Here is a 243,793-nt window from a genome sequence, read left to right as displayed (position 1 = left end):
CTTTCCTGCCATCGCTGCCTCTTCTCACTTCTGAGGTCACATGCTCCATCTTCGCAGAGCTCAGGGGACACAATACTTGCTTTGTTTGAGCTGTCTTCACTCAATTTGCTTCCCTTTACCTTGTCAAGCACCGGGAAGAGCTGACTTGAAAACTTTGTCCATTTAGCAGAGCTTGGCTTCGAATCAACAACCCCAGGCTAAGAGCGTTTATCGGGCCAGGCGGCAGGAGATCAATTCTAATTCCTGAGCAGTTAGAGTTCTTCCTGTTGCGGCTGCTTTGCAGCGCACTTGGAGATGCTGAGAAGCTTTGTGCACAGGTGTTTGCAGGAGGCAGAAAGATTGATGTGTCCCTGCAGCTTTTACAACTGATCACGTCGGTCAGAACAACCTCTTTTGTCTTGTCGGAGGGAGTTTGCTTTTTTCTCCCTAAATGTTGGTTGCAGTCTGTGGGAGCCAGCTTGGTGTGGTCAGAAAGAAGGTGATGAATGGGTATCACAGCCCGGTTCTGTGCTGGAACACACTGGTGCTGTGGATATGTCAGGCCGGTTCTGTGCTGGAACACACTGATTGAATTGAGAGGCAACACACTTTGTTTCCTTCTTGCTTGATGTCTTGGTTCAGCGGGCAGTTTGTTTAGTGATTACTCCTTTGCCTTGTGGTTTGAAATCAACAGGAACAAATACTGAGCAAGGAGCATCTGAGTGGCTAACTCACAGATCAGCCAGATTATCATGGGGTCATCCTGAGCCATAGCTGGGATTCCAGTGATTTACCCGACCGCGAATAACTCCCACCATAAAGCTCTCGATGTTACCTGTGTGCCACCAATCAGCTGTGTTTGCCATCCTGTTTGGTGGCACCTGTCTGGAGCAGCACCATGAAGAAACTCTCCAGGGGTGCCATAGGCACCAGTAAACCCCACTCTGCAGGAGAGGACTGCCGGCAGCAGATGCGGACAGCTGCAGCAGTTTGTGCCACCACACCTTGCTATTCCCTAAGCACTCAGCATCCCTGGTTAGAAGTGAAGACAGGAAAATAAGGTCCCCCTGTGCTGGAAGGGCAGCATGTTGGTGGCAGGGTTTCTAGACTGGTTTGCAGTGATGAATGCTACAGGAAAATCTCTTGCTCTCCTTGACCTGGCTTGATTGGTAGCATAAAACCAATGCAAGTCATCGTGCCACAGCATTTTTATTGTTTGGGGTTTTGGTTTGTTTTGGTTCGGGTTTTTTGCTTCTACAGCCTCTCCAAGAGAAGCTTGGTAGATTTGTCAGGGCACTAGTAGGGTGCTGTGCTCATTTCTCAGGGCAGGCAGCAAAGTAAACACTCCAAGAGACAGCCCTTAACTTCTCTGAACCAAGCTTCCCAGGGATGAGCTGGGCACTGTTCATACATGTTTGGGCATGGGAAGCCTGCAGGTTTCTTTTCCCAGTTGCAGACAGCAGCTGTGTGCTCTAGATATTGGAGTACCATGGACTTGAAAAACAAAGGACCTTGTAGCAATGACTGCACCAACAAAATTTGGTATTCCCACTTTTATATTAAATTTTCTTTTTATTGAGATGATGTAATTACAGGCATTTTAAAAATTATTTGCAACTCACTGGCCCTGAGAATAGGCTTTGTTTGTTTGTTTGTTTTTGTTACATTCATTTGATTCCACCTCTTAGCCCCACACCTCAAAAAACCAAAAAGCCATCATCCATAAAAACAGACTGGAACTTTATTTAAAACAAACAGGAAAAAAAATCAAAACTGAAGCATTCTGGATTTGCACACAGCTGCAGTCTGACAGAGATCTGGAGAATGGAGAATGTGTGGAGTTTGAAGTCTGGGGAGGGTGGCAGCAACTTAATGGTGATGGAAGGGGCCCCCATAGTGTTCTTTGGATGAAGAGGCAATCAGAAGGTTTCACCCTTAAGTCAAGAAAACATTCTGCTGGGGAACTGCAGCATGTCCTGCCTGACCGGCCCGTAGCTTGTTCAGACTTGTAGCAAGTTGATGGCAATGGAGGTCCCACGTAACCATACAGTGTGAAGATCTTCTGGTGGGTGTTGAGGCTAGAAGGGGCCACTAGAGGCCATCTGGTCCAACCCCCCTTGGCTCCCTTCCTTAAGCCAGCTGCCCAGAATTGAGTCCAGATGTCTTTTTGCACGTCTCCAAGGATGAGACTCCTTCATGGAGTGCTTTGATGGCAAAGACAGAAAGTCTGGATGGTTTGCTGTTGGCAGCTTCTACCCTGGGAAATCAGGACGTGGGGCAGGAAGGTGGGGGTTAGGGTCAGTGGAAAGTCAGCATCACCTTCACTAGCCCAGCTGGGCCACCAAGCGGTCCTGGAGCTCACTGTGTTAATTCTGTGTTTGTGCTCCACGTGTCTGCCAGTTGGATGTGAGGTAGATGGGAATCTTGTCTGCTGCAGCTGCTCTAGCCTAGTTTCATGGTTCTTTATTCATACCTAGTAAACTTCCTTCCAAGACCCAAAGGGCAGTTCAGATCCTGCAGCTCCCACAACAGGTCCCAAGCCCCTGCTGCACCACACACACCTGGCAGGAGGCAGGGGACAGCACCGGCCAGGAAGGATCCCTGTGGGATTGACCTGCTCCAAGTTCAAAGGCTATTTTCATTCTATCATCAGCCTTGAGAAAACTTCTCTGTGGTTGTGGTGGAGAAGTTGTCTTTTACCTGTGAACTGGAAGAGTTTCTAACAGCCACCAAATACATTTACCCTTTGATTTAGATTCTGCAGGTGAAAGCAATTCCATTTTTGGTAAAGGTGAACATTTCCTGTACAAAACTTCCCCGGGACATTTCCCTATGGGACAGCACTGGTGGATTGTCTTTTGTTCCCTGTATTTTGCAGTGTGCACTTTGGCTGTGACAAAACCCTGTGGCTTATCAGAGCACTTTATATGGAAGGCCCCCATCATCCTATTTTCTCCTCACCAGCTCACACAATAGCTGTAGCAGGCAAAAGAAAATAGCAGAGCCATGCAGTTGTCACAGCCAGGATAGTCAAGAGTATCAGTTTTTCTCTGCACAAACTTTTCTTTCACAGAATGGTAGGGGTTGGACCTCTGGAGATCCAGCCCCCCCGCCAAAGCATGGTCACCTAGAGCAGGTTGCACAGGATGGCATCCAGGTGGGCTTTGAATGACTCGTGATGGAGACTCCACAACTCCTCTGGGCAGCCTGCTGCAGTGCTCCACCACCCTCAAAGAATTTCTTCCTCATGTTTAGATGGAACTTCCTGTGTTAAGAGTTTGTGACCATGACCCCTGGTCTTATTGCTGGGTACCACTGATAAAAGACTGGTTCCATCCTCCTGACACCCACCCCTTAAATATTCATAGGCATTTTCTGCCACTTGGACACCCTAAGAAACCAGGAAGAAGCGTTCTTTACATTGATACTTCTGATCACCCTTCATCTGTTGTAGTCACCTCTTCACCCTAGCTCCTGACACATGGCTGCAAGTTTGATGCCCTTGAGCAGGGTGACAGAGCAGAACAATTCCCTGGCCCTTCAGCTTCAAGGGACCTTTGGTTTCAGCTCTATTAACCACTGAAGTCTCTCAGTGTCTCCCTGTGGCTGCCCATCTCCTACCTCCTGAACTCTAAGGACTTCAGAGTCAGAGGAGAGACAGATGCCAGGTTTCAGGTTTGCTCATCTCTGATAACACACTCCCCTAGCTGGTTTGAGGCAGAAAAAGTCCAGTATGCGGTGTGCTGGACCTGTAACATTATGAGTTAATAAAAGGCATGGGGATGGGAAAAGCTCCTCATCAGGTACTGGCTTTAGAAAATCTCTCCTCTTTGGAAGATGCCTACTTACACCCTTAAGCAAGCTGCTCCTTCTGTGACCCATGACTCACTCTGAAGTCTTTTGTGAGCCGAGACTGTTTAAGACAGAAGTCACCATGCATTGCCAAGTGCCATTTTATCCTGGTTAGATGAACCTTCTTGTTAAACATGGAGTGAGACCAAATGGTGTGTGGCTGTAATAGCTGGCAAAGGCTATGATGTGGGAAAGGACATTGGGTTTTGGTTGAAAGGGATTAGATTGATCCATTGTTTTTTCCCCATTTCTAGTATTCAAGCTCCCATAAAAGAAGCTTTTTCTTTTTAATGAACTGGTGTTGATGTGCTTTCCTCCAAGCATGTGATTCCCGCACAGTTTCTTTACACATCTTCTCCCTTAACAAGCATAATTTCTGCTGCCAGATCTTCCTTCCCTTAAAAGAATGTCTGCTGATGTATCACTGGACACTACAGACTTGCCTGTCAGGGCGGCCCAAGCAATGTGCAAGGAAAAGAGACAGCAGTTGCTCTTCTATTGGGCATCAAGGACAGCTGAGCTTCCAGTAACCAAAGCAGATGTAGCTCTTTGCCTCATACAGTGCAGCAAACCAAACTGGGGGTGTAAAAAGAGGCACCTTGCAGCCAGAACAAACCCAAACCCCAAGAAAGCAGCAGGGCTGTAGGGTTTCTTTTTTTTTTTTTTTTTCCCTTGTCTTTTGAACTGTGTTCAGAATGGGCAAGCTGAGACAAACTCCCTCGATGGCAGAGCTGTGGGGTGGGGGAAGATACTGGGAGGCATAAAAAAACCCAACCACCCAAAACAACAAATCCCCAAACAAAGCCCAAATCCATTACATGTCTATTTGGTCTCTGGTTATTACCATTAGCTTTCAGATTGGTGAATCACCTACCTCTCCAGCAGCACAAAACGATCCTGGAGAGGCTTCTGAGTAATGCAAACCATGTGATGAGTCCCTTTGCTTTCTCCCTACAGTGTAAGGAACAGTCCTTCACCTTCCACCCCAAAACTGCTACCAAACACCCCTCCCTTTCGTAATTACAGATGCTTCAGCCTTCGCTTTTTTACAGCACCCTTTGAGCTGGAATTCTGTACTGTGAGGGTTACAATGATATAAATATAGGTATGAACCTTTGCCATATATACACATACATATATATATATATATATATACACACACCTATATAGATATATATATGTATTTTTCCCCTCCTGACTGCCATCCCACTCCACTCTTTCATTTCTTTGCTAGAGGGAGGGAAACCATCAACATCAGTCTATGGCAGAGGTTTGTCACATTTATTTTTCTCCTCTCTGGAGCACTTAGGTGATTGGTTTTGGTCCATGTTCCAGCAGTTAACAGCCACTCGCAGGACTCGCTGTGAGCCCAAGCTCTGCTGGGATGACACCCCAGCCAACACATGCAGGGTGACTCCTCTTCACTTGACTGATATGTGTGGTGAATCGTTTTGGTTACTTCAACACATTTCCCAGCGGCAGCACATGTAAATTGAGCTGAGCAAACTGGAACCCTTGAGCAAATCCCTTCTGTGATGCTATTGTTTTATGCAGTGTTATGTCATGAGGCTTGCACAGAAAATAAGAGTGCTCTGTTTCCATAGGAAAGCCTTCCAAAACAAAAAAAAACCAACCAAAAAAGCATAATCTGATGTCTTGTCCTATATGAGATAAGGAAAGTCAAACTGCCTGTTTATTAGGGGGAAAAAAAACCCCAACAACCCCCCCCAAAACTGAAACAAACCAAAAAGAAAGAATGAACTCAAGGGAGACTTTGTAGGAACAGTGAAGTAGTGCGTAAGTCCAGGCTTTCTCCCCTTTACTTTTCTGCCAGCACCACTTCTGCCTGTTAGTTTCTTTTGTTAAGGTGCTTCAGGTCCTGCGTGGTCTTCAAGCTAAGCGGCGACCCCCAAGTACTGCTTCTGTGTTGTTGCTTCCCCTCCCAAACGGTGCCGGCCATGCTGTGGCCCCCTTCAGCACTCATCTTCTTGGTATATTTGTTCATCCAGTTCCTGGGATTCAAGGTGCTCGAGGCGGTCTGTTCGGCCACTCATAATCTCATCTGGGGTCTTCATGAACCTGCAAAACAGAGAACCAAGCAGATCTTCAGTGGGCTCAGCTTTTACATTCAGCAAGACACTGAGACCCCCAAATCATCTTCGCTGTAGCCTCCCAATGCCTTAATACTTCTGAGATTCTTCCCAGTCTACTGCTTCTGCCCTGTTCAATCTCTTGGAAGGAAACAAACAAACAAACAAACAAAATTACAGGCACTGTGAAAAGCCAGATTTGCACCAACCCCCTCCCCCCAGTCTCTTCCAAAGAATGTTATTTACTGCTCCCACATACTGTTTGCTGTTGTCACATAAGATGGTAGCATGCCACAGGTGCATTCCTTTGTGGTGTCTGGTGACAGGAACATTAAAGAAAGAACTTTATGGCCAGCACATTTCAAAGCAAAAGCACTCGCAAGTAATGGAGAGGCCTGGTTTGTGCAGGTGAGGAATACGAAACACCAAAGAACCAGTGGTGGAAAAAGGCAAGGCCTAAGTCAAATGTTCTGGGAAATGGAAATGAAAAATCTTCTGGGCTAGAGAACTGTAAGCAAAGACAGTCTCTTCCTGTGTGACTGCAGCAAGCGTCACTGTAAGGAAGCAGCATCCTCCCTAAATGAATGCCATGGCTCCCAGCACTGATGTCTCGATGCAGAAGGTCTGCAGGGGGCCAGAAACAGAAACTGCCTCTGGGGAGGCATGGCAGCAGTAGGAAGTGGGAAAGGACATCCACCAGCCTGCAGATCAAGTCTTGATTTTTGCCAGGATGCTTTTGTGTACACAGAAAAGCTCTGGGTTTGCTTTCTGAGTTCAGTGGTGTAGGAAGAGAGCACGGCACAGGAAGGATGAGGGTTTAAACACCAGGTTTTCTTACATGTACTTCTGGAGAACTTAGGAGGAAAGATATTTGTGCTGGAAGTGTTACAACATCTCACAGCCTTTCATTAACGATGTACTGGCTGACATTCAGCAGTACAAAATGTGTTAATCAGAGGAGCTAATTTTATTTCAGGTTGATGATATGCTCAGTATCCCTGGCCCCAATGAAAACAAACCCAGGAGCCTAGTAACAGGAGCCTCGTTACTATCAGTGACCCAGAAAAATCACTGCTGAAGCTCATGGGCAAGATTTGCCTCCTCCTCTGCCGCTGAGGTTATAAACCTGACGGCTTTTCATTGGAAAATGGGAAGTCTCTCAACAAATGCATAGCACAGCCTGGAAATAACCTTTCACTAATTTTGGAAATCATGTGCACATATGCATTTAGGGGAAAAAAAAAAAGGGCTGTGAGTCACTGCTGTGTCACTCCCATTTGTATGCTACAGGAGTGCTGCTGATACTAATGGTGTTACACTGGTGAAAAAATGGCATTCAGGAGTGGTGAATCAGTGACAATGCACCAACGCCTAGGGGCCAGGCCGTGCCCTGATTTAAACCCTCTGCTCATCTTCTTCAGCTCACATCAGGATGAAATCAAACCAGAGTGGTCGCACAGCCCTCACTACCTTCTGTGTGCTCTGTTTCCTAAGCCATGTAGGAAATGGGCTGCTGTGAACTGCACCACAGTACTTCAGGTATTCTTTCTGATCTGTGTTTAAGTCATGTCAAGGACCTCAAAGCATGGGTATTTAGTTGTAATAAAATTTGACTACATTTTTAAACTAATTACTTCTACAGAACTACAAGCTACTGAGGAAAGAGGATCTGTGACCTCCTTTGTTGCCAAGACACTCTGGCAACCTAAAAGAAATCCTTCTCTGACTCCATTTTCCTTGAAGCTCTGCACATATCTGCTGATGACAACTGCTTGCATGTTACTTATGAAGTCACAGTTCTGATTATTTCTGTGCTTGTGAGAAATAGCCAAGAAAGGCACATTAATGGCTTGATTTTTTGCAGCTGTTCTTTTCCCCTTCAGATATAAATAGGTCTAAGAAAACAACATCAATAATTTTGTATTGGAAATTGTGCAGAAAAATGCTTTGGGTGTTGTTCCCCCCCCCCCCCCCCCCCAGTTTCCAAAGGAAATGAGGTTTGTATGCTCATGTTTTTATGCTTCCTGGCGACCTTTCAATCTGTTGGTGAACTTTGGCCAGATCTGATAGAGGAAGTGAGGTATCCAAGGGTATTTAGTTGCTACAGTTTAGAGGAAAGAGGCAGCCTGGTTGGGAAGAGATGGACTCTTGTTACGTTTGTGCCCCCACTGAAGGGACAGCATCCAAGCACTGTTCAGCATCACAGAATCCCCCCAGGCCTGTGCAGTCTTCACACAAGGCCACAGCGATCCAGGTTCCCTTGGTACTACTGCTGATAGGGCAGCCTTGTTTTATCTTTATACATTTTACCTTAACACCATAAAATTAGTAAAACTGTGCAGTTGGTTCTGCCTTTGATTCCCTCTTCCCTTCGATTCCCTCTTCCCTTCATTCTCCTCCATCTTTAAGAGCTGACGTAAGATATTCCATAGAAACCTTTCCAGATGTAGATAGCTGCAGTGCTAATGCAGTTCTGTTAGCTGGTTAAGAACACAAACTCCAACCCAGTGCCTCCCGACTGATACCATGTGGCAGTTTTAGGCTCATGCCTAGGAAAATTTTCTACAGATTGAATAGAAAGTGGTAGAATGTAAATAAATTACCACTGGATGCAAAAGGGAAAATAATGATAAGGTCTAAATAATCCCTGACATAAAGTTAGTTGCATAACCTAAGTCTCTTTTCAGCTTCTTCGCTCTGGCAGATACTAGCTGGTGGCTTCTGCTTAGCTGTTGCTGACCTTGGCTGTGTTTCTTTGTTGAGGCTAAGTACTAAGAAGCTACTCTCTGGCTCTTCTCTCTCATTTCCCTTGTACCAGGGGGGAAGGGAGCAGGGAAGGGGAAGCTGTTGGTAACCCTCTGCTTGTGTCCAGGGGGGGTTCTTGTGTTGTTTATGAATTGTAAATATATGTGAATATTATATATTTTGTACATATTAATTGCATTCCATATTTCTAGATTTTAGTGTGCTTGTAAATAATAGTTCATTTGCTTTTCAGCTGAGCTGGTTTGGCAGTTTTATTTTGGGGGGTAGTTTCAACCCACCCAAGCACATTTCCAAGCACATGCTGACATCAAAGCAGCTGTTGGTGTGAGTTCAGTGCTCTGTAGGTCAGGTGTATGCACTACATTCACTGGTCTTGCTTGAAGAGAGCTAGAGTGCCCTCACACTCTGCCAGTCACACTCAAGTCTGTACAAGCAATTCCCTGCTTTCGTGCTGTTTCAGGCTTTGTTCCCTAAATTCCTGGTTGTATCCTCCCATCCCATGCGTTTGATGAGCAGCTCTTGCAGGTCCCTCTCTTCCTTGCAGGCAGCAGCAGTGAAAACATGGTCATCAGCACTTCTGTTATGCTGATGCACTTGAGGAAATGCCTGTTCCCTGCTTAGCTTTCACTGGCAGCTGTGTTTGAGAAGTCAATTTGGAGCAAGTTTCTAGCAGTTTGGCTGAGATCATGAATCATTTAGCCAAGGTCTTAAACAATGGCACAGTCCGCTTGAAGCCCGGGAAAAGGATTCTCTGAGTCCACTGACCACTGCCACAGGTCCCTGTTTGCCTACATTGCCCTGAAAGCTAGGGAGCACTGCTCTAGGCAGCTTCCACAAATGGGTGCCCATTGCCACCTGTGTTACAGCTGTCACAACCAAGCATCCCCCACACAATTCCCTTCCCCATCTTCAACACCCAAGCTGTGTGTTAGAAAGGGATGGCAAAGAAAAGAACAAATTACCTGAACAAAAGCCTTTGTCCTGGCTCCTTCCGGATGATATTTAGTTTGTAGTAGTGGCGTAGGGCTCTGGACATTTTCTCATAAGTCATATTTGTTCTATTCTGTTTTTTTTCAAAAGAAAATGGAAAAACAGGGTGAGATGATTCATGAGAAGCTTCCCAAGCCTCTAAAGGAGTTGCAGAACTATCACAGCTTGCTAAAGTAACTGAGTTGGTTCAAGGAATTACATGTTCCATGCTTCTGCTGTTTGCAGGCCCATCCTGCCCCTCCAGCCCTCATCAACAATTTTTTACAGGCCTCTTCTCACTCAGGGCAATTTAAGCAAGACGGTCTAACAAAAATTCAGAGTGAGGTTTCTCTGCAGTCTCTTGGATCACAGGTAACAAAAGACTTCATCAACCACAGAGGAGACAGTAGATGGAAGGAGACGTTCATGCCAAGTGGGATGTGACAGGCCTGTTCTTCACAGGACCACAGGATGGAGGGGTTGGAGGGGACCTCTGGAGATCATCAAGTCCAACCCCCCTGCCAGAGAATCTAGAGGAACACATCCAGATGGGTCTTGAAAGTCTCCAGAGAAGGAGACTCCACAACCCCTCTGGGCAGCCTGTTCCAGTGCTCTGTGACCCTTCCAGTGAAGAAGTTCCTCCTCATGTTGAGGTGGAACCTCCTGTGCTGGAGTTTCTATCCATTGCCCCTTGTCCTATCACAGGGTGCAAGTGAGCAGAGCCTGTCCCCTCCTTTTTGACACCCAGCCCTCAGATATTTATAAACATTTATTAAATCCCCTCTCAGTCTTCTCTTCTGCAGACTAAAGAGCCTCAGGGCTCTCAGCCTCTCCTCATAGGGCAATGCTTCAGTCCCTTCGTCACCCTGGTAGCCCTCTGTTGGATTCTCTTGAGCAGATCCCTGTCCCCCTGAACTGGGGAGCCCAAAACTGGATGCAATATTCCAGGGCAGAGTAGAAGGGGAAGAGAACCACCTTTGGTAGGAGCTTGATAAGTGCTTAACAGACTGAGCCTGTCAGCAATCCCTGCTGAGAGCACTGCTCCTCTGGGATTCCCCTCCATTAACCAGTTAATGCTTACAGAGCACTGTGGAGACCCAGCTGTTCCTTCCCTTGTTACATGGGTGTAAATCAAGAAGCCCATTAGGTTGTACTTCTGCTTCTGTGACAGAGCCTTCCCTGCATTTTGGGAGCTGCTAACCCCAAGGGCCATGGCCAGAGCACTTCAGGGGGCTTAAGGCATGGCCCTGCTGAAGATGAGTGTCAAAAGGCGGAAGTGACCAGGCAGTGGTGGACCTGTATGTGGGCAGCCTCCACTTGGGGTAGCAGGATCAGTCCTTTAGGCTATATCTACCGTGAAGTTTTCTTGTAGTATGAGGAACACAGGTGACTATGCTGGCAAAGATGCTCCCAGCAGAGTCAGCTGTAGAAGCAAAGCTGTGTTTGCAGGAGCAGAAGGCAGCTGCCTCGCCATGGGCAAAGCATGCCAAACCAGCAGAAGCATGCTTGTGATCTGCCAGCCTTCATGCTGGCTTGGCACAGCTCTGCCAGTCCCAACACCATGCAGAAGCCTGTAGTGGTGACCCAGCTGAAGTGAACCATCTGCCTGTCTAAACCAGCCCTGAAGAGCAGACCTCCTCTGGCTTGCCCTGACCACAGCAACTCTGCTAAGGGAGGCCATATAAGGAGCTGCTGTGACAAAATGCAGGCTCCACTCACTGAACTACCAGGTGTGCTTCTACAATTCCTGACATGCTAAAAGGCCACTGAGCTTCCCAAGTGGCTACTGTTCTGAAGTAGTTTTAGACATGAAATGTGAGGCAGGACAAGGCCCGGTTATTAGCATGGAGGTTGGGTAAGAGCAGAACTCTCCATTTCCCCAGTGTTGCAGCCCAAGCCCTCTGAGACAGATGACAAAATCTTCACCTTATTAAGCCTCTAGGCTTTGTATGCAGAATCACAGAGGAACTGAGATTGGAAGGCACCTCTGGAGCTTACCTAGCCCAGTCCCTCTACTCAAACTGGGGTCAGATAGAGACAGCTGCTCAGGACTGTGTCCAGTTGGATTTTGAACATCTCCAAGAACAGAGACGGCACAGCCTCCTCTGGGCAGCCTGCTCCAGTGTCTTACCATTTTTCTAATGAAACGGTCACAGTCCCACAGGAAATACAATGAGGGGCAATGTACAGTCCCACACCTCCCCAGGTCATCCCTCCCCAGATGGAGGACTGACATTGTCCCTTGTTAAGTTTCATGAAATTCCCTAGTCCATTTCTCCATTCTGTCCAGGTCCCTCTGGATGGCAGCACAACCCTCTGGTGGAACATCCAACTCTTCCCAGTATTGTCCAAGGCCTTGCTGAGGCTGTGCTCTGTCCCATCATCCAGGTCACTAATGCAGATGCTAAAGAGTATTGGCCCCCTGGGGTCACATCACTGCTGACTAGTTTGGTGCTGAATGACAGAGCTCAGAGGGTTGTAACCAATGGTACAGGTCTAGTTGGAGGCCCCCAGGGTCAGTACTGACTCCAGTCATGTTCAACATCTTCATCAAGGGCCTGGATGAAGGAGCAGAGTGCAAATGTACTCTCAGCAAGTTTGCTGATGGCACACAGCTGGGGGGTGTGGCTGACACCCTGCCAGGCTGTGATGCCTGGACCTGGCTGGATTGCTGCACAGAGGTGAATCTCATGACATTCAGCAAGGGCAAGTGTAGAGTCTTGTACCTGGGGAGGAACAAACCCCTGCAGCAGGACAGGTTAGGAAGTGACCTGCTGGAAAGCAGCTCTGTAAAGGACCTGGCAGTGCTGGTGGGCAACAAGTTCACCATGAGCTAACAACATGCCCTCATGGCCAAAATGGCCAATGGTGTTCTGCGGTGCATTAAGAGTGTGGCCAGCAGGCCAAGGGAGGTTTTCCTCCCCCTCTACTCTCCCTGTGTGAGGGGACACATGGAATATTGTGTTCAGTTCTGGGCTCCCCAGTTCAAGAGGGACAGGGAAATAGAGGAGAGAGTTCAATGGAGGGCCATGAAGATGGTGAGGGTACTGGAGCATCTCTCTTACAAAGTGAGGCTAAGAGACCTGGGACTCTCTAGTCTGGAAAAGACAAGACAGAGAGGACGTGACCAATGCTTACCAGTATCTAAAGCGTGGAGTTCATGAGGATGGGGCTGGGCTATCTGCAGTGCTGCCCAGGGGCAATGGGTACAAATCAGAGCATAGTTGGTATCACCTGAACTTAAGGAAAAGCTTCTTCATTTTGAGGGTGGTGGAGCATTGGAACAGGCTGCCCAGAGACGTTGTGGAGTCTCCTTCTCTGGAGACTTTCAACACCCACCGAGACACAATCCTGTGCAACCTGCTTGAGGTGAACCTGCTTTAGCAGGGGGATTGGACTAGATGATCCCCAGAGATCCCTACCAAACCTTACCACTCTGTGACTCAGCCCAGTGGTTCAGCCATTTACCTCACTATATTCTGGGTCATCCTTTTTGCTACTGTGTGAGGATGTTTTGGGAGACAGTCTGAAAAGCCTTTGTAAAATCAAGATAAGCTACAACCACCATACTCCCTGCATCCACTGAGCTCATGATGTCATTGTAGATGGGTATCACAGTGGTCAAGCATGGCTTCCCTTTTGGAAATTCATGCTGACTACTCCTGTATTCATCACAAACGCACAGAGATAGCTGTACATAGCTGTACATACTCAGCCCTAAACTGCAAAAAATCAGTAACTGCTTCCCAGGGAACAAAGCAGAGTTACTATTTCTGACAAGGAAATCTGTAATCCTGTAGTATCTGGGGTGTGCCACAGGACAGTCTGTGAAAACTGAATCCTTGAATGGCTCAGGTTGGAAGGGACCTCAGAGATCATCTAATCTCCAACCTCTCATTGGCAGGGACACCTCTCAGCTGCTCAAGGCTTCATCTAACCTGGCTCTGAACACCCCCAGGCAGGAGATAGCCACAGCCTCCCTTGGGCAGCCTATTCCGGAGTCTCACCATCCTCATACTGAAGAACTTCTTCCTAAGATCCAATCTAACCACCATACCTAGGAAACTAATGAACTAACTGCTTATTTTGTGGCTTTTGATGTACTGATGCCCCTCCTCCTACATCAAACACATAGAATCACAGAATAGCTCAAGTTGGAAGGGACTTCAGAGATGATCTACTCCAACCTCCCCAACATGGGAAGGAAGGCCTCTTAACTAGACTCAGCTGCTCAAGGCCTCATCCAGCCTGGCCTTTAACCACCCTGGACAGCCTATTCTAGAGTCTCACCACCCTGGGACTGAAGAACTTCTTCCTCAGATCCGGTCTAACCCTGCTCTCCCTCAGCTTCAAACCATTCCCCCTTGTCCTGTCTCTAGACACCCTCAGGAAAAGTCCCTCTGCAGCCTTCCTGGAGGATCCCTGCTCTATGCTCCCTCTGGAGTCTTCTCCAGGATGAACAAGCCCAGCGCCCTCAGCCTGTCCTTCCAGCAGAGGTGCTCCAGCTCTTGGATGATCTTTGTGGCCTCCTCTGGACTCACTCCAACAGCTCTGTGTCCTTCTGCTGGGGACCCCAGACCTGGAGGCAGGATTGGAGGTGAGGTCTGAGCAGAGCAGAGTCAAAGGGTAGAACGCCCTCTCTTGTCCCGCTGCCCACACTCCTCTGGCTGCAGCCCAGCACACAGCTGCCTTCTGGGCTGCTTGAGGGCACTGCTGGCTGCTGGGGAGCTTCTCAGCATCCAACACCCCCAAGTCTCTTTCTTCAGAGCTGCTCTCAACGCAGGTGCAGACAGGAACACAGATAGAAAGCTCCTGCCCAGCCGTATTAGAGAGCACCTTGCAGACCACATCTCAGCTGAACTTACTTAGCATGGGGTTTCAGGAAGAAATGAACTGCCTTGAGAGAAATGGACCCTTGATTCCTGAACTCTTTGCAATTAAATCCATTTACAACTAAGTGAGTTGAAACCAACCCAACAGGTTCGCTAGATGAAAGGTGGGTTTAAAGCTGGATGATTTCTATTTCTCATGTGTACAGCATGAAAGATCACAGTGTTCCAGCAGCAGTTTATATGCAGATGCTTTCTTTCTTCTCCCTCTGTTCATGAGTGCATCCTGCGAGAACACAAAGGGTGAAGGGGCACAGAAGCAAACCTGCTTCGTTTCCTTACCTTGTGGTTTCCCCACAGCCGGGCCAGCCCGTTGGGATCCACTATCCGAAAGATTTTGGATTCCTTGTCCTCCCATCGGATGAAATTCTCGTACCGGCTGTCAGAAAGCAGCTGATAAACATAGTCCCAGAGCAACCTACAGTCTGTGGAGAGAGGAGCAAGACAATAGTGACTTCTGCCTTTGCATTCATTCTGGACACCTCTGGGTGTGTAGTGAAAGGACAGTTGGGAGCAGGGCTGAAACAGCATTCGGCCTCTTCTGATGTGTCACAGCCATAGAATCATAGAATCATTTTGGTTGGAAAAGACCTTTAAGATCATCCTTCATACCATGCTGTAACTTAACCAAGGCGAGGGCTAAAGCATGTCCCTCAGCACCACATCTCTGCAGCTCTGAACCACCTCCCTGAGGAGCCTGTTCCAGTCTTTGAGAACTCTTTTCAGTGAAGGAGTTTCTTCTAATGTCCAACCTAAACCTCCCCTGGTACAACTTGAGGACATTTCCTCTTGTCCTGTCAGTCGTTCCTTGGGAGAAGAGACCAACCCTATCTGGCTTCAGTCTCCTTTCAGAAGGTTGTAGAGAGCCAGAAGTTTTCCCCTCAACCTCCTCTTCTCCAGGCTGAACAATCCCCAGTTCCCTCAGCTGCTCCTCACCAGCCCTGTTCTCCAGACCAGAAGCTTTGTTGCCCTCTCTGGACACAGCTCCAGCTGGGGTTCACTCTGCAGGCCAGGTCCTACAAGCCTTTAAGCCCTTTGCCCTCCTTTTCTCTCCCTGACCTAACGTTGACCAAGGCCCTTACCAGATGACAAGCTGTGTGAGGTGACCTGCTGCTCTTAGCTGAGTGTTCACTGTTGGACTGCTGCACACAAACCCACCTCTGCTGGCACTGCTGCCCTTGCTCGCTGCTTCACTGGGAAATAAGAACCCTGCAACCTGCTCTCCCTGCTCAAGGCTTCTCCTTCCTTCAGTGGATAAAGAACTGGCTTCAGGGCTGCACCCAAAGAGTCACTGTCAATGGGTCTGAGTCCATGTGAATAGAATAGAATAGAATAGAATAGAATAGAATAGAATAGAATAGAATAGAATAGAATAGAATAGAATAGAATAGAATAGAATAGAATAGAATAGGACTAGACCAGACCAGACCGGACCAGGTTGGAAGAGACCTTCAAGATCATCGTGTCCAACCCATCAACCAATCCAACCCACTTAAACAACTAACCCATGGCACCAAGCACCCCATCAAGTCTCCTCCTGAACACCTCCAATGATGGTGACTCCACCACCTCCCCAGGCAGCCCATTCCAATGGGCAATCACTCTCTCTGTATAGAACTTCTTCCTAACATCCAGCCTAAACCTCCTGGCCAGTGACAAGTGGAGACCCTCAGGGATCAGTACTGGGACCAATCTTGTTTAGTATCTTTGTTGATGACATGGACAGTGGCACTGAGGCACCCTCAGCAAGTTTGCTGACAACACCAAGCTGTGTGGTTGGTGCAGATGACACGTTGGAGGGAAGGGATTCATCCAGAGGGACCTGGACAGACTGCACAGCTGGGCCCAAGCCAACCTCATGAAGTTCAACAAGACCAAATGCAAGGTCCTGCAGCTGGGTTGAGGCAATCCCAAGCACCAATATAGGCTGGGCAGGGACTGGCTTGAGAGCAGCCCTGAAGAAAAGGAATTGGGGGTGCTGATGGATGAGAAGCTCAGTATGAGCCACCAGTGTGCACTTGCAGCCCAGAAAGCCAGCCAGAGCCTGAACTGCATCAAGAGAAGTGTGGCCAGCAGGTTGAGGGAGGTGATTCTCCCCTTCTACTCCACTCTGGTGAGACCCCACCTGGAGTACTGTGCCCAGTTCTGGAGCCTCCAGAAGGATCTGGAGATGCTGGAACCTCTATCCAGGCCTTCCCTGTCCAGAGGAGGGCCAAGAGGATGAGCAGAGGGCTGAAGCTCCTCTCCTATGAGGACAGACTGAGAGAGTTGGAGCTGTTCAGTCTGGAGAAGAGAAAGCTCTAAGGAGACCTTATTGTGTCATTCCAGTATCTTAAGGGGGATACAAGAAAGCTGGGGAGGGACTTTTTAGGGTGTCAGGTAGTGATAGGACCTGGGGGGAATGGAGCAAAACTAGAAATGGGTAGATTCAGACTGGATGTTAGGAAGAAGTTCTTCCCCATGAGGGTGGTGAAACACTGGCACAGGTTGCCCAGGGAGGTGGTGGAAGCCTCATCCCTGGAGATTTTTAAGGCCAGGCTGGATGTGGCTGTGAGCAACCTGATGTAGAGTGAGGTGTCCCTGCCCATGGCAGGGAGATTGGAACTGGCTGATCCTTGAGGTCTCTTCCAACCCTGAGAATTCTGTGATTCTATGATTCTTGTGCAACATGAAGAGTCTAAAGCATGGGCAATGTCACAGCTTGCCTTGGGACACTTCACGTGTTAGGCAATTGACACCTAACATTTTTCATTTTGCTTTTTGTTTTATTTCTTTAAGGTTTCTGAAAAAAAAAACCCAAAACAACAAAACCCAAACAACAACAACAACAAAAAGAACCCAAGTATTATAATTACTTGAGTGCTATTGAGAGGTTAAATACTTTCTATTTGGATAATTGAATTCAAATTTCCTCTTGGCAAACACTCCTCAGGTTGCTAATTAAAGGTCTAACAGATACTTAGGTTTTACTTTAGTGTTTTTCAGTTTCATGGCAGTCTCTTGAGACAGAGGAAGCCAAGAGCTGAGCTGCTCCTACTTCCTGCTTGCAATGTGTGTGTGTGCACAGCACAGCGTAGTATAACTGGCAGCTATGAAATACGGCAAGTGAGCTGCACAGAGCTGGGGCTTCTGCTGCTGGCAGAAACAACAGAGGCTGTAGAGCTAGCTCTCCAGAGCCCTAAGATGGCTGTAAAGTTGCATTCTACTTTGAAATCCAAACCAGTCTTTGAGAGAGGGCTTGTTAAGAGTGGTTAAAGAGCAGGCAACCAATAACATTTCCAAGTGTATAATTACAGCTCCTACTGGTGGGGATGGCAGACCCCTGATATCCTCTCTACAGAGGCTCCTGGAGGAGTTTCAAGGAGCTGATGGCTCCTTGACAGCAGCCATGTGCATTGAGCCAGGGCTGCACATTTCACCTTGAACCTGGTTGGATGTAAAGGTGCTGGTGATTATCCATTGCTCCCTGCCTGCACGGTGCGCCCTCCTTCATGAAAGCAAGAAAGCACAACACAATTCAGCCTGAGATGTCTGGGTGGTGTATTACTGGACTAACAACTGAGCTTCAGACTTGAAGAAGAGGTAGCATTGAAATGCATATTTGTTTTTTGTTGTTCACTTAATTTTTAGAATTAATTTAGGCTAAGCTTGAATATAAATATTCCTCACAAGAGAAAAAAAACCTCAGATCTGCATCTTGAGATCTTCACAAGAGAAGTCCTAAGTGATCAAGGGCTCCATCTCATATTCTAAACTGACTGAGCTGCTTAGACTTGCAGAGTTATTTAGTAGGCTGATGGAATTCACCAAAAAACCCACCACCACCCAACCACCCAAGTGTCTTGGACTACTTGTTTGCTTCAAAAAGAAAACACAGAACTCCTGAAACTTCTGCTTGGCTCCTACAACCACTTAAAAAACTTGTCTGCAAAAGCTACACTTCTCTGTCAGCAACTTGAGGCGTCTGACCGAGCTGCAACAACTGACTGAGCTGGCATGCATCAGTGCAACTGTGGCTGCTGTCTCTCCAGCCACTGCAAACAGGAAAGCAAAAGCATTAGATCTGAACACCAGTAGGAAAGTTTTAGGCTCACTTCACTTCTCACCTCTGCTGAGAGCTATGAGCATGCATGCTGAAGTCATGCTGATGCTTGGCAGCACAATTTAGGAGATGTCTGAGCTCTGTTTGCAGAGGACCACTTTGCCTTTTTTCAGGTCTCACGTGGGAGACCCTGAGGAATTTGAGCACAGGCACTCAGGGTTTGTTTCTTTTTAACCACACATAGATGTCTTTCTCCATGGAATGCTCAGTAAAAACCCAGGAGGTTCTGGAGGGGTGTCCCTGACTGACAGAGGAGTAACAGCTAAATAATTATTAGGCCAGTAGAGGCCATCTTTAGTAGAAGCTCTAGGTCAAACACTGTCAACTGGCTGCAGGGGGTGTTGGACTAAATGACCTTTGGAGGTCCCTTCTAACCCAGACCATTCCATGATTCTATGAACTCTTAGCAAGTGTAATGAATCTAGAGTAGAGCAGAGCCCTTTTGGAGTGCATTGCAAGCATATGAAACTGGTGAAACCCCAAGAAGGGGCAGTGCTAGAAAATGCTATTGAAAGGAGCTTCTCCCCTGGGAAAGGAGGCTGGTGAAGACAATACAGAAAGTCACATCCTCCAGGAAGGTCAGAAGTGTTCCATGCATTGTCAGGAAGGAGAGAGAAATGGACAGAAGGGCTTGTGTATATAGAGTTGTTGAGTTGTTTTTTAAGTGCAGATCACTTGTTTGAGCAAAGTCTGGATGGTATGAAAGACTCCATGAAGACTAAATCACTTCCTTGGCTGTCAGAAGGGCCTCCAAAGGAGCAGTCACATGGGGGTACTCTCCACGGGGGTATGTTGGCTGGTGAGCAACTGCTGAGGCCACTGGTAGTTGAGTCACATTTTCAAGAGGGGAGAGTCAGGGCTGGTACCTGAATTGTTTAAGCATGTTGCAATTTCCTGCCTTTGGCTAAAATAAGCTTACTTAGAAAGTAACTCTCTCTGTAGGAGAAGGAACCATTTCCCCCAGCACACCCAGCTGAAGTGGGAAGGTGGTTAAGGGGTCCAGCAGTGTGGCAGGGCTCCTGGAAGCTGGGCTTTCCATCTCCCACCACCTTCTCAGCAGTACTACTGGGCAAGGCTGAACTGTCTGGCTGGGAATGAGGGCAAACTCTACCTTCAAAGTGGAGAGGCTGCAGCTTTCTGCAGCCATGCTTCTGGAAGGAGTTTTATAGTTATGTACCAGGTAGTGATAAGATGTGCAGTACTTAGCTGGCTCTCAAAATGTGTCCCATAAGCACTGCCTTATACGTGTAAGTGGCAGCAGTTTCCTATGCCTGCTAGTAACAGCCATGGATTGTGCAGTCCCAAGGTTGGCAGAGCTGAAGTAAAGCCTTTGGTGCTGCCTGCCCACTCAGTCTCCTGGATGCTGCTTGGCTGCCAGGGTTGACATTAGGCAGAGCAAAAAAGGACAGCTGCTCTACCCTGGGGAGGGTGGGAGACAGGAGACAGAGTGGTTGGGATTTCAGGAGTAGGAAGAAATTTCTCCCAAAATACCAACTGCTGGCTTTAAACCCTTCCAATAGCAGCCTCCTTGCTCTAGTTTTAACCCCTGCTTTCAGGTGGCAGAAGCAACCAAGCTTCAGCCACTCCTCTTTGTCACAGTAAAATTGCTGTTCTCTGGCTGAAAAGCTCTGTTTACTGCCCACATTAACAGCATGGTTTGGTAATGTTGCAAACAAGGGGAGGCAGTAATATTGTCATTAAAAATCCCTTGTGACAATCAAACAGACACTGTGTGAGAGGAAGCAAATATCCTTCTGAGTCCATAGGCAAAACCTCCCCCACAGACAGCAAAACTGGCACATAAATATTTCCTAATGGCTACATGATAGCAATACATCCATCCCTTACCACTCAAATGGCATCTCAGTATGATGCATCCTGGGCTGCAGCAAAAGGGGATTCTGCCATTTTACTTTGCTCTGGTGAGACCTTGCCTGTAGTGCTGTGTCCGGCTCTGGAGCCCTCAACACAGGAAGGACATGGACCTGATGGAGCAGGTCCAGAGGACCACAAAAATGATGAGGGGGCTGGAGCAGCTCTACTACTACAGGGACAGGCTGAGGGAGCTGGGGTGTTCAGTCTGGAGAAGAGAAGGCCCTGGGGAGACCTAAAAGTAGCCTTCCAGTACGTGAAGGGGGCTCCAAGAAGGCTGCAGAGGGACTGTTTGCACAGGCCTGTAGTGGCAGGACCAGGGGCAATGGTTTGATATGAGAGAAGAGCAGATTGAGATTGGATGTTAAGAACAAGTTCTGCACCATGAGGCTGCTGGAACACTGCAATAGGTTGCCCAGGGAAGTAGTTAAGGCCCCATCCCTGGAGATATTCAAGGTCAGGCTCTACAATACTCTGGGCAACCTGATGTAGTGGAGGATGCCCCTGCTGACCGCAGTGGAGTTGAACTAGATGGCCTTAGGAGCTCTCTTCCAACCCAAACCATTCTATGATTCTATGACCTTAGGTTCTTAGTCTTTTGACAGTTGTGCAGTCATGATGAATGCTCTAGAATCGTCTGGCTGGCAGACAGGCACAAGCTGGGTACTCTTGATGCTGCAGTACTGGGAGTCTTGTACCTGTGTTCCCTTAGACTACATCATGCACAGGCACACATGTGCTGAAGGCCTCTTTGGTTTGGAAGATAACATTGCCTAGCCCTGCAATATTTGCTACATACAAATGAGACCACTCTGGTTTAAGTGATGCCCTCAGGACAGAATCATGCTGGACACTAACATGACTTGAAGGAGGAAGAAACCCTGCCAAAATCACATTGTCATGCTCCCTCTGACACCAGCTGAGGCCTTACCCTATGCTGAGTAGGTTAGCCTAACATTTCTCCATTCTCATCTGAATGAAATGGTTCTGTGATTTCTACCAGCTGAGGAGCTCTCCCAAGCCCAGGCCCCTTTGTTTTACAAGGTGGTTTGTACTAAGGCTGTATTTGTGTACATTGAGGTAAGCAAAGGCTGTTCACAACTGAGACTAATGAACAGAGCTTCTCTAGAAGTTCTCTGCTGCTCTGGTTTGCTGAAGCACACCTGAAGTGCGGTTAGGATAGCTAACAAGGTGATGCCCATGCTACCAAAATGATGAACTGGTCAAATTCAGCTGTCCACAGGTGCTATTTGAAGGTCATGACCTCCCTTCCATTTGGTCCTCCCTTTCTCCTGCTGCTTACCTTGTGCTGGCTCCTTGTAAGATTTTGCTATGAGCTGAATTAAATCACTTAAACAGAAGACAAAAGCCCTGCAGAAAACACACATACAGCTGGCTTTCTGCTGTATGAGAGCTGAATCAGCTTGACAGAAGATCTACAGAATGCTGCAGCCAGCACGAGGAAGCTGGCAAGACTACACTGGTAGAGAAAGTGAGGGCAGGGAAGAAAGAGGGAGATGCTTAGAAAGTCCCATGGACCCTCAGCCTGTGATCATCCCCCTTGCTGGAGAAGATCAGTAAGTCTCAGAGGAGACCATGCTACTTGTTTAAGCCAGAACCAACAGATCACAAAGGTGACTGGAAGACAACTCCTGAGTTCTGGTTTAGGCTTGCCATGGAGGTGAACTCCAGCTGCAGTTTAACCACATCCTGTACAGTGCAGCAGGCACAGCTTTGTGGATAACCCAAGTGGACCTTGGAGCTGTGTAACTGGCACACAAAGCTCATCGGGCTGGCTGGTACTGTTGTTAGAGGAGTATGGTGAGGACTACTCAATAAGAACTTACTCTCATCAAACAAATGTAGGGAGATAAAACAAAGCTGGTACCAAGAAGAGGGAAGACACATGGCTGGACCTTATCAAATCAGCTCTTCTGTTCTTGCTAGAAGCCTTTTCCATGGCAAAAGAAATCCTGGGAGAACAACTGACAGCACACTAAGACAGAAGGGCCTGCTGCAGTAAGATCACTGCTGGGTGGAGACACAACCCATCCTCAGTAGCTGCCTAATCCCATGGCACACTTATTTGAGCAGACAAAATGAAGCCAAAGTAGTAGCTGAGTGTCATGATGAAGTGGTTAAATGGCACTGAGGACTGGGGGAGCACTGATCCTGAGATGGGAGCAGTCCTGCTCATCCCTGAATGCTGATCCCTGTCCAGGTTATTGAGGGAAAAGAGAATTCTTTCTGGGGATGCTGACTGCTGTGGGAAGCAAGATGGGAAGCTGGTACAGTACAGCCAATGTTTCTATGTGGAGAAACCTCTTGACAGACAACTGTTTGTTCAGCTCAGTAAATTCAAGCTGGGGCTGAGGAGAGAGGTTGCCAGATCTCACAATACAACAGTTGTGCACCGCTTCTGCCTCGTACCCAGCGCTGAGGGGGAGAGCAGGAACCTGAGGCTGTCAGCCTGCAAACAGTTGTGCTGTGAGCTTGCAAAAGGAACACAGCAAGACGAGGCCAAGCTCTGTCTTTGGCAATAAAATCTTGTAAGGGGAAGGAGGATCCGAAAGGTTGTTATCCCTCATGTGGTTGTAGAAAAGAGCACCCAGATCACAAAGAATATGTGAACAGCTTGATAGATGGAGAATTTGCAAGCTGAATACTTAAAGCTGAAGTATGAAATTATGCCTGTGATTTTTTTTGCCCTGTTCTCTCATTCCATGTTCCTGCCTCCACCAAACAGACTGTGTCTCCCATATTACTAAAGTGGTGTCTTTTCCTGCCCCACCACAGTGCTGGAGAGCACTCTTCCATCTATCTTGCTAAGGAAACCTCCTGTGGTTTTCACTCAGCTCAGCCTGAAGGAAGTGTGCAATCCCCAGGGAAAACAGGGGGCGTATTCTCAGTCACAGGACAGTGTTTAGCATGGGGCTGACCCAGTTGGAGACTGAGAGTGCTCTGAGCCCACTCACCATGTCTGTCTAGCCATGGCATGTAGGTACTGCATTAGAGCAATGAGAAGGAAGACATCTAAATGATTGAGCCTTCCAATGGCTCGGGAAGTACTAGCTTCTGTGGGGACCAGAACAAGCCCTAACTGCAGTTCCTGCTCCTGCAGCTCTGCAGTAAGGATAGAGGTGGCTGTAGAAGAAGACATTTCACAGACCTGGCTGGCACAGCCTTTTCCCAGTATCAAGTGCCACAGCAGGTCGTGTGGACATGCCTGTCCATGGAAGTGACTTTCTTGTAGGAGAAGGTTTCAATTTACAAAGCAGTACTCTGATTCTTTAATAAAGTCACCAACTACCAAGGAACTGTATCACAGAACCATAGAATCCTAGAACAGCTCAGGTTGGAAGGGGCCTCAGAGCTCATCCACTCCAACCTCCCCACCATGGGCAGGGACACCTCTCAGCTACACTCAGCTGCTCAAGGCCTCTTCCAACCTGGCCTTCAACACCCCCAGACAGGAGGCAGCCACAACCTCCCTGGGCAGCCTGCTCCAGAGTCTCACCATCCTCCTACTGAAGAGCTTCTTCCTCAGATCCAGTCTAATTCTGCTCTCCCTCAGCTTCAAACCATTCCCCCTTGCCCTGTCTCTGGACACCCTCAGGAAAAGTCTCTCTGCAACCTTCCTGTAGGATCCCTTCAGCAATTGGAAGGCAGCTCTGAGGTCCCCGTGGAGTTTTCTCCAGGCTGAATAACCCCAGCTCCCTCACCCTACTGTCACAGCAGAGGTGTTGTTGGGATTTAACCCATTTACTCCAAAGGTGTAACAATTCTGTGCCAATTTTCCCACCCTCCACTCAGTGTGCCTACTGTGTAGTAACTGTGTCTGTGCCTATAGGGCTATGCTGTACAGAAAGAAAATAAACAAATGTGTAGCTGCATCTACACAAAGGGTTTTGCTGTCATCCTACAACTTGACAGTGTCATAGATATCACATGGAGCAAATGCAGTTGCAGGAGCTCTGCTCCTACTACAGAAGTTGAGGAGACACTGATGAGCGAGGTGCCATGTTTTGAAGTGTGGTGACATGTGATGTTTTAGCTTTGCATTTCCAGCGTTATGAATCTAAGAGCTCCATCAGCTGAGTTTGTGTTCCCCTCCTCCTTTGAAAGAAGCTTTCCAGATCAACTCCAAAGTAAAGACAATCGAAAGCCTTAGTCAGTTAGCAGGGTTTTTTTTCAGCAGTATGTTTGTGAAAGACTCACTTAGCTAACCTATCCTTCCCCTCCTCTGCAAGTTATGAGAAGTGATGGAAGTTTTTCAAACAAAAGGGTAGGAGAATCCCTCAGCCTGTTCCCTTTCCAACAGGAAACAACCAAACTGCCATCCCTACAGAGCTATGGGAATACCTCTCTGTGCTCAGAGCTAACACACAGCCCACACCCAGTCCAAGTGCTGTTTGTAGCTGTGAGCAGAACATGAGTCACTAGCTGATGCACTCCTAGCAGGGACAGCATTTTCAGTCTTGGCTGTCAGGCTGTTTTTCATTGACAGGTTGCTTACGTACATGCAGGGTTCATGCTGCACCCCTGTACTCCTCCATGGGTGTCAGGCTGAGGGGCTGAGGCAAGCCAGAAGCCAAGCTGGAGTTAGATCTGTTGCATGGCTTTGGCAGGGTAAGAATCTTGCCTGTCCTCATTGCAACAGCAGTCAATAGCTTTGTGGGTCAAACAGTGCCTCTGAGCAGTTTAAACATTACCTGGCCTCTCCTCAGGCTCCTGAAGGGGAAGAAACAAATCAGGCAGCTCATAGAGTCAGATAGAGCCCAGCTGGTAAGGAACCCAGCTGATAAGAACAGCCAGCAAGCAACAGGCATAAGACTTCCCTGCCTCTGGACTTCCGCCCCAAGAGCAGAATAGGATCCAAAGTGATGGCAGGGTGGGGCAGGCAGGGCATAACAACACCATCCTTCTACACTGCATGTAGGAATGGGGAGAGGGCTGCAGCAGGCATGCACAGAGTGAACCTGGAGCTTCATGGGGTTTACTGAGTCCCTGAGGAGGAGGTCCAGCAACACCCAGCACTGCTCTACAGCAATTTGCATTTCACACCTACACATCTGTTTGGTTAGCATCTGTACTGGGTGATGTACAAGTAAAGAGGTTGTTGTGCCAAATGTTTCAGTGCCAAGCACTTGCTGTGCAGTAATGAAGAAGCCTTTCAGTCCCAGAGCTAGCAGAGAAAAGGACACTGGACATCCCAGGAGCCTGCTCAGCAATATATCTTCACCAGAAACATCCTAAAGTGTATCAGTGAGTTCTAAGTGACTGAATCAAAAGTGAGGTAAATACCAAAATGTCATCAGGTCATTCTGGATGTTTCCAAATCAACCTCTGTGTGATAAAATGACAAAAATCATATGGATACAGAGGTGCTGGAGTGAGTCCAGAGGAGGCCACAAAGACAATCCAAGGCCTGGAGCACCTCTGCTATGAAGACAGGCTGAGGGAGCTGGGATTGTTCAGCCTGGCGAAGAGAAGACTCTGGGGGGGTCCTTAGAGCAGCCTTCCAATAGCTGAAGAGATCCTACAGGAAGGTTGCAGAGAGATTTTCCCTGAGGGTGTCTAGAGACAGGACAAGGGGGATTGGTTTGAAGCTGAGGGAGAGCAGGGTTAGACTGGATCTGAGGAAGAAGTTCTTCCATGTGAGGGTGGTGGGACTCTGGAATAGGCTGCCCAGGGAGGCTGTAGCTGCCTCTTGCCTGGGGGTGTTGAAGGCCAGGTTGGAAGAGGCCTTGAGCAGCTGAGTGTAGTTGAGAGGTGTCCCTGCCCATGGTGGGGAGGTTGGGAGTAAATGAGCTCTGAGGCCCCTTCCAACCCAAGCCATTCTGTGAAAAATTAACTCTGCTGTAGTTGGGTAATCCCATAAAAACCCTTTGCAGGGATTCCTGTGTTGACCTTTAAGCCACTGGCTGCTTTCTGGTGAGATCTAATATGTCAGTTCCCATCTGCCTACATGCTAACAAGCTTGAGGTGGCCATGGGTATCTGAAATAAAGGACATTTCTAACACCTGAATAAAGTTTTGTGGCAAAAACCTGCCCTGGAAGTCAAGAGCAGAACTCACAAGGAAGTCTCTGGGGGCAGAACTTGAGGATGGTTTCTGGTAGCTGTGGTCCCACCAGGGCTGCAGTGCATGCCTCAGCCATGCCTCGCTGGGAACACCTGCCAAGGTAGCAGTGCCTGCCTCTCCTCGTCCCTTGGGGAAGTACCTTCTGTGAGACTGCAAAATCCTCAAATGCCTGATAACAAACCTCTCCCAGTCAGAGCTGGATGGGGAGTGGAATTTCCATTCTGTGGAAGAGCTAATTTCAGTCACCTCTCCTGACTGCAACTGCATTAAAACAAAAAAATAATTCCCTCCCAGAGTGAAATCCTTGGAATCCTTGGAGACTATGTGGGGGGAACCAAGAGGGACTCATAGAGCTAAATATCAGCCAGACAGCCTGCCTGCTTGCTGAAGTCCAAGGTAGGAGTGACTGCCACCAAACACTGTTGCTGCTTTGAACTGGCAGTTCCAGTGGGGAAGACTGTCCAGCACCCTGCCCTGCTAAACTCCCCTTCTGAGGTGTTTTTTATACTTTAACATTTTAAAGCAGTGAGATGATTATTGCTGCCTGAGTGACTTAGCTTCACCATTGTCTGCTGTATCTACAGGGGGATGCAAGCCTTCCTTTGGATCATCCCAACACAATCATAGAATCATGAAGGCTGGGAAAGACTTCAAGATCAAGTCCAACATATCCCAGCTACCATGACCACTAAACCATGTACTGAAGCACCACATCTACATCTTCTTGAACACCTCCCAGGGATGGTGACTTCAGAACCTCCCTGGGCAGCCTGTTCCAACCCCTCACTGCTCTCTCACTCAAGAATTTTTTCCTATGTCCAACCTAACCCTCCCCTGGCATCACTCAAACCCATTTCCTCTCATCCTGTTGCTGGTTACTTGGGAGAAGAGACCAACACCAGCCTCACTCCAACCTCCTTTCAGGTAGCTGTAGAGAGCAGTAAGAGCTCCCCTCAGCCTTCTCCAGATTGAACAATCCCAACTCCCTCAGCCTCTCCTTGTATGATGCCCTCCACACCGTGCCCCAGCCTCGTTACTCTTCTCTACACACCCTCCAGCACCTCAGTGTCTCAATGACCTCTAGACCTGCCAGAGTTCCAGACCAGACTCATGCATACTGTGCTGAGAAGAAAGTTCAACATCATTCTAAAAATTAGCTCCAGCCATTGATGTATAATACATGTACCTTAATGAGCAACATAAAGATACTTCATGCCTCCTGCTTTGCTAGAAGAGTGTAAAATGGCCTTAGAGGAAGAGACAACAAGACCTTTGAGCTGAAATTCCTTGCTGTAAAAGAGAAAGTGCTTTACCAAGAAAATACTGTTTTGAGAAACCATATTACACTAAAAGGTAGCAAAGATTTAGTCAGTTAGTGTGCAGAGCTCTTTATTTTCTCTGACTAGAATCCCAGAGCTTCACTGATCAACCTCCTGAAAACTGAGTATTTGTAGACAGCAACAAGGACAATCCTTGGTTTCTTTCTCAGCACCAAGTAACTGAATGCTGCACTTAAAACCAGGCTCTGTCTACAAGTGAAGAGGTTCATGAGGCTGGAAGAGCTCTTCCATCCTGGATGAATTCCTTTTACAGTTTAAAATCCCTGAGCTGGGAAGAGAACACATTTTGGAGCACAGCCCAATGTTTCAGTCAGCAGCCCACAGGACTTCCCTGGTAGCTGTTCCTCTTCACTATCTCCCCTGGAAATCACCTAATGCTAATGGTTCAGCCAGCAGAAAGTTACTGCTCTCTTCTCACCAGTCTGATCAGGGTGTGGCTAGTAGAGTCAAGAGAGGTTCTCCTGCCCCTCTATTCTGCCCTGGTGAGGCCACATCTGGAATGTTGTTTCCAGTTCTGGGCCCCTCAAATCAAGGACCTCAGGGAACTGTTTGAGAGTCCTTGAGAGCCCAGCACAGAGCCAGAGATCACAGAATCAACCAGGTTGGAAAATATCTCACAGATCATCAAGTCCAACCACTGAAGGCAGTGAAATATCTCCCTTTGAGGACAGGCTGAGGGAGCTGGGGCTCTTGAGCTTGGAGCAGAGGAGCCTGAGGGGTGCCCTCATTCCTGGTGATAAAGATGTGCAGGGCAGTGGGGGGAGAACAGAGCCAGGCTCTGCTCAGGGATGTCCAAGGACAGGACAAGGGGCAGTGGGGGCAAGCTGGAGCAGAGGAGGTGCCACAGGAATAGAAGGAAAAACTTTTCCCCTGTGAGGGTGCCAGAGCCCTGGAGCAGGCTGCCCAGAGAGGTTGTGGAGTCTCCTTCACTGGAGACATTCCAAACCCACCTGGATGTGTTCCTGTGTGACCTGCCCTGGGTCCTGCTGCTCTGGCAGGGGGTTGGACTGGATGATCTCTGGAGGTCCCTTCCAACCTCTACTATTCTGTGATCCTGTGCTAAGTGCTTAGCTCTGGCACTGGACTGTTGGTAAATCTTTTCATCACCCAACACATCAGTGTTCCTCATCCATAACACAGAACTAATAGCAATGATTTTTAAGAAGCTCTCTTCAATTGATCTGTGTTTGCAGGTCAGGAACTAAGTGGTGTGATTTTCATGGTCTCTCCCAAATCCAAGTGGCAAGCCACTGATAGTCAAAAGCCTCCCTGCTAACTATAGCAGTGTCAGGGGAGATAATCACAGCCAGGTGGGAAATAGAATCATAGAATTGTTAGGGTGGGAAGGGACCTCAAGAATCATCTAGTTCCAACCCCCTGCCATGGGCAGGGACACCTCACACTACATCAGGTTGCTCAGAGCCACATCCAGCCTGGCCTTAAAAATCTCCAGGGATGTGGATTCTACCACCTCCCTGGGCAACCTGTGCCAGTGTCTCACCTCCCTCATGGGGAACAATTTCTTCCTAACATCCAATCTCAATCCACCCATTTCTATTTTTGCTCCATTCCCCCTAGTCCTATCACTAGCTGACAGCCTAAAAAAAATACATCTATGCTGACATAAAAAGGATCTTATAATGAAATGACATAATAGTAATAGCTCTGAATTGGAGGTGGTGAAATGGGTAGGAAGCAGGTTTGGATTTGAACTGAATGCTATTGAGTTCAGTAGCACTGATGAAGTTGGTTTCAGGTGTGAAACACAGGCTGTCTACATTTTTGGTGGTGATCCAGGTTTTGTCACCTTTAAATGGCTGTGAGCTCTTTATAGGGTCCACCTACAATTCAGGAGCTGTCACAACCTAACCAGAACAGCAGCGGCCTGTGCCTGTACAGCAAGTGAGGCTTGTGGGCATTTACAAATAGAGGATATGGGGCACTGGTGGAAGAACAGTGGCAAACAGTTCAGTTTGGAAAAGAGAAGGCTCCAGGGAGGCCTTATTGTGGCCTTGCAGTGTCTGAAGGGGGCTACAAGAAAGCCAGTGAGGGACTTCTTAGGGTGTCAGGGCTGGGGGGAAATGGATTCAAGCTAGAGCAGGGCAGATTTAGATTAGATGTTAGGAAGAAGTTCTTCCCCATGAGGGAGGTGAGACACTAGAACAGGTTGCCCAGGGAGGTGGTAGAAGCCTCATCCCTGGAGGTTTTGAAGGCCAGGCTGGATGTGGCTCTGGGCAACCTGATGTAGTGTGAGATGTCCTTGCCCATGGCAGGGGTTTGAAACTAGATGATCCTTGAGGTCCCTTCCAACCCTAACAATGCTATGATTCTATGAAATTCAGCAGAAGTCTATGATGCTGCCAGCTACCAGCTGTGAAATGCCCTGAACCCTGATCCCAGCCCTCATCTGAGCTGAACGCCTGAGTACACTTTAGGGTTTCTTGGCATGAAATACTTCTGCAGCTCTTTCAGATGGCCCACCCATGCTGGTGGATCCAAGCATCACCACAAGAGCACAACTGAAAGCAGCTAAGTGTGCAAATATAGCCTGTGTCCAGCACTCGAGCTGCTCCACACTTGCCAAGCAACTGTTAGGCCCAAGTATCCACAGGCTTAGGCTCTGGTGTCCTGCAAACTACAGAGATGGCAAGGATATGGCAGTACCAGCTACAGGGCTGGTGTCATAGGACCCAGTGCACAACCTACAGAAAACAAAAGTTCCCAAGCATGTAAGAAAACATCTGGGCCTAAATGAGAAAACTGACATCACCATCTGCTCTCCAGATCCCTCCCTGTGTTCTCTTCAGTCTAGGCTTCATTCTTAGAGAACCTTTCCTTCAGAAAAATAAAAATGAAGCAGCTGCCTGATCTTCCAGTAGTGCCTTATGGAAAGGAGATCTCCAGTGCTGCAACCAGTAAAGCAGCTTCTGTGCCATGACATTTATTTCTTTACTTGCTGGGAATAGTGTGGGAAATAAAAACCAAAAGGAGGGACACACATGGCCAGAGGGCAAAAGTGTAAAAATATGAATTCCTGTAACCCACCTCCCTGATGGGAAAGGACCACAGACCCTGTGCTTGATGTTGCCTTAGATGGTGAGATGTGTACCTTCTGAATTTAAAGTGCTAGGCCTGAAGGAAAGAGAAACCCTTGCTCATTAAGGCTGTGGCTGCACCACATCTGGAATAAATTTCAGGCACTAAGCACAAAACAGGACAAGGTCTTTTGAAAGGTCCTTTTGTGGGCACATGACACCCCCCAGCAGCTGGGTCTCACCTTAGCTCACTGCTGACCCAAATGCTTGGGATGGTTTTGAGTGTGGTGTGCATTTACATCTCTCAAAGGAAATTGCTTCCTGGGCCATCCAGCGTATTCCTGAAGCTGGATTCCCTTTCCCTTCCCACTTCTCCCTGTGTGTCTACAGCTCCCTTTCAAGCACAAACTCCCATTTTCTGTAGGCTCAGCTTCCTGACTCAGCTGTTGTGATGTCAGTTATTTACGATCACAAAGATGAGACAATGCCTGTGGCTTGTGTGGGACAAAAGCAACCTTGTTCCGGTAAGAAGGGACAATCCTGGTATGAGAAGCACAGGGAAGCCTTCAAACTAGGACTCAGAGGTAGTATTTTATCAGTCCAACAATCCCCAGAATAGTGAGCTTGACACTGTGTTATCTCAAAGGTCAAGAATTTTTTTGCTTTCCATAGGACTGGACTCCAATGTGAATGCAGCGCTTGGAAAACCACCTCTCTGCAGGACAAGGCTTTGGAGACTGTTATCTTGGGAAACAAGTGGCTTGCCAGTGGACAGGGAGGCAGTGAGTGTCAAGGCACAAAGGTTTCAGTACCCGTGACGCATTCTGTGGTCACAGGCAAGTCACTTCTGCCCCTCTGCCTGCCTCTCCTGAAACTGGTTTACTCACATTTAACAATCTGAACCACACAAGTGCTGGAACCTGCAGAGTGCCAGTAAACTTGAGGTGACAGAGCAGCTGAAGGAAGTGTGGAGCTTGTCATGCACAGCACAGTTGTGAACAAAGAGCATTAGCTTTGGTGTAGCCCAGAGAATGGCACTTACCTGCTATTCTTCCAATTGGCATGGCGTGGTCCTCGGGAGGAGACACAGACACCATGATGTGGTTCATATAAGCTAACTCTTCTCGGTGGGACAGGTTGATTGGCTTTACATCCCTGTGCAGCCCATCCTCAGGAAACCTTGGTGGTTTGAAGTCGGAGTGCCTGGGGTTCAGTATCAAAGGATGCATGATGGGGCTGGGCATAAGCTGGATGACCCTGGTATTCTCCTGGCGAGGGCTGGAGGGCTTCTGAAGCACCTCAGAAGGAGGTGGGCAGTGGTTGTTTTCTATGGGGGACACTGAGAGAGGATAGGACTCCTGGTGGTTGTTCTCTTGCTGATGCCTGGTTGCTGGCACCCTGTCAGCTGGGGAGAGGTGGCGGATAGTGTTGTCCATAGGGGACTTCAGCGGACACTGATCGGGGTCTGGTGATGGACGGTGATTGTTGGTGATGGGTGACCTAGAACGATGCAACAGTTCAATGGTTGGGGGGTTGTGGTGGACTGTTTCTGTGGATGGTCTTGAAGGTCTCTGGACAAAGTTATCTGTGGAGGAAAAAACAAACCACAAAATATACAGATTGTCTGTGTTGTGATCATGGAGTAGGATCTGACTGTCAAACTGGTAGCTGGACTTACTGAATACCCCACCTCCAATCCTGCCTCCAGTTCTGGTGTCCCCAGCATAAGAAGGACACAGAGCTGTTGCAGTGAGTCCAAATGAGGCCACAAAGATGATCCAAGGGCTGGAGCACCTCTGCTATGAGGACAGGATGAGAGAGCTGGGGTTGCTCAGCCTGGAGAAGACAAGAGTCCAGGGGGAGCTTAGAGCAGCTTGCCAATATCTGAAGGGATTTTATAGGAAGGCTTCAGAGGGACTTTTCATCAGGGTATCTAGAGATAGGAGAAGGGGGAATGATTTGAAGCTGAGGGAGAGCAGGGTTAGACTGGATCTGAGGAAGAAGTTCTGCAACTGGAGGTTGTTGAGACTCTGGAACAGGCTGCCCAGGGAGGCTGTGGCTGGCTCCTGCCTGGGGGTGTTGAAGGCCAAGTTGGATGAGACCTTGAGCAGCTGAGTGTAGTTGAGAGGTGTCCCTGCCCATGGTTGGAGTAGATGAGCTCTGAGGTCCCTTCCAACCTAAGCCATTCTCTGTTTCTGTGTTACTGCTGTCAGTTAGGAAATGTTTTTGTGTACCTAGAAGTGCCCAATAAAATGCCACATGGATACAGATAGTTATTGCTAAACAGAATTAAATCAGCACTGTGAAAACATTTGCACTGCACTACCATGTGAAGGCTGTTCCTGGGGAAATGTGGAGACCCCATTTTGAGAAGCTGTCTAGAAAAGACTTAAAGAAGCAAGGTCTGATTCAGCTGCACTAACTAGGCTTCTGTGCAAATGCTTTGAAACTTGTCTCCTGCCATCCACTCTGTAAGTGGTTCTGGCTATTGTACCAAGATGAGCACTGTAAGGCAAGATAAACAAGGAAAATGTCTCCAGGAAAATACTAAGCACTAATTTTTAGCTGGTAGAGGCTTGGGTCAAAGGTCAAGGCTAGGCTGGATGAGGCCTTGAGCAGCTGAGTTCAGTTGAGAGGTGTCCCTGCCCATGGTAGGGAGGTTGGAGATGAGCTCTGAGGTCCCTTCCAACCTGAGCCATTCCAGGATTTAAATTTTATCCCACGTTTAAGAGCATGTAACATATTCAGAAGGGTATTTCCCCCTTGCTTTCTTTGGCCTGTGCTGTCTTGCTGATGGGCTGCCCCATACCTGCACATACATTTCTTCAGCAGGAGGATCTCTAGCATCACTTTTGCAGGAGCATACTTCCTCAGCTGTGATCCCTCACAGCAGAGCCAAGACAAATCACAGTTCTGGGTCAGCGTCTTTAGGTACCAACAATCCACCCACCAAAGGAAATGCTTGACACAAACAGTGCAAAAATCCAGCTCAGCTCAGGCCATTGATTTGGACTTGGGAAATTACCAAGAGGAAAAAAAAACCCAGAGTGCAGTGACTAACAAGTTTTTATCTGAAAAAGAAAGATCAAATTTGTGTTTGTTGAAAGCCTTGGATGATAAGAGGAGGAAATTCCTGGGTCCATGTCAACAAGTGAAACAAGGAGCTGCCTGTATATGACTGCCCCTTTGCTTGCTCCATTTGCTGTGATTCTCTTGCTCTCTTCTCAAGACAGGGATACTTGCTAAAGATCCTGTGCAGGTGAAGACCCAGGGACTTCCACTGCCTTGGAACCCAGGCAGGCATCAGGAGAGGGATCAGCACTTATCCAGGGAAAGGCCTGATCAGAAAAAGCTCTAGTCCTGAGAAAATGTAGTGGCAGGCAGTGACAACCCTTTTGCCCACTCAGGACGCTAAGTCTACAGGAAAACCAGGCAGAAACTACCTGGCTGCAGAGCTCTTATTTCACACAGTTGTGGTCCCAAAAAAAACGCATTTGTAGAGCTGTTTAAGGTACTCACAATGAAACAGCTGCAGGACGTGGAACTCCAGAGCTATAGATTGTTCTCGTTTAATCCCAAACAGCTTTAAATACATGTGGCCAGCTAATGTGGGCTAGCCCAAGTGATGTGGAAGACCAAACAGGAATTCATTTACAGCTATGCCTGCTTCTGTGGTCGTTTTCCCTTCAAGTCTGCTTTCCTTGCCAAAACAGAAAGAAAACCAACTCCCCAGATTCATTGTGTCCTATCTTCTATATGTCATCCACCCCCATCACTGTACAGTCACATGCTCTGTGCTCATTCTTGGCCTGTAGATATAGACCAGAATCTTGTATCCTTTGTCTTACTTAAAGTACCCTGGCTGTGTGGAGCAGCTATCTGGAAAGCAGAAAGGAATGCCCTCCTGTGCTTTCCACCAAGCCCCCTGCAAACATCAGTTGGCTCTGACAAGCTCCAAGCAGAACCTATCTGCTCCCAAACTATGGTGGATCCTGAACCAGGACAGGGTGGAGAGAAGGTAGGGACCAAGGAACTCTTTCAAAAGTAGCAAGAGGCAAAAGCACAAATGGATAGACACCAGGGTTCACTTCCCTGCAAGAACTTTCTCTTTAAGCAATTAACTAAGGAATCTCTTAATGGCTGAAGTTGTTGTTTACCATAAAACAATTCAATCTCAACTCCAAGTTGTTCCACTGCCAGGAATGATCCTGAACAGAATCAAACCCTCATCACATTCACTCCCTGGCACCTCTAATGACTGTAAGTTGAGCACATATGGTATATAATTTCATGTGGGAACGGATCCACATTATCAGTCTGGCTCTTAATTCTGAGTGACCAAAACTCTTTTCTTGAAGGGAAAGCTGTGAAAGGGAATTCAGCTCCCAGGAAAACTGCAGACCTGTCTGATCCATATAGAGATGGGCGGGGCTGGGATTGAGCAATTGCCAATGTGACAGTCACAACGATTGGCACTCTTTGCTTGCCCATAAAAGCAGTGCAGGGAATGACAGTGCAAGCTTCCTGTATGGCATTCCATCAAGTGACTCAGTGCTGAGTCAGAAGGACCACTGGAAATGTAAGTCATTCACTCTTCATTGCTTATCCCTCTGCAGGGACAGGGACTGATGCCCACAGGGCAGATTTCAAGCCAGTGCATCCTGGAGATCCCTTGAACTGGTATCAATCAATTGATTTCCAACAGTCAAACCCACTTTGACTAGCTACACTAGATGAAAAGCTTGGTCTCATCTGATTATGGATTAACTACCTTAAAGTGAAAGCATTTAGAAGCAGGATCACAAGTATGTAATCTCTTGGGCAAGAGAGCTGGAAGGAGAAAATGGAGAAAGATCCTAACAGAGGGGTCAGGAGGGTCAGGAGGGATCCTAACAGAGATCCATTGCTTGTGAACTTTCAACCACTCAAAACTGTGCCAAAGTAACAGTTTGCAGTTTGTGAGTCAGGCAGGGTTAAATTCTGCTTCTCACATTTGTTCTCCTTTTTCACTAAGCTGCTTTCTGCTGAGGGAAAATCGTAAACTTCACTGTGCTGGTTTCTGCCAAGTGACTGTGGGACAGGAAGGAGAAAGGAATGTCACAATACGTAAATGAATAAATTCCTCTGCCCATAAATTCTTGGCAGAGGTTTTCTGATTGCTCAGAGCATTGAGGCAGGCAAGCTGGAGTTTCTTCTGCTCCTTTAGAAGTTCCCTCTCACAGCAAGGCAAGAGTTAATTTTTGCTCTTATAAAGGGAAAGTTTTGAGTAACACTACAGAGTTCTCTAAGTAAAACCAGTAGTGCCACCAGCAGTCACAGCATTGGGAGGAAGAGAGCAAAATTCTTTCTGAATCATCCTTGCTCTGACAGGAGCTGGACTGGATTGCAAGGAACTTTTAAGTGACACACATGAAACCAACTAAACCTTCTTGTGAAATCCTCTCTGGAGTGAAAGCTGCCCCAGATCATTGCCACAGGGGTGTCTGGGAGGGCAGCTGGCATTCCTGCGTGAGATTTGGAAATGGGACACTCGTGTATGAATGCCAAACTTCAGGAAAAAATGGTCTCTAGGAAGTGCCTATCTTGGTACATTAGGGCAACATGGGCCAGTTCAATTGGCCTGACCTGCAGCACCCTCTTCTAATCTGCAATGTATACACAGCTGTGTGGAAACACTTTGGGGTGTTTGATTCTGGCCTGCTCAGCATGCCCATGGGCAACCTGGACAGGTCTGACAGCACCTCTCAACCTTCTCTTGCAATCCCAGTGTTAAATCTTGAAATCATCTGTGCATCTTTCCTCCAGTTAGCAAGGATTAGGATGATACCCTCACTCACTTCCACTTCACTACTTAAAAACAGACTAACACTACTTTTGCCTAGATTTTTTTTTTAATTGAAAAAAATGAATTCTGCACAATTCTGTCATGGGAAGGATATTCTAAAATGCTTGGGCTCTATATATTTTAGGGTGTCCAGGGAGGCTGTGGCTGGCTCCTGCTTGGGGGCTGTTGAAGGCCAGGCTGGATGAGGCCTTGAGCAGCTGAGTGTAGTTGAGAGGTGTCCCTGCCCATGGTGGGGAGGTTGGAGGAGATGAGCTCTGAGGTCCCTTCCAACCCGAGCCATTCTAGGATTCTATGATTCTCTGAAGAAAATTATGTCATTCCTCACAGCTTTACCCTACTTGTCTCCATAATGGCAGCTCCTCTAAAAACAAGACAGTTACCTTCATCATGGTTCTGGTGTAATACAACCTCTGGCTGAGCATGGATGGAGTTCCCAGGGTGGAAGAATGGTGTGAAGAGCATACGAGCTTTCCTTTGCTTCAGGATATGCTGCAGGAGTTCATACAAAACATCACCTGGAAAACACACAGCACGAAAAATGAAATAAAAACCTACATACTGCTGAGAAGACTCATTTAGCCATCTGATGCAGGAATTCAAGGCTCCTGGGTGCTACTTTCAGACCCCCAAATGCTTGCAATAAAATCCTACATTTCACTGTTTTGCAAGGTTCTTCCCTGTATGAAAAAAAAAGGCAAAAGCAAAACTGCACATGGTGTGACTGGAAAAACGGGAGAAGGACATGGCATGGCTTTTCTTACTCTAATGCAGAAGTTTTTTTCAGGCTTTGACTGTCTATACAAGAGCTCTCAACCTTTACAAGTTGTAGTAAGTTCAGCATCCTACCTTATCATAGCCTCAGGTTTTTAGATAGCTGCATCAGGACACAGAAATCTTAAATGCAGAGCCCGGGATTGATGCAGTGAGTTGCTGGGAGCAAAGCTGGTGCTTTGTTTTAGCTACTGAACAGTTCAGGCTTTATGGGGGGGGAGACAGAAGGTGCTGTAAAGTCACTCCATGCAACACCAATGTCTGAAGGCCAGAGGCTGTCTGCCACTAAAAAACTCCACGCCAGGAATCTGCTCTCACTTTGACAAGTTACTTTGGGATGACTCACAGACTTTAAAAGGATGCATAGATTTAAGGATGCTGACCAACATTGCTGTGCTGACAACTCCTGGAGGTGCTTAAGTGCTAGAGATGCTTTAGGAACTTCTGTCCATCACTTCTGGTGTCATGGCTTGAGCTGCTGAAAAGTCCAAATGGGATCCCAAAGCTGGTTATGTCTAGCTGCTGGAATCTCTGTGTAGCTTACTGTGACAGGCAGTAGTGGACTATGGACATGATGCAGACTAAGGAACAAAACACAGCAGACCTGGTGCTCTGGACAGGGAAACCCTGTGAGGTGCTGGGTTACCACTGCAGAACTTTCTGCACCAAGGTGACACATTCTTGAATGAAGTGATCCAGGTGCCTGCTTCTTTTTGGGGCTGCAGGCAGGCTGCTCCTCTCATCCCATCCCTTGGCCCCACAAGTGTTGTATCTTTCCTCAGTGGTACATGTATGTCACCACCATACCTAGGAAACTAATGAACTAACTGCTTATTTTGTGGCTTTTGATGTATTACATCTGGTACTGATGCCCCTCCTCCTACATCAAACACAAGAATCACAGAATAGCTCAAGTTGGAAGGGACTTCAGAGATGATCTACTCTAACCTCCCCAACATGGGAAGGAAGGCCTCTTAACTAGACTCAGCTGCTCAAGGCCTCATCCAGCCTGGCCTTTAACCACCCTGGGCAGCCTGTTACAGAGTCTCACCACCCTGGGACTGAAGAACTTCTTCCTCAGATCCAGTCTAACCCTGCTCTCCCTCAGCTTCAAACCATTCCCCCTTGTCCTGTCTCTAGACACCCTCAGGAAAAGTCCCTCTGCAGCCTTCCTGGAGGATCACTGCTCTATGCTCCCTCTGGAGTCTTCTCCAGGATGAACAAGCCCAGCTCCCTCAGCCTGTCCTCCCAGCAGAGGTGCTCCAGCTCTTGGATGATCTTTTTGGCCTCCTCTGGACTCACTCCAACAGCTCTGTGTCCTTCTTCTGCTGGGGACCCCAGACCTGGAGGCAGGATTGGAGGTGGGGTCTGAGCAGAGCCGAGTCAAGAGGCAGAATCCCCTCTCTTGCCCTGCTGCCCACACTCCTCTGGCTGCAGCCCAGCACACAGCTGCCTTCTGGGCTGCTTGAGGGCACTGCTGGCTCCTGGGGAGCTTCTCAGCATCCAACACCCCCAAGTCTCTTTCTTCAGAGCTGCTCTAAACCCACTCTGCACCCTGCCTAGATTTGTATCTGGGACTGGCCCAACCCAGCTGCAGGACCTTGCACATTCTGTTTAATGCAACTGGTTGCACATGCCCAAGTGAGCTGCACCTCACAGCATAGGACTTCTCTCATCTTTTAAATTCTGCATCTTTTGTTTGTCACTGTTGACATCACAGAGGAACAGGCTGCAGCAATCACAGATTATCTTGAGAAGTCAGTGAAGTTGCAGTTAGGACCCTTGCATTTCTCTGGGAGAGTTTTCTCAGGTGTGTGTGGGTTTCCAGTAGCTGTTGCTATGAGATTGTAAACTCTGCACCATTTGTCCTTTGTCTCCATAAACTTCCAGGGCTCTATTTGTTAGTGCCTTAGTGTGAAACAGCCAAAGCCATTCTACTTTCCATAGCTCAGCTTCCTTTATTTTTTACCATTCTGGCTGCTTTTACTGTCTCAGCAGTGACTTTAGGGCATTTTAAAGAGATGATTGCAATACCTGAAGCTCTAATTAAAAACAAAGCCTGGAGACCCCAGTTACCTTTGCTATGTTTAGTACCTGAAAGGTTAAAGAGTGATTTTACCACATTATTTGCATCTCTGAATGCAAAAGTGGCATAATCACAGCTAGTGCTGTAACACTCCCAGCTGTAAGGTAGAAAATTTCTCCCTCTTTTGATTTGGCTTGACAGACTGGTGAAAATGCTCATAAAGCTGGCTATTTTTTTTGTACCTGATAAAACAGTTCTGTTTCTTCAACCACCCATGTGCAGCAGTGCTAGTCAAGAAGGTGGAAAGTCTTTTTCAATGGTCTTCCTTCTCTGCTGTCTCCTTTCCCTGGCCAGCCCTAAGCAGAAGTATAGCTATGGGGCTGAGAGTCCATTTATTGCAAGGAGCACTGTGGGGAGTGGGTGTGGCTCTCCTGGTGTCACCAGGAGGGGAAAGGACACAGCTTTGATGTAGCTACAGTCTTGAAATCAACTCAATGCCTCTATGGCAAACATCATTCTATACTTCTTAAATGTCACACATGGTTCATTTCTGGGAAGTGTTGACTTAACGTCCCTTTACCTCAGTCATCTAAATTTCTAGCAGCTGACTCAGATATCCTCTTAAAGGTTTCTTATCAGTGGGGAATACCTAGAGAGAAGGAGGAGAATAAAAATTGAGGGAGGAAGCCTTTCCTTTGGTTGTTTCATTCCAAATTTAGGTAAGTAAGAGCTTAACCTTCTGCATGCAAGCCAAAGGTTCCTCTCTGGGAATGCTCCAGTTCCAGCCCACAAACATTTGAATCCTACTCATTTCAAGAGCCCTCGCAGCACACAGAGCAGGGGCGTAACTTGTAGGCAGTGAGGCACTGGAGTGGTAAGGGCAGTTGCACTCAAGATACATAATGGTGTCCCTTACAGTCCTTGCCCACATCCCCACATTCAATATTCATCTTGCCTTAAGCAGGGCTCATTTTTTAATGTAATGACTCAAAGCAGTGTACCAGAAAGAAAAAAAACCCTGTTTCCAGGCATCACTTTTCACTGCTGTATTACACTGGCAATAGATGTTCACGTGTGGCATCTCCTTCCACACAACATTAGTCCTGTGCTGAAAAAGCTTGGTGTACACTAAACAAGTCCCAGTTGGTGAGGCAGATTCTGCAGGAGGATGGTTCTGGGGGTGTGTTCAAAGTAGTCACCAAGCAGCCTGATGCAGAGCCAGTGCCACAGCTTATTTATCAGCTGGACCCAAGCAGTACCAGCTGTGCTTCTGCAGCTAGTGAGCCTTGCACAGGAAGCCTCCTCACAGCGTTCTGTCACCACTTGGTCCAGACTCTTCACTCACTGGTCCTGACCGAGTTACAGCCTTTATTTTTACCAGGAGCACCTCATGTAGTCACAAAGGAAAAGCTCACAACTCATGTTCAGTTAAACATCTCTGACAAAGGAGGGCAGAGACTTACTTTGACTGTAAAACCGGAGCAGACAGACTGCAGGGGATAGAAATGCAAGCAACAGACACATTTCTAAATCTTCTTTGTGAATAAATGAAGACATAATTTGAGCAATAGGCAGACTGATTCACACACCTGTCTGTGCTCTGTCTTGGGCTGGACTCCAGCACATGAGAGAATATGGGAAAGTAAAGCAAAGCCCAGAGGGGCTGTTAAATAGAGGAAAGGTCCCCGAGGGAGGAGTTTTGCAATCACTTTTAGCAGCACATCAGCCAAGCCAACTGCAAGGCAAAATGCTAATACGGGACTGTTAAAGAGGCTGGAGCACTTGATTAACTTGCTGCTGAGGCTGGGGCTGTGAAAGATAAGCCTTTGCAGGGAAGAGCTGCAAGTCACACAGTACTGCCACAGAAGCTCCTTTTCTGGGAGTTCTGCAGGGAGTTTGGACTGAGAAAATGCTGCATGTTTGGGGTTGGATTTACATTCAAATTTGCCTACAGCTCAGGTGTTCCAGGGCTTCATTTCCTCCTTGTCCTTTTTGTCTTTGCTTCATACAAGTGTCTCTGTACCCAGTCTCCTCCTCTTGCCCAGCCAGCCACAACAAATGTGACCATTTTCTCCTCTGACCCTCTCCAGACTTCGTGCGAGCTTTCTCTCTCTTCCCAATCACAGCTCCTGTGAATAAGCCTCACCTGAATGAGGAGACCTGTATCGAAAATCCTCTTTGGTGAGGAGCAGCAGAGCCTTGCCGTTCATCTCGAAAGTGCTGCTCTCGATCGGCCTCAAGGAGAACTCCTTCTCCGCCCACCTGAGCCACTGTGCCACATCCTCCCTGCTCCAGTACATGGGCTGCAAACCTGTGGCAGAAGACAGTGATTGTGTTACCAAACTGAAACAAGGCATGGGAAAACTGGCAGCCATCAGTGAATCCCCCTCTGTCCCCACACCATCACGTGCAAAGTCTCAGAGGAAAGTGTAGGAGAGGAGCACCAGGTTGTTGCTGAATTGCTTTAAGCACTGGACTGTGAAATACTTCATTTGTTTAGGCACCTTGGTTTGTCTGTGACATGTTAAGAACTGAAAAAAGCTTCTAGGACATTATTTCATTACAGATTTCTACTGAGGAATGGAATTTTCCTCCAGCTGCTCCTTCTGGGTGTGCAGAAGAAGCAGGAGGCCAAAGTGCTTGGCTGTATCCACCCTTGGTATGTATCCTGTCACAGAGGCTCTCTCCTAAAGTCATCAACCAAGGATAATGAAACATGGCCAGCTGCAGGAGAGCTGTGGCCATACCTCCCTCCAGGTGGCTGGGGTCTGTAAAGAGGGGCTGCTAGACACAGCCTCTGTTGAGTGGTGCTCAGTGCAGATATGGCTAAGTAAGGTGTGCTCAGACCCCAGATGCCATTATGCTGGCACCTTTGGCACTGCTTTAGCTTGTGGCTCCTGTTCAGTGAGAACATCTTAGTGATGCCCTCTGCCCACAGAAGGGTGGTGTGCCATTTGGCAGTAAAACAGTAGGTATGTTTGGTCTGGCCACAGAGTTTCCAGGGCTCCAAGGAGAATCATAGAATGATTTGGGTTGGAAAGGTCATCCAGTCCAGCCCCTCTGCAGTCAGCAGGGACATCCTCCCCTACAGCAGGTTGCCCAGAGCCTTGTCAAGCCTCACCTTGATTATCTCCAGGGATGGGGCCTCAACTACGTCCCTGGGCAACCTGTGCCAGTGTTCCACCATCCTCATGGCACTCCCTTTCTCCCGGCCAGCCTGTACAGCACAAACAGTCTGAACTACTGTGTTAACCCACAAGGGTCAAACCAAGCTACCATCAAGGTCAAAGACCTTTTGCCCAATACCTTCACTAGGCCCAGGCAGAGGCTTGGGAGGTGACACAATTCAATACCTGTTGTACAGACAAATTTAAACCAGCTCTCTTCCCCTGGAGAGGAGGCAGCACGGTGAAGAGCTTTTAATACCCAGGTAGAGATTATCTCCAGTCCACTGGGAGATAAAAGCTTTCCTTCCTCTTTTCCCCCTGAGATGACTCATTGTTTGACTTGCTACAATGTGTTGCACAGAAATGAAAGCTTCACACTGTGCCTAGAACATAAAATTTGCTGTATCTGATCAGATCTCTGGTACAGAGCCTCTGGCATGGGCTAATGCCTTATGCTTCAGAGGAGGATGAACCTCCCTTCCTCATACTCCACCTGGCTGATTGTATGCTGCACATGGGAAGAAATTTCCTTCCTGGCACACCATGCTCCAAAATCTGATTACTTTCCTCCAGAAGCACTAAAAGAAACCTGGGAGAGTTTTCCTGCTTAGTTTTAGTTTGTTTTTCACTTGTTTTTCTGTTCTAGCAAAAGGTCCAATGCAGTGAGCTGCAGTCTGCTGCTGTGCCAGATTCCTAGACAGTGGCTTTGGAAAGTCCCAGAGCCACAGCTGCACGCAGAACTAAATCTCAGCTGGAGAAGGAATTGAGATGGAGCCTGAGAAATGGTTAGAGCTGACCTTAGGAAGAGACATCTGCATGGCAGTAGCAAGAATTTCCACTGGATTCCAGCCACCCCTGTAGCACTGTTGTGTGCCACACAGACACAAGCAGTAGCATTTATTTATTGATGAAAGACTTCAGTTCTTCTTCATCTTCCCTGTTGAATTAAGGTCTGCTTACTGGGCTCTGAGTTTTCTGCAGGACCTTTCTTTTTCAGGGGCCTGGGGTGAGCTGTAGACCTTCTCAGACACACGGCAACTGCCATCCCAAATACCAGAATGAGGTTCATCTCCTGGCTGTTTCTGCAGAAACCCAGCCCCCAGGCCACTGCTCAGCAGCATGCACAAGCACATTGACTGCAGCTCAGAAAGCAAGAAGCCAGGCGTGATGCAGCCAGACCACAATGTAGGAAAGAGTTCCACAGACCACCCCAGGAATGCTTGGAATACTCCTGCATGGCTGCTTCTGCCTCTCCCTTTTCCTTGCTAACAATGAATTTCCCAAAGGAGCACTGCCACGTGGAAATCCAACTGGCTTCTGATGTGGACTTCATATACATGAAGCACAAAGCAAAACAAAACAGCAGTGGAAAAATCAGGGCAACATGGACAGAGCTCTCTGATAACTTCCCATGAGGTGCTGGCTCCAGTAAAGGTAACAGTATCATGATTGAAGCCCTCCCTGTACAAACACACAGCAATGTTTCCTATGTGTTGGTAACAAGCGATTTTTGCCCTCCACTCAACTCATACAAAAGCCCCGTGGCTGAAGAGAGGTTCAGACCATTCAGCACTAGATCCAGAACAGCCAAATAAGCCACACAGCCTGGGACAAGCCACGTGTGCTGTGCTGGCAAACCCGAAACAGGCCCAGTGCTTCACACTGCAAATCAAACTCTGCTGAGCTTCAGCAGCATCTCCAAAGCTTGTGAGAAAAGTCCTAGACTTGTATGACCTCTCTCAACTCTCATACAACTCTGAGGCCTTGAGCAGCCAAGTGAGGGGAGGTCCCTGGCCATTGCAGGGGGGTTGGAGTAGATGATCTCTGAGGTCCATTCCAACCTAAGCCATTCTGTCATTCTATGACCTAGGGCTTCTAGTTACTGAGAATCAGCAAGCAGCCCTTCTAAGTCAGTCTGGCTACCACTAAAATCAGCAAGTGGAGGTGCCACATCTCTCCACCCACAAGGTGATTCCATAATTAAATCATTACACTTTGGAAGACAAGGTGCCATAAACCAAGCTACCTCCTTTTCCCTAGTTGGACTGCCTCTTCTCTCATCTCCTTCCCTCCCTGCCCTGCCACTTTCCTGGGAAGTTAGTTTCTTCTAAAAAACATGATCACAGAATGGTAGAGGTTGGAGGGGACCTCTGAAGTCCAATCCCCCTGCTAGCACAGAATCACCTAGATCCCAGCCCAATTGCCTGCCTCCACTGCATACCCATCTGCTTTGTGAGCCTGAAGCAGATCAGCCCCATGAGGCTTTTCTGTGGGTGCTGAGCGGTGTTGAAGTGCTTCAGAAACTGCTATACAAAAAAGAATTCTTTCATGCGGAGTACAGCATTGAATCAACTTGGATCCCCCCTTCTTTGCCCTCTCTTAAGAAGCAGCAGTTGGTTCTGTGAAAACAAGGGCACCAGAGGGTTGGGTTTGCAGCTGAAGGATTTTACAGCACGGCATCCACAGCTATCGGTAGGTCCTGAAAATGCTTTCCTGTACGGTCTGTGAAAGGAAAACTAATCATGCTTAGACAGGTTTCTTTTCTAGATGCTGCTTGGTTATTTTCCTCTCTCCAACTTCTCTTTTATTGTCACGCTTGTGGTGAAGGAAAATGGGCTCTTTTTATCTCCCCAGTTTTAGTCTCTGTGAAAGCATTGTCAACTAACAAGGATATTGACCAGGCAGAAAACTGAGGAAAATCAGTGCTGGGTTAGGAAATGGGGATGGCATTTTGCCTGCTGAACCAACTGTGCTTTGCTGCTTTCGTTAGGTGTGGATCAGACACAGGGGATGTTGCCTTTCTCCCACTGGTCAGTGTCACCACAGACTTCAGAGAGTGAATTTTGACCTTAGAGTCAGAGCTGGCTCTGCTCCCACCCCTGCCACTGCTCCACTGGCTGAAATCTGGCAAGCGTCCCCAACCTGGATCTTCCTATCTCATCGGTGTGAAAATAAACAGCAAAAACTTATTGAACTTAATAGCCAAAAGCAGGTTAGACAAACAAATGTCACCCATCAGAACCTGGCTTTGTGACACCCAGCATATTCTTTAGGCTGTTTTCTGTCAGCTTCCAAGTACCATCTCCAGCAGAATGAAATACAACAATTTACGGACACCTTTGGAATCGGACAGTCTGCCATGCAGTAAACAGGGAGCAAAAATCATGCTCACCTTTCTAATGCTGCAGGCTGGAGCTGTGGTGTCTTAATAGATCACCCACTTCTGTTGGTTATTGCCCACCACACATCCTGTTTGTAGCACCTGTTGCACTACAGCTACCTTACAGTGAGTGACTGGTTCTCATGCTCCAGGGCACAGGCTGCTAACTATCTGGGCAGCAAAAGAAAGCCACTCTCCCTTCCTTTTATTCTTGGGCAGCAACACCAAGTACAATGAAGAGAGGTCAGTTTGGTAATTTACACCTGCTTCTGCAAGTCCAACTCTTTACATAGGACCAGACAGTTGCACACATGCACACACACAGCAGAAGGCATTGGTCTGGTGACAGGACAAGGAGGAATGGTTTGAAGCTGAGGGAGGGCAGGGTTAGACTGGAGCTTAGGAAGAAGTTCTTCAGTACAAGGGTGGTGAGACTCTGGAATAGGCTGCCCAGGGAGGCTGTGGCTGCCTCCTGCCTGGGGGTGTTGAAGCCCAGGTTGGATAAGGCCTTGAGCAACTGAGTCTAGTTGAGAAGTGTCCCTGCCCATGATGGGGATGCTGAAGGAGAGGAGTTCTGAGGTCCTTCCCAACCTGAGCCATTCTAGGATGGTCTCTAGAGCTCACTCTTCTTGATAGCGAGCTCCTCAGGAAACTTAAGCACGGTCAGACTTTGAGGTTGGAGAAGCAGAGTGCTCTGCTCACCTAGTATAACCTTTCACACATAAAACTACACAGCCAGTAATATTTGTGCCTGACCACAAACTTCTGGTGGGGTTACGACTTTGTTTTTTTGAAGAGATGTGGCTGATGTTGGACCTTGCAAAGCACCCCTCCTTTGCTTTGGAAGGCAGGGTATGTGCCTTACAGTACAGTGTAGGCAACAGGCACAACAAACCCATGAAGTATAATGTCCTGTGGGCTGTTTTCACCTTGACTCATTGTGCAACACTCTGAAGACACAAATCTGATGCAAAGTGTGATGCACAGCACCCTTCAGAGCTGCTGCTCCATTTTAGTTTCACTATGAGGATGGAGCCACGCAAGAAGGAAGCATGACAGAAACAGCATTCACAGCAAGTGCCATTCAACTTCTTGTTCCACTTCAACAAAGCACACCATCCTTACAGCAGGATGAAGAGGCAAGAAGAGGACAAAGATAGAGCTCTCATTAATTCCTCCTTTTTGCAGGGCAGACAGAATTGGTCTTGCTCCCATGCCAGAAACTGACTGGTGGAGCTGGGCGAAGGGGCCAACCTGTGCAAATTGGGAGCTGGGTTCCAAACAGCTGGGGACAGATCATAGAATTGTTTAGATTGGAAAAAAACCTTAAATATCATCAAGTCCAACCACTGTCTACCAAGTCTGGTGCTAAACCATGTGCCCTAGCACCACATCCATTTGTCTTTTCAACACTTCCAGGCATGGTGATTCAACCACCTCCCTGAAGAGCCTATTTCCAGTGTCTAAGAACCTTTTCAGTGGAGAAACTTCTTCTAATACTCAACCTAAAGCTCCCCTGGTGCAACTTGAGGCCATTTCCTCTCATCCTACAAACAGATGCATCATCACTGGCAGCATCAGGCAGGGCAGCTCTGACTGTAGCTGGAGAAGTTCAGACTTGCCTATCTGCTACCAACTAGCTTCTGCTTCTTAGGAAGTGATGCTCTCTGTTTTGTCATTAATTAACAAAATTCTTCCATGTTACCTATAAAGCATAGTGCCTGGTTCTGCATATGATGGTGTGTGTCAAGCAGAAGAGGGGGGCATGAGGTTGTGTTTTCCTCTTCATCTTTTGGTAAAGGTAATGAAGTCTGGAGGAAAACCAGAGGATTAAATTCAAAAGTCCTTCTAGGTTCTGCCAAATCAACTTCTTAGAAGTCCCTTCCTTCTGTCTCACTTGTTCATTTGGAAAGCTAGATGAGGGAAAGGCAAAGAGCTGTCACGGGCCAGTTAATGTATGAAATGCTTCCAAAGTGTGAAATGCTGCCCAGCTACAGTCCAGTAGTCCCACAGTGCTGTCCCTGCTGCTCTCTGGGTCCCTGCTCAGAGCTGTTGATTGTTGCTTGCAGAGCAGGGGCCCTGTTCTGGAATCATGCTCAGACTAGACAGCACAAACCACTACGTGCTGCTCCCCGCAGCTCAGCAGCAGTGTGCTGAACACACCGACGGGGCTTTCAAATAAAAGCCCAAGCTGGATGCTGAAGCAGGAATTTGATGCTATCTCTGCTGGAACTGCTGCACTAATTTCTTACTGCAATGTCTTCCCTTCAGCTACCAGCACTGGCAGGCTCCCACCCAGAGGGTGCTCAGCAGCTCTTCAGGACTACCTCAGCTATGGATGGGGAAGGTAGGAAGATCAAGGACCTTGCTTTCTCAGGAAGGCTGATTCTTCAGCTGGCAACAGAGAGCTGTGGTGTGTTTAGCTACTTCCATGAAGATGGACAGCCTAAGTTCCTGCCTTCTGGGCCTGCTCTTGGGTTGGCATGCATGTGGAAGATGCAGCCCTACCACAGGATAAACCCTGTACAGCTGGTGGCCCCTGCACTTGCTGTTATGAGTAGAGGACAGAGGTCTGGTGTACAGTGATGTGCCTGACCACTTGGTCTTTCCAGCAGGTGCCACTTGACCCAGGTAGTGGAGAAGCAGTGGGCATTTATTGCTGCTGACCTCCAGGGATTGAGCTCTGCAGTTTCAAGGCCCAGAGATAAGCAAAGGTAGAAAAGAAAGAAAAAGTTAATCCTGGCTAATCCTCAGCAAATGATCTGGGAGTTGAGTACAAACTGGTACAAGGGAAATGGATGGCAGCAGATGAAAATCCACCTTTACAGGTCTTGTTAAGGAAACTGGATAGGGAACAGAGGAGTCATATGATGAGGAGGAAGGGAGACCCCAGTAAGGCTTTCATGTCCTTTAAAAAGGTCTGAAACTGCCTGGAATCAGAATGACAAGGCTCTGGGAAGCTTCCTACACTGCTGGAAACAGAGGGTGAAACAGGTTTTTTCTGTAGTAATCTGAAATAAAAGGCAGAGGCTCCTGCTGTCCTGTTGAACAAGTGCAGGTGTCTGCCCTGGGGCCTGCACAGAAACAAACCTTGTGAAGCACAAGCCCAGGTTTTTGCTAGCATGGTGTTCTGTGACCAAGCCCTGCTCTTCTCACAGAGCCCAGAGACCAAGCCCTTCTCTGTACAGAGACCTTGGAAAGTTGCTGCACCCAGATCCTTCAGTGCTTCAGGGCCATAAAATAAATAAAATTGCTTTTCTAATGCAGCCTTTGGAAAGCCTGTAAGAAACATATTGATTGGAAAATGCTTGATTAGAATGATCAAGCTCTAAGCTCTCGCAGAGGGAAATAAATCTTTTCAATTCCCCACAGCCAGTGCCAAGCTCAGCTTCCTGGAAGCAGCTAGGGCCCTTTCTGGAACTGAGGTGAAAATCCTACGTTCCATCACCTCCCCTGACCTGCTGACATTACACATGGTTTGCATTTGCTGATCAAATGCACGAGCAGGACTCTAAATTAGCTTGCTGGACTGAGGTAGCTCACTGATTAATGGTGGCAGATGAAGTCACTAGAACAAAAACCCCACAAAACCACAGCCTGTGTAAGCAGAAAAGGATGAGGGAAAGGCCACAGTCTACAGCATTGAACACCAAGCACACATTTTCTCTCACTCTATAGCCTAGCCCTTTTCTTTGAATAAAGTAACTCTCTTACACAAAATTACTCTATGTCTAAGACCCCCTGTCCCAGCAACAGTCAGAAAAATCCATGAACACTGGAAATCAACTCCTGAAGTCCTCAGAGTTGTACCTGATTACAGAACAAAATTTGAAGTGCAACCCCAGTAACTTAACCTGGCACTTGTGCTGCATTTCTTGCAAATGAAATCAGTATCTGACCCTTATCAGACACCTCTCTCCTTTCTGCTCCGTCTGCATCACCATGAGTATCTTGCAGAAAAAGCAGCTGGGCTGTAGCCCTCTTTCCTCTGTGAGCTGCCCCACTTTGAGATCACTCACAGGAAATGTTACAGTGCTGGAGCACTTTACCTGCTGGTGACAGGCAGTTTGCAGCCTAGAAAGAGAGTTTGAAGGGTTTGAAGTTCTGGAAGGGAAAAGCTACCAGCCAAAGCAGTGATGAAAAGATCAGCCTCTTTTCTGTGCGCTCATTCCATGAGCCATGTCCAAGAACTTCCAGGAGCTGTGCAGAATGACTTCAGCTTCCTTTTATGGTGTTAGCAAAACCTTCCTTGAAGTCTGACAAGAGGTCTCCTTCCAGGGCAGGAAGAAGGCTGGCATCTTGCACCTGGGCACCACATTTAGAGATGGCCAGAGCAGAAGAGGGAGTCTGAGCCATGGATAGTACAATGCTCTTTGGCTGCCTACAGCCATTCAGCTGCTACCATGGACACCACACAAGGCAAAGAACTTGCCTGGGTCCCAGATGACCTCTCTCTTCTTGCTCCCAGAGTGAAGATGACCACCGTACTCCTATCAGAGTGTCTTGTGCAACACAAGCAGCTGGCAGGGGGATGGGGAATGGGGAAATGGTGGTTTGGCTTTGCTCCCAGGTATAGTCTTAATCCACTCCTGACTCCTGCTCAACCAATTTTTGGCTGTTTTCCATGGAGCAGACACTGCTTTCCTAAGGCTCCCTTCCAAAAGGAGCTGAAAGAAATGTCCTCTGTTGCTTTTTTCCCTTGTATGTGCAAAAACTGTCTCCTAAACAAAAGGAGCTCAGCCCCATGATGGCACGGGTTAGCTGGTTCAGAAGACTGTGCTGCCAGGAGCAAGCAGAGGTCAAGGAGGTCATAAAAACTTTAATTTTCTTCTCAACAACTCTTTATTGTTTCAAACCAATTTGTCCTAACCCAGAGAGAACTTCAGGTCTAAAAAATATTCCTTAGTTTCCCGGTACTGGATACAGCCACTGCTGGTGCTACTACTGTGTGTGAGTGCTAACTCATACACCTACACTACACAGCAGCTTCCAACTGCAAGCTGATCAGGTTGTTACACTTGGTCTGTGGATGTGAAGCAAAAAGTCAGTGAACACCAAATCTGTTCTAGGAGGGCCTAAATCTACTATGTTCTGCTCCTCTTTACTAGTGCACAAATGCAGAGCACCTTTACATCCTTAACATCTACTTTTCCTCCCCCCGGTATCACTTACTTGGTGCACCCTGGCAACAGTCATTTTAAGGTAAAAAAGTGAAATCTGTATTTAGAAACCTGTTGTTTCTTTCTTTTAACACAATATGGTCTCAGTCCTTGGCTGGGGTGGTGAACATTTGTAAATAATTAGAAATAAATTGATCTTGGTAGTCACAGAATCCTAGAATGACTTAGGTTGGAAGGGACCTCAGAGCTCATCCACTCCAACCTTCCCACCATTTGCAGGGACACCTCTCAACTAGACTCAGTTGCTCAAGGCCTCATCCAACCTGGATTTCAGCATCCACAGGCAGGAGGCAGCCACAGCCTCTCTGGGCAGCCTATTCCAGAGTCTCACCACCCTCATACTGAAGAGCTTCTCCTAAGCTCCAGTCTAATCCTGCTCTCCCTCAGCTTCCAACCATTCCCCCTTGTCCTGTCTCTAAACACCTTCATGAAAAGTCCCTCTGAAGCCTTCCTGTAGATTCCCTTCACATACTAGAAGACAGCTCTAAGGTCCCCTGGAGTCTTCTCCAGCTGAACAAGCCCAGCTCCCTCACCTGTCCTCATAGCAGAGTCTTGACCTACAGATGGTTGTACCTGAGCCTTCTGCCTTCTGCCTGACTGCTGCAGAGCAGATGGCTGCTGCCATCATTACCATGCTTACAATCTGCAGTAGTGAGGCTGCTGCTGGACAGAAGGTGCCAAGTTGAGGTACTTCATCAACACTCCAGAAAGATGGGGGACATGGAAGAATTAGCTGAATACAGCTGCTACAATAAAGATGGCTCCTTTCAGCAATTTATCACTTCAACCTGTCATCAACTAGGCCACCTTGCTCTTCCAGTGGCTGCAAGCTTAGAGATGACTCTGTTTCAGAAAAGAGAGGCTCTGGAAGTCCCTTTTCCACTTGCTGAACCAAGTGGAAAGTTTTGAAATCTCAGTTTCACATGCCAGCAAAACACCACCACCAACATTGCAGTCCTCCTGTATTAAGGAGCTGCTTTCTTCTCACAAGGAGATTTTGTTCTCAGAGCCTCACATCCTTGAAGAAGTTGGGTCCCTTTCCCTCAAGCAATTTTGGCTGGGACTTTGTTTCCTAACTCAGCTGTGATTCTGAGCTGGGGAGGGGGTTGTACACCAGGAGCACATTTGCCAGGCTGTTTCCAGGGAACATGAGGCCAGCTTCACTACAGAGCAGGCTAAACCATGACAGCAAGATGTCATCTGTTGGCTTCCTCCCGGAGCGTGAAGGCTCCAGGCCTTGTGAGCTGCAGCTGCACTTTGTGCTGCTACTGTAAAAGCAGATTTTGGCAGCACAGCCAGCACCATGCCTTCCTTTGCCTTAAGCAAATCAGGGCAGAGAAAATGTTACCACCAGCATGTGGTAAAAGCATGGCATACTTCTGCTGGAACTGATTGCACTTCTGGACCTCTGTCTCTTGGCTTATGCAGACATTATCCTTCAGACTCCTAATCCAGGAGGGCTACGATAGCTTCAGTCCACCAGTAGATGAGTCCTTCTGTGCTTTATGCAAAGACCTGCCTTCAGGTGACATTAAATGTTAAATACCTGGGAGAAATGGTGCAAATGACAGCTCTGCAGACTGCATGCTGGTCTCAGCTCTGAGCCACATCTTGGGCTTTGGAGGTAAAAGCCTGGTTTCAGCATGCAGAATACAGAATTAACCAGGTCAGAAAAGACCTCTGAGATCATCAAGTCCAACCTATCATGCAATGCCATCTAATCAACTAAACCATGGTACTAAGTGCCTCATCCAGTACCTTCTTAAACACTTCCAGTGATGGTGACTCCACCACCTCCCTGGGCAGCACATTCCAATGGCCAGCCACTGTTTCTGGTACGAATTTCTTCCTAACATCCAGCCTAAACCTCCCCTGGCACAGCTTGAGACTGAGACCTCTCCTTCTGTCACAGGTTGCCTTGGAGAGGCTACAACAGCCCTTTTGGTAATTTTAGACAACAATAAGGTCTCCCCTGAGCCTCTTTTTCTCCAGGCTAAGATGTCTGACCCCAGCTCCCCCAGCCTCTCCCCACAGGGCTGTGCTCCAAGCCCCTCACAAACTTTGTTGCCCTTCTCTGGACATGTTCCAGCATCTCAATGTCTTTCTTGAATTGAGGGGCCCAGAACTGGACACAGTACTCAAGGTGTGGCCTAACCAGTGCTGAGCACAGGGGCAGAATGACCTCCCTGCTCCTGCTGGCCACACTGTTCCTGATCCAGGCCAGGATGCCATTGGCCTTCTTGGCCACCTGGGCACACTGCTGGCTCACGTTCAGCTGCTGTCAACCAGTACCCCCAGGTCTCTTCTGCCTGGCCACTCTCCAGCCACTCTGACTCCAGCCTGTAGCACTGTATGGGGTCGTTGTGACATGGTTCAAACCTCCAGATTCAGTTTCACTTCTTGATGGTTCCTTAATGAACCAAATCCTTGTAGCTCTTGGTCAGTCATTTCTCCAAGTCATTCTTGGTCAGTCATTTCTGCTGTCCTAGAAAAAGGTCGACTGCTTAAAACAACGGCTCTGAACTCCAGGGGTCAAGACGGCCACTGAAATGGGACTATAAACTGCTCTACTCCATATCATCCAGACAGGAGAAAGAACTGCACTGCATTTCCATGGAGCCCTTTATCTCCACCCTTCCAGTGCAACACATGCACAGAAAGGCTTCTTGTATTGAGGTACTTGTGCTTGAAATACATTGATAATGAGTACAAATTAAGTGCGTGCTCTTTGATTATCAGGTGATAAATTATCATGATTATCTTTGCTGCAGCTTCAGAATTGCTTCCTCTTCAGAGTTTAACTCCTGCTTGCTCTGAAGTTAGTCAGCACAGTTAGTAGCACACCTACTCTCACAACAGCCCCCTCAAAAACTGTCTTTCACTTGGTATTCCTGTGCAAGTCTTAGGAAGTTGAGGCATTCTTTTGTTTGGGGTCACTTTCAAATATTGCCCAAGAAATCAGGATCTAACTTTATTAATTGGGATGGCAGGCAAGAACCTGATCAGGAGCCTCTCACATTGGAGCTAGGATGCTGTCCTTTGTGTCTCATGGCCATGTGCATCCTGCACGCAGAGGCATGGAATGCAGCACCTGCAGTCATCCCTGGGGAGCCCTCTGAACTAGCTCCCTGAGGTGCCAACCATAACAAGGGCTTGAGCATAGGATGCATCTTCAGCACAGCCTGCCTGACACCATGGTAGCTAGGTCATGCACGGGTACTATGCATGGGTACTGTGGGTCCTATGGCATCAGCAGATTCCTGGACAGCTGTGATACCAACTCATCTCTCACTACAGCAGCTATGGCTGCCACTCTGTGATAGCCTCAGATCTCAGCAACACACCTCCAGTTTCTCCACTCTAACTTCATACAGGTCTTGCTGGAGTCCTGTGCTTGAGGGAAATAATCAACCCTCCTGAACTGAGTGCACTGAAATCCCTTTCTGTTAGTCTGGTAAGAAAGGGGCCTGCTGGAATGTCTGCAACCACTCTGCTGTCCTTCCAGTTAGCCTTTTCAGGCCACAGCTCATACAAGATATGTTCAGCAGCTGAGCTGACTTAGTAGTGTTTTCTGGCCACCCCTTTGATGTGCCAGTGCAATGGGGGGAGTAATCACAGAATGGCAGGGGTTGTAAGGGACCTCTGAAGATCATCAAGTCTAACGTCTCTGCAGAGCAGGGTCAGCTAAAGCAGATCACACAGGAACACGTCCCAGTGGGCCTTGAAAGCCTCCAGAGACAGAGACTCCACCACCTCTCTGGGCAGCCTGTGCCAGTGCTTGGTCACCCTCAAAGTAAAGAAGTCCCCTCTCCTGTTTAGATGGGAATTCCTATGCTCAACTGTATACTCTTGTCCTGTCACTGAGGACCCCCAGTATAAATGCACATTGGTTTCTGCTAGTCAGCTGAGAGCACCACTGCAGTAAAAGGCAGGGAGGTGGCAAACTGCAAAACAGAACAGCTGGATGTGGTGACAGAGAAGGGAGGAAATGCTTCAGCTGCAATTGTTGTAGAACATGTCATGTCACTGATAATGTCTTACTTGGGTTAGTCTTGATGATGTCACCAAGAAAGGCTTGCTTCTGGCGCTGAAAAAATGATTGCAGTGTCAACAGAGGCAAGTAATTTACCTACACAGAGGATGAGGCTTTGAATAGAAAAGAAACAAATGGATGAGATAATCCACAAGGTCTGTCTCATCCTGCTTTTCAAAGGTAAAGGTGCTGTGAGAGAGGCTGCACACCAAGAAATGGTAGGTAACCGATACTACCCCAGATTCACAATACTCGGTGAACCTATTGTGCTAAACACCTAGAGACCCTGCCATCAGTGGAGCTATCCTGGGCTGCCCTTCTCACCACTCCTCATTTCATAGACTTATAGAATCACCCAGGTTGGAAGGGACCTCTAAAGGTCATCCAGTCCAACCCCTCTGCAGTCAGCATCCTCCACTAGATCAGGCTGTCCAGAACCCTGTTGAGCCTCACCTTGAATATCTCCAGGGATAGGGCCTCAACCACCTCTCTGGGCAATCTGTTCCAGTGCTCAACCACCATCATTGCAAAGAACTTGCAGAAGAAATGAAAGAACTGCTGCTCTTTTCTCATTTCAAACCATTGCCCCTCGTCCTGTTACTGCAGGCCTTTTTAAACAGTCCCTCTGCAGCCTTCTTCCAGCCTTCACATACTGGAAGGTTGCTATTAGATCTCCCCAGAGCCTTCTCTTCTCCAGGCTGAACAACCCCAGCTCCTTCAGCCTGTCCTGATAGCAGTTGCTCCAGCCTCCTGATCATCTTCATGGCCCTCCTCTGGACCCACTCCATCAGGTCCATGTCCTTCCTGTGTTGAGAGCTCCAGAGCCGGACACAGCACTGCAGGTGAGGTCTCACCAGAGCAAAGTAAAGTGGCAGAATCCCCTCTCTCCATCTGCTGGCCACGCTGCTTTTGCTGCAGCCCAGGCTGTGACGGGCACAGGCAGGGTGGCCAGCCCTGTGCTTGCTATTGCCAACAAACTGCTGCAGATGTGCTGGGGGAAAAGGGGCCCCTGTCTCTAGAGGGGTGTTGTGTGCTGCAGCTGGGAGTACCACAGCTGAGGTGGGATCAGTTACCCCTCTGAGACCCACAAACAGAGCCCTCTCTTTTGAAGGGGTGAGGGGCAGCAACCTTATTTTTCTTAAGTCTTGTGAAAGAAGCCAGTGATAGCATGTCAGAAATATTTAGTAACATCTCATGGCTTATGTACATGGCTGAGAGTTGTGCCAGGGAGTGCAAAACACTGAGTAAGAAGGAGGCCCTGCCTGGAGGACATTGTAAACAGAAAGGAGAGGGAAGTGATTGAATGCACAAGGAAAGTGAATAGCTTGATGGTGTGCATACAATGCTGATCCCCCTGGGAGCCAAATGAAACTGCTGGAATCCCCAAACACTCTTTCCTAAGTGGATATTGTGAAAATGGAGTTGAAATAATTTTTCTTCAACTTGTCTGATTAACATTTTTCCTAGCAGTGCTCCCCCATATTTCAGCCAGCTCTGTGAAAAGACACTTGTCAAATTACATCTTATCTGCTGCAGGAAGATTCATAGGTGGGTCTGTTCACACAACACTTCTGGTCACAAAAACTCAGCCAGCCACAACCACGCTGAAGTCAGGAAAGCCACAGGGGTGACTAAAGTAGTAACTTCTTTTCTGTTCTTCCAGGGCTTCAAGAGTTGCTTGGTTTACAAAGTCCAAAGCAGTTGAACTTCATGCTTTTGTATCATACCTTTCAAATCATCTCAAGTTTTTGCTCTCCCAGGAAGACCAATTCACAACCAACCTGCACAAGATGGAACATCTTTTTAAAACCCCACCATCTGGACCTACTGCTCATGGACCTGGACTTGTATCTTCTGTTCTAGTAAGATATGTTACCTAGATATCCCCTCTTTGGTTAAAATGACTGTCCTGTCTCATCCTCTTGCTGGTTACTTGGGAGAAGAGACCAACACCAGCCTCACTCCACCCTTCTTTCAGAGAGCAATGAGGTCTCCCCTTAGCCTTTTCTTCTTCAGACTACATAACCCCAGCTGCCTCAGCCTCTCCTCGTATGACACCCTCCAAACCCCTCCCCAGCCCTGCTGCTCTTCTCTGGACACCCTCCAGCCTCTCAGTGTCTTTCCTGTCCTGTGGCACCCAGAACTGAACCCAGGGCTCAAGCTGTGCAGGGCCAAGCACAGGGGCACCATCACTTCTGCTTTTGCCAACTGTACCAGCAACAGCAATTTTGGAATTGCTGTTCAGTATTAAATCAGAGGAGGGGAATCTTGGTTGAGTACAAGAGTCAAGTCCAGATTGCAACAGGACTGCAGAGGCTCTCGGGCTGTACTTATGTTTGGGTGGGAGATGGCAGGGAATGGGGCAAGAAGACAGACTTGGGAAGTGAAAAGGCAAGAAGCAAGCGTGCACAGCAGGGCAGGACAGTGAGCTGTGTCTTCAGGAAAGGCTACCTTCTGACCTAACTCTTCCCTTCATACCTGATGTCATAGCTCCTGTTGTACAGAAATCCCTGAACTAACCCAGGCCATCAGTGCAGAGCAAGCTGACGTTCCAGGCCTTGCTTTTCTTCTTAACAAGCTACAAGTGGAAAATTGCTTTTCTGAAATGCTTTGCTTCTGAACGTGATTTTGATTTTTTCACATTACTGGGGTCAGCTGGCTGAGCACTGACAGCATGGTACAGAAATGCAGACATGGGCACATTGTCAGTTTGAGGCGGAGGAGAAGTCTTCTTCAGCAATTTCACACCAAATGACATTAGGGAGCGCAAAGTGCCAAAAATGTTCCCATGAAGCCCTAAAAAACAATCTGCAGACTCTACATGTCTCACACCATTTTGGCAGATAATAAACATAAAGCATATGGACTCAGATTGTGTGTGCTCAGGAAATTAGAGTGTTTCTTTCTTACACCTTCCTCTGAAGCAGCTGGAATGGGCAACTGTTAGGTTACTCCTTTCAATGTTGTCTTTTCTCTGCTCTGACCAGATTTCTTAATCTAGGTCCTGAAACACTTGATGATTATTCCCAAAAGAAAACAGAATCACAGAATATATCTGGTGGGAAGAGATCTCCAAGATCAACCAGTCCAGCCCTTAACCAAGCACTGAAGGGTGAACACTAAACCATGTCCCTAAGCACCAGGTCCACACGGTGCAGTGAACACCTCCAGGGATGGTGACTCCAGCACTGCCCTGGGCAGACCATTCCAATGTTTGAGAACCCTTTCAGTGAAGAAATATTTCCTAATACCCAGCCTGAAACTCCCCTGGTGCAGCTTGGAACCATCTCCTCCACTCCTGTTGCTTGTCATCAAGGAGAAGAGACTTCCCTCTCCACATTCCAACCTCCTTTCAGGGAGCTGTGGAGTGATGAGGTCTCCCCTCAAGCCTCTTGCTCTCCAGACTGAACAAGCCTATTGTAATTAATCCTGAACAAGATGCGTTGCTGATGTCTTGTTTTGATTTCTTTCTAGATTTCCTCTTCACTCTACTACCCATGAGGTGTGTGAAGAGGAGATTCCTTTTGTCAGTCCAGCCTCACCCCTTTTCATCCAATGCTGCCACAGTCTTGATTTTGCAAGTCTGCTGATGAAATCAGGTAGGAGGAGGAGGAGTGGGCTGATTCGGCAAGAGAAGTCTTTTGTTTGCATGTAAACACCTTGGTGTTACCAGAAGGAAAACAAGCAGTGAGCAGCCTACATCCAACAAAAACAATCACAGCACTGTGACTTTGCTTTTCCTCTTCTCTCCCTGAACTCTGCTTAAGAGAAGGGCAGGCACAACGGACAGGGCTCACTTCACTGCCTCTCCTTCATCACTAAACAGCATCCGAACAGCTGCTAGCCTGAAGAAAAGCTCCTCTTCTGTGCAGCTGGGCACACTGCTTGCTTCAGTTTCATGTCCAGAGAAGATACTCAGAGCACAGGCCAATGGCAGCCTGGGCTGCATTGAAAGCAGCATGGCCAGCAGATGGAGAGAGGGGATTCTGCCCTCTGGTGAGACCTCACCTGCAGTGCTGTGTCCAGCTCTGGAGTCTTCAGCACAGGAAGGACATGGACCTAACGGAGCAGGTCCAGAGGAGGACCACAAAGATGATCAGAGGCTGGAGCAGCTCTGCTACAAGGACAGGCTAAGGGAGCTGGGGTTGTTCAGCCTGGAGAAGAGAAGGCAGACCTAAGAGCAGCCTTCCAGTACGTGAAGGGGGCTCCAAGAAGGCTGCAGAGGGACTGTTTGCAAAGGCCTGCAGGGACAAGATGAGGGGCAATGCTTTGACATGAGAGCAGAGCAGATTTTGATTGGATGCAAGGAACAAGTTCTTTAGCATGAGGGTGGAGGAACACTGCAATAGGTTGCCCAGGGAGGTAGTTGAAGTCCCAGCCCTGAAGATACTCAAGGCTTTGAGCAACCTGCTTTAGTGGAGGGTGTCCCTGCTGACTGCAGGGGGACTGGACTAGATGACCTTTGGAGGTCCCTTCCAACTCAAACCATGCTGAGTCTATGATTTTCACAGCAGAGGGTAAATCAGCAGAGGATTCAAGGCCCAAGCTGTCCACTCAGTACCAGCATTTCTTGTGACAGTGACTTTCCTGCTGGTTTTGGTTTTGCCAAAGACGCAGACATGACCACAGCCCTCAGACCGTACCCTTCACAGGCAGAAGGAGAGTTGACCCCAACTGGGACAGAGGGAGCAGAGCTCCTCTGCGCCAAGCTCTCAGGTTCTCTTTCTAGTTCAGTTCACTGATTATTCTGAACACCCAAGTTGATTTTGTGGCACAGCCTGCACCTCCATGCAACAAGAAGCAGCTTTAAGGCTCAGAGCTTTTGTTGGGCACTAAGGAATGCCTCTCTGCAGCGTCCCACTGGGGTGGTTGATCCCACAGCCCTGCACCCTGGCAGCTCCAGTGCACATGTTTCTGCCAGATCTATTATCCTCCACTAAACCTTGTTCTTCCACCCAGGACATTCTCTCTCTCACTACAGGAATAGGGAGAGAAGGACAAAATGTTTGGATTCTTATTTCTGTGTGGTGCTCCGCTTTACCATGCAGAGAGCTCACACTGCTTTTTCAGTCTCCGCCCTCTTGCTTAAGCAGTGCTGCTCACACAGATTGCCTGAGAAGCAGCAACTTGAATGAAACAGCACTAACACACTTGATGCACTCCCAGGGCATGCACTCAATCCAGAGCATCACATTTCAGCTGCCCCACTCATATGACCATACCCTCTGCTTGTCCCTAGACTGTTTGGGCACAGTCAAGCTCTAGCTATGGGAAATCCTCACGAGCACACAACACTGACCATGGACTGATTTCACTCAGCTGACAGTTAAACGAGTGACCAGTGTCCCTGCAGTCAGCAGGGAAACTGGACAAGATGACCTTTGAGGATCCCTTCCAACCCAGTGCAATCTGTGAATATCTGCTCAAGTTTTCAAAACGCTGCCTTTCAACCCTGAAAAGCTCCTGTGGACATCTGAGGCAATCTTGGTAATTCAGCTGCAGGGCTAAGAGTAGTGGGTAAGGCACCAACGGGGAGAGAAACGCTTCTCAGAGTATTAGCAGGGTCCTGTTACTAATTCTGAACACAGTGTCTTCCTTTTGTGTTAATGATCAAAACACTTCACAAATCTTGGCACACACTTGGAAGAGGCAGCAGAAGAGGAGCTGCTGCTTTCCTGTGCTTCCAGGGAGCCTGACCAACAGTGGGGGTGGACTGAATCCTAAGAGGTAAAAGGAAAAGAAAGCAGCACACCTGGACCAGGCAGGCTGAGCTGGGCTGAACAGCAACAAGTGTTTCCTCATCACTTCTCTCTCCAGAATGAGAGTTAGGATGGAGGGACACCAGTGTCTGGGACTATTTCTGTACCCTTGTTACAGCCTAGTGGTTGCTTTGCTCTCTTGGGTCGCTAGAACCCAGATGAAATTGCAGAAGCACTACTGGGATACCGTTAGGGTGCCTGCCCTGTCCAGAATTAATTTTATGTCTCTGCCAACCTCTTAAAAAGACACAAAAGTAGAGACAATTTTTAATCTCCTTTCACAGTGTGGTTGCCAACATCACAGGCTAAAGCTGCATCTCCTCAGGAAGATGGAGTTGAGTATGTACAGAGCTGCTATTTCCTAATTAGCAGCCATGAGGGAGAAGCCTTTTGCTTGCCCTGACAAGGTTATTTGCATAAGTTTACCCTTTGCCTATATTTTTTCTCTTCTTTTTCTTTCTCTCTCCATCACTTATAAAGCAGTTATCCATGTGTCAGAGAAGCCCTAGGAAAACCTTACCTGGGATACATCCTAGGAAAACCTTACCTAGGCTGTACCCCAGGCTGCCCCCCAGGCTGCAGCCAGAGGAGTGTGGGCAGCAGGGCAAGAGAGGGGATTCTGCCCCTTGACTCTGCTCTGCTCAGACCCCACCTCAAACACTGGCTCCAGTTCTGACGTCCCCAGCAGAAAATGGACACAGAGCTGTTGGAGTGAGTCCGGGGGAGGCCACAAAGATGATCCAAGGGCTGGAGCACCTCTGCTGTCAGGACAGGCTGAGGGAGCTGGGTTTGTTCAGCCTGGAGAAGAGAAGACTCTGGGGGAACCTTAGGGCTGCCCTCCAATCCCTGAAGGGATCCTCCAGGAAGGCTGCAGAGGGACTTTTCCTGAGGGTGTGTAGAGACAGGACAAGGGGGAATGGTCTGAAGCTGAGGGAGAGCAGGGTTAGACTGGATCTTACGAAAAAGTTCTCCACAACAATCTTGGTAAGACTCTGGAATAGGCTGCCCAGGGAGGACCAACAGCTTCTTGATGGAGACACCAGAACTGGATGCAGTTACAGAATCACAGAATCAACCAGGTTGGAGAAGACCTCAAGATCATCAAGTCCAACTAATCACCCAACCCTAACTAATCAACTAGACCATGGCACTAAGTGCCTCATCCAGTCTCTTCTTAAACACCTCCAGGGACACTGACCCCACCACTTCCCTGGGCAGCACATTCCAATGGCCAATCTCTGTGAAGAACTTCTTTCTAAAATCAAGCCTAAACATCCCGCTGCACAGCTTGAGACTGTGTCCTCTTGTTCTGTTGTTGGGTACCTGGGAGAAGAGACCAACCCCCACCTGGCTACAACCACCCTTTAGGTAGTTGTAGACAGCAATAAGGTCTCCTCTGAGCCTCCTCCAGGCTGAACATTCCTAACTCCCTCAGCCTCTCCTCATAGGGCTGTGCTCCAGACCCCTCACCAGCCTCGTTGCCCTTCTCTGGACATGTTCCAGCATCTCAACATCTTTTTTAAACTGAGGGGCCCAGAAGTGGACACAGGACTCAAGGTGTGGCCTAACCAGTACAGTGTACAGGGGCAGAATGACCTCCCTGCTCCTGCTGGCCGCACTGTTCCTGATACAGGCCAGGATGCCATTGGCCTTCTTGGCCACCTGGGCACACTGCTGGCTCATGTCCAGCTACTGTCAAGCAGTAACCCCGGGTCCCTCTCTGCCTGGCCACTCTCCAGCACTCTGTCCCCAGCCTGTAGCACTGCATGGGGTTGTTGTGGCCAATGTGTAGAACCCAGCACTTAGATGTGTCAAATTAAGTTGTTTTGGTGTGGGGGTTGTTTTTTGGTGTTTGTTTGGTTTTGTTTTAATACATATTATTGTTTTGGGGGGAAGGAAAATGTCTCTTTAGTTCCATGTTTTTTCTGCTGGAAAGGATTATGCTGGAATTTCTAAACATTCTAAAGATCTCACTAACAACACAAACTCTGGCCTTGTTTGTCACTGTAGTTTAAAACTGTCTAGCATCTGTAAGTCTGTGGCCCTGATGCCTTTTTTGTACATCCAGACAGAAGACAATTACTACACCAAGTGCAGCAGATCACACAGTGAGGCCCTGGTCCATGTGAAGGGCCAGGAGGTGATGTCCTAATTGAAATCAAATGATCTTCATCATCTAATTCAATAGGCCTGCACTATTATTCTGCATAATTGCAGTGTCTCAGCTGCAATCATAAAGCAGGACCCCAGTGTGCTTGGTAATGTAGACAAACAGGAGAGCAATGATATTTTTGTCCTCAGACTGCAATCTCTGTACAGAGCTATTAAGAGGATGGAGTTTATTGGCATTTTCCCCAAATCTCCAGTTGGAAGCTAAATAAAACAGCTATGATGGCTGAACATCAGGCATCTTGCTATAGGAACCAGCACCTTGTAATCCATGGGTGTAAAGAGGGAAAACGAGGAGTTGCTGGGGTAGTCAGGAGACTGGTGAGCTAACAAACGTTGGAGTATACAAAATAAGATCCACTGAATAAAATATAAAGGCAAGAAAGGGTGACATTTCTAGGGTGCCATTAGTCCACTGCATTCAAGAGGCAACCACCTTTTCGTGCTTTGCTTTCCTAACTGTGAAGTCTGCTTTGAGTTTAGGGGTAAGCAAAGTTTTCCACACTGTTAGGAGAATCGTTTGAGAATCACTGCTAAACGCACTTTTGTTATCTTTCCCCCCAAACAGGCGTATTTTGGAATAAAAGTAAAAATGCTGTAGTGTGACCTCTTCTAAGAGTTTTGTTTCAAAGACAGCTTTCATAGTATTAAAGATTAATGTCAAGAAGGTTTACTGACAGATGAGCTCTATGAATTACTTCACTTCTGAACCTTACCAGTTGTATTTACAAATACCAACACTGCAAATTCTCAGTTTACTAATATGCCAGTTGGGATCATTTCTTGCAGCCTTGAGCTGAAAACATTTAATAGCCAATCTTTAGCAAACTCTAATTTTCCTAATACTTTATTCTGTTTACACAACACATCAAGAAGATTTCCTAGTCTATTATTAAACATGATTGAAACCACATTACTCTTTTGGAATGAACAATGCAGTGCTTTGTCCTGCACTCTCCACAGCACACTGACTCAGTCTGTCCAAGTTCATGGTGGTGAGGTTTATGCATCACCTCCCCAGCACCACAAACACACTTGACAAACACCATACTAGGAAGATCTCTGAACCAAACATCTTAGGGCATAACAAGGTTTAAGCCAAAGCCTAATACAGTCAATGGAAGAGCTCACTCTTGATATGAGTGGTTTTAACTGCAGGTTCTCTCATGAGTGCATGTCCAGTTTGACAGCAAGCACATCTGTGCAGCAAGCTTTGCACTGTTTCACTTAGTTTTTATCTTACCAACCCTCCAGCTCCAGGCTGCAAACCACATAGTGATGGTCTGCAGAAAGCTGGCTTTCTCCTCTCATTGTTTCCATCTGCTCTATTACATTACAGACTGCTAAAAACATAGTCAATACTTTTCCTACTATTACAGTCCCTTGCAAATGGCTGAGTTACTTGCCACAGGGATATGGAATATGAATGGAAGAGAAGGTAGGTCTGGCCACTGTTGGAAAAGGAAGAATCTTATAGCAAGGAAGATATTGGTCAAGAGACCAGGAAAAGCAAAGTTCAACTCCAGGGAGACCTTGGAGCAGCTTTCCTATACCTGAAAGGGGCTAGAGGAGGGACTTTTTATAAGGGCTTGTAGTGTTAGGACTAGGTGCAAAGGCTTTGAGCTGAATAAGTGGAGATGTAGACTAGAGATTAGGAAGAAATTCTTTCCAGTGAGGGTAGTGAGACACTGGAACAGGTTGCCCAGGGAGATCATTGGCTGCCCCCTCTCTGGAGATGTTCAAGGCCAGGCTGGATGAGGCCGTGGGCAAGCTGGGCTAGTGGCATGTGTCCCTGTCCATGGCAGGAGGTTGGAACTGGATGATCTCTAAAGTCCCTTCCAACCCAAACCATTCCATAAAGCTATGAATGTATGAAATCCAGGCTTCCTAGGTGACTTGGTACAAACCACTTCTGACCTAGCAAAGCCACACATGCTGAATGCAGCCAGGAAGAAACTCTCACACTCTCCAAGACAACCATTCCAGCTCAGCTGTAGTAATCAAAGCTGATGTGGTTATGGACAACCTGTGAGCTGCCAAAACACTTTTCATGCAGAGATAGCAGTGAGCAGACCAGGAGTCCCTGCAGACTTCGTAGCTTCCTCCTACAGTTATCCTCTCTACTGACTATAGGTTTATCCCCTTTCCTCTTGTATCAGTATTTAGTGGAGTTACTCACACAGCCTCTGGAGCCCTCACTTTGCTAACCTCTGCCTGTGCTGATGCATAAGCAAAGCCCAAGTGATTGAGGGATCAATGTACACACAGGCAGCATTAATTCTGACATTTCCTCACCCTCACAACCTGAGTAGCTGTAATGCAGAATACATGCATCAAGTAATTTTTTCCTCTGTTATTTAAGTATCAGAAATGATACTTAAATCAGAAAAAAAACCCTACCCCTCAGAAATTCCACCATGGCATCATACTGAAACCTGCATGGGTCATTAGCAGGGCCAGCACTTTCAGATCTAACCTACAGACCTTCTTGCTGAAGTGTCAACTGCCAGCAGCAGGAACATACTGTTACCTGTTACAGAGACCAGCACTACCAGGAGGGCAGGAGATATCCTGACCCATTTTGCCAACAGGTTGTGCAGCAGATGCATGTGACAGCAGAGGAAGGACAAGATTAAGAAATGCATCCTCCCAGCTTGACTGCAAGCTCTTCTCTTTCCACTTCGGACTGGGCCCACCCACAAAGCCAAGTCTCCTTGACCAGCCTCCTCCCTATGCTCCCTGAATTAGAACTCTTTTTTTACCTTTGTAGGCTCCTCTCTCACCTCCCAACAGAGGTACCCACAGCACAGCAAAGACTATTTCTCTTCTTTCAAGTCTTAGGGTGCCAGACATGTTGAGAGTTCAGTACCAATGTACTGTTCTCTGTCCTGGCAAAGAAATTCACAGCCACAGCAGTTAAAAAAGTGAGAAAGTTGTACAACTACCCAGACCACGTTCATAACCATGGGAAGTGTCTAGAAATCTGAAAAACAAGCAGTGCAGTCATTCACCCCACAAAAAGAGCCTGGATGCCTTCAATCCATGGAAGGCGACACCACACTGGGACTGATGGCTACACATAACCTCAAAACCATTTCTTTGCCCTACAAGGAGACCAGCTGCAGTGCCTCATTTCTGCCTGCCCCATAGCTGAGAAGCAGCATATGTAATTTGGGGCCCTACATCAGTGAAGAAAGAACAGGCACCTGGCCGGTCTCACCACCCCAATAAGTGAGTGGCTGGGCCAGTTGGGCAGCCTCCACACACTTCTGAGTCAAGCCCAGGGCTCACACTGCAGCAGTTACTGCTGGCTGAATGAAGGCTGCACTGCAATTATGCCACATTGAAAACTATAAATTTGGAAGACCTGCCTTCCCTAGCCCAGAGGGAGCAGCCCTAAAGAAGTCCCTAAAGGACATCATAGTTCAATTTAATGTGACCTGAACTTGAATTTCTAACTTTCCTCACTATATTCAAGAGGCTGAGCTCTGAAGAAAAGCAGGAACATTCAGGGCAAAAGATTCTTCTCTTTTGCATCTTTTGGTAAGAATTCCCACAAGGTCCTGGTATAAATCAACATACAGAAGGGTTGTGTGCAAACAACAAACTCCATTGTGGAACACCTGCCTGCTGAGGACAAGCTGAGAGAGCTGGGGCTCTTTAGCCTGGAGCAGAGGAGCCTGAGGGGTGCCCTCATTCCTGGCGATAAAGATGTGCAGGGCAGTGTGGGGAGGATGGAGCCAGGCTCTGCTCAGGAATGTCCAAGGACAGGACAAGGGGCAATGGGGCAAGCTGGAGCAGAGAAGGCTTCACGTGAACTGTGAGAGTGACAAAACACTGTAGTGGGCTGCCCAGAGAGGTTGTGGAGTCTCCTTCTCTGGAGACGTTCAAAACCCAGCTGGATGTATTCCTGTGTGACCTGGCCTGGGTGCTGCTGCTCTGGCAGGGGGGTTGGACTGGATGATTTTCCTAATGTTCTGTGATTCTGTGTGGTTGTGTGTAAGCAATATTTAGGCAAGTGATCCTGAAGATCTCTTCATGAGAGTACTCCCAAAGAGGAGGTTTGAAGAATGTTAGCAGTACCCAGTAACTTTGTGGGGGTAATGCAAAATTCACTGTATGGTAAAGATGTATACAGCAGACAATGGAAGGCAGAGGAAACATTCTGAAGAGCTGAAAGAGTTGAGACCGTGGAGGCTGAGGGTGGTTTGGTGAGAGGGAAGCTCAAAGTATTGTTGATGGGGCAGGCATAGCTCTGTGCTTATAGATGGACAGGCTCTGAAGTTCTACCTCCGCATCCAGTCACTGATCTGTGCAGTGATGTCAGTGGGGGCAGAAAGAAGCACTGTCAGCATGGTATTGTGTATGAGGAACCTGAGGCACAGCAAGGCTAAATGGCATGAGCTGTGGAAGGCTGTAGGTTGTCTGCAAGTACCTGATTGTCCTCAGAGCTTCCCAAGGTACTACCTAACCACATGGGCAATGTGATGACCATGGAATTGTGTGCCTTAGCCTGAAGAGCTCTCTTGCATCAGGGTGCCCTCCCCAAGCAGGGTTTGTGCTGTCAGCCTTGGACTGACTGAATCACTGTTGCACATTTGCAGGCCACTGTTCCTAGGAAGTCACCAAGATCCAATTTTGCCAAGCCATAACCCCCACCGAAATGACAAGAGGACACTGCTGGAGCCTGGGGTGTCAGTAGCAGCAACAGCTACTTACCAGCCAGATCACTCTTTCTTTACCAGTGCAAGAACAAGTCCCAGTAAGGGATATAAAGTAGTTATGCATAGGCTGCCAAGTACAGCCATTGGCTCAAAAATAATATGACTGCAGGACCCTCCCTCTTCATGAAAGCAAGTGGTAGGAAATAGGCAACATTATCAAAAGGTGGGGGTCCTCTTTAAGGCAACAGCTTTTTCCTCTGCAGAGCCACCCAGCTCACAATTGGACAGGCCTTCTCCAGAGCCTGAGAACTGCTGAGCTAGCTGTCCTATCCAGAATTAATGCATAGCTTCTGAGGATCTGGGAGCAACCAGCTCCAATGTTGTCCAGCCTCAGCAAAGCCTTCATCAGCCAACAGCAGCCGTGGGTTTTCCCTGTCCCATCACCCCACACCACTCAAGAAAGCAGCTGACTCTTCCTGTCAGGCAGCCTCCCTCAGCAGAAAGCAGCAGGTGATGATGCCTCCTCAGCTGCTGTGGTTTGTGGGCTTCACAGTCTCCGTTATCTGCCCCCTGCAGCACCTCTGCTGACAGGAAGCTTCCCCAGAGTTTTCCATCACAGGAAATTTCCTGTGGGGAAGCACTCAGTGAGCAAACAAAGAGAAGTGCACACAGACGGCTGGAAGAAAACCACCAACTGCTGAAGCAGCATGGTCTAGGGGGCTAGGTCACAGGACCCATGTTTGTGGGGAGAGTCATGCTACCTGAGAAGCTGGCCCTTAGAATCACCACATGACACCATGATGCTTAATATCTTAAAGGTCTCTTCCAGCCAAAACATTCTATGATTCTTTACATTGCCTCCTGGGGCTGAAGTTCAAATGTTATAGTCAGCTGCTGTCTGACCTCTGTGAAGGGACTCAACAGCCTTAATACCACCTTTCACACAGGGCTGCAGAGAGCACAGACTACAAGCTCAACCACCACTTCTTCAGTGGCCTCTTCTACGGCACCTTCTCTGAAGACTTTCAAAACCCACCTGGATGTGTTCCTGTGTGATCTGCTCTAGGTGACCCTGCTCTAGCAGGGGGGTTGGACTGGATGACCTCTGGAGCTGCCTTCCAACCCCTAACACTCTGTGTTTCTGTCATACTCCAGTGAGGCCAAGGACAGGATACAGGCATAGGACTATGACCGTCTTCACAGATGAAGCTGGGACTGCAGTCTAGGATGTATCACCAAGTCTCCATACTGAGCTCACTTTACCATCACCTAATGGGTTTGACACACAAATTCCCCCTTGTGTAAGAGCTGATCATGTTCTCAACATACTGTTAGAAGAAATGTGTTTGTCTCCAGTTTCTCCTCCTACAAAATCTGTGCTTCTGGTGGCTCTTTCTTTCTCTTCCCTTCTCTTTCTGCCCTGTGAACTACACTCATTTTCTCCTATTACCCATTTGTTTCTCCCCTCTTTTTTTTAATACACCAGTCTATGTCAGCATGCTATACCCCTCCTTGTTTTTGTCTCCTCAACTCTTCTTTCCACAGCAGTTCCCCTGCCCCCTGCAAGTTTCATCTTAGAGAGAAGAGGAAAGAGATGCACATCTGCTAGAAGGAAAAATGAAGATGATCTAAAAATAAGGGTCTTCCATGCTGAACACCTGGCAGTGAACTCAAGCTTCTGCCAGCAGGCAGATTTAATGCAGCACATGGGATATGGCTCACCTGCAGATTTGAACTTGCCTGGGAAGAATCACACAGCCTGTTCCAGAGTCCCACCACACCCATATTGAAGAATGTCTTCCTCAGATCCAGTCTAACCCTGCTCTCCCTCAGCTTCAAACCATTCCCCCTTGTCCTGTCTCTAAACACCCTCATGGAAAGTTCTTCTGCAGCCTTCCTGCAGGATCCCTTCAGGCAGCTCTAAGGTTCCCCTGGAGTCTTCTCCAGGCTGAACAATGCCAGCTCCAGCCCTTGGATCATCTTTGTGGCCTCCTCTGGACTCATTCCAACAGCTCTATGCCCTTCTTATGCTGGGGACACCAGAACTGGAGGCAGTATTCAAGATGAGGTCTATTTCTGGTGTCCCCATCGTAAGAGAGACTCGGGGGAACCCCTCATGGAAGATGCAGGGACAGTACTGACAGGAAAATCCTGCTGGAGGGCACAAGCTGACTAGAAATGTCTCCTGAGGACTGCAAGGTACCAGGCCACAGTGGTGCACAAAACGCAGGGTCCAAGGACATGTTTAGTCCTCAGCTATGTGGGACCAAGCTTGCTGAAACCCCTGGGATACCCTCATGTACTCCGAGTTAGTCTGTAAGTGGGAATGAAGTATGGGAGCATGAGCAGAGGTGACCTGGAATTCTGCACCATTCTCATTTGCTTGTTTGTTTGGCTATGTGAGTGATCACCTGCACAGCCCCAGCTCTGATTTAATGGTTGCTCATGCAGTGCCTGTTTTAAGTATCCAGTTCAGTCCCCTCTCTTGAACTCTATGACAGCAGAAGACAGCACTGACTGTTTTCCACCCTATTCTACTTAACTGCAGATGTGGTCAAGGGCCTTCTGCCAACACACCCACAATACCTCGCTCCACAGGAAGTTCCCAAGATCTCTTCCTGCACAGGAAATTTCCTGTGGTCCAACAGACATTCCTCTTAGCTTTTATCACTCACATCCATTTGTTTTGGCAAATATCTCTTCTTAAGAACAACAAGAAACGGACAGAGCAAAAGCAAACACTGCCACAAAAAACCCCAACACAGTTACAGTGAGGGTAACAAGCAGGACCAAATTAGTATCTGGAACACATCAAAATATAGAAAATATGCTACTGTAGCTGACTTGTGAGATTTTCTGCCTTAAACATTGTGCAGAAGTAAAGCCTGTTGGATGCACACAGACACAATATATTTAAGCTTCCTCACACAAGTTTTTCTTTGCCTTTTAAAAACATTTTACTGATGCCATTTCCTAGGCATGCTAAGTAATCTGCAGGGAATTCTGAATCTTTCCTCTCTTTGCAAACTTCATGTAATCCTAGAATGGCTCAGGTTGGGAGGGACCTCAGAGCTCATCTATTCCAACCTCTCCACCACGGGCAGGGACACCTCTCAACTACACTCAGCTGCTCAAGGCTTCATCCAGCCTGGCCTTCAGCACCTCCAAGGAAGAGACAGCCACAACCTCCCTGGGCAGCCTATTCCAGAGTCTCACCACCCTCAGACTAAAGAACTTCTGCTAAAATCCAGTCTAACACTGCTCTCCCTCAGCTTCAAACCATTCCCCCTTGTCCTGTCTCTAGACATCCTCAGGAAAAGTCCCTCTGCTGCCTTCCTGGAGGATTCCTTCAGGCATTGGAAGGCAGCTCTCATGTCCCCCTGGAGCCTTTCTTCTCCAGGCTGAACAACCCCAGATCCCTCAGCCTGTCCTCATAGCAGCCCTTAATTGTGACCCTAGTTCTCATCTTACCTCATCATAACTACCCTCAGCAAAGTTTAACAGAAGAAATGCCTCAAAAATATATAAATAAATGCTCTAATTGCATTTCACCAGACACACCCTGCTGTAATCAAAACTTCTCCAAATCTTAAGTCACAGAATCACAGAATATTAGGGGCTGGAAAGAACCTCCAGAGATCATCCAGTCCAACCCCCCTTTGCAGAGCAGCATCACCCAGGGGAGGTCACACAGGAAAGTATCCAGGCAGGTTTGGAGTATCTCCAAAGAAGTAGTTTCTTATAAACACAAGAAAGTTAACAAAGTTCCAGCTTGGAAATTCTTAAAAGTCATGAAGGCCAGGAGACACTGGGTAAGATTTTCAGAGGCACTTTCATGCCTTCATATAAAGAAAAGGCCTAGGGAGTACTTCCAGAAGTACCTTAGAGCGTAAGAGATCATGATTGCTTAAACTCCTCTGAACCCCCCCTAAGGCTACCTTGTTGCCTTCATTCACACAAACACATACACAAAAGTTTAAGAGCGAAAAATTCTCATTGGAAAACCTATTTCACAATGAGGACACTTGCACTGAGGCAGGTTTGCCCACAGACATTGTGCAATCTCCATCCTTGCAGACTTAAAAGACCCAACTTGACAAAACACTGAGGGACACCACCTGGCCTTGTAAGTGACCCTGCTTTTATCAAGAGGTTGGAGTAGAGATCTCCTGAGGTCCCTTCTCACTTGAGTTCTGTGATGTCTGTAAATATGTCTCTCCTTGTAAGTTCCAATTTGACAGTACTTCAGCCTATAATCTGTCTTAAGTGGCAAGAAGGGAGAGCTGAGCTTCCTAACCCACCTAAAAGATAGAACTTTTGAATGAGCTGCAGCGAACTAGAAAAACGAAGGGAACAGATGGCATCCTGTAAAGTGCATTTCCAGACAACTGAGTGAATGCTTGTGTTCTGAAACTCAGCTAGAACTGCAGACCCATTCACTTCTCTTCTCCCCAGTCCATCAAATCCTTTTGCCTGGCTTATTTTAGCCTCCCAGCAGACTAAGGGTAACAGCAGTAGGATGAGGTTCCTTACTATAAGCTTTTCCCAGAGTTCCTCAGCCTGCACAGAATCACAGAAGAGCTGAGGTTGGAAGTTGCCTTCAGAGATCTCCTCTGAGTCCAACCCCTGATAAAAGAGACCTGACCAGAACTGAGTGTTTTGTGTTTCATTTTGTGCCCACTGTCACTGCACACCACAGAGAAAAGTTAACTCTGTCTTTACTCTTTTCCATCCAATATTTATGCACACTGATGAGAGATACCTCCCAGCCTTCTTTTCTTGGGGATAAGCAGCAGGAGCTATCTCTGCCTCTCCTCACATGTTAGATGCTCCAGTCCCTCAATCAAACTCGTGGCCCTATAATGTACTTCCTCCAGTATGTCAGTGCAGACTGTCTCATAGAGGGGAGCCCAGGAGTGGACACAGTGCTCCAGATATGATCTAACCAGGGATGTGCAGAGGGGAAGGACCCCCTCATTCAACCTGCTTACAAGGTCCTGCCTAATGCAGTCTAGGAGCTGCTGGCATGCCTGGGAGACCGAGACAGCACAGATGATATGCCCCTATGACAGCAACAGAAATGTTATGTTCTGTTATCAAACATTAGATAATGTCAGTCAAGATAGAATAGAATAGAATAGAATAGAATAGAATAGAATAGAATAGAATAGAATAGAATAGAATAGAATAGAATAGAATAGACCAAACCAGGCTGGAAGAGACCTTCAAGATCATCGCGTCCAACCTATCATCCAACACCACCTAATCAACTAAACCATGGCACCAAGCACCCTGTCAAGTCTCCTCCTGAACACCTCCAGTGACGGCGACTCCACCACCTCCCCGGGCAGTCCATTCCAATGGGCAATCACTCTCTCTGTGTAAAACTTCTTCCTGACCTCCAGCCTGAACTTCCCCTGGCGCAGCCTGAGACTGTGTCCTCTTGTTCTGGTGCTGTCTGCCTGGGAGAAGAGACCAACCTCTGCCTGTTTACAACCCCCTTTCAGGTAGTTGTAGAGAGCAATAAGGTCACCCCTGAGTCTCCTCCTCTCCAGGCTAAGCAGCCCCAGCTCCCTCAGTCTCTCCTCATAGGGCTTGTGTTCCAAGCCCCTCACTAACTTTGTTGCCCTTCTCTGGACTCGTTCCAGCAAGTCAACATCCTTCCTAAACTGAGGGGCCCAGAACTGGACACAGTACTCGAGGTGTGGCCTAACCAGTGCAGTATACAGGAGCAGAATGACCTCCCTGCTCCTGCTGGCCACACTGTTCCTGATGCAGGCCAGGATGCCATTGGCCCTCCTGGCCGCCTGGGCACACTGCAGGCTCATGTTCATCCTACCATCAACCAGCACCCCCAGGTCCCTCTCTGCCTGGCTGCTCTCCAGCCACTCTGACCCCAGCCTGTAGCTCTGCATGGGGTTGTTGTGGCCAATGTGCAGAACCCGGCACTTGGATGTGTTCAATCTCATGCCCTTGGACTCTGCCCATCTGTCCAGCCTGTCAAGGTCTCTCTGCAAAGCCTCTCTACCCTCTAGCAGATCAACTCCTGTCCCCAGCTTGGTGTCATCAGCAAATTTACTGATGATAGACTCAATGCCCTCATCCAGATCATCAATAAAGATGTTAAAGAGCATGGGGCCCAGCACTGATCCCTGGGGGACTCCACTAGTGACTGGCCACCAGCTGGATGTGACACCATTCACCACCACTCTCTGGGTTCGGCCATCCAGCCAGTTCCTAACCCAGCTCAGAGTGCTGCTGTCCAAGCCATGGGCTGACAGCTTGGCCAGCAGTTTGCTATGGGGGACGGTGTCAAAGGCCTTGCTGAGGTCCAGGTAAACTACATCCACAGGCCTCCCCACATCCACCAGGCAGGTCACCTGCTCGTAGAAGGAGATCAGGTTGGTCAGGCAGGACCTCCCCTTCCTAAATCCATGATCACCAGAGTTGAAATGCACAGGTTCAGGGACAAAGCCTTTTCCTTAAGCTCTCAGGAAAACAGATCAGTGAAAATAAAGAACAAGTAATTTTGTTTTTCAGAGGTGATTTGCTTTGGAGAAGGTATTTGCAGAAAGCAAAAAGGAATCCCCAAGGCAATGAGACTTCAGAGCAGACCTTGCTGCAAGACAAAGTATTCTGGGAGAGTCACCAAGCCAGCCCTGATGGTCTACATGGGTGCTAGCACAGCACCCAGATTTTAGCTACTCTCCCACATCAGGGTGGTGGCTGTAGATCGCTCAACAAACACTCAGCCACTGCAGGCAGTAAGCAGAAGTGTCAGCCAGTTGAACTGGCAGCTCCTACAAAAGCTGTTCCCTATTTGTGAGGGAGGCAGCGTGACAAAGGACACTGCCAGGCACTACTGCTCTACCTGTGTTGATAGATTCAGCCCATGGTACCCACAGCTGCCAGCTGGACACCAACTTCAGTGAGTTCAGTGCTTGCTTACTGTTCTGAACATCTAATAATGCCCTGAAAGCTTCAGCAATCTCTTTCTTATACTCTGGCTACACAAACACACCATTTACTGGAATATTTTGCTCTCTGGACCAGAGAGTTTATGTTGGAGGTGCCAGTGTTACACCCCACCCAGGAAAAGTCATTGCTCTTACTTGTAAAAAATCTGCTGTGGACACTGCACTAACGGTAGAGGACTTAAAATTTGATACTGGAATCATTTGTATGTATGGAAGTACCTGGGGTTAGTTTCCACTCAAGATTCCAAGACTGTTAGGGCCATTTAGATTTGCAATAGGATTTTGTTTTCCCCATTACATCTCTCTAAAAATGTGCCTGGCTTCTCACTATTTCCATTCTTCAAGCTTTCAGACACTGTTTCCTCATTGGCAGCAACCTGTCTTCCTCTCCCATTCTCAGACAGTGAAACATAAAGACACTGAATTTTAAATATATCCTTAAACACACCCAGCTGCAAATAAATACAGGGAAAGTAAGAAAAATGGAGTGCAAAGCTGCACAAGGTTGACTGCAGCTTCTCACATAGGTGGAGTGCATAGCACAGATGAAATGCATCATACCAGGACCATGACTGTCTGCTTGCTCAAGATCCATCTTTGAAAATCCACAGTGGAAAGTAACACATTTCTGCAAATCACCAAGAGTTTGTGAAGCTGATGACCTGAAGAACTCAATCACTACACCCAGCTATAAAGCAAGAATGTGGATTGCTAACCCCTTCATTTATTCCCACTAGACAAGACCTGAGACCTGCTGTGACCTACAGCACAACAAAATCCTTCTCACTTATTTATCAGCTGCTGATAAATGCACATCCCATACAATCAATAAGCCAGAAGAATTGTTGGTAGGGTGACCTCATTCAGCACCTCATTCTTGTTTCAGAAAAACAAACCTCCTGGTGAAATCCTAATGGTCAAAGCTTACTATTAATAATCAGAAGCATTTCTAAGAGCATTTCCCTGAACTGGAAGACCAAACAGCTGAGACGTAATGAAATGTGTTTAGAGATGTGAGCAGGGGCTGTGTTGCAGGAACCACTCTGAGTGGGGCACAGCAATATAGGAGGTTACAGCCTGTGACCATTGAAATGTGCCCTTCTAAGGAAACCACCAGGAAACAGGCCCAGGAGGAAGAAAATACCACAGCTTTCTCTTGTCTGCTTCCAAAAACATTTTGCCAAGGACTTGGATGTGGTTTAGAGCAAAGTAACAGGAAAAGATAGACAGGTGAGACAAGACAGCTTCTGACCTGTCCTCCAGTGACAAACAGGAGCCCTGGCTTGCCATGAACTCCAGACTGATAGCAGGTGGCTGCCAGAGCTCTTTGCCCTACTCTTCATTCCCTGACACCATCCCACCCACAGCAGTAGCTGAGCTCAGTACAGTGCTCTTTCAACAGTCCTAGGTAGACTTAGGAGAAATGTCCACAACCTCCAGCTTCTCCCAGCGGGTGACCTTACATGGAAGGTTGGCATGTGGAAAAAACCTCATGGCTTTTACCTTGAAGTCATAACCTCAGCTCTCTTTTCTTTGTTTCCTAAAAGCTGTTGTTGTTATGTAACCCCCAAAGTGGTCAAAGACCACTCTAGCAGAGCAGGTGTGCAGCCCCCACCTCCCACCCAGAGAGGGCTTCTGGTAAAAGCCAGAAACCAGCATCCAAACCCAGGGGGCTGTTCAAAATCACAATGCCCCTCACGGCTTTGGGTAACGTTGACTGTAAAGCAATGACCAGCACCAGGGATATGAACTCTTGAATTCTGGATGAGCTTCCTTGGACAAGCTGCAGAGGACATCTCCTGTGCTGGATAGGTGTATGGATTCTGCTTCTGCATTCAGCTCAGAGGGATGTGACACTATTTGCTTAGTGTCATCAGTGGAAGTCAGAACATAGAGACCTCAGGTTCAAGGTTAGGCATGCCCATGCACAATCCCCTACTCAGACCATTCTGGCATGGCTTCAGCTGAACCTGCTGCTGCTCAACACCATACCAGCTTCAACAGGAATGTGCTGGCTGGAGCAAAGTATTATGGGGCTTGAAGTTCAGATTGTAACATGAGGGCTTTCAGTTTCAGCTTTTAGGGTGCTAGGTTTTTCTGCTGGGCTGGCTGCGGGTCAGGGGGAACCATTTTATTGCCAGATTCTGCTGCTGCTTCTGCATTTTGTGCCTTTTCTGTAAACAGTCTGAGGTTATTGTGCACTTAGCATCTCATTAAACTCTCTTTATCTCAAGCCAGAGGGCGTTTTGTGTGTTACTTCCTCTCCAGTCTGTGTGTGGGGAGAGGGGCTGGCGAGAGTGGGCTGTGTTAACCCAGGACACATTCAGACATGTACCAACTGCTACCTTTATTCTGCAGTGGGTGAGGACCTTGCCTGATCAAGCAGCTGAGCAGGATTTTTCCTGCGGTACACTTAAACCCCAACAACAGATCCTGGGCAGATACAAAGTAAAGCAAATCACTGACACAGTTTCCTGCCACTTGACTTCTTTTGATTCCCCATCATGCCTCTTAAGAAAAAGTTGTCTCCTTCTCCTGAGCTGTACTTTATTGGTACCTGTTCAGCTGCAGAGAGCAGGCAGAAAGCTTTCACACAGCAGCAGCACATTGAAACCACTTCCCAAGCGGCCTTTTTTCCAGTCATGTTTATTCTAACTTTTCTTGGGATGATTTCAGCTTCCATCATTTTTAGATTAAAAGTATTTCATAAAGCAGGGGGAGGAAATAATGGAGACTCAGGGTTGGGTGGTAGTTTGTTTGGTTTGGGTTTTTTTTGCATGACCTGACACAGCCTCACTTCTCTTTCTCTTCCTCTTCCTGTGTGTATGGAATTCACAATTTACTAAGAAGTCCCTCTGAGAGGACAATGAACCACAGTCAACGTGTCCTGTGGGATTTAGGCAAAAGTAAAAGCTCAGTGAGCTCTGGCAAATGTGAACATGTTTACAGGACTTCTCACTGCCTCACACATCCTTATGAAGCTGAAAACTGTGCCTTGCCAGGAAATAAGCTTCAGGAAAATCTGCTTTTCTGCCCTTTTTTTCCCTGTGTGCTTTTCCTTTTGAGGCACAGAGGCTTCAGGCTGCTAAATCATCTGTGTTTTAAAAGAGAAGAACATCCTAAGAGATGAAGTACTGCTATCAGGCTGTGGGCAGTATGCTTGTCCCTGCTTTGGAGAACACAGATGAGGATTATTGGATTCTGTGTCTCACACTGTTGACAACATCTCTGCTCTGCACTTACTGCTTCAGCTGCAGCCAGTGTGGGCTAACCAGACTGGCTACAACTTAGACGCAGCAGCAGACAACTCAGTTCCACTGGGACTCTGTGTATGCTCACTCATTAAACTAAAGCTGAAGGGGGGCAGCCCACAAGAGTGGTGTGAGCAAGCCCTTGAACAGGCTATTAAACTTTACCTAGAGCCACAGCTTTATGAGCACTTCAGGCTGGTTTAAAGTGGCACTGCCACAGTAAATCAGTCCTATCTCATATTCCAGTTTTCACACAGCTCCCTTAAAACCTCCTTAAGCATTCAAGTTACTGTACAAAGAGTCTGATCAAGAAAAGGACCCAGGTAAAATCAAATAAAGGAGAAAAACAAACCCAAACCCACTATGCTGGAATGTGTCCAGACAAGGGCCATGAGGATGATCAGAGGGCTGGAGTTCCTCTCCAATGAGGACAGGCTGAGAGAGTTGGGGTTCTTCAGTCTGTAAAAGAAGGCTCTGAGGAGACCTTAGTGTGGCCTTCCAGTATCTGAAGGGGGCTACAAGAAAGCTGGGGAAGGATGTTTTAGGGTGTCAGGTAGTGGTAGGACTAGAGGCAATGGATCCAAGCTAGAGGAGGGGAGATTTAGATTAGACCTTAGAAAGAAGCTCTTCACCATAATGGTGGTGAGACAATGGAACAGGTTTGCCCAGGGAGGTGGTGGAAGCCTCATTCCTGAAAGGTTTTAAGGCCAGGCCGGATGCAGTTCTGGGCAACCTGATCTAATGGAAAGTGTCCCTACCCATGGCAGGGGGGTTGGAAGCAGATGATCCTCAAGGTCCCTTCCACCCCTGACAATTCTGTGATTTTCTCCAAACCTTAGTTTTAACCAAGAGGAATTTCTCAGCCTGTGTATTTGCACAGTGGAAAAAGAAATTCTGCCAACATTCAGTGTGCTGATGGGAAGAACAGGTATGGATTTTGGAAGATCCTCAGAAAAAATGGCATTTGGGAATCTAGGGATGAAATGCATCATCATGATACACACTCACTTGCTTTTATTAGCAGCCAAACCAAGGACTACACATTAACAAGTTATCTTCTGTGAATGCTACAGCATGGAGTTTTAGCAAGGCTTTAATACCACCTCTCTGTCAGGTACAATTAGCATGTTGTCAAGGTCTTCAACTCCTTAATCCTGCAAAAATAATGTCAAACAAATTGCCTTCAGCATACCAAACAATTTGTTCAAAAAAGAGGCTTAATCTCTTAATGGTTAGTTGTTGAAGAGCATCTTGCTGTGTTGAAGAGAATCAGGATACTTGATGGCTGGACTCCTTGTAAATGTTTTGTTATTGTTGTTTTACTGGTGATTAAAGTCCTAACCATGAAGGAAATGCTTGGGGGGTGGGGGAGAGTGACTGACAAAATGCTGACTTTGCACATTTTGTAATTTGTTCACCTGACAACTGGGGTTTTTCTTGGCTACCTTACCCCTTCTGCTGCTGCACCATTCAGTTGAGTTTTCGCTATCACTTTTGATGACACTTCTGTCTCAGCAGGGATTTCAGTGTTGTGGGAAAGCATGAAGCACCAGCAGTGAAGACCAGCAAGGCCTCTACCATGACAGAGAGCTAGTTTGCTGCTTTACATGCCTTTGCCTCAGCCATGGGCTAACTGTGACAAAGACAGGTCAGATGCAGCTGTGATAACCTGTTTCACTCTGAGTCCCCATGGCCTGACAGTAGTCCTGAGCTCACAGCTACACCTACACTTTGTATAATGATGGGGGATGGATGCTCATGGGCTCTTCACTAGAGACAGGACAGAAACCATCCCTTCATTTAACAGAAGCTACTGAATCACCACCAAGTGTTTATTTCTCATCACTGCTACCATAATTTAGACTCAGACCAAATTTATTAGTGTTCCACATGGCCACCTTGTTCTCCCTTCTGCCCTCACCTCCCATTTTCCCCCAAGACTGATCCATGACTGGAATAAAAATTGATGTTTAGTGGGTCTGTGATGCACATTACATGGTTTTTAGGCCCCATCTGCTACGCCATCTTGTACTGTCTTTTGGGGTTTGGATAGTTTTAACTTGCTTATTCTGCTCTTCTTATTAGGAGCCCATCTTGGAAACACCTTGGAATTCTAGCATGTTCAGGAGTATGGTAGGAAAAGTGGGAAAGTGATGAATTAGAAGAAGCTGGTGAAGAAGCAGCTTCAGACCTCGCAACTACAGCTTATGCAGCTGAAGTTTTTCACTGCTTGTGGATGCATGAGATGCTTAGAGTCAAAGGACATGGATCATCTCACCGGGACAGTTCCTCCAGTGCTGCCTCAGATGCCCTCTTCCACCTCCTTATTACTTCTGCAAAGGAGATTCCAGTTTAAGAGCTTTGTTTCTGTCACAAGAAGTATGGAATATGATGAAGCAGGACCAGGGCCACAGGAGTAGCAGATTCAGAATGAACTTCCCAATTTCTTATAACTTTAAGAACACCAAAGAGCCTCACAGGAAATAATGGACTGAAAATCCTGGCTCAAAGGCAAACCCAGCAGCACAATTTCCTTGTTTTATAAAGTTCTGAAGACATCTAGACTATGAAAATCTTATGGCCTTTACTGAGCCTGGCTGCAAATTTCTGTGCATCAATGGATTGATTCTGTTGAGTCTTACTTAAAACAACCACACTGCCATCAACTAGCAACAACTTGATGCCTTTCCTAACTCTTCTTTTGAAAGCACCTCTATGGGACTGCCAAGGAACTTGGGGTTCCAAAGACAGCTACTTTTCTCTGTTGTTTATTTCAATAGCCATCTCTTTATGCTTATGTGTTTAGTAGTCATTTTTATATTACTAGAGAGAAGGCTCCAAGGAGACCTAATGGAGAAAGACTGTTTACAAAGGCATGCAGTGATACAAGAGCAATGGCTTCAAACTACAGAAGAGTAGATTTAGATTGGATGTTAGGAGCAAGTTATTTAGCATGAGAGTGGTGGAACACTGGAACAGGTTGCTCAGGGAGGTAGTTGAGGACCCATCCCTGGAGATATTCATGGTGAGGCTCAACAAGGCTCTGGCAATCTGATCTAGTTGAGGGTGTCCCTGCTGACTGCAGAGGGCACTGGACTAGATGATATTTGGAGATCTCTTCCTTCCAACCCAAACCATTTATGATTCTATATTTACCTGCTGGAAGTTTGTGATCGATAGAAACCATACAGCTCAGTAAACTACCAGTAGTGTGAGGTAAAAAAAGTGAAATAATTAAGTATATAGAAGTTAAGGCCTTTAAGATCAGACAAATGATAAGTTTTGGTACTGGTCTCAAACATCCAAAGATTAATTCTCCTTTATCTTTTGCACAGGTTCTGCATTGCTGCAGGTCCATTCAATTGCTGACCTTCTGCAATGACATTACTAAGATCAAAATCACCTCTCCAAACCCAGTCAAATCAGTACCTTCTAAAATTAATAAAGACTATATTGACTTCCATAACACAGAAACCCTGTGGAAAACACAAAATCTGCATCTGTTTTTTATATGCTTGAAGAGAAATTTGCAACAAAACCCCATATAGGAAGCAACATCAGACCTGCTCTGTCTGAATTTCCCAACCCATGCATTCACCACTAGCAGTGAGAACCCAATCCATAGAGTTTCACTCAGAGCAATTGTGCCAAACCATCTCCCAAATGCAGCCATCACCTCTGTCACTGCACACTGCCTCCTGTGACCATTTGGAGCATGGACCATGAAGCAGAATTAAGCTGTCAACAGGGCAGCCACATTCGAAGTCCTGATAACTACAAATGATGAAAGATCTCCCTGGATCACATTTTATTTGCTCTCTGTGCTACCCCATGTTCATCACAGAATCCTAGAATGGTTTAGGTTGGAAGGGACCTCAGAGATCATCTCCTCCAACCTCCACCTGCTGTCCAACTAGGGCAGGCTTTGGAAACACAGCTGTGGTGAGATAATCACAATACTCCAGCTTGTCTCAGCAGTGCTCAGTGCAGAGTTTTGCTCCTGCATTCAGTCCCTCTTCCTCAAATGGTCACAGCTCTTTTACACCACAAACAAGTCTGTTAGATAAACTGCTAATTGTCAATGCCCTCTGAGCCATATTCCCCTTTCTTCCATCCTCTTCAGCTAGAATTACTGGTAATAGTCAAGAGATAGTGGAAAGAAAAATCTTTCATCAGTGTGCTTCAAAATAGTTCCTAATAATTAATGTGTTTATTCTAGCAAAGGACCTTTTCCTAGGCAGGGAAAGTGAGCAGCATCCTGCAATAATGTGTCAACAGGCAGTAAAGGATTGCAGAGGTTTGATAATCATTAAATACAGCAAATGGGAGAATTTTTACCAATAATGTGAGCCTTGGGCCAACTCAAGCAACTGAAGAGTAACACATAACCTCTCTGTTTGACAGTCAGATAAAGAAACCACATCCCTCACTCTGCTGAGGAGTCTCACCAGCTGACTATCACCCAATAAAATGTAAGAGGATATTGATTCATTCGTATTCATTGACTGAGCCTACAGAAAATCAACTACTGCTGCTGCAATAATGTCTTTTGCACACATCTGCAAGTGACAGAATGGCAAATGTGCTACTCTTCCATGCCAATGCAGGTAGCTTATGCCTGGAAACCCATTTTTCTTTTTCTAGAGAGCAGACTAGAGGTATCATGCCTCCCCTCCCCTCTTGGTTTCACAGAAGACACTTACTCTGTAATTCCCAAACTTCATTTGTAATCAGAGACCCCCAGAGTCACCAAGGCTGGACTTTTAAGAGCACCAAGTCCAACCATAACACAACTCCCATAACCACTAAACCATCTCCTGAAGCACCTCATCTACAACTTCTTCAACACCTCCCAGGGATGGCAACTTCAGCACCTCCCTGGGCAGCCTGTTCCAACCCCTCACTGCTCTCTCACTCAAGAAGTTTTTCCTATGTCCAACCTAACCCTCCCCTGGCATCACTCAAACCCATTTCCTCTCATCCTGTTGCTGGTTACTTGGGAGAAGAGACCAACACCAGCCTCACTCCAACCTCCTTTCAGGCAGCTGTAGAGAGCAGTAAGATCTCCCCTCAGCCTTCTCTTCTCCAGACTAAACAACCCCAGCTCACTCAGACTCTCCTCGTGTGACACCCTCCAAACCCCTCTCCAGCCTCTTCTTTGGACACCCTCCAGCCCCTCAATGTCTTTCCTATCCTGAGACACCCAGAACTGAACCCAATACTCAAGTTGTGGCCTCACAGGGCCAAATACAGCGGTACCATCACTGCACTACTCTTTTTGCACACCTCTCTCTCATCTTCTTGGTCTGAACTCTAATCCTTTCCACAAACAGACACACCTACACTCTGCATGGGACAAGGGGTTTGGAGGCATGTGGTAACCAAAGGAAAGTCAATAAAACTCACATTCTGCACACAACTCAGGCAGCCTCCTAAATCTTGACTTGGAGGACTTCACCACGAACTCCAGATTTGTTTGAGCAGCACACAAGAGCTTTCAGGCCACAAAGCATTGGGGTAGAAAGGACCTGTAGTAGGACCACCTTCCAGAAAGCACACCCAAGTTGAATCCTCTCTGTAATAATCCTACTTAAAATAGCATGAGCTCCACCAGCTGCTTAGACTTCTTGGAGACACTAATCCTGCTGGATGGCTCCTCTAGAACCTCCCTCCTCTGACAGCTACACACTTTACATACCCCCAACCAATTTGTTCGTGGCCATTACTGGGTTTGGATTTCATTCATGCACAGTGAGGTTGGTACTGAGTTTTTACTTACTGTAATCACTTAATTATCTTAATTTCTATAAGACTCATCCCTGCCATAGTGAAACACCTTTGTAATAATGAAAGCTATGGTACTGAGAGATGAAAAAGGCATTCTGCCCTTACAGGCATAACATGCCTGACAGGGGCTGATGTGAATTTATACACTGGCAACACCAGCAAAACAATACAGCCCAGTAGTTCATTTGTGGCAGCATACCTGGGATACAGACTGGTGGGCAAGCTTAAAGCTTCTGGGTGAGAAGAGAAGGTTATTTGATTGCTGAAAGCTGAAACGCAGATCACTGATGGGTTGGTGCCTGTGTTGCATCCTTCACAGAAATCTTTGTGGTGGAATCAGGCATTCTTATTCTATCCTAGAGCTAGCTGTCCTCACAGACTATACAGAATCCTATGGAAGCATAAAGAAAGAGCTGTAATGCACTAGGAAACTAACGGCACGCCCACAGCAGTACTGCTCCTTTCTCCCTCCTTGAGCTGCTTCTTTGACTGCGGGGTGAATCTCATGCATTAGGCCCTCAGAACAACCCCTGTGGTTTGGCACTGCACACAAACACTTAGCCAGGTACTATTCATACCCACTTGTGTGTTCAGTCAATAAAGTGTGAAAAAGAAAGGTGTATTTATTCTCTCTGCTCCAACAGCTACAGAGAGTGCAGAGCCCTTCACTGCTGAGGCACCAGGGCTCATGTTTATTTAACAGCTCGGATTGTTTCTGGATATTATGCAATTCAGCCCATGGAAATTTCCTTGTTTGCATAATTCTCTCCTGTTGATATTGCTGGGGGTTAAACTCAAAACAAAATGTTGCACGACGATGATTTGAAAACTGAAAAGCCTCTTGGTACAAGTAGGGAGGGATTTTCTTTTTTTCTTTTCTTTTGTTGTTTTTTTTTCTTTTTTTAAAGTTGACTTCCAGTAAGGCTTGGAGGTCATTTTGAGTTGAACAATTTGCAGTCACAAGTCATGCTCTTCTGAGCGTAAGCAAGACAATTCCCAGAGTCTTAGACATAACAGCTAAAATGGTATTCAGAAGCCCTGGCTCACCCACTCCCAGATTTCCTGGACACTGGTTTAAAGCATGCTAGAAAAGCCTGAATTAGCAGATGAAATAAAGGTCAACAGCACCGCTTTCTTGTCCAGAATCTTTCACACAGCCACAAAACTCCATCCCTAACACCTCTGCAGGGACTACAAAGCTCGTTGAGGACTGCTGCCCACCAGTAGCTGAAGCATCATCCTGATTTTCATGGGAAATCTGACTGAAATGCTGCCATGTTCGTTCTGTCTCCTTTGTGTTTCTCTTCTTCCTTCCTGCATTTCAGGTTGTGGCATTAAGCTGCACAGCCCCAACCTGGTGGCAAGCAGGCTTGGATTTGAGTTATTTTCTTCTAGTAGAATAGTTTTGAGTTTTTCAATCAGAAGCACGAATGTGTAGCTGCTAATTATGGGGGGCTAAAGAGGAAAGGAAATGCTGAAGAGGTGTATTTTTAAAATACTTTTGCTTTTTAAGCAGTTAACAGAACAGAACCAGAGAGTTTTCATTAGTCAATGGTACGTCACCAATGGCCTTCTCCAGGAAATGTGTAATCAGGGCACTCCCTCAACTCTTACTGGATTGAAAAATAATTATTTTATATGACTAACTTCCTTAGAGAGGAAATTTCCCTAAGAAAAATAGCACTTTGTGTCTCTTCAAGTATTCCAGAGATACAAGCAACTAGTGTCAGCATTAAGAGACATCACTTTTCTTCACCTGCTTCAGAAAGGCTAACTCTCCATCTCCAAAAACCATTGAAACCAGTTATGGTCGCATTAGTCTAGCTAGGCAGGGGTGAATCTCACAGAATGGCTCAGGTTGGAAGCAACCTCAGAGATCAGCTACTTCAACCTCCCCACCATGGGCAGGGACACCTCTCAACTACACTCAGCTGTTCAAGGCCTCATCCAACCTGGCCTTCAACACCCATAGAGAGGGGGCAGCCACAGCCTCCCTGGGCAACCTATTCCAGAGTCTCACCAGCCTGTTAGTGCAGAAATTCTTCCTCAAATCCAGTCTAACCCTGCTCTCCCTCAGCTTCAAAACATTCCCCTTGTCCTGTCTCTAGAAACCCTCAGGAAAAGTCCCTCTGCAGCCTTCCTGGAGGATCTCTTCAGGTACTGCAAGGCAGCTCTAAGGTCCCCCCAGAGTCTTCTCTTCTAGGCTGAGCAACTCCAGCTCTGTCAGCCTGGAGAAAATCACCCTGTCCCCTTGAGGAGTTCAGCAGTGAAGCATTTTCATACACAACACCAGGCACAGGAGTGGAAAACTCCTAAATAGGGATTGTGCAAGAGAGGAAACTCATGTCCATAATTCTCACTTTCAACTTCAGGGTTTCTCCCTGCCAATCTCTTTCTCATGGGAAGCAAATGCAGCCAATGCAGAGCACTTGCTGATGCCATGTTGAAATGCTGTCATAGTGACAGCTTGGGCAACACACCAGCCAGCATTGCTGCACACGTCATCTCCCCTCCCTCCAGATCCCCAGGAGATGGACTTATCTCCCAGGCAGGCTCTCCCAGGGCTGACTGGAAAGCTTTATTTCACTCTGAATTGACTAACTCCCTCAACACAAACATATAGATATTTAGAGGAAGTCAAACACAGTTGGAGTGTTTACAGATCTTTCCTGTTAACATTTCTTGCTGCAATAGCCCCTGTGATTGTAAATTATGCTGAGGTGAAAAAGGAAGCATTTCAAATGGGGAGGGAGAGATCCAGCTTGATAAAATACCAGTTACACTCCAGACAGCCTGCAGCACAGAGCAGGAGAAGAATCCACAGAACGGCTACCTTGAAATGATCTTCAGCTCACATATTCTTCTCCCAACTTTTCCAATCCTATTTGCTGAGCTTTCAAAAACATTGCACATTCTCTATGCAGCTCCTCCTCATACCTGGAGAACCAAGCAGCAGAGGAGAGAAATACCTTTCAATATTTGGCATAAGCATCCCACAAGCAGATGTTTAGAATGGTCCTGAGCCAGTGTAATTCAGAAAGGGGAAACTTCTGTTGAGGCAAATGGAGGCTGAATGCCAGCCTCCTACAGGTGAGACTTAATTGTGCCACAAGGGGCGTCACAGAAATTCCACCAAAGCAGACAAGCATGTAACAAAATGTAGTGTTCTGAAGTGGAGACAGGCATGACACCCATCAGCACCTCCAGTTTTCTCATTCAAGCAGAAATGGATGCTACACGAGGGGACAGAACTCAAGATAATGCCCCAGCACACCACCTACAAGAGTAGTAAGATGCATTCTACCTCACCTCTCCAGTACTCCCTTTGTCCTCAAAGACCTTGCATTGTAAGAGCTGCTTCTGTGATAGGAATAATTGCCTACAATTTATTTCAACTCCATCACTGCTGGTTTTTAGCTGATTGGATAATTCCCTATTGACTCCCTATTATCAGAAATGAAATACAAAGTTTCCATCTTCTGCCAACCCTCCAAGAATGTCTACTAGCAATCTCTGGTCTTCCCATGTAGAAGTAGGAACAATACCTTAGAGATCAGTCATGTAATTGTGATTCTGTGTCTTTTTTCTACCTCATTTCCTTCCAGCACTCTTGATATCAGGCCAGGAACAAATAGTGGGGACATGTGAAGCAATAAAAATCCAGCACAAATTAAGTATCCTTCCCCTAGCGTTTTACTGGAACTCACTATCATTAAGCTGAACAGTGAGCTTGGGGTAGCACCTGATTAACAATGCAAACTTCTGCTACAGAAGAAAATACTTGAACTGTTCTGTCCTACATGCATCTCAACCATGGTGCTTCCACTCAGATTTCCTCCTAGTGCGGCTACAGCTGCTGCCATTGCAGGATGTTACCCAGGTTTTAGTTCTGAGCAGATTAGAAGCAGATCTGTTTCGTTTTCACTCAAAATGAGTTCACAGAAATGAGTTCCCTGTTCTTCGTGGGGAAAGCTGCTCTGGTGAGACCTCACCTGCAGTGCTGTGTCCAGCTCTGGAGCTCTCAGCACAGGAAGGACATGGACCTGATGGAGCAGATCCAGAGGAGGGCCACCAACATGATCAGGGGGCTGGAGAACCTCTGCTGTGAGGACAGGCTGAGGGAGCTGGGGTTGGTCAGCCTGCAGAAGAGAAGGCTTCAGGCAGACCTAAGAGCAGACTGCCAGCAGCTGAAAGGGGGCTACAAGAAGGCTGCAAAGGGACTGCTTGCAAAGGTGCGCAGTGACTGGATGAGAGGCAATGGTTTGAAATGAGAGAAGAGCAGATTTAGAGTGGATGTGAGGAACAAGTTCTTTAGCATGAGGGTGGTGGAACAATGCAACAGGTTGCCCAGGGAGGGAGTTGAGGACCTGATCTAGTGGAAGATGTCCCTGCTGACTGCAGAGGTCCCTTCAAACCCAGCCTATTCCATGACTGTATGATATCACAAGTTTAGAGTTTGGGAATGCAAATACCAGGAGGAGTTGTGGCCATGCCAAGCGCACAAATTGAGGAGTGTATCACCCTAGCATAAGCAAGAGGCAGGGAATAGAGAAAACACAGTGAATTTTCTTCAGGAGGAGATGAGCTGAACAAAATCATTAGCAAGGGCAGAAAGAGGAACAGCTTATGCAAACAGTACATGGCATGTTGATTTGAACCATTAATTTAATGCTATCGAAAGGTGGTGACAGCATAAAAGTCCTGAGCTCAGTGTTTACCCACCTTATGCAGTCAGACTGCCTAGTGCACTTCTGGGTGCCTCACAGCTCCACAACATGAAAGGGGCTGAACAGCAAAGCCTGTCAAATGGCCCACACAAGACCCCATCCAAGACATGCCATCCACATTAGACAAAGGCTAAAAATTCATTTTCCAAGCCCTCTCCAGATGAACAGGCACTGTATCTGTAAGGGAAGCTCTTTCTGAGAGACCATCCTCACCTCCAAATCTACCTCTCAAAGTGACAACACTGCTAGTAACAATTTTCAGGTGTCTTACAAAATAGATTTAAAAGAAAGCAGGTATTTCCACACTGTTCTCTGCTGATCTATACCTTGACTACAAAAAGTGTTTTCTTAAAACCAGTACTACTTAAAACTATACTGAGCATTGTCATTTCATAGAATCCTAGAATGGTTCAGGTTGGAAGGGACCTCAGAGCTCATCTCCTCCAACCTCCCCACCATGGGCAGGGACACCTCTCAACTACACTCAGCTGCTCAAGGCCTCATCCAATGTGGCCTTCAACACACACAACCTCCCTGGACAGCCTATTCCAGAGTCCCACCACATCCATACTGAAGGATTTCCTAAGACCCAGTCTAACCCTGCTCTTCCCCAGCTTCAAACCATTCCCCCTTGTCCTGTCTCTACACACCCTCAGGGAAAGTCCCTCTGCAGCCTTCCTCGAGGACCCCTTCAGGTACTGGAAGGCAGCTCTAAGGTTCCCCCAGAGTCTTCTCCAGGCTGAACAACTCCAGCTCCCTTAGCCTGTCCTCATAGCAGAGGTGCTCCAGCCCTTGGATCATCTTTGTAGCCTCCTCTGGACTCACTCCAACAGCTCTGTGTCCTCCTTATGCTGGGGACATCAGAATCAGATGCAGTGTTAGAGGTGGGGTCTCAGCAGCGCAGAGTACTTCCACACAACTTCTACTGATTCAAGAACAAGAGTACCTCAAAATGCCAGCCATGCTGAGGATCTTTCTGCTCTGAATCATTTAGTTTTCAACTCAGCCTGGCTCAGTGATCCACCTGAATGAAGAAGAGAGTCTAGTACCATAGAACATAAGTGTTTCTCTAAGAATCTCCTGTAGCTAAAAGGCTGGCACAGCCTTCTCAGGACAGATCCTTCAAAAAACCTTTAAGCAGCAGCAGCACCTCTTTGGATTACTGTAAGCCAGGCACAGAAGAGTGTTAGACTTGCCTTCCCAGCGCTGCAAGATGGCATTGCCAAGCATGACAAAGAGAAGGTAAAAACTGCCAAAACTATAAAAAAAGATGTATCACATGCAAAATTCCCCAGGAAACTCTCTAAGCCATGGAGAGGGGTAAGGCCTTGGTGGCACAGCAAGGCTCATAATGCACACCAGTTAGGTGACTCTTACAAAGAATTAAAGCAGCTTTAATAGGCCACCAAATTAGAGGCAGGGAATAAAGGTCTTCTCTCAAGGGAGAAAAGAAAATGCTGATGCCACCCCTGTAGCAGTACACAACAGATCCCTTTGTGGAACTAGGTGTTGTGAGCAGCATCACCCATCAAGTTTACAGATGCTGTAGTTGAGAAAACAGCAACAAAGGTGATGTGACGCTCTTGCTTGTTTGTTTCCCTTATGCCTATGGCCATGCCGCCTAAAATTGTAACTTCAATATGCGCACACAATGTGTTCAGCAGCTCAAGGAGTTTAACTGAAGCTCTTCACCCAGATCACTTCAACTTGCAGCTAGAGGCAGCCCTTTACCTTCACTTTGCAACAGATTAGGATGGTGCAGAGCAGGACAACAACATGATCTGCTTTGTGCCTACTGAAAAGTCAGCTGTAACAGCCCAAGCTCTCTGGGGATGCCCCACCTCCATTGTGTCTTGGTTGGGAAAGAGCAAAGGTCCCTTTTTCCTCTTATTTAAACAGGAAACAGTTAAATGCAACCCTTCCTCCCAGCTATTTGCATGGCTACATCAAGACATTCTTTATTACAGGCACTGAATTAAACTTTGTTGATATGCCTAATTTCTCCTTGCCACAATCACATCAGCAGCCATGTCACCCAGCTTTCAGGGCAGCCATGTGTCATTTCCATGCCTTGCATCCAGGGACTTCCAGAGCTGGAAGCAAAGCTTTCCATGGGAAAAGGAGTGGATTTAGCAAACCACCTCCAACATCAAGCTCGTTTGCCTGTTGCTTAGTGGGAGCTGCAAAAGATAGATGAGGAGGCAGCAAATAGCAGGGGAGGAGGAAAGGGGGAGGGAAAAATTGGGGAGGAAGGGTAGGAAAGGAGAGCAAGACATAGAGGGAGAAAGGCTGTGGGGAAGGATATGCTCCACTACAGAGAATCCTGTCAGGATGCAATTTATTTTCCCTCTGCGCGGGAGGATAATGGTGCACTGCCTGAGCTCTCTCAATAGCTGTTTTGAAGCGAACCAGGCTGGTATGTCTTTAATTTATCATTTCATTATGAAACGGTTTCCCTTCCAAGAAGCCTTCAAGTCAGGAAGCTCTGTCTGCCCACACAGGAAATTCCTTTGCAGCAACTTCCCCAAAAAGGAAATTTCCCTCAGAAGTGAGCCCAGCTCATGCCTTTGAGCAGAGCTGTTTGAAGAGACTCTGGCATGCAAGCCCTGCAAACACCCTGCCTGCTTACTGCAGCCAGCATGCAGGGATCAGCAGCTCTGCCCTTGCACAGGCATGCAGAGACCCTCACTGCACTCAGCTTTTCTCCTGCTCCTCCCTCCCCAAAGACTGCCAGGAGCATTCAGAGGAGCCTGGTTGCTGAGCTTTCAGCAGCAGAAATTCTTTCTATTCAGGAGAGAGGCACAGGACACAGAGAGCTAAGAACAAACAGGGAAAGAGAAGGGGGAATCTGTAAAGAAAGCTTCTCAAACTAATCTTCTACTTGGAAGTTGGGGAAAATCTGCACCGTATCTTAGAACTCTTCAGATGACACCCCAGAGACTTCACTCTGTCCCTTACACATACTGTGGGGTTTATTTAAAGAACTTTTGCAGTAAAGACTTGCAAGCAAAGTAGAAGGGAGGTGAAAATATACAGAGAGAATGGGGGGAACCATGCTTAGGAAAAAGAACCTCACAGATATCTTGTGAATCATTAAGTGAGACAGAGCCAAGAACATCCAGACCAGAGTGAATAACAACATATGAAGCACCTTAGGAGAGGGGACACCGACCAGAAGCACTGCTAAATTTCCAGTTAGTTTTTCATTTCCTGTTTCAAATCATAAGTGATACTGACTAATAACTATGCCCAGAAGCCCAAACTGTCATTTGGGGCAAGAGAAAGGAAGCAGAACTGAAACTTGTGTTGCATGGATGAGACAAGGGGACACAGGCTGAACTGGATCTTGGGCTGTGCAAGAGCAGGAAAATGAAAGAAGCCCTTTGAGGAAGACAAAGCTAGGAATAAAAGAATCACACAAGGTGGTGATCAGAGTCCACTGGAGGCCTGTATGCTAGGAAGAGAGACTCTCCATGTTTTCCCTTCAGTCTCAACTTCAAAATTTGTCTTTCAAACACTTGATGGGGGAGATCAGGTCCTTGCAGCCCAAGCTCCAGCAGGTGGCTGCCTGCCCTCCTCTTCCATTCCCTCCTTCAGCAGATAGCTTTGCCCTGTTCTCTTGCCAGCTAATTTACATGACTTTTTTTCCTACTGCTGCCCTTGGCATTACATTCAGTGATTCAGTCAGCTGGTGTGTAAAGAGACTTTTGTCAGAACTGCTTAAAGGCAAATCCCCCCCACTTAACTTTTATCCATGGCCTCTAGCTGATGAGTTAGTTATCACCTCAAAGAGCCCTCTGGCATAGCATATGCACACTGAATACAGATCTGCTTGGATGGCATCCACGCTGCTGTCAAATCACTGGAGATGGTTATGAGATGGGGTAAAATACAAAAACTGCCATACTAGAAAAGATCACAAACCCATTTAACCAAATGTCTTCAGTTGTGACTGCATAAGCAAAAAAAAATACAACAAAATTAAGGAATAAAGGATTTGCTGTTCTGTGAGGAACTGCCAGTAGCCATTCCCTGGCCACCTTCTCCACACCAGGTATGATTTCATGGCTATATTCTCCCTGCCAACCCATTCCTTTTGTTCCTCCCTTTAGTCTCTCCTAGGAATGAGAAAACTGGGGAATTAGTCTAGCTCGGTCCTCTTTCATATTAAAATGACCCAGCACATGCTGAGCATGCCAGAGTGCGAACAAACTCAAGGTGTTAAGAAACCTCTCCAGAGGTTCATGAGCTTCAGTGTGACTGCGCTAAAACTTCTATTTCCTATCAATTTTGGTGCAATTCAATACAGAGCTGCCCAACTGATTTTGGACAAATATCTTTGCTTAATTTCACACTCAATGTAAATTCACAGGTTTCACTGTAAAACCACACACACAGAAAAGTAACGAGCTACTCACATCGACAATTGTTTTCTGCTGAACAACCACAACATCCTTCTGGCCGCAACATCCTTCTGGATGACATTTCTCTACACTGTGGTCCTGTACAAATTACCACAGAATCATAGAATGGCTTAAGTTGGAAGGAACCTCAGAGGGACTTTTCATGACAGCAGGTCTGTAGCATACAGAAAGAACATTGGACACCTCTGCTATGAGGACAGGCTGAGGGAGCTGGGGTTGTTCAGCTTGGAGAAGAGAAGACTCTGGGGGGACCTTAGAGCTGTCTTCCAGTACCTGAAGGGATCCTACAGGAAGGCTGCAGAGGGACTTTTCCTGAGGGTGTCCAGAGACAAGACAAGGAGGAATGGTTTGAAGCTGAGGGAGAGCAAGATTAGGCTGGATCTGAGGAAGAAACTCTTCAGTATGAGGGTGGTGAGACTCTGGAATAGGCTGCCCAGGGAGACTGTGGCTGGCTCCTGCCTGGGGGTGTTGAAGGCCACATTGGATGAGGCCTTGAGCAGCTGAGTGTAGTTGAGAGGTGTCCCTGCTCATGGTGGGGAGGTTGGAGTAGACGAGCTCTGAGGCTCCTTCCAACCTAGGCCATTCTATGATTCTATGATCTACAAATGTAAGCCAGCTGAAGCGATGTCAAACCATAAACAACACTGCTGACTCTTTATACTCAATCCAATAAAAATGGATTGAAAATTCAGTTCAAACCTGGGCCTCTGGTGCCTTCTTGATTCAGCAGATACACAGGAAGGACAGCACTGTGAGCCTGCTGGGCTGGGATTGTAGCACAAAAGGCTCCTTCCACCATTTTCTGCAGATACTTTCTTATCATAGGCCCTGATTTTACAACTTTGCCTAAAGTAAATCATTGTAAGACACTACAGGTGTTTATTAGCTCCAAGAGTAAAAGGAAGAAAAACAGTCTCTGTATAAGAAACTTAAGTCCTTGAGCAAGCCTTCTTTCTGCAGGATCTACGTCCATCTACACAAAGATACCTGAACTGTCAGATTTTAAAAGTAATAAAACTTCTCAGCTTTGAAATAGATTTTGATTGTTAACCCTGAGTTTAAGTGGGATTTTCATACACACATATTCTCCCTGCAAATGATGCAGGATAAGAAAGGCCATGGGTGAGAAGCTGTCCTCTCAGGATAATCATTCTGGACTAGCTGGGTTGTCCCAGAACCCTCACAAGGAAATCATCATTATGGAGAACTTACCACAACCAATTTGAAAGACATCTGGATTGACTTCTGGGTATTCTGCTGAACTGAATCAGGCACCAATCTTTCTGAGATTTTGCCATCACTCTTACACACACTGATTATTGTGTGGCAGGAGGCCAAAAGCAAATACCAACTCCTCTAAAAACCCCACTGCATCAGGTCTGCCCATCACGAACCCAGCTCAGCTCGCTGTCACTGTTACCTCTAGTAACAGTATCCCTCCTAGTCTCTCTGTTCACTTTCCACTCTGCATGATTTTAAAACTGAGACAGGATGTAAAAATTGGATGAAGACTGTAAATGTTCCAGCTCTTACAGACATGGAACACCATACCTTGTTCCTATTTTGCTGAGCTCTAAGGCTGCAAATTTTGCACCACACCTTGAACTACTTCTATTGCTCATAACACATTCTTCACCACCCTGCACCCTGCATTGCATCACTGAGAACACCACCAAGTGGAAGGAGAGAATGATTCCTGTGATTTGGTTACACTCACTTTCAACAAGTGAAAACCCCCAAGCAAGCCCTAGAGAGCAGTGATGAAACAAACTTTGTATATTTAATAACAATATTTGTCACCACTGCTTATTAGGATTTAAAGAGCAGTAAAAAACCAACCAACCTCTAATAAAAACATCAAGATGCCTTAAACAATTACACACCCAGCAACCCAGAGTAATACAGATGAAAGTTCAGAGGTAGTAAGACTACTTAAGGAAGTTTCCAAGGAAGCAAAACACAAAGTACGACAGAAAAAAAAAGGGGGGGAACAAAGAAGGATCTGTGTACAGAGGGGGGGTTCTGACAAAAGGCCTTCACTGAAGCACAGAGAGGAAGCGAAAGCCTGCAAGGAGATTGAACAATGAAGGAGGCAGATTGCTTGGAAGAAACAAGAACGAAAGAGAGAATAGCAATGAGGAACTTTTAGACATAAAGGGAGATTTCCCCCAGTAGGAAATACACCAAAAGTCACTTGAACGGCAGAACTGAAATGAGTAACTGGTTTGTGGACTGGCAGGGACCGGGACTACTTCCTTCTGCACTAGCCAGAAGGAGGAAGTAGAAAGGGAGAAATTCTCAGTGTTGCATAAAGACTAAGAGGCCCAGTCATTCCTACAGCTCTCTTCCCCCAGACACTGGCCAAACAAGTAGAAGTGCAGTGCAAACCTACATATTTACTCACACGCACACACATGTATCGTGGATAAAAACCCATGGGAGCTGCTGAGGTCAGCCAGACAACTCCTGTTTCTGGGTCCACACAGTAACTCTCCCTTCACACTGCAAGCATCTACTATGGTGCCTTGGCAAACCATTTCTGGTTCAGCCTCAATGTTTCCACCTAGCACTCCTGAGGGTCAGTCCCTGGTTGTGCTTTCTGAAACCTCCTTTGCCGCCACAGCTTTGTTAGAGCACAGGGTGGCAGACCTGTGAGCTCTGGAAACTATGGAGAGAAGGTTTAAGTATCACCCAAGCTCTCTGCTGGCTTCAGCCGATGGAAACCCTCTTTAAAGCTCAGCATCAAAGCATTCACTTTATAGGCTGCAAGCCTTGGTTCTTGTGCCAGCAGCTACTTCTCCCTATAATTAATTAACACCGTATTAATTGTGCATGTTCTACAGGCCTGTTGAGATGTGGCAAGGCCTGCACACACAATTCAACCTTCTTGGTGCAGCCAAGAGAGGAGCAGAGAAGGAAGAAGGTCAAACCCCTTCAGGTACCAACAAAGGAAAACTGAGCACAAGTGATGTGCTTATAGGCCAGGAGAGCAATATTTGAGGAAGGACACAGGCTGAGCCCTGCCAGGGCCTTCCAGCAAATACTGAAGGATAAGGGCAAGGCAGATCTTCCACCAGCTGCATCCTTGTGCAAACTGCTGGGGCCAGAGCCAAGGACCCACAGTAGCTGAATGCCCTCACAGGTAGGATCTGGCCACAAATCTCAAGACTGTGAAACCACTGGAAAGACAAAGTGGGAGGAAAAGGAGTAAAAATGACATTCCTCTCTGCTGTGCTGGGCATCTAAGTGATAAAACAAACTTGATGAAACAAACTGATGCTGAGGGTTTCCATCAGCTGAAGCCAGCAGAGAGCTTGGGTGATACTTAAACCTTCTCTCCATAGTTTCCAGAGCTCACAGGTCTGCCACCCTGCGCTCTAACAAAGCTGTGGTGGCAAAGGAGGGTTCAGAAAGCACAACCACTTGATGAAACACATTGGACACAACAACTCCATGCAGTGCTACATGCTGGGGTCAGAGTGGTTGGAGAGTGGCCAGGCAGAAAGGGACCTGGGGGTACTGGTCGATGGTAGGCTGAACATGAGCCAGCGGTGTGCCCAGGTGGCCAAGAAGGCCAATGGCATTCTGGCCTGGATCGGGAACAGTGTGGCTTGCAGGAGCAGGGAGGTCATTCTGCCCCTGTGCACTGCACTAGTTAGGCCACACCTTGAGTACTGTGTCCAGTTCTGGGCCCCTCAGTTTAAGAAAGATGTTGACTTGCTGGAAGGTGCCCAGAGAAGGGCAACAAAGCTGGGGAGGGGTCTCAAGCACAAGCCCTATAAGGAAAGGCTGAGGGAGCTGGGCTTGCTTAGCCTGGAGAAGAGGAGGCTCAGGGGAGACCTTATTGCTGTCTACAATTACCTGAAGAGAGGTTGTAGCCAGGTGGGGGTTGGTCTCTTCTCCCAGGCAACCAGCACCAGAACAAGAGGACATAGTCTCAAGCTGTGCCAGGGGAGGTTTAGGCTGGATGTTAGGAAGAAGTTCTTCATAGGAAGAGTGATTGGCCGTTGGAATGGACTGCCTGGGGAGGTGGTGGAGTCACCATTACTGGAGATGTTTAACAAGAGACTTGATGGGGTGCTTGGTACCATGGTTTAGTTGATTAGTGTTGGATGATAGGTTGGACTCGGTGATCTCAAAGTTCTCTTCCAACCTGATTAATTCTGTTCTATTCTACCCACTCTCCAGTGACTCCTGGCACTGAGAAAGTTGCACCTTCATCCTCACAGGAGATTTGGGCACCATATGACTGGGAGCCCATCACGGGCACCTCAATCCCCAGGAAAACTAGGGAGAGCTCTCCCAACAGCAACAGCTGAACTCCAGGTACAGCTGAATTCCAGGTACAGCTGTCCTAAAAATCTAACCTGTAAAGCTATTTTCACACACTTGCACCAAATGTATTAATCTCTAATTTTTTGTGTAGGTAATCAATTATTGTTTTGGTTTGGTTTTCCCCTGAAGATACTATGTATTTGGTTTTGTTAAAAGAGCAAAGAAAAGGCATTTAAAAAAAAGAGGGAAAAAGATCCATACAAAAGTGGGAAAAAATGTCAAAAAATCAGGATTGTCCCAGCACAAAACTGTCCCAGCAAGTTACTTTGGGGAAAAAGAAGGGGGGATTTATGTCTAACTACAAATTTGCCACAGCACATCCATAGCAAACACAAATAAATGCAGCTGACAATCCTGCTACTTACTCTGAGTTTCTAAGGTGCTTTGTCATCTATCTAGAATGAGAAGCACTAAAATACAGCAACATAGCAAAGCATCATGAATTCTGCTTAAAGCAGGAAATACTTTTCCTTCATGAGGAAATAAAAATGCAATTTCTTTTCACCATCTAAAAAGGAATTCCACCCCCAACCCCCCACCCCCTTTTACACCCCTGAGAGGACGAACAGAAATAAACAGACATCTAAAGTTGACAGAATTAAATGTACAGATGCAGATTGAAAATCTTCATTTGCTGATCTGCAAAGTCAGTGGGTACCAAACCTAAGGCTCTTATCCCACAGTGTCCCTTTCTGTTTCCAGTTTGAAGAAAGGCTACACAAATCTCCCTATATTTTAGAGAAATAAAAAGGTAGCTATTTATAGCTGCATTTTCATTGGAGCTGTTTCCTTATCAGGAAGTATGTAGCTAGGAATTACTGCCTGCCTACATGGGAAATTCTTTCACAGATACAAAAACCCAAAAAGGAAATTTCCCTTCAATAGTATTTGGTGGTTTTTTTTTTGCTGCTGGTGGGTTAAAAACAAAATGTCACTGCTCTGACCAGGTCATAGCCCCTTCAGGAGGTTTGTTCTGAAAACAAGAATCTTTAAGATACCTTATGGAAAACAAACAAAGAGAGCCTCCAGAAAACTGGAAGAGGGATAATGCAGAGAACACATTAGCAAGTTAAGAAAATAAATCTTTTTTTGCAAGATGCTGAGAGAGAGCTATTTCACTACCAGCATTACAGTATTTGAGTGTGTTGCTAGAGCTCATCCTTACCAGAAAGCATTTATAAAATTTAACACTCTGGTACTGTTGACTAAAACTTGCTTTGTTGAGACCAGGTCTTCCTGGTGGCAAATATAGTTGTTGGACCCTCCCAACTTAACTTCTATCACCCAATTAACTGCTTCCTCCTCCATCCCCAAAGCATGCCCAGTGGTGCATAGTCCAAAAGCCAGTGAAACTACCATCCTCCCTGTGGGAAGGGACTATGTAATGACTAAAGGCCATGCAGGGATACCATCTCCTGCTGCATGTCAGAGCACCAGGAGAAGGCAAAAGCCATGTAGGAAAATAGTACAATATTTCTTGCCTGAAGAGAAGGTTCAGTATTTTGCAGCAAATGGGAATTTGTGCTGCAAGTAATGCTGGGACTTAGGTAGTGTCCCTCTGACTACAAGGATCCACTCAGTAAACTTGCCAATAGGAAGCCTGCGCTGTCTCCAAATTAACCCCCAGAACTGAGACTTCTGCCTGAGAGCTCCTCATTCTGTCTCTTCAGTGACTGCAGAGCACCCCATACTGTGGCTGTGAACTCTAAAGGCAGGAAGGATAAGTTGGTTAATCACTAGAGCAAATTTCATTATGAGTTGCCAAGGTGCAATTTAACATGCTCATCTTCTGGTCTGTACCACTTCCAGAGCTACTTGACCCTGATGTCAGTGCAGAATGGACACTTTTATTCAATGGAATACAAAAGCACATTGAGCTCAAAACCACACAGGCACACACGGGGTGCTTAGGGTTCTTCCCAGGCTATGATTTTTATGCTTAAAGGCTTGTTAGCAAAGATTTGGGGCTGAGCAAGTGTCTTAATGCTTGGCCTCTAGAAAGCTAATCCATGCTGACTGTTTATTAACTCACAACATCACTAACCCTATGGCTATTCATCACAGAATGGCTCAGGTTGGAAGGGACCTCAGAGATCGTCTACTCCAACCTCCTCACCATGGGCAGGGACACCTCTCAACCAGACACTGCTGCTCAAGGCCTCATCCAACCTGGCCTTGAACACACCCAAGGAAGAGACAAACACAACCTCCCTGTGCAGCCTATTCCAGAGTCTCACCATCCTCATACTGAAGAAGTTCTTCCTAAGATCCAGTCTAACCCTGCTCTTCTCAGCTTCAAACCTTTTTGTCTTGCCCTGTCTGTAGACACCCTGATGAAAAGTCCTTTTGCAGCCTTTCTGTAGGATCCCTTCAGCTACTGGAAGGCAGCTCTAAGGTGCCTCCAGCATCTTCATTCTCTAGGCTGAACCACCCCAGCTCCCTCAGCTTACCCTCATAGCAGAGGTGTACACACTTGGCCTACTACATTAATCCATGGCACCTTGAAGCTGAGCAGGTTTCTCCTCATACATGATGTGCCCCAAACTCTCAATGGTGGACAGTGGTGCTCTCTTTTTCTCCATCCAGAGGCTCAGCTCTGTTCTTTATTAGGGCAGTGGCCATGGCATACATGCTGTGATGTTTCCACAGGGGTTTTCCCTACCACTCTTGGGTTTTGTTTCAAGGCTCTCACCACAGAAAAGTTTGTTATTGTGGAGCTGTTAGTCATGGCTTATAAGCAGTTTCTCTTCTGTGTCTTCTTTAATTGTAGAGCTATTTATGAGCACTGGGTTCTTTATGTTAATTTTATTTCTTTAAAAACAAAAAGCCAACCCAATAAACAACAAAAACCCATGGATGCATTTATAACATAACATAAATAAAGAAGTGAAGACACATTTGGAATGGAAAGAGAAAGCAAGATAATTTTAGGTCCACTGATCTCGACGGCATCCCTTTAAGACAGCTAAAAATGCTTCAAACCCAGCAATACCATAAATGTCCTGCTGCTGCTTTTGCTTCTTATTCCTCCCCACACTTTCCAGGGGAATTCCAGAAGGGATCAGCTTGAATCCCAGATTAAAGCAACATGGATCCCTTTCCCCTCTGAAAAGAGTCTGTGTTTTGGACATTTAAACCTTGAAGTCAAGCTTTCCAGGAGAGCAAAAGATTGGCTTAGCACTGCTGGCACTCCCACAGAGGTCTCTTGCTGTCCTGTGCAAGTTCCCACTGGACCAGGAAGGATCTCATCCCTCCACCTACTCCCACTGGGGGCTGTCAGTGCACAAAATCACTGTGTTAACTCTGTCTGCTTACTACCAGGTACATAAAAAAAAACAAACCAACCAACCAAATGACAAAGACCCCACTTGACTCTCTCAAGAAGCAGAATCCAGCTCACAGCACTGGGCTGTTACAACAAACTTTTTCCACACTTAACCTGGATATCTCTCCCACCGTCACCAGGCAGAAGTAAGGAGCTAATACATTTAGGGTTCAACTCACCAGCTGTTTACATCAAGGGTGACAACTGAAGTGGCCCTGAGTCACCTTGATGCAAACATAGTGACAAAGGGCTCTGTTTCCCACAAGCGATGAACAAAAACAGTGCCAGAAAACTGTAAAGCAGGATTTTCCTGATCCAGATGCCACAGCATTCCCAGCTGGATCAGTAACGAAGTTTCACTCCTCCCAGCCATGGTGCAGGGCTGAACCAGCGCCTGGGCTTCCCACCCATCCAGACTGCCTGGCCACATGATTGCTTCGAAGCTGGCCTGACATTCACTGTCAGAAACACCCAGGAGGCAGGCTGGAGTAGATGAATTCAGATGAGCGCCTGAGGCAGCCTGTGGAAGCAGCCACCTCAGGAAAGAGGCAGGCATAAAATACATCTCCCTGGCTTGTCATTTTCCTCCCATTTGCCTAACAACTGGATGTAACTCAAAATGGTGAAGGAGTCAGGTCCAGCCACTTTATTAGTGCTGACCAAAGTAATGGTCACTGAAGCTGACACAATAGGTGTCTGGGATTGCCATAGCCCAGTCAGCCTGTCAGCAGATGATTAGGAGCTATGAATTGGATGACCAGGAGGCACTGCTGAGTAGAGGAAGCAGATGGCCTCTGCCCTGCATAGCTCACAATATAAACGTGCAAGAAAATCTCGTGGTGGAAGATGAAGACGCAACATCAAGAAGATTAAATACTGCCAACAGTCAGCTGGTAGTAAGCAGGGTCACTGTGCTGGCTTCACTTATTTGATCTATTTTATTGTAGGGGGTTGGGATGAGTTAGGCAAGTACTAGCTACCCAGACAGAAAATGAAGATGGAAGGCAGATTAGGAGGAAAGACAAGTACATAAAGGACAGAAAGTGGGAGGAACAAAGTAAAGTGGCCATAATGTCAGAGAAGAGGAAAAAGGGGGCTGGAAAATGTCAATCATCACAGAAAGAAGCCAGTCCAGATCCCACTAAAAAAATCAGTCAGAATTTAAACATTCATTTCAGTGTGACCAGCATTAGTCTCAAAGTCATTAATTTGACATTCTGGCCACCTCCCACAGTCCTTTTGTCTTATGAAGCTTTTATTTTCTTTTCCCTGTATGTGCATCTCTCAGTTTTGTTCCACAATGTTCCTTCCAAAGTAAATATTTTTATTGCATGCTGCTCAAAATGTGGCTTAGGGTGAAGGGATTTTTTTTCTCCCTGTCTCACTACATACATTCAGTTCAATGCACTGAATATTCTATTAACTAAATAACAATATGCTTAATGCTTCAAAGTGGCTTTCCAGCTGCTAGCCAAAATTGTAGAATAATTAACAGGTGCCAAAGGATTAATAAAAGGAGCAGCATAATTAATAGACACTAAACAGAAAAAATGGATCCTTGGCAACCCTGACAGCATTGTTGTTTCCTCCTCCTCCTCTTAATTGTTTCCTTCATTCCTTTAAAAGAAAAAAAAAAAAAAAAGAAAGAAAGAAAGAAAGAAAGAAAAGTGGTGCCCTTAAAGCACAAATGATGCATGTCAGCAACACTGTGTGATTAGGAGAAGGAAGCTCTGAATCAGAGTATCGAATACCAATACAAATAGGCAAGCAGAAAGATTCCCATGTAGCATTTGCCAAACACCTGAAGGCTTTAATATAACCACTGTAGAAAAACTAAACAAATTTCCCTTCTGTCCTCCCTAATGAGGGTAGTAAACCAGAGAGTAACTACAAGCAACACTGAGACACTGAAATAAATTAAAACCCATGGTCTTGCTAACTGCATGCAACCAGGTCTGGAATATTGTGAAGTTCAGAAAATTCTGCAGCATGGAACATACTGTGCAGTGCAAAAGCAAAGACTAGGGCACCTAAAGTCTAAATTTGAAACAGAAAGTACTCAAATGATTTTACAAAGAGGTCTTTAGCTTTCCGCATCACCATGACCTCTCGGAAAGCGAGGGCAGCCAGAAGGTGATGCAGGTACAGAATGGCAGCAGTTGGAAGTGATCTTTAGAGATCTTTCAGTCCAGCTCCCCTCCTAAGGAAAGTTTGTCTGGATCAGGTTGCTCAAGAGTACAGCTAGAGTGTGTCATTTTACTCTCAACATCAGTGCAGACTGATGGGGGTTCAGGAAAAAAACCAAAAAGCAACACCAAGAAAAATTAGTTGCTGCCAAAAATTGCTTCATATGTACAGAAAAACAGCAATGTATGTGCAGTGTGCCTTGCTATGACAATGGGCTGCAGGCAGCTGAGGGATGCCAACACTCAAGAAGAGTAATTAGTTCAGAGGAAGAACTGAACTCTTGTTCATGCTTGTATCAATAGAAAACACTGTGGAATATTTGCCCATGAAGTCCATCTCCATAAACAAACACACAAGCGTTTCCCAAGGGAAGATGCCCTTGAGAGATAAAAATGAGACTTGTACAAAATGTGCAAGGAGGGAATGCTGCTGCACAGCATCAGAGCATGCAAAAAGTCGTTTTTTGGCACTGGCATTTCTGTGTCTCTTGCTCAAGAAGTTTTATGTTGAAGGACACAAAGAAAACCCTGAAACCTTTCGTATACATTTAGGGGTGCTGTTGTAGAAGGCAAACCACCTTATCTTCATCTTGCATATTACACAAAAGGGAAAAGCCATTTTCTCTGATTCAGAACATGTTAATAGGCACAGTGTAGGTTTCTCTTATCAGTCTCTTAAATGCTGTATCCCTTACCCAGTTCCAAGAACTTTTTACCACAAGGTATTTGTCACAGCACAAAATTAGTAACTAATGACACTGTACCACAGAAGGCAAAATGACTGGTTTGAATCCAAATAAGAAAAAAAAACAAACAAAAAACAACCTAACTTTTTCTCTGTGGTAATATGGAGTAGGTTTCCTATGAGATAAGGGGTGTGTAAATAGTTTCAGAAGACTTCTACCTATATCTCAGCATTCTTGATCATCACAATATCTGGGCAGTCATTGTACTAACATTGAAACTTTGAGTCTTTGCACTCATGACCTTTTCATTTTACAGTAGGGAAACTAAAACAAGATGCCCAAGGTTGTAGAAGGCACCAAGGGCAGAGCTTTGTATGAGAGCTGAACTTCCTTCTCTTGAACCCTTGATAACATCATCCTTTTCCAAAGGCTCCTTCCATCTTCAGTGCAGTCTAGTGGGGATCAGGTATGCCACAAAGCTACCACAGCATGCAGTGAGGGACAAAGAGCAAACTGCAGATCACTGTCCCTAAAACAGAAGAAAGCAAATCCTCCAGCTTCCCACTCAGAGTGTGTTTACAATGCCCCCAATCCTTAGTTACTAGGTAAGTGTTAGCCAAACAAGTACATATGAAAACATGGCTCACAAATCCTTTACAGGGAAGACTCTTGCAGCATGAGAGTAAGGTGTATTTTACCAGAAAGTGATTGTCACTCTCCCAGAGATTTAAAGTCAGGATTTAACACATTGGATCTTTCTATGTAGGAATAGGACAGCCTGGGAAGGAAACAGCTCATCAGAACAAGAAAGTGTGAGTAGGGGAAGGTGCCTTCACAATACCTTCAGGAAAAGAGGGTTTTCTGTATTTCTAGCTGTGTTGATGAAAGAGGAGTTCTCCTTGACATGCTCATACCAAACAGGGATCTGCATCCCAGCCTTCTAAAATTTGCTTTTCTCCCTCTTCCAGTCCCTGGATCAAATCAGCTCAACATAGCTGAGACCCATTTGCTCACCAAACAGTAAGAAATAATTTATTGCACCAAAGGAAATTGCTCTACTAATTATCCTGATTCTATTGGCTGTTACCACCTTCAGAGTGCTCTTTAAAAATTAGAAACAGTGAAATTTCTAATAGGAAGACATAAAACACTGTCAGAATCTACACAGTGCACCTCATGTTCCATCTGGAATGTTTGTCTCCAGTTTCACCTTTGCTTGGGCCAGCTGCTGTTTTCAGTGACATCTGTAGCAGCTCCTGAACTTGAAAGCTGGCAGAAATGAAGTTGTATGGCTTCAGACTTAACTCGGCCTTTATTTTAGTAACTTCCATGACATTCTGATGGCATTAAGTGGAACCTGACAAGCTATCAGCTCTGTGTAAGACTGGAGGAACTTGCCATTATTTCTCTGTTGCACTGGAACAAGTGAGGGTGGAAAGAAGTTATTAACCTACACCTAAACAAACAAACAAAAAAACCAAGGCTGGTACCAAACCAAATTTCAAACCTAGGAAACCCTTGGTCTTTGCTGACCTAGCCCAAATCTTCACACACAGTGTATCACAGACTGAACTAGAAATTAACTACTTTGCCTGACTTCTAAGGCAATCTAGATTGAGGACTAAAACCATCTCGCAGAAGTCTCAAACAAAAACCAAACAAACAAAAAAAACAAACCACCCCTACCCACAAAATGAGAGGAATTGATGCAGGAATCAAGTCTAAATCTCATGTTAATACCTTTTAAACCCAGGATCCAAGACATGCTTAGTTATACCTGTACCTGGTATTAGGAAGACTATTGGAATATGATCTTCAGTTCTCTAGTCCTCACTTTCAGAAAGATGTCTGAAGCAGGAAACAGTTGGCAGACATGACACAAACAGAATCTGAAATCTGGAACTTTACAGGAAGATTGGCAGCCTTAAGAACCTCTCTTCCTATCAACTTTAGCCAAGAAAAGGTTAAGAAGTGACTTTATCTAATAGCACCTCTATCAGGAGTAGTCTTTTGACAATATTTAGCAGGAAAGGAGATAATGAGATCTAATAGTTGGAAACCGAAGCTTGACTAATCCAAACTATAAATAGGGCACTTAAAAAAAAGGGCAAATAAGAAGGTTAATTAAGCAATGAAAGAACATCTCAAGACCTTATATTCGCCCCATCACTGATATCTTTATATGAAGAGCAAAAATCTTTCTGCATAACATGCTGCAGATCAGATAGCTGCTGGACCTGAACACAGGAGTTAGTGAGTGATGTTCTGTAGCTCAGCTGACAGCAGAGATTGTTTTGGGAGCAAGCAATGTTCCCTTCTACTGTAGCTTTTCATCTCTATACTTTAAAGAATGGATCCAACTGAGTTTGGGTCAGCTGGTTAGTAATGGTGGATCAATACTGACTGCATACTTAGCTACAAAGTAGGCTGAGGGAGCTGGGGTTGTTCAGCCTGGAGAAGACTCTGGGGAGACCACTGAGCTGCCTTCCAATACCTGAAGGGATCCTACAGGAAGGCTGCAGAGGAACTTTTCCTGAGGGTGTTCTAGAGACAGGACAAGGGGCAATGGTTTGAAGCTGAGGGAGAGCAGGGTTAGACTGGACCTTTGGAAGAAGTTCTTCAGCATGAGGGTGGTGAGACTCTGGAATAGGCTGCCCAGGGAAGGTTGTGGATGCCTCCTGCCTGGGGGTGTTGAAGGCCAGGTTGGATGAGGTCTTGAGCGGCAGTGTCTGGTTGAGAGGTATATCTGCTCATGGTGGGGAGGTTGGAGTAGATGAGCTCTGAGGTCCCTTCCAACCTGAGCCATTCTGTGATGATGATGCTACCAAACTAGTAATGCTGTGTAAATGTGCTCCGTATTGTTTGTGACCCAAGACACTAACTTTGTGCAATAATATTCCACAGATATTTAATGATTAATTGTCTGTGTTTTTACACTACAACAAGTCATGCTGGTGTGGAAACACTAATGGGAGAGAAGCCTCCTTTCAAGTTTAAAAATGTGCCAATCAAAAGAAAAGAAAAACCAAAACAAAAATCAAGATGAAAGGTTGAATCACACCTAACAATACTGGATGAAAAGTCTTCACCGAGAGGAAGCCTTACAAGCTCTACACCACCTAGCATGCTGGCAAGCTGACAGGAAGGAAGCAGGTAGTAAACACAGTGCCTCACCCCTTTCAGTGTCAAGGGTCTCTGCCTTCCTGCCTTATGCATCTGCCAGTTTACTGTGGAAAGCAGAATTAACTGGAAAGCCAGCCATGGACCTAGCTGTGGAGAGGACAGGCAGTAGCTCCCACAGCAGAAGCAAATAGTAACAATCAATGTGAGAAGAAATAAAAATATCTCGGGGATTAAAAACACCAGTGGGGGAAAAAACCTCCTGGAGAAGAACTGCTTGTGTTGGGTCTCTTATGTCTAAGCTTTGGGCTAAGCATAGAAATGCCTTCTGAGTGTGGTGCGAAGTCATCCCAGGGCTAGAGGAACAGGCAGGAGGCCACAGGCAAACAGGGTCTGGGAGCTCATGGATACTTGGGTAGTGACCAGACAGAGACATGCTGCACCAGCAGCTCCTGCTCCCAGTCAGAAAGCACAGAACAGGTAGAACCTGAGCAATGTTGTAGCAGGGGCAAGAAAGTAAGAGGCAGCAGTAGGCAACAACAGGACCATGCAGAAGGCAACATAGGCAATGAGTGACCTTGGGGCAGAACAACTCAGTAGCTAGCAAGGGAGTGAGCACAGGATTGTGGAAGTGCTGGGCACACAGTCTGCATCAAGAAATGGAGTGTGCCTGGGATACAGCTTAGGACAAGAATGAGTAAGTCTTGTGATAAACATGGACTACTTCTTGCCCTGCCTTGAAATCCCAAAGCCATTTGTCAGATCACAACACAGTATCACAATATCATTAAGGTTGGAAGAGACCTCAAAGATCACTGAGTCCAACTTGTCACCACAGACCTCACGACTTGACCATGGCATCAAGTGCTATGTCCAATCCCCTCTTGAACACCTCCAGGGACACAAGGTTAGGTCTGCTCCTGGCTCTGCTGTTCAGCTCCAGTACCCCAGGAAAGTAATACCTGATAGAAGTTTACTCAAAGCCTCTCAATTTACATCAGAACTGCTTCCCCTCCAAAAGGGAAAAATTCCAGTCTTCCTTGTCTCCATCCTATCTCACTAATTCACTTCTCACTGGCCAAAAGCCCTTGGCCTTGCCTGTTTCTCAAACATTAAATCATCTCAGCAAGGAAGCGCCTGGCTCTCATTTTGCCCCCAGCTTTAATCCCAGTGTCAGTCATAGCCCTTCCTCCTTTGCAGCATCCTTTTGCACATAACTCTTCTTCCTCCTCTCCCACCACCTCTGCCAGCACACACTGCAGGAGAGAGAATGGATACCAGGAGCATAGGATACTGAGACCTGTAACAACCTGGGAAACAGCCACAGCAGAAATGTTCTCCACTTGCTGCAGTTTGTGAAGCCCTGACCTTGGGCTGCAGTACATAGCTGAGCAATTCCCTTACTGTGGAAGGAAACACAGCACTTCCTGCTAAAATTAAACTTCCACTTTTGTGCCTGCCATGAGAAATGAGACAAATCCTTGACATGAGGTGCAGGGCAGGGGGGCTTTATTTAAGAGCCATTTCCTTTGGCTAAATAGAATATTTAGAAAAATCAAACCAGACAGAGCTTTGAAAGAAGTCTAAAGCCAGGGGGCTTCCCTGCTGTCTTCCATAAAACCAGAAACACCTTCTCAGTCTGCCCCACGCCCTCCTCAACCCCCAGCACAGGAGAAGGCTCGGTGCTGACACTCACGCAGGTGTGCAGGCAGTCGGATCGGGTCTTCCTCCATCCTGATGGCTCGAGGCACTGGGACATGTAGTGGTGACGAGGAGGTGTAATTTGGAACCGGGCTCGCTGGAGGGGTGTACGAAATTCTCTCCTGCTGTTAAAAAGAAAGTGGGGGTGTGGGGGGGTGGGAAAAGAGAAGAGAGGACAATGTGAACTTTGGAACAGAGGTGTGAAACCAAGGCAGGGGAGGGGGAAGTGGGTGAAAGGAAGGAAGTGTGTGCAGCGTGGGGGCGAGCGGTGCTGGCGATGCACCTGGCTGCCCAGGCAGCCACGGAGCACAGCACGCCTGTGGGCAAGCACTGTGCAGGTTGCCTGCTGCCCAGCTGGGCTCTAAACAGATTGTAAGGCAAGCAGTTTAATTTTTAAAAAGGGCTGTGAAGTTTCCAAGGATCTTCTCAGAAATTTGCCAAGGGAGGAAAGGGAAGTGACATGCAAGTGAGGAGACTGAGGGTTTTACACGGGTGAAAAGCTGGCAGCAACTGCCTGGTGCATGGCTGAAGATCATTTACAGACAGTGCCAAAACCACTTCATCTTGTGCTGACAAACCAGTCACAATCCCAGCACCTTTAGTAAGTATTTAACACTGTACTCCTTCATAGCAGTTCAAAAAAACCTTATGCAATTAGTTTTGTCACTGCTGAAGAAAACTATGTCACTAAAAACTACTTTATTTACCGCTGAGCAAAGCAGCACTTTTTTTTTCTTGACTAAACTAGTTATTAGCATTTTCTTTGAAGTAGTTTAACTTGTAACCAAGTAAGTAAAGTCAGCACATGGAAAGCAGCTACACAAAGAAGTCAAGTAGAGTTACAGGGCAACCTGCAAATGCAAGATTAATTTCATAGTTGTCACTCTTAGGGTTTTATTTCTGAAAACGCCTGCCAAGAAATTTGAGGCTGAAATTTCATCTGATCTGATGGGAAAATTCCTCCATATTCTAATCCTGTACTCTAATAACAGCCAAATCATACCCTTTGTAAATAAACATAGCCACAATTTTACAGCAGCATTAAAAAAAAAGTTAAAAATCATTATCATGTGCTTCCTGGAAGGCAATGCCCAGAGCAGTTCTGCTGGCACTTCATGATGGCAGTGCAAACAGCCTGGATTTCCATACACAAGCATCCAGATGGGAAAGAAAGGAACTACCTTGATTTCTGGGCAGCTACAGGAGAACATGCTTGCAGCTCCCTACCCTGACCCTGGTTCCTGGTCAATGGAAAATACAAACTTTGTGCTGGAGCAAGAAGAGGCAACAACTTCCACTGCAAAGCACACCATTATCACAGCTGTGGGACAGGGAACTAGAGTGAGGCTGACAGACAGAACAGTAGCACCCTCCCCACCAAGGGAAGGAGAGGTTTGTACAACAGGAATAAACAACAACTAAATGCACCAAAGCAGAAAACTCTTCAGGCAGATGAGATGACATGTTGTGGTGTGATGGGACACAGAGCACCTTGAAAGTCTTGTCTCAGCCACCACTTCAAAGCAAGCCCAGGTCATTCTGGTGCAAGGTGCTGCTCTCAGCTTGCTGCACAGCTCATGCAGAACCAGAAGTTTCACCTTCATGTTTGCAGTCCCACCACTATACTATGGCCACCACTGCTGACTGTCATAGCAGAGAATAAACTATACTGAAGATGCTGGGTTAGATGGAATGGGGACGCCAGGCCTGGCTCACTCTGCCATCACCATGTTACCTCTATGGGTACAGCCCCTGGGGCTTTCAGCTCAGTACTTTTTAACCTGGAATTGTTCAGTCTCCCACAAAGCCCTTTGATATCTTACTGTGTCTACTCAGCTCCTGTCTAGCCATCACTGACCAAGCAACAGAAATCCATGAGATCTTAGGAATGTTTCTTTTCTTAGTTAACTAGCAAGGATGTTTATTGACATGAGGTGACAGACACACCTGTGGAACTACAAAATACTCTTCTGCTTTCCACTTATGCAACTCCTTCCCTGCCCCAAAACGGCTGACTGTGCTTTGTGTTCCTGCAAGGTGCAGGTCTCTGGCCGTTCTGCAACCTCACTGCACCTTCTCACTGTCGGTGCGCACACCAGCAATTCACAACGAGATCAGCCACTTCCTAGTACTTCCTGCTGCGATTCACAGCTCAGATAATTGAACCATGCTGCAGCTGATAGTTTTGTTTATTGAATTAGATATTTACACTTGCTGAAATGTAGCCACTCAGATGCTTGCCTCTGTAAATGGGCACTAGAGGATAGATGGGAGACCTGAAGTCCTTTCCTCCCTCCTGAGGAAGCAGGATCCAACCTCAGGTCCCATTTCATGCTCACAGAAATACTGAATCACAGCCTCAAATACAAGGGCTAAGTGGTTTCAAAGGGCCTTCTCACTGGCCAGCAGCAGGAGGAAAGTGTAAGCAGAGGACAAAATTAAATCTAGAAGCCCATGCACTTCCCTCAACACTCAGGTGGTGCTCTGTCAAACTAAGACGTTAAGCTCTCAGTGCCTGCTGCCTTCCTCTCTGCACTGATTAACCTCCTAAAGGTGTATATAGTAACCTCATTTATTCCAAGCCAGCTGCTCCGACATTTACCCTTATAAGTATACTTACAAGGGTATTTCTAGGAAGGCAATAGTTAAATCCCACAAAGTTGTGGAAATACAGTTATTTTTCCCTGCACCCCTGGAATGTTCACAGTAGTGTGAGAATTTGAAGACATTTTATAAGGCACTAAGAGGAGTTAGGTCTCTGACTCTTGGTAGTGCCTTTGAAATGCCTTCTCTTACTAATCCTGCCTTTCTTCCAGCACCTTTAACCCAAATATCAAAGCAATTTACAAACATTAGGTAAGTCTCTTTCTTTTTATTAGAGACACAGCCAACCTGAGTTACAGAAACAGCAAAGCTCAAATGAGCTAAGTAATTTGAGTTAAGCTGTCTTGAAAAGGGACAGCATGTGACTCTCAGTGGCAATACATTTAACAAGTGCATCCTGAAAGAGCAGCCCTTGGAACTATCCGGGCCAGACTTATAAAAGGTGTGGAATGGCAATGTCACAGGCAGGTCAAGACACTGGGCTTGTGGAAAAATGAGCTTCACCCCTGTTTGCAGCATGAGTCAGTAACATGGCTGGATGCAGAACTGCAAAAATCAGTCCAGTTCTGCAACCTGATGTAGCTCTGTGCTTCAGCCACATGCAATTCCTGCCCCACACAGCTGCAATGAATGTACAAACTCACGTTGGCTCCTCCAGGCTTGTTGAGGCCTTTTGGAGTCACGCTTACAGGAGGTACCTGTTGTGCTCACAAGACTGAGATCAGATTTACTTTCATCTTCACAGCTCTATAACTGCCTGGTGCTTCTCCCTATGGGCTTCATCAAACAAAACCATGGCTGGTATCTCGTGTTTCTAAGGTTATTCAACCCTAGGATTTTTGCCAAGTTTCCTAACCAGTCAGTTTAATATTGTCCTTTGCATTAAGGCCAAGTAAATGGGTCAGTGTTATTCAAGCAACAGTTTGGAAAGACAGGTAGTGCTGAGAGAAGAACCAGTATAAACCTTGTATGTACTTCAGCAAAATATCTTGCTGCAGCTTATTCTACTGGTAAAAGAACCTAAATCAATGCAATTCGGTGTGGTTGAGATTGCTGTTCATGAGTGCTAGAGAGACCTTGGCACTGCCAGTTTCCAGATTCACCACCTGCCAGGGGACTCTATAAACTTGAACCCACAAGTAACCAGTCAGTCCAAACAACCTGAAAATAGCATATCCCAAGTATTTTCCCAGTAGCCACAATGAGGTGGATAAAACAGCTGGCTTATTGCTTGCTGTCATCAGTTTTTAAAGTTGTCTTCTGCTCACAGAGAGTCAGGAAACTTTCACTATGAAATTTCACCTGGACTGCAAGTAACTCAAGGTATGCATTAAGTTGACCTCTGTGGAGACCCTCCTTGAGGTTAACTTTAGTAGCTGGTGCTCCAACAGCACCACTCAGAAAACAGCCATATCTGCTGAGAACAGGTCCTGTTTTCACCTGCCTAATCTAGCAGGGGTAGATTGAAACACATTGTAAGGAATCCAGACAAGCTATGGTTTTGTTTTCTCTGTACTAAGAAAGTACAAACCACTAAATATTCAAGAACTGAGAAAGGAAGGTAACTCTAAAGATGTAATTGATTACTACTATCTAGTAGGAATGCACATAACAGCTGACTGGACTCCCAAAGCCACCAGATTTCAGTTCAAAGAACCTGGTAAATCCCTTGCAGAAAAAAAATAAAAAAATCTGTATGAGTAGGTAGAAAATTCTATCAGGAACACAAATCCTTCATATTGCTAAAATAATAAAAATCAAAAACCTAAAATCATAGTTATCTTTTTTAAAATGTCTAACCTTTGAGTCTGAATAAGGCTGCAAGGTAAAAATAGCTTCATGTTATTGCTAAAGATAGGCCCTTCTGAAATGCAAACAGCAGTTTTCATCACCAGTGTTCTCCAGCTTGCAGTCCAATAGTCTTTCTGCCCCTTTATTGACTTCACTCAGATGGCAGGCACAATGAACAGACAAGTTTTTGGCAGAAAAGAAAACACGCAAGAGGCATGCTAAGCAAGCTCTCAGGCTGTCCCAGTGACATCACTAATTCAGCAGCTGGAGAGGTGATGCACTAAGCCAACTTCTTTTAATTGATAAAGCAAAGAAATGCATGAGCTATGCAGCAGCTTTCAGGAAACCAAACATTTCATGCAGTCTGCAAATACCCTGTGCTAGACAGAAAAGGCAGCTGACTCATCAACACATAGAAACTTACTCCTATACTGCCTGTGATGATACTACATGGGGCAAGATTAACCAAGAGTGAAAGTTGTCACACATTTGCCTGGCAGGTTGCTGGTGTACCTGTGCCACTCTGTGCCTGTCTTGTTGCATTTGATATTTATCTCCTCCTCTCCAAATAGCACAGAGTCCCCCTTCTCCCCAGAGGAGCAGGCAGATGAAAACAGAGTGATTCATACTGAGGTAACTATCAGACTAGAAGTAAAATCCAGCTTTCAAACCTATGGTGAAAGCTGGCATTTTAGACACAGCACAATATACCCCAAATCAGGGGGGTACAAAAACCCCAGACCCTGAAGAGGATTTGGTTTTGCTGTTATGGATCCTCCAAAGAGCAGGTGCTTTGGATACAGAAAAAAGGAGTAAGTGGTCTTAGAGAAAATTATTGTTGAGGGGGAATGAAGTGCTTACAGAGAAGATTCAGAAGGCCCTGCACATCTAGGCACTCAGCAAGGCAATGCCAGCAAACCAGCTGCAGCATAGCACAGGGGATGACAGCAACAGATTAAAGTAAATTAATCACTATGGAAGCAAGTGAGGGGAAGAGGAAAGGGAAAGAAGACATAAACAGGGTTCACTGATGTTTTGTATGCAACACTATAGCTGGATACAAAAGTCCCAGAGACTACCATCAGATGAGTTACAGGGTTTAACACAGGGAGGAGGGGAGAAATCTAACCCCCTAAGGGGCCATATGGCACCAGGTATTAAAATATTGGAGAATTTTGGTCAATGTCACAACATGCATACTGCAACTTCTGCCAGGGACAAAGGATCGTGCTCCAGAAACAGCAAAGTAGAGCTCTGCAGTACAAGGGTATGAATTAAACTCTCCACTTCTCTCCCTTCCCCCTGTTGCTGTCATCTTCTTAATTTCCATGGCAGACTTCTCCTCATTTTTGATCCCATTAATATAGCAATTCACGTCAGATCTCTAGCAGTATAATCAGCACACTATCAGTAATTAGAGAAATTAAAACAAACACAGCTCTCTGGAATGGACCTTATGCAAAGCAACACTGGGAAAAGATTAACATCTCATTTCCTGCACACAGAGCAGAGATTGTCTCTGTGACCTTAGTGATTCTGTGAAGCTCAGTTCCTCCCTGCCTCTTCCCTTCAGCCTGTCTCTCACAATCCTCCCAGAACACAGCGGGCAGGAGATGTCTACCTTCTCACGTCTCAATCCTTACTCAAGCGAAAAAAAATATAAAATAAGACAAACAACAACCACAGAGGTACAACAGCTCATGCTTCTCTCAAAATGATTATAGCCACTGTTCTAATTAAATGAAAATAGTACAGACAGCACTACTGATGTACTCCAATGCTGTGAAAAGGCAGCTTGCAGAGGTCAATGTTGTTGTTGAAAATGCTATGATATGGTTGTGTTATTGTCTAAGCAACTGCAAAATAGCTCAAATTAGCAAATATAAATTAAGCAAAAATAAAACCAACTAATTGAACCACATGCTCCAAAAGCATTTCTTCACTGAGGTCATTGCCAAAAATGTAGGAATGAAGAGTAGAAAGAGGCTGGGGAAGATAGTATCAGGTAAGACTGAAAATAGCAGTAAGGCAAAAAGCTCAACAAGAGTCAGGTAAGGATTATTCATTTATGTGAATAACAGACAGTGTTATCCACAGATACCCCAGCTAGGCAACACAAATCTACATGAGAGACAACTTCTGGCTCAGAATTTGGATGTGGAATCATAACTCTCCAAAAGAGTTGTAGAGCTTTATCTAAGTGGGAGACCCTTGCACCAACCTTTCTGCAGTGAGACTCCAAGAAGGTGCTGTAAATCTGGGTCTTGGCCCACCTGACCTACTACTTCAAGGCAGAAATCACCCAGGGGTTCAACTGCCTGACATTAAGAAACTATCTGCCCCCAGCTCCTTTCCATATACAACTCCAAAAACGGTGTTACAGGGGCATCCCTGCATCATTCCTCCAAAGAATTTGCTACTGACCTCTGTTTAAGCAGGGCATAGAGAAAGGAGGACCACTGCTCTGATCTACGAGACAACTCCTTTTGCATCTACACCATGACTTTGTTAGCACAGTCCCTTAACACAAAGCCCCACAGAAAGCTCAAGAAAGTGTTTATTGCACAGCTGGAAAAAAAAAGCCACTCACTGGAAGCTTTGAAGTACTGTGGCCAGTGAGTAAGCAGCAGGGAAGCAGGGAGGGCAACAAAGAGCCTTTAGCAGGCTTAGATAGCTGTGTGTCAAGAGATTTCCACTTTCTCTTTTTCTAAAGCAGGGATTGCTAAGGGAGCCTCATCTCAGCAGCATACAGTGCCTGTACACGTGGGAATTCACACCCTCAACACCCGTGACTGGAGTCATGCTCTCATTTCAATGCAAAATTTCTGCAGGCCATGAAACTGACATGGAAAAACTAAGGGGAGACATGGTGTACAGGGAGCTGCCCTCTCACGTGTTATGGGAAAGGAGAATCCTGGAGCAATTCTGCAATGTCTGAGGGCTGGCATGGCAATGCAAGCGTTCTGAGTTGCACTAGGGAGCTGTCACTGTAGTGGTAAGCTGCAATGCTGCAAGGAATTCGAACACATCTCCAGCACAAGCATAATTTCTGCTCTTTCTGCACAGGGTGATTGGTACTTTCTGATCATTTCTTACTGTGAACAGGAGGATCCTTCACAGCAAGGGATATCAAATATTGCCACAGCATGAACTACAGGTCAGAACTGTCACATAGGCAAGGTCAACTCCTTCACCACCATGGATTATCTACATGCCCATCAGGCAAGTAGTGGAAAAATGATGGCAGAGTAATTCACATAAAAGTCAGAGCTTCTTTTAGTCCTCAGTCACTGATGGAAACAAAATTCCTGAGGAGCTACAACACTCAGAAATATGCATTATATAAATACAATTTTAAAAAAAACAAAAACATAAGAAATGCCCCTTCTTGGTCCCATTGCATGGCTGCAATTTGCTCCCATCTGTATCTGCAAAATTCTCCAGTGTCTTTAAAACTACTTCAACTACTGTAAATCAGGACTGCAATAATAAAGTCCACATACGGGCCTCTATCTTCTTCAGTTCACTCACTTAAGTTTGCTCTCTATCCTTAGCTGTATGAAATTAGTGTGAACCTGAGGGTGAACAACATGTGTCTATGGCTGTTTGGAAACAAACTGCATCATCATGTACTATAATTATCCCTCTATCTGTTACCATTTTAAAGTATGGGCACACCCAAAAATCAGCTACTATAACAGACTAGAAAAAAGTTGTTTGTGTGATCACGGAGGTGCCTACTCTGGTGAGCATGAGAATGTCTCTCCTATCTACTGCTGGAGGCACTGAGAAGACAACCCTGACTGCAAGCTTGGGTTCTGACATTGAAAAAAACATTTCAGACCACAGAACTGGTTGTACCTACTTACTATAGTGTGCAACAACAGTTTAACCTTGCAAGGCTGACATCTTTACAACTTTCCTCACCAGCAAAGAAAACACAGTGAACATACCCAGCACTATCACATTTCCATGACAGCATTTCATCACTCTTCAGACTTCTGGCAGACTTTCCCTGAGAAAGGACACACCAAATATATAGAGAAACCTGGGGGTGCCATGATGAGGTCTAACCCTAACACCTTACAGCTGCTGCTCCTAAAGGTTCAAGTACTGCAAAAGTAACTCAGCATACAGAGTATGACAGGGAGTGTGCTGCATCTCTATGTTCAACAACACCTCTAAAGGAAGGAAAAGCAACTTCCAGAGGGAATCTAGGCCAGCTGAGGAAGAGGACAGCTACAGTAAGGACTGCTGGTAAAAAAATAGGCAGATCCACTTGCATGTTCAGGAAAACAGAACACAATCCACAGAGACAGAAATACAACCTAATAAAATACTCAAAGACTGTCTCAGTAAGCTAGTCCTGAAACAAGTGGCAATGGATGTTTGCCACACTTAAGTATCAGAAGGATACTTAAAGGACAAGGGACAATGGGGGCAAGCCAGAGCAGACGAGGGTCCATTGGAACAGAAGGGAAAACTTTTTCACTGTGAGGGTGCCAGAGCCTTGGAGCAGGCTGCCCACAGAGGTTCTGGAGTCTCCTTCTCCAGACATGTTCCAAACCCACCTGGATGTGTTCCTGTGTGACCTGCCCTGGGTGACCCTGCTCTGGCAGGGGGGGTGTTGGACTGGATGACTCCCAGAGATCCCTGCCAACCCCTAACATTCTGTGATTCTGGTTATTTGACTCCAAGAATATTAAAAGCAGAGGGAGTCAGAGGGAGTTCCTAAAAAGGACCATACTTGCACTGACCTTCTCTACTGTACAGAAACTGGATATGAAGAAATATCAAATTACAATCTTCCTCTCCCACTCTTTCACTTATTCCAGCCACTTTAACATGAACACCACAAGATCAGTGGGACTATAAAGGAAGCTCTGGCTGACACAGGAGAGTATAAAAAAACCCAGCTGGCAGGATTTCACTTAGAACATTGCATCCTGCACATCCGCAGGCTCTTCATTCTACATCATATATATACACAGACTCAGAGGTGTCTATGCAAGATAGACAATTTTACAACAGTCAGAAGGTCTAGCTTGTAAGGAAGGAATAACTGAACTACAGAGATAGATATGACAGATAAAAGCTCAACAGCCAACAGGAAATAAAAACAGAGGACAGGGAAAATAATCTGGAAGACATACTGCAGAAGGATGAGCTAATGAGAAGCTGTGATTAAAACATTAAGATGCAGTGAGAAACCACTGAAGAAAGCTGAGTTACATCAAAACAAGGAACACCTGCAGGCAGGTCAACCTGTACAAGAATGAGGTTATTTTTTCCACAATTTAACAAGCTCTTCGGCAGCTTTTGGAAAGCCCCACCGGCAGGCAGTCTACGGGCATGAGACTGCAAACTAGAAGAAACTAAACTCTTGCTGATCAATGAATCAGTCACAGGCTATTACTCAGAAAAAAGTAAACAAACCACCTGGGAGATTGTTTGAGGTGCAACAAAATCTTTTATTTCCTCTCCAGCATGGTCTTTCCAGCACAGAACTACAGGGACTGGCAGAACTTTTAAGGAGACTTTTTAAATCTGTTTGTACAGAAGCAGCTGGGCATGTTACCATATGCCTGACTCAGAAGAAGAGGTGAGCTTTCTCAGGTGTTTGAAAGAAGCTGAAGCTCCTGAGCAAGCCATCCTTTCAAGGAGCTACAGGTGGCAGAATGAAAGCAGAGCCTGAATTTGACAATTTGGTCTGTCTTCCAGGGACAATGACAGGGTCCAGTGATGGCTCTTTATTAAATGCTTTCTCCTCCATTAATGCTGCACACTCTAATGATTTGGCCATCACCATTAACAAATCTGCCATGTCCCTGCCTGAAGCTAATAGGTAATGAACTAAGTGGGTGAATATTCTGTTGTGTAAGGAGAGCTATTAGCAATCCTTTCCAAACTGTTCTGAAAACAAGAGATGCCTTCCAGGTACAACCTATCCATGTGACAGGGTACGCCCCACACACAGCCCTTACTCCTTCACTCCATAAATTCCAGTGGCACTCCCAGCACTCAGAAGGGGAACAAGAAGTGGATCACTCCCTGCGTAGTACTGCTGTACGGGGCTAGGAGGCAGGTGTCACACTGCAAAGCACTGGAAAACACAAGCTCCACTGAAGAGGTTTAAAGAGAAATCTCTCTGAGAAGGGCAGGAGCCTGTTCCTAGAGCTGCTACTGACTCTCCAAAACAAGCTGTGGCATTACTGCAGTCCTCATTGCTTTGGTTGTGCCAGCAAGGCAATGGGAGAATGCTGAGTCCACAGGTCTGTCAAGCTCTGGGATGGTTAAGAAGAAAAATATCTCAGTTTAGTTACTTTCCTTCTGCCATAGCTTTTCCTGTTTGTTAAGTTTCCCAACTGTTTTAATTGTTCCTTTCAACCTTTGCATTGCTTTTTGTTCTTCTTAAATTATTGTTTTGTTTTACCTCATAATCCCAGAGCATTGGTTATAATGTTGCTCCTGGCAGATGAGAAGTGTTGAGGTTTCACTCTGGCTATCTTTGGCTTGTTTTCACAGCTAAGCATTGCTGGTTCATGACTGAATGGACACTGGAGTGAGAGCCACTCCACCCTTACCATAGACTGCTAATGAACTCAGATATTGCCTGACTACATAAATGACAAGCTCAGGGACTCAGCCAGCTGAAATGGGGTAAATTTCAGCCACCTTAAAGGAAGAGTCAAGTGCTGGTCCTGGGCTCATTTTGACTCAGTCTGAAGGCTTGTCTATGGTGCTCACCACTGCCTAACTATGTCCTGAAATACCTTTACCCCTTTCCAGTAGAGAAGGGCAGTGTTCTTAACACTCCTCTTGACACATGGAGGGAACAAAGCACATGCAGTTTAGGTGGAGAGCTCATCAGGAACACAGGCATCAAGCAAAAAACTTCTTTTGACACCTCAGAAAACAATATTCTGTTCTAAGAACTCTACTGGGACCTGAATCCAACTGTTAGGATCTGATATTTATTGAGTGACAGCACTCAGAGGCATCTGAGGCACTGCAGAAAACACCAAGCAGAGAACAGCCCTGAACAGCTCACAGCCAAAGTAGTCAAAACAGAGGAATACCAGAAGAAGGATCATTTTGAACCCTATTTTGCAATTAGGAGCAGAGGTGCAGGAAGTAGCAGCAGGTTGCCCAAATCCTATGGTCATCCTCCACCTATGTGGCTATATTTCGTTCTGGAAACAGAAAGATGAAGTCAAGTGAGAAGTCAAGTGATGAGCAAAAGCTCTGAGAAGGATTTCACTTTCAGCAAAAGCTCTGAGAAGGATTTCACTTTGCAGTTTAGTATTGATTTTAAATACTTCTGATTTCTAATGGTCTTCCTTGTCAAAACACTGATTGAAATCTTTCAGCTCCCAAGTGGTAATAGAGATGGCCTGCATGTGAAGAGAACTGTGAGCCCATCCCTCCTCTGCCACAAGAGACAGGATAGAGGCACTCCAACCCTTCCCACAGTTACAAAACAGCACAGATCCAGTTAGGAAGGCAGGGTCTCCTTACCCAACCCAACTCACAGCTAAACAGCCTTAAAAACCACTATAGCTTTCTGCTGGCACAGGGAAAGCAAAACGGAGAGGGGGGACATCAATCACCCCCATCTAACCAAGCTGGGTGTGTTTAACACTGGAGCTGAGCTTTGAGACTGTCAGAGAAGATGGGGGATGAAGGAAAACAAAACAAAACACACACAAAAAGCAAAGAAAGGAAAGCAAACCTGCTTATGAGAAGCACAATAAAACACTACTTCTGTTCCTACAGACGAGGAGGTGACTGGGACAAGTGCCCAGGAAAAGGAACATTCCCAGCATTTAATGACACACATGTTCCTCCTAGCAAGCATCCCCCAGCCCCTGCCACCACATGCCCTTCCCCACAGCCCTGCTCACACACAGGAATGGCTGAGATTTGCATTAGGAGGAAAAAAAAAAAAAAAAAAAAAAAAAAAAAATAATCACTTTTTTTTTCTTTTTTTTTAATTATTTTTTTAAAGCTGGCAACAAAGATGTGAGACTTTTCCTGGCATTCCTCCTGTTTATAACAGGACCTGCCAAACCGGTTGTGTGATTTTTATGCTGCTTTCTTTTCCACAAAGTCCTTCGAAAGGCAGAATAACAGAAAGCAAATAAGGAAAACGTTTGGTTATATAGGTCCAAGGATCAGCCCTTGGTACTGCAGCTGAAAAAAAAAAAAAAATTCAAAAACTACCCAGAATCCTCCTACATTAGTCATGACTATCTGCAGCCAATGGTTATGTTTACTATTAAGACTGTGTTGAAGTAGAGCAGTTGTTTTGAATAGCAAGAGGCAGTCCCATTTCGAATGGTTCTAAAATCTAAAGAAATAAGTTCTGCACAGATGAAACAACAAGTGAAGGCACAGAGCAGTCAAACTGCTCAAGGCAAGCAGAGCCATGGACAGAGAGCAGGTCTGGGAATCCATCTGGCTCCCTGCATATTAGAATCACAGAATTGTCAGGTTTGGAAGGGATCTCAAGGAGCATCTAGTTCCAAGCCCCCTGCCATGGGAAGGGACACTTACCACTAAATCAGGTTGCCCAGAGCCACATGCAGCCTGCCTTTAAAACATCCAGGGATGAGGCTTCCACCAGCTCTTTGTTCCAGTGTCTCACCACCCTTATGGGGAAGAACTTCTTCCTAACATCTAATCTAAATCTCCCCTCCTCTAGCTTGGATCCATTCCCCCTAAATCTATTACTACCTGACACCTAAAAAGTCCCTCACCAGCTTTCTTGTCGCCCCCTTCAGATAGGAGAAAGCCACAGTAAGGTTTCCTTGGAACCTTCTCTTCTCCAAACTGAACAACCCCAACTCTCACAGCCTGTCCTCATAGGAGAGGAGCTCCAGCCCTCTGTTCATCCTTGTGCCCCTTCTCTGGACATGTGAGAGGTCATGCCTGCTTCCCAACCAAAGCTGGGCTACTACATGTGAATATGGATGCCTTACCTCCAGCACCAAAAACTTTCTAATCCTAGAAAATGATGCTTTTGTATCCTCCTATAATGCATTAGGCAAAAAAAGATAATTCAGCAATTGCAGCTGCCTGGCTCTAAATCCATTGTTAGGGATCTGAAGACCAGAAATGGTAACCAATTTGATGGTAAACGTTTCCCTCAAGACATGCAATCTTGCTAAAAATCAAAACATTGCACCAAAAATATTCCTTTCAATTACTACATGCAGGGGTTTTTTTAACATTGAGGTTTGTTGGGATTGGTGGTTTTTTTTCAGAATAACTTCTCCTAAGAGCAGCAGCAGCACCACACTGCACAGCTTCCCAAGTGGAACACTTAGTCTTTGATTCAGAAGAAATTTCTGGTTTGGTAGTAATTTTTTGCTGTCCACGCTGAACATCCTGAAGCAGAATGAAAAATGATGTCTGAGTTTAGCTTTCTGGCCAGAGCACCCTTGTCTTGCTCTGATGTCAGGATGAAAATGCTATGGGTGTGAGGAAAAAAGGGGAAAAAATGGGGAAAGAAATAAAAAGATAAAATAAACTAAACATAAATTTAAAAAAAAAAAAAAAAAAAAAAAAAAACAAACTCAATCAAGTGTGCCAAACTAGTCACCCTACCCACACAGCCCAGGGTGCCCACTGTTTACTCAGGTGTCCCTATTTGATCTGATGGCACAGAAATCACGGTCTTCCTTTCCAACACTTTCCTATCACTCTGCTCTCTTACCCAGGAGGCCACTTAGCACACACAGAGCCTGCCACTCAGATGGCCCCAGTTTAACTGACATGGTAAATATTCATTTTCACTGGGCTGTATAATAAAGGATGAGATAAAACCCTGAGCAAATAAATGGGCAAAGTTCAAGCTTACAGCTGCTCCTCACGGGCTGCTTTTAGAGCTGACACACCTGCTTCTTTGGCAACTGGTTTTGCTCCTGAAGGCTTGGGCTTTGCAGGGCTGCCTCAGCAGGCTGGGTGATGAGCTTATACAGGATCTGCCTGTCAGCCATGAGGATCCCAAAGTGATTTACAGTTTATGAGGGATTTACAAGCTCACTGCACAAGTGAATGGGCACTGCAGATTACACATCTGCAAACAAGGGGAGGGGAAAAAATAAATTCATAGTTTCATTCAGGGTTGGAAGGGACCACAAGGATCATCTAGTTCCAACCCCCCTGCCATGGGTAGGGACACCCCACACTAGATCAGGCTGGACAGAGCCTCCTCACATCTAGCCTGAATCTCCCCACCTCCAGCTTCATGCCATTCCCCCTAGTCCTAGCACTACCTGAGATCCTGAGAAGTCCCTCCCCAGCCTTCCTGTAGGCCCCCTTCAGATACTGGAAGGCCACAATTAGGTCACCTCGGAGCCTTCTCTTCTCCAGACTGTACAGCCCCAACTCCTTCAGTCTGCCCTCATAGGAGAGGTGCTCCAGCCCTCTGATCATCCTTGTGGCCCTTCTCTGGACACCTTCCAGCACCTCCACATCCCTCTTGGAATAGGGGCTCCAGAACTGGACACAGTACTGCAGGTGGGGTCTCACCAGGGCTGAGTAGAGGGAGAGGATCACCTCCTTCGACCTGCTAGCCACACTTCTCCTGATGCAGCCCAGGATCTGATTGGCTTTGCGGGCTGCAAGTGCACATTGAGAGCTCATGTTGAGCTTTTTGTCCACCAGCACCCCCAAGTCTCTCTCCTCAGGGCTACTTTCCAGCCAGTCACTGCCCAGCCTGTATTTGCACCTAGGATTGCCTCGACCCAGATGCAGGACCCTGCACTTGCTCTTATTGAACTTCATGAGGTTGGCTTGTGCCCACCTCTCCAGCCTGTCAAGGTCCCTCTGCATGGCCTCCCTTCCCTCCAGCATGTCTGCTGCACCACACAGCTTGGTGTCATCAGCAAACTTGCTGACGGTGCACTCAATGCCACTGTCCATGTCACCCACAAAGATGTTGAATGAGACAGGTCCCAGGACTGATCCCTGAGGGACTCCGCTTGTCACTGACCTCCACTGGGACATGGAGCCATTGACAGCCACTCTTTGGGTGCGGTCATCAAGCCAGTTCCTTATCCATCTAGTGGTCCACCCATCAAACCCATGTGTCACCAGTTTGGAGACCAGGATGTGGTGCGGGACAGTGTTGAAGGCTTTGCTCAGGTCCAGGTAAATGACATCAGTAATTCATTCCCGAGGTTCCAGTTACATCAGAGAAAAAGCTGTTTGGGTCCCTTTAAAAATCAGCTTCAATGAGAACAGCCAGCCCCACAGTAACACCATCCTCTTGGGTTGTAAGATGTCTTCAGCTGGTCCAGCTCCCTCTGTGGCAACAACTAGAAGTCATCCATAACCACATAGCAGTATGTGAAAGGATCCCTCCTAACAGCCTGGATACTTACAACTTGTGGATCAGACCTCTTGGGCATAATCCTAGAATGGCTCAGGTTGGAAGGAACCTCAGAGCTCATCTACTCCAACCATGGGCAGGGACACCTCTCAACCAGACACTGCTGCTCAAGACCTCATCCAGCCTGGCCTTCAACACCCCCAGGTAGGAGGCATCCACAACCTTCCCTGGGCAACCTGTTCCAGAGTCTCACCACCCTCACACTGAAGAATTTCTTCCTCAGATCCAGTCTAACCCTGCTCTCCCTCAGCTTCAAACCATTGCCCCTTGTCCTGTCTCTAGACACCCTCAAGAAAAGTCCCTCTGCAGCCTTCCTGTAGGGTCCCTTCAGCTATTGGAAGGCAGCTCTAAGGTCCCCCCAGAGTCATCTTTCCTGCAGGCTGAACAACCCCAGCTCCCTCAGCCTGTCCTCACAGCAGAGGTGTTCCAGCCCTTGGATCATTTTTGTGGCCCTCCTCTGGACTCCAACAGCTCTGTGTTGTCCTTCTGATGGGGACACCAGAACTAGAGGCGGTTTTGGAGGTGGGATTTCAGCAGAGCAGAGTCAAGAGGCATAATCCCTTCTCTTACCCTGGTAGCCACACTCCTCTTGAAGCAGTCATCCACTACAGCATACTCCCCATACTCCTCCACTACAGCATACACCCTCCAGACACTTTCAGGCTCAGACACACATACACCGCACTGACGGTAAGCACAGTTCTTGGCTCCACGGTAAGCCAATCTGCATTGGATAGAGCAGGGCATGCTGTATGGGCATCAGGATGATAATCCATGCCACAAACTGCACTGATCTTCCAGCTAGCACCCATTCCACTTGCCTGCTAAGCCACTGCTAAAATCATGGAACTGTGAACTGCCACAGGCAACTAGATTTACCCAGAAAACTTCTCCTCTTCCTATTCTCCAGATTTCTAGGGTTCCATGAAAAACACAATGATCCAAGGCCCCAGACTGGAAATGCTAAAGCTACTGACACATTTCAATGCAGAGCAGTCTGGCTTGCATGGAAACATAGAACTTTTTGTTGGATTAGCTGATGTAGGTTTAAGAGCATCCAGGCTTCCAGGCAAAGCTCTGATGTCTTTCAACATGTATGCCTGTACACTTACGTTACCTCTTACCAATGCAACTTCAACCTCCATGTCAAAATCCACAGTAATAATCAAGAACCTGTGCTGAAACTCTCCTCAGCCTGCAAGTGTGCAAAAATAAATGCAGCACCTCCATCTTTGTGAATGAACTGATATTAAAAAAGACTGTGAGCTAAGCATGTGCATTGCTACTAACACAGGGAACCACAGGTTCTGCTGAACACTGGAAACGTGGAAAATGGAGACACTGGTATCTGTAGTGAACAAACTACCTAATTCTATTACTTGCAATAGCTGGCTGCTGATGTAGGCTATGATACATTGCAGCAGGACAATACCCCTTGCCATAGCTAAGGTCATAATTACAAAACAGATCAAACAAAGAAGCATAGCCCTCTTTGGGAGATGCATCTAGCAGTCTGGGCACAACAGAAATGGTTATTAGGTGTACACAGAGCTCCTCATTTGGGGAAAGAATGAGGAAGCTTGTTACCAAGAGACAGTTGAGAATTTAGGGGCACGAATTCTCTAGTGCATGGGAGTAAAGAAAAATGGGAAACATTGACAGCTCCAGATATAGAAGAGAACAAGGAGAAGAAACAGATCTCACTGATGAGGACAGAAAGGAAACACAAGACACCAATGACAGCAAGAGGGAAGCAGCATCACAAGCTCCCTGGTCTGGAGAAGCAGCAAAGACCTTCAAGGCTTAACTGTAAAAACTATGAAGTCAGAAAAAGTATACACACCTTTTCTATTAAAGGTATTGGGGGGTTCTCCCCTCCCCATGGAAATAAAAAGTTCTAAAGGCACTGGATGTGCAGACTTGAGACACAGCTGCAAATCCTCATACCTCAGCAAGTCCTTGAGAACAGAGACCAAAGCAGGGGGAGGGTGGGTGTGGGTGTGTTCACTATGCAGGCTACCTACAGGTGCCTAGAACTACAATGAAGAAGGCAAGTTTTTCTTCAGCAAGAAAACCTAGCAAAATTTGTCCTTCTGATTAAACCAAACTGGAAAGATTTCTTTTTTGCCACTGTGGAACCATTACCATTAGTTGCATCTGAAGGAATTACTTAGACAAAGCTGACCCCCATTCTCCATAGAGACAAAACTCTATGAATCCTCTGATAAAACTAATTGCTATACTAGTGGTCATTTGTCCTGTATTAATTCCAACTAATCTCAGTACTCATGAGAACAGGCACTACACTGACCCTACACCAAACATATGGCATGCCATCAGTCTCAAAAGTGGTCCATCAGCCTAGAAGAATCACTCATAGCAGTTGTCCTCAAGCAAATATTGGCTAGTAACTTTTACAACTGTTAGTTAATGGGAATCAGTTGTAATCTCTTCATTTACTTTCACACTGGATCACAAAATTCTGTCTAGTCAAAGCTCAAGGTTTAATAATTTAATTGCCATCCCTTACCACCCTGACACCAGGAGTTACAATCCCAAAGCAGGCTAGGCAGAAGAAAATGCCTGAGTGCTCTTTATCTGCTCCCGAGCAAAGTCCAGAGGATTACTTGAAACCACTGGGGGATCAAACCCAATAAAAAGAGACCCTCAGGTTAAACCAGAGACATTTGATTAACTCAAAACAGTGACTGCAATTGCAGCTGGAGAATTCATGTAACTAGACTTGCTTACTACTCTTTTCCTAACTTGAGCTTTGGTGACAGGGAATTGCAACCACTTAAACTCAAGGAGAAAGGAGGTAAGGATGTGCATAGGAAAAGGAGAAGGGGCAGAGGGTAAACTGGAGTTACAGGGCATACCGCCAGAGCAGTCAGAACAAATCTTTAGTGGTCACTCTCAAGTTGTTTTGGGCTTTTTCTAGTACAGGATGCTACATAAGGCATGCAATCTACACCAACATTCACCCAAAACCACCAACACCACACTCTCCAAATCCAAAAAATCTGGCACAAATGGTGCCATCTGTGTTCTCACGTATTATGTATACATTTAAAATACCTAACTCCCCCTTCCCCAGGAGGTTATTCCAAAACTCCTGGCGGCAATAAGGGTAATCCCAGGTGCAAGTGCTTTGCTCTCTGACACAGATTTACATGGGTAATTTGTATCTTTAAAGGATATTAGCAGCTACATGACTGTTTGCCTTTTTCTTTGTTACTTTTCCTACCTATCAGTTTCAGAGACTGGAATTTCAGCAAACATGGGGGAAATAAACTGAAAAATCTTTGTTCATTTACACATACTGACATTAAATCTAGTCCAGGAGTAGGTAAATCATCAGCACTCTGAAACCTGGGCCTAACTTCTAAACATATACATAGAATCACAAAGGCTGGAAAAGACCTCCAAGTCCATCAAGTCCAACCATAACCAAAGTCCCATAACCACTAAACCATCTCCTGAAGCACCACATCTACAGCTTCTTCAACACCTCCCAGGAATGACGACTCCACCACCTCCATAGGCAGCCTGTTCTAACCCCTCACCACTCTCTCAGTAAAGCTTTTTCTCGTGTCCAACATGAACCTCCCCTGGCACAACCCAAACTCATTTCCCCTTGTCCTGTCACTGGTTACCTGGGAGAAGAGACCAACACCAGCCTCACTCCAACCTCCTTGCAAGCAGCTGTAGAGAGCAATAAGATCTCCCCTCAGCCTTCTCTTCTCCAGACTAAACAACCCCAGCTCTTAAGACCGTAGCTGTCCATACTATTATCTGCCATGCTGGCGTAGATAAAAGTCTAAAATCAGCTGTGACTGCTGAGGAGAGCCGCTCTGCTCTTGCATGGCACTTGAGGTCACAATTCTCTGTTGCATCTATACAAATTCTGTCTGTAAACAAAGTGCCATCCCAGTCTTCAGAAATCTTCAGGATTAGGTAAGGAAAAAAAAATATCCATCTTTGATTATTCCACGTGATATATGAGTACTTTAAGCATGGTTGTAAAAACAGCAGCTGTCGTAACGCTGTTTTGTTGCTGCCATTCAGCTAGGATGTAGAAACATAAATCTCTATTCAAAGACTCTGTAACCAATGGGGGGGGGAAATCTTACAGAGTAAAAAAGCAGATTATTTCTTCAGTTAAATTTTACTTACACTGATGCAACAGATCTACTTCCCCATGGTAAAACCCCAACGTCTACTTGAACTTTGGCCTCATTTTCTTGAAGCTTCATGCAGAAAATGGGATTCCAGGCAACACAGACATGGTTTTGTCCCTTTAAAAGTATTTGAACCATAGATTAAACAAACCGGGACTCTTCTTAAATCTCCTTACCAAGGGAATGGCTGTTCACACTTCTCCTTGCAGCTTACTGCTGCTGAAGTGTGTCTAATGTCACCCATGGTAAGTTAGGATTTCAGGTGGGGAATTAGCAGCTGAGGCAGGCAGGTTCTCAAGATGTGAAAGATGCTGCTCTCATGATGACACAATTTGTAATGAAAAGCCACCAAAGACATCTCCTGTCTCAATCAGCTATACCAATGCAGAATTCTGTCAAGCAAAAACCTCGTCTAAAGTTTTTCAATTATTTCCTTTGAAACCAGTGTCACCTGCTTGTGTCAAATTGCAAACATCATGGAGCCCCTAATACACGTTAAGTGCCAGACAATTACTGGTGCAAGGGATCCAGCACTGAAGGAAAAGCCTGTTGCTACATGATAGGTCACAGCTACCTCCCTACAGCCAGAGCTGCAAGACAGAACAAGCCTGTCTCTCACCATGGTCATTCCATTAATCCCCATGCTCACTGCCTAACCCTATCTCAAGTCCTGCAACATGGTCTTCCTAGGAAAAACATTAAAGCAGCAGGAAACAGAGACGGTTTCCAGACTACATGCTGCTATGTAGCGCAAGAGCAGTTAAATTTAGTACAAAAGAGAGGGCCTGAAAGAAGGGACACCGAACTACCAGGCTCACAAGCCTTTTTGCTTTTAGCTCTTTTCCTCCCTTCCTTCCCCTGCCCTTTTGGAAAGCCCTTTTGGTAGCTAGCAGTGGGACAAAAAATGAAGCTGAGCAGATGTTGCAAAGATGATGATGAGGCTGATGAATATTAGCATACAGAGTACACATGCAATAGATGGAGAGACAAAGGAGCCTGGGCTTGAAAGGAAGAACTCCTAAGCTTGGATGGTAATTCTGCCCAGCCAAGCCAGCAGACAGGTCATCCCAAGCAATGCTGGGATCACAGATACAGCATGACAATGAACTACCCACTGATTAAAGCTGCTAGGGGATAATTTCAATTACCTGAACCTGAAACCCTGACTACAGGCAGACAGGAAATGGCACATCAGCTATACAGCTCCTAAACCACACTGTGTGTCACAAATAAGTTCATACCACAGTTCAGGCTACAAAAGAGAGCAATCTCTTCATGCCTGTTTACCCACAGAAGAGGGCTGTGCCACAAAGCAAACCCTGTGGTAGAAATGGTGAGAGCCTGCACCAGCAAGGCCTGGGATGGGGTGAGGCCAGGCACATGGAATTGACCCATGCCCAGCCAGTGGTAGGACAGCAACCAGCAGCTGCACTTGTTATGCTGGCTTCAATTTGTGCACTTTCCTCCCCTCTACAGCTGTGAGAAGGTGTAGGCTCTTGGCAAATGTCCCTCCTACACCACGTAGGTTTGGATAGTCCTGGGCTGATTTGAGGTGCAAACACACTGCCAGTGCACACATCTTACCCCTACCCTATTAGCTCATAAACAAGAGATGAACATTTCCAAGTTCACCTCTGGCCAGCAGCGGGGTCAAAGGAAGTGGCCCAGCTCCCTTTCACCACCACTGCTGCACAGGCAATGCCCTGAAGCAGGGTAGGCACATTTGGGAGGAGGGATATGCACCCAACCTGTAGCATCATTGGCTGCCACTCCAAGGTGCCACACCTCAAGGAGCTGAACAGCGAAGGGGCTGGCACTTCTAAAGGATATACAAAGAGACAAAGGCACCAGAGAGCAAACTCTGGGGAGGCTTTTACTTAGGACAACCCAAAAAGCCAGGCAGCTGCCCAGCACACCTCATCTAGGCAGCTCCTCTGAACCACTTCAAGCTTTGGCTGCAGTGTGGGTTCAGACGTATCTGAGATGGCTCTCATAGCACCAGAGCTTGTGAATCAAGTCCATCTCCTTCCCATGCACCCTCTCCAGAACAAACCCCTTTCCACCAACAAATAAAGTAATTCCCAAAAATTCCTACCATCTGCTTTCTATATTTCACTATAATGGGAAAATAAATTTTCTGCTATTTTTAAAACAGCCTTAACTTCTTTGCTTTTTCAACAACATCCTTAGCTCACTACATAGATGCCACTAAGAAAATAGGCTTTAGATACAGGGAAAATCTGGCTCAGGAAACCATGACAGACCCTAGGGCCAGTGGGTAGTAAATGCCACTGAGAAGGGTACCTCAACATCCTAATTTTACCATTTAAAGAAAATAACTTTTTAAGTAAAAAAACAAAAACAAACCAAACAAACTGATATGCAGAATATATGAAGACTAAAAAAGCCCCAAAACACCACCACCAAAAACCCCTAAACAAACAACTGGATCAGAATGCAATTACAAAGGCAAAGTTGAACCAGTAAGAGCCTTTTGTAGGCAGGTGTGGGGTGGAGGTGGAAAGGGGAAATAATATGGTGGCAAGTACTTAAGGCAGCATCTCTTTAGCCTGGATTAATTGCAGCCAGAACATTACCTCTGACCAGGTCTTCAATAGATTTCTCCAAGTCCAATCCAGTCACCTGTTGCTAGGCTTCCATATCTATTTTAACTGATGAAAGCTGAGGACACACTACGGTTTCTAGGCCAGATATACAGAGCAAAGCTATTAAGAAGGGAAGTAATACAGAGAAGTGGCTGATCTTCTGTTTCTGATTAACAAAACAAGTCCTTGTAGTTATGGGAAAATGTGTTTCTGTTGAAAATGGATTAGAAAATAAATTTTTAAATTATTATTATTATGACTACAAAGGAAAAATCTATTAAAAAATCATTCCTTTTGATGTTTTCACAGGAAGTGCCATTTAATACTGGTTCTAGTTCTATGCAATGAAGGCTCTACACATGTAAGAACACACACCACATCCAGGGTATTAAGTTAATGAAATAAAAAAAGCAGACAAACACTAATTCATTTCTTTCTGAAAATTCCATCTTTGTGCATGAATTTGTGTGGGAATGAATAAGCCTCAGTTTAACTCTGCTGCTGCTAAACTCCTTTATTTCTGATGTGCATGCTTTAAAGCTAATACACCATCAGGTTTCTAACAGCTGTTCTGTGCACTGCCTGGAATGATGCCGATATGCAAATGTGCGGTGTATGAACCAGCACAAGAAAGTTCAGGTGGTAAAGGAACACCTAAAAATACAAGAATCATAGAATCACCCATGTTGGGAGGGACCTCTGCAAGGTCATCTAGTCCAATCCCCCTGCAGTCAGCAGGGTTACACTCAATTAGATCAGGTTGCCCAGAGCCCCATCATGCCTCACCTTGAATATCTCCAGGGATGTGACCTCAACTACCTCTCTGGGCAACCTGGTCCAGTGCTCAATCACCCTCTGGAGAAGTAAAGGCTGTGGGGAGACCTAAGACCTGCCCTCCAGTACCTGAAGAGGTCTCCAAGAAGGTTTGTAAAGGTCTATTTGTAAAGGTCTGCAGTGACAGGAGGAGGGGAAATGGTTTGAAATGAGAGAAGAGTAATTTAGATTGGATGTGAGGAACAAGTTCTGCACCATGAGGGTGGAAGAACACTGCAACAGGTTGCCCAGGGAGTTAGTTGAGGCCCCATCCCTGGAGACAACAAACCTAAGACTGGACAAGACTCTGAAAAACCTGTCAGGGGAGGATGTCCCTGCTGACTGCAGAAGGGTTGCACTAGATGACCTTTGGAGGCCTTCTCCAGCCCAAACCATTCTATGTGTCTGTTCTATGACTTATACATCACAAGCAGACAGAGAAAATTTTTAACCCTTAACTTTCTCACTGAGAGGCTGTCCAAGTTTCAAAGCATGTTCAGCCATGGTATATGCTTCAAAGAGACTCTTTTTTTTTTACTTAAGCAATATGAAATTAGTGGTGTGAATTAAGGACACCAGTGTGAGAAGCGCTACAATTTCTTCCAAAAAAAACCCCAAACAAAAGCAAAACCAAACCCAAAACAACAGCAAACCCCCCAAATGCCAGGATTTCACCGCACACCATGTTCTGTCTTTCCTGAGGGATTGACTTTGTGGTTGTTTATGTATCAGTGATTTTTTTTCCCTTTATTTTTATTTAAAGGATAAAAATCTTTCCATCTAAAAATTCTATCCAGATGTGGGTTTCAGACTTCCAAATTTGGGAATGTTCAGATCAAGAGCTGTCTTTTAGCCACAATCATCACTGTAAACATAAATGTTTCCAATTATTTCACCCTCAAACCATTAATATAGTCAACCTATATTTGGCCAAAACTAAGTGCAGGTCCAGAAAGTTTCTGTAGATATTTATAGGACCCAGGCCTGAGCCACAAAAAAAAAAAAAATCACACAGGTTTAGCACAAATCTGCTGATTTGGTTATGAAAGTTTAGCAGAATTTTTAATGACAATATTGTGTATGGCAATTACCTGAGCTAAGAACAAGCCTCAAAATTTGCCTCACAAATTGCAGGCTCCTAAGAGGGGGGAGTATATTCCTTTCTCTTTCTTCAGCTGGGCTCAGTTAGTTGCTAATATTGGCCTCCTGGTATGTTGCAGAGATGAGCAATCCCTTCCTGAACCATCAGTTCCATCTGCCCTCTGCATTGCCCAAAACACGAGAATAGAAAATATTCCTTGTTTTATGGCTCTAGACTTCCAACAGGGTAATAAATGTAATTTAGTATTTTAATAAATCATTATGTAGACGTTATTTAAATAACCCTTAACCGTTTCGGAGCCAGAAGGGAGTATTAACCCAATGCTTCCCAATTGGGTAGTACCTTTATGGCAGTGATCAAGCTCTCTTTTTCCCTTTTAACCTCCATTCATCTTCAATTAACCCCCTTCACAGTGCTTCATAGAAACTGGTTCTCCTCCATGAAAACTAAGTTATCTACATGTTTCAAACAGCACAGACAACACAAGTCCATCCAAGCTTGGACTTCTCTTCTGTGGAACAAGGTGTTTGAGGACAGGCAACAGTTAAAAGCCTCCTAGCACTACAAGGCAACACAGCAGAACTTTCCCTCACCTGCTTTCTTTTGTTTGCCTTTTGGGGGGTTGAGGTTTTTTTTTTTTGTTTTTTTTTTTCCCCCCTTATTTTTTTAAAAAACAGGGGATACAGAGGCACAGACAAAGAACCACAGAGCTCTGGAGTCTCCCATAAGAAAATCCAGCTGTCTGCAGGTCTGGACAACAACAAAAAGTCTCCTTCAGACTAACTCTTTAGAGACCAAATTCTCATCTGGAGTGCTGCATCCAGCACAGGAAGGACATGGACCTGATGGAGCAGGATCCAGAGGAGGGCCACCAAAATGACTGTGGGTTGGAACACCTCTGCTACAAGGACAGGCTGAGGGAGCTGGGGTTGTTCAGCCTGGGGAAGAGAAGGTTCCAGGCAGACCTAAGAGCCTTCCAGTACCTGAAGGGGGCTACAAGAAAGCTGCAGAGGTACTGCTTGCAAAGGCCTGCAGTGACAGGACCAGGGGCAATAAGAGAAGAGCAGATTAGATTGGATGTGATGAACAAGTTCTACACCATGAGGGAGATGGAACACTGCAGCAGGTTGCCCAGGGAGGTAGTTGAGGCCTCATCCCTGGGGATATTCAAGATGAGGTCTGACAAGTCTCTGAAAAGCTGGTCTAGTGGAGGATGTCCCTGCTGACTGCAGGGGGATGAAAGTTCTGAATCATACCCTTCCAGAATTAGTGGCAAAGACCTCAGGATGATCAAAATGCCCAGAGGGACATGCTGAACTGAGGCTGGCCCATAGAGGAAAACAAGAATGTTGTCTCACATGATGTATGAGGAGAACACAAGCAGCAAATGGAGCTGTAAGACCCTTCTAGGCATTATAATCCCACTACTCCAGAGAGCTCCTGAGCTGAGGTGCTGGAAAAGGCAATTTTCTTGCAACAATAAATTGCTGCTCTTCATTAAAACAGCTTCCAGTGCTGACCCAAGTCTGCCTCTTGGCATAATCTTGGAACACTTTTTGTCAGGCCAATTGCTAAGACTGAATCTCTCTTTGAAGACAGGCAAGTGGATATATTGGAAGTCATTGCTCGTTTGGTTTGGGGCTTGTTGTTGGTTTAGGTTGTTGGTTTTGGGTTTTTTTAAACAGAGGTACTATATCATTTAAATGCTCAAGGCATGACTAACAGGGGTCATTACACTGCTGCATGAAAGTGCTTGCTCGGTGCCCCTGTGCTGCCACTGTGTCATTGTGCTGAGCCCACCTGGAGGCTCAGGAAGTTGCTTTTGAAGTCAGCTCCATCCAAGAGCCAACTGGTGAGAAACAAACTTGTCCTGACATCTCCTGCAACCCAACTTCTAACACTTTGACCCTGTAAAGATGACTCTTTATTCCATCTCCTGCATCATTAATGATACAACAGGTTCTACAGGCCAGATGTTGCCATCCCTTAGACCAGCAAATAGAGTTTTCTCCCAGCTGACACCATGGGTGATGCTAAGGGGTTGGTTAAGTGGGAACAGCCCTGCACTTCAGGTACAGTGGGCAGTACAGTTTATGATGCTCTGTGAAGAGGGAATGGTAAGGTAGCTTCTGCAGTGCTTATTATTAAGCTGTGCTTACATGTGTTGTTGAACAAGTGCCCAAAGCAGTGGCCTACAACAAACCAGTTTGCTATTTCCACCTCAGGATGGCAGATGCTAAATAAGCTGTTTCTCTTTTATTGCTGCTCCTCTCTGCCTCAGTTTACCCATTAGAAAACCAGCAAATTACACCGATTTGCTTCATAAACCCTTTGGAAACTGAGGCTGAAACATGAAATAAAAGCTAGGCCTCCACTCCACCAAGGACTCAGGTCCTAGTTACCACCCACTACTGTTAACCCTTCTTAGGAAGAAGCTTGTAGGAGCTGGAGGAAGGATCCATGCACCAGTGGACCAGTACCTAAGCATGAACCATACCTATGACAGATTGGCAAGAGAACACCCAGCTAACTGCTGTCTCCTGACAGGGGCAGTACACATCCCAGGACATGCTCTGAGCTGCTTCCCACACCTCCTCTGTGGCATTTGGAAGGGCTGCACGTACAGCACAGACACGTGCAGGCTACCCAGATCCATCAGGTCTGACTAATGCAGCTGTGCCAGCAGAAGTGAGGACTGTGGACAGGGCCATACTGGTCAAACTGCACTCATGCTGGAAAAATCTGCTTCATTAGTAGATGGTGGTGATTTTTACAGCATTAAGGCTGTGCTACATGACCACATCTATCCTCAGGCTCCCATGTCAATACGCTCTGCCTGCTATTCTTGTCCGTGTAAAGCACTGATACAGCTTCAAAAAGATTTCTCTTCCTTTCTCTGGCCTGTACTCCCACACTTTCAGGAAGCTGTTTGAGCCTCTCGACCTCTCATTTTCTAATCTGCTATTCTTATACAGAGAGAGTCCTCAGCAACTGTGCTTCAGACCATAGGTGGCCAAAAATCCACCATAACCACAGGATCGTGGGAGTCAGGAGGGGTACACAAAAACACACAACACCACTACTTGAGGTTTAAGTAGTGAACAAGCCCCAGTTCCAAGAAGTGCAGAGAGAGGTGCATTTGTACTCACCACAAAGTGGCTACAAGTGCAAGCAAAACTCCTCAGGGGTCTCCCAGGGAAAGAAAACTCTTCCAGGAACTTAATCCCCTGCCCTTCCTCAATGCATTTAAGAACGTGCAGTTCTTCACAGTGATACTCCACAAGCAGGGGAAGATGCTCAAATAGATCTTCCTCCCCAGCACTTCAACCACCTTTTCATAAAACTTCCAAGTGAAGCTGAAATTGGCACCTAACTTCCAAAGAAAACCTCATCTCACCAGTGAAACATGCAGGAAAAATCTTTGGGAGAAGAAAGAAATGAGTGACCTGCAAAGAGTTAGAGATTACTATTTACAGGGCTGAGAACATCCTCCCACACAAACACACCTTTCCTTGTCTGCTGTACTGGTCTCAAGTTAAAATTGCACAATAACATTGCTTGAGCTGATCTCATTTATGGATGGATCAAATAATATTTTAAAAAATACGCTCAAACTTCAGTAAGCCCAGCAGGAGCATCTCCAAAATCTTCTGTCCAGCTGCTCAAAAAAAACTAAGAGGTCTGTAGATTCTGCACCAACAGCTGCTGCAGCTTGGAAAGTACCTGTCCTCAAACAGGGTGGTAAACATTGACCATTTGGGCCTAGTAAAGGAAAAGGAAAGGAGTAATCCCTGGGAGCTGACTCTCAGGTCAGAGCTGCTCTCACTTAACAGAGCTGAGAAACCACACTAGCAGTGACACAGCAGCACTAGCAGGACTTAGTTCAGAGAACCAGAGAGGGCAGAGGGCAGTCATTCAGCAGGACTAGTGTTTCTACATCAAGAATTTCCATTCTTATGTAATTTACTTTCACACAAATTTTACATTTCACTTTCAGATATTTAGGAGTCCTCTCTGGTGATTACAGTGTTCCAAGAGCTCATGACTATCAACTCATAGGAACTGTTCTAGCTAAAGCTTCTTTCCTTTTTTAAGTCAAACAAAACTAACATACTCAGCATTGGACTTCTTCACTGACATCCACTCAGTCCATGCTGAACAGTTCCTCTACTAGTACTACCACTCTACTTAGACATTAGGAAGAAGTTCTTCACCATAAGGTGGTGAGACACTGAAATAGGTTGTCCAAAGAGGTGGTGGAAACCCCATCTCTGGAAGTTTCTAAGGCCAGGCTGGATGTGGCTCTGGGCAACCTGATCTACTGGGAAGTATCCCTGCCCATGTCAGGGGGGTTGGAATTAGATGCTCCTTGGGGTCCCTTTCATCCCTGAGGATTCTATGATTCTATTTTGGCACCTAGGTACATTTGTATGGTGCAGAGTGTTCAGCAAGGGGTGGCAGAAGAAAGAGGAAATCTGAGATAGAACAACAGACAAAAACACAGACAGACAAGCACTTCAAATAAATCTGAAAGGGATTTTACAAAAAGTGGAGATTTCTTCCAAACATAGTACATATAAGGGAATGGTAATAAATGAATAGCCACATGCCTGGATGACATGGGGATAGCAGTGGACCAAACTAATGAAGTAGCTCCTGCATCAATGTTATACTTGTCAGAGAATCTGAATGGTTTAGATTTTGCAGGGGGTGAGTGGGGCAGAAACTCTTCCTCAGTATGTGAGCCCAGTTAGTTTTCCAACTTACAAGCAAAACAGAGTTTTGTGAGGAAAAGGTGAGTCCACCTGATGAACTGAGACAAGGCAGTGGAAAGCAGCCTTGTATCACAACCAGCAAGTATCCCTGCCTCCTCTCTTGTTCATCAGTAGTGTACACACATCAAAAAGACAGGATGACTCATCCAGGCAAGGTCAGCCTTAGAATCTGTTGAGCCTCAAGATGCAAACTCTTGAGCCAGAGCAGGGGAAGATACTGGAAATCAGACAGCAAATCACCTCTTGCAGCTGCAAAGCGGCAACAGCATCAGTGCCATCCACTAGTTGGGAGTGAGAATGGTTACAGAGTAGCCTCCCGCCCCAACCAGGCCACCTGTCAGACACAGACATCACACAGGCTCAAAAACTAGAGCATCTGTAGAGTTTTAGGCAGTCACCAGCATTACTGGAGACTGGACAGGCAGTATGGAGAGGCAGTTGAGTGGGTAGGTCAAGGACAAAAAAATTTGGAGGGTCTGTTATGTGCCTGCCAGGCAGGCATCATGGCTAGGATGTAAATGAAACACAGATTAACAACATGCAATGGACTCTGCTCATGGCTTCTAACGAGGCAGGAAGGCAGGAAGGCAGGAAGGCAGGAAGGCAGGAAGGCAGGAAGGCAGGAAGGCAGGAAGGCAGGAAGGCAGGAAGGCAGGAAGGCAGGAAGGCAGGAAGGCAGGAAGGCAGGAAGGCAGGAAGGCAGGAAGGCAGGAAGGCAGGAAGGCAGGAAGGCAGGAAGGCAGGAAGGCAGGAAGGCAGGAAGGCAGGAAGGCAGGAAGGCAGGAAGGCAGGAAGGCAGGAAGGCAGGAAGGCAGGAAGGCAGGAAGGCAGGAAGGCAGGAAGGCAGGAAGGCAGGAAGGCAGGAAGGCAGGAAGGCAGGAAGGCAGGAAGGCAGGAAGGCAGGAAGGCAGGAAGGCAGGAAGGCAGGAAGGCAGGAAGGCAGGAAGGCAGGAAGGCAGGAAGGCAGGAAGGCAGGAAGGCAGGAAGGCAGGAAGGCAGGAAGGCAGGAAGGCAGGAAGGCAGGAAGGCAGGAAGGCAGGAAGGCAGGAAGGCAGGAAGGCAGGAAGGCAGGAAGGCAGGAAGGCAGGAAGGCAGGAAGGCAGGAAGGCAGGAAGGCAGGAAGGCAGGAAGGCAGGAAGGCAGGAAGGCAGGAAGGCAGGAAGGCAGGAAGGCAGGAAGGCAGGAAGGCACTGCTACTTTGTACCATCATTTCCTATTTTTGTTGCTGTTGGCTCCATCATCTGCTGAACAGAAACCATCCTTGTTAGAAAACACGTTTGTATTCTGAGGGAAAAGTATTGTTTCAGCCAAATTCATCAAGCTGAGTCAGGAAAAGACAAATGAATTATGTAGTTCTGAAATGCTAAATCATTCTGCATTTTAAGACACTATCTCAAAATAAAAGCTAATAGGAATTAGAAAAAAAAAAACCAAAACAACACTGATACTGTTAAGAAGTCCCTGACCAGACACAGAAGGGTTTAGTTGTTGTTGCTTTTCTTAAACCAAAGACATTTTTTCCCCTCATGTTCAAACTTTCAAAAATTAATTCAAAGTAGAGACGTTAACTGTGTGATAAAACGCTTCTTGACTAGCTTTCATTATGGTCAGTGCCACTGACTAATGGAGTTTTCCTTCATCAGTTATCTCTTGCTCAGTTGCTATTGCAGGCTTCAGACAAATCCTCTTGAACTCAGTGGAGCACACAGATGACAGTCTTGTTTTATTGGGCCTGATTTTAATATCTAGTAAGTACTTCTGTCTTGAACAGCAACTTCTTCCCTCTTGTAGCTGCAAAAGTTTCTTTAGTTTTTCAAGTAATGTTGGAGAAGGGAGGAGAATTTTTCAAGTCTTCAGTACAACAACCATCTAAGTTGCTATCAGCTGGAAGGAATCCTTTCAGTAAAATCTACCCAAATCACCAATATGGGGATGATATCAAATTGATAGCTTGGCAGTTCTACAACTGTGCAGATATTAATATGATTTTTCTTTACATTTTAAGTTGATTATCCTAGCCATGGTTCAGTCTCATGCATCAATCAACAAAGTGAGATTTTCAGGAGTTCTTCAGATAAGGTTTAAAACAGAAGAGGGGGAAAAAAGGCAAACAAAGGGGCCAACTACCCAAAATCATACTTCAGTACTGTTCAACTCAGCATCCTATTGCAAATAATCCCACAATATTCACCACCCTAGCAAGGGGTTAGGGCAAGATCATTATTATTTGTACTAGAGAGGCACAAGCAGTTTTCACCCATGAACTGACTCCCATTTTGCTAGGTGTCAATGCTTTATGGAGGGCCAATCACATTAAATGACTTCAAGGTCACAGAGTACATGGTGGCAAAGCAGGGACTGAACTACAACCTCTAGTATCTTCATACAGTACCTTTAGCCCAAGTCTATCCTCCCTCTCCAGGGTGCATGTGCCAGGCTGGTATATTTTTATAACCATGTTGCAAGGCCACAAGGAAAATAAAACAAGATCCATGACCTGACCTAGTTTGCTACAGAAAGAATGCCACGGATACCTTTCACACCATATAGAGGGCATGTATACCAAGTTCCCAGAAAAGATGTGGTGAATGTGGCTCACAAAGAGCTGGAATTTATGGACTGGATGGGTCATTTCCATATTTTTATGTCTTAAGAACATAATTTTAATAGATAATTGAAACTCTGAAATGACCTCTAGATTAGGCACTCAGGATGAACTTCCTCCCCTGACCCAGAAAGGCTTCATGCTTTGCTGCATGGTTAAACAGGTCCAGACCTTCTGCCAGCATCAGCAGAACTGAACAGCATAAATCTGCAATGAAAGTAGGGGGGCTGGCATTCAGCCAGTCTATCTCAGAAGCCTCAACACATGCAAGTGTACAACACAAGCAGTGTTCTCCCACAGTCAAACCTAAATGGCACGGTCAAAGTATGTTCAGAACTGCAAAGCAAGCCACAGTGTGGTTGGAAGGCTGCAGGTGACAGCAGTGGGGCCTCACACTGATACCAGAAGACTCACTCATACCTCCAGGCAACAGCTCTATTCTTCACACTAGAAGAGCAAACCTTGTTTCTTCAGATCCTTGCTGTCTACTGGCATTAAAAAAAAAGGCAGAGAAATCTTCTTGGTGCAAGACCCACCATGTTTTGCTGAACCAGTGACCACTGTTCCTGTAGCTACTCTATCTAGCCTGAAGGGACAGTTCTTGTAAAGAAAGTGAGTGTTAAGTCTTGAACAGCTTTGGGTTTTGATGTCAGGTAACACAGATCTGGCCAAAGTTTTATTCAGTTTCATCAGTGCGTTAATCCCAGATCAACTGGCACAGCCACTAAAAAACGTGCCCTGCCCTCCTCATGTTCCCAGATCCTTGTTCCCACCTCCACACCATGCCCTGCCTTGTGCTAGCACAAGCTGTCCATTTTAATTCAGATCTCTGCCCTATCAAATTCACATCCGCCCAAACATTTGTGCCAGCCCACAGGAAGAGGAAAGGGAAGGGTGGCACAAGATCTTTCAGGGTGCCACCGCCTTATCTTGAATTAAGAACCTCACTGAACTACTCCTTCAGCAAAATGCTGATGGTGAGCTTTTGTAGTGCCTTTAAAAACCCAGGGAGAAGTAATGAGCTTTACAGCATCCCAAAGTCAGACATGGACAAATACTCCTTCACAGAGACACTGCTGGAGGCAGGGAAGGACAGTATGAAAATATCATACAGCCACACCATAGAAAAATTCAGGAAGTAGGAGGCTTAACCTGGGATGAAGACCCAGGCTCCTTGCTCAAGTCACACTTGCCTCACCACAACTAGAGCAGGACTCTTCATATACCTGCTTAAAGAGCCTCACCTCTTATGGTGCCAAATCCCACTGTACTTCAAAAGAAAATATGTTACAGTACAGCTGACCATATTAGTCCATGACCTACTGCATGCACCTCCCAGCAACAAATAGAGCAGGGTTTAGGGAGAGTACTCTCACCCTGTGAAAAGGGAAATGACAAAGCAGACAAAGGAGCAAACCAGGAGAAGGCTCCACTCTAGTTAGCCAGGGGTAAAAAACAAACATCTTGCCACAAATTACTCATGCCTGGAAAATGCTTGGTGTTTAGGGCTTCTTAATGAGCCCACAGCCAGAATAATTGACAATGGACAGCAGCAGGACCTGGAATGGAAAATGGAGGGAAGGAAGTTAATGACCTGGCCGCATAAGCAGCCTGCTACTTCTGCACGCTGGGATCTGTGCGCTGCCTTTTCATTTTAGGCAGATCCAAGGCAAGCCAGCCGCGGTGGGAAAGAAGGTGGGCTAAGACTCTCCTTTCATCTGACACACTGGCAAGAAATCAGAGTTAAAGGACTTTCCATTAACAATCCAAACCACTCTGAGTTTACCACTGTACTTTGATAAAGATTATCAAACCCTCACCTGTTTTTTTTCCACTGGAAGGACAAGATCAGATAGAATACTGCTGCTTTCTAAAACCAAGCACATCATTTAGCTCCTATTTCAAGCGTCTCAAAGAACAAACAGACTTTTTAATCTCCAAGGGCTGGGTTTTTTTTTCCCAGTAGCCTTGTCACCACCACTTTTAAGGACTGAAGCTTCAAGCACATGGAAGGTGAGTGCTAACTATTCATTTGTCCACAGGTGGCATTCCAGCACCTATTCCTGTAGCACCATGCACCCTACCAATACCTGAAGCCTGAGTGAAAAATACAGAAGTAGTAGAGTGCAAAAAGACAGTGTATCAATAAGAAATTAAAGATGATCTACAAATCCTGGGCAACTAATCCAGTGCTGGTCACAGGATCACCTTAACGCTCTCCTTGCACCTTGGGACAGGAAAGTGCATGTCCTGACTGCATGTGGTATACAAACATACTTCAATTTACTTTTGTATGGAATCATAAAACTAATTTCCTTGTATTTAACATTGGGAAAACAGAATTATTTCAGTTATCAGCATCATCTGGGAATTTTCAGCTCTGCTTTACTGTGTTGGTAAGGGTTATAACATCTTCAGGTGCGACAGGCAGCACTTGGGAACAGTAGAGGAAAAGCCTGTCCCCAGAGGAACCATCCAAGCCAGTGGTGGCACAGGACTTCATGAGACAGTTAAAGGTGAGAAGGTTGTGCAGCACAGACATCACAATTAAGTTCAGCCTAAAGACAAGCAAGTGACAGCAAGCTGCTATGGTATCTGCCTGCTGTAGGACACCATTCTAGGTGTGGGGCTTGGTAAAGGACACACGAGCATTTGCAGGATTGGCTTTTTCCTTTTAGTCAACTCACCTTTCTAGCTCTAACTGCCCACTACCTTAATCACCACAGGGTAATCATAGTTTGGGGAACAGCTCAGCTTGCACTGAAGGAAAAGATTTGGTGTACAGAGGGCATCACAAGAAGGTTCTGTCTGCAGGCTTACTCATTTCTTAATTGTTATCTGTAGAAATATCAAATCCAGGCACTCAGTAAACAACATTTCCTGCTCAATTTTCTCAGCTTGAAGAGTCAAGTACTGAAAGGCAAAGAGATAAAACTATCAAATCAAGATGGTCACTCCAAAGCAGGTTTCAGGCATGCTGATGGAATAAGTTAATGGAAGTGCTGGAACTGTCTCTGTATTGTATAACACCTGTTTAACAGCCACACAGTCATGCAGTGACGTGTTTGTGCCATCCAAGCAAACGCATCCTCATCCTGCAAGGAACTGTGTTCCTTATCTGCAATCAGAAGAGGTATGGCTGACACAGCATGTAGCATTTGATTTATTTAAGAATCTAATTATTTTTTCCACCTTCTGTCAGCCCAATCTTGGGAAAAACCTGGAGAAGTAAAATAGGTCATGGTACTGTATGCCAATAAATGGCATCACAGCCCAAGAGGAGATTCAAGGACAGGAAAATCCCCAAGAAGTGTCCCCAGAGTAAACTTCATAACATATGCCTCATGAGTTTCAGATGGTCAGGTTACCTCTGCTGAGGAAATGTCACAACAAATCAAGAAACAGCAGAAGGTCTGATTCACATAAGAGGATCTCTCAGCTGCTATTCTTCCACTAGTCAGAGGTACCTGTAGAGTCTAGCACCGAAGTATGAAAGCCTTCAATGAAAATGGCAAAGCAGAGGAGTTCTGGTCAGCCCAAACATTTGCCTAAGCTAGTAACATCGTCTCCAACAACACCCAACAGGAAATGCTCAGGAATAAACTCTCTCTTGCACACTCCTCCACCAACCCACAAGCAGAGTCTTTTTGAGGACTGCAGCTGTATCTTTGCAATTAATGGTCCTGAACTATGAACTGTCTTTTTAAATCAATTGCATGTATCACAGCTCTTAGCAGTAAGTTTGATAACCTCCCTGTATGTTGTGTGAAAACATACTTCTCCCAGTTTAACATTGCTGGATGCTTCCATAGATCCTCCTTGCTCCCATCCCATGAGAAATTACCCTTTCCAATTCAGCTTCACCTTGTGCCTGCCTCTCATGATCTTCTAAAGCAAGTTTTTTGTGACCTCTACAGGAGTCTGTTGCTGCCACAGCAAACTCCTCTCAATTCCTTTACTGTCAATCCCATTCTATTTCCCTGTCTCATGTTTTTCTTCCTCCACTAAGCTCCCACCCTACAGCTTAGAGCAGATGTATAGAAACCTAGATACCAGATCTCTGTTTGGTTCAAACAGTTGCTTATCTACATAGGCATGGAGAGCCACCCTATATCAAAGCTCACGTCTTGCATCAGGGCTGATTATCTTCCAGTTTGTGTGCCTGGCTGTGAAGATGGATGGGCTGAGAGAAGCACACTCTGGAAGCCCTGGTGGAAATCAAGACAGAAGCTCCCACCCTGAAGTGCAGGACTGCCCACCTCAGCTCTTATCACCACCAGCATGTGGTGGAGCTTTGCAGACTGTGATAGTTTGTTTCTCAGGAAAAACAAAGGGCCAAATTGTGAACAAAGAATGTTAAGTATATGTAAATGTTTTCTTTCTAGAAGCACAGACACTAACCAAGCCATTTATTTTTGGAGAAAATCATCTGAACAGTGGGCAAGAAAAATTGTGCTGACCACTCAAAACTGTTCAGGCTGGTTGCCTCTCATCTATTGTATAGAAAGCAACCCCCCAGAAAAAAACAACCTTTCTCTTTCTCCAGAAGTTACCCTTCTAACGAGGTCTACTAATTAACTCCCTTAATTAGTTTTTCAAATTTATTGGGCTCTGCTGTCCAGGTTTGGTTTGGGTTTTCTTTTCCTTTAGATGACAATTTAAATATGCATATACTCACTGTAATGCTTACATTTAAATACACTCCAAGCTCTACTCCAGGCCAGCTGCTCAGTGTCCTCAGTATGAAAACTATCAAAGGAGCTATCTCTATGTCTTCTACCCACAGCTTTCTCACTTTCTTCACTGCTGTACTAATCACCTGCTGACAACCTGGGTCTACCTACATTTACTTTTTTTTAAACTAAGGATGCTATATAACTTCAATTGTTGTTCAGGGGAGAGAGTTTTCCTCTTTTCAACAAAGAGGCTACAGCACATATGGTTGAATGAGTATTTTGCATATGACAGTGTACTCTGGGAGCCACTAACAGGAAAGAGGGAATTGGGAAACTCCAGTCTAGAAGGAAGGAAAGTAGCCCTCTCTTTCTTCAGTATTTAAGTTCACCTTTGTAAGTGGCCTTGTTGAAATGGTAACATAACTTTTCACATCCTTAGGACACACAGTAGGACTGTGAGGTTAACACCCTGCTAGGGTCAGAAGGGCAAGCATGAGTGACCGGACAGCCCAGCCTAAGTACAACATCACTTGCAAAGGAAATAGTGAGAGGGAGTACCAGGCAGGCAGCAAGCAAAAGGACCAAAGAGACTCGAGCTGGGAGAGCTCAGCCTTACTTTGCTGCAGTTACAGATATGGAGAGGGTAGACGAAGCTACTCCACTCTCCATCAGTGAAGCGGGGCAGTAACAGTTGCCTACCTCACAGGAAACTGGCTGCGGCAACAAACACAAAACATTGAGTTAAGGGAGACTTTCAAGTACCTTAGAAAGCATACAGACAACTCTGTTACAGGACAAGTTAAAACCCGTTTTTTCAGAGCTTTTTCTTTCCAGGAGTGCTAACACTGTAAGGGTTTTGGTTTCATTTGGAACCAGGAAGCTTGTTTTGCATTCACAACAGCTTCCCCTCTTGTTTGCAAAGCCAAACCTTCAAGTTACACTAGAGAAATAACCCTCAGGTCAGCTGATTTTCCATTATTTCAGATGCCCACAGCTGAAGAACATAGGTCTCACCACTAACTCATTAAAGGATGTTAGGAATAAGTTCTAATGGAACAAGTTCTAATGGGTAGTGGAACACTGCAACTGGTTGCCCAGGGATGTAGTTGAGGCCCCATCCCTAATGACATTCAACTTGAGGCTTGAGAGGACTGTGGGCAACCTGATTTAGTGGAGGATGTCCCTGCTGACTGCAGAGGGGGTTGGACTAGATGAGCTGTGAAGGTCCCTTCCAACCCAGACCATTCTCTGAAATGAAAACTGAGTATAGAAGATAACACACAGAGGACAGAAGGAGGTTCTGACAAGCACTACATTAAAGATCCACCAAGGCATTATGTCTAAATATGTGTAAATTTTGTAAGCCACTTCTAATATTTCACTTTTAAGATTGGAGGGGTGGGGGTGTCACTTACCAAAAAAAAAAAGGAAAGTGTAATTAGATCAAATCATAACTGTAATAGCAAAAAATAATGCTAAAGGTAAATGCCAAGTGTAAATCTTTATGCCAAAGCACAGAAGTCCTGAACAAGTGGGACACACTATTATACGCTTAGAGCCCAAGTCTGCCAAAGACTGAAGCCAGCTTTTGGCAACAGATAAAGAGAGAGTATTTCCCTCTTTCAGTTTAGTCACTTAGCTCATTACCATGACCAGTTTCCCCAAAGTAGGAAAATGCTTTGGAGTTATGGAAACTGGAAGCTTGTTTTCTTCCTCCAGTCAACAAATGAAAATCACAAATGAGGCAGCAAAATCTCCTAACACTGGATGCAGCATGACAAGAAACAATCAGTGCAATTAGAAACAAAAGCAAACAACAAAATAGTTCATTTGCTTAATAAAAAAAATGCATTATTAAGTAGTATTACCTCCAAAACTAGCAGATACTTAATTTTCCTGTACAATTAGCAAAACTTGGTTTTTAGAACTGCTTTTAATGCTCAGGGTTTTGATGGATGAGGCTGCACTTGCAAAGCCAACTACAACCTATCACAAATGTAAGGGGGGGAAAAAGTAAAATAAATAAATAAAAAAAAAATCAATCATTGAGCAAATGAAGTAATTTGTTAGCAAAAGAAGAAAAAATAAGGGGGGAAAACGGGGGGTGGGGAAGAAAAGGATAAGGGGGGGAAACGGGGGGTGGGGAAGAAAATAAGGGGGGGAAAGGGGGGTGGGGAAGAAAAAAAATAAGGGGAAAAAGGGAAAATTTTAAAACAAAAAAGTAAAGAAATAAAATAAAAAAGGAAAGGAAAAAAGTGACCAAAATCAAAGTGTGATGCACCAGTGACAGCATTTCTTATCAAGTGAGCCAGTTCTGTGGCTGCTTGCAGCATTTGGCCAAGGCAGTGAAGGCAGCAACTCTTGTGGCCACGGCTGCAAACTCTGGTTGGAACATCATTTGTCACATCTGTGAAAAAGAGTTAATGCTTGGGGAACACATTTCACATGGGTGATAATGGGGACTGGGAGACCTTTGGAAAAGCATAGGTCAACTCACATTTGGCTCCTAGGAGCAAACAACCTCTCTTCTCCATAACCAGAAAACTTGCCCTTTTCAAATGCTGATCTGCAATTCCTCTTCCATGTGTTCTCTGAAGGTTTTCACCTCTTTCATTTGAATCTGGGTAATTAAGGCAACAAAGCCCATCTCTTGCTGGTCCTAGCAATCCACACTTCAGTAACCTGAGTCACAGACACAAATTCTTCCTTAGCTCTCTTCCCACTTACAATTAACTAGTGTTCTGAAATCAAGGCTCCTGGGGCTGAGACCTAGGAAACAATTTGGAGGAGACTAACGAGCACTTGAGATGGGCCTTCCAGGGTGCAAGATTTTTACGCGGAAGCATCTGGATGCCTATACATTAGTGCAAATTTATCTTGCCTGGATCACATCCTCAGAAGACAAGAAGTCTCTGTTTCAGGAAAGGCTTAAGAGACAGAAAGCGTAGTCTTTCTCCTGCGTAACTACAGGGGTGCTGCTCCACCACACAGGATGCTAGGCTTAATATTTTCCCTCTTTACATCTTTAGCTTCCACAGCATCCTGCAACAGTGAGTTTCACTGCCCATCAGCATGGTTCAGTTGGTTGTACTAATTGGCAGTGCACATACTATTAATTCACTATCTTCTTACTCTGAGGTTTCAAAGCAGTTGTCATTTGTCCCACTTGGAAAGCAATAAAAGGCAGCACAGGGTCAGTCACGGATGGCTCTGATGACTCAGCTGGTCTGAGGTAGCTTACTAAGACACTATCTGCAGTGTGTCTGAGCCCAGTGTTTACTGTGCAACGTGTGATACACATCTCAGGCCACACATCAAAATATTTTACAGCCCATAACCTTCTTTCCCTGAAAGCCACTTCCCATAGCCTTCCCAAACCCTCTTCCAGAAAGCCCATTTGCTCAAGCCATTTTACAGTGACACAACCACTCAGACTGTCAGCTGAGAAGTATCTTTTACACCCACCAGCACTCCTGTTCCTGCAGCTTGGTGCTCTTCCTGGCACCCTGGGACTTATCAGGAATGAATGGCATCCTCAGCTCTGTGAAAACAGTTCAGCCCTTCATTTCCTCACCACCAGGCAGATGGTGGGTCCACCCTCACAGTACAGGCCCAGTTGGGCGCCTGGCACCTACACCAGGATGCCTGACCCACCATAGTGCGGCTCTAAACTGGAGGGAGCTGGTCCTCAGGAGCTGGGGTGAGGTTGCTGAGATCAGAGCTACCGATGGCAGAAGAGCAATGGTACAGACGACAATGGCCCATCAGCACCACCCCCATCACTCTGCAAGCTTCTAGTTGCAGCCAGTCTAACAAAGCAGTGCCTGCTGGAAATATCCAAGCAACTTCTGGCAGGTGTGGCAAGGAGGTTCCGTCTGCTGGGGGTAGCCTCCAATGATGTCTGAACCAATACTCTCACCACAAAGCCCTCAGTTCCTTGGGCCCTACCATCTCTAATCTCAACTCCTGGATAGGTCTGAGAAGGCTTTGCTTTGCCCACGTTTTAAAGCACAGGGCAGGCAAGGAGATGAGAACTTCTAGTTCAAGAGGGAACATGGTGAAACAATTCCTAGCCCTAATCCACAAGTAGAAGTACTTGTGTCATGGGGGAGAATTCCAACACAGAGTCAGAAGACTTCCTAGAAAGTAGGAGGGAGCTCCCAAATACTGCTGTAACGCTGCATTTGTTTCACTTGACCTCCAAGCACATCACCAGAACTTTACAGTAGTCCATCAATGACAAGAAAACACTTTTACATAAAGACCTTTTAGGAAAAAATTCATAAGGAGAAGGAAAATGTGGTTTGCCAATATTGAATGCCTTGCTGTGGCCCTACTAAGTGGATAAATCTGCCTCCCAATTATAGTACTACTATCTCTGGCTCTTTTATTTATCTGGTAGAACTCCAAGCTCCTGGATTTCCACAGAATTCCATAATATTTAGAAAACATTCCTAGTTTCTGTTCATAGATGTATTGGAGGATCACACTGAACACATAAGGGAAAAATTATTTCAGCCATACTCTGTTGAAACTCAGACTATATAAAGGTATCTCACTCTCTGCTGCATTCCATCAGTTTTAAGGATGCTTCTTACTGGACAGAATTTTATTTCCTCCAGATGAAACTTTCAAGACTTTTCAAAACAAGTAATTTCCAAGATTGGTAAGACCCTACCTGAGCTAGCTAAAAAATTAAAACAAAACAAACAAAAAATTACCACAAAGCAAACAAAACCCTTACAAAACAAACAACAAAGCCAACCCCCTCCCCACCCTAACACCAAGAAAATCGGTCATTGTTCCTATTTATAACCACATTTAATCATATTTTGAAGTTAAACATCCAAACTCTGGATTTAATATTGGCCATCTGTTAACAGTTTAACATGCAAAGCCTGGTTGTCACATCCAAAGTCTTTTTGTGGCGTTGTACTGACACTTAACTCTTGCAATCACACCCAATGCTGCTCTTGGTATTAGACATCTTTAAAGTGATTTACAGTGTTGTGTATTTCTGCATGCAAAGGAGCCATCAAACACCAGAAGTAAGAATCTCTCTCTTTCAGACCCATTTTCTCTCCAGATTGTCTTAATCAGGACACTGCTTGCTAACTGTACAAGAACAACACTGAAGCAAAGAACCTGGATGTGGTGTAACAGAATAACCTTTGGAAAATCATCCAGATGAAGAATACTTCATAGCTTTCCTTAATTGCTGTACCCAGTTAACTTCAGAGCTCCGTGACATTACAGAAGAGATGCAATACCATCTATCAGTGAAAACCTTAACTCCTTTCAAAATCCTTTATTTACTGCTGCTCCAGACATTCCATAAAGAAGGGAAACTTCAGCTGGAGTTTTCTGCTTTTATTCTCCTGCCAGCAGTGGCATTTTTTGAGAGGGGGGAAAAAAAAAAAGTAAAAATCAGTATAATCACAGAATCTTGAGTTCCATATGTTACTAAAGAAGTAGATAAAGAAAGTAGCTGTCCTCTGTGCTCCCAACAAAATACTGCCTGAAGACAAGTCAGCAACACCAGAACCAGTATGGTCTAAATTTGGCTTGGGTTGTAAGACTGAAAAATAACCCACAATACCAGCAATCAGTTGCCACAATTCTGCTGTTAAAGGCACAAGATCTTTGGTGACCTGTCTGGCCTGTTTGCTCAGACTGACCCTGAGTACACACCTGGTCTCAGTCTGGCCTAGAGGAACATGCCACCCATGGGTTGCCCTGGGTGGCCTCCTCCCCTCAAAACACACAGGGACACATTGAGACCTAAAAGTTATTTGCTGTAACAATGCTAGCAGCTGACCACAAGCCACTGCCCTTGCCAGCGGGTCCTCCCTTGTCAGATGAAGGCGTACCTGATCTAACAGAGAAGTGCTCTCACCTTGTACAACTGAGTAGCAGCCTGCTCTGCGTTCAGCTGCAGGGAGCCCTGCCAACAGTGGTGGTCAGGGGAAGGCAGTGGGGTTTGCTCTGGCAGCTACATCTGGCTGCCATCCCTCCCAGACGCTCCTGCCCTGGGCCAGGAGCAGTGGCAGAACAGCTACACATGAACCACGCACCCAGCTTTCCCAAAGCCACATCCAGTGTGGGCACACTGCCTGGCCCACACACGATTGTGTCACAGTGAAGCCACAACACCTTGCTCTCTCCTACTGCTTAGCAAAGGTAGGGAACCCCTACCTAAAAAGCCAAAAGGCAAACAACAACTGCAGTCCCCGCCCTCAAACACTGTGTGAACTGAAAAGCCAGGAGCAAATCACAGAATTGTCAGGCTTGGAAGGGACCTCAAGAATCATCTAGTTCCAACCCCTCTGCCATGGGCTGGGACACCTCACACTACATCAGGTTGCTCACAGCCACATCCAGCCTGGCCTTAAAAATCCCCAGGGATGAGGCTTCCACCACCTCCCTAGGCAACCTGTTCCAGTGTCTCACCACCCCCATGGGGAAGAACTTCCTAACACCCAATCTGAATCTACCCATTTCTATTTTTGTTCTGTTCCCCCTAGTCCTATCATTACCTGACACCCTAAAAAGTCCCTCTCCAGCTTTCTTGTGGGACCCTTTAAGACACTGGAAGGCCACAATAAGGTCTTCTCAGATCACTATGTCACTGATTTCTGTCATAAGCACAATTTTTTGCATGTTGCATTACAAATACTAAGCCTCACTACTGCCCTGCAGAGGCAAGTTCATTATCATTTTATGCCTGTTTCACAGATAGGAAAAGCAAAGGCCAAAGCAAACATTTTCAGAAACACTGGCTTTGGAGTTGCTGTCTCTCTTGGGATGCCCATCTGACGGCACTCTCAAAACAAATGTATGCATAATGCCCCTCAAATCTGCCAAAAGTTTGGCTTACCAGTCAGAAGCACACTGCTGGCCAAAAGCACAGGTTTGCTTTTGGTCTTTTTTCACACAGTATTGAGGAAAGCTTCTGACAGAAGGTTTCAGAAGGAAAGCACTCAAGGACCCAGATAACTCTTCTGAAAAGCAGCAAGCTCACTTCCGTGTAACTGCACAGGACTTCATCTCCTGCTTATTATCATTTCTATCAGCCACCTCCCTCCAAAAGGCACTTTGAGATGCAAGGTGCAATATGTGTGTAAATTATCCTTAAAGTATCCTCTGCTTAATTGGGGCATTTCAGATTGGTGCTGCCGTTTTAATGGGTTACCTCCCAGGAAACTGACTTATCTGGTAATGACACAGTGAATAGTAATGACCAGTGCTTAATTGGGGCACTGTTAGTAAAATTTTGCTTCAGAGAGATTAAATTTAGCTGATGCCAAGGAGTTAAGTGATTAATCAGGTGTTAAATAGTAGGTACTTCTAAACACTGGCCTTCTCCCATTCAATCCTACACACACTAAACTTAATGAGAGTTTTGTCATTGACACTAACAGAAGTATCTTCCTCCTAGGACACAAGTTCGCTAATAAATATTAAGGAACATACCCCACACTAACAGATTCTTAGCCTTGTTTGAGGGCAACAGGATTCTAGATATGTAGTGCTGAACAGTCCCTCAGCCGAGAAAGCCTTCAGTGGGAGACAGCTCTTTGCAAATACTGCATCAATGAAGTATTAGGAGATATAAAGCACTACTTAACTTTTAAGTAAACCAGAGGAAGCCAGTTAAGATTGAAAGCTCAAACACTACGCTATGCTGATTCTTTGCCCTTCATCTTACATATTCAGTCTTTTTCATTCATTCCTTCCTTTTTTTAAAATGATTACAAAGTACATCCTTGAATCCAAAATGAGCACCAGTGAGACAAGTCCTCAAGATACAGGATTCTGGGTTGATTTCAGACGTGTCCATGCAATCACAAGGGCCAGCCTATACAGCTGACTGCAAGGGAAAGCGTCGTAAAATCTCCACTGGAGTCAGCTCTGAAACTTAACTCACAAGAAGCACCCTGCTCAAGCATCATCCAGGCACAGGCAAGGGAGACTGGGCTTGGAGAAGCACTGGTCTAGGAGATCTGAAGCAGCGGATCCCCTTCCATATTCCCAGTTTTAGTCCCCCCACAAGTCCACACTTGTGCAGTGCAATTGTTTGTAGGGTCCCGTGGTAAACCAGACTAAGCAACTGAAAGTGCCAGGTCCATTAACATTTGAAAAACAAATTAAACTGTGCCCTGTGGGATCTTTCTACTTTCTTGTTGAATTTTAAGCCTCCATATGACACCATGGTGAGATTCTCCAGGTATTAAAAGAGAGAGATCCCAACAATCAGAAACTTCCAGGTGAGGTTTTAAACATAACTCATTACCACATGGACCTTAATTAATATCTAAAACATCATCTGTGTCCATACCTTCAGTCCTGTTTCCCTTTGTGCTTTTGCTCTCACATGAGCCTTTGACAAGATGTTTACATTCTCCCTGTGCCTCAGTTCTCTCATCTGAGGGAGGAGAGGTGAGGCTATAAGCATCACTTGCCAATAGTATGAGGAGGGAGTGCCAAGGTCATGGCACAATTAATGATGATGTATCAGCTAACTACTATTGCCCAGGATCAGAGGAATACATTTACTACCAACACAGACATCCCAACATGTCCAAATAGGAAAACCACACCATGCAATCCCTTCCTAAGTCATCTCAAAGTCAAAGCCTTCGGGCCATCTCAGGCTGGAGTCTGCCACAAGCTCGAGGCCTATCCGTTCATGCACAGTATACTGATGCTCTAAGTTGTAGTGAACACTGAACATCCAAGCCTCATACTCATATCTGACCCCCAAGATCTTAGTTTGTGGACCCTAGCAATGACTTCTCTCCTTAGCTTTAAAGCTCTTTACACACACACTTAACTTCCTTGCCACAATGAGTTTGATTGCCATCAGCCCAGCAAGCACACACCCAAATGTTGGCAAGATCAGGATATTGGGTGTTGCATTTCTCCTCTCTTGGAGAAAGAGTTAATGTGAGTAAGAACACATACTTGCCCCAAAGCAATCACACATCGATATACAATCACACATACCTACCGATAAGTACTTGACACAAACTGAGATATTACTGAAAGTTTATATTAATTACCAGATGTTAAATACATGTCAAAACTTCACTTCTCCCAAGTTTTCCTAAACCTCACTATAGATCTCCAGCAAGGTGAGATAAGGGGGACAGTGCACTGAGGAGGTGGGGCATAAAGCCCTAGCCTTCACTTCCTCCTGCTGAAGCCTTCCATGGTTCCTCACCTCAACTGCTGTGGCGTTTACTGCACACACTCTTGCCTCGTGTTGCGGGAGGAAAGGAAAAAAAAAACCACAAAATACATCTACCAGCACCACCACTTCCAGTTCACAGGCTCCTAATGAAACTCAGAGACACTTTTGCAGCCCAACACTTGTCTACTTTTCAGAACAGTGAAGTTGGAGCAGGGTGCGGAGCTTGCTCCCCTGCTCCGACCTCACGCTCCATGCTGCAAGTCAGCCTGATAGGCTGAGGAAATAATCAATCCTACTTGTATGACCATACGACCATTTAAACAACTCCTCTTGAATCCAGCTGCTGCTCGCAACCCCCCTTGCCTGGATGGTGGTTAGAAAAGCTGAAGAGAAAGTTAACCAGGATGGTTCTACTGGTGAAGAAATGCTATCATTTAAAACTCACATTTCTGTTTGAAAAGACACACTTTCTGCCTTTTAAACTATTCATCACCCGATAAACCAGTAACAGGAGCGTCTGTCTTCAGACAAAGATAAATGCAAGGGGCAGCAAGCATGTAAACAAATTACACATTAAAAAATAAAAGCCATTTCAGACCATGGTGTTTAGAATTAATCACTTTATTAAAAAAAGAATTAGTTTCCCAACGTCTGTCTCAATGCAAGGAAAAGCTGGGTTTTCATAATTTCAAGATTCAAACAGAAGTTTGCTTGCATCTCTCCTGCTAAGAAGCTCATCCCTTACAGTATGATTCTGTAATACATCTGAGTGAAGGTAGAGAAGTTTTATGGATCCTGTGCCGTTGCTGACTTCAGTAAGAACATAATTAAGCCTCACATTTCCAAACTGGCACCTCAAAAACAAGGGAAGACAACTCACTTTGTGACATTCATTTGTGTTCTTGCATGCAGAGAACACAACCTACCTTTCCACAGGGTTTACTAGAAAATGCAGTAGTCATAATTCATTCTATATCCAGAGATTTGCTCAGTTTAACTGTACACATTTGGCCTGCATTAGTATTTTGCCATACTGTAACACACGTACGATTTGTCCATGAAAAGCCAAGCTTGACTCTCTAAGTCACAAGACTTCACGGGACGCAGGCCTGAACACATTTCACTCAGCAAAAGAAAATACACACAGAAGCTTTCAAATCGTGCTCACACCATATAGGATGCAAGATTCCCACCATAACACACACACGTACAACAAGCAGACAAAAAACCCTGTCGTGCTCTTAAACTGAATAATTGTTTATTCCAGACTCTTCCCCGTAGAGTCTGGAAGTCACTTTTTCCTTCCAGGCAGGGATAGACAACTGCTAAAGCACTCTTAGTCTCAAGCAGACAGGAGATTCCTGGCTGGCAACAAGGCAAAACGACTCCCGAAGAAAATGTGTGACTGAAACAAAACCAAGGGGAGAGGGAAAGAGAGAGGAAAGCACTGTTTCCAGCGGGAATTTCCTCGAGAGGAAGGGTCTGGACAAAAAAGGAAACTCAGTTTGGTTCCCATTGTCTCAGCTTCATACCACTTCCACTTAGAAGGAGAAACTTCACGGGGCAACCCATTCTTCAATAGGACAAGCCATAGAGAAACACATTCCCAGAACTCCGGCAGAGCGGGGCCAAGCTGCACAGCCCCGGCTGCCCTGCCTGCTGACCGGCAAGTGATGCCAGCAAATGCAATGATAAAAAATACTAACAACGTGATTTTTAAAAGAAAAATCAAACAAACAAACAAAAAAAACCCCGTAAAACGCAAGCCCGACAGCCCAGTGTTGGTGGGAGCAGCAGCGCCTGCATCTCCCTGACGGCAGGAAACTTTCTGCTAAGTTACTGTCGGGGAACGACTAGCAGCCAGCCCTGCCCAGGCCAGATCGGGCCGGGCTCCGGGGCTCCATTTAAAGCGCTCATCGCGTCGCCGGCTCCTGCCTTGAAGAGCCACGCCGTGAAATCACGGACGAGGCGGCTTTGCTGTGCGTGTTCCCCCAGGGCAGACACACGGCGCTGACAACCGACGGGAGCCGACTCCCCGTGTCCACCTACCCCGGGCCGGCCGCCAGCGCGGGGAGCTGCACGTTCCACCTTGCCACGGCTGGGGGCTGCTGCTCGGCCCACAGACATTGGGGGGGACCCCGACCCCCACCACAACCCACGACCGCCCTTCACGCGGGGAAAAAACAAAAAAAAAGAGGGGGGGGGGGGGGGGGGAAGGAAAAACAAACGAAAAACAAACCGTAAGAGGAATAATCAATCCTTTTCACCCAAATAACCCTGGGATGAACACAGCACCCACCGCCCTGAGGCGCCGGCGGGCGCGTCCCGCGCTGATAGAGGACGGCCAGACACAGGGAGGGACAGAGGGACAGAAGAACGGAAGGGACGGAGGGACGGGGATTTACCTTGATAAAGCACTGAGCAGGAGCCTCAGACATCTCTCAGGAGGAAAACGGCGAAGCCCGGCGGGGCGGGCGGGCGCGGGCGGACGGGAAGTTCTCGGGCTTTCCCCACTTTCCGCTCCTTTCCCGGCCCGGCGGCTCAGCGCGGCCCGTCCCTCTCAAGGGGAAGTTACTGCCGCCACCATTGCCCGGCGGCGGGCACGGCGCGGCCCGTAGAGCTGCCCGGGAGGTGGGGGGGAGAGGCGCCCCGCCACCGGAGTCCTCTCCTCAGCGCCGCTGCTCCGCGCAATCGCTCCCGCCTCCCCCGCCCCGCACGCGCCTGTGGCTCTGCGCGTGTGACCGCGCGCGCTCCCTGCCCCGTCTGCAAGCCGGTACGCGCGCGCGGCACGGGGAGCGGAGGCGGGGGGGCGAGGGGAGGAGAGAGGCGGGAGCGGGGGAGCGGCGGCGCGGGGCAGCGGCAGGGGCGGGGGCTGCGGCGCGGCCCTGCTCCCCGCCGCTGTTTTCCTTCCTGGAAGAGAGAAACCGAAAGGCGGCAGGGGCCGGGCCAGGCCTGGCCGGGACCTGCGCCCCGCCCCGCGTCTCTCATTGATCCGGAGTTTCACGGCCGAAACTGACGTGGGTTCCCGGCACTGGGCACCGCCCCTTAAAGGGGCCGTTCGGGTAGGAGGCAGCCACCGGCACGAACGGCGGCCGCCGCCATCCAGCCTTCGCTCCTCCCCTCCTCGCCAGCGGCGGTGGCGGTGCCCCGTGGCAGGGGCAGGTGCGCGGGCCCGACGAGCTGCCGGCGCCCTCGGGTGCCGATGCGGGCCGGTCATAGCGGAGGGGAGGCTGGAAGGACGCGACACGGTCGCGTCATCTTTACTGAGTGTCATTTGACCTGGCGGTCGGGCGGGCCCTTTAAACGCCGCTCGCCGGTACCGACCGTCAGCGCCGGGCCGAGCAGCGGGGTGGGCGGACGCCGCTGTGGGGAGCGGGGTAGAGCCAGACTGCCATCCCACAGGCAGCACAATGGCCTTTGTTCCACCGCCGGGGCTGCCCCTTTAAGAGCCCCGACCAGGAAATGAGGCTCGGGTTACCGCGGGGCACGGGAAGTCCGGGGAGGCACCGCGGGGCCGTGTTTTTCCTCCGCCCAACCCCATTAGCTGTCCGGCTGGGCCCGGCCTCGGCAGCCGCCGTAAAGGACTCTTCCCGCTAAAGACACCGAGGGAGCAGCGCGAGGCAGCCACCCCTAGCTGTGGCCCGGCTCCCCCTCTCCAGCCCGAAGATAGCCACCCCGCGGGAAACCTTGCAGCACTCCCAAGCCCTTTTCTGCTGGACAACTTTGCAGCCACTCTGCCCCAAGCCCGTAGCATTGCACGGGGTTGTTGTGACCGAAGAGCAGGACCTGGTGCTTGGCCTTGGTAAACCTCCTACAACTGACCACGACCTATCGATCCAGCCTATTCACATCCCACTGCACACCCTTCGAGTAGATCAACATTCCCACCCAGTCTGGTATCATCTGCAGACTTACTGAGGCATCACTCAATTCCCTCATCCACATGACTGATAAAGATATTAAAAAAGACTGGCCCCAAAACTGAGCCCTGGGGAACTCTGCTTGTGACTAGACGTCAGCTGGGTTTGATTCTGTTTACCACGACTCTCAGGGCTCAACCATCCAGCCAGTTTTCTACCCAGCAAAGAGTCCACCTGTCTAGAAGTCATGAACCACCAGCTGAATTTAATTCTGTTCATCAGGACTCTCTGAGCTCGGCCACCCCACTCGTTTTTACCCAGCAAAGAGTCCACCTGTCTAAGCCAGGAGTGAGCCACCAGCTTCTCTAGGAGAATGCTGTGAGAGACAGTGTCAAGGGCTTTACTGAAGTCCAGGTAGACAACATCCAGTAGGCATCCTTTGGTAGGCTACAGCAGGCCATTTTGCAAGTAAGGACCCACCTTCTGCAGGCTCTTACAGCTTTGTTTTGGCCAGTCTCTGAAACTAAGTGTGGAAAGACAGGGTAGGAACTATTCCCTCTCAGCCTAGCAACCAGTGGCACTGTTCTATTATAGGGCTGAGTGAATAATAAAGGATTCATATTTACCTGGCTTCCCTCAGTGTGGCTGAGCTACTGGAGTAGAACTGTGGCATCTCTGTTACTTTCACAGTGCTTCTCTCTCCATTGCTGTTTTCTCTACTTCATCACCATTCTACTCCTGGCTGTCCCCAAGTGCTGAGTCATTATTCTGTATCTCACGGGATACAGAATACGGATACGGGATACGGGGGGGTGTGTGTGTGTGTTGTGATTCCTTATGTTAAATGTAGAAATTGGAGGTAGAAAAGGCCTGTTAAGTCACCTACCTCGCTCCCCTGCTAATAGAGGAGTTACAGGACATGTCTGATTGCTCAATCTGCATTTGTTTTAAATGCCTCAGGGACTTCCATCTCTTTTTTGGAGACTGTTTCACAGTTCAACAAGTCACATGATCAAGAAGGTATATAGCCAATGTTTTCATTTGTCCAGTTTCACCCAATAGTAATTGGTTATAACCAGCTGGATTATAACCATGTATTGCACTCCTCTTTCTCCTTCCTGGCAGTTTGTGCCTTGCATTCAGGTATCACACATTCTCCTGGCCATTGCCATGCATTCATTTTTTTCTCCTGTCATTAATCAGTCGCTGCAGCCACTTTATCATTGTCATGACTCTTCTCTGATTCCTGTCCCATCAGTCATTGTCTCAGCCCACAGATGCCTGCATTTAGGGACAAGTAGCTGCCTGATCTTTGTGAATGCAGCCAACCCCCCATCACAGTTTAATTTGTCTCCAAGTTGCCTCAGAAGCTTGTACAAAATTTGCCACCTACCATTGGCATGAATCAGATCTGGTTCTGTTACTCCTCACTGTTCCCTCCTGCACTACAACTGCAATCTGTTTTTCCCCACAGAGATTTTGGTGAAGCTATGTGTTGTGAGTCTCATTTTCCTGCCTGGAGTTTCAACATCTGTTCTTTCTGGGGTCACTGATATCTGCTGTTCCTTCTGCTTTGATTAATAGCCCTTACAAATGTAGGCCTTGATCTGTCTTGGCAGACCTTCCAACCAATATGAATCGTGGCAAGTATCTGTCCAAGATCACAGTTTGGTTTAGAGCTGTTCTCTTCCAGCTCCCTTTGTGCTTTTTTCCCCCACTGTTCCACTAAACGTGAGTGCAGTGGACAGGAACTAGAAAAGGTAGGGACCAAAAAAGGTGAATGTGTAGAGAAGGCCACAGGCACCTTTCTAGACAGATGCCAACCCCATTGAAGCTGCTGTAAGAAAGCTGGGGAAGGAAACATGGCTGGACAAAACACATGCCACACCACTCTGTGTCTGCCCTTGCCAACAAAAGCAGATAAGCCTCAACCATGTTTATGCTAGCCACAGTGAGCGGAGAACATCTTTGAACAAGGAGGGCCAAACTCCTTGTAATGCATTAGCTTCTTAACTTGATTCAGCCCTTGTTTCTTTGACCTGATTTCTCTCAGTTCCTCTCATTAGTTCCATCTCTTGAGACCACAGACTGTGATGTGGTCCTGGCTGCTACTCTGTGCAGGAAAGCAAAAATGGTACCAAGTCTCCTGGTGAGCAGTATGGTCTGTGGTTGCAGGACAATGGCTCTGGAAACACAAGAAGAAAGCTCCTCCAGCTGTCAGCTCTCCTTCAGATCCACACCACATGGAGACTGCACAGAGCAGAAAGGAAATCCATTAGCTCCTATTAAACCTTGAACAAACTCCCAGTTAGTTCTTTTCCCTCTCACCCAGAGGCTACTCTTTAACTTATCTACAGGGAGGACCCTTTAGTTAAAAGCAGGATTTGCTGTGCCACAGAACCACCTTTTATCAACACCCTCCCCAAAAATCCCCTAACTTTTTGCTTGCCTAGATGGTGGCAATGCTGATGCAGGCAAAAGGTAACTCTACTCTGGCCTCTGGAGTGAGGGCAAGTTCCTACCTTGCTTAGGGCTCTCCCAGGAAGGGAGATAGGTGGCATGTTGGGGGACTTGTACAGACTGAGAGCTGGGCAGAGAGGAACCTAATGAGGTTCAACAAGGATAAGTGCAGAGTCCTGCATCTGGGAAGGAATAATAAACTACACCAGTAGAGGTTAGGAGGTGATCTGCTAGAGAGCAGCCCTGTGGAGAAGAATCTGGGAGTCCTAGTGGACAACAAGTTATCCATGGGTTGACAATATGCCCTTGTGCCCAAGAAGGCCAATGGGATCTTGGGGTGCATTAAGAGGATTGTGTCCAGCAGATCAAGGGAGGTTCTCCTCCCCCTCTTCTCTGCCCTGGTGAGGCCACATCTGGAATATTGCATCCAGGTCTGGGCTCCCGAGTTCAACAGGGACAGGGATCTACTGGAGAGAGTCCAATGGAGAGCTACCAGGATGATTGAGGGACTGGAGTATGTGCCCTGTGAGGAAAGGCTGAGAGCCCTGGGGCTTTTTAGTCTGGAGCAGAGAAGACTGAGAGGGCATTTAATAAATATTTGAGGGCTGGGTGTCAAGAGGGAGGGGACAGGCTCTGCTCACTTGCACCCTGTGAGAGGACAAGGGGCAATGGATAGAAACTACAGCACAAGAGGTTCTACCTCAACATGAAGAAGAACTTCTTCACTGGGAGCATCACAGAGCACTGGAACAGGCTCCCCAGACAAGTTAGAATAAACCTTTATTAGAATAAACCAAACCAGGTTGGAAGAGACCTTCAAGATCATCGTGTCCAACCCATCAACCAATCCAACCCACCCAAACAGCTAACCCATGGCACCAAGCACCCCGTCAAGTCTCCTTCTGAACACCTTCAATGACGGCGACTCCACCACCTCCCCGGGCAACCCATTCCATAGCGCAATCACTCTTTCTGTATAGAACTTCTTCCTAACATCCAACCTGAACCTCCCCTGGCGCAGCTTGAGACTGTGTCCTCTTGTTCTGGTACTGGGTGCCTGGGAGAAGAGACCATCATCAGCCTGTCTACAACCTCCCTTCAGGTAGTTGTAGAGAGTGATAAGGTCACCCCTAAGTCTCCTCTTCTCCAGGCTAAGCAGCCCCAGCTCCCTCAGCCTCTCCTCATAGGGCTTGTGTTCCAAACCCTTCACCAACTTTGTTGCTCTTCTCTGGACTCGTTCCAGCAAGTCAACATCCTTCCTAAACTGAGGGGCCCAGAACTGGACACAGTACTCGAGGTGTGGCCTAACCAGTGCAGTGTACAGGGGCAGAATGACCTCCCTGCTCCTGCTGGCCACAGTGTTCTTGATGCAGGCCAGGATGCCATTGGCCCTCTTGGCTGCCTGGGCACACTGCAGGCTCATGTTAAGCCTACCATCAACCAGCACCCCCAGGTCCCTCTCTGCCTGGCTGCTCTCTAGCCACTCTGACCCCAGCCTGTAGCACTGCATGGGGTTGTTGTGGCCAATGTGCAGAACCCGGCATTTGGATGTGTTAAATCTCATGCCGTTGGATTCTGCCCATCTGTCCAGCCTGTCGAGGTCTCTCTGCAGAGCCTCTCTACCCTCCAGCAGATCAACTCTTGCCCCCAGCTTGGTGTCGTCAGCAAATTTACTGATGATGGACTCAATGCCCTCATCCAGATCATCAATAAAGATGTTAAAGAGCACAGGGCCCAGCACTGATCCTTGGGGCACACCACTAGTGACTGGCTGCCAGCTGGATGTGTGGAATCTCCTTCTCTGGAGACTTTCAAGACCTATCTGGATGCATTCCTGTGTGACCTGTGCTAGATACTATGGTTCTGCTCTGGCAGGGGGGTTGGAATGGATGATCTCTGGAGGTCCCTTCCAACCCCTAACATCCTATGATCCAGTGACAGCAGCAGGATAAGAAATCCCATAGTTAGAAGCATGCTCTTTCTCCTCCTGGTGTCCTGAAAGCAGAGCAAGCCCAGAAGAAACAGAGGCAAACCAACCTTTCATTGGGAGTTTTCATTTTCTGTCCACAGTGGAGCATCTGCACAGCAGCTTCTATCCGGACTTCTTTTACAGCCATGAGTGTCTGTGTGTCTTCCCACCTGCACTTTCTCATCAGCTAGGCTAGTTTTTGTCTACATGTCCCTAAAGGATGTTGGAACTTTTTTTCTCCAGGGGAGTTAGACCCTTGGAAACCTACATCCAGCTGAAAGCTAAGGGTTTAATTTCTTCTTCTGTGTACTGGTTTTCTAGTTTCAGCAGCACAGAGCAGCACCTTACACATTTGTCAAGTAATTGTTGACTTCACCTTGCTTTTATGAAGGAGACTTTGTTCATGGTAATATTTTTTCTTTCCTTTTAATATTTGCAAAGGCACTCATTAGTGCCCAGTTGTCACTAACTCATTCTGGTGTTTCTCCAGTGTTACCTTTGCCTTCCCTTTATATCTTTCCCCAGCAGAAAACTCACTTGTTTAGTGTTCACTTCTTTGCTTCATTTGTATTACTGGTTTTATTTTTGTCTTCCAATGTTAGAACAGTCACTTGGTGTGACAGGATGAGTCTGCTGGCATTACTGACATTCAACAGAGAGGAATTCCAGATTGAGGGACAGGATCAGGCTCTTCAAGAACAAAACACAGTGGGAGACAGTAGTAAATTCTAAGAACATGCAAGAATACATTGAGCTTAGTGTGCAACAGTTTTTAGTCTTGAGGACACACCAGTAAATCAATGATCATTGGTACACAGGTGTTCTTTAGAGGTGATCCCTGTTGCACATATAGCACTACACTGCTTTTTCTCTTCCTAAGCTGGTTTCTGAAACCAAATTGCATTTTATGGCCCTGGTGTGCATCAGTTATGCTGCTTCTGATCATTGGTAGTAAGATTAGCTTTCAGTTCATACTCTTGGGCAAATCCTTTCGCCAAGATTCAGCCAGGTTAATGTTTCTGGTGGTAGAAGTCCTTGGCTTTTTATGAGCATGTATGAAATTCCATCTAAAATACTAGAGTGAGAACTTCTATATCCATATGATTTGCATTACTGTTGTTTCACCTAAGAGCTTATGAGATTCAGTGGTCTCCTAATTGCTCAGGGCTGGCTTTCTGAATAGGATTTTAGCATGAAAACTGATAGGAGTTGTTGCAGGGCTCTTCTTCCTGATGCTAATTGACTGCTGGGTTATGGGTTACACCAGGTGCTGTTAATGTTCCAAATTCTGTTTAGTCCTAAACTACACTGGAGTTCTGTAGCATTTCACCTTCAGTGTCAGCCGGGGTAGGATGCACATATAGAAAGGCAGGTTAAGGCTGTCATGGACTGATGAGGACTCCATGGGGATTCCTGCAGGCAACTCCAACACAAGAAGGACATTGAACTGTTTGAGCAGGTCCATAGGAGGCCATAAAGATGATTAGAGGGCAGGAGAATCTTCCCTACAGGGACAGGTTGGGAGAGTTGGGGCTGTTTAGCCTGGAGAAGAGAAGGCTCCAGGGAGACCTTAGAGCAGCTTAGGGAGCTATAGGTGAGCTAGGGGGGTGGACTTTTTACAAGAGCTTGAGGTGACAGGATGAGGGGGAATGGATTGAAGCTGAAAGAGGAGTGATTTAGACAGGAGTTTAGGAAGAAATTATTTACAGTGAGGGTGGGGAGACACTGGAACAGGTTGCCCAGGGAGGTTGTGGATTCCCCCTCCCTGGAGGTGTTAAAGTCCAGATTTGATGAGGCTTTGAGCAACCTGGGCTAGTGGAAGGTGTCCCTGCCCATGGCAGTGGAGTTGGAACTGGTTGATCTTTAAGGTCCCTTCCAACCCAACCCATTCTGTGATTTGCAATAGTAAAATGGTTTTGGTAAAAGATTTGTTTGGCTTTTTGTTTGTTTATTTTTAACAAAATAGCAACTCTAACACATTTCCTAAAACTGTAGGCACTAGATTCAGAAACCCAGAACAATCAAAAATGGAAATGCAAAGCTCCTGCCCTGACACCTATTCAGCAGCAAATATATGGGAAAAAGCCCAGCCTGAACACACTTGATGCTCTAAGCAGTGTCATCCTCACACATTGTCACAGACTGGATTATTTTGAATCAGCTGGTATATTGCTTCTGTAAGGAAGAGAAACCTTTCCTTTTTTTCTGCTGCTGTGTGACTACTCTGTTAGGAGAAAGGGGAAGGGAAATTGAGGACTGTACCGATTTACTCCTCTTCATTGTTCAAAGCAGTGCAGCGTTTTCTGAGAGACCAGTTCATAGTCATGTTTGAAATGCAAACTTTATTGCACAAGGCATTGCTCAGACACATGTTGACAGTGCTAGTCCTGGTGCATGCTTTCATGTTGCAGCATGTAAAAATGAGGCAGTGAGTGGCCCTGACAGAGCTCCTGAACACACCAACTCAAGTGACACCAAGCTGGCAATAGCTAAACCTGACTATCAGGCTGGGCTAAACTTGCACTGGAGCAGGCTGGCCTGGGAGATTCTGGAGTCTCCTTCTCTGGAGACACTCAAAACCTGCCTGGATATGTTCCTGTGTGACCTGCCCTGGGTGATTCTGCTCTGGCAGGGGGGTTGGACTGGATGATCTTTCAAGATCCCTTCCAACCCCTAACATTCTGTGATTCTGTGACCACAGGCCCCTCTCATAACACAGTGGAGCAACACCATTGCACCACAAAACTGTAGCAGCCAAGTCCATGTCTACCTCTTCTGGTGTTTTGCTTACAGTATGGTGCCAGAAAGCAAAGTTTGCATGACTAGCACCCTGTGAAAGTGCCCCATCCCACACTGCTGTGATGTGCAGCTCACACACTCCCCTTTGGTCCTGCCAGCAGCTGTTTGTTGGCAAGGTGATGAAGCACAAGCACTGTATCATCTCTATCATCTGCATGTGCGCATCCCTGGGTGTAGAGCTAGCTCACTCTCCTTGCTGTGGTGCAAGCAGATAGAGACTGGCAGGGATAGCTTAAACTAGAATCTTGTGGTTTCTCAGAGCCACAGATGCAGCTTCTGCCATCAGCTCATGCTAGTAGCTTTCTTGCTCACTACCAAAGAGACAAGAGGCTTGGCCAGGTGCTGGTCCTTGTTCCAACCGTACAAAATCTTGCCTTGACAGAAAGCACTGAAGAGCCACTAGTCATGCAAGGGCCAAGGACTAAAAGTAGGGGATCTCTACTTCTGGTTGGAGATGGGCAAGGCCAGGCAGACTATATTGGAGGCTTTTTGGAGAAGAACATGAATGAGGTCACCTCTCAGTCTCCTCCAAGCTAGAGACCAAACTCCCTCAGCTTTTTCTCAGCAGGCAGATGTTCCACTGCCTTTAGAATCTTTGTGGCTCTGTGCTGGACAGGACACAATATTTCATGGGTGGCCTCACAAGGGCAGAATGGAGAGGGAGGAGAACCTCTCTTTACTTACATACCACAGCCCTTCTAATCCACCCCAGGATACCATTGGCCTTCTTGGCAAAGGAGGGCACATTGCTGGCTCATGGGCATCCTGCTGTCCACCAGGACCCCCAGGTCCTTTTCCCCAGAGCTGCCCTCCAACAGATCAGCCCCCAGCCTCTACTTGTTCTTGCATAATCTGGAACAATGAAGTGCATGTCAATATTGACAGCCTCAGGACTTCAGAGCAATGAGTAGTTTCTTCTCACCTCAAAATCCTGTGATTTTGAGAGAAAAAATGACTCTGGAAAATTCTGTAATTTTGATGCCTGTGTTTTCTTGTCTCTGCATTTTGTCTTGTACATGTTTTCAAAATACTCTCCCAAATTTTAAGTGCTAGAAGTGTTTTTTCTTCTCTTGCCATCCTTCTTTTCTTTTTTGTTATTTTTTCCCTCTCTCTCCCTGTGTCCCTGTCTTCCCACCTTCCCACTTGCCTTCTTATTTCACATATAATTGCATGAGTCACCCCAGGAAAATTAAAGAATAATAAGATATATGATGAAACTCATGATAGAAGTTGAAAAAACATCTAGCTATATTCTGTTACCAAAAAGCATTTTAAATGAACAAAAAGAATAAATAGGAGCTGAAGGGACAGAGCTCATATTCTCTGCCAGATAAATTCAAATTTATCTCTGTTTTTCATGTAATGACTGATTTTTCCTTCTCCATTTCATTTACCTCAGCTGCAAAGGTGAAGCAAATTTTCTCACAATGCCCCCCCCCCCCCCCCAATCCTCTCTCTTAGTAATATTCTCACAAGCTCGCCACCCCCTCTCTCCTTTTTTAGCATCATTTTTTCCATGGAGTGCCAGGATTGCTGCTGTGGAGCCTGCTTGAAGCAGTGCTGCACACTCTGTCATCCTTGTCGTAACTCTCTGTCTTGCTGGCAGTAAATGAGTGACACAAATTGTTTCCCTGCCAGATAAACACTGTCTCCTAGATTTAATACTCATATTCTAATGTGAGGAGTAGCATTATAAGCAACAGCAGTCACTCTGCTTACAATTGTCCTGTATTCCCAGGGGGAATAAGCACCTACCCTATCAGGGTAGGTGCTTACAGCAGCATGACCACATGGTTGCAAAGCCAGTGGGCTGAAAGGGAAACTAAAACAAGGAAAAGGAAAAGGGAAGAAAGAAAAGGGGAACAGGAAAATATTAAAATGGAAAACAGAAAAAGGGGAAAAGATAAAAAGGAAACCAGGAAGAGAAAAAAGGCAACAGGAAAATGGAAAAGGAAAAAGGAAAAAAAGAAAAGGGGAACAGGAAAGTCTGAAAAGGGGAAAAGAGAAAAAGGAAACCAGGAAGAGAAAAAAGGCAACAGGAAAATGGAAAATGAAAGAGGAAATAGAAAAAAAAATAAAAGGGAAAAGGAAAAGTAGAAAGGAAAGGAAGAAAAGGAAAAAAGGGGAAAAGGAAAATGGAAAATAAAAGGGAGAAAGGAAAAGAGGAAAGGAAAAAGGAAAGTGGGAAAAGGGGAAAGGAAAATGGAAAAATGAAAAATGAAGGGGAAAAGGAAACAGGAAAGGGGGAAAGGAAAAAGGAAAGGGGAAAGGGAAAAAGGAAAAGGGGAAAGGGAAAGGGGAAAAAGGAAAATGAAACTCAATTGAAGGCTAAATGAGGGTAGTGCACATTCAACAAATGACAGAATGGAATCCCAGCAACTGAAAAAAGCCCTGTGAGCACAGCTTGTTGCACAGAGTTGTGATTTATCTGCTTTTATTTCCAGTAGTTGCAGTGGCATCATGATGTAGGATTTTAGAGCCTCTTAAATCATGCCTGACATTTATGGATATAGTTTAGAGTACATGCATTATGGATAGGCAGTAGCCTCTCTGTGGCTGAGCACCAGTTTTCACTCACAGGTCTTACTCCATCCTCACCCCCTATTACAACTTGAGCTCAGAAACTGCCAAACACACCCCAAAGACAAAGATTTTGGGCAAGAACACCAAAAAATAACCAAGACATTCTGACTGCCCTGATCTAAAAGAGAGCCTTTGTTTCTGTTGTATTCTATTTCCAAATGCAGGCCTGCAACCAGAAGGGTTAACTGCAGCTTCTTTAGGCACTGCATATTCTGCAGTCTCCATATGACCAAGCTGATCATCCCCTCACAGGGAAGAGCTGGTAATCAGCTTGAGTTGCTGATGATTTTCTTTTGGTGTGTGTACAGAATGGTGGAATCAAGAGTGGAAATTTGAGCAGGCACCAGTATTAGCTTAGGAGATGACTGAGAAGAGGAGCCAGAGGTAGGTGGAACTTGGTGCCAGGGCCTGACCTTATTGAGCCCAACTCTGCACAGGTCTCTGGTGACTACAGAGGGCCCCTACCCCCTTCTGCTTGATTTCAGCTTGAGCACTGTTCAGGGCAGTATCTGAGGATGCATCTGCTCCTACTTAATGCTGGGAATGGGTGGTGCTGGAGGACCTGACTGGAAAGCCCCCATGTACCTGCACGGGAGGACAGAGGCTTTGGTCTGTGGACATCTTGTTCACTTCCTTGTGCTCTCTTCACAACCTTTACTTGGACAATGGTGGGATGGCAGCACTGCCACTGCCACCTGCCTGGCACATGGTCCACTGCCCTTCCCCACCCTCTTGGGTGGATATCATCTGACTCATCTTTGTGGCCACTGCCTGAGGAAAGCAGAGGCTGTCTTGGATTGTGCCAGTCAGGACAGGTTGATAGGGCAACCAGGAAGGAGGAGAGAGGGAGGGTGGCTTGGACAAGTCCTGTCAGCCATAGCAGCTGAAAAGGGAGGAGTAAGGCAGTGGGTGAGGATGGAAAAGGTAGTTGAGAGGAGGACCAGGATTGTGGTTCAGCTGAGGCCTCACCTGAAAATTCGATGAAAAAGAGAGGGAGAGAATGATCAAAGGAGTAGCTGGATAGGTGACCTTATCTGGAGGGGAAACTGGCTTCCTTGCTTGTTATCCAGGGGGAACAGCCTGCAACCAAGGAAATGACTCTGTCAGAGGACTATGGCACAGGGACCTTTGTGACCAGAAGGAGGAAAGGCTTTAACTGCCTGGGGAAGACATTTTAATATGCCAGGGTCTGAACTAAATGCAGATTGCAGTGGTCACAGCTACCACTGCAAGAGATAAAGAGACATTTCACTCGCAGATAGCATCTTACAAGTGGTAATTAAGCGTTTACAACACCCATGTGAGGTAAGTGCATAGTTATCACTCCTGTTGTAGAGCCAGCAGAGGAGAGAGGGAAGTGGCTTGCCAAAGGCCAGGTGGTGAGTCAGTGGTGGTGCCGCCGTCACCAACCAGAAGCTCCCTGTTCCCAGCCCAGCCCAGCCTGCGAACCACAGCGGTGGTGTGGCAGCCTCCCTGCTGAGAGATGAAAGTGAGCTGATTTCTCAAGCACTTTGATGAGAGAAGGAAGGTTAGAAATAGCCTGCGGCTCTTTCTAGAGAAAGTGTCAGGGCTGAGAGGGAATTTCAGAGGAGGGGAGCAGGAAAGGGGGTGGTGGTGAAGTAACTATTGATACAAGCAGCTATGAAGGGAAGGGAGACAACACACCAGAACCCAATGACTGTGGAGGAAGATGGGACAATAAGGAAGGTAGATTTTCCTAAGAGAGGCAGCAAGAAAGGAAATACTAGTGAGAAGGGACTGGGGAAACGAGAAAAAAAAATCCAGCAATAGTGTGCATGGCAGCATTTGAAAGCTGTTGCATTGGGAAGCAGACAAGAAATGCCACTGAGCATGGGGTCTTCCAGTGACTGGGCAATTATAATCACACTATTGTCTCCTGCACAGCAGCTGGAGATCTCAGAGCCCTCCAGAGAGCAGGGGAAGCATCACTACCTTTGTCACACCTATGGGAGAACTGAGGCTCAGAGCAGCAAAGCTCCTTGCCTCCGGTCACACAGCAAATCCAACTCATTATTCTGGTTTAAAGTATAATAAATGCAACTTGAAACAGAGGCGGGACAGACAGGGACACAAAGCTCTCAGTGGTAAAGAAGAGAAAAAGAGAAGAGACAATCAATGTCAGCAGCCCAAATCTATTTTTTATAGCTCTAAAATCACAGAATGGGGGACCTCCAAAGATCATCCACTCCAAACCCCCCTGCCAGAGTGGGATCACCCAGGCCAGGTCACACACAGGAACACATCCAGGTGGGTTTTGAACGTCTCCAGAGAAGGAGGTTCCACAACCTCTCTGGGCAGCCTACTCCAGGGCTCTGGCACCTACAATGCCAAGTAAAATGATAGGTGGAGGCTGTCAGCTTTGGTTCTTTCCTGCCTCAATCTACAAGCTGAGGAATACTAGGAGGCAAACACAGTGCTATGTCCACATGTGGACAAATAGGTGTGTCACAGTAGTCCTAACACTAGCATCAGTGTCATCTGTGCCCTTACACAAGTTATTTCTTCAGTTTTCCTCCTTTCAGCATCATTAAGGTTAACAGTTTTTACCTACAAGATGCCAATACTCCACAAGACTTTCAAATCTCAGCTATTCTTAGATTCTCAAAGTGTTTTGAGATCAACTAGTCTGGAATATTTCAGTTGGAAGGTACCTGCAATTATCTGGAAGCTGCATGTGAGCACCATCCTGGTAGGGTCATTTGTTTGCAGTCATTATGTGTCACAGTTCAGGAAGTATGTGACAGCCTGTGGCTGCCATTTCAGAAGGGGCATCATCTGAAAAAGCAGAAGCCCAGAGAATAGCCAACAGCACTACTGAAGGATTGCACTGTCTGAGGTTAGCACAATGTTTGTAGTGCCCAGAAAAGTGAGATGTTTTTGTAAAAGTTCCTCTTAATTTCAAACCCCACCTTTTCTCACCTCTGCTTCCTCCTTTTCCTCACATGAAATTAAGAAGCTGCATCTAGTTTTAGCTTGTGGAGGAAAGAGAAGCATCCTCCAGCACAAAATGAGAGGAATAAAGCAGTGCAATACACAGAATCACAAAAAAACAGACTGTCAGGAGTTGGAAGGGACCTCCAGAGATCATCCAGTCCAACCCCTCCTGCCAGAGAAGGAGCACCTAGGGAAGGGCACACAGGAACACGTCCAGGTAGGTTTGGAAGCTCAAGCTCAAGACCCCTAGCTCCCTCAGCCTGTCTTCACAGGAAGCTGTTCCACTGCCCTCGGCATCTTTGTGGCTCTGTGCTGGACTCTTTCAAGCAGTTCCCTGAGGTCCTTCTTGAACCGAGGGACCCAGAACTGGACACAATATTCCTGAAGGAATCAGGAAAGAGCACTATAAAAGATAAGCCCAATTTTTAGTAACACTCTTTGAGTATTAAAGTTTCCACCATTTATTCCAACTTCACCACTTCTTCCTTAAGAGTATCAGAGGCTCCCTCACCCTCTCTTTCCTCTTGGCACAGAAGGCCATGACTTCAGCTGTGCAGTGCTACCACCCTCTGGCCACCGTTAACACCACAGTACTCCATCTGCAGGAGTGCCCTGAACTCCATCATCTGCTTTGGACACCTTGCATATGAGTGAAATGCTTCCTTCAGTGCACCCAGGACAGACAGAGAGTGAATGACACCTTCTGATGCAGCTCTTTCGTGGGGTAGCTACACCACTTGCCTGTGTAAAGAGATTTTATCTGGGTCAGAGATGCAAAGGTTGACACTTTCAAATGTGCTGGTCCTCTGCTGGTCCAGTGCTTAAGGCCAAGTGGGGTCAGCTCCTCATGCTGACATGATACAGCAGCTGTATTAGAATGGGCACTGATTCCTACATTGAGGATGTCTCTTGGGGGATGAGACATTCCTGGGTCATCTTGAGATTAGTATGTTAGAATGACAGGTCCCCCATGACAGGTCCCCCAAACTAGATGTTTTATCTTCCAGCACCTCAGATGTCCAGCTGTAAAACTGAAATTGCACCTCTTAGCTCTTGCACATGGATGATGCCACACTGAGTTCAGGAATAGTTTTGAGTGCATGAGCATATAAAAATGCCAGGTTGCATAGCAGTCCATCCACATCTTTCTGGACTGACAGTGCCAGTGCTGAGACTCCTGCAGAGACATTTGCCTTCTGCCTATCAGAAGTTGCACCGAGGCCAGAAGCTCATTTCCCAAGGAGCAGAAAGAACTTATGGGGTGGGACTGGATGATCTTGAAGGTCTCTTCCAACCAGATATATCCGATCAGATATATGCTGTGATTCTGTGGGAAGGACTGGAAGAGTAAAAGAGAATTTGTGGCCCCAGGGAGGTTTCTCATCATCCTGCCATCTAGGTGGGTCTGCAATTGCCTTGCACAACTTTAGAGCTCACAGGCCATGTGTGGTGGGTCAATAGGTCTGTGGTAACCAGCACATAACTAGGTAGCCCCCAGGCAAAAAGCAGAGAAACGGCAGCAAAGGCTGCAAGAGGGACTGGTAAAATAGGAGCATGAATTTCACACTCTGCTGGTGAGGCTTGGAAGGTCTGCGTGCTTGAACCAGGCCAGAGCCTTGAATTAATTGCTCTGGCTCTCCCAGCACTAACTTCAGTACTTGCTGAGGCCCTAACTGGGTTTCAACATGATGGCTGTACACATACCCTGATTGTGCAGATAACCAGGAGATAGATCAGGCATGTGCCTGCTTTGTGTTCCAGCAGTGTTTGTGCTGAAACATGCCTAGCTGTGGGAGAACCTCCTTGGCCTCTTTGCACCAGCTGGAAAGCACAAATCTTTGATCTGAGCTCCAGGAGCTGCAACAGTTTGAGATGCCGGTGCAGAGCATGTGCTGATGTGGCATGATTAAGACAGACAAATCTATGTGTCTGACAATCCCATTACCTAAGTGCAGTGAGCCACAGTGGATGAAGTGCCCAGCTGGGCAATTGTCCTCAAATCATGATAGACAGCTGATAAAAAAGATGAGAACAGCTCCTCAGCCCTTTCAAACAGGCTCATGACTTTGAATCAAAGTTGCCACTTTGCCTACTGCTGATCACAAATTTGTTCAATGTGCCTGGAAGCATTGGTCAGCCCTAGGAACCAGGCTATGCAACCGTCACGGTGTCAGCAGTAGCATGGTACCGTGGTGCCATCCTTACTTCCAGGGTCCCAGAGAACACAAAAGCTTGGGGTTTAGTAGCTTGCTGAGGGAATGTGAGCATATTAGAGCTTTCTAACAGTCCTCTGTTAGAGGTTTCTCACAAAACATAAAGGAGAGTGGTGGTAAAGCAGCTGAACACGTACAGAGGGAAATAACAGCACGGAAGCTGGGTAGCACAGGAGCTAGATATTACTGCTTTTAGGAGAAAAGGGTTACTTTGTCCTTTAATTTACCACCCTCAGAGACACAAAGTTAGAACTCACATAAGCTCTAGCACAACCAGGTGACATGACTTGAAAGGTGAATGTGTTTCTGCCGGATCTGACAGGTGTTAATGATGGCTTTCAATTGAAAAGGAATCCTGGAAGAGAAGCTGCTCGTTAAACGAGTCTAGCAGCACCAATGTTTTCTAACAGGATTACTTGCTGGGACCAGGTGTTGCAAAATATCAAGTGTCTTGCTTGCTCTATTTTAAGAGAAGATCCTTACGAATGTGATCATCTTCGAAGGCCCAATTTTATTGTCTGATGTGCTTCAACCTGTGTTTCCTCTGTAGGGGTTCATAATGAGATTAGTGGAGTGTAAATCTTCATGCATTTTAAATAAACAGTCTCTGGAGTGTCTGGCACTAGAAATTTATTGTTCTGCCTTTCCCCATGGGCAATGATGTTGCATCCCTTAATTGTAAGGAATTAATCTGTGTCGTATTACAAGGCCTTTGATTACATTTTAAATGGGAGAGTTCCATCTTTTCTTTGTTTTGGCTATCATATGATTTGATTAATTGCAATTGGTTGGATTCCACACACAGGCACCTCCATTTGCCACAAAAAGGCCAAAGCTTTCTGTTTAGTATTTCAAAAGTAGCCCATATGGAGAAGGCACTGGCACAATGCATGGAGCAGCCCCTGACTCAGTGCAGAGATCACTGTTGTCATGTCAAATTTACCTGATTAACATTATCTGCCAAGATTTCAATTGATATCCTTGCCCATTCACACAGCCTGAATGGTTAGTTCCCAGATTAATATTCTTAGCTGTTTGTTCGATACCAGAGAATGATGAATTACCTCTTTGTCTCCACTGGCTATAGCAGCCAATGTAATACAAATGTATATTCTAGGATATCCCATTTGTGCTTGCAGTGTATTTGCCTTTGCTTCAGATTACTGTGGCAGGTCCATCACAGCTCCAAGGCTAAAACTATATCCAGCAGAGGAAGGGGTGCTGTCTGGTTCCCTCTGACCTGCAGTTACAGGACTCTGACATCTATTGTAACAAGGCCAGTGGCTTAGCATGGGATTTATATCAGCATAATACTGGAACAAACCTCAATAACCTCAACTTCTACCATCATTGTGATTACCTTGTCCACTCCAATGCATTTCACAGGATGTACAGACTTCCCATAACTGCTGCTCCAATCTCCAACAGTGTGAGCCTCAATAAAATCAGCTTCTTCAGAAAGTGAAATCACAGAATCCTATAATGGCTGAAGTTGGAAGTGACCTCAGAGCTCACCTATGCCAACCTCCCTGCCATAGGCAGGGACACCTCTCAACTAGACTCAGCTGTTCAAGGCCTCGTCCAATCTCCAAACACCCACAGGGAGGAGGCAGCCACAATCTCCCTCCAGGGAGAAGTAACTCTTCCACATCCTAGGTGGAAGTCTTCTATAGCTGATTGCTCCACTGTTAGACACTGGAATAGTGTGACAGTTTAGGCTGTGCCTTTAAGAAAGATAGCTGCAAAACTCTCTAGCTGAACAGTTGGGTGTAAAAAGGAAACCAAAGATTAATTCTAACCGAATTTCGTTGGTCTGATGTGAGATGTACTGTAGCAAATATCTCTCACATTCTTTTCTCTCGGGCATTGTATCTTCTGTCTTTCCCTTGGCATGCATGCTGCCCTTGGACAGGGAGGCTGCTCATTAGCAAATGAGATAAGAAAAAAAAACAAACTTCTTAATAAAGCTTTGAGCTAACTGAAATTCTCCTAACATCTTTTTTTCTACTCTTCTCTTTTCTTCTAATTAACAGAGGAAAAAGGGACGGGGAAGAGAGGTTGGGGGGAACCCGAAGTGGAATCCTCCTCCCCAGGAGGATTTCTGTGTTGTTTCTTTCCTGTAAATTCACAGAATCACCAAGGTTGGAAGAGACCTCAAAGATCATCAAGTCCAACCTGTCACCCAAGACCTCATGACTATACCATGGCACCAAGTGCCACCTCCAGTCCTCCACACATCAAATTGTTTCATGGTGCTTAATGAACTGTTTCCCATGTGGTACTTACAGCATGTTGGAGTCTGTTCTGATGGAGTACATAAAACTAATTACAGGGGGAGGATACTCATCTGATCATTAGCAATGCAGATACAAGCAAGAGAACTCGAAACCCCTTAAACTAGTAAAACAGAAACCACAGCCTGGGCACTGTGTTACCACACTGCAGAGTCACAACTGTGAAACTTTGGTGTATGATGGGAAGCTCTTAGAGAAATTTTACCTGGGCAGACACAGGAGAAGATTCAATACAGTGTGTTTAATATTCCAAGGGAAAATACATGGTTAGGTATTTTTTATAAGTTAGCTATTTAGGAGGGTTTTTTTCTTTATGTTTATACAACTGTTTCACTCTACTCCACTGAATTCCACCTTCAAATATTTTCTTTCATTTGGAGATTTGATAGGGTGCTTGGTTGCATGGTTCAGTTGATTAGGTGGTGTTGGATGATAGGTTGGACACGATGATCTCAAAGGTCTCTTCCAACCTGGTCTGGTCTGGTCTATTCTATTCTATTCTATTCTATTCTATTCTATTCTATTCTATTCTATTCTATTCTAAACAATACTTTGTTAGTAATTAACTTTTTCTTATGTTTACCAGAGAACACTCAGATTCTCTTAGACTGAAGCATCTGAATTTTTCAATTCTAGCCCATTTAGAGTACAAATACCCTCAGGAAGTTTTCTGACATATAAAACCCCCTTCTGCTTCAGTAAAGAAAAATTATTTAGAATGTTATGCATTTTAAAACCCTAATGGAGCACAGCTGAGGGCAAACGTGAACATTTTAGGTGTATAGACGGGAAGAGAAGAGAAGAGAAGAGAAGAGAAGAGAAGAGAAGAGAAGAGAAGAGAAGAGAAGAGAAGAGAAGAGAAGAGAAGAGAAGAGAAGAGAAGAGAAGAGAAGAGAAGAGAAGAGAAGAGAAGAGAAGAGAAGAGAAGAGAAGAGAAGAGAAGAGAAGAGAAGAGAAGAGAAGAGAAGAGAAGAGAAGAGAAGAGAAGAGAAGAGAAGAGAAGAGAAGAGAAGAGAAGAGAAGAGAAGAGAAGAGAAGAGAAGAGAAGAGAAGAGAAGAGAAGAGAAGAGAAGAGAAGAGAAGAGAAGAATAGACCAGGTTGGAAGAGACCTTCAAGATCATCACGTCCAACCTATCATCCAACCCACCTAAATTCTTGTATAATATTGTAAATACTATATATTTTGTATATATCCATTGCATTCCATTATTGCTTGTAAAATACAGCTTCATTCACTTCTCCGGCTGGGCTCGGCTGAGCTTTTTGTTGGTGCAAGTGGGCTAAACCATCGCACTACAACAAATAGTATCATCTTGATTCCCAAAAATATTCTGCTGGTGAAAGAAACAGCTGTCAAGTGTTCATTCCCTGCCCCCCCCCAAGAATTCACTGTCAATATTGAAGCTACCACAAGTAAACAAGACCTGCAAAGTCACTGTCTCACATTACAAACGTATTTTTCACCCAATGGGTTTAACAGTGTTAGGAGACCCTGTGATTATCAGTCATGATAATGGCTGATCAGTGATGAAGGGTTTGCTCCCCATGTAGACACTTACTTTAAACAGCAAGCTCTAAAACATCACCAGCAAAATTGACTTTGTGGTGGTGCTGTGCCAAATGAGGGATCTGTGATTAACCTGTGCTTCTCTTCCTCTCCTTGCCTGCTCTAAGTGCTCATAACTCTCAAGTTCAAAGCTCAGTGTGACAGCCTGCCTCTGCCTGTGCTGGAGCCAGCCAAAGTGATGCAGCTGGGGGAGAGGAGCAGGAAAAGATCTTCCTCTTTTCATAGCTGGATGGCATGGCCTTTGGCACATGGCCTGGCAGAGAGGGTGAGGTTCTCCTTCCTTTTGTTTGAGTAGGTTTGGCAATGGCCCTTGTCACACTGATTACACTAAGGTTCTCCTCATCAGATTGTCCAGAGAGGTGGTTGGGATCCCATCCCTGGAGATATTCAAGGTGAGGCTCAACAGGGCTCTGGGCAGCCTGATTTAGTTGAGGATGCCCCTGCTTACTGCAGGGGGGAGGGTTAGACTAGATGACCTTTGGAGGTCCCTTCCAGCCCAGCCCATTCTATGATTCTATGATCATATGATCTTGTATAGGAATGTGCTACCCAGGATGTGACCTACTCAGCTGTCATCCTTCACATCTATGCATCTGCTCCTGTTGGGTTTTTTGTATTTCTTTGTGTTTTTGTTTTTTTTTTTAAATATCTTGTTTATTCTGTTAGAATGAGCATTTACATGCCTTAATCCACAGCTGTTATGATCATTTCTTTTAAACCAAGCACCAGGTTTCTCAGGTAATTACTGGGCTGTAGGACCTGAGGCTTTAAGAAAAATGAATAACCATGGCAACTGACTGACAACAGATCCATGGCTCCTTTTATCACCATTAAAGAAATACAACTAAAGCCTTAGAGGTTTTTTCATCTGTTTGGTTGTTTGATTTTTTTTTTCCCCCTGGCTCTTCATCTAAACCCATTGCAAATTCTCTGGAGCAGTGCCACAAAGGCACTGACCTCCTGAAACACAGCAAGTTAGTTTCCCCTGTGGAACAAAAGGTACCTACACCTGGGAGGACCAGCTAGGGCTGGCAAAGTGGCAAAGGAGGGGAAAAGTCTGAGTGGTGAACTTACAGGCATCTGTGTCCAAATGAGATCAGATAGCCAGGACTGAGGAGCTTGCCTGCATGTGACTCCTCTTTAGCTGGAAAATACAGATGCTAAGGAGGCTTTGCTAATTTCCCCTACCAAGAAACCTGTAATGAGCTCAGAGTAGAACAGCAAAGGGGCACATCTGTTAGTTTCTCCTAAGCTAGAAAGGGCTGAAAGCCAAGAGAGATGTCTAGGGGCTAATTTGCTGGCCTGTCTACAGCACAGGATTTCTCCTGTCTGAGCCTTGAAGAAAGCCTGGTGTGCTCTGTCTGAGAGCAGAGAAAGCTGGCAAGCATCACTGGGAGATGAAGGCTAATGCAGCTTAAGACATGGCAGAAAAGGGCTTCCTTCATTCACAAAGAACTCCAGTCAGCCACATCATGCACATTCAGTTCTGCAAAAGTCCACCTTCATCCATAGATGAGATGCTAATAAATATGCTGCTTTGACATTCCAATGAGGGGAACTGCTGGATGCAGGCAGAAACAGTCTGCATCTGGACAGTGCCTGCTGTGATGGGATAGCTAGAGATGCCCAGGGCTCTGCAGGTAACAGAAGTGCCCAGAGCACTGAAGGTAACAGAGGTGCTGCAACCTTAGAGAAGGCTGCATTGGCTAATTAAGCTTGCTGGGAAAGGGAAGCTAGTATCCTAGTTAAATCACTACACTGGTTGAGACAGGCTGGGGAGAACCTCATGAGGTTCAATAAGGCAAAGTATAAGGTCCTGCACCTAGGTTGGGGCAATCCTAGATATCAACATAGGCTGGGGGAGGATGAAATTGGGAGCAGCCCTGCAGAAAAGGACTTGGGAGTGCTGGTGGGTGAGAAGCTGGACAGAAGCCAACAGTGTGCACTTGCAGCCCAAGAAGGCCATTGGCAGCCTGGGCTGCATCAAAAGCAGCATGGACAGAGATGGAGAAGGGATTCTGCCACTTTGCTCTCTCTGGTGAGACCTCACTTGCAGTGCTGCATCCAGCGCTGGAGCCCTCACTACAGGAAGGACATGGACCTGATGGGATGGGTCTAGATGAGGGCCATGAAAATGATGAGGGGGCTGGAGCAGCTCTGCTACAAGGACAGGCTGAGGGAGTTGGTGTTGTTTGGCCTGGAGAAGGCTCCAGGCAGACCTAAGAGCAGCCTTCCAGTAGCTGAAGGGGGCTACAAGAAGGCTGCAGAGAGACTGTTTGCAAAGGCCTGCAGAGGGGCACCCAACAAAGGGTGGAAGCAAGGACAGGTAACCTGGAACAAATACAAGGAAATTGTTCAGGAAACCAGAAACCAGGTCAGGAAAGCTAAAGCCCTGGCAGAATTAAATCTGGCCAGGGACATGAAAGCTAACAGAAAAGGATTTTACAGGTATGTCAGGGAGAAAAGGAAGGCAAGAAGAATGTGGGGCCTCTCCAGAGGGAATCAGGTGCCCTGGTTACCAAGGATATGGAAAAGGCTGAAGTGTTCAATGACTTCTTTGCTTCAGTCTTCAAGTGCCTCACCACTCAAGTCACAGAGGGCAATGTCTGGGTCTGGGAAAGTGGAGGACACCATCCACAGCCATTATATTTGAGAAGTCATGGCAGTCTGGCAAAGTTCCTACAGACTGGAAAAGGGGAAACAAACCATTTTTAAAAAGGGGAGCAAAGAGAACCCAGGCAACTACAGAGCAGTCAGTGTCACCTCTGTGCTAGGTGAGATCATGGAGCAGATCCTCCTGATAACTGTACTAATGTCTGCTGGAGGGTAGAGAGGCTCTGCAGAGGGACCTCGACAGGCTGGACAGATGGGCAGAATCCAAGGGCATGAGACTGAACACATCCAAGTGCCGGGTTCTGCACATTGGCCACAACAACCCCATGCAGAGCTACAGGCTGGGGTCAGTGGCTGGAGAGCAGCCAGGCAGAGAGGGACCTGGGGTACTGGTCGATAGTAGGCTGAACATGAGCCTGCAGTGTGCCCAGGCAGCCAAGAGTGCCAATGGCATCCTGGCCTGCATCAAGAACAGTGTGGCCAGCAGGAGCAGGGAGGTCATTCTGCCCCTGTATACTGCACTAGTTAGGCCGCACCTCGAGTACTGTGTCCAATTCTGGGCCCCTCAGTTTAGGAAGGATGTTGACTTGCTGGAACGAGTCCAGAGAAGGGCAATGAAGTTGGTGAGGGGTTTGGAACACAAGCCCTATGAGGAGAGGCTGAGGGAGCTGGGGCTGCTTAGCCTGGAGAGGAGGAGACTCAGGGGTGACCTTATTGCTCTCTACAACTACCTGAAGGGAAGTTGTAGACAGGCGGACGTTGGTCTCTTCTCCCAGGCAGCCAGTACCAGAACAAGAGGACACAGTCTCAGGCTGTGCCAGGGGAGGTTCAGGTTGGATGTTAGGAAGAAGTTCTATACAGAGAGAGTGATTGCCCATTGGAATGGGCTGCCTGGGGAGGTGGTGGAGTCACCATCATTGGAGGTGTTCAGGAGGAGACTTGATGGGGTGCTTGGTGCCATGGGTTAGTTGTTTAGGTGGGTTGGATTGGTTGATGGGTTGGACACAATGATCTTGAAGGTCTCTTCCAACCTGGTTTATTATGCTATTATTCTATTGTTCTACACGGGAAATAATGAGGTGATAGGTGACAGCCACCAGGGCTTCACAAAGGGCTGGCTGGTGGGCAAGCAAGCACATGAAAAGGAAAGCCATGTGATCAGGATTCTGAAAATCTGCTTGAACTCCGGTCTAGGCTTTGAATATAACATTAAGAAAGACAATTAGGCACATCCTTAGGCACCTACCTTAGGCACAGCCTTAGCTGGTATAAATTGCTGTAAACTCACAGCATCAGTGATGCTGGGTAAGTTTCATACCAGGTGCCCAGCTACTCTTTTCCCTTTGAATTCCCTCATGTCAAGTGATTGTTTGTTTACATTTTCTAGGGCACTGCTTGCTCTTTTTGTCCCTTGGTATGTTCTTCCTGTGAAGACTGTAACCTGTTTAAGGGAAGGAACTCCTCTTACTCTGTTTGTACAAGGCACAGTGCAACACAGACCTGATCTTGCCTGGGGCCCCTCAGCTTTGTAATGCTGGTTATTCTTTAATAATAATTGGCACAATGTACCCCACCTGAGAGGACTAAACCATTTCAGGAATCATCTGCTGGACACTCAGCACTCTTCAACACAGACAGTTTCAAAACTTTAGTGGGAACCAAGCCACAGGCAGTTTAAATGACCTCCCCCAAATCACATGCTGGTGGCCTGTCTAATGGAAGATGTATTCCAGCACTCTTTGTGAAGTTATCAGAAGGTTTTGTATTATGCAACAGAAACCACTAACAATTCCATGGCTTGGACATAAAACATTCAGTGTTCCTGCTCATTGGGGTAAATGGATTACCCATATTTTGGGAACACTTCTTGTATTTCCCCACAAGCCTTATGCTGATAAGCACGGGTGTTGACACTGCTACCAGAAGAACAGCCCAACCTAAAACCAGGACTAACTCCCTACAGCTGATGAGTGAATTAATACAAAGTCTTTGGGTTCCATCTAGTGGTTACAAACCCACGAGCAGCTATGTCTCACCCAGCTCCTGGGTTGCTGTGACATAACACAATTTTTACTCTGTCATCACCATGTATTTGGTCCCTAACAACTTCTGATCAGTCTTTGACCTACTCATTTCCTGTATCATTGAGCCTTGGAGATCCCTTCCAACCCAAACCATTTTATGATTCATGTTTATAAGCTGTGACATTGTCTCATTCCATGTCAAACCTATGAGCAGAACATCAATTGAAGCTGCAGAATGTTTGTTGCCTGTGTAATGAATACATGTCCTGGACAACGTGGGTCCAGAAAAGCTTCTCTAGTACAAGTCCTACCCACAGTGGGCAGCAATACAGAAAACAAAGAAACAAAAGTGTTCATCCTTAGTGATTGCAAAGGCATTCAGATTTTCTAAATGGCAAAAAACAGTAAAAAAAACAACTTTCTGAACTAGGAAAACTTGTGGATAACTGCTAGTCCAGAAAGGACTGAACAGATGAGTGAAAAGACCACTTGGTGTGCAATGCACAACATAAAGGTCTTTAAAGACAGCTGTGAAAATTTTCTTCCACCATGAAGACAACAAAAACAGCGACTTGAAACAGAAAAACAAGCTGAATACTCTTGCCCATGAATTGCTGGCTGACATTTGCACAGTCCATGCTGATAAAGCAGAGGTTTAGCTACAGTGATTCTAGGTTCTGCAGAGGCTCTAGGAATGGTCTCCCCTGGCAATGGAATAGTATTTTACAAGGGTGATCCCCACCCACTGGAGCAATTTAGTGCCAGACGTGGCTGGTCTACAAGCTTCTTATCTGTGACTTTCAGCTAGTACCATAAGAGAGGCAGCTGAAAACTATGTCAAATTTTGCTTTGGTGGTTTCTGACTCTGATAACCTTCTCAAAAACTGAATGCTTTGCTGAAAAGAAGACCTTCTTCTATTAAAAAAAAACAAAAACCCCCAACAAAACAACAACAACCAAAGAAACCCAACAACCTGAAAACTAAGGAACAGGAATGACACAGCATCTGATCAACCTGCTCCTTTGGGGCCATATGGTTAAATTTTCTTCTGTTGGTGGATTCTTCAAGACTTTATTTTGCATATGATACTACTTCCTTTTTTTCTTGCTGGGAATGCACTGAATAGCCATGGTGGACATGATGGTTTCTAGACCTAGGAGCCTACTACAGGCACAGTGAAGAGGCGTAAGAGATGCCCCAAAGCATGGCTGAGAGGCCATAGGAAGCTTTTTCAAGAAATAAAGGGAGTGGATTTGATGGAAGTACCCATGGACCAAATCCAGCCTGGGAGCTGTCAGCAGGATAGGTTCAGTCTTGACCACAGAAGAATGTCCCTGGACGCTACTCTGCATCAGGGTCACTCACAGCTGGCTTACCTCACTGCTGTGCCATGCTGCTGGCCCCCCTGTTCACTACTCCCTGACAGCTGCAAAGCAGTGCAGCAGCTGGATAGCAAGAGAAGCTGTAGCCCTGTGAGTGGCCACCACTGCACACCACTTGCCAGCAGCCAGGCAGAGGCACGCTGCAATGCAGCTGCAGCCCAGCACAGGCAGGAGAGAGGGATGACTCTCCTGACTTAAGCACAATTCCTAGGAGAAGCAGGGACAGCCCCCACAGAAGAACTTTCCAGCTTTGTCTGAGGGAACTCTGTTCAAGGCTGGGCAGCTGCTTATCAGTGTGGGCCAAGAGTCCAAGCAGCCCAGGGACGGGCAGTGAATGTTGTCAGGGTGCTGATGGTTACATTTAACCCTGCAGTCACAGCTGCAGGAAGAGTACTGCACAATGGAGGGCATGGTTAGATCACCTTGTTGAGGGAATTCAATAAGACACTTGCTTATACCACTTACACAAAGAGAAAGCAGTTTTGTGTGAGAAAGGTTGATCTGAAGGATCTGCAGAGGCCAACAGTTAACAAGTTACCATTGGTAAGTTGTAGAGCTGGGTGCTGAACTGAGAGCAAAGCAAGTATGTGATGGTTTAAAGTAAGGAAGGGTAAGCAGTCCCTTCTAATGGAACAACAGGAGTGGTCAGCTTTGCAGAGCTTGTACAATAACTTTGGAGATGTTTTAACATCAAGTGTTCTTCAAAGGCCATAGCACAACAGGCTGCATTTCCCAAGACATCTAAAGGTTTAGTCTTTGACATCACCATGCCTTGTGGTGATAGAGTAAGGGAAGTGCAATGCTCTTCTGTTACTATATTCCCACAGGAAAAGACTGACAAGGCCACCTTGAGAAGGAACCATCTGCTGGATTTGGCTTACAAATGCACATGCACAAAACATGCTTAAGGAGAGAATCTCCTTTCCTTAGGAGGAATCTCAACCCCAAATAATTCTGTGAATCTATGAATATGCAACCTAAACCTCCCTGGCGCAACTTGAGGCCATTTCCTCTCATCCTATCACTTGTTACTAGAAGTTGTTAACTAGAAGAGACCAACACCCACCTAGCTTCAATCTCCTTTCAGGTTCAATGTCAAGTATCTGAAAGCTGAATCTGCTTGCTGATGAGCCAGATGAATACCAGAGACAGGGAAAATAGGGAGATGTTACAGATGGAAGTAGAGGACAGCAGAGAGAAAGATGTACAGGGATTATATTTGTGGCTACTGCAAGTGGTTACATCAACTCAGACAGCAGTTTTCAGTGGTTTCTAACTTCAAGGAAATGTCTTAGTATTTAAGACTGAAATATTCCACTGCCCTGAGAAAATAATACCAGTTTGTGAGCCCTTGCTAAAGTGATCCCTTCAGCCTCACCCAGCTGGGTTGCTTTGCATCAATCAGTTCCGTTTGACATTGGTAAGGAAGTCCAGTACTTGGGGCATTTGTATTAGCAAACCATTACACAAAAAAACCCAAAATCCAGTGATGCTTCTTTGTTTCCTTCTACTCTGTGTTGATCCAAACCCCTTCTTTTGTGTATCTAAGTGTAGAACATACTTGACAAGACTGTATTTGCGGTCTCTTTCTGCTTGCAGTGATGCTCCATGCTGTTAATTACTGTTCAAACAAAGTATCCAGTAAAGCTCCTTTGCCCACAGAGTTCAGATTTCTGAGTGGATCCATGCACAAATGAATGTTTTCATTGAAACTGGCTGAAAAACAGAAGACAAACAAATATAAGAAAACAGCTGAAGGTTAGCCTGACTCATGATTCTTATCTGCTCTTTAGAGTTGACAATACATTGCTGACTCATCTGCTTGAGTAATTTTCCACCTTATCTGTCAGTCCTGAAACTATGTTGAGTATGGATCTGAGTTTTATTGTCCTTGGCAACCTGTTGACAACCTGATCATGCACATATCCTTGCTCAGAACAAAAAATAGCCCAGAAATATCAATTTACTTTTTAAAAGCCAGAAATCATGCAGGAAACTCATCCTTCTACCTCTCCTTTCCTACTGCTTTTGTAAATAAAATGACTTTATTTGTTTAAGTATCATAGCAAGAGGGCAAACACAGAGAAGCATGCCCAATGAAAAGATCTGTCCATATCCTTCATTCAACAAAGAAAGAGCAACAAACCAGACAAAAGGACCACCTTGGTCCTTTTCCTTGAGGTGGTTCTCTTTCTATGACTTGAATTGTGTAGTTTCACATACCTTTCAAATCAGGTGTCATTATCAGGCAACACAGGCTGGCATTCACTCTATTTTTGAGTGATACTTACTCAGGATCTGATACTTACTGCTTGATCCAGGAGCTGATACTTACTGCTTCTTAAAGAGCTTGCATTGCTAGTGAGCTTGAGTACAAAAAGCTCAAATGGATCTAGTACTCAGCCTTCTTCCCATCTTTCTGATTCAGCCTTTGCTGTGCCGTTCCACAGTTCCCCACAGATTTTCCTGACCCCTAAAGCAGCATTAACAGGAACAAGATCACCTCTCTGCTTCATACCCCCTCCAGAATACCCACTGCTTCAACTAGCATTGATTAGCAGCTGACTTCCAAACTGGAAGAAAAACAGTGGCACTGCTACATAAATACTAGAATTATTTGGCTATGCTAAGTTTTCATCTTACATTATTGGCCTGATGCTCTCTACTATATTTGTGTTGGTGTTATGTGTAGGTAGAGAGAGCAACTGAAGGAAATCCTTCAGCTGATGCTGATGCTGATGCTCTGCCCTGTGTACATGCTCTGGGAGGGACTAGGTGGGATCCATATGTGATATATAGGCACCAGTAACAGTATTGTAATGGAATTTCATCCAGGCAGCAGCTCATCATCAACATCAGCAACAGCAAAGAATCATAGAAATGTTTTGGTTAGAAGTGACCTTTAAGATCATTGAGTCCAATCGTCAACCTAAGGCTGCTTAGCTCACCCTTAAACTCTCTCTCAAAGCACCACACCTACCCATCTTTTTAATACCTGCAGGGATGGTGACTCCACCACGGCCCTGACCTGCCTCTTCCACTGCTTGACAACCCTTTCAGTGACAAAATTCTTCTTAATATCCAGCATAAACTTACTTCGGTGCAACTTGAGGCCATCTCCTCTTGTCCTGTGGTTTGTTACTTGGGAGAACAGACTGACTCCCACCTTGCTACAGCCTCCTTTCAAGAAGCCGTAGAGAGCAACAGGGTCTCTTCACAGGCTACTTTTTCTAAGCTAAACAAACCCAGTTCCTCCTAAGAGCTGCTCCTCGTAAGAGCTGTTCTCCAGACTCTTCACAAGCTTTGTTACCCTTCTCTGGATCTACTCCTGCAAGCCCAAATGTGGGTGGGCTTTTTTTGTTTGTTGGTTTGTTTTTTTTTTTTGTCGTGAGGAGCCCAAACCCGACCCCAGTACGCAAGCTGCAGCCTCACTACTGCGGAGCATAGCACTTCCCTGCTTCTGCTGGCCACAGCATTCCTGATCCAGGGCAAGATGGCGCTGGCCGCCTTGGCCACCAGGGCACAGTGCTGGCTCATGTTCAGCCAACACCCCCAGGTCCTTTTCCAACAACACTAAAAACAAGGGAGGTCCACGTCCTTTTCAATCGCTTCTATCATTGTCTCGTGGCTGGTTTTCAAGCGAGGAATCCTCTCTCCAACTTTCCCTCACGGCGCTGAGGGCCGTCCTGGCCGCTACTTTCCCGCTTTACCCCTTGGCATTCCCTCCCCACCTGCTCGCCTGTACCCCTCGGCGCTCCCTCGCTGGAGCCCTCACCCGCTGCTGAGCCCGCCCCGGCCCTTTCGGTTTCGATTCCCGGCGCGCCCAGCCGAGAGGCAGAGTCCCGCCCCGCACCACCTCCTCCCTTCTCGTTTCGTCCCGTCCAGTCGCGCTGAGACGAAGGGGCAACGATGAGCGATCCGGCGGTGTGTTGCTTCCTCATCAAGACTTTGTGCGCCCACGGCGGGCAGCTAGGGCTGTCGGAACTCCAGCAGCGTGTCGGTCTCTCGGCGCGGCAGCTGGAGGAAACGCTGTCGGCGGCTGGCCCTCAGAGCTTCCTGGTGCAGCGGGGCGACGGCGACGGCAGCGGCAGCGCCCGCGTCCTGGCCGTGTCGGCCGTGCGGCTGTGTACCCGCCAGGAGTGCGGGGGCTGCGAGCGGCTGCACCTCTGCAAGCTCCACCTCATGGGCAAGTGCAACCTGGGGCCCAGGTGAGTGCCTGCGGGATGCCGAGGGCACGGGGGGACACCCCCACACACACACCCCGCCCCCCCGCCCCGATCCTCTCGGGGCTTGCACCGAGAACTGGCGGACGTCGGGGCTGACCCGGGGCGGCTCGGCGGTATCCCGCGGCCGCTTCCCGTCCCGAACTAGCCGAGGGGATGTTCCATACCGTGTGGCGTCATGAAGTGGGGGATCTGGCGGGGGAGGTCGGGTAACGATCTGAGCATCACCCCAAACACCTCCCCAGGCAACCTGTGCCAGTGTTCCATTACCCTTATGATGCAGAACTTGTTCCTGACATCCAATCTAAATCTACCCTTCTCTAGTTTGAAGCCATTGCCCCTCCTGTCACTGCAGGCCTTTGCAAACCGTCTCTCTCCATCCTTCTTGGAGGCTCCCTTCAGGTACTGGAAGGCTGCTATTACGTCTCCCTGGAGCCTTCTCCAGGAAGATAATTTCTATGATTCTATTACACTGTTTCCAGTTATTTCTCTGGTAAATAAACCAGCAAAGTACTGGTATTCTGTCTGGTTTTAATCTACAAAGTGCAAACATTTCACTTTGCTGTTAGCCACTGCTCCCCTTACAGCCATTTCTGTGAGGAGCAGTGTTTAATTTCCCATCTCCATCAATCCTGTTTTCTGTATCTACAGAGAACTTGCAAGAAAGATAGACCTGGCAGCCCCTCTAGGAACAAGCTGGCCCAAGGTGGCATCTAGTTTGACAAAAAGATCAGTGAGGGAAACCTAACACACACAGAAGTGAAAACTAGAAGCTTTTCAGCGACAGCCATTTTGGTGAAGGAATTCATCTTAATATCCAACCTAAACTTCCTTTGGTGCAACTCGAGGCCATTTCCTCCTGGCCTGTTGCTTGTTACTTGGGAAAAGAGACTGACTCCCATCTTGCTACAACCTCACGGCAACAGTGAGCTCTGATGGAAGAATTACCAGTTTAAGCCACCAAAGCCCTCATGTCATCCACTGTTTCAGTGTTAGTAATGTGCAGATATCCTACCAGATTCTTCCTCTTCTACCCCAGTGAAATAGAATAATGGAATCATGGAGTGGTTTGGGTTGGAAGGGACCTCCAAAGGTCATCTAGTCCAACCCCACTGCAGTGAGCAGGGACATCCTCCACTAGTTAAATCCATTTTTACCTTGTATCTGGCAAGTAACTTTTCACTGCTGTATTTACATATGCATCTGATTATTATAATTGTAACTGTGGACTCTTTCAGCCCCTGATTTAGAATAATGTACTCAAGTGATGTCAGTAGAATCTGGAGGAATACCTTGGCTTTCACCTTGAATACTCTGTAGCTCACCTACATTCACAGCCATTAATCAAGTGCCTACAGAACCTAATATCCTTAGACAAACGTTTCTCAGGATCAAAGATGGCATACTTCTTGTTTATTTGCTTACAATCCTAGAATGGCTCAGGTTGTAAGTGACCTCAGAGCTCATATCCTCCAACCTCCCCTGCCATGTCCAGGGACACCTCTCAACCACACTCAGCTGCTCAAGGCCTCATCCATCCTGGCCTCAAACACCCCTAGGGAGGAGGCATCCACAACCTTCCTGGGCAGCCTGTCCCAGAGTCTCACCACTCTCATGCTAAAGAACTTCTTAAGATGCAGTCTAAACCTACTTTTCCTCAGCTTCAAACCATCCCCCTTGTATTGTCTCTAGACAGCCTTAGAAAAAGTCCCTCTGCAGCCTTCCTGTAGGATCCCTCCAGGTATTGGAAGGCGGCTCTAAGGTCCTCCTGGAGTCTTTTCTCTAGACTGAACAAGCCCATCTTCCTCAGCCTATGCTCATAGCCCAGGTGTTCCAGCCTGGTGTTCCACAAAGGACTCTGTCCAACACATTGGTAGGGGGATCAGGGGCAGAACATCTACACAAGGTCTGTACAGAAGGAGGCTGTAAGGATAAAGGGAACAAAGACTTGAGTCTAATGGATTAACAGGTACAGGTTGGTTGGACAGACTTGGCTTCACAGGTGTGCTGTTAGCTTTCTTAAAAGTGGTCTGGACACCCTGATGTTTAAAATGGGGATAATACCATGAATGTATTTCACAGTTGTTATGCTCTTCGGTGCATTCTCTGGCTGATTACAGAGACCATCTCAATGTTTACAGAGACTTTTGCCAAATTTCCTTTCTTTCTATGGCTTTTCCCAAGCTGCACATGGTGTGAGGTGGCACAGGTGGCAGGGTGCAGAAGCAACCACAAACTATGGATGAAATGCAAAGAGTACATTTATTTTTCTTCCCTTGCCAAGCAGAGGATCACTAAAGCAGCACCCAGGCAGAGGCACTCAAGCGAGGATGCTGGCAGCAGGAAGATCAGTTTGTGCTAGAGCATTACCAAACCTGCTGTTTGTATTTCAGGAATTCATGCAGGGGTAGTTTGCCACTTTGCTTTGGTCTTTCCCACAGCAGGGCAGAAATCTCAAGTGTGTCTCTGAGTCTATCACAGGCCTGGGTTACCTGAACACAGATCCTCTGCTCATCAAACACACAAAGACAGACAACAATTTGACTGCTGTGTATGTACACGAGTGTGTTTGCAACCCTCCTTACCGTTTTTGTGGGTTTTCTTCACGTGTTATCTGAGGTTCTTCTTTAAATCAACTTGCCTGAAGAAGTAAAGATTGATAATTCTGTGTGTTTTCTTGCAGAGCTTGTAAATACTCACACGACATCTTCAGTGCTGAGAACAAAAAAGTGCTGAAGACCCATGGCTTGTCTGGCCTCGATGAGAATGAGCTACGAGTGCTGCTCCTCCAGAATGATCCTTTCATCCTCCCTGATGTGAGTTGCACTGATTCCTTAAGAGATGCTTTTGCTAATTAGGAATGAGAGAGGGCAAAAGCATGTGGAGTTCTGATCTCGATTAAAAGCTGTCAAGATATGCGACAATAATAATAGACCGACCTGAAGGAAGTGTGAGTGGGAATGGCTGTGTGTGGAAGCACCAAAGGGAACAGTAGGGAGCCAGCACTTTGAAAGTGCCAGGTACTTAAAACAAAACAAACCCAAAGCAATAAAACTGCTAAGCACAGAGGGGTGTGTTGCTTACTAAATACCAGAAGGCTTACAAGAGGATAAGGCACATCGTCCATGACTTGTCAGCAGAAGACCTGCTGTCTGACAGCAGGATGTGGACAGCCTGTTTGTGTGCCATTCCTGTTATCCCAACAGGAGAGCCATAAAGTTACTCCAAACAAGCAAACAAAAGAAGTCAGCAGTTCCACCAGACGGCAAGGCAAGCAGCAGGGAAGTGAAAGATCACAATAACTGTGCATGCTTACAGGATAAAAGGCCTGACCCAACCCCAGTTTGTTGGCTGTTCCCCAGAAATGCTGGAGATTAGTATGTGAGGACCCATTTCCTTGTTCAGCCTAAAGAGATGTTGTGGTTTAACCACAGCCAGTCCCTAAGCACCACGTAGCTGCTCACTCTACTTCTCACTCCCCCCTGCCCAGGTGGCAATGGAAAGAGAGTTAGAAAAAAGAAAGTAAAACTTGTGGGTTTGAGATAACAATTTAATTCTTGAAATAAAACACTATAGTAATCACAGAATCACAGAATGTTAGGGGCTGGAAGGGATCTTGAGAGATCATCCAGTCCACCCCCCCCTGCCAGAGCAGGATCACTTATACCAGATCACACAGGAACTCGTCCAGGCAGGTCTTGAATATCTCCAGAGAGGGAAACTCCACAACCCCCCTGGGCAGCCTCTTCCAGTGTTCTGTCACCCTCACAGAGAAATAATTCTTCCTCCTGTTTCCATGGAACTTCCTATGCCTCAACTTCCACCATTGCCCCTTGTGCTGACATTGGGCATCACCCAGCAGAGCCTGGCTCCATCTTCTTGGCACTCACCCTTCACATATTTATAAACATGAATGAGGTCACCCCTTAGTCTCCTCCAAGCTGAAGAGCCCCAGCTCCCTCAGTCTCTCCTCATAAGGAAGATGTTCCACTCTCTTCATCATTTTTGTGGCTCTGTGCTGGACTATAGTAATAGTAGTAATGATGAAGTGAAACACTACAGTAATAGTAGTAATAAAAAGGAAGATGACAAAGAGAAAAATAAATCCCGAGAAAACAAAGTGATGCACAATGCAGCTGCTCACTACCTGCTGATGGATGCTCAGCCAGTTCCAGGGCAGTGATCTGCCCCTCCCAGCTCACTCCCCCAAGTTTAGATACTGGTCATAATATCCTGTGTTATGGAATATCCTCTTGGCTAGTTTGGATCAGCTGTCCTGGCTATGCTTCCTCCCACCTTCTTGTACTCCTCTCTGGCAGAGCACATGAAACTGGCAAGCCTTAGGCTTAGGGTAAGCGCTCCTTAGCAACATCTAAAACATCAGCGTCAGCACCATACCAGCTACTGGGAAGAAAATTTACTCTCCCAGCTGAAAGCAGGACAGTAGGCCTGAACATTTTGGTGCTTGAAGGTTTAGAGAAGTCAGAAAAATCTTTGAGAGAAATGACTGGATGATTGCAGTCAGTTTTGTGCAAAATCTGTCCCTTCCAAAGGGCACTGAACTTTTGCACACTGATTCTCTCTGAAGCGACCTTTGTCCGGTGTGCATGCAAGTCATTGATTTTGTTACATTTGGCTGAATCGTTCAGCCTGGTCCTGTGTGTGTTTGTAAAGGCAGTGCTGTCTTCAAGGTATGGCCACTTAAAGGCCAACAATATCCTCAGCTGTTCTGCCTACAGCTGTTCCTGGTTAAGATATCACAAGCGTCCTGTTATCCTTCTCTTTTGGAGGTAATGGTCTCCCCAGATGAGTTGGCATTACAGTTCTGTTGTTTTCTTCTTCCCTGCTGTGACAGTGCTGAGCTGTGACAAAATGGATTATTTCTTTTTGGTTATTTTATTTTTTGAGGTATGTATAGTGTTTTAAAATACATCTGAGAAGCATGGTGGTGATGAGCAATGAGGATTAATATCTTTGTCCTGCTCAGCTGCATCTAAACCTTAAGTTTGTTTCTTGTTTAATTACTCCCAGTAACGAGCAGATACTATCAGCCTTAAGTGATTGGTATTGTGCTTAAGTTCTTAACTGTAGAGAGGGGCTGGAAAGGACATCCAAAGATAATCCAGTCCAGGCTGCCCGGAGTGGTTGTGGAGTCTCCTTCTCTGGAGACATTCCAAATCCACCTGGATGTGTTCCTGTGTGACCTGCCCTGGGTGATCCTGCTCTGGCAGGGGGGTTGGACTGGTTGATTTCCAGAGGTCCCTTCCAACTCCTACCATTCTGTGATTCTGTGATTTTAGAGTACTCTGCAAATGATAACTCTTTCTGCATTCTCCTTGGACAGACATGGGAAAATGAGGGTGAGAAAAATTAAGGAATTCTGGTGTAGGTGAATAATTACTGGTAGGAGGTGCTGGTAATTTTGGATCTTACTAAGAAAGGCACATGAGATCCCACCTGGAGCAGCATGTCCAGTTCTGTAACCCTAGCATAAAAGGGACATAGAAAGGCTGGAGTGGGTCTAGAGGAGGGCTGTGAAGATCAGAAAGTTGGAGAACCTCCCCTGTGGGGACAGTTTGAGAGAGTTGGGGCTGTTCAGCTTGGAGAAGAGAAGGATCCTGGGAGACCTTGGAGCAGCCTTCCAGTACCCAAAGGGAGCCTACAAGAAAACTGGGAAGGGACTTTGTCAAAAGTCTTGTAGTGATAGGTTGAGAAGGAATGGATTGAAGCTTGAGGATGGCAGATTTAGGCTGGAGATTATGAAGAAATTCTTTAGTGTGAGGGTGGTGAGACACTGGCACAGGTTGCCCAGGGAGGTTATGAATGCTCCCTCCCTGGAGGTGTTCAAGGATGGGTTGGGTTGGATGAGGCCTTGAGCGACTTGGTTTAGTGGAACGTATCCCTACCCATGGCAGGGGCTTGGAAATAGATAATATTTAAGCTCCCTTCCAACCTAAGCTGTTCTATGAATCTATGAATAAATAGCTGTTTACTACTTAAGGTTATAATGAGGAAAAAGTATTCTGTGTCCCTTCTGATACTATAGGAACCTATGACTACAGCAGCAGACCTCTCTGGTAGGGCCATGGCTTGCTGCGCTGAATTTCCATCCACTCTTCCTGTTCTCCATATCTTGATAGATTGTGATTCTGACATTACATGAAAGCATTCTTTGGAGTGTTAGGGGTAGAGAAACAGGAAGCTTGAACAGCAGCAGAGGAAAGATGGGGAAGAAAGAAGATAACTTCCTTGGTTTTCTGCTTCCCTCAGGGGCTAAGAAACATCAACAATAGTAATGCCCAGTGCTCACTAAAATTACATCAGTTCTGTGGCTTTGTGTGCTCCCACCTAATGTGGAGTAACTTTGGGAAGGCTAATTGTTCTGGATGTGATACTGACTGATAGCCACAAGGAACTCACCTTTTGCAATAAGTATCAGTCCATACAAAGCTGGTGTGCAGCTAACGCTGGCCTGAGCTTTCAGTCTTCTAACTACTGCCACCCCAGAAGTCTTCAGTTCCCTAGCTGATATATAAATCTCTATCTATTCAGTTGCAACACAGGATAAAAACTGTGCTTGCAATAGGATAAGGAGAGGACCAGTGACAGTGACAGCTCTGTGTCCTCCTCAAAGCAGATTTCTTGTTACAGCTTCTCTGTGCTGCAGGAGCCCAAGTGTTGAAGTGGTGCTGGGTGAGCAACTCGGAGGAGTTTTTAGGGTGGCATTTGTTCTCTGGGTCCAGTTCACTGCATACATAATTTCTGGTGAATAGAGGACTAAAGAAGTCCCTTGCTTTTTCCATAGTACTCTAATTTCAATACAGTCTTCCCATTTTTGGATCTTCATTGCAGAATAAGCTCTACAAACAGGAAAGGCAAAAGCACTTTCAGTTCTATTAAACAATGCCTCATCTGTCACAGTCCACATGGGGTTTGTACACTTTATTGTATACATTTTGGTTTTGACCTTTTTGGTTTGTTTTTCCATAGAATAACTGCAAAACACTCAGTTGCTATGCAACTGTTCTGCTTAGGAGTGCCAATAATGAATGCTTGGTGGTTTGGTTTTTCTTTTTCTTGGGGAAAAACAAACAAACGAATCCTCACCTTTGCTTGCACAAGTTCAAAACTGAAAGTGGAATGAGTCAGCTTAAGATGCCTGTTCACCCATGCCAGAAATGAGCACACCTCTTCTAGTCACTCTTTTTGCTGTTAAAACTGCATGTGAATAGAGCAAATGACAAGGTGACTGAATCTAATGTGCTTTTCCATGTCATGCTGTCCCTGTTCTCCACACTCCTAGACCTGCCAGTTTTACAACAGAAAGGAAGGAACCTGCAACCAGCAGAACAACTGCAAAAGGCTTCATGTTTGTCGACACTTCCTCCATGGGGAGTGTAGATTTTTAAAGTGCAAGAGGTCCCATAACCTTTTGAATGTCCATGCACTGAGACTCTTGGAAGCTATTGGCATTGATTCAAACACAGCTTCAAACATCCAGATTGTGTATGACCACAAGCACGTGGAGTTCAACAAGGAACTGCAGAAGGAGAGAGGTAAGTTGGAAGAAACGCTGGGTGTAAACAGAGTCTTGAGTTGGGTAGAGCTTGAAGCCATGGACCAGTAGAGTGGGGACTGAACTGTTGGAGGGCAGCTCTGGGGGTTCTGGTGGACAACAGGATGCCCAAGAGCCAGCAATGTGCCCTTCTGGCCAAGAAGGCCAAGGGCATTCTGGGGTGGATTAGGAGAGTTATGGTTAGTAGATTGAAAGAGGTTCTGCTGCCTCTCTGCTCCACACTGGTGAGGGTGCACCTTGAATATTGGGTCCAGTTCTGGGCCCCTCAGGTCAAGGAGGACCTCAGGGAACTGCTTGAGAGAGTCCAGTACAGAGCCACAAAGATGCTGAGGGCAGTGGAACATCTTCCTGTGACGACAAGATGAGGGAGCTGGGGCTCTTAAGTAGAGGAGCCTGAGGGGTGCCCTCCTGTTGATAAAGATGTGCAGGGCAGTGTGGGGAGGATGGAGCCAGGCTCTGCTCAGGGATGTCCAATGACAGGACAGAGGACAGTGGTTGCAAGATGGAGCAGAAGATGTTCTGCAAGAACAGAAGGGAAAACTTTTTCCCTGTGAGGGTGCCAGAGCCCTGGAGCAGGCTGCCCAGAGAGATTATGGAACTCCTTTTCTGGAGACATTGCAAACCCACCTGGATGTGTTCCTGTGTGCCCTTCCCTAGGTGATCCTGCTCTGGCAGGGGGGTTGGACTGGATACTCTTTCAAGGTCCTTCCAACCCCTAACATTCTGTGATTCTTGCCTCATATCAGAGCTAAACCAAATCATCTTTGCTGTACTTTCAGTACCCAACTACAAACCAAGTGCAAATGTAATGAAAAAAACAGTTACTACAGTAAGCAAAGATGTGAGGTTACCTTCACAAACAGTGGGGTCCAGAGCACATGTGCCACCTTCAGGAGGTAAATATCTAGGTAAGTTAAAACTGCTTCCATGTGGAATCAGCTTTCCTATTTCCTTTTTTACAACATGTATGGGTTTTTTTTCTACTCTGTCATTGTGATCTGCTTTTGGGAATGGGCTGTAGATAACTGTGACTAGCTGGGATTTGTAACTGTTTACTGCTAATCTGTTGTATCATCAGTGGAGTGCTAATGTACAATTGTTTGTGTGATGGGCATGATCCTCAACACACAATTTGGGATGTTGCCAGATAGCTGAGATTCTCTTCCAGCAGTGCTCTTCATTTAGTCCTCTCATGCAGGTCCCAGCAGCAATGTACTTGGTCAGAGCCAACAGCAGGTGCCAACAGAAGCCAGAGGTAAACATGCAGCTTTACCAGCGGTAAACACAGGAGCTGGAGCTAAAGATGAAGGCACAGGAGCTGGAGCTAAAGATGAAGGCACAGGAGCTGGAGCTAAAGACAAAGGCACAGGAGCTGGAGCTAAAGATGAAAGCACAGGAGCTGGAGCTAAAGACAAAGGCACAGGAGCTGGACCTAAATATAATGGTACAGGAGCTGGAGCTAAAGATGAAGGCACAGGAGCTGGAGCTAAATATAATGGTACAGGAGCTGGAGCTAAAGATGAAGGCACAGGAGCTGGAGCTAAATATAATGGTACAGGAGCTGGAGCTAAATATGAAGGCACTGGAGCTGGAGCTAAATATAATGGTACCGGAGCTGGAGCTAAAGATGAAGGTATGGACTGTTTCTAACCTTCCAGTCTTGAGATCAGTGATTCTTACTGGGATTTGGTTTCACACATCCCCAAAGCTCCCTGTGGTGTTCAGAGTGTAGTTTGTGCTTACCCTACCCTGTGCTGAAAGCCACAGGACTAGATGGCCTCTGGAGGAGTGTTGGGATTTCTGCCCAGCCATGTTCAGAGGGATGGAGAACCTCCCCTATGGACACAGCCTGAGAGAATTGGGGTTGTTCAGGAGAAGAGAAGGCTCCAGGGTGACCTTAGAGCAGCCTTCCAGTATCTGAAGGGGAACTACAAGAAAGCTGGGGAGGGACTTTTTCCAAGGGCTTGTAGTGACAGAATGAGTGAGGAGGAGGAAATCTGGGGATAAATCTGGGGAGGGCATATTTAGGCTGGAGATTAGGAAGAAATTCTTTACACTGAGGGTGGTAAGACTCTGGAACATGCTGCCCAAGGATGTTGTGGATGCCTCTTCCCTGAGGGTGTTCAAGGCCAGGTTAGATGAAGTCTTGAGCAACCTGGGCTAGTGGGAGGTGTCCCTGTCCATGGCAGGGGGTTGGAACTGGATCATCTTTCAGGTTCCTTTGAACCCAGACTGGTCTGTGGATTTCTGAATTGTGCAGCACAGTGGGGAACAGCTGGGATTGCTCTCTGCACTGTTCTGGACATGTGCTTCCTTCCTGGGAAGGAGACAGAGTTGTATCTGTGCATGTGATATCTTTCCTTGCCTTCTGTCCCCAGAGAATGGATATAGTTCCCTCCATGAAGTGGTTGTCCTCATGTACCTGTTCTTGAGGCAACAGGAACTCACAAATCTCCAAGTCCTCCTGGGCAGCAGGGCTTGGCTTTAAAGCCTGTCAGAGTCCAGTACTTCCTGAACAGCTCCTTTCAGATGTAATAATAATGTCAAACTTACTTACTTGAAGATAGTTGATGCTGACAGGTGTTGTGGGTTAACCCTGGTGACAGCTAGGCACCATGCAGCCACTGGCTTTGCTTCTCCCCAGCCCCCAGGGGAACGGGAAAAAGAGAGAAATAGTAAAAGCAAGAACACTTGAGGGTCAAGATGGGATGGGGGAGCAGGGAAGCAAAGAGGAAGGGGAATAAGAAAGAAGAGAACAAAGAAAATCAAGTGACACAAAGGCATCACTCACCACCTCCCATGTATGGGTTGATGCCCAGCCAGTTCCTGAGCATAAGATAGCCAGCCCTCCTAAAACTCACTCTTTTCCATGTTACTGCTGAGCATAATCTAATGTGGAATATTTCTTTGGATCCTCCCCTCCTAATGTATCTTGTACCCCACAGGTCTGTTCACCAGGAGGCAGGTTAAGAAACAGGCCTTGACGCTGTGCAGACACTGCTCAGCAAAAGCTAGTGTGTTATCAGCAGTGTTTTGGTCAAAAAGCTAAAACACAGCATCATGTGAGCTGCTGTGAAGAACATTAACTCTATCCCAGCCTATGGGCAAGAGTCTTGAGAGCTCAAGACTCTTGCTCTCTTCACAGACCTTTTGTTAGATGTTTAGTTTTGATACCCCTGTGTTGGGCTGAGGCCTATATTGACTCACCCCCACGTTGGTCTGGCTACCTGAGTGAGAAACATTTATACCACTGATTGATCCACTCAGCTTATTACAATGAAAGCCACTCTCTGTTCCCTTCTATGTTGAGACAAAGTCAGCTTCTTTGCAACAGCCACAGTCAATCACACCCCACCTTGCTCTCTGGGCTTCGTGACCTTGCCCTTGGCCACCTCCACTGAATCTTCTCCCATTGTAGGGGTCCACTGGTCAGTCACAAAGCTCCAACTCATGCAGTAGACTGTAAGGGAGATTTTCAGATCCTGCAAGTGCTTGACTTGGCTACTGGAGTCAACTCCTTGTTACTGCTGGGATGAAATCCCAAATGCAGTGTCTTTCTCACAGAGCTGTGTGTTGGTACAAAGGACAAATAAGGACTGATGTGTTCTTTCCTGCAGATAAAAAAGATGCTTCCTCTGCTGAAGATTCAAAGAATACCAAAGAAGAAAAGTGTGATGAGATATGTGTGTTCTATGTTTGGAAGTACTGCAAAAATAATGGTAAGTTCTCTTCAGAGAGCAGGGTCTGCAGAGCCACTCCCCACTCAGTGGCTCAGGCTGGTGGTGGCCTCACGGAGTGGCAGTGGTGATGGTGCCTTTTCACTCCTTCCCTTTGTTTCTAAGTCACTAGCAAACACTGCCAGAATTACAAACATAATCAGGTGAAAGTCAAGTGGGTACAGTAAAACCCTTTCTCCTCTAGATGATCCATCTATGGCTTCTTTTGGTCCTGTTGGGTATGTTTCTGTGGCAAAATCTCTTCCAGTATTAAATATTAGACTTTCTGTAGCTATTAGATCAGTTCAAGAGCTGGCCTCAATGCTGTCATCACTGACAACTGATAACAACTTTAACTTTACTCCTGCTGCATTCTACATACATCAGGTAATAGCCATATTCTCCTCCAGCAAGTTCTTTCAAAAGTGATCTGAGGTGTTAGAAGATCTTAAAACACAGTAATTGTACCAGCTAAGCTAAAGATAATCCAGTCCATCATCTACCTAGAAGTGGCCAATGACTGAGGTCTGGGAGTAAAATAAAAACATGGACAATTGGATTACGAGGCTATCCCATTACAGTTGCTTAACCCCCAGGTTAGGCTCTTCCTTATGAGGAGGTACCATGAGATTTTTTTGCAATGAACTTGTCCAGGGCCTTTCTAAAGGACTACTTTTCTTATCAGCACCTGGTCTTGGTGTAAGATCCACTTAAAGCAGATTAGAGGTTGTTTGCTTTTGCTTAGGATCTAGGCAGTAAGCTGCCTGCTAAGTTTGCTCTAAGGTGTGTGTGTGTGTTTAGCATTTCTGTAGTGGGTTTCTGCTGGTAAAGATGCAGTTCTCCCCTCATAAGCTCCTTTTCTGAGAGGCAGATGAGTAAGTTACTTCAGGGCTTAAGAATGCCACTTTTTAACAACTACTGCTGCCCAAAGCAGCCATACTGTGAGCACCAACTCAAATGGTGATTGGAGAGGTGGAGTGCTTTGCCACACGTCTGGCTCAAATGTTGTAAGTAAGAGGTTTGGTCCATACTTGGATGTGGGGCGTACATCAGCTTCCCTCAGCAGAGAGGCCTGAAGGTCAGCCTCTACTTGTAACCAGCAGCATGCACACATGCAGGGGTGCATGGAAAACACAGATGGTTTTAAAAACCACCCAAAGCCTTCCTCTTGCTGTGGGAAAGGTATACAGCACTGTTGTAGGTCTTGCATGCAAGGCAGCTAAAAGCTGCTGCTTTCCGTCTTCTGAGAAGCAAAGCAACAGTCCCAACAGTGCCTAGCAGTCTGGTTAGGAAGGCAGCATGCTGGCTGCCTGTCTGGGGGATGTTGTGTGGAGCACTGCAGTCCTTTATGTTGCCTCATTTGTTGGGCTGGGTCTAAAAAAATATCCAGGCCTTGATAACCACCCTGTAAGTTCTAAGTGACTTAGGGAGAGAGAGAATCAAATCTATCATAGAATCATAGAATGGCTTGAGTTGGAAGTGACCTTAAAGCTCATCTAGTTCCAAAACCCTGCCATGGACAGGGACACCTCCTACTAAACCATGTTACTCAAAGCCACATCCAGCCTGGTTTTAAACACTTCCAGGGATGAGGCATCCACAACCTCCCTGGGCAGCCTACTCTCCCTCAGCTTCAAACCATTCCCCCTTATCCTGTTTCTAGACACCACCTACAGCTTTCCTGTAGCCCCTTTCAGGTACTGGGAGGCTGCTATAAGGTGTCCTCAGAGCCTTGACTTCTCCAGGCTGAACAGACCCAATCCCTCAACATCAACCATAGGAGAGGTGCTTCAGCCATCTTTGTGGCACTTCATTGGATCCTCTCCAACAGATGCATGATCCTTATGTGATGTGTACAATCTTATGTGATGTGTAGACCAGACTTCTTATAGCTGAGAAGCATGGTGGTGTGTTAGACAGGCACACATGTCCTGTCTGTGGCCCTGCTGTCCCAGCTGCCAATTTGATGTCTCAGGAGAGAGAAGGTTGTGGCTTCTTTGAGATAGATTTGGCAGTCTGAGAGTTTATGATAAGACAAGACTAGACAAACACACGCTTCTGCTGTTCAAACATACTTCTGTTTTTGGCACTCTGTCTTTATTGCTCATACCAAAGCCCAAGAGATAAAGCCAGATTGGTAAAAATGCTTGTTCCTTTTTTTTACCCCCTTCTCCTCTTGCTCTCTGTGTTCACTGTTGCAGAGCTCTTGACTGTGTCTGATCTCCTTACAGATAAATGCACGTCTGTTCATTACCATTTGCCGTATCGATGGCAGGTAAATAATGGCATCACCTGGACTGACCTTTCCATGATGGAGGACGTGGAAAGGGCCTATTGTGACCCAAAAATCAGCAGGTATAGTGATGCTGCACCTCTTGCTTACAGTCCTGTGGTTGAGCCCCTGGGGAAAAGCTCTTTTTTTTCCCAGGAAAGCAGGAAGAACTCTTTCTTTCCAAAGATATCTGACTTCCATCACTTCTCAGAATCTAGGAGGATGTACAAATGGGAATTTTTCCTTTTTAAAAGCAAAGTGATTGCATGGAAACAGCCTGTTTTCATCTTCTAAAACTAACACAACAATATCTTGCATGTAAAACTCTATACAGGATAAAAAGAAGTGGGTGAAACTTAGTGCTTAGAATATTTCAGATAAAGCATTGTAATTTTCTCCTAATAATTAAGTGGAGCCTTTTAACAACAGTTCAGAGGTGGTCCTTCTCTCTGGTTATTCCTTTCCTAACACAGCTAGTATCTATAATAATAATAATAATACAATAATATCTATAATGTGACTAGAAAAATGTTGTGGAATGGCCTTTGTGTAAGCAGCCCATCTTTTTCCCTTCAACTCTTTTCTTCAAGCCACTTAGATTTGCAGGGCACCCCAAGTCTGGCCTCAATGAAATGCTATAATCATTTTGGCCTATGCCTCTTCACACAGCAGATGATTTTGATTTGCAGCTTGCCTAGGCTGCTGGGTGGTGCAAATCACAAGCAAGGTTCCCAAGAGGAGGCTGCTTTCAAAGACTTTCTGAGAGTTCATTTTTCAAGCCTCCCAGGAGTAAGAGGCCTAGGTGGTTCCAGTGATGAATGCTATTTTCAGGACTGACAGCTGTGATTGCATCTTCTGGAACTACACAAAACCAAGGAGGTTAACAACCTGCAGGTGCTTGCTGGTAAACTGGGTCACATACAATCATAGACTCCTAGAATGGCTCAGGTTGGAAGGGACCTCAGAGCTCATCTACTCCAACCTCCCACCATGGGAAGGGACACCTCTCAACCAGACTCAGCTACTCAAGGCATCTTCCAACCTGGTCTTCAACACCCCCAGGCAGGAGGCAGCCACAACCTCCCTGGGCAGCCTATTCTAGCGTGTCACCACCCTGGTACTGAAGAATTTCTTCCTAAGCTCCAGTCTAACCCTGCTCTCCCTCAGCTTCAAACCATTCCCCTTTGTCCTGTCTCTAGACACCCTCAGGTAAAGTTCCTCTGCAGCCTTCCTGTAGGATCCCTTCAGCTATTGGAAGGCATCTCTAAGGTCTCTCTAGAGTCTTCTCTTCTCCAGGCTGAGCAACCCCAGCACCCTCAGCCTGTCCTTACAGCAGAGGTGCTCCAGCCTTTGGATCATTTTTGTGGCCCTGCTCTGGACTCCGCCAGCTCTTTGTCCTTCTTCTGCTGGGGACACCAGAGCTGGAGGCAGGATTGGAGGTGGGGTCTCAGCAGATCACTGTGCCCATGCTTATTTCTTGCAGAAATCCCTTTTTCTACATTGTGTGAGTAGCCTTAAACTTTCTGTTAAGCTGTCAGTGCAACATCTGAGTAGTGACTGAGCTGGCATTCAGTGCCCATAGTTCTCTTCTGAGTATGAACAATTCTCAGAGCTGCTGTACGTGCTCTGGGAAACACTCCTGTTTCAAGCCTAATTCAGTGTGGGCAGTCACATTGTATCATGGCAAATGAGACCAGTTTGAACTGGGGATTTGAGGATATAATACACAGTGGAGCTCTAATGACCTGGGCTTGTCCTTGCAGCATGGCAGATAGGAGCATTAATTTCCAAACAATGACCCAGTCTCACTATTCGCTTCGCCGCCTCTCTACACCGTCATCAGTCACAAGGCCCTCGTTTCTGCTGACCACAGAGTGGATTTGGTATTGGAAGAATGACCTAGGCCAGTGGATTGAATATGGAGAGCAGGTGAGTCCACATCCTGTGTTGCTAATCGCTTCTGAAGAAATCTATGGAGACTCCACCCCTCTTTACTCAGCAAGGTGAAATCTCTTTTGGGGCAGTCCATGGCTTATGCCCAGCTTTAACGTGTGTCCACTGTCCTTGCCTTTGGAATTATTCAGGAATTACTCCTGCCTCTCTTCTAAGCAGTGTCCTGCTTCTTTGGACATGCAAGGATTGTTGTATCAGATCATCTATTACCATTTCCCTTGGCTGGCTAAATCCTCTTTAATGAGAAAGTGATCTGTGTGAAAGATGCAGGAAAAGAAACAAAGAATCTCTTCTTCCCCCAAGGCAGATGAGTTTTCCCCATCTGCTTTACAGTATAGCTGCAGAACACAAACGGCATCCAGGGGTGCAGAGGAGTACACAGGGAAAGATGATGGAGCAGTGCTGGGCCTTGATTTCAGCAGGGCAGAGTATCTATCAGCATACCCTCATAGTCTACACTGGTTTGTACATTAGAGAGTTCAGCCTAGGTTGTGGTTTAACCTCACTGTTGTGGAGCAGATGGAGAATCTGCCAGCTGTGCCAGTTTGTCATGAGGGATATTTTAGACTGTTTAAAGAACCACCACCAGAGCCAGCAGCTGAAGTAGTTCTACTGAAGCAGGATGTTGTACAATTGAGACCTGATGAAGTCTGCTGGCTAGCTTCACTCTATTACCTACTGCACAAAGGACAGAAGAAAAATTCAGAGTTGCAAATACACAATCTTGGTGCACTTTAACACAAGGTTATGTGCTGGACATCTGCAGTTAGTAAGGGATCTCTCAGTCTCAAGGAGTAACCTTAAGAGGTGTACTGGCTCGAGGGGAGATCACTGCTGTGCAGCTTGCTTCTCATAAGGGAGAGCTCCTAAAGAGCTAACTTGGGCTGGCAGTGCAATGATTTATGGAATAAAGCTATTATCTCATAGTCAAATTAAATAGGATGGAAAAGTAAATGTGAGACTCCTGAAACCTGCAACTTCTATTGTTCCTCAACAAATCAGGCTTGGAAGAGCCACTAGCTATCATGCAGGTGCCAGGCTGATAGGCATCAGTGGTCACCATGTCACCCTGTTGCTCTGTGGGCTTTCAGAGAACATGTTGGAACTAGAGAAGTTCATGACCTAGGCCTAGGCTTCCTTTGAAGCTTGAACCAAACTACCACCTAGCTTGGTCAAGGTGTTGAGTGCATCTGTCACACCTGGCCAGCAACTTAAGCACCACATAACTGCTCACTCACTTTGGCTCAGTGGGATGTGGGAGGAAATGGGAAGGGTAAAAGTGAGAAAACTTGTGTTTCAAGATAAAGACAGTTTGATAGGTAAAACAAAAGCTGCATACACAAGGAAAGCAAAACAGCTACCTCCCAGCCTTCCCATTCAGCCTTCTCAAGGCTCCATCACACGTGACAGTTGCTTGGAAAGACAAGATGCTGTAACTCCAAACATCTGCTCCCTTCCTTCTTTTCACCCCAGCTTTGTGTGCTGATCACAACATGATATGGGATATCCCTTTGGTTAGTTGGGGTCAGCTGTCCCAGCTTCTTGTGCACCCCCAGCCTACTCACTGGTGGGGTGGTGTGAAAAGCAGAAAAGGCCTTGACTCAGTGTAAGCACTGCTCAGCAGAATAAAAACATCCCTGGGTTTGTTTCCCTCACAAACCCAAACCACAGAACTATACCAGCTGCTCTTTAGAAAATTAACTCTCCTTGAGCCCAGACCAGTACAGAAATTGCAATGGGACTGGTGTGTGTCCCTCAGTGCTAATCATCTGCCTTTGTGTCTCCTGGGAGTGTTTGGTAATCACACATTACAGTTCTGTGCAGATTCTTCTTCATCCTCCTCTTTGTCTCTTTCCCTCTACCCAGACTACTTCTCCAGGGTTTAGTCCTGACTGTGTTTACTCATTACTCTTCTCTTTGTTTTTTTTCCTCTCCCCCCACCCCTGCAAAGGGAGAAGGAGATAGTGTGAAATCACCATCTTCTGCTATTATTGAGAATTTGTATCTAGCAGACCCAGGTGCCACCATATCTTTCCAGGCTGGCTTGCATCGCTACCAGCTCAATTTTAAAGGTACTCATTTTAAAAGGTGTCTTTTACAACTCTGTAGTGCTTTACTAAGACTCAATAGCAAGCTGTCTTACCTGCAGAAGCTGACTTCTCTTACTAACACTACCAGACTTACACATTGGAAGGGGAAGTGAGGGAGTAATGGCCTAGAGGAAGTTCTTTATAAAGTAACCTTCCCTCTTATTCCTTAACCCTAACTAGACTTGGATTGGATCAGAAATAAAGGTTTGTAGTCCTCACATAAAGTCAGAGTAAGCTTTGAGTTAACCTGTGGATGGTAAATCCCAGGCAACCAGTACAAGAACAAGAGGACACAGTCTCAGGCTGGGCCAGGGGAGGTTTAGGCTGGAGGTTAGGAGGAAGTTCTACACAGAGAGAGTGATTGCCCATTGGAATGGGCTGCCCAGGGAGGTGGTGGAGTCACCATCATTGGAGGTGTTCAGGAGGAGACTTGACAGGGTGCTTGGTTGCATGGGTTAGTTGGTTGGGTGGTGTTGAATGAGAGGTTGGACATGATGATCTTGAAAGTCTCTTCCAGCCTGGTCTGGTCTGGTCTATTCTATTCTGTTCTATTCTATTCTAAAAATGAAAATCTGAGGACCTTTCTGTGCTGCTGGAGCAACATTTAAAGAACATGAATGACTTAAGAGAGCAAGCGAGATAGGTACAAGTTAAATATCAGTTACAGGAAGGAGATGAAGCTTACATAGGCCTTGTGGGGCTGATAAAATGGACAATTAATATGCACTCTTCATTAATGAATGTCATTAATGAATGACTCCATCATGTAGAGTTATTAATGGCTTTTCCTTCTTTTTTCTTCTCAAGAGATGACACAGAAAAACATCACTTACAAAACTGAAAGACGGGTCTGCAGGCGGCCAAAGTTTGTGTCTCCTGAAGATGTGCAGAAGATCAAGAGAGGGTAAATGATGCTCATGGTGGGCTTTTGTAGCTCACAAGTAGTTGTAAGGCAAAATGGCTGCCAGCATTGGCAGCAACTGTGCAAAGTAACGGGGAGTCCTGGTGGACAACAGGATGCCCAAGAGCAAGCAATACGCCCTTCTGGCCAAGAAGGCCAAGGGCATCCTGGGGTGGATTAGAAGGGCTGTGGTTAGTAGGTCTAGAGAGGTTCTCCTGCCCCTCTACTCTGCCCTGTTGAGGCCACATCTAGAATATTGTGTCCAGTTCTGGGCACCTCAGTTCAAGAACGACCTCAGTGAACTGCTTGAGACAGTCCAGTTTCGTTGTGAGGACAGGCTGAGGGAGCTGAGACTCTTGAGCTTGGAGCGGAGGAGCCTGAGGGGTGCCCTCATTCCTGGTGATAAAGATGTGCAGGGCAGTGTGAGGACGGAGCCAGGCTCTGCTCAGGCATGTCCAGTGACAGGACAAGGGGCAACAGAGGGAAGCTGGAGTAGAGGAGGTGCCACTGGAACAGAAGGAAAAACTTTTTCCCTCTAAGTGTGCCAGAACCCTGGAACAGGCTGCCCAGGGAGGTTGTGGAGTCTCCTTCTCTGGAGACATTGCAAACCCATCTGGATGTGTTCCTGTGTGACCTGCCCTGGGTGATCCTGCGCTGGCAGGGGGGTTAGACTGGAAGATCTCTGAAGGTCCCTTCCAACCTCTATCATTCTGTGATCCTGTGAAAGAATACAGGTATTACTAGAAGAAAACATCCCCTGGACTGCACAGAAGCTATGTCACAGCCTCTCAGCTTTCTGCATCACCAGATGCCTGGGGTTCAGGTTACTGCAGGTACCACAGCCACAGGACTGGTGCTGGAGAGTTGTTTCTTACAAAAGGAAGTGAAGGAGGGCTGTTCCCCAGTTTTTGTGGTTTTGTGGTTTATTTTCAAATACAGGATCTGACCAAAGAGGATGCTGCTAATCTAAACGTTCAGAGCAGTAGCAGAGTTACTAACACCTTGTTTCCTCTCTGTTTGCAAACAGCCAGAGAGATTCTTCAATTTCAAATCAAACCTGTCCTAGCCACTGGGATTCATCTGCACTGCCTGAGTTTGGATATAAGGTATCTTTTATTCTCTTCCCCCTCCCCCCCCTTTTTGCCCCTCCTCTTGTAGTTCTAATGGAAAGGATGATGCTTAACTGAAGGGATTATAACTGTGTCAGGAGTGATTTTGAAACCCCCCTGGATGTGTTCCTCTGTGACCTGCCCTAAGTGATCCTGCTCTGGCAGAGGGGTTGGACTGCATCATCTTCCCAGGTCCCTTCCAACCCCTAACATTCTGTGATTCTGTGATTCCTTGTCTTGCATGATGCTGGCCAATTTGTATTGACCCAGTGATGATGGCTAGAGACAGGACAGAAGGAATGCCAGATTTCCAGGCTGGGGATTCCTTCTGTCTGCTTTCAGTTATCAGAGAGCCATTCTCTGTGTTTTATGTTCCCTAGTGTAGTCTGAGAAGCAGCAATACCACATCTCCTAGCTTCTATGGGCTGGTTTCAGTCAGTCTGTGTTGTGCTTTCACATCTCTCGTGTTGGGTGATGCCTTGCCCTACATAACATGAGTACCTGGCCATAAGTGTGTGCAACAAAGTCATCTACATACAGTGCTGAAAACATTAGGTGGAAAAACTGAACCAAACTGCTCTGCATGTTGGCTCACTGCAAACAGCTGTTTTTCACAATAAGCAAACCCCCTCCTTTTTCAAGGCTGTAAAAGTGTCAGGTAGCCAGCACCTGCTGAATGAACTCATTCTGAGTTTGTGTGGGAATCTGGCAGCCAGAGCTTTTGAAGCTTTGGGCCTGGTGTCTTTTGAGCTATGTCAGAATAGTAAAGGCTGTGGGTAATCAGCTCTGCTTTTGCCTTATCAGTAGCTTAACTGATGAAGATAAGCTTAAATTTTTCCTAAACAGGGCAAGAAGACAGGAAGCTGAGTTCTCTATAGGTCTCCAAGTTGTATGTACTTAAGTGCTTCTCTTAATTACTCTGAAAACTTCAGGCTGTATTGAATCCATTTGTTGGGGTGTTTCTGGAGTGACTTAGATGAGCAGGAGAGGCCCTGGAATGGCATGTGCAGATCCATGGTATTGCTGGTAGTACTTGTGGGGATAGCTGAAACAGAAGAATTGTCTTGTTTCCCAGAGCTCAGTTTGCTTGTTGAGTTGGCACCAAAGGAAATAGAATCCTAGAATGGCTCAGGTTGGAAGGGATCTCAGAGCTCATGTATTCCAACCTCTCCACCGTAGGCAGGGACACCTCTCAACTAGACTCAGCTACTCAAGGCCTCATCCATCCTGGTCTTCCAACATCCCTAGGGAGGCAGCAGCCACAGCCTCCCTGGGCAGCCTATTCCAGAGTCTCACCACCCTCGTACCGAAGAACTTCCTAAGATCCAGTCTAACCCTGCTCTCCCTCAGCTTCAAACCATTCCCCCTTGTCCTATTGCTAGATATCCTTAGGAAAAGTCCCTCTGCTGCCTTCCTGTAGGATCCCTTCAGGTATTGGAAGGCAGCTCTAAGGTGCCCCTGGAGTCTTCTCCAGATTGAACAACCCCAGGTTCCTCAGCCTGTCCTCACTTGTAACCTGAGCAGCTTTCATAGGAAAGGAAAAGTTCATTCTGTACCTCAAAAGTGACAAAACCCTGAGTAACCTGCCGGAGCTAGAGATGGAAGCCTGGGCTAGATGAGCTATTTCTGTGGGACTCTAAGATTGCTTTTTTTGCAGTAGGTAATATGGAGGCTGGCTGTGATTCTGCATGCATATGGTGACCAGCTGACTGTTCCGACTCGATGAGCTGCCTTCTCCTCAGACAAATAACCCTGGCAGATTTGCTGCACTGGAAGTGATCCGTTTTAAAAGAGAACACCTCTGTGACATGGGGGGAAGGTTGTCTTTGCTTGCAAAGAGCAGCTCTGGTTTGGTACTATGGATTATTTTTGGAGTGTTGCAGTGCCTGAAGCTGTTCAGTCATTTAGAATCACTCTAGAAAGCAGAGGGTATGAAATGCACAATGGCAAGCAGTAACACAAACTGGCAAGTGGATGTGGATTTCTTTAGTCTTTGTGTATCAGACAAGGTGGAATTAGTAGTCAGTAAACCTTTGGAATGCAAAATTAAAGGAATTTATATTCACTACATAGAATCCTAGAATTGCTTCAGTTGGAAAAGCTCTCTAAGATCATTGAGTCCAGCCATCAACCCAATGCTACCATGGTCACTAAACCATGTCCATGTTTCTTGAACACCTCCAGGGATGACAACTCCACCACCTCCCTAGGCAGGCAGTTCCAATGCCTGACCACTCTTGCAGCAAAGAAATTTTTCCTAATATCCAACCTAAACCTCCCCTGACAATTTCAGGCCCTTCCCTCATCCTATCACCTGATACAGGCATCACTGACCCACTGTAGTAAGAGGACTGACAAAGAGTGGTGAATGCTTCTGTGACTGACTAGACCAAGGAGGATGGGACCAAGTGACCTGGGGCTTTCTGTCAAATTGTCTTGAACTTCAGGCTGGGTTTTCAGTTGTGTCTTTAATGTACAGCTGAGCAATGTGTGCAGTGAGTGTGTTAGAGGATTGGTCTTTGTGAGGTAGCTGTGCTGCTGAATCCTCATCCCCCCCCCCCCCCACCCCCCCCCAAAGGCTGCTGCGCTGGAACAGGAATGGAAGCTGATGCAGTGAAAGAAGTCTGCTTCTGCGCTTCATTAATTCTAGCTGGGTCACTGTCACTGATAGAAGCCTTCCAAAAGCAAAGCTAAGCAGATGGGGTTGGATTAGATGACCTTTGGAGGTCTCTTCCAAACCATTCTATGATTCTGAGATGGGGGTTGATCTCAGAGTGCTGTTTTTGTACAGTCACAGGCTATCAGAAACTGCTGTCAGGGCAATGATGATTTCTCCACCTCAATCTCCACCCCTTGCTAGTAGCTTGGCAAAGGCTGATGTTCTCTAGGATGTGTTCTTTTTAGGTCTGAAAAAATGCTAAAGTAGTTTGTTATGAAAACTTCATTAGCGTGAGAGTGGTGGAACAATGCAACAGGTTGCCCAGGGAGGTAGTTGAGGCCCCATCCCTGGAGATATTCCAGGTCAGGCTGGACAAGGTTCTGAGCAACCTCATCTAGGGGAGGATGTCTCTGCTGACTGCAGGGGGTTTGGACTGGATGACTTTTGGAGGTCCCTTCCAGCCCAACCCATTCTATGATTCTATGTTGGTCTCTTCTCCCAGGCAGCCAGTACCAGAACAAGAGGACACAGTCTCAAGCTGTGCCAGGGGAGGTTCAGGTTGGATGTTAGGAAGAAGTTCTATACAGAGAGAGTGATTGCCCATTGGAATGGGCTGCCTGGGGAGGTGGTGGAATCACCATCATTGGAGGTGTTCAGGAGGAGACTTGATGGGGTGCTTGGTGCCATGGGTTAGCTGTTTGGGTGGGTTGGATTGGTTGATGGGTTGGACACGATGGTCTTGAAGGTCTCTTCCAACCTGGTTTATTATTCTATTATTTTGCAGAGAAAATAATGAGGTGATGGGTGACAGCCACCAGGGCTTCACAAAGGGCTGGCTGGTGGGCAAGCAAGCACATGAAAAGGAAAGCCATGTGATCAGGATTCTGAAAATCTGCTTGAACTCCAGTCTAGGCTTTGAATATAACATTAAGAAAGACAATTAGGCACATTGCAATAGCAATGTGTCATTAATCTTCATTAGCAAGGGAAGTGTCCTTGGGGAAAAAAGGACAACCCATAAAGTTTTCATGGAAAAGAGAGCTGGCTTTGCTGCTTGGAGACCATCATATGATTAAATAATTGAATCACAGAATGGCTTAGGTAGGAAGGGTAGGAAGGGACCTCAGAGCTCATCTCCAACCTCCCCACCACAGGCAGGGACACCTCTCAACTACACTCAGCGCTCAAGGCCTCATCCAACCTGGCCTTCACCCCCCCTAGACAGGAGGCAGACATAGCCTCCCTGGGCAGCCTGTTCCAGAGTCTCACCACCCTTGTACCGAAGAACTTCCTAAGCTCCAGTCTAACTCTGCTCTCCCTCAGCTTCAAACTGTTCCCCCTTGTCCTATTGCTAGACATCCTTAGGAAAAGTCCCTCTGCAGCCTTCCTGTAGGATCACTTCAGGTACTGGAAGGCAGCTCTAAGGTCCCCTAAATCCTTCAGCCTGCCCTCATAGCAGAGGTATTCCAGTACCTTTCTTAGAAGATTTGGGCTTACACTATGTGGCTGCCCCTCTGTTTTACACAGAAAGGTTACAGCTCCTCAGTAAAACATGCAAGAGATAACAAAAGTGTAATTTTTAGTCCAAAAGAGAAAAAAAAAAAAAAGGAGTATGCATAAATATATATGGGATTTAGTGACAGAATTGCCATCTTGTAGGAGATGGTGATCAACTTGAGCTGTGGTGTCACAGAGCATGCAGATAATAAAAGCCATTCCAATTATGTGTGGTAAAGAATCTTTGGAAAACACTCTTGTAATAAGACATAGGAAATGTTAACTTTGTAAGAGCTCTTGTAATAAATTTAATAAATAATTCTTCTCTGTGCAGCTGACTTCATTCTTAAACCTTAAAAGACCTCTGTATGACAGGGTTCTTCATCACTAAGGGCCACAATGATGATCCAAGGGCTGGAGCACCTCTGCTATGAGGATAGGCTGAGGAAGCGGGGGTTATTCAGCCTGGAGAAGAGAAGACGCTGGAGGGACCTTACAGCTGCCTGCCAGTACCTGAAGGAATCCTACAGGAAGGCTGCAGAGGCACTTTTCATGAAGGTGTCTAGAGACAACACAAAGGGGATGGTTTGAAGCTGAGGAAAAGTAGGTTTAGACTGGATCTTAAGAAGTTGTTCATCAGTACCAGGGTGGTGAGACTCTGGAATAGGCTGCCCAGGGAGACTGTGGCTGCCTCCTCCCTGGGGGTGTTGAAGGCCAAGTTGGATGAGGCCTTGAGCACTGAGTCTAGTTGAGAAGTGTCCCTGCCTGTGGTGGGAGGTTGGAGGACATGAGCTCTGAGGTCCCTTCCAACCTGAGCCATTGTAGGATTCTGTGATTAATACACAAGAGGGACATGGTACCCTAATTCTTACTACGCAGCTGTGAAACACAAGTCCTGTTTAATCTCCTTTCTAAACTCAGCCTTCTAGAACATGGAGCTGTTGCCTGCCAGGTTAAGATGTTGATATCATTCTACCTCCTAGGATGAGCACTGCAGCTCCCCTGCTTAACACAACTTTGGTTGAGCCCCCACTGGGCTTAGAGAGTTGTAACAAGTGATGTCAGTCTGCCAGCACTATGCATTTTCAGTCCAATTCATGGAAGAGAAGTATTCATTCTAGAAGTTTAAAGATGCAGAGTTCTTTGGAGGGGAAAAAAGGAAGATTTATTCATGACCTAAGCAAACAGAAGAGCTGGAATTGTATTTTAATTATATTTTGCATTAACTCTTTCTTTGGGTAAAATGTGTGGTTTTGGATGGGTTTTTCACATGAACACTCTGGATGTAGAGATTCTGTTTCCTTTAGGATAGGAAGAGATGTATTTTCTTAAGCAGGGTAGGATTCTTGTTAGAATCTTGATTGATCTCTTAGGTTTAGAAATGTAGCTTTTTTTTTTTAATAGTCCATATTTAAGTTACAGTTTTTAACTGTGGGAAGTTAGGGGGGCATGATGCTGGCAGGTTGGATGTATAGGGTTTGATCATTAATAGCTGAAGCTCCCTTAAAGGTTTACAAACAATGCTTCCCTTCTTAACCAGCTATATATAGAAAACTAATACTATCTGGAACAGTCACTCAGATTTTCTTTGTGAGATTTCTGTTTCCTTGAGATGTAAAGTGACAAGTGCCAGCTCTTACTTGGGAGATGATAAACACTTCATTCATCCTTGTGCTTTCAGCATCCTTCCTGAAGAGAGGTGAGGTGCCTTTGCAAAGCAGGAGTGACATAGTGATTGTCATATTGTCTGTCCTAATTAATCAGAGTCACAATCTAAAGCATTAAATTAACCTTTCTAAGTGTAGCTTGGGGACTCTTCTGGAAGTCTGTCTGCTGTAGCTAGGCTTCTGCATCTTAAAAGCTCACTAAAGCCTGATGTTTTCTTGTGCTTTGGTTTCTCTTTTGTAGGCAGTGGAGATCAGTAATAGAAGCTCTGAATACGACACAATAAAGCAGCTCTTCCTTCAAACAATGAAAAACTACATGGTCCTTACAATACAGAGGATTCAGAACCCAGCCCTCTGGAAGGTGTTTCAGTGGTCAGTTTTTATTTCCTCATCCTTACAGGGAGAGAGTCCCCATGAGTTGGTGTCCTGTATGTTCATAGATACACAGAATGGCTTAAATTGAAAGGGACCTCAGAGCTCATCTACTTCAACCTCCATACCATGGGCAGGGACACCTCTGCAAAGAGACAGGAGACATTAAAGCAGCACTAATATGACCCTACAGAGCAGCAAGAGGTTGATGCAGTGGGGACTGCAGGAATGTCAGTGCTTACTTAAATTCACTTTCAAAAGCCAGAAGGTTGTAGAATTGCTAGGCACTGCTGTCAGCATATTGCTCATCCTGTAATTGCTCATCATACTGCTAAATCTGTCTCATCTTCTAGTCTGAGAGAGAGAAAGCAGAAGGGAAATCTCATTGAGCTGATATTTTTGTTACATAATTTAAAAATCCTTTCTCCTTTTGCTTTCATGGCTCATGCTCTCCTCCCCTGCATTTTTCTGTTAGGAAAAAGGAGCAGATGAAGAGGGAAAATGGAGGGAAAGATGTTTCTGAAAAGCTCCTGTTCCATGGAAGCAATAGTACCTACACGAAATCCATCTGTCATTACAACTTTGACTGGAGGCTTTGTGGGAGCAATGGAATGAACTATGGGAAGGGTATGTAGGAAGTGACTCTGTGGTTAGACATCTCCTCAGACTCCCCTGATGTTACAGCCAAGGTTTGAAGTCTTCAACTATAGATACAGAGTGAAAAGAAGAGGTAGGAATTAGTATTGTAATCTTCCTTCTCTCTGCAGAGGACAAGGATTTGCTTGGTGCAGCGGTAAGTCTTTTCACAAGGTGTTGAGAGTGCATGTAGGGATTTGAAAAGCCTCTGTTGCTGTAGGTGGGGTGTTCTGAAGGTTCCTGTTCATAATTGGAACTTGCCAGAGAAACGGCCCCTAGTCATCAGGGCAGTGAGCAAGAAGGGTGTGTATTCCCTCAGTGTGATCATGGCAGGTCCTCATGTTTTCCACTCTGTTACTCTTACCATAATAGACCTACCTGTAGTGGTTTTATATATTTTCAGTTTTGAAAGAAATATTCCTAAAATAGTAAGTTCTTAATGGAAATTCTGTGGTGAAATCATAGAATCTTAGAATAGCTTAGGCTTGAAAGGGACCTCAGAGCTCATCTTCTCCAACCTCCCCACCATGGGCAGGGACACTTCTCAACTAGACTCAGTTGCTCAAGGCCTCATCCAACCTGGCCTTCAACACCTCCAGGCAAGAGGCAGCCACAACCTCCCTGGGCAGCCTGTTCCAGAGTCTCACCACCCTCGTGCTGATGAACTTCTTCTTAAGATCCAGTCTAAACCTACTTTTCCTCAGCTTCAAACGATTCCCCCTTGTCCTATCTGTAGACACCCTCAGGAAAAGTCCCTCTGTGGCAGAATGAGAGGACACAGTCTCAAGCTGTGCCAGGGGAGGTTTAGGCTGGATGTTAGGAAGAAGTTCTTCACAGAAAGAGAGATTGGCCATGGGAATGGCTGCCCAGGGAGGTGGTGGAGTCACCATCATTGGAAGTGTTTAAAAAGAGACTGGACAAGGCACTTAGTGCCATGGTTTAGTTGATTAGATGGTGTTGGGTGATAGGTTGGACTGGATGATCCCAAAGGTCTTTCCAACCTGCTGAATTCTGTATTCTGTATCTTCTTGGGAAGCCAGGGGACACTGAGTTTTCGCTGTCACTTTACCCCTTATTCCTCATCACCACCTTTTCCTACCCTTTTCCAGGAAGTTACTTTGCTAGAGATGCTTCCTATTCCCACGAGTACTGCCAGCCTGTGGGGAAAACCAGAAGCATGTTCGTGGCTCGTGTGCTGGTTGGAGATTACACCAGAGGCGCCGCGACCTACGTTCGCCCCCCACCAAAGCATACTGGCAGCCTTCAGTTTTATGACTGCTGTGTGGACAACGAATCCAACCCTTCTGTCTTTGTTGTCTTTGAAAAGCAACAGATTTACCCAGAGTACATCATAACGTATAGGGCAGATGAAGGGAGATGTAGCCTGTCCTAGAGGGAGCACAGCTGTCTGTATCCCTCATCTTACTTTCTCGTGCTTGCTGACTTCTTTTTTTAAGACAAATCCTTTGGAATGTTAATCCAAAGATACTCTGGAGTGAGGAGGCCTGAAAAAAAAAGATGTTACAGCTAGGTGAGACTGACTGCCTTGTCTGCTTCCTCTCCTAAATGAATCACAGACAGTTGGATAACTAGAGCAAGAAAAAGAAAACAGTAATAGGATGGGAAATCAAATGGACAAATAATTTTAAGTATACCTTAGAAATGGGTAGAGAGGAAATGATTTCAAGTACACCTTAGGAATGAGTAGACAGGAAATTATTTTAAGTACACCTTAGAAATGAGTAGAGAGGAAAAGATTTTAAGGACATCTTAAAAATGAGTAGAGAGGAAATAATTTGAAGTACATCTTAGAAATAAGTAGAGAGGATTTATCTTTGCCAGCAGTTCAGTTAAGAGGAAAAACTAACAGTCCAGTGGTATTTAAGCAAGCTGTCAGGTTTGTAGTAGCCAGGTTCTTTCCAGTGTAGAGTAGAGCTGTTCTTGAGCCTCTTGTCTATCACAGTTGTCACCAAGTCAGTGTATGTAAGAATGATTTAGTTGTCAGAGTGCTTCTTCTTAATGATGCTACATTTCAAGTTTAAAATTAATAAGCAACAAAGAGAAAAGTTTATTTTAAGCCCATGTGGTAAGTTGTTCAGCAGAGCAGTTTCATCTCTACCATGGCAGCTGCTGTTTGGATTAGAAAATCGTTGGATCAGATTCTTCTTGCAGATCTGCAGTAACTTGGTGTGGTAGAGCTCGAGTGAAACCCTGACAGTCACAACAAGCAAGTAGTAAAATGTGGTGGTTTGGCTACCACTAATGGCCACAGGTCTCCAGCCTGTGTCACAAGCCAGGCTTTTGAGTGAAGGTGGCCACCTATTTTCTCAATCTGAACATTTGCTTAGCAAATGCTGGGGGACAGGAGAAACATCTTCAGAAGCACTGACAGATCCTGTCCTATTTGTACACGGTAATTTTCGTTTTCCTCAGAAACAGTTATGTTCTCTCAAGGCCAGCGGTAGTAGTGCTGTCCTAAGCTACTTTGTACACGTGTTTTGTTGACCACATTGAGTTGGGCAGCTTGCTGAGAGCTCAGAGGCAAGTCTGGTTCCTCTGTGTTCTGGGGTTGCTGTGGGGGATCCTAGATAGAGCTTCCCTGGGTCTGGTGTTTTGCCAGACTTGCTTAGGAGCTTTGTACATTGCTGACAAAGACAAACAGCCCTTTTTTATTGCCTCAGATGGAAATACAGAAACTCTAGGAGAGCTTCTACTGAACTGAAGTAGAGGCTTTCTATGTTAATCGAGCTGAAGACCTTCTGTGCAAAGCTGTCTAGATTGGAACCAGCTGATGAGGACAGAGGAGAAGCAAAGTTTTGCTTTCAGATAAGTTTTTACAGTAGTGGAATTAACCTCCCAGTTCTTTGTTTCTCTGATATGAGTCTGTACTGCTCAAAGCTTGCAAGTTATCAAGAGGATGGGGAAATGCAGAAAAGCAGGAAATCTTAGTAAAATTACTGTCTTAGAACTAAAGTCAATCATACATCAGTAATGCTTGAAAAGGGGAAGATTTTACCACTTTTTAAGAGCTCTCTCACGTTTGTGTGCATGTGGGGTTCCTGAATGGCTGAGTTTTGCCGCAGTTGCAAATAAAATGAGTTTTCACTCACTTTTTGCTTCTTAGTGTGCAGTTTGTCTCCAAACATAAACTCACATCACAGCTAACCAGACCTAGTGAACTTAATGCAAGTGCTCAGTGTCTTCCTTTCAGCTCTGTTTCTAAACCAGGACGTAGTTCTGTGTTAGCCCAGGGCTCCAGGGCTCTGTTTAGCTTTGTGGGACATTTAAAAATTAAAAAAACAAACTCCCAAACATATGCTATGCTGGCAACAGCTCTGAAATGAAAGCTCTGAATGTGCAGCCCCTGACACAATCATAGAATCACAGAATTGTTAGGGTTGGAAGGGACCTCAAGGATCATCTAGTTCCAACCCCCCCTGCCATGGGCAGGGACACCTCACACTACATCAGGTTGCTCACAGCCACATCCAGCCTGGCCTTAGAAAACTCCAGGGATGAGGCTTCCACCAGTTCCCTGGGCAACATGTTCCAGTCTCTCACCACCCTCATGGGGAAGAATTTTTTCCTAACATCCAATCTGAATCTACCCATTCCTAGTTTTACTCCATTCCCCCTAGTCCTGTCACTGCCTGACACTAAAAAGTCCCTCCCCAGCTTTCTTGTAAGCCCCCTTAAGATACTGAGAGGCCACAATAAGGTCTCCTTGGAGCCTTCTCTTCTCCAGACTGAATTAGCCCCAACTCTCTCAGTCTGCCTTCATAGCAGAGGTGCTCCAGCCCTCTGATCGTCCTCTTGGCCCTTCTCTGGATATGTTCCAGCACCTCCAGATCCTTCCTGTAATAGGGGCTCCAGAACTAGACACAGTATTCCAGATGGGGTCTCACCAGAGCAGTGTAGAGAGGGAGAATCACGTTGAGCTTCTCATCCACCAGCACCTGAAGTCCTTTTCTTCAGAGCTGCTCTCAAGCCAGTCCCTGCCCAGCCTATATTGGTACTTGGGATTGCCCCAACACAGATATAGGACCTTGCATTTGGTCTTTCTTGTTGAACCTCATGAGGTTGTCATGGGCCCACCTCTCCAGCCTGTTAAGGTCCCTCTGCACAGCTGCTCTTTCAGTTCTTTCATCTCAAAAGACAAGGGAGATGTGAGTGGGAGTCTGTGAGACAAATGCAAAGCCATTTTTTCAGGAACATGATGCCTTGGAATGAGTTAGTTCACCACAGCCAGGTGTTGTCATGGCCTGTGAGACTGACTGGGGGCTCTTCAGAGGCAGGTACAATACCTTCTCTAAAGGCCTTGGTCAGTAGCTGTGCACAAGTTAAGGAAGGCATTGGGACAGCAATGTGCCCTTGGGGCAGCAACGTACTTGCACTGAGCTAAGGCTGAAGAAGCTGGATAGGTAACTAAGCTGATGGTGTACATGGTGACTAAGCAGTTCAGAAAGTTAAGTGGGGTTATTGTCCTTACAGCCACTGTGGGGATCATGAAAAGTACCACCCAAGTTAAAAGCAGCTGTTTCCTGACGTAATGCTGGCAGAGCAGTTACTGCCCAGGCTCAAATTCTGATGCACAGCACTAAGGACTAAAACCTCTGCCTCTCTTCATCTAGAACAAGAAGAACCACAGGGGCAGGAGGGAAAGGGCCTGCTGACTATCAGGTGTGGCAAGGGTGGGGATATCTCATAGAATGATCTGGGTTGGAAGGGTCTTCCAAAGGCCATCTAGTCCAAACACCCTATGCAGTCAGCAGGGGCATCATCAACTACATCAGGTTGCCCAGAGCTCTGTAGAGCCTTGCCTTGAGTATCAACAGGAATGGGGTCCCAATGGTCTCCCTGGGCATCCTGTATCTGTTTGCATAACCTGTGCAAACTCAGTATCTGTTCTGTAAGCAGTTGATGTTCATACACTGCTGTTCAGCTGCTCTGCTTAGGTGTAAGAAACTGAGCTTTCAGAAGGCAGCATGGTCTTTGGCTAAGTTCTTCTCCTTGTTTTTCTTCTCCTATCATTCTTCCCACTGAGCTACCTGCTTATTAATCATTTTCCATTATACTAACTGAAAACAATTCAGCATTGCATGGGGAAGCAAGACAATGGTTTCCTAGAATCCTAGAATGGCTCAGGTTGGAAGGGACCTCAGAGCTCATCTCCTTCAACCTCCCCACCACAGGCAGGGACACCTCTCAACTACACTCAACTGCTCAAGGGCCTCCTCCAACCTGGCCTTCAACACCCGCAGGCAAGAGGCAGCCACAACCTCCCTGGGCAGCCTGTTTCAGAGTCTCACCACCCTGGTTCTGAAGAACTTCTTCCTAAGCTCCATTCTAACCCTGCTCTCTCTCAGCTTCAAACCATTCCCCCTTGTCCTGTCTCTAGACACCCTCAGGAAAAGTGCCTCTGCAACCTTCCTGTAGGATCCCTTCAGGTACTGGAAGGCAGCTCTAAGGTCCCCCTAGAGTCTTCCCTAGGTTGAACAACCCCAGCTCCCTCAGCCTATCCTCATAGCAGAGGTGTTCCAGCCCTTGGATCATCTTTGTGGCCTTCTCTGGACTTGCTGCAAGAGTTAGATAATTTGAGATAAAAATAAAGGGGAGGTAAAAATAAGATAAATTAAGATAAATAATTTGAGATAAAAATAAGGGGGAGATAGGGCAGAAAAGCTGAAGTTCTCATTTCTGGGCAAAATGTGTAGTGCTCTTTGAATAAAAAAGCTTCTAGTCACATCCAGGGAAGCCAAGAGACCACAATTGTCACAGGTTTAGGAAATTAATCTGTGTAACTCATCTGAAAGCTTCATTCATACATGCCAAAACTCATAACACTTGCTGCTCAGCTGAGCACAGTTTCAATTTGTTGGTGTAAAGCAGGCAAAGTGAGTGAAGTTGGAGATCAATGCTACACGGAGGTCTCTTGGGCAGGGGTGGGAAGGCAGGGCTGTGGTGCTGCTACTATTCCTGTTTAAGAATTCAAGTCCCACATGGAAAGCCTTCAGAGGATATGGGTCTGGGCAGCTGCATCCTTCCCACCAGAAGCTCACTCAGAGAGTTTGTGTTTGGGAAATCAGGAGGTAGCCAGATCCTGAGCAGTTAATTCTTAAGGTTGTTCTTGAGCTCTGGCTTCTTTTCTCTCTTCTTTCTGCTTCATTTCATAATTGTTGATGGTTTGTGGTTGAGTGCCCAGTCATTCCTGCTTTCAGTGCTGTAAGTTGAGGCTACTGATCACGAAAGAGTCACTGGTTATGTTCTCCTGTATTAATTTACTGGAATGTCTTCCAGTCTCTTCATATTAATAGTGTACATTTCTAGACCTCATGCCAAGCTCAGTGAGTCTTACTTACCTCCTGGGCACTCTTCTCTCAGAGAGTGACTCCAGACCCTGGTGGTTCATTAGTGTTATGCCACATCACCCTTTGGAGTGACACTGCTAGCAGATTCTGATGTGATCAAATACAGCATCTGAACACCACCTGCTTCCCATTATTTCTACTGGGCAAAACCTCTGGACAGAGGAGGTAGCAAAGAACAGTTTTCACAATGTATAGCCACCAACCTTAGCAGTGATTCCAGTGAAGCTCAGATTAGTACAACTCTTCTGAAGGGATGTTGCAGCCAGGAGGGGGTTAGTCTCTTCTCCCAGGCAACCAGCACCAGAACAAGAGGACACAGTCTCAAGCTGTGCCAGGGGAGGTTTAGGCTGGATGTTAGGAAGAAGTTCTTCACAGCAAGAGAGATTGGCCATGGGAATGTGCTGCCTAGGGAGGTGGTGGAGTCACCATCACTGGAGGTGTTTAGGAAGAGACTGGATGGGGTGCTTGGTGCCATGGTTTAGTTGATTAGATGGTGTTGGATGATAGGTTGGACTGGATGATCTCAAAGTTCTTTTCCAACCTGGTTGGTTCTAATAGACTATGAGAAGTACCACAAATGTCATTCCTCAATTTGCGTAGCAGTGGATCACACCAACTACACACTTCAGAAACAGCCAGCCAACTTCTCAGGCTTTTGCTCCCTAAAAGAATTTGTTCTATTTCTTGAATAAAAAGGCATGTGACTAAAGGCATTGCTTGAAATGCACTGATTAAAAAATAATAGGCAAAATCTAGTACGAGTTTAGCACAGAGCGAGCCAATCCCAGCCGTGGTGAGACAGACAAAGCAGTGCTGAAGAACAGGGAACCACAACTTCAGGATTCCAAAAGCTGCACTCAAGGATGCAATACTCATCTGTGGTTCCCCAAATTATCACTGATTTAAAATCAGCTCTTTTTTCCTCAAGTCAGGGCTGGGGTGAGAACAGTGGCAGTAAGGCACTGCCAAGACTTATTCCTTTATGCAGAAACACCAGGGGCAGTGCAGGACCAGGTCTGAAAGTCCAGAGGCAGCAGAACTTCACGGAGGTGATATGGCGCATGTGATGCCACATTTGAAGCATCACATGCTCACGGACAAACCTTTATATCAATTCCCCTTAGCTCTCTTCCTATGGCAGAAGCTCCCTCCAGTTTTTGCCTGCTCTGAGTTACCTTTATAAAGTATATGGTTTAACACTGGTTTTAAACTCTGCTTTGCTAACACGTAGGGACATAGAGATGGCAGCAAAGCCTGACTTTCCCCAAGCTCAGGTATGTGCAAAGGTACCAGTCCAAAGTACCAGAGATGTTACTGTTGAAGCTGAAATCCAGGCTTTTCCTTGTTTTCTGAAAGACTTCAAAGTGCTAAGGGAGTACCCATGTTACAACAGTCAGAGTCAGCTATTATCCCTCTTGCCTAGTTTCACTCACATAGCAATTTCAAAAAGCTCTGAGGTGCTACATTGAAAGGAAAAAGTATAACATTTTATGAGGGGTGTGTGTGTGTTAAATATATGCACCTGGAGAGAGATCCTGAATGCAGGCCATTTGCATTGCCAGAGTCTGTGACTCATATTTGAGAGGGAATTGAGTTTATGCCTGTATTGGCTTTGATCTCATACTTGCCTGTTAGCTGTGTTTCAAAGGTCCTTTTGAATTACCTGAGCACTTTACTGATCATTTAACATATTGACAAAGTAACCAATTGGGACAATGACTAATAGGAATTCTGACCCTGGAATAGGGTCAGAAGGAACTTTCAGGAAAATACAGCAGGAAAGCAATGTCCCAGGATGCTTCAGAAAGCTATCCATTAACAGCAGGTTGTTGTCTTCGCTTGTGCAGTCATCTAAGACATAACCTCCTGAAACTCACCAGATGTATTTTTTTAAAGGCAACTGTCAGATCACTAGCTCACAGGGTACTCATACCTTACCCCTCCCCTCCCTGAACCCAGACTTTGACTGGTAACTTACTGCTATTTCAGCTGAAGCAGAGAAGAAAGCCTTATGCCATGGAACGAACAGCTGTTGCCTTCCTAATAGGTCACTGTCATGGGTGCCTGTGGCCTCACCACATCTACCAAAAAAGGCTCTTGGGACTTGTACTAAAACAACCTGACAGATCAGGCTCTGCAAATCTCCTCTATCTATAAAGCAGATGTCTTAATGAGGACAGATTTTCTTTTCAGCAGCTCACAGAAGTTTAGCAGTCCATTAAGTACATTGATCAACAGGCAGAAGGCCACATTTTAAGAGAACTATTTGAAAATCAACTGCCCTTGAACAAATAGTGCTCATCAGGATGAATTCTCATTATAATCATTATAATGAATTATCATTCATGTTTGTAAAGCTGTGAAGGGCAGTGTCAGGTGGATGGAGCCAGGCTCTGCTCAGGACAAGGGGCAATGAGGGCAAGCTGGAGCAGAGGAGGTGCCACAGGAACAGAAGGGAAAACTTTTTTCCCTGAGAGGGTGCCAGAGCCCTGGAGCAGGCTGCCCAGAGAGGTTGTGGAGTCTCCTTCTCTGGAGACATTTCAAACCCACCTGGATGTGTCCCTGTGTGACCTGCCCTGGGTGATCCTGCTCTGGCAGGGAGATTGGACTGGATGATCTCTGGAGGTCCCTTCCAAGCCCTAACATTCTGTGATTCATCCAGCTCACAAGAGTCCAGTTTTAAAAACCTAAACCCCTAAACAGTAATACTGCCATAAATATTTACCAGGAAAAATACTCACCTTGCAAGGTCTTGTTTGGCTTGTGACTGAGAATTTAAAGCAGCATGACTCAATAACTGGCTGAACACATCTCCCTGAAAAACATCAGGACAAACATGAAGAAATGAGTAACTTACAAAGTATTGCTAGTTCCAACATTGTCTTTACCAAATCAGTAAAACCACTGAGGAGAGAAACCTCTCAACAACAAAAATTAAACATCTAGCACTGGTAATAAGTGCTTGCAAACAGGATTCATTCACAAGCCAAGTTTAGCTTCTCCCTTTCCACAAATGAAGTGGTGTTAATAATCTACAGCTGCCTTCCAATACCTGAAGGAATCCTCCAGGAAGGCTACAGAGGGACTTTCTATGAGGGTGTCTAGAGACAGGACAAGGGGGAATGGTTTGAAGCTGAGGGAGAGCAGGGTTAGGTTGGATCTTAAGAAGAAGTTCTTCAGTGTGAGGGTGGTGAGACTCTGCAACAGGCTGCCCAGGGAGGTTGTGGCTGCCTCCTGCCTGAGGGTGTTGAAGGCCAGGTTGGAGGAAGCCCTTGAGCAGCTGAGTGTAGTTGAGAGGTGACCGTGCCCATGGTGGGGAGGTTGGAGGACATGAGCTCTGAGGTCCCTTTCAAGCCTAAGCTATTCTAAGATTCTATGAGGGAAAAAACCCAAACATACAAAACCATCCCAGCCTACCCTGCATTCTGAAGAGGTTTTCCAGAATTCTATAAGTCACCACCTTCCCTTTGTGTAAATAAAGTAACACCAAGACAGCAGCTATTATCCAGCATTATCTATGCTAGGAATTAAAGGTTACACTCACTAGTTTGGATCTGCTGCTTTTAGCTTGGACAGACACCCCTCAATACCTCCAAGGCTCTCATCACTGGCCCATGTTGTGTACTGTAAGAAAGACAGTGAGGGAGGACTGGGGAATCCCCAGTGATACTTGGTTTCTTTCTGTTCTCACAAGCATTTAAAATTCACAAGCGAGCAAGCAAGGTAAATGACTAAAAGACAAACACTGCATTCCAGTAGGGTTAGCATAGTAGAAAAACAGCAACAAAATGTTTTCTTTAAGGTAGCTTTACCACTAGCAGAACTTGTAACCCTACATTTCTTTATGGTTTATGCCATTTGGTTGATTCTCCAGTGTCGTGCAGGATAAGCACGCTGCTTGAGGTATTCTCCACAGCGGCAGCATCTGGCATAGCTCTCTGATATCAGGGTTTTATGCTGCCTGTTAATGCCTGGGTTCCTGATTATGAGGCTCTCACAGCTGACAAGAAATGTAAACATTAATTAGAGCGAAGACTGGTTCATGCATGAATCCCTTCAAATTGTATTTGCTGACACTTCTCAGTCATACCTACACAGGCTCAAATAGCTTACAGGCTTCATTGCTAATCATGGACAGGGAAAGCCCAGCATCCTGCCAGGCCTGTGCACCAAATAAAACCCCACTCATTTTAGACACTCATTTTCCAGACTATGCCAGCAGATTTTCAGCAGGCAAAAATTAGCCTGAAGTGTCTGTCAAACAACTATCACCTCCCCCCCATAAAAGCCTTCCTTTCAGCTCTGTCACACTAATTTCCCACAAGGTTCCTTTCTAGCTCCAGAAGAGGCTCTTCTCTGTGATACCTCTGGGAGTAGAGTGCCATGGCCTTGGCACTTCTCAGTGCTTCCTGGCAGGACCAAAGCTTTGCTCTTTCTCCTGCTTTAAGATGAGAGTTTAGTCATAAGACCTGTTGAGTGTTTATTTGTATTTTTTCCCCGGCAGAGTCCCTGCTTGCTCAGTGAAATCTGCAGTTAGCACATCCTCATTTTGAGTGGCAGCTCTCCAGAGCTCTGGCACTCATGAACAGATTACACTCTCAGAGAATCTTCAAGCCTTTTTTCACCTCCTCCTGCCTAATTAGCCAGAAAAGGAGTCACAGAGAGATGAAGCTCTTTGGGAAGAAAGCAAGCAAATGACTAATTAGTAACTAGTTCCTGTACATGAACCCTTGGACCTCAAGATGTCTTAGAGTTAAATGAAGGCCTGAAGCAATCCCAGGCCTCCAGAATGGGCAGGTGAGTTGCCTATGATACCACTCTGCACTAGGAACAAGACCCAGAGATGTTCAGGTGCAGGTTTGCTTTCCCAGGGAAGCATGCAGTGACTCCACATCCAGCTGGCAGCCAGTCAGTAGTGGTGTCCCCCAGGGATCAGTGCTGGGCCCTATCCTGTTCAGTATCTTTACTGATCATCTGGATGAGGGGATTGAGTCCATCACCAGTAAATTTGCAGATGACACCAAGCTGGGGGCAGGTGATCTGTTACAGGGTAGGAGAGCTCTGCAGAGGGACCTTGACAGGCTGGACAGATGGGCAGAGTCCAACGGCGTGAGATTGAACACATCTAAGTGCTGGCTTCTACACATTGGCCTCAACAGCCCCATGCAGTGCTACAGGCTGGGGTCAGAGTGGCTGGAGAACAGCCAGGCAGAGAGGGACCTGGGGGTACTGGTCGATGGTAGGCTGAACATGAGCCTGCAGTGTGTCCAGGTGGCCAAGAAGGCCAACGGCATCCTGGCCTGCATCAGGAACAGTGTGGCCAGCAGGAGCAGGGAGGTCATTCTGCCCCTGTACACTGCACTGGTTGGGCCACACCTTGAGTACTGTGTCCAGTTCTGGGCCTCTCAGTTTAGGAAGGATGTTGACTTGCTGGAATGTGTCCAGAGAAGGGCAACAAAGCTGTTGAAGGGTTTGGAGCACAAACCCTTTGAAGAGTGGCTGAGGGAGCTGGGGTTGCTTAGCCTGGAGGAGGCTCAGAGGAGACCTTATTGCTGTCTACAACTGCCTGAAGGGAGGTTGTAGCCAGGTGGGGGTTGGTCTCTTCTCCCAGGCAACCACCACACAACAAGAGGACACAGTCTCAAGCTGTGCCAGGGGAGGTTTAGGCTGGATGTTAGGAAGAAGTTCTTCACAGAAAGAGAGATTGGCCATTGGAATGGGCTGCCTGGGGAGGTGGTGGAATCACCATCACTGGAGGTGTTGGGTGATGGGTTGGACTTGATGATCAAAAAGGTCTTCTTCAACCTGGTCCATTCCATTCCATTCCATTCCATTCCATTCCATTCCATTCCATTCCATTCCATTCCATTCCATTCCATTCCATTCCATTTCTATCCCTATTTTCAGATCTCAGCAGCAGTCTTATCCGACCTGAAGCTCACCCTGAGGGGAAGGTCACCGTGGTGTTGAGGGAGATAAGCTCCAATTGGGGGCCTCACCACACCACGGCTGCCTCTCTGAGCTCTCCCCTCAGCCACAGATGGCTCAGCTCCCCTCCTCTCAAAACCAGTGCCTGACAGCAGCTGGGCTCTCAGGCAAGCCCATGGCCTCCTGAGAACTCCCACAGGTGGGCACCGCTTGCACACCCATGCTAAGGGCACACAATAAGGGCTAAGGGCTGCCTGGCCAGAGCAGGGGCCACAGGCAGGGGCCACAGGGGTGTTCACCATCCTGCTCCACCTCTGACCTCTCCTCACCTTACAGTCCCTCAGCGACGCCATGATCCCCCACAGCAGCTCCACCGCGGCCCGCAGTCTCCGCTCCTCCACACGCCGCAGCAGAAAGGGCTGGAGTGGGGCTGGAGCGGGGCGGGAGCGGGGCTGGGACAGCGACGGTCAGGGAGCTGGCAGGCAGCGGCAGCTGCTGGCTGTGCTCCCACGATACAGAGGAGGAGCAGCCGAGGTATGTCTGTCCAGCGGATGACTGCTCTCAGAGCACTTGTTTCTTGTGATGCCAGATACATCCACACACCAGCTCCAGTTCCTAAAGTACCTTTCCTAGCAACAGCACTGGGGAGCACGGGGAGCAGGCTTCAGTCTCCCTAGAGCCCTGTTCCAGCAGAACTCCTGAGCTGTAAGCCTCTCTCAGGTTGCACCACAATGGCTGCATTCCCGTCCTCTCCATCGCCTCATGCCAGAGCAGTGACAGTGCTCTGTCCTCCTTAGCTGCTCCTATGCTGCTACTGCCTCCCATGCCTGGGGGCATCTTCTGCACTGGAGAGGCTGCACTTCAAATACTGCGTTCAGTTTTGCGGCCCTCACTACAAGAAGGACATTGAGGTGCTGGAGCAGGTCCAGGGAAGGGCAACAAAGCTGGTGAAAGGTCTGCAGAACAGGGCTGGGGAGGAGTGGCTGAGGGAACTGGGGTTGTTTAGCCTGGAGAAAAGGAGGTCTTCTCCATCTCTACAGCTTCCTGAAAGGAGGTGAGGTTAGGTGGTGGTTGGTCTCTTCTCCCAAGTGACAGGGCAAGATGAAATGGCTTCACATTGTGCCTGGGGAGGTTTAGATTGGCTATCAGGAAAAATGCCTAGCACTGGAACAGCCCTTCAGACCCCTGTAGAAATGCTACACACCCCTAAAGACCCCTGCAGACACCTGCTGACCTCTGCTTCAAGGATAGGCTGAGGGGTGTTCAGCCTGGAGAGAGGAAAGCCCTGGGGAAACCTAATAATGACCTCCCAGTACCTAAAGGGTGCCTACAAGGATGGACATTGCTTCTAAAGGCCTGCAGTGACAGGACAAGGCACAATGGCTTCAAACCAAAGAAGAGCAGATTTACATTGGATGTTAGGAGCAAGTTCTTTACTATGAAGGTAGCAGAGCACTGGAATATGTTGCCCAGGGAGGTGGTTGGGCCCCATCCCTGGAGATATTCAAGGTGAGGCTCAACAGGACTCTGGGAAACCGGATCTAAGTGAGGATGTCCCTGTTTACTGCAGAGGAGGCTGAACTAGATGACTTTTGGAGGTGCTTTCCAACCCAAACCATTTTATGATTCTTTGAATTAATGAATTTTAAACCAATGTATTACAATATTTTATTAACACCAAGACAAAACACTCAAAACGATCAGGTTTTAGAGAAACAAAAGCACAATATAGCAATAAGTCTTGCCCATTCTGCAAAAGTTCTCACTGTAAACTGAGCCTGTGTATAGTCCGGTAGTCTTTCACAGAAGAATTACTTTAAACACCCATGGAGTTCTCTGACCCTAATGTGTAAACATCCTGTGTCAAACTCCTAAATGCTTCTATTAAGAAACCTTCTCTTTAGGTGGATGAATATTATCCAAATACAAGCTCTCACTTAACACAAACAATGCATTTTCTTCACCAACCCTGGAAATTCTCCTCATCTGCTTTAGGATCACTAATTAAACTGTACTTATGAAAAGAGAACGGTCTTCCTACCTAGTCTTTTCTTGTCCAGATTAACCTGATAGCAAGAAGTCTCAAATCTTCCAAGTGTGAAAATGTTCATCAATGTAGGAGAAAAGTGAGCATCACAGAATCTGAATTACTTCTTTTTCTTCTTCTTCTTTTCGTCTGCTGCCATTTTTAACTTGACTTCTTCCACAGGAAGTGCTCCCAATTTCTTCTTTTTTGCATTTTTCACCTTTTCCTTGATGGATTCAATATCAATTTTTTTCTCAGTGGAGGCTACATGGTAAAAAACAAAAAACCCAACAAAGAGAAGAGACATGAATTTTACTGCTTCTGAATTTTAAGTCTACAAGATGACTTCACATAAAAACACAGTCAACTGCATCCTATGGCACTGATTCAGTCTCATTTTATGTTCACTAATATTTTATAAACTATTTCAGTAAACATTTTTGTCGAAGCTAGTGTCATGCACAAAGCTCGCTCAGCAGAACTCAAAGAACACCCATATGAAAAATCCTATACAACTGCATGTGAACAGATGCCACACACTGCACACGTGTAAGCTATTCCAACTCACTCCTCAGACCACAGGTGTACTCCTCCAAAATGAACATATAGACACTCCCTGAGACAGGAGGTTTTAGCTCAGAAAAAATAATAATGTTTACCTTTCTTTGTTTTCACAGCTGGCTTTTCCTTTGGTGGGATAAAAGCTTTCTGTCTTTCTTCCTGTCTTTTCTTGACTGCATCTGCTTGCTTTGCCTTAAGTTACCGAAAAAAAGGTCAAGTATCAGCAGAGCAGAACAAATGGGACAAAGAAATGAATGAATTCCAAGTCAGCAGTCAAATGCTCTTTAACTGAACAGTGGGTTAGAACAACTTTACCTTTATCTCTTCCATGCGCTTTCGTTTCTTCTGTCTTTCTTTCAAGAAGTACTCACCGCTTGCCAATTCTTTGTCAACCTGTGTAAGGCAAGTACCAAGAAGATTGAGATCATTATGCATTACAAGCCAGATGTATAGCACCAGGAAATTAGAACTTGCCAGAAAAATCCTCGCAACCTCATTAGCAAGAACATGGATTTCAAGTCATGCTCTATTTCTGCATAATCAAGTAAAGTCTCAGCTGACCTGGCTTTCTGGCTGTGGAGGTGGGAACGGTGTGTACTCCTTCTTAGTATTCTTCTTCTTTGGCTCCTTGCGCTTTTTCAAGTTCTTCCGCTTGAACTTTGGCAAAAACCTTTCCCAACTTTGTGACCTCAGTTCAGGATCTTTTGATAATTCCCTTTTGATCATTAAAGTCTTCAGGAAGTAGTTTTGAAATGTCACAAAGATTGAAAAAACATAGTATTATTGTAGTAGCCAAGAGCTCCAACCTACCAAGTTTTCTCACAGTGAGTACACTATATCTGAACCTTCCACCTCTCCATTCGGTAAGGGTAGACTGAATTAGCACCAGCAGAATCAGAAAGATGCATCTCAAAATGAGGACAGAATGCACTGGAGTAGGTGCCTCAGTTCTAATGAGCAGATATCAAGCAAACAATCAAAGGGAGGAAAGTTTATATATGTTTTTCCTTTTGTTGTTTTCTCAAGTACTTTTATATTATGCCAATATGTCCTGGTAAAATGAAGGATAGCAAAGTCAGTCAGGTTTCTTTTCTTTTTAAAGGCACACTACATAAATTCTCAAAGATAGAGAAAGAGAAAAATAATAGCATTTCCTTGTAAACAGAGATGCACGGTGGACCACACTAACCTTAATGTTATATATGGGATGTATGTTCTTCATTGTGTCCAGAACAACTTTTCTAACCTGTATTCAATGGAAAGAACAGAAGCCTCAGCAAGTAGTTCATATTCTAATTGATTAAAATAGCAGGTATACTATCTTGCTTCCTCTCCCTGCCCCTGTTCCCCAAAGTAGGTAGATTTAACAAGCTAACATGCATGGTTAACTGGAAGGCAAAGCACTTCAGAAATAGCAATACTGTTGTCTTGTGTCCAGTACGCTCCAGCACATCCTACAAACTTTACTTCTGTTACCATGGATTTTATGGTGTCATGAGAAACTTGCTTTTGACAAGTACTCTTCTACCGTTTTCAAAGCTTATGTATCATTAACTCTACAGTTCCAAGACAAAAAGATCTCAGAGTATAAGCAAAATTTAGCAGTTAAGATGCTAAGACTATGTTAATGTGGCTCATTAATACATGGCTGAAAAATCAGTGAGATATTCTAGAGGGTGCGTGCCAGTTTTCCTCTCACCTGCCCTTGAGCTGACCACAGAAGTATGCTACGCAAATGGTGGCTCACCTGCCTTCCCTTACCTCTTTTAGCCCACTAAAGGGACCAAGAGCTGAAACAGTGTTGCCTTGCACCATAATGTAACAGTTTGTTAACAGTTCCAGGGCCTATACAAAAAAAACAAAAAGGAAATTAATTAAGTGTAAAGACCAGACACAATTTGGGTCTAAATTGTCTGGTTACTACAGCTATCGGAAATACCTTCAGAGTAGATCCTTTTGGCCCAAGAAGTCGTCCTCTTCTTTTTATAAAAGTCTCTTTCTTCCTCACCAGAGAGCCTATTTTAATGATATCACATGCAACATCATCTTGAAGGATACGAACTGCCTAAAGAGAGACAAGAAGCAGGCAATTATCATCTGATCACAGATGTATTATTCAGAAGAGTCAAGACAATACTTCGGTTTATTCTTCTCATTTGGCTTTCAGATACATTTGCTTTAATATATATTTTATTATTCCTGACTCAAAAATTAGCACTTTGAAAACAAACCCTTTTCTAAGTATTATGACAGATTTAATACAGACCTGTTCAAATGGAACACTTCTTGCCAGAAGTTTTATCAAATCTCTAGCCCTGATGATTGCATAGGGATCAAAAGTCTTCTTAGTTGTAGCAACAGTCATGCTTCCTTCAATTAGATCCAGTGTTGCATTCACATACTGCATCATTTGAAAAGAAACAGTGATTCAGTCTCTAAAGACAGAATTCATCTTTGGCAGTAAGTTAACAAAGTACACTACACAGGATCATAGGATGTTAAGGGTTGGAAAGGACCTTTGAAGAGTCCAACCCCCCTGCCAGAGCAGGACCATAGAATCTAGCACAGGTCACACAGGAATGCATCCAGATGGGTCTTGAAAGTCTCCAGACAAGGAGACTCCACAACCTCTCTGGGAAGCCTGTTCCAGTGCTCACAGTGAAAAAGCTCCTCCTCATGTTGAGGTGGAGCCTCCTGTGCTGTAGTTTTAATCCACTGCCCCTTGTCCTATCCCAGGGTGCAACTGAGCAGAGCCTGTCCCCTCCCTCTTGACAGCCAGCCCTCAGATATTTATAAACATTTATTGAATCCCCTCTCAGTCTTCTCCAGACTAAGCAGCCCCATGGCTCTCAGCCTTTCCTCACAGGGCACATGCTCCACTCCCTTAATCATCCTGGTAGCTCTCTGTTGGACTCTCTCCAGCAGATCCTTGTCCCTGTTGAACTCGGGAGCCCAAAACTGGATGCAATATTCCAGGTGAATATACATACTGAACTTCAGAACCATGTTCCAAAATTCCCTAATGACTGTCAGCTTAAAGAAATTCACACATACAGACACACATTAAAAAAACTGAATGTAGGTGTCACAAGGCCCAAAACACTACCTCCCTCATATCTCTGAATTCAGACACAACACAGTTGTCAGTGTCAGGATGACAGGACACTTCCTCCCACAGAGAGCTTTGCTGACAGTATCTGTAAAGAGCTGCCAGTCTGGCTGCACAAGCCTTCAGTGATTTTGATGCCAATAAAAAATGACAAGGGCAATATCAGTGCAAGTACAGTAGAAATACACACAAATGCAATATCAGAAAAGCAACTCACACTATTTTTATAATCTTAAGACCTCTATCTTCTAAAAGGTAAAGCATAGTACCACAATTAGTAAGTATCCATACATGCTCACTCAAGGCTTTCTGGACAAGTGGCCAGCAGTCTTTCAAGTATGCTTCTCTATACTTTGGGAATAAAGTTGCAAAACTGCTTTCTTCCAGCAGCCCTTTTGGATTATCTTCTCTTGTAAAGGGTGGCTCTTTCCATCCATCTGGCACAGTGAGAAGTTCAGATTCATCAACTGTTATAGGTTAAAAAAAAAATAAAGGCATGTATTTTCCTTCTTTCATCACTGACTACTACATCTCCTCTCCATATAACTACAGAAGATACAATAAGTAAAAGCAGAGATGCAAATTCTTGTGTAATAGCTGTGTGTTTCACATCTCTTTTCACCTTAGTTACCGCTTTATTTTAAAATAAACAATCAAACAAATAAATCCACAAGTGAGCTGGACGCTGTGGAAAGGAGACAAGAACCAGGCACCGGCTGAAGCGAGCAACCAGTGCGCTGCTAGGACGGATGCTGAGCAAGGAGGCACCACCACTGCGCGTCCCTCCCACCCCACAGCCGCCCCTATCCCAACCAGCACCACAGACCGGGCAGCAGACCGCCTTCCCCACGCCGCCTATCCGCTTACACGCAATCGCGGCCAAGCCCCTTAGCCCCCGGTTGTTTTTTAACAAAGCGGAGACAGCCCCGCTGCCGGGATGGGGCAGCACACCCAAGGCCACGGTTGGGACTCCCAGCCCAGCCCAGCCCAGCCCAAGGGCTTCCGGCGAGCCGGCTGCCAACCCTGCACTAGGCCCTTTCATCCCGCCCCCACCTGCCGCCGCTTTCTTTTTGTTTTTCTGTTTTTCTTTCGCCTTCGTCCCGGCCTCGGCCCCGTCAGGAAGCTCCGCCATGCCAGCCCGCACGCCGCTGCCCCTGACCCGGCGCCGGAAGCGGCCGGGCTGGGCCGGGCCGGGGGGCGCGGGGGACGCCGGGAGAGGCCGTGCCGGCTGGAGGGGCGCCCCAGGCAGCGGGCGGGGCGCTAGCGGAGAGCGGCGTTGCCATTGGTATGCAGAACAGGCGTTTTCCTGTTTTCCTGCTCCGATGCGAGCAGCTGGGGTTGGTTGCTCTGCCGTGCGGCCAGGGGCGGTGATGTCAGACTGAAATGTCTCACTGCTGCTTGTGAACGCAGAAAATCCCTACAGCGCTGCATCAGGGTCACTTTGTCTCAAGGCGTGTCTGCTGGTGGGTGACAGTGACTCTTAGGAACACAGCATGGTCAGTCTCCAGCTGACAGGGTTTGGTGGGTGGTTACGCGGCAGGAAACTTAACCACCCGGGGGTAGCTCTAACCCCTGATGCACTCTGTGCCTCTGCTCTGATTATAAGCATCGACTCTTAAGAAATGTAATGCGGCAGCTGAGGTGAGAGGCGTGTACCAAGTGTCTCCTTTCTTTCCTTCTTCGTTTCTTACAGCCTCGTTTCTTACAGCCGTGTTATCACAATATATTAGAGATTGGAAGGGAACTCCAGAGATCATCGGGTCCAATCCCCTGCCAAAGCAGGATCACCCAGGATAGTCCAACAGGAATGCCAAAGCAGGATCACCCAGGATAGTCCAACAGGAATGCATCCACGTGGGTTTTGAAAGTCTCCAGAGAAGGAGACTCCACAACCTCCCCGGGCAGCCTGCACCAGGACTCTCTCACCCTCACTGTAAAGAAGTTCCTGCTCATGTTGAGGTGAAACCTTTTGTGTTCAAGTATGTATCCATTGTTCCTTGTCTTACTGCTGTGCACCACTGAAAAGAGCTTGAACCCCTCCACTTGACACCCACCTCTCAGATATTTATAGACATTGATCAGATCATCTCTCAGTCTTCTCAAGACTAAACAGCCCCAGAGATCTCAGTCTCTCTTCATAGTGAAGATGCTCAAGTCCCCTAATCATCCTTGTGGCTTTCTGTTGGATTCTTGTAAGCTTTGAATTTCCTGTTTCTATTACACAACATAAAGGAAAAATGAAGCAGCATCATCAAAATGTACACTGAAGTACGTTGATAAGTACTTGAAGTACTTCAGGGCTTGTAACTAAAGATCCTGATGAGACCTAATTATTCATTCAAATGGCATAATGTAAGATCCTCTGGAGGATGTTCTGTAACCTCCTCCTTCCTGTACCTGTAACTGAGCATTTTCTTCAGTAAAAATGCAAGAATGTGCCCTCCTCACACTCTTTTATGGGAACCGTGAAAAGCCAATAGGGTGAAGAACTGAAAGAGACCTTTAAGATTAAGAACACCTGAATCTCTGAATCAGGCCAGTGTTGTCCTTGGCAGATGTTCACCCGGCCCATTCATAAAAGGCTGCACTCTAGGGGCTTAATTACCATCATGATGAGAAAGATATTCATATCATCTGATCTACACCTCAGCAAAACATTAAATAAATAAATAAAAAGCTATTTTGACACACCCCCCCCCCCCCCACCTTTTCTTTGAATCTCACTGCTGTTTTTCATATCCTGCTCCATCTCCCACAACGAACAGGACCCCCTTCCACATGAAAGTCAGCTGTCGAGTTGATGCGTGTTTTTAGCCATTTATTTTAATTTCTATCTGTCCACATCCTCCGAACAGGGAGGCTGCTTTGGGAGCACTTTCAAGTGTGCAAAGGACAGAGGGGGCTGGGAGGAGCTTGACGGGTTGCGCCACCTCCGCTCTGAAATGGCGCATCGAGTATTCACCTTCTGCTCTGAGGACGAAAGGGAGGGGAAAAAAGCGGGAGGGGGTAGTACGTGAGACCCCGCAGCACAGGGGTGCTGGTGCGTCCCACAGGCCAGTAGGGGTGGTTGGTTATCCGTCATCGACTCCACTAGATGGCAGCGACTGCTGCGCTGAGTGGAACACCCCAACCGGAGCCGCTGCCTGCCCTGTCATTTCTGCCAGACGGAGAAGGTAGGGAGAAGGTGGAGAGCGATGGAAGCGGTGGGGAGCGTGCTCCCTTCTGCCCATGCAACCCAGCCTTGCGTCGAGAGGCTGGGGTCCTGCCCCTGCCTCGCCTGGCACCGGGCTCTGGATGTTGTACACAACTGACAGGAAGATGCAGTGTCACTGGGCGAGCACAGGAGACAATTTTGCTTCTCGCTTGCATGCCGAAGTCTCCTGGAGCTGCTTGTTGCGCTGGCATCCCGCAGCAGTGAGAGAACAGGACGGGCGTGCTGCCCGCCTGCAGGCACCTGGTGGATGCGAAGGCAGGGGTAGTGGGGCTCAGCGGGGCGTTTCTCCTCGGAGAGGTAGTGCATGAAGTGCACAGTGCATGTCTCACCTGAAAACTAGACAGGAGTTGTGGAAACACAGCCAAGACGATTCGGGAAGAGTGAGAGACTAAGTAACTAATTTTAGTTTAGTTCAGCACTTGTTTGTAGCCCGACTGCCCCTGGGAGTATTGTGCAACCCACCAAAAAATCATGGGTATCACACAGTATCACAGTATACTGGAGGTTGGAAGGGACCTCCAGAGATCATTGAGTCCAACCCCTGTGCCACAGCAGGATCACACAGGGTAGTCCACACAGGAATACATCCAGGTGGGTTTTGAAAGTCTCCAGAGAAGGAGACTCCACAACCTCTCAGGGCAGCCTGCTCCAGTGCTCCATCACCCTCACTGTAAAGAAGTTTCTCCTCATGTTGAGGTGCAATTTTCTATGTTCAAGCTTGTACCTGTTGTTCCTTGTCTAATTATTCTTGTGCACCACTGAAAAGAGCTTGGCCCCCTCCACTTGACACCCACCCCCTCAGATACTGATTCCAGACTAAACAAACAGCCTCAGGGCTCTCAGTCTTTCTTTATAGGGGAGATACTCAAGTCCCCTGATCATCCTCATGGCTCTCTGTTGGATTCTCTCCATCAGTTTTCTGTCTTTCTTGAACTGGGTAGCCCAAAACTGGAGTAGGCCATGGAGGGGATGTGCTGGCAGCACTTGACAGTGGTAGTGAACTTCCCCGACTAGGATGTGAGGGGAGAGGTACAGAGGCTGTAGGCCATAGAACCTTCAGAGCACAAACACAAATTATAGGCTGAAGCAAGTGGGAAGAGAGAGCCCAAGGAAGAGGTGCAGGGGAAGATGGTGTGGCCAAGGTAGTGGTGAGGCAGAGGGTCTTTGCAGCAGTGTGCTCTCTGTCTGTGAATGATTTTGAAGGTTAGTGGAAAGGTCTCTTTATTTCCAAACTTAGGACGACAAAGATCATTGAGGGACTGGAGCATCTCTCTCTTATGAGGAAAGATCTGTTCTGGAGAAGAAAAGAATGAGGGGGATCTTATTAACACACATAAGTGTATAACGGACAAGTGTCAAAAAAATGGGGTAAAACTTTTCAGTGGTGCTCAGAGATATCCAAGGGGTGACAGGCACAAACTGAAATGCAGAAAGTTCCTCCTGAATATCAGGAAAAGCTTCTTTACTTTGAGGGTGGCAAAGTACTGGAACAGGTTGTCCAGAGAGGTTGTGGAGTCTCCTTCCCTGGAGCTGTTCAAATCCCATCTGGATGTGATCCTGTGCAACCTGATCTAGGTGAATCTGCTTTAACCAAGGGGTTGGCCTAGATGATCTCCAGAGGTTCCTTCCAAACCCTGCCATTATATGGTTTGGTGAGCCTGCAGACTTCTCAGGCCCACCCTGGGTATATATCTCATGCCTGGCAGCGGCAGTGACACATCACTCATATGCCACTCCTCTCCTGCACCTCAGCTCCTGCACTAGGTGCCGCTGCACGAGGATCACCAAACCCTTCACGCCTCTGTATTGGAGAAAGCAAGAAGTGCCCAGAAGAAGGAGGCAAGAGACTGACACCTTGTAACACCCAACTTCTTTGATTCAAAGAATAGGTAGCCCTCCCTAGTGCAGTGCCACACTGAAGTGTACCTTTGCCCAGCAGAGAGACATTCACTAAAAATATAGACTTGGAAAATGTGATTCGGGGAAGTGCCTCACATCCCTTCCTGTCTTGCTTCTTTGGAAGCAGTGATTTCTCATCTTTCCTCTTACCATGGGATCTGTGGTCTTCCCTAATTCTTTTCAGGGACTGGATGTTCCCACAGACACACTCTGCTTCTCCAAGCAGCCTTCTCATGCTCCAGACAACAGCATGTTTATATCCTTTTTGTTAGTCACCACTCATCTGTCAGGGTTAGGAGGGTAAGGTCATCTGTCTGGGGGGTACAGTGGCAGCTGAGGGAATGGGAGACTGAAGGCTGGTGCCTGGGTGACTCCATCTGTGCTTTTCTGTGATAGGGAAGCTGTGGCCTCACAGGAGCAGGGTTCCCCATATGCTGCTTGGCAGTTGAGTTTCTCATCAGGAAGGGCAGCATGAGTACCAGCACAGTGATAGTGCACAGATAGCGCCTGGCTGGTGGGACACGACACTGCTGGAATTCTTGCCAGTCCTTGAGGTCTGTCTGCCCTCCCAGCTCTGCCAGCACTGAAAGGGCAATGTGTTTTCTGAAAGCAGATTTCTCTGGCAGCATGTACTGTCTTCTCCCGAATATAGGACAAAAGAACCAGGTGCAAAGGGCTCCTTTAAAGACCTTTGAATAATACTGACCCCAGCCTAGCAAGACCCCTACAGCTGGTGAACCCATTGCTAGGCTTTGGGGAAAACCTGGGTCAGCCCTGTGCACGTGTGTATGTGCAAGCTTTTTTTCCTGTTAAAAACAAAGCAAATGAATGAAACAGCACAAGCCACACAGCCTCTCCTACATGTGTTTCAGGCTCTGTGATATGAAGGGCAGAGCACTGCTGTTAGAATGAAGGTGCCCCTTTACTATGCAGCAAAGTAATTATTTCCCAGTCAGTAGATAGGGCTCCAGCCACTTGGCACTTTCTTGCGAGCCATTTTCCAATCCAAAAGAGCAACTTGGGATTTTGTGATAATTCAAGCAATCAGATGAGCTCATGCGCATGGCATTCGCTCACTAGAAATGCCACACAGATCTCATTCAGCCTCAGCACTCCTAAATCCATGTGACACTTTTATCTATTTATAAACTTTTAACAGCAGGTTATGATTGTTATGCAAGCCATTTTCCAGGGATTAGTAAGCAGCTTGTGTTGATGGTAAGAAGGGCCACTAACTGCTCTGGGACAGTAATTAATCTGTAGTAAATGCTCATCATCTGGATCATTTCTATGTAATTAAATAATCAATGCTGCCTTTTGATTAGAATATCTTGGCTTAGGGTGTTCTCAATTACTTTATTTTGCAAGGCAGGAAACAGCCACACAGGCAAGGGAGAGCTTCTCCTGGTGTGACTGGCTCTTTAATTATCATCAATTTCATTAAGAAAACCCTTTCAATTGATCAAAATGTAGTTCAAACTGCCCACCAAAACCTATTTATTTAGCTCAATGGAATAAAAAATAACCACAAATGTGTTTTCCTTTTTCTATTAATATAGAGTTCTTTTAGTATTGGAACAAAATTGTGTCTTTGAGTGCCCCATCAAAGGCAGAATTAAAATAACCAAACAGAAGCTTCCCTGCCCAGCCACCTCCAGAAGAGTCCCTTGTGATTCATTCCCCATCTGGCTTACATGACCTCTGTGCCCTCGGGTGGATGGGGTTGTGTCCTTCATTTGTCTTGCCCCTCTGTCTTTTCCTCTCCCTTTCTCTCTCTGAGCAGTGTTGTAAGTGATTTCTCTGGGTTTGTTTCGTTCTCATCTGTGCTGTCGAATCCAGTGATCTGCTGAATTGCCCATCACAAAATCGGGCAAGGACCACACAAGAGTGGTGCTCGCTGCCTTTTCCATGGAGAGCTGGGGAAATGCCCAAGCAGGCAGAGTTCTTCCTAGGTGAGATGAGGTGAGTGGGAGTTGAAAACATGAATTTCAAAAAAAAGAAAAGAAAAAGACTTGCTGTATCATCACAGGATTATATGGTAATTCCCATCCTTTTGGGCTATCTTTTTGCCAGATAATAAAATATGCATCTTAGCACAAGGACATGATGGGTGAATAACAACTCGCCTTTGTTGTTAGTGTGGTTAACCCTGAGGGAAGAAAAGCAAAGCACGCAGTCATCTATTCATATTTCAAGACTGGAAAGATAGGAGGAGGATTTTGCAAGAAATAGAGAGGAATATCACTGGGCCAATAATAAAACTTTCAGATGTAGCTACCATGAGGCCACTTGTGAAGTTATACATGAAAATGGAGATCAGTTGCCATCAGAAATTCAGCTCAGCTAAGGGGTAGCTGAGTTTGGGAGTGCAAAGGTTTCCCTTTGAAAGACAGCAAAGAGAGGAGCACATGCTGAACTCTAAGAGGAACAAGGAGCTGGAAAATGATAAGACTGCAAACCATAAAAATATATGAAAGGGCTAGCTGAAAAAACAAAGTAAAGATATTTTGTGGCAGAGGAAAGAACCCAGGATAAGAAGAAAGAGCCAATGGGTAAAAAATGGAATAGCTTTGTCTAAGGAAAGACTTTCTTGCATTAAAATTGCTGTTAATTTGGGGATAAGAGCCAACTGTGAAAGGAATTTAGTATCGTTATGAAATCAAAGCAGCAGGTTTAGATCAAAAGGTCTTTGGAGCAAGGGATGTGCCTAATCATGTATTCATACAGCAACTGACAGAATGAAGCTTTTGTCTTGACTTGAGCCTCTGGGAGTTGTCAGAAAGCAAACACCATGGCATGCTTGCCAGGACCTCTGAGATATACACAGGAGGATGAAAAAATGGAAGGGGGAAGGCAAGTGCTGGTCAGGGATAGGTGCGTTGGAAGCCGGGGAGAAGGAAGGCAGGGGGCTAAGGAAGGTGGTGGGAGGAAATGCCTAGATCAGAATATTGGTCCAAAGCCTCAGAGGGGAAGAGTCGAGCAGTGATTAGAAAGCGATCACTCCTGTCTGCTTTGGACAGTCCCCCACACAGTGTGAAGAGCAATCACATGTTCCCAAAGGCCCAGCAGGGACGGCTAACAGATTTCTCCATCTGTCTCAGGATCCGTCCTATTTAGGTAATGCCTAATGCAGGCTATGTCTGTCAGAGCGGAGCTGGTCTAATGACTCTCAGCTCCTCAAAGGAGGCGGTATCCCTCATCACTCCTGGACAGCTGTGGCAGGAGAATGCCCCATGGGAAGTGGGTGCCTGGAAGCTCAGGTCTGTAGCAGCACTGCAGGGTCCTCTCTGCTAGAGCCTCTCCCAGCCTCTCTGCACTGGGTGACTATGGAGCTGTGGGGAAAGAGGCAGATTCTGATATAGTCCCATGCCATGGTTCTGCCAGAGCAGCAGAATGCGATCTGCTGCGCTGCTCCCTGTATATGTGCAAAGGGCAGACTGTTTCCCAAAGTCATACAGCATTACCAGGCTTTTGATTTTATTAATTTTTTTTAGAAAGATGTTAAAATGATTTTAAACCCATACCTGAACAATGAGAGTCTGAGCATAGCTTTCCTTAAGGAACTCGCAACAATGGTCATGTGTGTTACTCTGAACCACACACATACAACACTCCCTTGGTCTATTTTTCTCCTGTACTAGAATCTGGATGTTATTATGCAGATTTCCACTATAGCAATGTTACAGCAGAATAAATAGCTCTGCTATAGATGAAGGGGAATCCTATTACATCTTCAGTAACTCTCAGTAAGCATCATCGCTATTATACCAATTGCAGGGACAGAAAACAATTTTTAATTAAAAATATTTATAGCAAGCATAATACCAACTGCCAGTTTCACTACCCAGTGAATGCATTTTGCAGCTGGTACTAATTCTCTCCTTTTTTCTCCACGAGGTTAGCCAATATCAGCTGTTCATTAAGCAGAGGACATTTCAGGAATATCCGTATTATACGCTGTAACTAACTAAGAAGTTCTTCCTTTGACAGATTTTAGGAAATGGAGATTGCTTTGCTGTGTTATTCTGGGACTTCATAATAGAAAGGTCATTTTCCAGTGATCTGAGTAGGCTGCATCATCAGTGTTATTCAAATCAATCCTACAAACTGCTTCCCAGCAGATAAGAACATTTTAATTAGAGATATATCTTTTGTCTTCTATCTGCAGTGGAAAAGTGTGGAGGGAGGAAGAAATTGATTTCAGCATGCCCTTTGTTTTACTGGCAGAGCAGCATAATCAGAAGGTGTCAGCAAAACCACAGGCAAATTAATTTTGAGATACAGAGCTTTATACAGACAACCATGCAACTGTTCCTCATGCTGAGTCTAGCTGGGCTGCACGGGCGTGCATGCATGTTGCTGCTGATGGCACCAGGCCCTGCATGGGGCAAAGTCTGATAAAGCTTTCTTGGGCAAAGGGTACAACAGCAATCAGCTGGCTCACCTTGAAAAATTCACACACTTTCTGTGCCAGAGAGCATGTAAGACCTCAGTTTGGTCCTAGTTAGATGCACATATCAGTAAATGTGCTTTTGTGTAGCCATAGGTGATTGCCAGCTGGCTCTAGGAATGCAAGGTGCTCGGGCTGCAGCTGTAACTCATGCTCAGAGGAAACCGACAGGCAGAGGATGTGGCACAGAGAAGCCCTGTTCCCATCTATATCCTTTCCTCTTACCTCTGTCTGAAACCCAGAGCTGGAACAGTGTCTTTACCAGTTTTGTGCCCACAGGAAGCTCTATCCCCACAAACACAGGGATTCAAAGGTGGCATTTTGTCCCTGGTTCACATTCGTGTGTCTGAGAGCAGCAGCAAAGTCAGCAAGGAAATCCCTCTTTGATTTATCATAGTAGCAGCTGGAAACTGCAAACCAGGCAGCTCATCATAACCTGGCTTGTGACTTGCTGAATCCCATATGGTTATTGTTTATCATTTTCAAATCCTAGCAGCCAGTTTCAAACCCCTGAATTTAGCAAACCATATTTCATAATTGTGAAGATCAAAGCCCATTTGAATCTGTGACGGTGTTTACAACATGCTTGTCCTTCTAACTGGCAACAGATTTCACAGCAAAATCCCCTAGCCCAAATCTCCTGTGGCAAAGGAGCCCAGAGGGACTCAGCTGGAAAGACAAACCATGTGAAATGGTGGAGTGGGGCATCTGTGAGTGGAGCAAAGCCTGTCCCAGGTGGTGGTTCAGAACAAGAGTTTAATATGCAGAGGTGGCTTTGAGTCACTCCAGCAGGAGCTTGCCTCCTTCCACTGCCTGCAGCCTGACCTGCGAGGAGCACCTTTTGTCTCTTAATCAGCCTTTGTGAATATTCTGCTTTAATCCGTCTTTAAAGCTTGCAAAAGCTTTGGTTTTGCTATTACCTTCAGTATTTCATGGAGGTGAGCAGTACACATCTGAGTGATGTGCTATTTGTTTTCTACTGGTAGCAAGCAGTTGCATTGAAAAGAATGACACCTGGCAACCCTCTAGAAAGGTGTTATCTGACCAAATGGAGCAGCAGAGCATGAAGCATTTCTTGTCATCTTTTTTCTCAGCTATCCATGACACAGCATATGGAAAACCAAGCTATTATTGCTCCCAAGTGTTTTGTCTGGGTTTAAATAGATTTTGTAGGTTGCATAATAGTGAGTTTGTGCCAGCCTTGACAAAGGGGAATCAGACAGTGTCATCAACTCTAGACTCAAGGACATGGGTGTCCAATACCAGAGCCCCTACCAAGCTTGACCAAGCACTTCCCTTGCCTAAACTGTAAATTTTCGAGGGCAGGATCTTTCCTAAGTATGTGTTTATACAGGAGGACTATTTGAGATGTTCTTGTGCAATTTGAGATGATAATTTGATCTTTTGCAGCTGTCAAGAGGATGGCAACAGTCTCTTTTTAGTAGTGTCCAGTGATAGGACAAGGGGTAATGGGCACAATCTAGAGCACAGGACTTTTCACTTGAAACTAAGGAAAAAAATCTTTAAGGGTGTTGGAGCACTGGAACAGGCTGCCCAGAGAAGCTGCAGAATATCTTCCCATGGAAACTTTCAAAACCCACCTTGGCATGTTCCTGTGCAACCTGATCTAGGTGAGCCTGCTTTAGAAGGGTGGTTGGTCTCCAGAATCTCCTTCTAACCACTATCTGGCAAGTCCTGCCTGACTAACTTAGTGACTTTCTGCAATGAAATGACTACATCAGTGGACAAGGGAGGTGTCATCCATCAATGGCATTGTTAAGGGGACAGAGTGTCTGCTCAGCAAGTTCACTGATGGTACCAAACTGGGAGGCTTGGCTGATAGGCTTGAAGGCTGTGTGGCCATTCAGAGACTTGGACAGACTGAGAGCTGGGCAGTGAAGAACCTAATGAAGTTCAACAAGGATAAGTGCAGAATACTGCATCTGCTGCATCTGCAGCAGTACAGGCTGGGAGGTGGTCTGCTGGAGAGCAGCCCTGTGGAGAAGGACCTGGAAATCTTGGTGGACAGCAAGTTCTGCATGGGACAGCAATATGCCCTTGTGGCCAAGACCTGTGTGGATGTGTTCCCGTGCAACCTGCAGTAGATTCTATGGTCCTGCTCTAGCAGGGGGGTTGGACTTGATGATCTCCAGAGGTCCCTTCCAACCCCTAACATCCTGTGAGCCTGTGATTCCTGCAAGGCGTTTGAAACAGTCCCCCACCACATGCTTATTTCTAAGTTGTGCGTTTGATACTCCCATACTCACTGAGAGGAATGGGAGAACCCACACCATCAACAATTGGCTCAGGGGATGGTGCCAGCGGCAGAACTTTGGGTTCTATGACCACGGGGCAACTTTCACTGCACCTGACCTGCTGGGTCCTGATGGGGTGCATCTATCTAGAAGGGGTAAAAGAGTCCTGGCACTGGAGTTGGCAGGGCTCATTAGGAGGGCTTTAAACTAGGTCTGAAGGGGGTGGGTGAGGCAATCGGTCCCTCTGCAGAGGTAAGAGTAGGGTGCAAGGTAGGGTCAGTTGAGAAGTCAGGAACCCAGCTGCGATGCATGTACGCCAATGCACGCAGCCTGGGCAACAAGCAAGAGGAGTTGGAGGTCCTAATCCATCAGGGCGACTATGATGTAGTCGCCATCTCAGAAACTTGGTGGGACAGCACCCACGATTGGAGTGCTACAATGGGGGGTTACAGGCTCTTTAGGAGGGACAGGCGAGGGAGAAGAGGAGGAGGGGTGGCTCTGTATATTAGAGAGTCAATCTCTGCCACACAACTTGTGGTGGAAGATGAGGTAGTTGAGAGCCTGTGGGTCAAAATC

General features: G+C 46.3%; 3 protein-coding genes across 7 annotated transcripts; 1 reads left to right on the top strand and 2 right to left on the bottom strand.

Moving 5' to 3' along the window:
* Nucleotides 1-1,698: 1,698 nt before the first annotated feature.
* Nucleotides 1,699-156,935, bottom strand: ETV6 (ETS variant transcription factor 6). 2 transcript variants are annotated; one of them, XM_068162376.1, is made up of 8 exons: nucleotides 156,421-156,935; nucleotides 108,267-108,396; nucleotides 41,767-41,931; nucleotides 37,204-37,338; nucleotides 32,021-32,563; nucleotides 14,828-14,970; nucleotides 9,650-9,750; nucleotides 1,699-5,910 (listed from the first exon to the last, which is right to left on the bottom strand). In XM_068162376.1, the coding sequence occupies exons 1-8, from the start codon at nucleotides 156,451-156,453 to the stop codon at nucleotides 5,805-5,807; spliced, it is 1,356 nt and encodes a 451-aa protein (XP_068018477.1). In that variant the 5' UTR covers nucleotides 156,454-156,935; the 3' UTR covers nucleotides 1,699-5,804. The 2 variants fall into 2 exon arrangements, with proteins under 2 accessions (XP_068018477.1, XP_068018478.1); XM_068162377.1 differs by having other exon boundaries at nucleotides 108,267-108,393.
* A 29,617-nt stretch (nucleotides 156,936-186,552) lies between these two features.
* Nucleotides 186,553-216,517, top strand: LOC137453261 (protein mono-ADP-ribosyltransferase PARP12-like). 2 transcript variants are annotated; one of them, XM_068162372.1, is made up of 14 exons: nucleotides 186,554-186,944; nucleotides 189,643-189,775; nucleotides 194,263-194,515; nucleotides 195,315-195,443; nucleotides 195,734-196,168; nucleotides 198,153-198,254; nucleotides 200,483-200,606; nucleotides 202,287-202,452; nucleotides 204,428-204,548; nucleotides 205,374-205,470; nucleotides 206,495-206,573; nucleotides 212,641-212,771; nucleotides 213,247-213,398; nucleotides 214,517-216,517. In XM_068162372.1, the coding sequence occupies exons 1-14, from the start codon at nucleotides 186,646-186,648 to the stop codon at nucleotides 214,798-214,800; spliced, it is 2,505 nt and encodes an 834-aa protein (XP_068018473.1). In that variant the 5' UTR covers nucleotides 186,554-186,645; the 3' UTR covers nucleotides 214,801-216,517. The 2 variants fall into 2 exon arrangements, with proteins under 2 accessions (XP_068018474.1, XP_068018473.1); XM_068162373.1 differs by lacking the exons at nucleotides 212,641-212,771; nucleotides 213,247-213,398 and having other exon boundaries at nucleotides 186,553-186,944.
* A 5,825-nt stretch (nucleotides 216,518-222,342) lies between these two features.
* KRR1 (KRR1 small subunit processome component homolog) lies at nucleotides 222,343-232,576 on the bottom strand. 3 transcript variants are annotated; one of them, XR_010990311.1, is made up of 11 exons: nucleotides 232,453-232,576; nucleotides 231,691-231,866; nucleotides 230,557-230,691; nucleotides 230,230-230,355; nucleotides 230,052-230,135; nucleotides 229,480-229,536; nucleotides 228,852-229,022; nucleotides 228,606-228,683; nucleotides 228,389-228,482; nucleotides 227,745-227,993; nucleotides 222,343-222,590 (listed from the first exon to the last, which is right to left on the bottom strand). XR_010990311.1 is itself a non-coding variant. In XM_068162374.1 (10 exons), the coding sequence occupies exons 1-10, from the start codon at nucleotides 232,529-232,531 to the stop codon at nucleotides 227,851-227,853; spliced, it is 1,143 nt and encodes a 380-aa protein (XP_068018475.1). In that variant the 5' UTR covers nucleotides 232,532-232,576; the 3' UTR covers nucleotides 227,358-227,850. The 3 variants fall into 3 exon arrangements, 1 of the variants encoding a protein (XP_068018475.1); XR_010990312.1 differs by lacking the exon at nucleotides 222,343-222,590 and adding an exon at nucleotides 223,320-223,399; XM_068162374.1 differs by lacking the exon at nucleotides 222,343-222,590 and having other exon boundaries at nucleotides 227,358-227,993.
* Between the last annotated feature and the right edge of the window lie 11,217 nt (nucleotides 232,577-243,793).

The sequence above is a fragment of the Melanerpes formicivorus genome, unplaced genomic scaffold, assembly GCF_026170545.1.
Source record: "Melanerpes formicivorus ecotype bairdi unplaced genomic scaffold, bMelFor1.0.p_v2 SCAF_64, whole genome shotgun sequence".
NCBI lineage: Eukaryota > Metazoa > Chordata > Aves > Piciformes > Picidae > Melanerpes > Melanerpes formicivorus.
Note: the sequence above shows the minus strand (reverse complement) of the source record. Positions and strands in the feature narration are given on the sequence as shown.

Excerpts from the sequence above, each read along its gene's own strand:
- ETV6 (XM_068162376.1), bottom strand. The coding sequence starts at position 156,453 with ATGTCTGAGGCTCCTGCTCAGTGCTTTATCAAG. Across the intron at positions 108,397-156,420 it reads CTGCTCAGTGCTTTATCAAG|CAGGAGAGAATTTCGTACAC; the intron begins GTAAATCCCCGT and ends TCTTTTTAACAG. Across the intron at positions 5,911-9,649 it reads GGACAAAGGCTTTTGTTCAG|GTTCATGAAGACCCCAGATG; the intron begins GTAATTTGTTCT and ends TCTGTTTTGCAG.
- LOC137453261 (XM_068162372.1), top strand. The coding sequence starts at position 186,646 with ATGAGCGATCCGGCGGTGTGTTGCTTCCTCATCAAGACTTTGTGCGCC. Across the intron at positions 186,945-189,642 it reads AAGTGCAACCTGGGGCCCAG|AGCTTGTAAATACTCACACG; the intron begins GTGAGTGCCTGC and ends GTTTTCTTGCAG. Across the intron at positions 196,169-198,152 it reads AGCTGGAGCTAAAGATGAAG|ATAAAAAAGATGCTTCCTCT; the intron begins GTATGGACTGTT and ends TCTTTCCTGCAG.
- KRR1 (XM_068162374.1), bottom strand. The coding sequence starts at position 232,531 with ATGGCGGAGCTTCCTGACGGGGCCGAGGCCGGGACGAAGGCGAAAGAA. Across the intron at positions 231,867-232,452 it reads CAAAAAGAAAGCGGCGGCAG|TTGATGAATCTGAACTTCTC; the intron begins GTGGGGGCGGGA and ends AACCTATAACAG. Across the intron at positions 229,537-230,051 it reads CCTTTAGTGGGCTAAAAGAG|GTTAGAAAAGTTGTTCTGGA; the intron begins GTAAGGGAAGGC and ends CATTGAATACAG.